General features: G+C 44.0%; 7 protein-coding genes, 1 non-coding gene and 1 pseudogene across 8 annotated transcripts in view; 6 read left to right on the top strand and 3 right to left on the bottom strand.

Moving 5' to 3' along the window:
* The window catches only part of LOC135522479 (voltage-dependent calcium channel gamma-5 subunit-like), a 22,786-nt gene extending 17,880 nt beyond the window's left edge, over positions 1–4,906 (top strand). Inside the window, exons 4-6 of the mRNA XM_064948777.1 lie at positions 1,594–1,734; positions 2,359–2,504; positions 2,890–4,906. Of these exons, the coding sequence (XP_064804849.1) occupies positions 1,594–1,734; positions 2,359–2,504; positions 2,890–3,162 (560 nt within the window). The 3' untranslated portion in view covers positions 3,163–4,906. The remainder of the gene's footprint in view (positions 1–1,593; positions 1,735–2,358; positions 2,505–2,889) is intronic.
* Positions 4,907–21,001: 16,095 nt separating this feature from the next.
* LOC135520544 (voltage-dependent calcium channel gamma-4 subunit-like) lies at positions 21,002–44,342 on the top strand. The gene is made up of 4 exons (XM_064946184.1): positions 21,002–21,506; positions 42,418–42,501; positions 42,822–42,962; positions 43,151–44,342. The coding sequence occupies exons 1-4, from the start codon at positions 21,290–21,292 to the stop codon at positions 43,705–43,707; spliced, it is 999 nt and encodes a 332-aa protein (XP_064802256.1). The 5' UTR covers positions 21,002–21,289; the 3' UTR covers positions 43,708–44,342.
* Positions 44,343–55,684: 11,342 nt separating this feature from the next.
* Positions 55,685–99,353, top strand: LOC135520538 (voltage-dependent calcium channel gamma-1 subunit-like). The gene is made up of 4 exons (XM_064946170.1): positions 55,685–56,222; positions 78,400–78,474; positions 98,395–98,532; positions 98,739–99,353. The coding sequence occupies exons 1-4, from the start codon at positions 55,988–55,990 to the stop codon at positions 98,966–98,968; spliced, it is 678 nt and encodes a 225-aa protein (XP_064802242.1). The 5' UTR covers positions 55,685–55,987; the 3' UTR covers positions 98,969–99,353.
* A 15,072-nt stretch (positions 99,354–114,425) lies between these two features.
* Positions 114,426–169,486, bottom strand: LOC135522469 (probable helicase with zinc finger domain). The gene is given in 32 exon segments (XM_064948765.1): positions 114,426–117,092; positions 117,614–117,911; positions 120,295–120,904; positions 121,055–121,274; positions 125,096–125,597; positions 126,330–126,412; positions 126,534–126,756; positions 128,712–128,899; positions 129,971–130,022; positions 134,722–134,995; positions 139,536–139,764; positions 140,750–140,933; positions 142,078–142,225; positions 142,788–142,933; positions 144,571–144,689; positions 148,057–148,235; positions 149,416–149,517; positions 150,543–150,722; positions 152,335–152,465; positions 154,644–154,980; positions 156,865–157,132; positions 158,437–158,743; positions 159,399–159,506; positions 159,983–160,181; positions 160,586–160,661; positions 160,968–161,016; positions 161,186–161,242; positions 162,298–162,422; positions 163,508–163,544; positions 163,970–164,044; positions 164,047–164,208; positions 169,441–169,486. Coding segments are annotated over 31 exon segments (6,021 nt in total). The 5' UTR covers positions 164,191–164,208; positions 169,441–169,486; the 3' UTR covers positions 114,426–116,721.
* Positions 123,886–124,919, top strand: LOC135520201 (toll-like receptor 13; annotated as a pseudogene).
* A 764-nt stretch (positions 169,487–170,250) lies between the features above and the next one.
* LOC135522466 (26S proteasome non-ATPase regulatory subunit 12-like) lies at positions 170,251–176,822 on the bottom strand. The gene is made up of 11 exons (XM_064948752.1): positions 176,605–176,822; positions 175,868–175,927; positions 175,604–175,732; positions 175,148–175,255; positions 174,851–174,955; positions 173,986–174,135; positions 173,451–173,585; positions 173,086–173,198; positions 172,457–172,631; positions 172,123–172,200; positions 170,251–170,872 (listed from the first exon to the last, which is right to left on the bottom strand). The coding sequence occupies exons 1-11, from the start codon at positions 176,728–176,730 to the stop codon at positions 170,663–170,665; spliced, it is 1,389 nt and encodes a 462-aa protein (XP_064804824.1). The 5' UTR covers positions 176,731–176,822; the 3' UTR covers positions 170,251–170,662.
* A 6,524-nt stretch (positions 176,823–183,346) lies between these two features.
* Positions 183,347–260,874, top strand: LOC135522459 (cytoplasmic phosphatidylinositol transfer protein 1-like). Its single transcript, XM_064948739.1, has 9 exons — positions 183,347–184,101; positions 233,716–233,864; positions 241,055–241,143; positions 241,706–241,713; positions 242,501–242,572; positions 247,375–247,473; positions 253,415–253,570; positions 253,669–253,732; positions 255,668–260,874. Exons 1-9 carry the CDS (start codon positions 184,054–184,056, stop codon positions 256,249–256,251), a joined length of 1,269 nt encoding a protein of 422 aa, XP_064804811.1. The 5' UTR covers positions 183,347–184,053; the 3' UTR covers positions 256,252–260,874.
* Positions 260,875–267,732: 6,858 nt separating this feature from the next.
* On the top strand, positions 267,733–279,527 carry LOC135522452 (nucleolar protein 11-like). Its single transcript, XM_064948726.1, has 18 exons — positions 267,733–267,880; positions 268,327–268,440; positions 268,580–268,636; positions 268,888–269,036; positions 271,059–271,116; positions 271,290–271,431; positions 272,542–272,742; positions 273,025–273,101; positions 273,239–273,362; positions 273,628–273,722; positions 273,830–273,895; positions 274,078–274,262; positions 276,354–276,479; positions 276,893–277,123; positions 277,511–277,589; positions 277,851–277,943; positions 278,046–278,153; positions 278,704–279,527. The coding sequence occupies exons 1-18, from the start codon at positions 267,734–267,736 to the stop codon at positions 278,815–278,817; spliced, it is 2,166 nt and encodes a 721-aa protein (XP_064804798.1). The 5' UTR covers position 267,733; the 3' UTR covers positions 278,818–279,527.
* A 2,278-nt stretch (positions 279,528–281,805) lies between these two features.
* Positions 281,806–281,887, bottom strand: trnas-aga (transfer RNA serine (anticodon AGA)). Its single transcript has one exon. It is a non-coding gene; the product is annotated as a tRNA-Ser (tRNA).
* Positions 281,888–288,358: the final 6,471 nt, after the last annotated feature.

The following is a 288,358-nucleotide window of genomic DNA, read 5'->3' as shown; positions in this document are numbered from 1 at the left end:
CTGGATTCAGACACGGGACGATTTATTGTTTGAGCGGATGGTTGATTATAATCATTTGTAAAAATGCAAATTGACCACAACTAAGGCCAAAAACAGATTGTATTTGAAAATAACAATAACAATAACTTCATACCTTCATTACATTGAGACAGGATCACATATGTCTGTTTGCCTTTTTTGTGGAAATACTTGAACAAGTTTAGTCATTTAACTCTTTTTTTTTTAATATTTGTTTTATGATTTTCCAAAAACGTCAAAGTTTCTGTTACTAAAAGCTTTGGGGGGGGGGCAAAATAAATTAAACTAGGGCCAATTTTTGGCCGCCTGTTGCCAACCCCTGCCGTATGCTCTGTGTAAGAGAAAATATAAATCCATACAACACAGGCTTGGGATGGACTGAATGAACATAAGGTACAGTAGAGCTACAGTGGTCCTGACTGACACATATCCACAGAATCCACACATCTCCCCCCATATAGATGTATGTTTGTGCTATTCCTGACTTGCCCCTGAGGCATGGCTCATTCCACTCTAACAAGGAATACAGGGGGAGATATGAAACATGCAAGGCCGCAATTTCTTTTGCGAGACATGCCCCTCAGGCCAAACACAGATGGATACACACAGGATGAGAAATGCTCAGACAGGCACTAGGACCATGGAGACACACTGTCAGAGGATAGCTGGCTCTGGGCCTAAAGTGAGGAGAAGATGGGCAAATTAATATTTACAAAACTCAGGAAGCAGTAACAAGACCTGTGTCGCTCTCACAATTTTAAATCATTTGCAAAACCCACAGACCAGACCAATATACTACCGGACTCAATTGTATTAGACACATACTTCAGAAATATTGTGCTGATTGGCCCTATTCTCATACAATTGTATCTAGATGCAATATCCCAATATTGTTTTCCCAATAGTTAAAGATTTGATTGATCCAATGGGATCTCCTGCACTATCCAGTAATTTAACCCATTTAGTCGCTGGAAAGCATATACGGCACTCAGGCTGAAGCATAGACCTACCTCTTTACCCAGGCTATGCATTTTGACCTATGGTCCGCTCCTGCTTCATAGCATAGTTATGCTGGTATGGTTAAAGAAAAATCCAGGGAGAAACCATTCTCACAGTGGGGGTGCCAGCAACATCTTTTTAAATTGAGATGCCTGTGGAGACATCCCAGGCAGTGAAACTACCCCTTTGATGTGTGCAAATGTAATGAGACCAGGAACAGTGGTAGCTATATTGCTCCTTGTTTGTCAGAGACCTCAAGAGAGAAAAGAAGCAATCAAACTGTAGGAAGTTGAGAAAAAGTTCCAAAACCAATTTAACCAGGAAACAAATCTAGTGTTTGCCATATGCCATACACTACTTTAGGGTTATTTTACTCAGTCAATCAAATCACGCTGTGCTTTATCTCAGTGGTTAGAGGACACATTTATTTGACTCAATTTAAACGCTTCCTAGAACACAAGAAGACTCGTCACAATAGATTTGATTTGGGATGAGTTGACACTGTTGACTGAATAAACGAAACACCAAATAAACGTACTAAATTGTATCATCCTTGACTTCCTTCCCCTGTTCCAGAGATGATCCGTTCAGCCACTCCCTTCCCCCTGGTGAGTCTCTTCTTCTTGTTCATCGGTTTTGTCCTGAGTAACGTCGGACACATCCGGCCCCACCGCACCATCCTGGCCTTCATCTCCGGAATCTTCTTCATCCTCTCAGGTAAAATGACCTCGTTTCACTTCTGTGAATGCATTTTTTGTTGGAACAAGAGATCCTTCGCATTGTTTATTGAGTCTAAGGGCCAGTTTCCCCGGACGCAGATTGAACCCAGTCCTGGACTAATAAACTATTTCAGTGGAGAATCGCCATGGACAATGTGTGTTAGTCCAGGACTGGGTTCAATCTGTGTCCGGGGAAACTGGCTCAATATGGTTTAGTTTAAAATCCCCAGGACACAGTCTTTGTTTCATCTATTAGTGAATCGCATGCACAGTTATTTTTGGCATTACCATAGAATGCAGCCCTTGTTACTACGGAACAGGAAATTTGGGTCCTGTATCAGTAATCACACCGTGACAGCTATACTATTTATTTATATTTAAGGGAATGTTGCATATCTGTACAAGTATGCAAATGTATCACCATAGAATTATTACATCCTGCTTATGCATCAGAAATACAGTAGAATCTGTATTCTTCATATCGCTTTCTCTCTCTCGCTTTCTCTCTTGCTTTCGCTCTCTCTGCCCCCATTTCTCTCTCTCATTTTCTCTCTCCTTACTCCCTATCTCCCCCCCCCCCTCTTTCTTTCTCGCTCTCTCTCCATCCCTCCTCTCTCCCTAGGTCTGTCTCTGGTGGTGGGCCTGGTGTTGTACATCTCCAGTATTAATGATGAGATGTTGAACAGGACCAAGACCAACGAGGCCTACTTCAGCTACCAGTACGGCTGGTCCTTCGCGTTCGCTGCCATCTCCTTCCTGCTCACGGAGGTAACTTCCTCCTTGCTTCTTCATTACATTGTAATCCCAAAACCACCCCCATAGTCTAACCTACCCATAGAGCCTATGCATTTTGCTTACAGCTGTCAATGTAGAGTACATAGGGCAGCGTTTCCCCAAACTCGGTCCTGGGGACCCCAACAGGCGAGAGTTTGGGAAACGCTGACATAGGGAATAGGGTCGATGAAGGTCAAATCTTTTACACAATGATACCCACATTCTTAAGTCTGTTGATACAGATCAGCGATTGGGCAATTAACTGTTCCTCATTTAGGCATTCACAGAAAGGCACAACCCTGCAGTTGTGCTATCGTTTGTTGAAGAGGATACTTACGGTATGTTATCCTGCTCCCTTGCATCTGTCATGTATCTCCAGACGGCCGGTGTCATGTCCGTCTACCTGTTCATGAAGCGCTACACGGCCGAGGAGATGTACAGACCCCACCCGGGCTTATACGGGCCGCGCCACAGCAACTGCTCCGACTACTCTGGTCAGTTTCTGCACCCGGACACCTGGAATCAGCGCGGCCGCAGCCCCTCCAGCATCTCCAGCGACGCCTCGCTCCAGATGAACCACTCCCTCCACTCCAACTACCCAGCGCTCCTCAAGTGTCCCGAGTACGACCGCATGTCCTCCTCCCCATGCTGAGGCCCGCGTGAAGCCCTGGAGCCTGGGCGGCGGGTTGCTCACACATCCCCAGGAAGGGAGAGTCTGGCTGGGTTGCTGAGGTGGTAGACTAGGTTGGTCGGTCTAGAGGGTGGCGATTGGGGGGGCTGATGGGGAGGCGCCTAGGTTGTGTTTTGCGGGAGGGGGTGCGTGTATCTTTTTCCACGTGTGTGATGGCTTATTTTGAAGTCCTCTTGTAGTGCACTTTTCCCGAGTTTTGACACATTTGTGAGATGACGACCCCCACAGCCGACCTTCCCTCTCTGGTTTTACTCAAAGTACAGTTGAAGTAGTGATTCTCAATCAGACCTTGTTCACCTTCGCCATACAGCACGTTCTCCATCTTGGTCAATATATAAGCCGATATCTCCCTGGTAACCCAAATAGGACTTCTCTCAACTGTATAACTTGTCAGATAATATTATACCATAAGCGGGGAGATTGAAAGTGAAAGATTGTCCTCTCTTTTATTATTTTATCTTGATTCTATTTATTATGACTGTGGTTTAATCATACTTCCAGAGAAATACTTGTTTATTACAAGTGTTTTTTTTATCAATTTGATTCTTTTTTTCATCGTCCATGGCACGCTCAAACACTGTTGTACTGTCAACGAAGACACACAAAGTTTTTAAAATTTTATTTTAAATTTATTTTTTAAATGGAAAGAAACCAGGAAGCTACTACTACATCCATGGAGTCCAAATGGAGTCCCTGCAGAATTACAGGGTGTACATAATGCAGTGAAAAGGGGTGTGATCAAGGGATGATGAAGCTAAAGGAGAGAGAGAAAAGAGAATAGTGTGTAGGCAATAGTGTGACCATCAGATATGGAGAGCCAGTTTGAATGTAATGTAGATGATGAAGAATGCGGAGTTGATCTAAGCTAGTCCTGATTTTACTGTTAGTAGTGCACCAGGCACATATACGCTTCTGGTCAAAAGTTTTAGAACACCTACTTATTCAAATTTTTTAAATTTTGTTTTACAATTTTCCAAATTGGAGAATAATAGTGAAGACTTTAAAACTATGAAATAACAAATTTGGATTCATGTTGTAACCAAACAAGTGTTAAACAAATCAAAATGTAATATTTCAGATTCTTCAGATAGCCACCCTTTGCCTTGATGACAACTTTGCACACTCTTGGCATTCTCTCAAACAGCTTCACCAACAGTCTTGAAGGAGTTCCCACATATGCTGAGCACTTGTTGGCTGCTTTTCCTTCACTCTGTGGTCTGACTCATCCCAAACTGGAAGGTATAATTGAGAGAATACCAAGAGTGTACAAAGCTGTCAAGGCAAAGGGTGGCTATTTCAAAATATATAAATATATTTTGATTTGATTAAAACTTTTTTGGTTACTAGATGATTCCATGTGTTATTTCATAGTTTTGATGTTTTCACTATTATTCTACAATGTAGAACATAGTCAAAATAAAGAGAACCCCTTGAATGAGTAGCTGTTGTACAACTTTTGACCGGCAGTGTACCTGTACAAGAATTACTGCTCTTTGGAAATTGAGTAAATCACTGAAATGTAAAATGTATATTTAAAACAAGTTTTGTATCAGATTGCATATGCATATAAAGTGTACAGTGACATAGCAAGCTGTTTGCTTTTGGATTCTTGGTTGTGTCCCAAATGGCACCCTATTCCCGTTAGGAATGTGACATTGATTAAGGAAATACCCTGTCAGAAAAAGATCTTAGGTGTTAAATGTGACTATACATTTAAAAACAGTTTTTCCCAATTCCTGACATTTAATCCTAGTAAAGATTCCCTCTCTTCGGTCAGCTAGGATCACCACTTTATTTTAAGAATGTGAAATGTCAAAATAATAGTAGAGGGAATGATTTATTTCAGCTTTTATTTCTTTCATCACATTCCCAGTGGGTCAGAAGTTTTATACACTCAATTAGTATTTGGTAGCATTGCCTTAAACAATTTAAACTTGGGTCAAACGTTTTGGGTAGCCTTCCACAAGCTTCCCAGAATAAGTTGGGTGAATTTTGGCCCATTCCTCCTGACAGAACTTGTGTAACTGTTTGTTGGCCTCCTTGCTCGCACACGCTTTTTCAGTTCGGCCCACAAATGTTCTATAGGAATGAATTCAGGGCTTTGTGATGGCAGCTCCAATACCTTGACTTTGTTGTCCTTAAGCCATTTTGCCACAACTTTGGAAGTATGCTTGTGGTCATTGTCCATTTGGAAGACCCATTTGTGACCAAGCTTTAACTTCCTGACTGATGTCTTGAGATGCTTCAATATATCCACATAATTTCCCTGCCTCATGATGCCATCTATTTTGTGAAGTGCACCAGTCCCACCTGCAGCAAAGCACCCCCACAACATGATGCTGCCTCCCCCATGCTTCACGGTTGGGACGATGTTCTTCGGCTTGCAAGCATCCCCCTTTTTCCTCCAAACATAACAATGGTCATTATGGCCAAACAGTTCTATTTTTGTTTCATCAGACCAGAGGACATTTCTCCAAAAAGTACGATCTTTGTCCCCATGTGCAGTTGCAAACCGTTGTCTGGCTATTTTATGGTGGTTTTGGAGCAGTGGCTTCTTCCTTGCTGAGCGGCCTTTTACGTTATGTCGTAATAGGACTTGTTTAACTGTGGATATAGATATTTTTGTACTTGTTTCTTCCAGCATCTTCACAAGGTCCTTTGCTGTTGTTCTGGAGTTGATTTGCACTTTTCGCACCAAAGTACATTCATCTCTAGGAGACAGAACGTGTATCCTTCCTGAGCGGTATGACTGCTGCATGTTCCCATGGTGTTTATACTTGCATACGATTGTTTGTACAGATGAACACGGTACCTTCAGGCATTTGGAAATTGCTCCCAAGGATGAACCAGACTTGTGGAGGTCTACAATTATTTTTCTGAGGTCTTGGCTGATTTCTTTTGATTTTCCCAAAGAGGCACTGAGTTTGAAGGTAGGCCTTGAAATATATCCACAGGTACACCTCCAATTGACTCAAATTATGTCAAATAGCCTATCAGAAGCTTCTCAAGCTGTTCAAAGGCACAATCAACTTAGTGTAGGTTAACCTCTGACCCACTGTTATTGTGATACAGTGGAATCATCTGTCTGTAAACAATTGTTGGAAAAATGACTTGTGTCATGCACAAAGTAGATGTCCTAACCGACTTGCCAAAACTATAGTTTGTTAACATGACATTTCTGGAGTGGTTGAAAAACAAGTTTTAATTATTCCAACCTAAGTGTATGTAAACTTCCGACTACAACTGTACATTATATTTAAGATACAGTATTTATGCCATAGTAAGACCTCATAGTTCCATCTTTGTACATTTTAAAGTCAATTATCAATTTAGAGGACAATTTTTTGTCGGTGTTCAATGTTGCTACTGATGTTAGTAATTGTTATTTAGGAACAATATGGTTTTTTCTTGTTCAGTAGTCTCATTGACAGCCTAGAAGTTTCTACCCACAGTGTTCAACATGATAAATATTAGATTAGCTATATAAGGGGGGGGGGGATAGCGAAAAAGGAGAAGGTGGTTGGAGTGGAGAAGCGTGTGGCTAAATTGAAAAACATCTGATAGTGTTACGGTTGTTCCACAGGCAACATTTCTACATGGGATCTACATAAGGCATGTTTCCACTTGATAACTTTGTTCAGTTTAAACGTGTTATATTTTGAGAAAAAAATCCAAGTGTGAAAACTGCCAAACCAAATCTGAAATATCTCACGTTGTCAAACACTATAGGAGTGTTTCTTCAGATTAGAACAGTCTTCTCAATATTTGTTTTCTCCTTTGTGTTAACGCTGTATATATTTAATCATCAACATGTAAATTGGACTGATAACTTTTATATAGACTATTACATGTGTTAAGTTATAACCATCTGGATGTTTTACTCATTTGTAGCCATGGTGAACCATTTATCTACTCAGTGTGTCTATATTGTCTGTGGTTATAGCTACTTTGCCTCTTGCATCGGATACTCAGAATGTGAGATATTGCATTTGTTTTACACACACATTTTAGAAAAGATTCCTGTCAGAAGTCGTATTTTTATTTTTACAAAGAGTCATTTTCATGATGTTCAATGTGCAATCTACTGTATTATATCTCTGAAAATAAAGAAAGTGCTGTATTTGATGAAGTACCTCATTGCGGAACTTCTTACCTCTTAAAATATGAATGTATCCACTTTATCCTAGACTACATCTGGAGATACAATTTGATTTGAGATAAAAATCGTATTTGTCACATGCTTCGTAAACAACAGGTATAGCCTAACAGTGAAATGCTTACTTACGGGCCCTTCGCAACAATGCAGAGAGAAAGAAGATAAATACAGGAATAAATACAAAGAGTAACGATAATCTGTTGATTTTTGTGTGATGTGCTACACATCGTCTCCCTGTAGTTTAGCGGTTCCCAGCCAGCGGTACTAGGACCCATGGTGGTACTTGGCCTATCCTCAGGGGTACTTGAAAAGACTCGTGAGACCATAGGCCTACTGGTTAAAATGCACAAGAGGGGGTACTTCAGTGGTACTCCGGCAAAGCAAACTTCAGTAACCAAAAAAGGTCGGGAACCACTGGTCTAGAAGTTCAGTATATTTTGTACACTGCATGGCCAATATTCTTCACTAGTATAGTAATTAAGAATTCCCTTTCGACTATGAGACATACTCCTTTTAGGGTATTGAGATGTGCCCATTTTAAACTTAAGATGCACCCCATTTTAAGAGTATTGAGATGCACCCCTGATTAAGAGTTGATTTGCCCTTTTTTAAGTAGTATTGCGATGCTTCAGACCCGGGTGGCGCGTGCTTAAATGGAACTTAATTCCCTTTTCATGCACATTTCTCTTTATGCTTATTCTGACCTTGGATCTAGGCATGAGGTAATGCACACCGCAAAATCAATGGTGTACATTCAACTCTGCAAGTGTAAGATGTACACTATTTTCAGTGAACAAATGAGTCTCACTGTATTGGTGTTTAAAAACTACTTTTGAAAGTGTTAAATATTTAACTCTGTTGCAGTGTTCCCCATTTGACCCTTATCGTGTTCAAAGGATCTTGATTGCGGTGTTTGCATAGCTCTAATGTAGAGTAATACGCAACACCTACAGTGTAAAACATAACATTTGGCTTCGAGTACACTGGACCCACTTCGCTTAATGCTGATAGACTTTCTCAGTATAAGAAATAAACACCTGTAATGTTGCAGTAAATATTTTTTTTTGGGGGGGTTGTATTAACACTAAGGCCTACTTTGCATATTTCCCAGGATGCATTTTTGAGTAAATTGTAGAGTTAACACCCATAACTGTATTTGTTAGTGACAGAGACATGGTTGTTGAACTCGTTCCTTTTAAAGGCCTCTGAATTTCCCCAAGTGAGTTCCTGGGTGAATTATCATTAAAATTATACTCTGACAATACATTACATAAGGTCTTCCTTATTGGCCTAGTTGATGATCTAGTTTTGTCCTAACTCAGCGGTGTTAGGAAACTCCTTGTTTACAAGCCACATCAGGCCTGCAAGTCACGTTATGCTGGCTTGCAAAGTGATGTTTCATTCCTTTTGGAATCCAGCTAGAGTCCCCGGCTGTATCACAACCGGCCGTGATCGGAAGTCCCATAGGGAGGCGCACAATTGGTCCGGGTTTGGCCAGGGGGTGGCTTTCCTTAGCTCATTGCGCTCTAGCGACTCCTTGTGATGGGCCGGGTACCTGCAGGCTGACCTCTTCGTTAGGTGAACAGTGTTTCCTCTGACACATTGGTGCGGCTGGTGCAGAGATGAGACTAGATTGAAATTGGTGTGAAAAATGGGGTAAGATACTAAACACTTACTATAAGTTATTTATCTTTGTATAGTTAATCGATCAATGTACATGCAAAAACAATGTTAAAAACAATCCTAAAAAGATGAATAAACCTGCAGTAGAGCATGCTGGGAAATATAATAATGGGTGTGGTTTGATAGGACTGTTTTACTCGCTACAGTGTAAAACAATAATTCTGGTTATTAACACCAGCACTGGGATTAAAATAACCCCACTAAATGACTTAAATGTAGTGTTTATTTCACATGTACAAAGTGAATTTAACTCCTGAATCAACACCAGAAATGTTACATTAAGTGGTGTATTAAAGTATTGAGATGTCAGCTGTATTGAGATGCACCCTTTAAGGATGATTGCAGTGTTACCACCCCTCTCATCAATTCAGTTTTGCGTCTCAAATGGCACTTTATTCCCTACGTAGTGCATTACTTTTGACCAGAGCAGGTCAAAAGTAGAGCACTATGTAGGGAATAAAGTGCCATTTGGGATACGACCTGTGTGAATGAACAGAGCGATCGAAATGATGTCTTCAGTACAGACATGCAGAAGATGGGGAGCTGTGGCACTGTGCCTCTGTACTACACTGCCATCTAGTGTTGGTTATAGAAAGAAACAAGTCAGAGCTGCATTCTATACTTACCATGTTAAACAAAACAAAAAACAAAGACATTCAAGTATTTGTCTGAAACAAACTGTGGACCCATGAGGAAAAAAACATTAATCTTGGGTGAAATAAACCTTTCAACTGTGTGATTATTACAATATCTTTTTACACAGAAAAGTTGTCTCTCTCAGCTGTCCCATTCTCCATCTGGGACGCCTCAGTCCTCGCCTCTGGGTGACAGGAGAACAGAAGGTCAGAGGATACTCACACTAAACTGATGTTGAAACATGTTTAGCAAACATCTGACATACACAAAAATCCCCCACAGTAATCATCAATGTGACTACGATGTCAGGGCCCTATACACACACACACACCTGTCAGCTTCATCGCGCTCTAGCAACTCCATGTGGCGGGCTGAGTGCCTTTCGCCAGTTGAACTGTGTTTCCTCTGACATATTGGTGCGGCTGGCTTCCGGGTTAAGCTGGCAGATGTTCAGGAGCGAGGTTAGGCCGGTCATGTTTCTGAGGGCGCATGACTCCACCTTCGCCTCTCCTGATCCCGTTGAGGAGTTGCAGCGATGAGACAAGATCGAAATGTAAAATAAATAAGAAGGCTGAGATAGACCTATTATGATTACTATGGTCCCAGATGCCTTCTTCCTCAGCCTTATATAACCCCACTGTGTGTGAAGACCCTGAGACTAACTAAAACTACATACTTGAATGTAAGAACTTCCAGCAATGGGCCCATGGTGAAAGAGGGTAAGGTTGATTAACCATCAAGCTATCAACATATTTGACATGCATCTATTACCAACTGGGATCATTTTGACCCCAAGAAGAAACTATTGGAGAAATCAACAATCATAGCAACGCATGACCCAAACAGACTTATTTTAGCAAAATGTCACAAACTAGCATTATGTCAAATGAAAATGAAATTTTTTCATTTTTGTAATGTGAACCTTTTTCTAAAGTACACTACATTGGTACTATACTGAATAAAAATAACTGCAACATGTAAAGTGTTGGTCCCATGATTCATGAGCTAAAATAAAATAACAGGTGCTTGAATGGCATCCTATTTCCCCCATTTTGGGCATATATTTGTTTACATCCCTGTCAGTGATCAATTTGAAGTCAATATTAACCTGTCATATTTATGTGGTAAAAAAAGACTCCCACTAAAGGGGCAGTACACCAACATTTGAAATAGTTAATTTTACTGGCAAAAAGTGATTCAATTCACTTAAAAAGGTGATCCTGAGAGACATTGACCAAAAACGTGCATTTGTTCTCTTTATTTACTTACCCCACAGCCAGCATTAGCATCACTTCTAGTGAAACAATATCATAGCAAGTTGCACATATAGAACATTGGAGGATATTGTAGGAATTTGGGTATTTATACAACATCGGGGGTCAGTGCCATTTAAGATGAGGGAGGACAAAACATTTTTTTAATGAGCATGGCCTTATTTCTATTACACCATGTTATAGGACTGCCATTCATATTACATCCACCCAGTTCAATGTAAGAGCGATAGGTTTAGGCTACTATATGATAATCACATTTTCCCTATACCCATCATGAGGTTGCTAGGTGCACACAGTTCGAGCTAACATTTTTAGGTGACAGGCTACAGCTACATGGACAGACAGTGACACATTCAATACCGCCTTGCACACTCTTGCCTGCATCGAGCTGATCTCGGGTGTAATCATTAGTTCAACAGTTGCAAACGAGAGTTTCTATTTGATAAATAATTCAGGTATGTTTATCCCTATTTCGTTCTGTTTGCTTCCGTTTTAAGAAGCGTTTTTCAACAAAATTGTCATAATGAATACACCCCTGATCACACGTAAACACGCAGCCTGTTTGACTCCAACTAAGCATATATCCTCTGCAATTTTGTTAATTATGGGAAACGCTAATATAGACTGACCAGGTTAATCCAGGAGAAAGCCATGATCGCTTATTGTCACTTGTTAAAATGACCCCATGTCTCTCGCGGGGCTCAGTTGCTGGAACGTGACACTTGCAACGCCAGGGTTGTGGGCTTGATTCCCACGGCGGACCAGAGTGTGTTCCTAATTTTTGGGAAACTAAATGTATTTATCAGATTACTATAGGTGGAATTAGGTGTTCTGGGTTGGTGTCAAGACCCCAAAGGACCAGAATTGTGTTTTTTTTAAGTCCATATTGATACCGAAATCCTAAACAATTATAAAGATTTGTTAAGAACAGGTTGATTGACAAAGTAATGAAAATTTGAAGAATTTAATTAATTACCTGTCGGGCTATGATTAAAAATAAATAAATGCACCAGTCGGGAGATTAAGTGTATTACGAAGTGATAACAAATTCAAATGGTGCGTACATAAATGGACTAATTTGGGAATTGTGAAATGATTGACTGCCTCATTTCATTATTGCAAAACAGTCCAACAGGAAATGACAACATCAACCAAATAGCACTTCTAATCCGCACAGATCGACACACTGTTTGTGCCACAGAATGTAATGGCACAAACCATAGCTACAATATAATAGTGTTGTATCAGGTCAGCCGTTCCCTCAGGAAGTTGGCTGAAAACGGTTTGATCTGAGTGAGTGAGTGAGTGAGTGAGTGAGTGAGTGAGTGAGTGAGAGATATTTCAGAGTACTGCCCTGTCTCCAACATGAAGCAAATGATATCTCTCTCCAAATCGCCTGGGTGAATCATGAGCCTTTGTATCCTTAGCTGAAATGCACAGAGAGACTTCTATTGGTCGAGGGATGCCTCCTGCTTTGTTAGAACATTGGAATACAATTCATGTCCTGCGTCTCATCGTGTGTAACACAACTGAGGGAATGAAGAGAGAAACTTGATGTATTTAGAATGTTGTGAACAAAGTCACCAAGTGCTTGAATACTTATTTAAAGCCCTAAAGGATTACTCTTTGCACATGGCTTCTCTGGTAAATTCATGTTTGTGTTTTTTTGTTGTCTGTGTGTGCGTTCATCCATGCGTCTCCCTGTCTGTTGCCCTGGCAATTATCAAAAAGCTCATTTGTATCAAGATTTAACAGCTGGGTGCCTGCTTGAAGTATTTAAAAAGGAGCATCTTGCTTTTAATCATTGGTGTACCTCTATGGGACTCAAGCTGACTCAACTCGGGGGAGTGGAGACTCAGCCCTTTGAAAATCAGGCTCCCACTTCCAGTCTTCAAACCTAAAAAAACTATGACTAAATAGCACAGCGTTTCCCAGACTTGGTTCCGGGGACCTCAAGGGGTGCACGTTTTTGTTTTTTTTTGTTTTTTTGCCCTAGCTGATTCAAATAATCAAAGCTTGAATCCACTGTGTAGTGCTATGGCAAAAAAACAAAATGTGCACCCCTTGTGTTCCTCAGGACTGAGTTTGGGAAATGCTAAAATAGCACATCACTGATTCTCTCTGTAGCAGGATTTTTTAAGGCAATCCCCCCCCCCACCGAGGGTAATATTTCCTGCATGGCTTTATGTCAATGGTCGAGGGACACTTCACCACCTTTAACAAATAGGAGGTTAAAAAGTGGTGAAGTTTCCCTTCAAAAGATCCTAAATGTTGCAATTTAACACATTTTCCTGTATGGTGGAGATGTCCATCATTAACAACACACACGCACGGCAATATTAGTGAAGTTTGAGTCCAGAATTCTGTTTCTAAGCAGCTCAAATCAAATCAAATTTTATTTGTCACATACACATGGTTAGCAGATGTTAATGCGAGTGTAGCGAAATGCTTGTGCTTCCAGTTCCGACAATGCAGTAATAACCAACAAGTAATCTAACTAACAATTCCAAAACTAATATCTTATACACAGTGTAAGGGGATAAAGAATATGTACATAAAGATATGAGTGATGGTGCAGAGCAGCAAAGGCAAGATACAGTAGATGGTATCGAGTACAGTATATACATATGAGATGAGTATGTAAACAAAAATACGTATACATATGAGATGAATAATGTAGGGTATGTAAACATTATATTAGGTGGCATTGTTTAAAGTGGCTAGTGATATATTTTACATCCTTTCCCATCAATTCCCATTATTGAAGTGGCTGGAGTTGGGTCAGTGTGTTGGCAGCAGCCACTCAATGTTAGTGGTTGCTGTTTAACAGTCTGATGGCCTTGAGATAGAAGCTGTTTTTCAGTCTCTCGGTCCCAGCTTTGATGCACCTGTACTGACCTCGCCTTCTGGATGATAGCGGGGTGAACAGGCAGTGGCTCGGGTGGGTGTTGTCCTTGATGATCTTTATGGTCTTCCTGTAACATCGGGTGGTGTAGGTGTCCTGGAGGGCAGGTAGTTTGCCCCCGGTGATACGTTGTGCAGACCTCACTACCCTCTGGAGAGCCTTACGGTTGTGGGCGGAGCAGTTGCCGTACCAGGCGGTGATACAGCCCGCCAGGATGCTCTCGATTGTGCATCTGTAGAAGTTTGTGAGTGTTTTTGGTGACAAGCCGAATTTCTTCAGCCTCCTGAGGTTGAAGAGGCACTGCTGCGCCTTCTTCACGATGCTGTCTGTGTGAGTGGACCAATTTAGTTTGTCTGTGATGTGTATGTCGAGGAACTTAAAACTTACTACCCTCTCCACTACTGTTCCATCGATGTGGATAGGAGGGTGTTCCCTCTGCTGTTTCCTGAAGTCCACAATCATCTCCTTATTTTGTTGACGTTGACTGTGAGGTTATTGTCCTGACGCCACACTCCGAGGGCCCTCACCTCCTCCCTGTAGGCCGTCTCGTCGTTGTTGGTAATCAAGCCTACCACTGTTGTGTCGTCCGCAAACTTGATGATTGAATTGGAGGCGTGCGTTGCCGCGCAGTCGTGGGTGAACAGGGAGTACAGGAGAGGGCTCAGAACGCAACCTTGTGGGGCCCCAGTGTTGAGGATCAGCGGGGTGGAGATGTTGTTGCCTACCCTCACCACCTGGGGGCTGCCCGTCAGGAAGTCCAATACCCAGTTGCACAGGGCGGGGTCGAGACCCAGGGTCTCGAGCTTGATGACGAGCTTGGAGGGTACTATGGTGTTAAATGCCGAGCTGTAGTCGATGAACAGCATTCTCACATAGGTATTCCTCTTGTCCAGATGGGTTAGGGCAGTGTGCAGTGTGGTTGAGATTGCGTCGTCTGTGGACCTATTTGGGCGGTAAGCAAATTGGAGTGGGTCTAGGGTGTCAGGTAGGGTGGAGGTGATATGGTCCTTGACTAGTCTCTCAAATCACTTCATGATGACGGAAGTGAGTGCTACAGGGCGGTAGTCATTTAGCTCATGTTACCTTAGCTTTCTTGAGAACAGGAACAATGGTGGCCCTCTTGAAGCATGCGGGAACAGCAGACTGGTATAGGTATACCACAGCCTGATGGGTTGGTTTGTTCTCTTCATTCTCACTTCCTTTGTTCCTTTCTTTCGCTCTCCTCCCCTCTGCTCCAAGCCCCGTCTAGACACTCACTATCTCCTCCGACATCATAGGGGGAAGCCATCTCTATACCCAGGACCATACTAGACCTGAATGGCACCCTATTCCCTACACTCTTAAAAAAGGTTCTTCGGCTGTCCCCATAGGATAACTATTTTTGGTTCCATGTAAAAACCATGTTTGGTTATAGGAAGAATCATTTTGTGATCCATCTACTGTACATGGAACCCAAAAGAGTTCTACCTGGAATCAAAAGGGTTCTACCTGCAGCCAAAAAAGGTTCTTCAAAGTATTCTCCTATTGGAACAGCTGAAGAACCCTTTAAGGTTTGAGATACCACCTTTTTTTCCAAAGCGTGTAAATAAAATTATCTTTAGGTGAGGTTTTACCAGAAGAAAGTTCTAGAAATTACTCATGAGGCACTCCAACAAAATCAATGTCATTATTTGAAATAACTGGGCATAATTTTGGACATCTTGGCTTTAAAAGAAGCCGTCTTTAGGATGTCCACATGCACATAGCATTCTTGGATGTGCTACACTCACAGATACAGTGCTCTTGGAAAGTATTCAGACCCCTTGACTTTTCCCACGTTGTTACCTTATCAGTATTCTGACCCTTTACTCTGTACTTTGCTGAAGCACCTTTGGCAGCGATTACAGCCTGGGGTCTTCTTGGGGATGACGCTACAAGCTTAGCACAGCTGTATTTGGGGAGATTCTCCCATTCTTCACTGCAGATCCTCTCAAGCTCTTTCAGGTTCGATGGGGAGCGTTGCTGCACAACTATTTTCAGGTCTCTCCAGAGATGTTTGATCGGGTTCAAGTCCAGGCTGTGGCTGGGCCACTCAAGGACATTCAGGGAACTAATGAGTCAGTAAACCCACTACAATCATGCAGTAACGTTACAGTGTACAATCAGTAAGCAGTTTAGCTGGTATACGCTCCCTGTCCCGAAACCACTCCAGCGTCGTCTTGGCTGTGTGCTTAGGGTCGTTGTCCTGTTGGAAGGTGAACCTTTGACCCAAGTCTGAGATCCTGAGCGCTCTGGAGCAGGTTTTCATCAAAGATCTCTCTCTGTACTTTGCTCATCTTTGTTCATCTTTCCCCCGATCCTGACTAGTTTCCCTGCCCCTGAAAAACATCCACACAACATGATGCTGCCACCACCATGCTTCACCATAGGAATGGTATTGGCCAGATGATGAGTGGTACTTGGTTTCCTCCAGATGTGACGCTTGGCATTCAGGTCAAAGAGTTCAATCTTGGTTTCATCAGACCAGAGAATCTTGTTTCTCATGGTCTGAGAGTCCTTTAGGTGCCTTTTTGCAAACTCCTGTCATGCGTCTTTTACTGAGGAGTGGCTTCTGTCTGGCCACTCTACCATAAAGGCCTGATTGGTGGATTGCTGCAGAGATTGTCCTTCTGTAAGCTTCTCCCATCTCCACAGAGGAACTCTAGAGCTCTGTCAGAGTGTCCATTGGGTTCTTGGTCACCTCCCTGACCAAGGCCCTTCTCCCCTACTTGCTCAGTTTGGCCAGGCAACCAGCTCCATTTAAGAATGATCGAGGCCACTTTGTTCTTGGGGGACCTTCAAAGCTGCAGACATTTGTTCATACCCTTCCCCAGGTCTGTGCCACGACACAATCCTGTCTCGGAGCTCTGCGGACAATTCTTCGACCTCATGGCTTGGTTTTTGCTCTGACATGCACTGTCAACTGTGGGACCTTTATAAATGCATGTGTGTGCCTTTCCAAATCATGTCCAATTGAATTTACCACAGGTGTACTCCAAACACATTGTAGGAACATCTCAAGGGTGATCAATGGAAACAGGATGCACCTAAGCTCAATTTCAAGTCTCATAGCAAAGAGTCTGAATACGTATGTAAATAAAATAAGAATTGTTTGTCTTTTGTCCTTATGGGGTATTATGTGTAGATGAATGAGGGGAATTTAATCCATTTTAGAATAAAGCTGTATCGCAACAAAATGTGGAAAAAGTCAAGTGATCTGAATACTTTTCGAATGCACTATACATTTGTATGCAACACGTCATACTAATACCAAGGAGGCCTACCACTGAGACAGATGGCATCCATGCCATTTCAGTTCAAGCTCATTGCCGACCAGCATAATCCCCTTGGAGGGGTTTATGGAGATTGTCTCTAATATTTCTGTCTGTGTGAGGTCAAGATGCCACAGACTAGAAGTCATGAAAATAACATTTTGTTGCAACGTGCAACACATCTGTGAAAGGATATGTGTCTTCATTGACACTCGGCAAAAACATCCGTTTCACAATTTCTCTCACACATTACATGTGTGTATTTTCTGGTCATTGTCTTTCCCTCTGTGCAATGAAAAGTTAGCTATTAAGAGGAAAGTTGACGAACTAACACAAACCAGAAGGCTCTCTCTGCTGCTCTATGATCCTAAACTATAATCCTACTTAGATAAACCAACTAACATGCTTACAATGAGAAAACAACCCAGCCCCGTGTACCTTTTGATTTCCTATCTAAACAACACTGACATGTCTCCCACTGTCATGTCTCACCACAGAGGATGTATCCACTCTCATTCACTGGAGCAGTTCAGGATATGATTCAACCCCTTCAAGTGGCCCATTTCTCTCTCACTCACACACACACACACACACACACACAGGAAGTGAATCAGAGTGCGGCTGGGGGGCTTTCTTTCAAAGGGATCGGACAGAAACGGCAGCGAGCTAGCCAAGCCCAGCAGGTTCTCTCTCTGTGTGTCTGTGAAAGGGAAATGCTCTGCGTGGACCACAGCTGATCCAGCTGAAGCCCGGACTTTAAAGGGGCTGTTCAACCATTGAAATTACAGTTAAGATGGACATAAATTTCAAAAGTGGTCTAACGTCTGCAGGCTACAAGTCCAATAAATGGGAGTTGGAGGTTTGAATGACGAGCTTAAATTCAGGCGTGAATTATCAACACTTTTTTTGTGAATTCATCTGAAATGTTTTGGTGAAATTATGGTTATTTTCTGGCCATTTCTACACTGAAGAAAACTTAAAGTGAAGTGTTGGTACCGTGTTTCATGAGCTGAAATAAAAGATGCCGTACAGTGCCTTGCGAAAGTATTCGGCCCCCTTGAACTTTGCGACCTTTTGCCACATTTCAGGCTTCAAACATAAAGATATAAAACTGTATTTTTTTGTGAAGAATCAACAACAAGTGGGACACAATCATGAAGTGGAACGACATTTATTGGATATTTCAAACTTTTTTAACAAATCAAAAACTGAAAAATTGGGCGTGCAAAATTATTCAGCCCCCTTAAGTTAATACTTTGTAGCGCCACCTTTTGCTGCGATTACAGCTGTAAGTCGCTTGGGGTATGTCTATCAGTTTTGCACATGGAGAGACTGACATTTTTTCCCATTGCTCCTTGCAAAACAGCTCGAGCTCAGTGAGGTTGGATGGAGAGCATTTGTGAACAGCAGTTTTCAGTTCTTTCCACAGATTCTCGATTGGATTCAGGTCTGGACTTTGACTTGGCCATTCTAACACCTGGATATGTTTATTTTTGAACCATTCCATTGTAGATTTTGCTTTATGTTTTGGATCATTGTCTTGTTGGAAGACAAATCTCCGTCCCAGTCTCAGGTCTTTTGCAGACTCCATCAGGTTTTCTTCCAGAATGGTCCTGTATTTGGCTCCATCCATCTTCCCATCAATTGTAACCATCTTCCCTGTCCCTGCTGAAGAAAAGCAGGCCCAAACCATGATGCTGCCACCACCATGTTTGACAGTGGGGATGGTGTGTTGTGGTTGATGAGCTGTGTTGCTTTTACGCCAAAACATAACGTTTTGCATTGTTGCCAAAAAGTTCAATTTTGGTTTCATCTGACCAGAGTACCTTCTTCCACGTTTGGTGTGTCTCCCAGGTGGCTTGTGGCAAACTTTAAACGACACTTTTTATGGATATCTTTAAGAAATGGCTTTCTTCTTGCCACTCTTCCATAAAGGCCAGATTTGTGCAATATACGACTGATTGTTGTCCTATGGACAGAGTCTCCCACCTCAGCTGTAGATCTCTGCAGTTCATCCGGAGTGATCATGGGCCTCTTGGCTGCATCTCTGATCAGTCTTCTCCTTGTATGAGCTGAAAGTTTAGAGGGACGGCCAGGTCTTGGTAGATTTGCAGTGATCTGATACTCTGATACACTTCCATTTCAATATTATCGCTTGCACAGTGCTCCTTGGGATGTTTAAAGCTTGGGAAATCTTTTTGTATCCAAATCCGGCTTTAAACTTCTTCACAACAGTATCTCGGACCTGCCTGGTGTGTTCCTTGTTCTTCATGATGCTCTCTGCGATTTTAACGGACCTCTGAGACTATCACAGTGCAGGTGCATTTGTACGGCGACTTGATTACACACAGGTGGATTGTATTTATCATCATTAGTCATTTAGGTCAACATTGGATCATTCAGAGATCCTCACTGAACTTCTGGAGAGAGTTTGCTGCACTGAAAGTAAAGGGGCTGAATAATTTTGCACGCCCAATTTTTCAGTTTTTGATTTGTTAAAAAAGTTTGAAATATCCAATAAATGTCGTTCCACTTCATGATTGTGTCCCACTTGTTGTTGATTCTTCACAAAAAAATACAGTTTTATATCTTTATGTTTGAAGCCTGAAATGTGGCAAATGGTCGCAAAGTTCAAGGGGGCCGAATACTTTCGCAAGGCACTGTAAATGTTCCATACACACAAAAACCTTATTTAACTCACATTTTGTGCACAAACTTGTTTACATCCCTGTTAGTGAGCATTTCTCATTTGCCAAGATAATCCATCCACCTGACAGGTGTGGCATAACAAGAAGCTGATTAAACAGCATGATCATTACACAGGTGCACCTTGTGCTGGGGACAGTAAAAGGCCACTCTAAAATGTGCAATTTGGTCACACAACACAATGCCATAGATGTCTCAAGTTTTGAAGGAGTCGAACATTGTTTTAGAGAATTTGGAAGTATGTTTAACTGGCCTCACAACCGCAGACCACGTGCATGGCGTCGTGTGGGCGAGCGGTTTGCTGATGTCCACGTTGTGAACAGAGTGCCCCATGATGGCGGTGGGGTTATGGTGTGGGCAGGCATAAGCTACTGACAACAAACACAATTGAATATTTTTTCAATGGCAATTTGAATGCACCGAGATACTGTGACAAGATCCTGAGGCCCATTGTTGTGCCATTCATCCGATACCATCACCTCATGTTTCAGCATGATAATGCACGGCCACACGTCGTAATCATCTGTACACAATTCCTGGAAGCTGAAAATGTCCCAGTTCATGTCCCAGACATGTCACCCATTGAGCATGTTTGGAAAGCTCTGGATTGACGTGTAGGACAGCATGTTCCAGTTCCCGCCAATATCCAACAACTTTGCACAATCATTGAAGAGTGGGACAACATTCCACAGGCCACAATCAACAGCCTGATCAACTTTATGCAAAGGAGATGTGTTGCGCTGCATGAGGCAAATGGTCACACCAGATACTGACTGGTTTTCTGATCCACACCCCTACCTTTTTTAAAAAGGTATCTGGGACTAACAGATGCATATCTGTATTCCCAGTCATGTGAAATTCATAGATTGAAATACATTAAATAGGCCCCAATTGACTGATTTCCTTATATGAACTGTAATTAAGTAAAATCTTAGAAATTGTTGCATGTTGCGTTTATATTTTTGTACAATATATTTTCATATACCCACATATGTGGGTTTGCCTTGTTTGATGTTATGTTGTATCCTTCTGATGCCGACTCGAGGCCAATCAATGTCGTCTCTCATTGGTTAGCTGAATAGAAGGTGTGGTCTTGGTAGAAGATGTTGCGCTCTTTGGCAAATTAATTCATTTGAGGAGCGAAAGCAATTCCCACATCGAAAAACACCATTCCATTCTTGGGGGTGGAAAACGTCAACCTGTGGAGGAATCAACGACTTCTGCGATGTGAACTTTGGGGAATTAAAACCATGAGAAGCGTGAAGAGGAAAAGGCTACTGAACTTAAGAAGCACTCCAGTTGAAGTTTACATGAAAGTGATATTCTAGAAAAAAAAACCCGGCAACGATAGCCATATTCTGCCGCACCAATTCGCTATATGGTTAGAGCGCGTGCCTCTAGTGTGTTCATAGCCCGTTGTGGATTATTATGAGGCGTCATGGCGTGGTGTGACCGTGGGTGTCAGATATTGCTGACCATCGTGGGCGCTTTTTCAGCTTTCAGTCTGATGACAATAGCTATTGGGACCGACTACTGGCTCTATTCTCGGGCGTACATATGTAACGCCACCAATGTCACCACAGACGACATGCAACCCAAGAAAACTAGAGGCGACCTGACGCACTCCGGACTGTGGCGGATTTGTTGTATAGAAGGTACTTTGTCAGCTTTCTGGTCAACTATGTTGAGTTTTTTTTCTCCATTTGGTTAATATAGGAAAGTTTCTGATGTATGAATCATTGAGTACTTTGTGTGTTGGGGGCGTTTGGGGAAAAACCATAGGTGACAAAACCTTTTCTACACTGAAATAAACTGTCCACGCACAGAGTGAAGTTGTTAGGGCGTTTGATAGAAGGCTACTCCTGCGTGCACGCTCAGTAATTGTGGGAACGTTATACCATTATGTATCCATGTGCGTAATGCAATGTATTAGGACTACTTTATATTTTTGCTTCGGATATGACGTGGCCTCGTTACCATATACTGTACATGCATAATGCACGGCTGTATGGAAATGTGCAATATAATTAATTCAATAGCCTACTCAACCCGTTTATAATCAATGGCTGTTACTTTTAGGAGTGCAAAACTACGAGTTTAACTTCAAACTGTTTAGATGCGCTTCTCCAAACGGAGGTTCTTTGTCCATCCAGTTCAGTGTATGTGATGCTGTTGCTTGGCAACTACACCTAAGCCATTGCTATGGAAACATGAGTGAGATTTAGAAATAGTTATCTGAAAATAGGGTTAACTTTAATCAAATTCAAAGCATGTATGTTTTTCACCAACATGAGATGGAACGAATATGTGAGTTACTTTCTCGTTTCAACAGAAGACCTGGTTTGGGCTTTGCTAAGCGAGTTGCACAGCAATGAAAGATTCAGTCAACTTCATTTATAATGTCAACCCATTTGAGCCAGGTGCTGAGAATTGTATCTATCAACACATCTTAATCAATACGATAAATCTGTTCAGTGGTGTCCTTCGATTTGGTCACAGCCAGATGAATATAGCATGTAAATGACATAATGGATGTTGGGTCTCTACTTTTCCCCACCAAAACCCAGTTATTTACTCTTCTCCATTGAAGTAGCCACTAGCCAGCTCTTCCAGATTACTTGCGTCATCGTTAGGCGAAATCAACCACGTTAATAAATATGCATCCGCTAACCGCTGTAGTGTTACGAGGGGGAAATTATTCTCTAGCGAACTGCAAGCGAACTGAAGTGCACTTGCGTAAATTGACCTGGGGAAAGATGGAGACTTCCACTTATCATTTTGATTATCAAACCTTGCAATATGAATAGGTAAATATTACTTGTTATTTCTTCCGTAGGTTAGCAAGTGAAGTACAGACACTCACAGAGAGATAGAGAGAGCGAGAAAGAGGGCGAGAAAAGTCAAGATTGACAAAAAATACAATTCTCAATCATTGCTATTCCATGTATGTCCACAACTAGGCAACACAATGTCAAGTGGCAACATTACCCACAATTGTCTTTCCCTTTCTCAACCCTCTACTTTTCTCCAACCCCTAACATGTATGTAGCGAACTATAAATTACTAAATTGACCTCACACTGCTCATCTCTTTAACGACGTGTTCCAAATGGAAAGCTCTTTATTTAGTGCCTTGTAAAACAAAATGTTCTTAGCTGCGGGAGAGCACAGGGGAGGCTTTTAAGACGCGCACGGAACAACTTGAGTCTTGTTCCCAGCTCGCCTGAAATCAAACAAGAACTCCCACTTAACCAGCGCTTCCCTCCTGTGTCTCTCACTGTGTCGACGGGAGACGAAATGACGCACTTCAGAGAGAGTGAGCGCGAAAGAGACAAAGTGGGAGGGGTCTTATTTACTTCCTTCTAAGTAGATAAGACACCTGTTGAATGACTGTCATTCTTTCTTTGTGTTTTTGAATGGCTTCTGATTTTGAGTAGCTATTGTTGCTTTCCAGACTGAATAAGAAAGACTTCTTGATGATAAGGACTATGATGCATGGGTCTTGTTGGGTGTTTTGCTCTGTGAGGTAATTGTTGAATGATGTTTGTAATAAGCAAAGGGGCTTCGTGACATACTTTTTATAGCTAGCAAAACACATTTTGGGGGTCTAAAATCATGGTGTTGTTTGTGTACGCAGGTCTACTCGCACACCCGCCAGTCCCCATATGAAAACATTAGTAAAATGTCAAAGAGCTCCTCAGAGATGGAGGCCGAAATGTGCTTCTTGGGCACCAGGAGGAGGTTGCCATGGCAATGCTATGCTGAGTAATAAAGGATGAACTGTTGTCTCGCAGGCAGACTGAGTTTCCACTAGTTACCACAGGCAAAGTCAAAATTGTCTATATTGTAAAAATTCATGAAAATATTGTTTTTTATTTTTGGTATTAATTTAAGCTTAGGTTATGCATAAGGTTAGTAGTGTGGTTATGGTTAGATTTAAAATCACATTTTAAGAAGAGAAATTGTAGAATTAAGCAGGTGTTACGAATCCCTTTGTCCCGGCAGTCTAGGTGGGATGGTATTGAGACCCTTAACATAACTCATGCAAAGTGTAATAGTGACAAAGTAACGGTGAGAACGAATCTGGCATTGTGACAGAATTTACCTTTAGATAATCCGTACATAACCTGGACGTACCATCAGAATGCAAGGAGAACTCCCAAGGGCTGAAACTTGGCGTAGCCAGGTCATTCTCCAACAAATATTTCTCTTCATCCCTCATTATCTTCCTCTTAGAAGCATTGACACGATATGGGTGTTGCTTGATAGGGGGGGCAGCATTTCCAACATTAATGTCATGTTCCAACACATTTGTACAAGTAGGAACGTCATTAAAGAGACATGGAAAACTGTGTAGCAGTCTCACAATATTGTCGGCCTGTCCGTCCGTTCAATGAACCAGACCTGATTGGATAGACAGCAGCATTTCGGAGTTGGGCAATCTAATGCACTGCTGCTGAGTATTGCACAACTCCAATCCATCAACAATATGACAGTCCACTATCCTATGATACAGCAGTTCTTTCTGCTGTTTTTGAACTATCTAACTGGTTGATGGGTCGGGTGTGATATGCTTTCAACATGTTAATGTGGCACACACGAAATTGGCGTTTTCAGGCGTTTGAAGCACAATCAGTTTCACTTAATTTCTTTTCAATGAAATACAGACCAGAGAAACACGCTGACAGTGAAGATCCGTGAACAGGCAATAACACCAGTACTTGGTCACCTGGCTGTAATGGAGGAGAAACAGCCTGTTTATCATAGTGTCTTTTCATACTCCTCTGTGAGGAAGACAGAGCTTCCTTTACGAGAGCACAGACTTGGTGTAGGCGCTCACGAAAGTGACTAACATAGTCCAACACATTTCCATCTCCTGTACACAACTCTTGGGACAAAAACAGTTCTTTAAGAACTTTCATTGGTCCTCACACTGTGTGACCAAACACTAGTTCAGCCGGGCTGAACCCTAGGGACTCCTGTACATTTTCACGAGTAGAAAACAAAACTAGAGGAACTCCCTCATCCCAATCTTTCTCAGATTCCAAACAATATTTACGTAGCATAGACTTCAGTGTCTGATGCCATCTTTCAAGCGCACCCTGAGACTCTGGGTGATATGCGCTTGCCACACGGTGCGTAATTGACAAGGATTTTAACACCTGTTTGAATAGCTTTGATAGGAAATTGGTGCCTTGATCACTTTGTGCCACCTTATGTAACCCAAATGTTGTGAAGAATTTAATTAAGGCTTTACTCACTACCGGGGCTGTAATCCTTCACAGAGGAATGGCCTCGAGGTATCTTGTTGCCATACACATAATCGTTAACAGAAACTGGTTACCCGATTTTGTCTTCGGTAACGATCCAACACCACATGTTCGAATGGTTCACCTATGACAGGTATTGGACAAAGAGGAGCGGGAGGAATAACCTGATTTGGTTTTCCTGTTATCTGACATTATGTGGCATGTCCGACAGAACTGAGCCACATCTTGTTTTAAACCTGGCCGAAAGAAATGTCGAAGGATCCGATCATAAGTCTTTGTGGGATAACACATATTGCAGAAAGGCTGTCGGAATCACTATTTGGTAAACAGCATTCCAATCTCCGTCCACGTCTACGCTGTCGGAATCACTATTTGGGAAACGGCATTCCAATCTCCGTCCACGTCTACGCTGTCGGAATCACTATTTGGGAAACAGCATTCCAATCTCCGTCCACATGGGATGTCCATTTACGCATGAGGAGATTACCATCAATGAAGTACGCCACGTTCTTCTTCTTTACCTCTTCCAATGAGACAACACTAGAAAAACATTTAGCAAGCTTGGTGTCAACCTTTTGGCTAGCAATCAGCTGCTCACGAGTAACTGGTAACTGTATTGCATCAGCAATAAGTTCGACATACTTCGATTCTTCCCTGGGCTGTTTGTCAGAGGTGATCAGCTTCCCAGAGGTAGCACACAACCCATCCTCTTGATCAACCTCTTTGAACAGAAGAGTGTTCGACAAATCTATCACGTCACCCACTTGTCCTTCCTTGAGCACGATTGACAGCACAAGCAGGGAACACATGTGGATAACTCTGTGCCAGCTCATTGGAGAGAGAGTGGTCAGTTTTATCCAACACTTCCAATACGGGTACTACCTTTCCTCCGGCAATATCGTTACCCATTATAAAGGTCACACCTTTCACTGGCAACATAGGACGTACCCCCACTCTGAATATTCCACTGATTAACTCAGAGTGTAATTTCACAAAGTGCAATGGCACTGGGACAAAACACATTTGAATACCCTGAACTAACAAACTGGAACCACAGTATGTATCGTCGGATAAGGGCAACACATCAGAAAATATAAACGACTGCGCCACACCAGTATCTAAGGATTTTAACCGGATGCTGAGATGCTTCGTCATTCGCTTGGGACACAAACCCCTCAAATGAATGGTTCATAACTGCGGTCGGGGACTGAGACTTTCAAACTACAGTTACCCTGAGGCACCTGTTTAGTTTCAGACCTCACAATTGTACGAATTAGCCCAACACCTGTTGGCGGCTTGGCACGAAGAGGCATCCCTTGTTTGTGTTTTAGCAGGAAGCAATCATTAATCATATGTCCCACTTTATGGCAATAGAAACAGGGACGCTCATTCTTCTGGCGTGCTTGATATACTACTGCTGGCCGACTAGGGCTAAAAGTAAGCAATTCAGTGGTTCTACTCTCAGTATGAGCCGCAAACACACTCTTGTGCGTCAACGCAAACTCGTCTGCCAACACAGACGCTTCTGACAGGGAGGATACTTTCTGTTAGTTTAGGTAAACTACAATGCGTTCGGGTAAGCAATTTTTAAACTCTTCCAACAAGATTAACTCCCGGAGAGAGTTGAAATCAGTTACCTTACTAGCAGCATGCCATTTATCAAACAGATTTCCCTTGTCTCTAGCAAATTCCACATAGGTCTTACTAGAAGACTTCCTATGAGACCTAAATCTCTGTCGGTATGCCTCAGGCACAAGCTCATAGGCGCGAAGAACAGTAGCTTTGACCACTTCATAATTCAAACTGTCTTCCAGGGGTAGCTCTGACAAAACCTCTTGGGCTTTACCAGTTCATTTACACTGAAGCAATAGGCACCATACCTCTTCAGGCCATTTCAATGCTACGGCTATACGTTCAAAAACACAAAAATAGGAGTCAATCTCTGCCTTGGTACCTTTGTTCAGAGAGTCAATCTGCCTACTAATGTCAAAAGTGTTGGAAGCTCCAGTTGGTGAGGACGGCTCACTAACAGGCACAGCAGGAACGAAGGCTAGCCTCGCTGTCTCTGCCTCCAGTTCCATCTGGCACATTTTGAACTCTAACTGCCGTTGTTCTCTGTCTACCTCAATTTTACACATCTCCAACTGGAGAGTCTCTTGCCTAATTTGGGCTCTCTCTTCCGCCTCCAGTTGGAACTGTATTGACTGGACATCCCTCCTGGCATCACCGGTTGACTGTGGGGAGAGTGGATCAAAACGGGGCAATGTGGCTGGAGCTTTAGCCTCGCCCTCATTCTCAGACACCAACGGGCTTAGAGGAGCAGCAACCTCCCCTACATGGGTAGTAGGCTCAGGCAGCGGTAACACAAGCACCTGCTCTTCCAACAAAACATTTAACACTAGCTGTTTAAACGCCACCTTAACTACACTCTGCGGAATCGATACAGAATAATGGTCAGCCAAGGTCATTAAATTAACTCTACAACATTTTGTCAAAAACCTCCCACGAAGGGTTATCCAAAAAGGATTTCAAATCAAAAGTAGCCATCTTGCACTACTACCAAACAAGAGCCAACAAATAGCAAACACTAATGCTACATCAGCTATGACACTCAACACTCAACTAGACCACTATAACAATCTGCATGAGCGGCATGGGTGTCAGTAATGACATATCCCGGATGGGTAGCTGGACCCAAGGAAAGAAACAAATATCCAAAATCACCCCTACGATAGACTAACCTACTTCAATACAGCTAACTAACTAACCAAAAATATAGTGGGTGGTCCGCTCAGTTCTTACTAGTGTATTTAGACAAAGTTTACCTACGGGTAGTGTATGCCCATGGGCGACTTGTCTTGGTACCCCCTTTTCCCACCATTAAACAAACAGTTAAACACCATAACAGAACAATACTCACAGTTGGGGACAAAGTGACATGTAGGTGCAAAAACAAAAGAGAGATTGAGCTCCAGAGGAACCAACTGAATGGGTTTTTAAACCAAGGGAAAAGGGATGTGATTGGGTAATGGAAACAGGAGGTGTGTCTTATGATTGATGACTGCATGGTGACTGATTGGGGAATGATGATTGCCACCTGTGAGGAGGGGAGAAGGAGAGAAAAGAAATACACACACACACAGGATACCTGTATCCGTAACATCAGGGTATATGACTTTGTGGCTGTGGTAACTAGTGATGACTGACAGACGCTCTCCCGCTCTCCCCTACTCACCCGCTTCTTTCTGTTAGCTCTTTCTGCACATCTCCATCAGTTAAAAAACCACATAGCACACGGATCCCGCTAGCGGGATCAAATTCAACATCCAGACAACATCCGGTGAAATTGCAGTGCGCCAAATTCAAAATAAAAAATCGTAATATTAAACATTCATGAAAATACAAGTGTCTTACATGGTTCAAACGCGTACAATCTTGATAATCAAACTCCATTGTCAGATTTCAAAAAGGCTTTACGGCGAACGCATAGCATTCGATTGTCTGAGGACAGCGCCTCACATTAGCATATTTTCCAATCCAGCACAGGCGTCACAAAATCAAAATAGCGATAAAATAAATCACTTACTTTTGAAGATCTTCCTCTGTTTCTAATCCCAAGGGCCCCAGCTACACAATAAATGGTTGTTTTGTTCGATAAAGTCCTTCTTTATATACCAAAAGCGCCGTTTAGTTGGCGCCATTGAATTCAATAATCCACTCCTTCAACATGCATACAAAGGATTCCAAAAAGTTACCAGCAAAGTTCATATCAACAAGTAAAACAATGTTTTATATTAATCCTCAGGTTGTCTAATATCTAAATAAACGATAATATTTCATATGGAGAATACTATGTTCAATAGCAAAGGAAAAGAACGAAGAGCGCGCCCTCATTCACTCTCGCAAAAAGACTACTTTTACCTTGGCGCTCACCTTGCAAAGACTACAAATACTTCTTCACTTAAAAAAAGCCTAAATCCTTGTGTAAAGACTTTATTTAGTGGAAGCCATAGGAACTGCAAGCTGGGAGGCTGAAATTAGATCTTTCAATAGCATTGCATTGGAGGTCATTGGGAGCTCAAAAAAAATCCATTCTAAATGGATTTTCCTCTGGTTTTTGCCTGCCATATCAGTTCTGTTATACTCACAGACATTATTTTAAGAGTGTTTTCTATCCAATTATACCAATGATTTGCATATCCTCTCAGTTTACTTTGGGCACGTCAGAGAGGCAGAAATTTAGGAAACAAGACTATGCGCTGAGAGGTAAAAAAAAAAAAAAAAAAAAAAAAAAAAAAAAAAGCCTCCCAAGTGGCGCAGTGGTTTAAGGCACTGCATCAGTGCTTGAGGTGTTACTACAGCCGCAAGTTCGATCCCAGGCTGTATCACAGCTGGCTGTGACCGGGAGACCCATGAGGCAGCCCTGCTTCGTCCATGTTAGGGGAGGGTTTGGCCAGCCAGGATTTCCTTGTTCCATCGCGCTCTAGCTACTCCTTGTGTCAGGCTGGGTGCCTGCAAGCTGACTTCAGTCACCAGTTGTACAGTGTTTCCTCCGACACATTGATGCGGCTGGCTTCTGGGTTAAGCGAGCAGTGTGTCAAGAAGCAGTGTGCCTTGGCAGGGTCATGTTTCGGAAGATGCCTGGCTCTCGACCATCGCCTATCCCGAGTCTGTACAGGTGTTGCCGCGATGGGACAATTCTAACTACCAATTGGGGAGAAAAATGGGTAAAAGTACAAAAAAAAAGAGCTGGGGTCGGCAGCCACTGAGGAATCTTTTGTTGTTACATTTGTTTAATTATTGGAGTGGCTCGCAATGCGAGTGAAGTGGATACAGTGTATCTTTTCATTGTTAGAACCAAGAGCACAGGCCAGTCTGGCTATGAAGCCAACCTGGTCTCAGAGCATTTCGTATATTATTCCTTATGTAAATCCGAAACACTCCATTTAGTATGATATGTTACATTTCGTATGGTATGTTTTCATTTGTGGATATCCATCACCCATTTCGTATGGTATACAAATTTGCCAAAAGGTACAATATGTTACAAATTTGCGTATACATGTATACGTGTTACGAATTCTAGCTAGGTGGCTAACATTAGCTAGCTTGCTAACTTAAGCGAGGCTAGGGGTTAGGGTTAAGGGTAGGGTTAGCTAAATGGTTAAGGTTAGGGGAAGGGTTAGCTAAGAAGTTGCAAAGTAGCTAAAATCTAAGTAGTTGAAAAGTTGCTAATTAGCTAAAATGCAAAAGTTATCCGTGATGACATTTGAACTCGCAACCTTTGGGTTGCTAGACGTTCGCGTTATATGCCCGCCCAACCACCCTACTTTCGTTTTGCCTAAAGTAACTATCTTATGCAACCATACTAAACGTCACATAAACGTCATCATACTAATTTGAGTGTCCCGGATTTAGATTACTTTGTTACGTGTAGTCTATGAGACTAGGCTAGTCACGCAGCCTCAGTGCCATAGAGGGAAGCGGAGCATATCGACAGTCATGCTTGCACCTTTATGTCGCTGAAAACCCCGTCTCACATTTTATATAATTTCATAAACCATGTCGCAGGCCATATTAAACTACTAATGGGCCGCTGATTGTTGTTTTGATAAACTACTTTGTCCAGTCATGTCACCTAGCTAGCTAGCTAAACATCCTGGTAACTTGACCAATAGTCTATGCACAAATGTGGATTGCACAGGAAGAATGGAAAAGGAAAAGATAGCCTACTCAAACGAATGTGCTTCAGAAGTAAGATGCCATATGCCTAATATAAATCATTCAAAACTATATCTTAATCAAAAATCTATATTTTTCCGGTGTTCCTTCAATTATTTTCTAAGTTGGGAGCTGTGTGTGTGTGTGTGTGTGTGTGTGAACGAGTGAGTGAGACCTTGAGTCCATAATAGATTGAGAGTACTGCCCTGTATCCAACGCTACAGCGTACATCAGAACCAATGCTAATTATATCTCCCTCTAAATCTCCTGGGTAAATCATGACTTAGCTGATACGCACAGACACTTCTATAGCCGATACGTCCTTGGGGTTTTGTTAGAACATTGGGCTACAATTCATGTCAAGAGAGAGTGATGTGAGTCTGTGTGTGTAAGAGAGAGAGAGGATGTGTGTGTGAGAGAGGGAGTAAGTGAAAGGGAGAAGGTGTGTGAGGGAGGTAGAGTAAGTATGTGTGAAATATACAGCGTAAAGTTATCTGAAGAGTAAGTTAAAGATGCTTTCATAGTGTGTTTCTCCCTTACTGCCACAATGATATGCAGATCAATATGCATTTATATTCCAGACCTTACTACATTCTTCCTGCTAAATGACAGGTAGGCCTTTGGATATGAGGAAATCATCATCATTTTCTGCAGTAGGGATAGCCTATACTATTCTATACTGAACAAAAATATAAATGCAACATGTAAAGTGTTGGTCCCATGTTTGATGAGCTGAAATAAAAAGATCCCATAAATGTTCCATGCGCACAAAAAGCTTATTTCTCTCAATTTGTGCACACATTTGTTTACATCACTGTTAGTGAGCATTTGTCCTTTGTCAAGATAATCCATCCATGACAGGTGCACAGCATGATCATTACACAGGTGCACCTTGTGCTGGAGACAATAAAAGACCACTAAAATGTGCAGTTTTGTCACAACAATGCCACAGATGTCTGAAGTTGTGTGAGCGTGCAATTGACATGCTGACTGCAGGAATGTCCACCAGAGCTGTTGCCAGATAATTGAATGTTAATTTCTCTACCATAAGCTGCCTCCAATGTTGTTTTTGAGAATTTGGCAGTACATCCAACCAGCCTCACAACCACAGGCCACGTGTAACCATACCACCCCAGGACCTCCAGTAGACAGGACCATCCAGGGGTGACTCTCTTCCAAGATCGTCTCACCCGGTTGGCTGCCATGCATCCATGGCAGCCAACCGGCTGCCATGCCTAGTTGCTTTAGGGAAGGCCTGGTGCACCGGCGAGAGTACCAAAGGTTGCAGGAGTGTTAGACCTCTCAGTCTGGTGAGCGTGTTGGTGGTTTGTAGAGTTGTCTTTTCGTAGGTTGCTGAGTAGGTGGAAGGGTGTGAGTAGATGTTGTGTTGAAATGCAGGAGGGTTATCACCTCTGTGTTTTTGTTGCTCCCTCGGCAGCTAATGACAGAGGAGCACTGCTGTTGCGTCCGTCCCTGGTCGTATAGCTTGTTTAGTAGATTCTAGAGTGTCTATTTGTGTTGAAACACCGGAGGGTTGTTACCTCAGTGTGTTTTTTGTTGTTCCCTCGGTGGCTAATGACAAAGGGGCCCTGCTGTTGCGTTTAGGGTTGCAATGGGTCGGAAACTTTCCGGGAAATTTCCAGAATTTTGGGGGAAATTTTCCATGTAAAGTTAAACCCTTATAACAGTAAACCCTTGCTTATAACAGTAAACCTTTTTTTGTGGGTTAACACAAGGCAATTCTAGGTATTGTGGCATATTTTGGTTAAACTTTCCCCAATTCAATGGAATTGCAACCCTCTGCATGCATAGTACATTCTTCCATCACATGTACAGCTGATTCTCAAGATCTTGCACACTAATGAGATCCTATTGAGCCCACACTACTACACTGTCTGAGCCAAAGACTACACGTTTTCTGGTAAGTTTTGATTACAATACTGGGTGGAGTGAATATATTTTATATGACATACATGATTTTCTGTTAACTAGTAAATAGTAACCTACAGCAAAGTGTGTTTAAATCATTTCTAACTTGTTAACCATTTCTGCTAGTTAGTTTTTGCTACCATGTGGGTTTTAGCTTGCTTGAGCCTGCTAACTGAGGAGTGTTAATTCACCGGTTTCCATACATGTTTCATTTTAAAACATTTATTTTATAAAGGAGTTGTTTAATCCAACTGCTTAACTTTTTATATGTACATGGAATTGTATATATATATTTTTTTACAATTTATTTTTTCTAATCTTTACAGGAAAATGCCATGGGCACTATCTGATGTGTGGAGACATTTCACTGCAGCTAATGTAAAAGGAAAAGCTGTGTATATTTGTATATATTCTGCCAAATCATATGTGAAGAATGCAACAAAGATGCAGAATCATCTGACCAAGTTTCCACAGCTCTCACAACAAGCAACCTCTGACAAAAGTCCCTCTACTTCTATTCGAGGTGAAAATGATGAATCAGACACCTTATCGATAGCAACAGCTCATGGTCCTCCTGGAATCAGAAGTTTTTTTGACTCAATTGAGGAATGTAGTCAGAGAAATGCTGATGAATATCTTGCTCGAGCTGTGTAATCAACTGGTTTACTTCTGATACTCACAGGCAATGTGTATTGGAAGAGATTTCTGAATGTTCTTCGCCCAGCATACACCCCTCCATCCAGACAACCCCTCCAACCAGACTTTATCTACTCATTTGCTGGATGCAGAGTTCAAGTGAAGGTCAAGCAAATCATAGAGAAAGCAGACTGTATTGCAACCATCTCTGATGGGTGGTCGAATGTTCGTGGGCAAGGAATAATGAACTACATCATCTCCACCCCTCTACTACTATTCTACAAGAGCACAGACACAAGGGACAACAGACACACAACAGACACACCGTCTCTACATTGCAGATGAGCTGTCATCAATGACCTTGGACCACAGAAGGTTTTTCCACTGGTGACAGACAATGCTGCGAACATGAAGGCTGCTTGGTCTAAAGTGGAGGAGTCATGCATTGAATCTGCTCCTCAAGGACATCATGGCACTGAAAACAATCGATACACTCTACACAAGAGCCAAGGAAATGGTTAGGTGTGTGAAGGGTCATCAAGTTATAGCAGCAATCTACCTCACCAAGAAAAGTGAGAAGAATAAGAGCACCACATTGAGGCTGCCCAGCAACACCTGTTGGGATGGGGTTGTCATGTTGGACAGTCTCCTGGAGGGGAAGGAGTCTCCAAGAAATGGCCATATCACAGTCTGCCGATATGGACAGACCCATCAAGAGGATCCTCCTGGATGATGTATTTTGGGAGAGAGTGGTAAGCAGCCTGAAACTCCTGAAACATATAGCAGTAGCCATTGCACGGATTGAGGGAGACAATGCCATCCTGTCTGATGACAATGCCATCATGTTCTGGTGCAGCATACATATTGGACCCCAAGTATGCAACAAGGGCCTATGGTGTCATCACTACCATGTCTCACCACCTTGGCCTGGATGAGGGCAAGGTTCTTGGCAGTCTGTCGAAGTACACTTCCAAGCAAGGGCTTTGGGATGGAGATGCAATATGGCAGTCATGCCAACATATCTCATCAGCCACCTGGTGGAAGGGACTTTGTGGATCTGAGGCTCTTTCCCCTGTTGCCTCCATCATCCTCCAAATCCCACCAACATCAGCCGCCTCAGAGTGCAACTGGTCCTTGTTTGGAAACACACACACCAAAGCATGCAACAGGCTGACCAATACAAGGGTTGAAAAATTGGTGGCCGTCCGGGGAAATTTGAGGCTTTTTGAGCCTGACAATGAACCATACTCAACAAAGTTGGAAAGTGACAGTGAAGATGAGGCCTCAGTCTGATGTTCAAGAGGTGGACATTGAGGAGGTCCAGGGCGAAGACGTGGAAGCCTGAGAGGAAGACTTTAGTTTCTAGACTATCATTTTACAGATGTATGTTGAAAACGTTTTTGGGAGATGCAATGGATCATTGGGGATCATTCAATATTCCATTTCTTTTGTTCAGTGAAATCATCCCATGTGAAGAATCAACTCATTTAATTAAAGTTTAATTCGTAACTAAATTGTTTTTTTATTGCTATTGGAAGGATTTAATCATTTGCAATTGTCTACCTATGATAAGGTAAAAGGTTTATGTTTGTCTCCATATGATATGGTAAATATATCCAATGCCAAAAACATCTACATTTAAATGGTATTAATATTAATTTGCATATATTTCCATTAATTCCCATATATTCCCCTTTAATAACCACGGAAAGTTTCCACCTCTGAATATTCCCCAAAATGTGCAACCCTAGTTGCGTACACCCCTGGTCATATAGATTGTTGGGTACAGTGTAGATCTAGTTGAGTTGATATGATGTAGTTGTGGTGTTGTTGGTCCTGTGTGTCTGTCAGAGGCTCGGGCCAAGGTAGGTGTAGGGCCCATGGTCATGGCAACCCTCGTTGCCCGGCGTCGGTGGATAGACTTAAGGTGGAAGGGTCCATGGCAACTCTTCACTATTGCCCCTCGTCAGAGACATGTAGAGGCCCATGGTAGTGGCACCTCTGATGTCTCAGCCCTGCCTGTGACGTAGTTAAGTCGGTTGTTGTGATGGTTCATGTTGGTTGTGATGAGTTGATGGCTCGGACCAGAAGTTATGTAAGGTCCATGGTCATGGCAACCCTCAGGGGCGGAGGGTCTTTATCAGATTTTTTGGAAGGATCCGTGGTCACGGCAAACCTATTCCATTAGCCACCGCCAAAGACTCGACAGGGCCCGTGGTCTCATGGCCTGAGCTGTTGTGTTATGGTTGAATTGTTGGACTATTCCTGTGATCTTCGTTGAATTTTTTTATTCAACCTTTACAAGTCAGTTAAGAACAAATTCTTATTTACAATGACACCACCCTTTCAGGTGTGGTGTAATCCGTGATGGTGTTGTTGGATGGCGTCCTAATGTGTTGAGTGGAATAGGTTGGTTGGGATGACAGAGACGTAGATGGCGACGGGGAGGTGGAAGAGGAGGGTCATAACTGAGTTGGTTTAGGTGGTTCCGCAATTATAGAGAGATTCTTTTGCTGGGTCCATGGGGTGTAGTGTGGATGTCCGGTTGGGTTAACCAATGTTGCTGGATTTAAGGTGTCGTTGTGGTGTGGTCCGTTTTCAGTGGTGTTCCAGTGCTGTCCTGAGATTGCAGGAGGGCTGACTGTGGGATCGTTGAAGGTGGGGAGGTCGTCTCCGTTAGCTGCGAGCAGGTTGATCGTCCGATCTATCCCTTGTCTGGTTCCAGAGTTACGAGTGGGTCTTGGTCTGTAGGGTCCATTTATTCATTGATTATGTGACGTTCCGGATATGAGACGTGGTTGCTGGCCGGAAAATGTTTTCGGTGGCCCGTCGGTGCATCTCCTTTTACAGGAGGTAGAGGGTCTGAAGGATCATCGTTGACCAGGTAAAGCATCTGTTTGTCCTTCGTAGCGTCTTCGGGATTCAGAAGTAGACGTAGAAGTGCCTGTGTTCCTCATGCTGGGCATGGATGTCGTTGAAGTCCTGATTGGTAGTCGTTGTATTATCGTTCTTTCGTAATTTTTTTTAAAGTCAGTCTCCTCTAAGTACTTCAACCAAGGGGTGGTGAGACTGAACATATGCTCTTCTTTTATAGAGGGCAGGGGCGATTTCTAATAGGTGTAGAGGATTCCTATTGGTGCATGATGTGTTCATGCACTGAGCATGTGAGGTGTATGGCCAATTCGTCCAATCAGAATGCAGTATCCATAGTGGCTAGTTTGGGATGTCAATGTCATCTGGAGATCCGGTGGTATAGGGATCCTGAGTTATTGAGATGGAGGGCCTGTTCCATTGATTACAATGGTGAAGGCTTGTAACGTTTCTCCATATGGGAAATTGCATTGGAGCGGGTGCCCTTACCTTTTTGGGTGCTGTTTCCATTGCGGACCAATGATCGGTCCAGGAGGTAAGAGTGCCACTCCGTGTGATACAATTAGCCCTTGGTGGAGTTCCTGAAGGGTGTAGAAGACCCCCACTGTGTCCTCAAAGATGGTAGTCTAGACCTCTTGGTGTGCCATTGAGCTGTGTGTTAGTGTTAGAGGATGAGCCCACCGCTCCCTATTCTTTTAAGTGCCAATTGCCTGTTCCAAGGCTGGCAGGTCCGGGAGGTGTCAGAGGTAAAGATATACCCCAGGGGGGTTGGAGCCAGCCCGTGTAGAAGTTTTTCTGAGGTCTTTTGTGGTCCCACCATCATGTTGAAGTCAGGTGACTAGCTTTATTTCTCTCTCTCTCCCATTGACTTGTATGGTGCGTTGGGAGTGGTGGGCTCCGATTATACGATGTTGATTTCGATTTTGGGTGTAGGCCTTTCCTATGCCCAGGGGGTGTTTGGGGCAGTGGTTTTCCATAGGTGCCCAGACCAGAGGGTCCGTTTTGGAAGTGTTTTCAGGGTCTTAGGATGTCTGTAAAGTCAGGTGTCTATGTTATCCATTTCCCATAGACTTCATTGTAAAGGTAGAGAGTGGTGGGCTCTTGTGTTCTGTTGGCCTTGGTTCTTTGTGAGTGTGGGCTAGGGTCCTGGGGCTATAGGGGGTAGATGTATCCTATGTTGGGGTTGGAACCAGCCCAGAGTTTTGTTCCTGTGAGGTGTTTTTCCATTTTTCCAATGCTGTTGAAGTTGGGTGACTGTGTCACTGTTCTCCCATGTAATGCTATGTAATGTGTTAGAGAGTGGTGCACTCCAGCTGTGTTCTGTTGGTTTTAAATTGGAGTGTGGGCCGCTTTTGGGCCCATGGGATGTCTGGGTCAGTGGCCCACAATGTTGGGGTTGTGCCCAGACCAGGGGGCCTAGTTTGGAGGCGTTTTAGGGGTCTCTCAATCCCTTTCAAGTTGGGTGTCCTGGTTGTAGCTTTCTCATTGATTTCCATTGTGACAGTGGAGACTGTTTGGTGGTTGTTGCTCCAAACTGCAAAATGCTTACGAGCCCCTTCCCAAACAATGCAGAGTTATAAAGTAAGAACATTTGCAAATAATAATATAAATAGTAACACTCTAAATAACAATCATTTTGCTATATACAAGGAGTCCTGGTACCGAGTCAATGTGCAGGGGTATTTATTATTTCAACATTTATTTAACTAGGCAAGTCAGATAAGAACAAATTCTTATTTACAATGATGGCCGTCCAAACCCTAACCCGGACGACGCTGGGCTAATTGTGCGGCACCCTATGGGACTCCCAATCACGGCCGGTTGTGATACAGCCTGGAATTGAACCACGCCTCTAGCACTGAGATACAGTGACTAAGACCGCTGTGCCACTTGGGAGCATATTAGGTGGTAGTTGAGGTAATATGTAGATGTAGGTTGGGGTAAAAGTGACTACGCAATCAGGATAGATAATAAACAATGTAGTAGCAGCGTATGTGGAGAGTGTGTTTCGTGTGGGGGTGTGCTTTGTGTGTGTGTCTGTGTGAATGTGTGGGTAGAGTCCAGTGAGTGTGCATAGAGTCAGTGTAAAAAAAAGGGTCAATGCCATAATGCGGGTAGCCATTAAAGTCACTGATTGTCCATAGATTCCACTCACCTGGTGTCCTGAATCAGTTCCTGATTAGAGGGGAAGAATATAAATCTGCACTGTCTTGGAGATACCAATCATAGACATGTAGAAACAGCACACACAGACAAATAAACCACTTAAAAGACATGTTTACATTACTATCTTGTCTCATAAATGATTGATATCTGTTTTAGAGTGAATTAAGTCCAAGCGTGAAGTAAGTCCTTGTTCATTCGCACACTTGACTTGAGTTCCCAACCTCTGGTTGAGGCAGCAATTTCAGTGGAAAGTGAGAAACGTTTCAATATTCATGTCACCGACATGTTTTATTCTCTTAAGAGTGCAAAGAAGATTTTCTTAACCAAGAGTCAAACTCTTTGAATGGAAGATGCCTTGGGGCTGAAGAACATCAGAACTCTTTTATGGGTGTGCAGACTGACTTTCCTGTCCTCAGATGGTTTCAAATATGGGGGTGAAACTAAGCTTGCTCCATCTAGGGGACCGAGATCTACCTAAATCATCCATAATCTGATATAATTTCACATTTCATTTCACGTGAGAAGTCAGTTAAGCAATGCATGTGACCTTATGGCAGACATTGTTCTCTACAGGGTTCAGGCTAAGCTTGGTCAGCCAGTCCAAGCAGGTTATCATAGATAGTGACCTAAATGGCAATATATATATATATATTTTTTTACAAATGGCATATCAAATGAAAAGTGTCCAAACAAACACAGAAAAACACTTCCGGGATGGGAGGTTACTCAATTTACCTCTCACTCTACCATTGCCTGTCAATCACTTGTACCTACCTGTAAGCAATGGTTGGTACCGGTTCAGGGAACAGAAAAATAACACATTTGTAGTAACAGAATCAGAACCGGGAACGAAAGCTTTCTATACTGTTCCGGAACAGAACCATTCTTTTAAAAGCATGGGAACCAGTTAATAACGTTCTTTTACAGCTTCTAATCCCAAGCCATAAGACTGCGTAAGAATCCCAAGACATAAGACTATTAATTTAGGATTTTCTTATTTAGTTCATGTAGTAAATATTTTCTTAACCAACAATGCAGTTTTACTCTCACAACAAAGCCCTTACTCTGTCACTCAGAAACGGATTCCAGTGTCTACCTACCTGCCCCTCACCCTCCGAAACTACTGTAGTCTACTGAAGTTGCAAGCGAGATTCAGAAATTAGGGTGAAGTTATTTAATTCTAATTAACTTTTTCAATGTTAGTTAAGGATACTATAGTTATCACGTTTCACATTGGATTTATTAACTACAAAAAGGTAAGACGTGTTTTTAATTCTGGTGCCGCTCTGAACACACAGCTTGTTAGCTAGCTAGCTCACTCTGGTTCAACGTTTAGCCAACTCCCTGAAGTTCGTTCATTCATTCAAAGTTCCTCCATAGAAGCTGCTCTTCTGTAGGTATAATTATGTGGGCCTAATTCAGATAATGCATGTCAATAATGCCCAGCTCTTCAAGCCAAGCCTCCTCCAACATCTCTCGCTCTTTACACCATACACCACATTTCTGTCGCATCTCGAGCCTTACAGTTGTCTGTCCATCGCACATGTAAACAACTATAGATTGCCCACTCCATAGCAAGCCGCTCTATCCGCACTGATTGGTGAATTATAATTATTGAACTAAATGTAAACATTTCAGAGGTTTAAAAGGGAATAGAATGGAACAATATAGATGCAGGTGGCCTAGTGGTTAGAGCATTGGGCCAGTAACCGAAAGTTGCTAGATCGAATCCCTGAGCTGATAAGGTAAAAAGCTGGGCAGTTAGCCTAGAAACAGTGGGTTGTCATTGTAAATAAGAATTTGTTCTTAACTGACTTGCATAGTTAAATGAAAAAAAATAAATATATATATATATATATACACGTGTGTGTGTATATATAAACCATAACGTTTTGGGTTCGAACTGGTTCAAATCTTTATTTTGCAGGTTAGAACAGTGGAACAGAATGAAAAAAATATATATGGTTCTGTTCAGAACTAAATGATTGGAAAATCATTTTGGTTCCAACCCCTACCTGTGATCAAAATGACCTAGCCTGGCTGCTGCTGCCCCTAGTGGTGGGATGTGTATATTGAAAATGGACTGTCTAACTGTGGTACACTAACCACTAGAATACATAATTTCCTAGCAGTGGTAGAAAATGTCTCTTGCAGATTGACAATCCTTTTAAATAAATAATTCATAGGTTAAATTATTTGTTTCGTATGAAAATCAGTGGGAAACAAAATAATCAGCATTATAATAGGCATCTCTTCTTTGGCAATCAATTTGTATTGTCATTTTTAATTATGACAATTAAGCAACTCCAATGTACGGCAAATCTGCAACCTCTAATCTCTCTACTTAGCGAGTGCCTTTACAGGTCAACACAGAAGTGCATTGAGTATTGGGAACCGTTTTAGCTTCACTTCCACTGTGACATGTCATGAGGCATAATATATTTTTTTCTAAAGAACAGACATGGTTGATGTACAGCCATTATTGAATTAGTATAGTGTTGTCTCAACTCTCACTTACCTGCTACTCCCCCTATGGACATTATTTCTCCTGCTGCTCCCCTGCATGTTGGAGCTCGAAGCCTAAGATTTTTGCTGTACCCTGCAATAGCACCTGCAACTCTGACTATTAAACAATCTGAACCATGTGCAATTGGAGTTAACACATATATACAGTACCAGTCAAAAGTTTGGAAACACCTACTCATTCAAGTGTTTTTCTTTCTTTCTTTACTATTTTCCACATTGTAGAATAGTAGTGAAGACAAAACTATGAAATAACACATATGGAATCATGTAGTAACCCAAAAGGTTTTAAACAAATCAAAATATATTTTATATTCTTCAAAGTAGCCACCCTTTGCCTTGATGACAGCTTTGCACACGCTTGACATTCTCTCAACCAGCTTCACCTGGAATGCTTTTCCAACAGTCTTGAAGGAGTTCCCACATATGCTGAGCACTTTTTGGCTGCTTTTCCTTCACTCCGCGGTCCAACTCATCCCAAACCAACTCAATTGGGTTGAGGTCGAGGGATTGTGGAGGCCAGGTCATCTGATGCAGCACTCCATCACTCTCCTTCTTGGTCAAATATCCCTTACACAGCCTGGGGGTGTGTTTTGGGTCATTGTCCTGTTGAAAAATAAATGATAGTCCCACTATGCGCAAACCAGATGGGATGGCGTATCGCTGCAGAATGCTGCGATAACCATGCTGGTTAAGTGTGCCTTGATTTCTAAATAAATCACTGACAGTGTCACCAGCAAAGCACCATCACACCTCCTCCTCCATGCTTCACGGTGGGAACCACACATGCGAAGATCATCTCTTCATTTACTCTTCATCTCACAAAGACACGGGGGTTGGAACCAAAAATCTCAAATTTGGACTTATCAGACCAAAGGACAGATTTCCACTGGTCTGATGTCCATTGCTCAGATTTCTTGGCCAAAGCAAGTCTCTTCTTTTTATTGGTGTCCTTTAGTAGTGATTTCTTTGCCGCAATTTGACCATGAAGGCCTGATTCACACAGTCTCCTCTGAACAGTTGATGTTGAGATGTCTCTATTACTTGAACTCTGTGAAGCATTTATTTGGGCTGCAATTTTTAGGGCTGGTAAACTCTAATGAGCTTATCCTTTGCTGCAGAGGTAACTCAGGGTCTTCCTTTCCTGGTGCGGTCTTCCTGTTTCATCATAGCGTTTGATGGTTTTTGCGACTTCACTTGAAGAAACTTCAAACAAATGTTCCACATTGACTGACCTTCATGTCTTAAAGTAATGATGGACTGTCTTTTCTCTTTGCTTATTTGAGCTGTTCTTGCCACAATATGGATTTGGTCTTGGTACTGTATGAAAATCATTAGCTGTGTTTCAAATGTCCACTAAACTGCATGAGCTCGAATCAACTTCTCGACCCTTCTGTCTGAAGTGTGCACTCTTTTATAACAGACTTTCTGTGGTTCTTTTGACTCCACAGGAATCAACAAAGGAAGCTGTCTTCGGATCAATCACTTCCCAGAAGATAACAACTATGACACAGACAGCTCGGAATACATCTTACGTAAGTCCCTGTCTCCTGCCACCACATCCAGATGTCTTTTCATCCTTTATCATCGTGTGTAAAGCACACAATGCCCATAGATACTCAATGGTAGCCAGTGGTCAAGGGGTGCTTTATCTGTCATAACCCCCTTGGCCCTGGCCCATAACAGCATGATGTCATGACAGTAATTGGAGCTATGGAGAGAGAGACAGATGGCGTAAGTGCTGGGTTTATATAGAGCCGTCAGTGGTGAAAAAAGTAGAGAGTTTTCATACTTGAGTAAAGTAAAGCTAACGTTGTAAACATGCTAACCATCCTAACTGCTGTGTACTATACAGGTATAGTGCGGGCCTCCAGCCTCTTCCCCATCCTGAGCAACATCTTGTTGTTGCTGGGAGGACTGTGTGTCGGGGCTGGGAGGATCTACAGCAGTAAGAACAACATCCTGCTCAGCGCCGGCATCCTGTTTGTGGCTGCAGGTAGGTGACGTCACACAGCTATTCAAAACATTGCAATGGCGGCGATTCCTTGCATATCTAGCATTGCCTTGGAGTAGACATTGCCCACATATTGATGTTTACATATACTGTATATACTTTTGAAAACACTAAGCTACTGTATGAGCAAGGCCCAACATTTCTACCTCTTTCTCGATGTATCTCCTCAGGTCTAAGCAACATCATCGGCATAATCGTCTACATCTCCAGTAATGCCGGTGACCCCAGCGACAAGAAGGACGAGGACAATAAGGGTAGCTATGGATACGGCTGGTCTTTCTACTTCGGAGCGCTGTCCTTCATCGTGGCAGAGTCCGTTGGCGTTCTCGCTGTCAACATCTACATAGAGAAGAACAAGGAGACGCGGTGCCGGGCAAGGCGGGAGTTCATCAAGACCACCTCGTCCACCTCGCCCTACTCCCGTATCCCTAGTTACCGTTACCGGCGGCGACGCTCCCGTTCCAGTTCCCGCTCCACCGACCCGTCCCGAGAGACCTCACCCGTCGGTGTTAAGATGGGAGGAGGAGGGGGAGCAGGGATAGGAAGTGGAGCAAGCTTTGGGATGCCCATGGGTGGTATCTCCATGTACGCCCTCAGTAGGGACACTATGAAAAGTGGGATAGCTGGGTACTGTAGTCCAGAGCGTGACTCAAGCTTCCTGCAGGTCCACAACTGCTTCCAGAAAGATCTGAAGGAGGGTGTCAACAGGAGAACGACTCCCGTATGAGGGTTTGAATGCATCTCTGAACTTGGTAGGATACAGGAGACTTCACTAAACTGTAAAGGAAACACTTGGACAGCACATGATCCAGGATCATTGTTGCAACTACAATACACAGACTATCTTCCATGTTGAAAGGTCATAGTTCATATGATGGAGTGTGCTCTTTTTTTGGTATAACAAATTGCCGTCCGTCTTTGTTTGAATGTGGAGGAGAAATGGACGCTGAAGGAATATTTCGAAAACCTTTGGTAAAGCTACTATAAGTCCATTTACAAAGACTACAGAAACCCAGACCTTTAGTAGCAATGCTTCTGGGATACACAATAAGAAAAGTATGTGTTTTGCATATCCCTCAACAAATGGTAGTCATATCTTGTTGTTTTGATGTTGTCAAGTGATAAAACTCACTGGAGGGGTTTGATTTTGCCATTGTAACTGGTGCTATACACTTTCAACACACTTTGAATATTCTGATTACACTCTTAGAAAAAAGGGTTCCAAAATAGTTTTGGGCTGTAGGAGAACCATTTTTGCTTTGGGTTCCATGTAGAACCCCATGTAGAAGGGGTTCTATACTGAACAAAAATATAAACGCAACATGTAAAGTGTTAATGGAATAAAAGATCCTAGAAATGTTACATATGCACAAAAATCTTATTTTTCTAAAATGTTGTGCACAAGTATGTTTACATCTCTATTGGTGAACATTTCTCCTTTGCCAAAATAATCCCAAGATAATCCATCCACCTGACAGGTGCATATGAAGAAGCTGAATAAACAGCATGATCATTACACAGGCACACCTTGTGCTGGGGACAATAAAAGACCACTCTAAAATGTGCAGTTTTGTCAAACAACACAATGCCACAGATGTCTCAAGTTTCGAGGGAGCGTGCAATTGGCATGCTGACTGCAGGAATGTTCCCCAGAGCTGTTGCCAGAAAATTGAATGATAATTTCTCTACCATAAGCCGCCTCCAATGTTGTTTTAGAGAATTTGGCAGTACATCCAACTGGCCTCATAACTGCAGACCACATCTAACCTCGCCAGCCCCTGACCTCCACATCCGGCTTCTTCACCTGCGGGATCGTCTGAGACCAGCCATCCAGACAGCTGATGAAACAGAGTATTTCTGTCTGTAATAAAGCCCTTTTATGGGGAAAAACTCATTATAATTGGCTAGGTCTGGCTCCCCAGTGGTTGGGCCTATACCCTCCCCGGCCAACCCATGCCTATGCCCCAGTCATGTGAAATCCTAATGAATTCATTTAAAATCACTGATTTCCTGACATGAACTGTAACTCAGTGAAATCATTGAAATTGTTGCATTTTGCATTTATATTTTTGTCCAGTATACATAAAACCCCAAAAGGTTCTACCTAGAACTAAAAAGGGTTATTCAAAGGGTTCACATATGAGGACAGCCTGAAGAACCCTTTTCAGTCCTAGATAGCAAATCTTCTAAAACTTGGGAATTTTGGTAAACTTTTTTTTGTACATTTTGTAACTCTAATCCTTCTCACTAACTGTCATGTGATCCTCATCTATCTATCTATCTATCCTCTGTGGTCTTTGTATTGGCGGGAACTGGTGTACCTGTACGCTACGTATGTTTGTACTATGATCTGACCCACTGCCATACTCTTACTATTAGTAAATATCCAAATACAAACCCGTTGTAGATTGAAAATAAGTAAGGGGGATGTATGCAAATACTGAACTCATTTTCATGAATAACATTCTAATCAATATAAATAAGTAGATTTATTTCAATCAAATGGACATTGTCTTTATTGAGTGTTATATATTATTTTTGATTTTGCTCAGGGAAGCTGTATTGGTATCAACTAATTTACACCTTTATGAAGCATTACCTATTAGGTATATTACGTAAAAGCATTTATGCTGTTATATCTTGTTTAATGCCATAAAGACTGTCATCAGTGTCCAAAAATAGAGGCGAGATCACACTGTAGGCTATGTCTTGTTGTTTATGAATCTACTTTTTAATCATGTACTTCTGTGGAGGACTGTGTGTATGGCACACTCCATGGAGAAGTTGCCCGTAGGCACAGATCTAGCATCAGCTAACCAAAATCCTAACCTTAACCATGAGCGGATAAAAACCTTGGATCAGCATCTTGAGAAAATGTCATTCCCTTATGTGTTGGAAAACTAAAGTCTTGTTCACATTAGCAGTTTGAAGTGACTCAAATCTTCAAAAAATTGCATATCCTTGAATGTGCTATTTGTCCTGCAGTCTGAACAACCAAAAAGCACATGGAATTGTATAGTTTAAACCACATTTCTAACCACCTCTGTAGGGGGTTTAAAGTCAGATACAAATCTGATTCCTGCCCCTGCGACTTGTGTCGGAACAGTCAAATCTGATTTATTTGCCCTTAAGTGGGTTTTAGGCTGTTAATTGAAATATCTTGTTCCTTTTTAGCTACACTTTTGACAGTTTGACAAGAACATGTGGTAGCCAACTAACGTTAGCTAGTTGATTGTTTGCAAACAAATCAGTGAATGTGCTAGACCGCTACCTAGCTAGTTGACTGCTGTGGCTAGCCAAAAAGGACTTGTTTTGAAAGTTGGATAATTTTGTCTGTTGACAAGTGATCTTACACTATAATTTTGAACATTCAAAACAACGGGGAAACATCCATGGCAGGCATTGTTGTCACTTTAACTTGCTACATAACTTCTGAGCGACAGGAAGTAGTAGCACCACCACCAATCAGCCTCCACCACTGCACACACACCCGTCGTTACTATGACAACTAGCGTAGCCATGTCAGCAAATGACTTCTGTCTGAACACGCATCCGGTTTGGTAACTTGATGTTTGGACAGTCAATATTCCAAAAAGGTTTTGAAAAGAAAACTGATTTGAGCATTAAAGCCTGCAGTGTGAACAAGGATTAAAAGGCCACTAGTCAGAGCCAACTTCCTTTAAATTGAATCATCTGTGTAGCACAGATGCACAACCTTCTTCCCTCAAACGCCACATTGTTCATGGTATTCAGTTCCCCCTCACATTGAGCTAATGAGGCAGGCTTGATAGGCCTGTAAATGCTCCATTCTGTGGCAGCACGAAAGGCATTAAGACATTACGAGCATTCACAGGGTGTGAATGAAGGGAAGTCTACTAACAGACTCCAATACAGTGGCAAGAAAAAGTATGTGAACCCTTTGGAATTACCTGGATTTCTGCATAAATTAGTCATAAAATTTGATCTGAGCTTCATCTTAGTCACAACAATAGACAAACACAGTGGACTTAAACTAATAACACACAAAGTATTGTATTTTCTAATCTATATTGAATACATTATTTCAACATTCACAGTGTAGGTTAGAAAAGTACATGAAGCTAATTACTTTTCCAAAAGCTAATTGGAGTCAGCTAACCTGGAGTCCAATCAATGAGACAAGATTGGAGATGTTGGTTAGAGCTGCCCTGCCTTATAAAAAACACTCACAAAAGAGTTTGCTATTCACAAGAAGCATTGCCTGATGTGAACCATGCCTCGAACATAGGAGATCTCAGAAGACTTAAGATGAAGAATTGTTGACTTGCATAAAGCTGGAAAGGGTTACAAAAGTATCTCTAAAAGCCTTGATGTTCATCAGTCCATTGTAATACAAATTGTCTATAAATGGAGAAAGTTCAGCACTGTTGCTAGTCTCCCAAGGAGTGGCCGTCCTGGTCTGTTCGTCAGCCATGAATTTGAACAATTCTCTCCCCTCATCACAGATAGTTTCATCCACGATAAAGCTAAGCTTGTTCTCTCCAGTGTGAGCCAGTGCTTTTTCCTCTACCCTCTAAAGGAGACAGAAATGAGAGGATTTTGTGTTCCACGTGGCCAATGACTGAGCTGTTAGTTAGCTAGCTACTGTGTGACAGCACCGCTGGCACCATCTATGTTGAACGATTTGTCTGGGTCTGTCAGTCATAGCAATTGAGGATAAGATTACAGACAAAACAGTGACTGGCAGTCTTCTTGGGAACACATTTAATCATCAACCTTTTCCGTGTATGTTTTTCATTTGAACTTCACATTGATAGACAGCTTCCTTGGATATTTTTTTATTTTTATCATGAACTTTCAATCCTTATTTACTTTAACCATGGTCCATGGCTATCACCACAACATGCCTGGCACTGTATATTTTTTTATTCTTCACAGCTTCCCGCTAATGATTTTGGTATGCTTTAAGAATAGAGAAGAGCGCCCTTCCCAACGATTTAGAGTTTAAAAAAAATCTACAAACAAATAATAAGTATATGAAATGATACAAATAGAAATAGTAACACAAAAGGAATAAGATACACAAGAATTAAGCTATATACAGGGAGTACCACTACCATATCACTGTGCAGGGGTATGAGGTCTTTGAGGTGGATAACACTATACAATGCATTCGGAAAGTAATCAGACACCTCAACTTTTTCACATTTTGTTACGTTACAGCCTTAGTCTAAAATGTATTCAATATTTTTTTCTCATCAATCTACACGCAATACTCAATATTGATGAAGTGAATACAGGTTTTTAGAAATGTTTGCAAATTTATAAAAAATAAAAACAGAAATACCTTATTTACATACATATTCAGACCCTTTGCTGTGAGACTGAGCTCAGGTGCATCCTGTTTCTATTCATTATTCTTGATTTGTTTCACCTGTGGTAAATTCAATTGATTGGACATGATTTGGAAAGGCAAACACCTGTCTATATAAAGGTCCCACAGTTGACAGTGCATGTCAGAGAAAAAACCAAGCCATATGAGGTCAAAGGAATTGTCCGTAGAGCTCTGAGACAGGATTGTGTTGACGCACAGATCTGGGGAAGGGTACTTAAGCATTTATGCAGCATTGAAGGTCCCCAAGGGTACAGTGGCCTCCATCATTCTTAAATGGAAGAAGTTTGGAACCACCAAGACTCGTCCTGGAGCTGGCCGCCCGGCCAAACAGAGCAATCGGTGAAGAAGGGCCTTGGTCAGGGAGGTGACCAAGAACCCGATGCTCACTCTGACAGAGCGACAGAGTTCCTCTGTGGAGATGGGAGAACCTTCCAGAAGGACAACCATCTCTGCAGCCCTCCACCAAATCAGGCCTTTATGGTAGATTGGCCAGACGGAAGCCACTCCTCAGTAAAAGGCACATGAAAGCCCGTTTGGAGTTTGCCAAAAGGCACCCAATGGACTCTCAGACCATGAGAAACAAGATTCTTTGGTCTGATTAAACCAAGATTGAACTCTATGGCCTGAATGCCAAGCTTCACGTCTGGAGGAAATCTGGCACCATCCCTACGGTGAAGCATTGTGGTGCCAACATAATGCTGTGGGGATGTTTTTCAGCGGCAGTGACTGGGAGACTAGTCAGGATCAAGGGAAAGATGAACAGAGCAAAGAACAGAGAGATCCTTGATGAAAATCTGCTCCAGAGGTTCACCTTCCAACAGGACAACAACCCTAAGCACACAGCCAAGACAACGCAGGAGTGGCTTCGGGACAAGTTTCAATGTCCTTGAGTGGCCCAGTCTGAGCCCGTACTTGAAGCCGATCAAACATCTCTGGAGAGACCTGTGCAGCGACGCTCCCCATACAACCTGTCAGTGCTTGAGAGGATCTGCAGAGAAGAATGGGAGAAACTCCCCAAATACAGGTGTGCCAAGCTTGTAGCGTCATACCCTAGAAGACTTGAGGCTGTAATCACTGCCAAAGGTGTTTCAACAAAGTACTGAGTAAAGGGTCTGAATAGTTTTTGTAGATTGATGAGGGAAAAAAAACGATTTACTCAATTTTAGAATAAGGCTGTAACGTAACAAAATGTGGAAAAAGTCAAGGGGTCTGAATGCACTGTACATACACAGACAAAAGTATGTGGACACCTCTTCAAATGAGTGGATTCAGCTATTTCATCCACACCCGTTGCAGACAGGTGTATAAAATTGAGTACAACGCCATGCAATCTCCATAGAGAAATGTGTGTGGTTTTGTGTGAGAGTGTCAGAGTAGTGTGTGTGAGTGAGTGTATATACTGTATAGTCTTGTGTGCATAGCGTCAGTGCAAGATCGGGTCCGTGCAGATAGAATGGGTAACCATTTAATTAACTATTTAGCAGTCTTAATGGCTATTTAGCAGTCTTCTGGTTTGGGGGTAGAAGTTGGCCTGAGAACCAATGCCCCGGTACCATTTGCCGTACGGTAGCAGAGTGAACAGTCTATGGCTTGGGTGGCAGAAGTCATTGGCAATCTTTCGGGCCTTCCTCTGACACAGCCTGGTATAGAGGTCCTGGATGGCAGGGAGCTCGGCCCCAGTGATGTACTGGGCCGTCCCCCCCACTCTCTGTAGCACTCTGCGGTAAAGGGCGGTGACTCATCACCGTCGGTGATTAGGCCTACCACCGTCATGTCATCAGCAAACTTTATGATGTTGTTGGAGTCGTATTTGACCACGCAGTCGTAGGAGAACAGGGAGAAAAGTGTATCCATCTGCTTGATTTTTTTTCCTCTCTCAATGTAGATATTGATGTCTGCCATTGTCTTGGTAACAGCCAGTGCTACCTTAAGGTAATGTTATTCTGGGAAGATAATATTAGGCTACAGGCCTTATTTTGGCTAATCTCTGAAAACTCTATTGGGGCACATGAAAGTGAGAATACATAATGAATGAGAGTAGCTCCACTGAAATCTCTGTCAGGCATCCCTCTAAAATATAGGTACTGTAATTGATTCCAAGTGTCTTTGAACATTTGTTTTAATTGAATAAAAAAGGTAATGTCCCTGTCTGAAGTGTGATTTGATTGAGTTGAGAGCACCAAAGTGTTGTACTCATCCACATTTATATTTCCAAGATATTGTCTGAATGCTCAAACACAGAACTGGAAAGAAGCACTGCCATCCCAATACATTTTTCCTTCTTAAAAGCTTGAATCCTCATTTTCAAAATGGCTGACATTTTTCATAGTGGGAGTTCAATCCCCTAGTGTTCTGTTCCTAATCACTCTGTAGAATACATCCATGTGTGAGGGTAATTTTTTATTCATCTGATTATGTTTGAGGACTGTATCGTTTCAGAAGTCGAAATGTCAGATACTGTTCTACCGCGATTGATACCAAATTTGAAAGTGTGGTTGAATGCTTCCTTGCCCTCTCTTTTGTGTTTTGGTTTAGAAATTAACATACAAAGAAGTTTGCTGTGCTAAGATGAAGTCTCTCCTTTTCCTTCTCCCTCGATTCCGAAAAGTGTTATGCTTTTACTTTAAGATAACAATGAAAAACAACTTGAAGTGGAGATTTTGTAGATGATATAAAATAAAGGCTCAGTTTCAGAGAACAAGCAAAAAAAAGAGGCATTTTTCACGATACAGTAGTATGTGTCTGGTTTCAGTGTGTTGAATACAACAATTGTTTTCAATCATAACAATGCATTTTGTGCTAACACACTAACACACTAACATGAAGTTTATGTGAATTTATATAGACTCCGTGGCCAAAAGTATGTGGACATGCCTTCAAATGAGGGGATTAGTCTATTTCAGCCACAGAAACATCGTAACAAATCTGAACTTGTTATTAAAGGGTAGCGGCAGGGTGGGACTGACTGGTGTCCTTTCTAGGTGTTAGCAATAGTCTCCATCATCACAACCAAGCAGAAAAATACATATTTAAATCATACATATATTTAAATACATATTTACATACTTAAATCATACTTCATTCATATATTTAAGTATATATGATATACTTTAATGTATTTAAAATGGTCTAAATATAATTTTTATATACATTTAATATTAACTTGATTAGCATTTATGTATATTAAATACTTTGAAAATTATCTAAATTGGGACACTTCTGTACTTATATTCTTATTATATTAGATATAGAGCACAACAAATATACTTTGAATACATCTTAACTACATTTTATGTATATTTCTCAAATTAGAAGTATACACAATTTCTAATTAATCGTAAATGTTGTACATTTGATGTAGTTGACCAAACACCATTGTATTATTAGTATACTAGCATGATCAATTAAATGGTTTTTGAATTAGAATTCCTATATTTTCTTTACAAATAAAGTGTATTTATGTTTTTCATGTATACTTTTACAAATAGACTTCTACTCATTAACCACATTGGCTATTGTAATTAGCCATGTAAAGGTTAACTTGATTGGCCAAGGCATCATCTCAGCCAATGTTACAACAAAGCACTTGTGGTGGGAGCAGCAATTTAGAAGTAAAATTGTTAATAACCGTGCACCAGTAGCATTTCATACTTTAGTTGTTCACATTACAGTGATAAATTAACAATGAAAAACATTTGTAATGTGTAATTCAAAGTACAACATTATTAGATTGGAAAACAATCAAAATATGATTAAGCTAAATATGAGGGAAAGCATATTATAAATCAAAAACTTTAACTGCAGAAAATTAATGGTAATGATGGAAAAAGTATTCAAATACTTGAATAAAAATGCCTTAATAGAAAATGACTAAGTACAGATAAAAGTCACCTAGTAAAATACTACTTAAACTTCTTACGGCTGAAATCCCGTTAACGGAATCGATTTGACAACAGCCAGTGAAAGTGCAGTGCGCCAAATTCAAACAACAGAAATCTCATATTTAAAATTCCTCAAACATACAAGTATTATACACCATTTTAAAGATACACTTGTTATTAATCCCACCAGTGTCCGATTTCAAAAAGGCTTTACGACAAAAGCATACAATGCAATTATGTTAGGTCAGCGTCTAGTCACAGAAAAACACAGCCATTTTTCCAGCCAAAGAGAAGAGTCACAAAAAGCAGAAATACAGATATAATGAATCACTAACCTTTGATGATCTTCATCAAATGGCACTCATAGGACATCATGTTACACAATACATGTATGTTTTGTTCGATAAAGTTCATATTTATATCCAAAATTCTCAGTTTACATTGGCGCGTTATGTTCAGAAATATATTGCATCAAATAAACATCTGGTGAAAGTGCAGAGCCACATCAAATTACAGAAATACTCATCATACATGTTGATGAAAATACAAGTGTTATGCATGGAATTATAGATATACTTCTCCTTAATGCATCCACTGTGTTAGATTTCAAAAAAGCTTTACGGAAAAAGCACACCATGCAATAATCTGAGTACAGCGTTCAGGCACCAAAACAAGCCATACAGATACCCGCCATGTTGTGGAGTCAACAGAAGTCAGAAATAGAATTATAAATATTCACTTACCTTTGATGATCTTCATCGGAATGCACTCCCAGGAATCCCAGTTCCACAATAAATGTGTTTTGTTCGATAAAGTCCATCATTTCTGTCCAAATACCTCCTTTATGTTCTTGCATTTAATTCACAAATACAAATTCACGAGGCGCAGGCACTTAGTCCAGACGAAAAGTCAAAAAGTTCCATTACAGTTCGTAGAAACATGTCAAACGATGTATAGACAATTCCTTTGACAACCGGACAATTCCTTTGTCATTAGAAATGAAAAGGAACGCAGCTCGCTCTCACGACCGCACGCATGACTTAGCTCATGGCATTCTGCCAGACCCCTTAGTCAAACAGCTCTTATTCACTCTCCCTTCACAGTAGAAGCCTGAAACAAGGTTCTAAAGACTGTTGACATCTAGTGGAAGCCCTAGGAAGTGCAATCGGACCAAATTTACACTGTATCTCGAATAAGCAAAGACTTGAAAACCTACAAATCTCAGATTTCCCACTTCCTGGTTGGATTTTCTCTCAGGTTTTTGCCTGCCATATGAGTTCTGTTATACTCACAGACATCATTCAAACAGTTTTAGAAACTTCAGAGTGTTTATCCAGATATACTAATAATATGCATATCTTAGCTTCTGGGCCTGAGTAGCAGGCAGTTTACTCTGGGCACCTTATTCATCCAAGCTACTCAATACTGCCCCCCAGCCATAAGAAGTTTTTAAGTAAAAGCCTAAAACTATCTGGTTTTAAATGTATTATGTACCGTGGTGGGAAAGTACTACATTTTCATACTTGAGTAAAAGTAATTCATATTCCTTATATTACGCATATATGTATATATGTATATATATATATATCATTTTTTACACAGCAGAGGCAAGGCGGGGCTGGGCCCAGGCCATACTAGGTTGAATACTGGCCCACCGCTGGTTTAAAATATAAATATTTTAAAAATTAAAATGAAATAAATGAACTTGATTCGCTGGTTGTATTGTCCCCTAACTAATCAGAAACATTGCAAATGCAGTAAGAAGTTACTGGGACCTAATTGGTTAAATCGCAGTCATATGGTAAATCATGAGCACCTAGGCTACAGGGAAGCCTGCAGCTTGGTCAGCGCACGCCCGGCAAATATGAAATATTGTCAGTGAAAAGCATCTAAAAATAGCCCTAGCCTATCGCACTATTTCAAAATTCAATCGCCGGATAAACACAAGGCATATTTTTTTCCTGATTTATCCTTTCAAATGATTTTACTGTAAAACGTACTGTAGTTTATTCCCGTTAGTAGGCTACAACAAACTGGTGTACCAGGACTAATCTATTGGCACCAACGGAGAGCGTCGGACATATGCCTGTTGATTGCGCATATTCACTGTCTTCATTGGGCGAGTCAGTGCCACTGGAAAGTTTCGCGCAATACTTTGTATGTATGTCATATTGTACAATTCGATTAGATAAATGTATTCTCGTTCGGGCTGAGCTGCTAGGCCAAACATGAGAAACTCACACGCCTCCTATGATGTGTATTTAATTATGTTTGTTTACTGTCGGTCTCAGATGGTCAGCTTGTTTCGTCAGCGGTGTTGTAAACGGTTTTAACCTGTGCTGCCTACTTGGCAGTAGGCCTAATAACGGGCTTGTTTGACAAGGGAAACTTGTGGTGAAACTTGTGGTCACATGTATCACGTGTTATTTCACTTACAATGTCGATGTTTTTGCTGGAAAATGTTGGCCCATCTCGACACTTTTACTCCGCCCCAGACACAACAATTTCTGCCTTTGCCTCAGATGGAGAGACAGGGGCACATACTCCAAAGTCAATTGCAAACACAGTATTTGTGTTTATTGTGTTATATTGATAGGCACGTGAATTGGACCATATTGCTTTTCTACTCGAGCATTTGAAATGAAACAGGTACTTTTTGTTTCAGGGAATATGTATGGGAGTCAAATGTACATATTTTCTGTAGGAACAGAGCAGAGTAAAAGTACAAGTTGTCAAACAGATACCCCCCAAAAAACAGCTTAAGTAAGACTTTCAAGTATTATTACTTTTTGGGGACATTGGTGAAGCTCACTACCATGTACTATCAATCTGATATGTGCTGGAGTTTGGCATAGAGTCAGTAATGTCAGGATTGGCAATACCGGAGTCTGGTTCCTTGAGGGAAAGTCAAAGCCACTCTCAGGCCTGCAGCGAGACAGCTGCTGTTTACAAACACATTTAGTCCTTGTAAATAGTTTAGAGATACATAGAAACTCAGACCAAGCAGTTTGGGGATAGCAACAACACAAATCCTTTTAAAACAGCATCCACAAATTGCCATAGCATGGACATGAGATGTCAGTAGCCCGGTGCAGTTGTAAATGAACTGGTAAAAATGGCAAGTCCTAGATTTACTCTGTGTCACAGCACATGTATAGTTCACTGAGATGTTTGCCAAATAAAGTGTGTTGAATATATTACAGTAAGTACCGTGAGATTAAAATTATTTACGTCCCTTATCATGGCTCTTTATACATGCACACTTTGATGTAACCCAATAAAGACAGCCTGACATCTTGAATCACTGCACACATTTATAGAAGCAGCCACCCCTCCCCCCTTCCACACCACACCATGGCAGTCGGTTTGGTCATCAACTTTCCTGATCCACCTTAACAGCTGTAGTCTGAGGCACACAAGCCCCCCTCAGTCAACACAGTCAGAGAAGGGAGAGGGCCGTGAAAACTAGGGCACAACAAAACTGACCCCTTTCCCTCAAACCAGAGGCACAGATCCAACAGAGAGAGAGTGGGAGGGTGTAGGCTGGGGAAGAGAGAGACATTTGTGAAAGGCTGTGTGGCTGTTATTAAAGGAGTGAAGCCCGCGGAAATCCACCATCGACGTCCCCAGAAGTCCGATGTCACCACAAGTTTGAAGTCCCTTCAAGTCTGATCCAAGTGAGGACCTCGGCGCTACGCATTTCCTCTTCATTGTCCATTTTCTGGTCAGTGTTTCCACGTACAAACTGCACCATGCACAAGCGTACGAAGGTGAAGATGACGTTCTTTGTGATCCTGGTGGGTATGGCGTCCATGTTTACGGCGGTGGTGACGGACCATTGGGCCGTGCTGAGCCCGCGGGTGGAGCAGGTGAACGCGACGTGTGAGGCGGCCCACTTTGGCCTCTGGAGGCTGTGTAAGAAGGTCATCTACATCAGTGAGGTGGACTACAATGGAAAGGGTTGTGGACCCATCAGCTTACCTGGAGGTAAGACAAGATACACGGAGACGGCTTATAAGTTGGACCTGAAAATCTGCACTGTCTGTGTCTACGCTAACCCTGAACCTCTCTATCCAATGTCTGAGGCTACTTAATGTAACACCGACCAGTGTGGCACTGTAAAACATTGTCTGTGTCTATAACTACTGTTAAAACGGATACACACTAAGTGCTGACCGAGAAATATGTGCTATCACACAGTATTAAAAACAGTATTTGGATAGTTGGAACAGGCCTGAGAGATTGGGTTTGGTGGAAGGGGGTCAGTTAGCTCTTGTTAAGGCCATGGTTCAACACTTAGCGGTTAGACATGTCACCAAGCACCAGTCAACTTTGCTATGTGGTCAGCTAATGTTCCTCTTAGACCACAAGCCTTCCTGGTGTGTAAAACTGCTTGTTTTACTAAATTGAGATATTGAGGCTTCAGAAGCCCAACAGTGTGAGGATTAGCATATGCTACAATAAATAGCACAACAATAAGATAAACTAAGTCGAGCACTTTCAGACTGACCACAATACTTTCAGACTAATCTTGACCTTTAAAGTCCCAATCCAGCTACATCCCCACAGTAATTAAACGATGAGGTGTCTCTCTCCCCAAGCTGTTTGCTCTCTCCCCAAGGTGTTTGCCAGCTCCTCAGCAACTAAGAACTCTTGAAGCTGCAGTATTCCCCGAGTCCCAGCTCTAACAAGGCTAGCTCCAAGGCCTTAAAATACACTCTATAATGACTGCAGTTATCATTTACTCCAATCAAAACAGGACCCAGGGCAGATTCCAATCTGGACCACGGAAGATCCGTTTTTGTAGCACGGTTGACATTTAAAAAGGTAATTTCCAATTTTGCAAACATCTGCAGCATTTACTTTGAATGTGATCTCCGCGACTGAGGTAACATTGCCTTTAAGTGGTGCATAGCCAAAAAGGGCCGATCGGATTGAATCCCGGCTTTATCCGACCATTGAATGACAACTGATGCTTTGATCCCACTACACTAACTTGTGATGACTCAATATCAATATCACATTGAGTGAGAAATAAACTCATCGACAGGAAGGGGAATAGTTGAGTGAAGCTTGTAAAAGCAATACAACACATAGCTTAATGTAAGGAACACTACCACCCGTCTGACTGTGCCGTTGGTTCGGGAATGCACCAAGCTTAACATCGTAAATCCCTTAATTCTTTATAGCTAGGAGGGGTCAGCCAAGATTGTTTACAAAATGAGTCCCAACCTGGCATTTCCACCTGTTCATTAAAGTGCCTGCACCAGTCGACATTATGAAATTCCCAGAGGCCCAGAGGTGAGCTAACTATGGAGTGGGCACATTTGCTTCAGAGAATCTAGCCAAGATTGTCCTAAGGGTGTGTGTGTGTTCGGGCAAGTGGCCTTTGCTGATTGAAGCTTTTAAATAGAGGAGCAGTCAGAAAGACCTCAAGAAACACAGTGCTGAACGTAGCATAAATCATTCTGCTTTGTATCAGACACTTACTAAAGTAAGGAACACTGTTGTGCAGGTTATTTAGAGATACCCAAACTTACAATGTCTTATTAGATACATAGTGTTGAGTACCATCAGACGTAGGCCTATCATGGATACACTTGGTGGTCAGTGTGGGTGGTCTCTATCCACACAGAGCTGGCTTTTACAGTTGAAGTTGGAAGTTTACATACATTTAGGTTGGAGTCATTAAAACTCGTTTTTCAACCGCTCCACACATTTCTTGTTAACAAACTATAGTTTTGGCAAGTCGGTTAGGACATTTACTTTGTGCATGACATAAGTAATTTTTCCAACAATTGTTTACAGACAGACTATTTCACTCTATCACAATTCCAGTGAGTCAGAAGTTCATATACACTAAGTTGACTGTGCCTTTAAACAGCTTGGAAAATTCCAGATAATTATGTCATGGTTTTAGAAGCTTCTAATAGGTTTAATTGACATATTTTGAGTCAATTGGGGGTGTACCTGTGGATGTATTTCAAGGCCTACCTTCAAACATTATGGGGAAATCAGCAAAGACTGTTGACCTCCACAAGTCTGGTTCATCCTTGGGAGCAATTTCCAAACGCCTGAAGGTACCACGTTCATCTGTACAAACAATAGTATGCAAGTATAAACACCATGGGACCATGCAGCCGTCATACCGCTCAGAAAGAAGGCGCGTTCTGTCTCCTAGAGATGAAAGTACTTTGGTGCAAAAAGTGCAAATCAATCCCAGAACAACAGCAAAGGACCTTGTGAAGATGCTGGAGGAAACAGGTACAAAAGTATCTATATCCACAGTAAAACGAGTCCTATATAGACATAACCTGAAAGGCTGCTCAGCAAGGAAGAAGCCACTGCTCCAAAACCTCCATAAAAAGCCAGACTACGGTTTGCAATTGCACATGGGGTCAGAGATTGTACTTTTTGGAGAAATGTCCTCTGGTCTGATGAAACAAAAATAGAACCTTTTGGCCATAATGACCACTGTTATGTTTGGAGGAAAAAGGGGGAGGCTTGCAAGCCGAAGAACACCATCCCAACCGTGAAGCACGGGGGGCAGCATCATGTTGTGTGGGTGCTTTGCTGAAGGAGGGCCTGGTACACTTCACAAAATAGATGGCATCATGAGGCAGGAAAATAATGTGGATATATTGAAGCAACATCTCAAGACATCCGTCAGGAAGTTAAAGCTTAGTCACAAATGTGTCTTCCAAATGGACAATGACCCCAGGCATACTTCCAAAGTTGTGGCAAAATGGCCTAAGGACATAAAACTCAAGGTATTGGAGTGGCCATCACAAATCCCGTACCCCAATCCTATAGAAAATTTGTTGGAAGAACTGAACAAGTGTGTGCGAGCAAGGAGGCCTACAAACCTAACTCGGTTACACCAGCTCTGTCTGGAGGAATGGGCAAAAATTCACCAAACTTATTGTGGGAAGCGGAAGGCTACCCAAAACGTTTGACCCAAGTTAAACAATTTAAAGGCAATGCTACCAAATACTAATTGAGTGTATGTAAACTTCTGACCCACTGGGAATGTGATGAAATAAATAAAATCTGAAATAAATCATTATGTCTACTATTATTCTGACACTTCACATTCTTAAAATAAAGTGGTGATCTTAACTGACATAAAACAGGGATTTTTACTAGGATTAATGTCAGGAATTGTGAAAAACTGAGTTTAAATGTATTTGGCTAAGGTGTATGTAAACTTCCGACTTCAACTGTACATTTTTGAAAAATAACTCATTGGCGAAACTACAGACAACTCACACTCCTTAACTCTAATCACAAAAGAAAAAGCCTAAACTTATTTTCAAATAGTCTTTATGGGGAAAAACTCAATGAATATCTTGTTGTTAAAACTCCCTTGTTACTAACAACAAAATGTGCCTACATTGCTAATGCCACACATACAGCATTGCGTGTGAAGTAAATCAAATCAAATGTTATTGGTCACATACACATGGTTAGCCATGTTAATGCGAGGGTAGTGAAATGCTTGTGCTTCTAGTTCCAACTATGCAGTAATATCTAAGAAATTCACAACAACTACCTTATACACACAAATGTAAAGGGGTGATGGCGTGCGGAATAGGCAAGATGCAGTAGATGGTATAGAATACAGTATATACATATGAGATGAGTAATGTAGGATATGTAATCCTTATTAAAGTGCTATTATTTAAAGTAACTAGTGATATAACTTTATTAAGTGCATTTATTTAGGTGGCCAGAGATATGAGTCTGTATGTTGGCAGCAGCCTCTCTATGTTCGTGATGGTTGTTTAACAGTCTGATGGCCTTGAGATAGAAGCCGTTCTTCAGTCTCTCGGTCCCAGCTTTTATGCACCTGTACTGACCTCCCCTTCTGGATGATAGCGGGGTGAACAGTCAGTGGCTCGGATGGTTGTTGTCCTTGATGATCTTTTTGGCTTTCCTGTGACATCGGGTGCTGTGGGTGTCCTGGGGGGCAGGTAGTTTCCCCCTTGTGATACGTTGTGCAGACCGCACTACCCTCTGGAGAGCCTTGGGGTTGAGGGCGGTGCAATTGCCGTACCAGGCGGTGATATAGCCCAACAGGATGCTCTCGATTGTGCATCTGTAAAAGTTTGAGAGTGTTTTAGATGACAAGCCAAATTTCTTCAGCCGCCTGAGGTTGAAGAGGCGCTGTCGCACCTTCTTCACCACAATGTCTGTGTGGGTGGACCATTTCAGTTTGTCCATGATGTGTACGCCGAGGAACTTAAAACGTTCCACCTTCTCCACTACTCTCCTGTCGATGTGGATGGGTGCTCCCTCTGCTGTTTCCTGTAGTCCACAATCATCTCCTTTGTTTTGTTGACATTGAGTGAGAGGTTATTTTCCTGACACCACACTCCGGGGGGCCTCACCTCCTCCCTGTAGGCCGTCTCGTTGTTGTTGGTAATTAGGCCTATCACTGCAAACTTGTCTGCAAACTTGATGATTGAGTTGGAAGCATGCATGGCCACGCAGTCATGGGTGAACAGGGAGTACAGGAGAGGGCTGAGAATGCACCCTTGTGGGGCCCCAGTGTTGAGGATCAGTGGGGTGGAGATGTTGTTTCCTACCTTCACTACCTGGGGCGCCCGTCAGAAAGTCCAGGACCCAGTTGCACAGGGTAGGGTCGAGACCCAGGGTCTCAAGCTTAATGACGAGTTTGTAGGGTACTATGTTGTTAAATGCTGAGCTGTAGTCAATGACCAGCATTCTTACATAGGTATTCCTCTTGTCCAGATGAGATAGGACCGTGTGCAGTGAGATGGAGATTGCATCGTCAGTGGACTTATTGGGGCGGTAAGCAAATTGGAGTGGGTCTAGGGTATCAGGTAGAGTGGAGGTGACATGATCCTTGACTAGTCTCTCAAAGCACTTCATGATGACAGAAGTGAGTGCAATGGGGCGATAGTCATTTAGTTCAGTGACCTTACCTTTCTTGGGAACAGGAACAATGGTGGCCCTCTTGAAGCATGTGGGGACAACAGACTGGGATAGGGATTGGTTGAATATGTCCGTAAACACACCAGCCAGCTGGTCTGCGCATGCTCTGAGGGCGCGGCTGGGGATGCCGTCTGGGCCGGCAGCCTTGTGAGGGTTAACACGTTTAAATGTTTTACTCACGTTGGCCACAGAGAAGGAGAGCCCACAGGCTTTGGTAGCGGGCTGTGTCAGTGGCACTGTATTGTCCTTAAAGCGAGCAAAGAGGTTGTTTAATTTGTCTGGGAGCGTGACGTCGATGTCCGCGACGGGGCTGGTTTATTTTTTATATCTGTGATTGACTGTAGACCCTACCACATACGTCTCGTGTTTGAGCCGTTGAATTGCGACTCTACTTTCTCTCTCCTCACACTTTGCCTGTTTGATTGCCTTGCGGAGGGAATAGCTGCATAGTTTGTATTCGGTCTGTTTCTGGTCGCCTTGCTATGATTAAAAGCGATAGTGGCGGCGGGGGATATACACAGCTGTGACTTTAATCTAAGAGAATTCTCTTGGAAGATAATGCGGTCGGCAAACAAAAAAAGTAATGCAGTGGATAGACGCCAAGATGAATATAACCATTCTAGTAGGTACAATGCCAGACACCAGGGTTTCATTTGGTATCGCTAACTCTATTTGGGAATGAATAGCAATATTTATTATAGCCTCACATCTTAATGAGAGAAATACCAACCACTAGGACAGTTCCTGCCCCTCTGTCATCTCTCGGATGATGGTGCTCTCTAAGTGATCCTCCATGGGTTTTGCCATCTGTTGGAATAAAAAATGTATGTATATTGTAGCTAGTAGTCTACATAGATCAAGGAGAAATGGAGATCTATGTATATGTGTATATAAAGGTTGCTTTCCACTGTTGCTCACCTTGTTTGCCTTCCTAAATAATCATAACAGATGGTTCAAAAAAATAAGAATGACTGTAAAACAGGATATTGACATAACTTATTACATATGAATACTGTCCAGAACAGCAAACATACAATCTAGGTCAGGGATGTGGCGAGATGTTCAGCCGAAGCCAATAGGATTTTCTGTTGTGCGCAGCACTATGCAGGGGGCCAATGGAGGATAAATATAGGCTGTGCAAATACCCAGCTGTCCTGGGGTAAGAGCCGTGAGGGAGTCAAGTGTGTGCACACCTTCAGAGCCCATCTGAGTGACAAGGGCACCTGCACAAGCCAGGCATAGCCCTTCAACCCCTAACACCCTCCCTGGCGCTGACCTGCTACCCACCGTCCAAAATCATTTCCCATCCCATCGGGGTGGGCTACAAGGGTCCTGGGGTAGGCTAGTCAAAGCCCGGGCATGTAGACAACCGGAACTTCAACCACATACCAGTGCTGGGAGGGGCAACCTGGCTGTGGAAGTGCCAATGATGATTTGTTGCATGTTGGTCTTTCTGGTTTGCTTCTCTGTATATAACGATCTCAATGGTAGACTGTCTAATGGTTGGTTATATGTCCCTATTTCTATTTTAGACATGAGCTTAAATGTTTGTATCTAACTTGTGTTTCCTATTCATCCTAGCTGGCACCATCAGATATAAACTAGTCGTCTGGGGGGGGGGGTCATTTTCGGCTACAACACGACACGTTGTAGCTATAGCCTATGCAACAGGCAAAGAGAATGAAAACATGGGGCTCAAAGAAATGCCTAGCTTATGTTGATGAAATGGCAGACAAACTCACTGTGAAGCACCTCATTACAACACGATAGCGGAGGCTTATTTTGATCTCCTCACATTTCTAAAGATAGATGAAGGATTGTTTAGTGGTGCATAGAATTTCTGTTTTGAGCAGGTCAGCTAATTGATACGCTATTGACTTGACAGTTGAGTTCCATCGGGTGCTATTACTTATTGTCTCCTTGAGATGTTGACGTCGGCGAAGTGGCTCCTAGTTAGGGTGCGGTTGGACTCCATTCGCACTGAAATGTATATAACCCTGTTGGTGTGGGTGTCACTGGGATGTTACACAGTTGGACCACCCTGGCATTACTAATCCACTCACTGATAGACAGAGCATTGTCTGGACATGTGCCGAGTCACACGGTTCCGGGGTGGAATTAATACAACACAAAGAGAGCCACGGCATCTAGTAGTGTGGGACTATATTCATGGATGTTGTCGTAGGATGTCCCTTGGGGGTATCCATACCTAGGTATGACGAGGGTTAGGTTAGTAAACATGCTGGAGCTAGAACCTCATTGTCGTGTGTCCTTATTTTAGACAATACTACATGGTGTCAGAAGTGGTTTTAATAATCACATAAATGTGAAGGACGTACCAAGTAAATTGTACATTAATGCTGTTTCAAAGCAGGGAGGGGAGGGCACAATGTTGGAGATAAAAGAGCGCATATCATTATTTTGCTAGCTAACGAGCAAGGACTAAGTTACTGTTAAGCAACATGTTGCAAGAGGAAAAAACTGGCGAGATTTCAGGGTTTGTGACTCCAAGTTCAACAGGCGAGTGCTCACGGATTTCGCATTAGTCCCCCAGAGAATTTTGATTGTATGGACATTCAAAACTGGCCGAAATGGATCCGGCGCTTTGAAAGGTACAGGGGTAGCATCAGGCTTAAACGTGAAAAAAATAGGCATTTCAAGTTAATACACTGATCTACTCTATGAGTGATGAGGCCGAGGATATATTAAATGTTTCAATGTTGACCGAGGAAGAGAAACTTAACTACAGTTAAATACTGTTTTGAAACGCATTTTGTAGGGAGACACATTATATTTGAAAGAGCTAGGTTTAATATGCGCAAACTGGGGCAGGGTGAAACCGCCAACAGTTTTATCACAGCTGTTCACAAACTAGCAGAACATTGTCAGTTTGGCGCGCTCAGGGAAGAGCTGATCTGAGATCGGATTGTAGTGGGAATAAGAAATATCACTTTCTGAAAAGTTACAGTTGGATTCCCAGCTTACCTTGTCCAAAGCTGTAAACCAGGTTAGGCAGAGTGAGACAGTAAAAAGACAGCAGACGATGCTGTGCGACAGCAGCCCCCGGAAGAGCGAAGAGTGAGGAAATAAATGTATTTTCATACCTGAGCTAAAAAAAACAGAGGGAAACACAGAACAGAGACAGACTGGAGAAAACAATCTCAGACAGCACCAGTAGCTAGTTCAAGTGTTTGTCGCAGATGTGGGAAATCCCCTTTCCACAGATGGATGGATTGCCCAGCAAAGGATGCGGAATGCAGGAAATGTCACTGGAGAGGACACTTTTCAGCTGTCTGTGGATTAAAGCAAATGCATGAGGTCTCAGAGGAGGTACAGCAGGACAGCATCTTTCTGGGAGAAGTAAGGGGAAACAATGCTGGCTGGCATTCAAACAATAAATTCAATGGGGAGGTTGTGTCATTTAAACTATGTAATATTCATATGTGTAAACATACTAAATTATAATTGGCTGCATTTTACTGCGCTATGATTGGTTAAGACCACTCAAATGGTTAGGTCATGGTCAGTTTGATCCTGGTTGGCGATACGTGAACATGTCAGTTATAGCTAGCTAATAAAGAGCTACGTTAAGAAATATCCTGTAGTACTGCATTTTATTATTTATTTACTTTTTAAACTCTGTTTATTAAGTTTTACACACACACAGACAACACAAAGCAATATAAATAATATACTCAACTAGAAAAAAATAATAATAATAATAAAAAAAATAGCTTTAAAGATACCATACTTTAGACAAGTTAAACACACCAGGCAGAAGGCTACAAAGGTTAAAGGGCAATCTATAGTAAAGGGACAGAGCAAACACCTCACCATTGTTCCTGTAAACAGTCAAGGGCTTAGGGTGGAGAAATGCAACCACTCACAGACAGTCATGGCCACAGACCGACCATCCACTGGACCAAAAATAAAGTTTACAATGCTTTAAAATTAAAATAAATAAAAATAGAATGATTATTCATGTATGCGTGAACAAAATGTAAAAATAACTGGGAAAAACAAGCTCCCACTTCAGTCTCTGCCCGGGCAAGATGAACAAGGCATCCGAGGGCCACAATCGATAAGCACATGGACCTTAATGCCCCCCCCCCCCCCCCGCAAAAACACAGAGAGAAGCTACACCAACCCTTAAGTCACAGGGGGGTCAAATACAGACTTATTTTAGTTTTAATTGGAATGCCATCAGAGGATGGACTGTTTAAAGTAAGACCGGAATGGAGCCCAAGCCTCATTAAACAGTTTGGGGTTCCCACGTGAATTGAATTGAATTTTTTCTAGTTTCAGAGAGTACAACACATCTCTCACCCAATATTTATAAGATGGGGGAGCTGCCATCTTCCAATTCTGTAGTATTAGCCATCTAGCTAAAATAGTTGTATAAGCAACAGTGTCCGACTGGATTCTTGATAGGGGGGTACCTATGGGCAGTACTCCAAAAAGGGCTGTAAGGGGAGACGGATCTATAACAGTGTCATATATATCAGAGAAACATTTAAATATTAATTCCCAGAAACCTGACAGTTTATGACAGCCCCAAAACATATGCAACCGTGTGGCTGAATATTCTTCCAAGTTTGGCCCCCGATCAGTGGATACGGTGAACCACCTTGAATTGAATGAGGCAGTGTCTAGTGCTAAAAGAGGACGAGTGCACCCTGTGCAGCACAGATTCCCAGGTGTCTTCCCCAAGTTCTCCCCCAAATCCTTTTCCCATCAAGTCTTTAAAGGCACCAAAGAAGGGTTCTGTAAGTCATGAATGATTGCATGTACATCTGAAATTGCGCCCCTAGGAAGCTTGTTCAACTCCAAGATGCTCTCTATAGCTGTATTCACAGGCCTATGGGGAAATCCAGGTATGTTAGCTCTAGTCTGGAGATAGCGGAAAAAGTGGGATTGGGGGAGATTGAAGAGATTGTTTTCCTGAAACAAATTTGAATATTTCCTTGTCACTTTAACTCCCAAGTAGGTGAATTGATCCCTGACAATCCTAAACTGAGAACTTGTAAAAGAGCACTTTAAAGCAGCCTTGTTTACCGGAAAAAGCTCACTCTTGCCTAGATTCAGCTTGTACCCTGAGATTGATCCAAACTTTTTAAGAACAGATAGGGCACGTGGCAATGAGGTATCAGGGTTGGAGATAAACAAAAGGAGGTCGTCAGCATATAGCGAGACTTTCTGCTCCAAGCCCGCCCTGATTATACCTTGAATGGCATCATTAGAGCGTAGTGCAATGGCGAGAGGCTCGATTGCCAAAGCAAACAACAAGGGGGAGAGTGGACAACCCTGTCTGGATCCGCGGTGCAAGGGAAAATAGTCAGAGGACAAGTTATTAGTCCGTACCGAAGCCATGGGGGAAAAATAAAGAATCTTTATCCACGCAATGAATTTGGGGCCAAAGCCAAATCTATAAAGGGCAGCTATTGGGTAATCCCACTCAACGCGGTCAAGCGCTTTTTCGGCATCAAGTGAGACCACCACCTCCGGGTCCTCCGACGCTGGGGAGTACAGTATATTCATAAGGCACCTAATATTGAAAAATAAATGCCTATTTCTCACAAAGCCAGTCTGATCAGAGTGTATTACTTGGTGCAGCAAGCCTTCCATACGGATGGCTAAAAGCTTAGCTAGGATTTTGTAATCACAGTTTAAAAGCGAGATTGGGTGATAGGATCCACATTCCAGGGGGTCTTTGTTTTTCTTTAATAGTAATGAAATTGAAGCCTGATAAAGACAAGGCGGAAGCTTTGAAGTACTAAGGCACTCTGCAAATAGTCGAGACAAGAATGGGCAAAGCAGACCAGAAAACATCCTCTAAAATTCAGTTGGAAAACCGTCCAGACACGGTGAATTACCACTTTTCATTGCGGACACTGCTGTTGCAATCTCCTCAGGCGTAAATTCTTCTTCTAGACAGTCATGGGAGTCTGTATCAATTTAAGGCATATTCAAGCCATTAAAGAAGGAATCAATCAGCAAAGGGTCTTGAGGGGATTTAGAGGTGTATAGCGCAGAGTAAAATTGTTTGAATTGATCATTGATCTCTTTATGTATAACTGTGGTGGCACCAGACGGGGTCCTTATTTGTGGGATTAAATGTGAGGCCTCAGATTTACGGATCTGATGTGCAAGGAGTTTACTGGCCTTGTCGCCTTGTTCATAGACTTTGTATCGAGCTCGCAAGAGTAACTGTTCAGCTTGCCTGGTAGAAAGCTCATCAAATTCAGATTGGAGTAGTTGGCGCTCTTTATGCAGATCAGGGGAAGGATCCGTAGCATACTTCTCATCCAATGTGGCTATGGACTCGCTCAGGTCCCGAAGTCGTTGAGAGCGAACTCTGTTTTGATTGGCTGTATAAGAAATCATTTGGCCACGTAGGTATGCTTTGAGAGACTCCCATACGGTAGAGCAGGACATACCTGGTGTTGAATTCGTTTCTAGGAATAAGGTGATTTCAGAAGAAATGAAATTGACAAACTCCTTATTTGAGAGTAAAATAAGGTTGAGACGCCATTGATAACACATAGGAGGTCGCTGGGGAAACTCTAGTTCAAGCACTAATGGTGAATGGTCAGAAATAACAATACTCTCATAAGTACACTGCCGAAGGTTAGGCAGAAGGTTTTTGTCCAAAAAGAAGTAATCAATCCGGGAGTATGTTTGATGAACATGAGAATAAAAGGAATACTGTCTATCTGTAGGATGTAGGAAACGCCAGGCCTCAAACATAGCAAATTTCTGAAGAAAGGATTGAATAAGTCGGGCACATTTAGATGGGCCTGTAATTGTTTGTGAGGACTTGTCAAGAACTGGGGACATTTTACAGTTGAAATCCCCTCCTAAAATCAATAAATGAGAATCTAAATTGGGAATAGCAGACAGAAAGGAAGAAATTAAACTTGTGTCATCCCAATTGGGAGCATAAACACTAGCCAAAACAAGAGGGGTAGAAAACAGTTTACCAGTTACTATGACGTATCGTCCCTTAGGATCAGCAATAACCTCAGAAGCTACAAAGGGAGTAGCTCTATCAACCAGAATAGCAGCACCTCTTGATTTACTATGAAAGTTCAAGTGGAACACTTGACCAACGCAGTCCCTACGCATCCTAAAATGCTCACCAGTCCTCAAGTGAGTCTCTTGTAGAAATGCAATATTTGCATTCAAACCCTTTAAGTGTGTCAACACCCTCTTACGCTTCACCGGGTTATTAACCCCTTTGGTGTTCCATGAAATGTACTTGATCGCATTATTTTGGCCCCTCTGGGCATTCCCGTTATTCAACCCTGTCATTAGAGCATAGAATGGAAAAGCAATGAGCGCCCAAAACCCCCAGAATAACTTGTCTCAGATTAATGTACGGTGGTAGATGTTTGGAAAAAGTACAGAAAAAAAAACTAAAAAGACAGAATGACAACATTACAACTGAACAATTCAACCTCCCCTCACCCCCTCCCAGACAATACCTCCCCAAACGAGGTACAAAGCCTAAATAGAACATGTTCTCTTCGCACAGTGTGCGGTCTTAAACCTAAACCCACAGTCCCGCTCTTTAAAGTCGCGTTTTGTTAGTGGATCAAGCAGCAAAAAGAAAGATTTTTATGTATTTAAAAAATAAAAAAAGGTGAATCCCTTGTGCAAACGGAATGACAAAAGCACCACTTGTAGATGTATATAATTATATTCCCAGTCTTATAACAGGCATTGAGAGAAAAAATAAATCAAATGTATAAAGGCTCTCAGCCAAAAACCTAATTTGAAGTAAGAAAATCGTAGTAAGACAATCAAAAATAATAGTAATTATAATAGTAGTCTAGTTGACACTGAGACAGCTTACAACCAATACCAAAAAACTATGTGTGCGCAACGTTGAACGTTTGCTGGGCATACAGCCTAGAAACACAGGAGTTAAGTAAAACCTTAATACAATTAAATTAAAATGACTGAATGCTTGTAAGGCACGCACACTAGATGATCAAAACATTAGATCAAATCAAATAAGCCTGAATGGGTTTGCCAACTATACAAGACTAGCCTGTTATATCTAAACATAATTGTACCACAGGTGGGTTACTTACTATCTACAGTTCACAAGCAACAGTTGCTGAACTGTGAGCATGTTCAAGGCTTCTTGATGTGACGTTGAATGTGAGCAATGGCCTCATCCGGAGACTCAAATGTGTAGTCTTTACCCTCATGAGATCATGAGCCATAAACGGGCCGGGAATAGCAGTCCATACTTCACACCTGGATGGTCCCGAAGTACTCGTTTGGCCTGTCCGAAAGCTGCGCGCTGCCTGGAAACAGTGGGGGAGTAGTCCTGGTAGATGGAGAAGCTCTGTCCTTGAAAGCTCAGAGTGGTATTGAGGGCTCGTCGGAGGATCTCCATCTTCTCATGAAAAAAGTGTACTTGAAGAATTATGTCACGGGGCCTCTGCCCATCCCGGGGCTTTGGGCGCAGCGACCGGTGGGCTCGATCAATCAGGGGCTTTTCATCTAAGGCAAGAACATCCTTCAGCAGCCCTGAAACGAAATCCGTGACGCGATGCATTTCCGCTGACTCTGGGACCGAAACAAGTCTCAGATTATTGCAGCGAGAGAATCCCTCTAAACTACACAGCTCTCCTTCACCTTTTTCAAATCCGCAGCTAGGCGTTTCACTTCAGCCTCCAGGGATGTAGTTAAGTCGGAGGCATTAGTAGCGGAGGTCTCCAGTGCTGCAATCGTTGTAGTGTGCGACGCAGTTGTTGTTTTGAGTGATGTGATTGCTGGCATAGTCTCGTTCCGCAGGATGGTTAGATCTGCTTTTAAAGTATCAGAAACCTCCTGTATTCGGGCCTCAATCGTAGCAACCACCTCCGTTTTCATTTCAACCATCTCAGAGCATAGTAGTTTGATGGCCTCGAGAATGTTCACTTCAGAGCCGCCAGGCCAAGCCGCACCCCCGGGTAAAGTGTGCGTCCCCGGGCCCTCAGACTCAGTAGAGTGCGGTGATGAGAGCGGGTCTTGTAGGCCGGGTTTTCTCAAAGTCATGCTTTTGGCCTTATGTTTGGTCGACATGCCGACATTCGGAAGCAAAGTAGTCTTGGTTTTTACGGAAAGGGATCACCAAATTAATATTTGAAAATCAATACGGTTCTGCTGCAAAATTCACATAAACTTTAAGAATACCACGTGAGCAAACGGAAAACACGTCAGTCGCACATGGCGTCCCTCCTATCCCCCCTGTATTTTATTATTATTTTGTCCAAAGTGTGCAAAACAAGACAAACCCCAACTAGGCTGTATAGCTATAGTAGCGATGGCCCTTTGCTCTCTACAAACAAAAAACTGTACGGGCCCAGTAATAAGATATTACCAGTGGTAGGGCACTTGGTAATTAGGCTGGAGAGTAAAGACAAAAGTGCCATCCAGCCTGTCTTCGTCATTGACTCTCTAGCCAGACCGTTGCTGGGGCTGCCAGCAATTGAAGCATTGCAACTCATTGAGAGAGTGAGTGAACTGGAGGACCGAGGTGAGGTTTTCAAAAAGAAATTCCCCAAAGTGTTTTCTGGTCTAGGAAGGATAGAAGGTGACTCCAAAATCCGCTTGAAAGAGGATGCTGTCCCCTATGCCCTTACCACCCCCCGCCGGGTGCCTATCCCTTCATTGGCCAGAGTAAAGGAAGAGTTGGGGAGGATGAAAGAAATTGAGGTAGTGTCTATAATAGAGAGTCCCACTGAATGGTGTGCAGGGATGGCAGTGGTCCCAAAAGCCAATGGGGACATAAGGATCTGTGTGGACATGACTAACTTGAATGATTCACTCTCCAGAGAGAGACACATCTTACCATCAGTGGAGCAATCACTGGCATGATGTAAGGCTCACAGCAGTTCTGACCAGGCTCCAGGAGACTGGCCTGACACTCAATGAAAAATGTACTTTTGCATAGTCAGAGGTCTTGTTCTTGGGACACAAAATCAGTGCAGCTGGAATAGAGCCGGACCCAGATCAGCATCATCACAGATATGCCCATCCCCCAGTTAGGACCTTCTTATGCATGCCCACATATGTGTGTAAGTTCCTCCCACAGTTTTCAGATATAACCAAACCCCTGAGAGACGTACTAGCCAAAGAGAATGACTGGTCAAGGGGTCACGTGCAACAGGTAGCATTTGACAAAATCAAAGGAGACCTGGCCTCACAGAGAGTGCTGGCCCAGTACCGTCCCCACGCTAAGACAAATGTATCAGCAAATGCATCATCCTTTGGGCTAGGGGCGGTCCTTACACAGATGCAGGACAACATGGAATGGCGTCCAATAGCATAATCTCCCAAAGCTTATCTGACACAGAGCAAAGGTATGCACAAGTGGAGAAGGAGGCGTTGGCTATCACATGGGCATGTGAAAGGCTCAGCCAATACCTTATTGGCCTGCAGTTTACAGCAGCAACTGACCACAAACGACTGTTGGCTCTGTTAGGGACAAAAGCACTGGACGACTTGCCTCCCAGAGTTCTGCGCTTCAGCCTCAGATTACTGGGGTTCACCTACAAGATGGTGTATGTGCCAGGGAAGGCACTGATCACAACAGATGCACTCTCCAGGGCCCCAATGAGAGGAGGAGCAATGTCTAGAGGGGGAGGTACAGGTGTCCATTAATGCAGTAAGGGAAAGTCGACCTGCATCTCAACAACGAGACCCCATCTGCTGACAGATAGTGCAGCAGTGCAAAAAGGGATGGCCCAGGCAGGAGGAACTGCCTCAGCTGCTGAAGCCCTATTGGGTGCACCAAAGTGACTTCCACTGTAATGGAGACCTTCTCATGAAAGGACAACGGAGAGTTATCCCAGAGACTCTACAACCAGAAAGGCACAAGGGACACATGGGGATAACCAAATGCAGACTGAGGGCTCAGCAGTCAGTGTGGTGGCTTGGTCTGAGTACTCAGATTGCCAAGCTGGTAGCCCATTGTGAGGTCTGTACAAAATGTCAACCTTGTCATCCGGAGCCAATGGCAACGGAGCTGCCAAAACGGCCTTGCAAAAGGATAAGGGCAGATATGTTCTATTGGAAAAATGACACTTATCTGCTAGTGGTAGATTACTACTCAATATACATTGAAATAGCAAAGACACCCATAACCACATCAGCTGGTGTTATCAATGGATTAAAGTCAATTTTTTTCCAGGCAAGGGGTCGCTGAGGTCCTGGTTACAGATAACGCTCTCCAGTTCTCTGCAAGCTCCTTTTCTGCTGTTGCCGCAGAGTATGACTTCACACGTGACCAGTAGCCCCTACCATGCACACAGTAATGGTGAGGCAGAGAGAGCTGTGAAAACAGTCAAGGGACTGCTGAAAAAGAACAAGGATCCATACAGGGCTCTGTTAGCTTACAGAGTTACACCACTGCATCATGGGCCGTCGCCTGCCGAGCTCCTGACGGGCAGGAGGCTGCGTTCCCCATTGCCTGTCTCGCCGGCTCAGCTTAAACCCTGATGGCCTAACAGAAAGGCCTTCGGTGAGAGGGACAAACGGCTGAAACAAACGCAAACTGGAGACTTTAAGTCGGAGACACCGTGCTAAGGAGAGGCCAGAGCTGACCGGAGGTCAACGCGTGTGGATTACAAACTCAAAGACACCATCAATAGTGCTGAGGAAAGCGGGTGCCCCACGCTCCTATGTGGTGGACACAGGCTCAGAAGAGGTACGAAGGAACAAAAACACACCTCAGAGCTCTTCCAGATCTACAGGCCACACAGACCTACCAGCCACACAGACCTTCCAGCCGCACAGACCGAGGCCACAGAAAATGCACAAAAAGAGGGTGAAGGAGAGAGAATGCTCACAGAGCCACAATGTGAAGGGCCTCCCGGGTGGGGCAGTGATCTAAGGTGCTGCATCGCAGTGCTAGCTGTGCCACCAGAGACTCTGGGTTCGTGCCCAGGCTCTGTCGCAGCCGGCCGCAACCGGGAGGTCCATGGGGCGACGCACAATAGGCCCAGCGTTGTCCGGATTAGGGAGGGTTTGGCCGGTAGAGATATCCTTGTCTCATCGCGCACTAGCGACTCCTGTGGCAGGCCGGGCGCAGTGCGCGCTGACCAGGTCGCTAGGTGCACGGTGTTTCCTCCGACACATTGGTGCGGCTGGCTTCCGGGTTGGATGCGTGCTGTGTTAAGAAGCAGTGCGGCTTGGTTGGGTTGTGTTTCGGAGGACGCATGGCCCTCGACTTCGTCTCTCCCGAGCCCCTACGGGAGTTGTAGCGATAGTAACTACTAACAATTGGATACCACGAAATTGGGGAGAATTATTTTTTTTTAAAGGCATGTGAAGCGCTGAAAGACTATGTTACATGAAGAGAAAACATACTGTGGGGGACCATACCCAGCAAAAAGAGACTGTTGTACCTAAGTTAATGTTCATACTGTGTGATTTAATGCTTTCATACTGTTTTTATGGTGGGAAGTAGCATGTTCGAGAATAATACTGGTTTCCAAATTGCATTTCAGTTATGCTTCAGTGGTTATGCATGTTGAGTTCTTGTTCATGGGAGAGGGGAAGATGTAGTAGGATGTCCCTTGGGGGTATCCATACCTAGGTATGACATGCGAGGGTTAGGTTAGTAAACATGCGGGAGCTAGAACCTCATTGTCGTGCGTCCTTATTTTTTAGATAATACTACAGATGTGGATAGACATGGGGGAGCTTTACAAGTCCTTATAGAGACCTGGGTTTGAATTCCAAGCACATATACTGTAAGCCAGTTCCTGGAAGGCCTGAGTCTCTTTCTTCTACCCATCATTAGAGAGACCTTTTGAGTGTCTTCCAATGCCATTAGAGAGCACAGCGGCACAGACCATGTGTGTGCGAGGGAGCGTGCATGTGTGCTTGCCTACCTGCGTTCATAGTGTGTTTGTGTGTGCGCATTTGTGCCAACCTGACTGACTGCCTTCATATTGTGTGTGCGCGTGTGTCTCTAAAGGTGAGGATGGGAGTGTGTAATGAGGACATCAAAAGCTAATGAGGCGAGCGCCGCCGCCGCATAATTGGCATAATCCCTGGATTTAGTGTTTCAATTAACAAACACAGAAGGACAACGACACAGCCCCAATGCCTGTTCAAGTGTCTCATAATGCAGCGTGGGCTCTCTCACCTCTCAGCGCAATGAAAGGACACTTGGTCTTCAGCATGATGACAAGAATCCCTTCTGGTCCATTACAGTTATTAACACAGGAGTTTGTGGTGCGGAGAGATACTACCGAAGCTAGAGCCGAGGCTTTTGTTTGAGGGGTGAACGACTTAAAATGGCTGGGTTGAGCTGAGGCAACTCGGCAATTGACCTTTAAAGGCCCGAATGTACTCTGACTCTTCTATAAACTAGCTCTCTCTCTCTAAACCAAAACATTGAATTCTGTGGCTAGCCACCTCATCCCCCTGCCCGACTTACTTAATAAAAAGAGCAGACAAGCCAGTTGCTAAGTAACCACCTCTGGGTTTTCCCTTGATGGCCAGTCTCTGTCCTCATTCACAAAAACATCCTCTATTAGAGAGAGTCAAAACATGAACACGTTTAGATCCTTTTTCATGGTCCTTTACCTTACCAAAACCAATCATTGTCAGGTTGTATAATAGTCGTATAAGGATGTTTTGTGAGCATATTTTAAGTAACCAGAACAATACATCTTTATCTGGTGGAAATCTGGTGATCTGACTAGATCAAATGATCAAATGTGACATATTTAACTTTAGCTTTTCATCCTGTACTGAAAAATACATATTTAACTGGTTGTAACACAGACCAGTTGGTTGTACTCTGATTATATGATAATGTCTTCTCAACCAGTCAATAATCATGTGCCAAATTTGGTCTGTTGGATTCTACTCATTAAAGAGTGCTTTGCTGGCGCCAAGTATGGGCGCCAAATCCAGCTAATTGAACCTGCACATACTTTGTGTAAATTTTTTGATTAGCCTTCTCTCAGTAATACATCCAAACTTGCAACCCCACCCACCAGTAACTCGATCTTCCTAGTTGTCCTGGGAGAAGGGGAATTATCTCCAGCCCATGTGTATGTGTGGATATGAGTAAGGCTGGAGCCGATGTGATAACATGCTTAGCTCACATAATTCTACATGACAGCCTGTAACTTACTCCTGCGTGGTCCCTGCAGTTGGCCCAAAACATTAGATGCCACGTATCTGATGCAGATCAGGCCTCTCCGTGACAGAACAGAGTTGAGCGACTGAAGTTCCCCCTAAACTTCTGAGTGACACAGCCGTCTGTCGCCCTGGCGAATGGATGTTTTGATGTTCTGGTTTAGCATCAAAGCGTAGGGCGATACTCCTAGCCCTCTGCAATCGCTGTGATCGTATTCTGTGGGTCAGCTTTTACTTGTGCTTAGCACGGATCCCCAGGGGTTAACACATTGGTCCTGGCAAAGTGAATGGGATGCCTCGATAGGCTGCGTGTGAGTTTCAAGTTAGTGGAGGCTAAAAATAAAGAATTGCATGCATCTATCTATTTGCAGACTAATGTAAGATATAGCCTTCTATTCCTAACATGATGAGTAGATTGGATAGTCATAAACTAGGCTAATAATATAACTAACTCACTGTTCACAAAAAGATACCGTTCTGCTTTTCTTTTCCTTTATTTGCACACGTCCAGAGCTCGGCTAGATGGCCATTTGTACGAGAATCCAAAAAAAATGGCCATTTATAAACATTTCATGCAATTCTACGACACTTTCGTCTCCATAACTGGAGACTAGCAGAATCTTTAATGCCACCAAAATCGAAAGGCTACTCTGACAAACTCAGATCAATAAAGACGTCTTGAATGCAACCATCTAATCGAGGCCTCTGAAAAGCGGAGGCACTACAGTGTTGCCAACTCCTCAGTACGGAAAGTAGCTATTGGCTGTCCTAAAAGTCGCTAGAAGTCGCTAAATGACGTCATCGCCTAATTTGCCATGTGCTTGTAATTGTGATGGAAGCTGTAAGAGAGAGGAATAACGTTGCGGGTGAGACAAAAAGTGAGTAAAAAAACACCCTAAATATGTTTAGAACACACACAGCGAATAAGAACCAGATATTTGAGGCCATACTCCTCCTTCAGCACTTTATGGACCCATTGTTAATTCCAGTCATAACAGAGGCATTGTCAGTCCCTATCCCCAGGAGTTTCTATTTAAGATAACACTGAGGAAAGCCACAACAGCACGGGGCTATAGTTTTGGCATCTCCTCTCTCCAACTCAACAAGCCCCAGAAATGTTGATACAAATGTCTGCTTGGTGTCACTAAAGTACCTTATCACAACCCCCAGGTACTTAGAAACACTTACATCCTTGGACTCATCGAGGAGGAGGCTGAAACGCTGCTCATCCATATCTGCAACCAGAAACCCCCCCCCCCCCCAGAAAGTATGGTGCTATAACACCATTAATCATTTCTGTGCATTTTGAAGTGGCTAGCAGCAGTGGAGTCTGAGAAAGCAGCTCTACATGCTTCTTTCTCCAATGTGATCACATGCCAGCATAGAACAGTGTTCAGCGACAGCTAAATGCCATTGTGGCCTCAGCCTTTTTTGCAGTCAATTTTTTAAACCATAACTGGCAGCTTGTTTTGGGGGGAACTGTTATAAGGCTTTGTCTTTTGAGTATGTTTTTGAGTTGACGTGTTTTTTATATCACTAAGTTTGGCGTAGAAGTCAGCCTTACAATACAGGCAGTATGCCCATGTATCATCTCCAATAAACGACTTCAACCAACCTTTGAATTCAGGGGTTGATTCCCACTCCTTTCTGTATTTTTGAGTGTACAGTTTAGACTGAGACATGATGAGTTAGCCAGCTAGATGTTTAGCTTATGTCACAGAGAGGCACACACAGTGGACAAGGTGAGTAAGTGACTTAGGCTGTGTGAGTCAAATGCAGTGATTTATTTTTGTGCAGTGATTTATTTTGGAGAAAGAACATTTTACATTTACATCCCACCCTGAATGTAAGCCAGGGCGGGATCAGCCAGCAGCGGCTTCCCACACGCGCAATTCATTTACAGTCTGGACGTGGAGGGGTGAACATCTCCTGCTCTGACTGCAGCTGGGAGGGACTGTTGCGCGAGGACTGGGCCGTCTGCGAGTGCACCAGAAAAAGTTGCTAGATTTGTCGCTAGTCGATTTAAAAAAAGAAAATGTCGCTAGAGGGGTCTGAATACTTGCTAAATATAGCGACAAAGTTGCTAAATTGGCAACACTGGAGACACAGGCTATGACGTTCAACTAGCCTAGGGGAAGAAATTATTGTCCTTACAGGAACAGGGACCCAATGAATAAGACAGTGAATATGCGCACTCACCGGGGATATGGCCGATGGTCTCCGCTATGGAGTGCCAATAAAATATGCTACTGTTCGCTCAATGGCCTATTGTGAGTTGAGAATTTTGATAGCCTAATTGCACTGACAGCCGCAAATCAACAATCTGATATGGTGCGCCGCCTGCCCAATTTCGCGCTTCTCAACTGTAGGTTATGCCCTTGGCATTGTGATTTAAAACAATCCACAGCCATTTTAAAAAAAAGAAGCGAATCATCCTTTGTGGCTCAATCATGCACTCTGTGGTGTAGTGTTTTGAAGGAATGTATTTATTTTTGTATACACAGGAGTAATTATATCATTTTGGCAAGTTGAATTAAAAGTACTTCCTATTGGATGCGCCATTTATGGATGCCCAACATAACCTATGCTAACACAAAATCAGACACGGTCAATCAACATGGTGCAGATAGATAAGTGTTTTATGTAAACTCAGCGCAAACCTTCAGATGAAAGGGGTGCGGCGAAATGTTGATCCGTGTGGATTAACAACTACAGAATGCTCGTTCATCGGTACCAATATGCAAGTAGTTTAAAGGTAGTCCAGGTAAAAAGCATCAAAATCATTTTATCTGTTTTTTATGAAGTTAGCATCTTTACATTTGTGGAAGACTCGTGAAACAGTTTTTGGTAAACACATTGGTCTAGACTTTTGGTAAACACATTGGTCTATTACGCCATTTTTATTTCCGAAGTGTTGTGCATCTATTATGAAATATAGCTATTTTCCCGATGATTTAGTAACTTCTATGATGTTCAGTGTATTGATGAGAAACATTGCCTGAAGTGCTACTATCTGAACCTCCAGCTGACTGTGTTTTCATGTCTCCTACAGCGGAGAACTGCACTTACTTCAAACACTTCACTCCTGGGGATGAGTCTGAGATTTTTGAAGTCAAAACCCAGAAAGGTAAGGTTTATGTTGATGGCTAACACACCATGATTATGGTTTTGTAACTTTCATGTACACTGAGTGTACAAAACATTAGGAACATCTTCCTATTATTGTGTTGCACCCCCTTTCGACCTCAGAACAACTTCAATTCGTCGGGACATGGGCTCTTACAAGGCATCGAAAGCGTTCCACGGTGATACTGGCTCATGGTGACACAGTTGTGTTAAGTTGGCCGATGTCCTTTGGGTGGTGGACCATTCTTGATACACATGGGAAACTGTTGAGTGTGAAAGACTCTGCAGCATTGCAGTTCTTGACACACTCAAATCAGTGTGCCTGGCACCTACTACCATACCCCGTTCAAATGGCACACATATACAATTTATGTCTCACTTGTCTCATGGCTTAAAAATCCTTCTTTAAACTGTCTCCTCCCCTTTATCTACACTGATTGAAGTGATAAGGGACCACAGCTTTCACCTGGATTCCCCTGTTCAGCCTATGTCATGGAAAGAGCAGATGTTCCTAATATTTTGTACACTTGGTTTATACACTATATATACAAAAGTATGTGGACACGCCTTCAAATGAGTGAATTTGACTATTTCAACCACACCCGTTGCAGACAGGTGTATAAAAGCAAGCACACAGCCATGCAATCGCCATAGACAAACTTTGGCAGTAGAATGGCCTTACTGAAGAGCTCAGTGACCTTCAACGTGGCACCGTCATAGGATGCCACCTTTACAACAAGTCAGTTCGTAAAATTTCTGCCCTGCTAGAGCTGCCCCGGTCAACTGTAAGTGCTGTTATTGTGAAGTGGAAACGTCTAGGAGCAACAATGGCTCAGCCTCAAAGTGGTAGGCCACACAAGCTCACAGAACGGGGCCGCCGACTGCTGAAGAGAGTGGCGCATAAAAATCATCTCTCCGCGGTTGCAACACTCACTACTGAGTTGCAAACTGCCTCTGGAAGAAACATTAACATAAGAACTGTTTGTCGGGATCTTCATGAAATGGGTTTCCATGGCTGAGCAGCCACACATAAGCCTAAGATTACCATGCGCAATGCCAAGTATCGGTTGGAGTGGTGTAAAGCATGTCGCCATTGGACTCTGAAGCAGTGGAAACCTGTCTCTGGAGTGATGAATCACGCTTCACCATCTGGCAAGTCCGATGGAAGAATCTGGGGGTGCCGGATGCCAGGAGAACGCTACCTGCCCCAATGCATAGTCCCAACTGTAAAGTTTGGTGGAGGAGGAATAATGGTCTGGGGATGTTTTTCATGGTTTGGCTAGGCCCCTTAGTTCCAGTGAAGGGAAATTGTAACGCTACAGCATTCAATGGCATTCTAGACAATTTTGTGCTTCCAACTTTGTGGCAACAGTTTAGGAAAGGCCCTTTCTTGTTTCAGCATGATAATGCTCCCTGTGCACAAAGCAAATTCCATACAGAACCCCCATCGAACACCTTTGGGATGAATTGGAATGAGCCAGGCAGTGATCCAGGCCTAATCGCCCAACATCAATGCCCGACCTCACTAATGCTCTTGTGGCTGAATGGAAGCAAGTCCCCACAGCTATGTTCCAACATCTAGTGGAAAGTCTTCCCAGAACAGTGGATGTTGTTATTGCAGGAAAGGGGGGACCAACTCCATTTTAATGCCCATGATTTTGGAATGAGATGAGCAGGTGTCCACATACTTTTGGTCATGTAGTGTGTCTTCAAGAACAGAAGAAGAACAGAAGAAGTGTATGTCCTTCTGACAGAATGTTTCATAAGGGAATATTCAAAGGGAACAGTCATAAAAAAATAGCTAACTCTGGATATGAAACATGGGTGGTGAATAATACAAGCCAAATTGGATACATCTCAACTCAAACAGTCCAAGGCAGGGCTGCTTTCATGGACAAATGTTAACAAAAAACAAACGTACAAAGAACCAGACTTACTGCTTCATAACCAATGGTGATTTGGTCATTCTTAGGATTTGGCCATCAGCCTTGAATTTATTTCAACACAAGCAGAAACATTTAAGTATATTAAGTTTTGGTAGGCGCAAGGGTTGCGGCAAAGTCAACTGAGTGGATATAAGCTCCGGCAAGTAGCGTGATGGAACCCCATGTGACAGAGCGAATCCCTGTCACCGCCAATTCCCTTCTCTCCTGGATATTGTCCTTCTCCCATCTCCCCACTAGCCCCCTTGGTGACCCTGCCAGTACTGCGCACATGCTTGGCCCATTAGACACATGTACTCTCACATATGACAGGACTTCCATGTGATGCACGTAAGGGCGCCAAGCACATGCAGGGTCTTGTCAGACCCAACCAGTAGGGTGTAAATCATAATAGATTTACACACACACACACAGCTATGTTTTACTATACTTGTGAGGACTTTTTGTGGACCAACAATTGATTCCCATTAAAAATCCTATTTTCCCTAACCCCTAAATGAACCTTAATCCTAACCCTAACCTCAACCCTAATCCCTGAACCTATCCCTAACCCTATTTCTAACCCTAAAACCTAAGCCTAAAATAGCCTTTTTACAAGTGTAGACCGGCAAAATGTCCTCACTTCTCTGAATTTTAGTTGGTTTACTATTCTTGTGAGGACTTTTGGTACTCAAGTAATAGTAAAACATCCACACACACACCCTTTAAGCCCACTCTGCTCCTTTGAGACCCCTCTTTCAAAGTCACTGAGATCTCTTCATCTAGCCATGGTACCCAAAATAATGGGCAACTGGGCATTTATATGCATAACCCCTAAGCATGGTGGGATGTTTTAATTGCTTAATTAACTCATGAACCACACCTGTGTGGAAGCACCTGCTTTATATCCTTCATTTACACAAGTGTTTCCTTTATTTTGGCAGTTACCTGTATATTGGTTTATTCTCTTCAAGAACAAAATGTGTTTGTCTTTGATGTCCTTTTGACAGAATGTTTCATACGAGAAGATTCAAAGGGAGAGTCATAAAAACAAATAAGCAACATGGGATATGAAACATGGATGGTGAATAGTACAAGCCAAATTGATACATCTCAACTCCATGCTAGGCGCATGGCAGGGCTGCCCATTGTCTCCTTCTAAGTTTTAGGAACAAACGCTAACAAAGACCAAAGCACAAAAATCCAGACATACCCCTTCATTCTAAGCCTTACCCACATAATCAGTGGTGCCTTGGGGCTGGATGCAGTCAATGCAGTCGGAAGATTGCCTTTACTTTCCTAACGCGCAGTAGCGCAGCTCTTCAGCGCTTCGGGTTGAATGGGGCCCTTGGTCTTTGTTAGCATTTGTCCATCAGCCTTGGTTTCAACACAAGCCGAAACATTGAAGTATATGGACTTTTCCCAGTATACCAAGGGACGCGGCCAAATTAACTGAATGGATAGCCAGCTAGCACATTTGGTTCCTAGGAAATTGTGGAAACGTACATTTTTGGTTTCCCAATGGTTCTGCGAACGAAGCCATATGTTTCCTGACCAGTAGAACTGAACATGTTTTAAACATTCTGAAAACTAAATGATAATTTAGCATGTTCTGGGAATGTTTGTTTTTAGGTGGCAGGGAGGTTCTGAGAACGTTTTACTATGGTTCCCTGGAAGTTTTCCTGGGAGGTTTTTATTTTTAGTTCTGAGAACTGAAATCATGTTATTTGGTGTTTTTTGAATAACTCCCGTAAAACTTTCCCTGAATGTTTCAAGAACATGGAAATCTTGCTTAGGCATTAATCATGCAAAATACATGCATTTTTTATTATGGCATGGCGTCAGTGAGATTCAAACCTGTGATCTTCTGTTCTCTATCCATGGAATTAGTCCACTGCGTCACCAGGACGGAGCAAGCATGCCATGTTTGTTTTTTTACTCAGCTGTTTACAACGCTGTTCATTTTAGTCTATTCAAACAGACCCCATTTCAAAGGAAACAAGCACTCATTAACATCAGGTGTGGCCAATTAGTTGGCACGGACAACACACTTGAACACACTTAGCAAGATAGAGAGGATAGAGAGAGTTTTGTCGACGCTGAGAACAGAATGTATGTTTAAAAAAACAACATTCTTAGAACATTCTTTGAACGACTGTTGTCACTATACCAGTATTGTGATACTACGATACCAGATTTTCCATGGCAAAAAAGAAAGCACAACGCAGACTCAACTCTATGGTCCTTTAAAACCTACTTTTGTTAAGTATGATGTGCTATAGCCTGGAAAATAAGCAAATGTGACTCTGGGTGACAACACAAGACTTCTTGCATCCAACATTAGGAATGTTTCTCTCAAGAAATGTAATCCGCTTCATAATTTGTTTCCTTTTCTTCCGTACTTCTTCGTATCGCGATACTGGTATTTGAGAACACTACTTTGAACGTTACTAATGTTTTCTTGACTTGCAGAAATTGTTATGCTGAAGTATTGAAATTCCCATCAAAAAACATATGGTTCTCAGAATGTTATGTGTTAGCTGAGTATATGATCTGGCAGGTAGCATCAATGGAACACCATGTGACAGAGCTAATTCCGCTCAACGCCCATTCCCTTCTCACTTGGATATTTTCCTTCCCCCATCTTTCCACTAGCCCCCTCTGTGACCCTGCCAGTACTGTGCACATTTGGCCCATTCAACGTATGTACTCTCACATATGACAGGACTGCTAAGCACATGCAGGGCCTTGTCAGACCCAATCAGTAGGGTGTAAATTAGAATATATTTACGCACACACACACACTTGTTCTTATAGTTTATGATGTCTGTCAGTTTCTAACATGGTTTATGGGGACCCACCGTTTCCATGGTCCTATAAATGAAATTAACACATCACATGTTTTCATTTTATATGTAGAAGAAACAGTGGGGCAAAAGGGTATTTAGTCAGCCACCAATTGTGCAAGTTCTCCCACTTAAAAATATGAGGCCTGTAATTTTCATCATAGGTACACTTCAACTATGACAGACAAAATGAGGGGAAAAAATCCAGAAAATCACATTGTAGGATTTTTTATTAATTTATTTGCAAATTATGGTGGAAAATAAGTATTTGGTCACTTACAAACAAGCAGGATTTCTGGCTCTCACAGACCTGTAACTTATTCTTTAAGAGGCTCCCTCTGTTCTCCACTAGTTACCTGTATTAATGGCACCTGTTTGAACTTGTTATCAGTATAAAAGACGACACCTGTCCACGACCTCAAACAGTCACACTCCAAACTCCACTATGGCCAAGACCAAAGAGCTGTCAAAGGACACCAGAAACAAAATTGCAGACCTGCACCAGGCTGGGAAGACTGAATCTGCAATAGGTAAGCAGCTTGGTTTGAAGAAATCAACTGTGGGAGCAATTATTAGGAAATGGAAGACATACAAGTCCACTGATAATCTCCCTCGATCTGGAGCTCCATGCGAGATCTCACCCCGTGGGGTCAAAATGATCACAAGAACGGTGAGCAAAAATCCCAGAACCACACGGGGGGACCTAGTGAATGACCTGCAGAGAGCTGGGACCAAAGTAACAAAGCCTACCATCAGTAACACACTACGCCGCCAGGGACACAAATCCTGCAGTGCCAGACGTGTCCCCCTGCTTAAGCCAGTACATATCCAGGCCCGTCTGAAGTTTGCTAGAGAGCATTTGGATGATCCAGAAGAAGATTGGGAGAATGTCATATGGTCAGATGAAACCAAAATATAACTTTTTGGTAAAAACTCAACTCGTCGTGTTTGGAGGACAAAGAATGCTGAGTTGCATCCAAAGAACACCATACCTACTGTGAAGCATGGGGGTGGAAACATCATGCTTTGGGGCTGTTTTTCTGCAAAGGGACCTGGACGACTGATCCATGTAAAGGAAAGAATGAATGGGGCCATGTATTGTGAGATTTTGAGTGAAAACCTCCTTCCATCAGCAAGGGCTTTGAAGATGAAACGTGGCTGGGTCTTTCAGCATGACAATGATCCCAAACACACCGCCCTGGCAACGAAGGAGTGGCTTTGTAAGAAGCATTTCAAGGTCCTGGAGTGGCCTAGCCAGTCTCCAGATCTCAACCCCATAGAAAATCTTTCGAGGGGAGTTGAAAGTCCGTGTTGCCCAGCAACAGCCCCAAAACATCACTGCTCTAGAGGAGATCTGCATGGAGGAATGGGCCAAAATACCAGCAACAGTGTGTGAAAACCTTGTGAAGACTTACAGAAAACGTTTGACCCCTGTTATTGCCAACAAAGAGTATATAACAAAGTATTGAGATAAACTTTTGTTATTGACCAAATACTTATTTTCCACTATAATTTGCAAATAAATTCATTAAAAATCCTACAATGTGATTTTCTGGATTTTTCTCATTTTGTCTGTCATAGTTGAAGTGAACCTATGATGAAAATTACAGGCCTCTCTCATCTTTTTAAGTGGGAGAACTTGCACAATTGGTGGCTGACTAAATACTTTTTTGCCCCACTGTACATCTAACTTCAGATGTGTATATCGGATCATATTGAAATAATATACCTGTAAATTCACAGGCTTGTAAAGACATAGTTTATAAGAACATACATTATAAGTACATTGTGTATATGAGTAGATATAAGAAGAATTGTAATAGATTTTTTCTCAAATGAGCAATAGGAAGCAGTAGACTGTCTCAGTGTAATTGCCTCTTGTGCCTCTGAACAAGAATTGCTGGTGTAAGACTGGCTACTGCAAATCTGTGATGTAATATTTTCAATCTTTTTTGTTAAGAAACGTAAAGACAGTTCACATAGATCAGGAGATACGAGCATGTCACTGTTTTGACGTCCAGGTGACCATGACAAAATCTTTTGACTTTCTGAGGACGTCCTAACGACTCATTTTTGTTTGCAGGGGTCACTAGGGAGGTGATTTCTCACAGTCAAAGTCCTGCAATAAGAGCTATGATGCCAATATTTGTGTAAACACTTCCGAATTGTAATCTGTGGGTGTCACTGAGTAGGCTGATGCACCATTTCATGGGGGCACACACTATAGGTAAAGCTATATGAATGTTCAATACGTACAATAGGCTGACTAGTGAGGTGATTTCACACAGTTAAAGAGCCACTGAACACGCCGATCGGCACGTGTTTTTTTTCTGTCGCTCATTAGAAAAATTGGATTTCAGTCTTGGTGGTTTGTTTTCTGACTAATTACACGTTTGGTTAATGTTTGTCCCCCGTGAGACACTGTAGATGCGGAAGCCTACTTCACTTCCTAAAAATCCCCAGAAGAAATCTATAATTAATTTTAACGTTTTTGCCAAGGATGTTTTAGTTGTGCAATTTTATATCTGACTAACACGGAACCCGAACCGACTGCGCTCATGCGCCATCGTGCATAAATTTATTTTGTCCCCCCACACCAAACGCGATCACGACACGCAGGTTAAAATATCAAAACAAACTCTGAACCATGTATATTAATTTGGGGACAAAATAGCTTGCACTTACTAGCTAATTTGTCCTATTTAGCTATTTTGATGTTGCTAGCTAATTTGTCCTGGGATATAAACATTGAGTTACTTTACCTGAAATGCACAAGGTCCTCTACTCCACCAATTAATCCACACATAAATCGGTCAACCGGATCGTTTATAGTCATCTCTACTCCTTCCAGTTTTTTTCTTCTCTTGACTTTATATTGCGATTGGCAACTTTCATAAATTACGTGCATTACTGCCACTGACCTCGTTCGTCTTTCAGTCACCCACGTGGGTATAACCAATGAGGAGACACGTGGGTACCTGCTTCTATAAACCAACGAGGAGATGGGAGAGGCAGGACTTGCAGCGTGATCTGCGTCAGGAATGGAACTGACTTCTATTTTAGCCCTTGGCAACGCAGATGTTCGTTAGCGCGCGCTAGCAGTGTGGGTGCAATAATTGAATAATATAGAGTTCTACATTTATTTTGCAACGCTCAGGCATGCGATGCGAGTGGTGTCGTCAGCCTGTAAGGTGTTTGGGGCAGTATTTCTCAAGTAAAAAAATGCACGACGTAATGTCTTTTGTAAACAAAGTCGGAGCTGCTGGGCAGGTCTGTCTCACTGTCTATGCTATTGGATAGAGAGCAATCACCGAAGCGGTTCACTCCATGTTAGTGGGCAAATGGACATCGTCAAATCAAAACCCAACCTTCTACCTGTTGTGATGCACGGATGTTCCAAACTCTGTTTTAGACCAGACCAAAAATGATCATATTTACACTTTGCAGTACATTTTGACTTTAAAATAACTGTTTCTCATACTGATACCACGTAGGCCGTTTTCAAAGGCATTTGTTGCTTTTTAAAGGAAGTCGCTCTTTAAAGTCCCGCAATAAGCATGGTTTGAGAACTAACAACATGGTGTTTGTTGAATCGCACATCTGTTTAAAGCAACAAGCAGAGTGTGGCTGCAGCATTTCAGAGGGAGAAGGATGCAGTGTACTGCGGGATGAGCTGTGGGCTCTCTTATTGCAGGACTTTGACTGTGAGAAATCACCTTCCCAGTCAATCTATTGTGTGTATTGGAAATTCATATCGCAATGTACAGCCTTACCCCATTTCATGGGTGCACACTTCATGGGTATCAGCCTAGTGAGTAACAACCACAGATTACAATTCCAAAGATGATACACAAATATTAGCATCATAGCTCTTATTTCAGGACTTTGACTGTGAGAAATCACCTCCCCAGTCAATCTATTGTGCATATTGAACATTCATAATGGACTGTAAAGTCCTGCAATAATAGCTAAGACGCTAATATGTGTGTAAACTCTATGGAATTGTAATCTATGGGTGTCACTGAGTGAGCTGATACCTATAGAGTGTACACCCATGATATGGGGGTAACACTGTACATTCCAATATTAATATTTAAAACACACAAAAGGTTGACTGTTGAGGTAATTTGTCAAAGTCCTGCAATAAAAGCTATGCCACTAATATTTTAAATAAAATTGTATTTGTCACATGCAAATAGTCTGGATAGCCATTTGATTAGCTGTTCAGGAGTCTTATGGCTTGGGGGTAGAAGATGTTAAGAAGCCTTTTGGATCTAGACTTGGTACTCCGGCACCGCTTGCTGTGCGGTAGCAGAGAGGAGAGTCTATAACTAGGGTGGCTGGAGTCTTTGACAATTTTTAGGGCCTTCCTCTGGCACTGTCTGGTATAGAGGTCCTGGATGGCAGGAAGCTTGGCCCCAGTGATGTACTGGGCAATACGCACTACCCTTTGAGCAGTTGCCATATCAGGCAGTGATGCAACCAGTCAGGATGCTCTCGATGCTGCAGCTGTAGAACTTTTTGAGGATCTGAGGGCCCATGCCAAATCTTTTCAGTCTCCTGAGGCGAAATAGGCATTGTCGTGCCCTCATCATGACTGCCTTGGTGTGTTTGGACCATGATAGTTTATTGGTGATGTGGACACTAAGGAACTTGAGGCTCTCAACCTGCTCCACTACAGCCCTGTCGATGAGAATGGGGGCGTGCTCGGTCCTCCTTTTCCTGTAATCCACAGTCATCTCCTTTGTCTTGGTCATTTTGAGGGAGAGGTTGTTGTTCTGGCACCACACGGCCAGGTCTCTGAACTCCTCCCTATAGGCTGTCTCATCGTTGTCGGTGATCAGGCCTACCACTGTTGTGTCATCGCCAAACGTAATGATGTTGTGCCTGGCCATGCAGTCATGAGTGAGCCGGGAGTACAGGAGGGGACTGAGCACGCACCCAAGGGGCCCCCGTGTTGAGGATCAGTGTGGCGGATGTGTTGTTGCCTACCCTTACCACCTGGGGGCGGCCCGTCAGGAAGTCCAGGATCCAGTTGCAGAGGGAGGTGTTTAGTGTCAGGGTCCTTAGCTTAGTGATGAGCTTTGAGGGCACTATGGTGTTGAACGCTGAGCTGTAGTCAATGAAAAGCATTCTCACATAGGTTTTCCTTTTGTCCAGGTGGGAATGGGCAGTGTGGAGGCGGTATGCAAATTAGAGTAGGTCTAGGGTTTCTGGGATAATGGTGTTGATGTGAGCCATGACCAGCCTTTCAAAGCTCTTCATGGCTACAGATGAGAGTGCTACGTGTTAGTAGTCATTTCGACAGGTTACCTTAGTGTTCTTGGGCACAGGGACTATGGTGGTCTGCTTGAAACATGTTGGTATTACAGACTCATGCTCGGAGTACACATCCTGGTAATCCATCTGGTCCTGCGACCTTGTGAATGTTGACATGTTTAAAGGTCTTACTCACATCGGCTACGGAGAGAGTGATCACACAATCGTCCGGAACAGCTGATGCTATCATGCATGTTTCAGTGTTATTTGCCTCGAAGCGAGCATAGAAGTAATTTTGCTCATCTGATAGGCTTGTGTCACTGGGCAGCTTGCGGCTGTGCTTCCCTTTGTAGTCTGCAATAGTTTACAAGCTCTGCCACATCTGACGAGCATCAGAGCCGGTGTAGTACGATTCAATCTTAGTCCTGTGTTGACGCATTGCCTGTTTGATGGTTCGTCTGAGAGCAGAGCGGAATTTCTTATAAGCTTCCGGGTTAGAGTCCAGCTCCTTGAAAGCGGCAGCTCTAACCTTTAGCTCAGTGCGGATGTTGCCTGTAATCCATGGCCTCTGGTTGGGGTATGTACATACAGTCACTGTGGGGAAGACGTCATTGATGCAGTTATTGATGAAGCCAGTGACTGATGTGGTGTATTCCTCAATGTTATCGGAAGAATCCCGGAACATATTCCAGTCTGTGCTAGCGAAACAGTTCTATAGTTTAGCATCTGCTTCACTGGTGCTTCCTGCTCTAGTTTTTGCTTGTAAGCAGGAATCAGGAGAATAGAATTATGGTCAGATTTGCCAAATGGAGGGTGAGGGAGAGCTTTGTACGCGTCTCTGTGTGTGGAGTAAAGGTAGTCTAGAGATTTTTCCCTCGTTGCACATTTAACATGCTGGTAGAAATGATGTACAAACGGATTTAAGTTTCCCTGCATTAAAGTCCCCGGCCACTAGGAGCGCCGCCTCTGGATGAGCATTTTCCTGTTTGCTTATGGCCGTATACAGCTCATTGAGTGCGGTCTCAGTGCCAGCATTGGTTTGTGGTGGTAATAGACAGCTACGAAGAATATTGATACACTCTCTTGGTAAATAGTGTGGTCTCAAGCTTATTTTGTGTAAGTTTGTGTAACCTCATAATATATTTACACATACACACACACACAGTCCTCATGAAATTGCTAATGGCTAGCTCCAGAAATAGAAATTTCCCTTACTTTGAAATGTGGCATTAACCCATTCCAAATGCCCATTGGTATTCTTCACTCCTCAATAAACCAATGGTTACCATTTATATGGAACATGGCCATAGAGCTCCGATCCAGCGCTGTCAGTACGACTAGCCACAGGCAGATCCAGCTCTGTCAGTACGACTAGCCACAGGCAGATCCAGCTCTGTCAGTACGACTAGCCACAGGCAGATCCAGAGCTGTCAGTACGACTAGCCACAGGCAGATCCAGCTCTGTCAGTACGACTAGCCACAGGCAGATCCAGCGCTGTCAGTACGACTAGCCACAGGCAGATCCAGCGCTGTCAGTACGACTAGCCACAGGCAGATCCAGCTCTGTCAGTACGACTAGCCACAGGCAGATCCAGAGCTGTCAGTACGACTAGCCACAGGCAGATCCAGCTCTGTCAGTACGACTAGCCACAGGCAGATCCAGAGCTGTCAGTACGACTAGCCACAGGCAGATCCAGAGCTGTCAGTACGACTAGCCACAGGCAGATCCAGAGCTGTCAGTACGACTAGCCACAGGCAGATCCAGAGCTGTCAGTACGACTAGCCACAGGCAGATCCAGCTCTGTCAGTACGATCCACAGGCAGATCCAGCTCTGTCAGTACGACTAGCCACAGGCAGATCCAGAGCTGTCAGTACCACAGGCAGATCCAGCTCTGTCAGTACGACTAGCCACAGGCAGATCCAGCTCTGTCAGTAGATCCAGACTGTCAGTACGACTAGCCACAGGCAGATCCAGCTCTGTCAGACTAGCCACAGGCAGATCCAGAGCTGTCAGTACGACTAGCCACAGGCAGATCCAGAGCTGTCAGTACGACTAGCCACAGGCAGATCCAGCGCTGTCAGTGACTAGCCACAGGCAGATCCAGAGCTGTCAGTACGACTAGCCACAGGCAGATCCAGAGCTGTCAGTACGACTGCCACAGGCAGATCCAGAGCTGTCAGTACGACTAGCCACAGGCAGATCCAGAGCTGTCAGTACGACTAGCCACAGGCAGATCCAGCGCTGTCAGTACGACTAGCCACAGGCAGATCCAGAGCTGTCAGTACGACTAGCCACAGGCAGATCCAGAGCTGTCAGTACGACTAGCCACAGGCAGATCCAGAGCTGTCAGTACGACTAGCCACAGGCAGATCCAGAGCTGTCAGTACGACTAGCCACAGGCAGATCCAGAGTCGACAGCCACAGGCAGATCCAGCTGTCAGTACGACCACAGGCAGATCAGCGCTGTCAGGCAGATCCAGCGCTGTCAGTACGACTAGCCACAGGCAGATCCAGCGCTGTCAGTACGACTAGCCACAGGCAGATCCAGAGCTGTCAGTACGACTAGCCACAGGCAGATCCAGCTCTGTCAGTACGACTAGCCACAGGCAGATCCAGCTCTGTCAGTACGACTAGCCACAGGCAGATCCAGAGCTGTCAGTACGAGGGCAGATCAGCTCTGTCATCCAGAGCTGTCCAGCTCTGTCAGTACGACTAGCCACAGGCAGATCCAGAGCTGTCAGTACGACTAGCCACAGGCAGATCCAGAGCTGTCAGCGACTAGCCACAGGCAGATCCAGCTCTGTCAGTACGACTAGCCACAGGCAGATCCAGCAGATCCAGCTCTGTCAGTACGACTAGCCACAGGCAGATCCAGAGCTGTCAGTACGACTAGCCACAGGCAGATCCAGCTCTGTCAGTACGACTAGCCACAGGCAGATCCAGCTCTGTCAGGACTAGCCATCAGGCACCAGCGACTGTCCAGAGCTGTCACGACTAGCCACAGGCAGATCCAGAGCTCTGTCAGTACGACTAGCCACAGGCAGATCCAGAGCTGTCAGATCCACAGGCAGATCCAGAGCTGTCAGTACGACTAGCCACAGGCAGATCCAGCTCTGTCAGTACGACTAGCCACAGGCAGATCCAGCGCTGTCAGTACGACTAGCCACAGGCAGATCCAGCTGTCAGTGTCACGACTAGCCACAGGCAGATCCAGCGCTGTCAGTACGACTAGCCACAGGCAGATCCAGCTGCTGTCAGTCCAGAGCGACTAGCCACAGGCAGATCCAGAGCTGTCAGTACGACTAGCCACAGGCAGATCCAGAGCTGTCCACAGGCAGATCCAGAGCTGTCAGTACGACTAGCCACAGGCAGATCCAGAGCTGTCAGTACGACTAGCCACAGGCAGATCCAGCGCTGTCAGTACGACTAGCCACAGGCAGATCCAGAGCTGTCAGTACGACTAGCCACAGGCAGATCCAGAGCTGTCAGTACGACTAGCCACAGGCAGATCCAGAGCTGTCAGTACGACTAGCCACAGGCAGATCCAGAGCTGTCAGTACGACTAGCCACAGGCAGATCCAGCTCTGTCAGTACGACTAGCCACAGGCAGATCCAGCGCTGTCAGTACGACTAGCCACAGGCAGATCCAGAGCTGTCAGCGACAGCCACAGGCAGATCCAGAGCTGTCAGTACGGCAGATCCAGCCACAGCCACAGGCAGATCCAGAGCTGTCAGTACGACTAGCCACAGGCAGATCCAGCGCTGTCAGTACGACTAGCCACAGGCAGATCCAGCCAGCAGATCCAGTCTGTCCACAGGTACGACTAGCCACAGGCAGATCCAGAGCTGTCAGTACGACTAGCCACAGGCAGATCCAGAGCTGTCAGTACGACTAGCCACAGGCAGATCCAGAGCTGTCAGTACGACTAGCCACAGGCAGATCCAGAGCTGTCAGTACGACTAGCCACAGGCAGATCCAGCGCTGTCAGTACGACTAGCCACAGGCAGATCCAGAGCTGTCAGTACGACCAGCTAGCCACAGGCAGATCCAGAGCTGTCAGTACGACTAGCCACAGGCAGATCCAGCTCTGTCAGTACGACTAGCCACAGGCAGATCCAGAGCTGTCAGTACGACTAGCCACAGGCAGATCCAGAGCTGTCAGTACGACTAGCCACAGGCAGATCCAGAGCTGTCAGTACGACTAGCCACAGGCAGATCCAGAGCTGTCAGTACGACTAGCCACAGGCAGATCCAGAGCTGTCAGTACGACTAGCCACAGGCAGATCCAGAGCTGTCAGTACGACTAGCCACAGGCAGATCCAGAGCTGTCAGTACGACTAGCCACAGGCAGATCCAGCGCTGTCAGTACGACTAGCCACAGGCAGATCCAGCGCTGTCAGTACGACTAGCCACAGGCAGATCCAGCGCTGTCAGTACGACTAGCCACAGGCAGATCCAGCTCTGTCAGTACGACTAGCCACAGGCAGATCCAGCTCTGTCAGTACGACTAGCCACAGGCAGATCCAGCTCTGTCAGTACGACTAGCCACAGGCAGATCCAGAGCTGTCAGTACGACTAGCCACAGGCAGATCCAGCGCTGTCAGTACGACTAGCCACAGGCAGATCCAGCTCTGTCAGTACGACTAGCCACAGGCAGATCCAGAGCTGTCAGTACGACTAGCCACAGGCAGATCCAGCTCTGTCAGTACGACTAGCCACAGGCAGATCCAGCTCTGTCAGTACGACTAGCCACAGGCAGATCCAGAGCTGTCAGTACGACTAGCCACAGGCAGATCCAGAGCTGTCAGTACGACTAGCCACAGGCAGATCCAGAGCTGTCAGTACGACTAGCCAGCCACAGGCAGATCCAGAGCTGTCAGTACGACTAGCCACAGGCAGATCCAGAGCTGTCAGTACGACTAGCCACAGGCAGATCCAGAGCTGTCAGTACGACTAGCCACAGGCAGATCCAGAGCTGTCAGTACGACTAGCCACAGGCAGATCCAGCGCTGTCAGTACGACTAGCCACAGGCAGATCCAGAGCTGTCAGTAGCCACAGGCAGATCCAGAGCTGTCAGTACGACTAGCCACAGGCAGATCCAGAGCTGTCAGTACGACTAGCCACAGGCAGATCCAGAGCTGTCAGTACGACTAGCCACAGGCAGATCCAGAGCTGTCAGTACGACTAGCCACAGGCAGATCCAGAGCTGTCAGTACGACTAGCCACAGGCAGATCCAGAGCTGTCAGTACGACTAGCCACAGGCAGATCCAGAGCTGTCAGTACGACTAGCCACAGGCAGATCCAGCGCTGTCAGTACGACTAGCCACAGGCAGATCCAGAGCTGTCAGTACGACTAGCCACAGGCAGATCCAGAGCTGTCAGTACGACTAGCCACAGGCAGATCCAGAGCTGTCAGTACGACTAGCCACAGGCAGATCCAGAGCTGTCAGTACGACAGGCAGATCCAGCGCCACAGGCAGATCCAGAGCTGTCAGTACGACTAGCCACAGGCAGATCCAGAGCTGTCAGTACGACTAGCCACAGGCAGATCCAGAGCTGTCAGTACGACTAGCCACAGGCAGATCCAGAGCTGTCAGTACGACTAGCCACAGGCAGATCCAGAGCTGTCAGTACGACTAGCCACAGGCAGATCCAGAGCTGTCAGTACGTCTGTCAGTACGACAGGCTGTCAGCAGATCCAGAGCTGTCAGTACGACTAGCCACAGGCAGATCCAGAGCTGTCAGTACGACTAGCCACAGGCAGATCCAGAGCTGTCAGTACGACTAGCCACAGGCAGATCCAGAGCTGTCAGTACGACTGCCACAGGCAGATCCAGAGCTGTCAGTACGACTAGCCACAGGCAGATCCAGAGCTGTCAGTACGACTAGCCACAGGCAGATCCAGAGCTGTCAGTACGACTAGCCACAGGCAGATCCAGAGCTGTCAGTACGACGCCACAGGCAGATCCAGAGCTGTCAGTACGACTAGCCAGCAGGCAGATCCAGAGCTGTCAGTACGACTAGCCACAGGCAGATCCAGAGCTGTCAGTACGACTAGCCACAGGCAGATCCAGAGCTGTCAGTACGACTAGCCACAGGCAGATCCAGAGCTGTCAGTACGACTAGCCACAGGCAGATCCAGAGCTGTCAGTACGACTAGCCACAGGCAGATCCAGAGCTGTCAGGCAGATCCAGAGCTGACTAGCCAGCCACAGGCAGATCCAGAGCTGTCAGTACGACTAGCCACAGGCAGATCCAGAGCTGTCAGTACGACTAGCCACAGGCAGATCCAGAGCTGTCAGTACGACTAGCCACAGGCAGATCCAGAGCTGTCAGTACGACTAGCCACAGGCAGATCCAGAGCTGTCAGTACGACTAGCCACAGGCAGATCCAGAGCTGTCAGTACGACTAGCCACAGGCAGATCCAGAGCTGTCAGTACGACTAGCCACAGGCAGATCCAGCAGTACGACTGGCAGATCCAGAGCTGTCAGTACGACTAGCCACAGGCAGATCCAGCCACAGCTGTCAGTACGACTAGCCACAGGCAGATCCAGAGCTGTCAGTACGACTAGCCACAGGCAGATCCAGAGCTGTCAGTACGACTAGCCACAGGCAGATCCAGAGCTGTCAGTACGACTAGCCACAGGCAGATCCAGAGCTGTCAGTAGATCCACAGGCAGATCCAGAGCTGTCAGTACGACTAGCCACAGGCAGATCCAGAGCTGTCAGTACGACTAGCCACAGGCAGATCCAGAGCTGTCCAGGCAGATCCAGAGCTGTCAGTACGACTAGCCACAGGCAGATCCAGAGCTGTCAGTACGACTAGCCACAGGCAGATCCAGAGCTGTCAGTACGACTAGCCACAGGCAGATCCAGAGCTGTCAGTACGACTAGCCACAGGCAGATCCAGAGCTGTCAGTACGACTAGCCACAGGCAGATCCAGAGCTGTCAGTACGACTAGCCACAGGCAGATCCAGAGCTGTCAGTACGACTAGCCACAGGCAGATCCAGAGCTGTCAGTACGACTAGCCACAGGCAGATCCAGAGCTGTCAGTACGACTAGCCACAGGCAGATCCAGAGCTGTCAGTACGACTAGCCACAGGCAGATCCAGAGCTGTCAGTACGACTAGCCACAGGCAGATCCAGAGCTGTCAGTACGACTAGCCACAGGCAGATCCAGAGCTGTCAGTACGACTAGCCACAGGCAGATCCAGAGCTGTCAGTACGACTAGCCACAGCAGATCCAGAGCTGTCAGTACGACTAGCCACAGGCAGATCCAGAGCTGTCAGTACGACTAGCCACAGGCAGATCCAGAGCTGTCAGTACGACTAGCCACAGGCAGATCCAGAGCTGTCAGTACGACTAGCCAGCCACAGGCAGATCCAGAGCTGTCAGTACGACTAGCCACAGGCAGATCCAGAGCTGTCAGTACGACTAGCCACAGGCAGATCCAGAGCTGTCAGTACGACTAGCCACAGGCAGATCCAGAGCTGTCAGTACGACTAGCCACAGGCAGATCCAGAGCTGTCAGTACGACTAGCCACAGGCAGATCCAGAGCTGTCAGTACGACTAGCCACAGGCAGATCCAGAGCTGTCAGTACGACTAGCCACAGGCAGATCCAGAGCTGTCAGTACGACTAGCCACAGGCAGATCCAGAGCTGTCAGTACGACTAGCCACAGGCAGATCCAGAGCTGTCAGTACGACTAGCCACAGGCAGATCCAGAGCTGTCAGTACGACTAGCCACAGGCAGATCCAGAGCTGTCAGTACGACTAGCCACAGGCAGATCCAGAGCTGTCAGTACGACTAGCCACAGGCAGATCCAGAGCTGTCAGTACGACTAGCCACAGGCAGATCCAGAGCTGTCAGTACGACTAGCCACAGGCAGATCCAGAGCTGTCAGTACGACTAGCCACAGGCAGATCCAGAGCTGTCAGTACGACTAGCCACAGGCAGATCCAGAGCTGTCAGTACGACTAGCCACAGGCAGATCCAGAGCTGTCAGTACGACTAGCCACAGGCAGATCCAGAGCTGTCAGTACGACAGGCAGATCCAGCTGTCAGTACACTGTCAGGGCAGATCCAGAGCTGTCAGTACGACTAGCCACAGGCAGATCCAGAGCTGTCAGTACGACTAGCCACAGGCAGATCCAGAGCTGTCAGTACGACTAGCCACAGGCAGATCCAGAGCTGTCAGTACGACTAGCCACAGGCAGATCCAGAGCTGTCAGTAGACTAGCCACAGGCAGATCCAGAGCTGTCAGTACGACTAGCCACAGGCAGATCCAGAGCTGTCAGTACGACTAGCCACAGGCAGATCCAGAGCTGTCAGTACGACTAGCCACAGGCAGATCCAGAGCTGTCAGTACGACTAGCCACAGGCAGATCCAGCCAAGCAGCGTAAACAGAGCTAAACTGAAAATGCCACTGGGATAATAAATCACTAAAGCAAAAGAGATCTTTCAGCCCATACCTGAGACATGAAACCACTGATCCAGCCTACACTGACACCACTCACCCCTCTCTCTGGGGTTGCAAGGGGAAGAGCGCTAGCACTCCATGCAGGATATAGCATGATTCCAAGACTACTCAAGGGGTGAGAGCCAGCATTGGCCCATCCTCCCCCAGAATGAGATGAAGGGGAGCCCCCGAGGAGAGGCTCTCCCCTGGGCACCGATTCTAAGAGCGCAGGGCGGAAGATCAAAGCCTAGCTCCTCCATCCACATTACAACACCAACATAACCGGAATGGCTGGTTAAGCAGCTTGGAATAGCTTGGAACAACGTACAGTAATGCCAAGCGTAGTTCTCTCCTTTGGTTGAATAAAGATGGCTGCCTTACTACCAGAGGAAACTTTTCACTGTGTAACATTGTCTCTCATTTCACACAACAATTTTTGACTTCGAGCTCAATGTCATTTCAAATGTACCCTCGTTATTTCATTCCGTTAGTTTGTTTGATTGATTTAGGTAGCTTGTTAGTTTGACTGATGGCAGATTCCACCAACCAAGTGAAATTCCGTTTTCCTTATCATGCTTCACACTCCTGTTCATTAAAAAATATCTATATTTAATTGTCCATTCTGTGACTGTACACAACCTCATGTACTGTACAATGAGGTGACAAACTAAATTGGTCTGCACACGTAACAATTCAGTTAGGTCCCTTCAACTATTTTCTCAGGCATAATCTAAAGACAAATGGAAAAAAATCACCATGAGTGTTTGCACATCCAGTTACGCCAGTGCTGCACTGTCATGAAAAATAATTGATATAATTCAGCTGGAGACATAAGGACTCATGCTGCTCTGGAATATAACCATTTTTCTTGGTAAGCCTCCTATCGGCTTATGGCTGATTTTATATACACATACAAAGACATTAACCCCCACAACCCACCACAATGACTCTTTCTTACCTTTTCGTGTACTGTAACGTAAAAAAAACAACAACAATTTGAGTATTGAAAAGCTAAAGTTAATTTATGCAGATCCAGTTTAGAGAGGTATTTTTAGTGTTATAGGAGGAAAGTAGCACTCTACAAGTTTACAGTAAGTACAATTACTTAAGATAGAAGTTGCGCTTAACCACAGATCTAGGATCAGACTACCCTTCCCTCAATCCTATCTGGATGGCAAAATGTCTGACCCTGTATCAGTGGTAAGAGGAAACTTTAACCTCCTCCTGTGTTGTGTGTTTACATACATTCTAACGGTTGGTAGAGCATGGCACATGTAACGCCAAGGTAGTGGGCTTTATTCCCAGGACCACCCATATGCATGACTGTAAGTCGCTTTGGATAAAAGCGTCTGCTAAATGGCATACTATATTTTCATAGGTCAGGGGTCATCTTGAAGTGACCTCTATTTGCTCTCTTTTCAGAGTACAATATCTCGGCAGCGGCCATCGCCATCTTCAGCCTGGCCTTTATGATCCTGGGCACCTTGTGTCTCCTGTGCTCCTTCAAGAAGGGAAATGACTACATCCTCAAACCTGCCGGAATGTTCTTCGCTTTCGCAGGTGAGACCAGACAAGCAGATAACACATTACCTCTGTAATCTTTTGGTTGTACTGTTATCAGTGTGTTAAGGGAACAGATACAGTACTAAAATCATAATATAGTAGAGCAAATGAAAAACAAATCATATCTGATTCAACTGCTTACCTGTGATTGGAGGTCATGCCCGTTAACCCATCCTCCTCTCTCCCTCTATGCCCAATCGCAGGTCTGTGCGCCATCATCTCAGTGGAGGTGATGCGTCAGTCGGTAAAGCGGATGATCGAGAGCGAGGAAACCATCTGGATAGACTACTCCTACGCCTGGTCCTTCGCCTGTGCCTGCGCCGGCTTCTGCCTCCTCTTCCTCAGTGGCCTCGGCCTCCTCCTGCTCTCCATGCCCCGCATGCCCCAAAACCCCTGGGAGTCCTGCATGGACGCTGAACACGAAGTGGAGTAATAGACAGAGGGATGAGACGAGGAAGAGAGTGACACTTTGTTTTAAAAGCAATAAGATCACGATCAAGATAAAACTTTGTGTTGTGATGTAGTGGAACCAGAGGATTATTTCACACAGCGCTTGGGAGCAGTCGAGTCCTGCATGCTTTCCCGAGTCATAGTGGAGGACCACACAACAGTGTCATTGTGTGTCTCCCAAGTTTACGCCGATATGATGGTTATTATATAAATATTTGCAGATAAAAGGCATTTCCACTGCCATTTCTCGCATAATTAATTTTACAGACACATAAAACATCCCACCATGTCGATTGATGCAAATTGTCTGTTTTATAAAACTGCACCGGTATTTCCTGTTTCCATCAGCCCAGTCGTTAATTAATCAGCCTGAAATGGTTGGATGGAAACCTGGTTAATGATACATTTTGACATGTTATTTAATGGTATAAATAGTAATGGATTGACATTTGACCTATGAATCCATCTTTTTCACAATGTGTGTTTTTTATGATAATTCTGTACATAAGTCAATCAATTTATAACTGGGATGGTTCTGTTATTTTCAGTGCATCAAGCACTTGCAATGAATTTATGTCACATGTATTCAGGCAGATTTCAAGATAAACCAGGAAATTGTTAGAATCAGATGCCAAATTATTACTTCATAATTAAAGCATTTAATATTGCAACTCCTTTAAAATTCACAGCATACATAACACTAATTGTGATATAGAATCTAGGTCATGTTAGATTTATAGTGAAAAAAAATGTATTTTCAGTATTCAAAAGGACTTACTTTCATAAGAATAATGCATGGCTGTTGCAGCAAATTGGAGAAGCAAATAATGTTGTCTAGTGAGTTTAGTGTGCATACCAGGCAGAATGCTAAACACCAAGAGTCCACTGAATGCTTGGGTTGGAAAAGATTCAGTTCTAGCAGGTGCACACCAAACACAAAAAAAAACTGCTTTTTAAGAGCACATTGCAGCCTAATATCTTGGACTATTTGATCCCATTCAATTTAGGTGAACCAAGTACTCTATTTTTGTTGTTGTTGATAAAGGTATCAATTTCTTCTAGTTCTGATTTTAGTTAGCATCTGATGCATTTAACTTCAAACTTGGAAGGTACTCAGTAGCCAACACTTTCAGGGGTATTCAGTTCAACAAACTCGAGAGCCTTAATATGTACCATTTAGATCCAGTAAATAGCTTTAATAGATATATTTTCCAAATGTCCAGTCTTTTCAGCCACTTCTATCCCATGTTACCATTCATCTTTGGCTTCTATGGACAGACAGGAAATAGGTGTATTGTAAAAACCCAGTGGGTACATTCTTTTTGTTATGGATGATACTGCTTTTCTATTTACTGAGTGGAAGTGTTAAACACGGATTCTTTTTGATACAGAAATGTACATTACTAATGTCTCAAAACAAGCTTGCAAGTTCTAATACCATGGCTTTCCCCATTTGATATTTGATTGAATAGATGAGGGCAGTTGTGATGAAGGTACTGGCACTATGGTTACTAAACACTACATAAGACTTCATGACTGTAGCAGACAAAAACTTGCTTAGCCATCTTATCTGTCCTTTCGGTTAGAACTAGCTTTTGGTATGGAATGTTGAATTACAGTACAGTGGTTGTCTTCAGTTGTGCGTACATGTTATGATAACCATGAAACCATGCATTTCTAAATAAAATAAATTCACATATCTAGCTTGGAAGAAGGCCAGTTTCCTGTATCTCTTCCGTCCTCCTCTCCTGTATACAAGACACCTGGGTCGTGTTCATTTAGGTACAAAACGTAAGAAATGGGCTGGCCCAATGAACACAAACCTGTTTTGAGAATAAAGCCTTGAATCATGGCCATAGAGGGGAATATACAGAAAACTCAGGGCTCGGACAGTGAGTGGCGGTAGGGCGAGGCCATGTTCTGGGGGGGGTGATGAAAGGAAGGAGGAATCTTTAGAAGCGTATCCTCACTGTGTGTAGGGGGTGATGAAAGGAAGGAGGAATCTTTGGAAGCGTATCCTCACTGTGTGTAGGGGGTGATGAAAGGAAGGAGGAATCTTTAGAAGCGTATCCTCACTGTGTGTAGGGGGTGATGAAAGGAAGGAGGAATCTTTGGAAGCGTATCCTCACTGTGTGTAGGGGGTGATGAAAGGAAGGAGGAATCTTTAGAAGCGTATCCTCACTGTGTGTAGGGGGTGATGAAAGGAAGGAGGAATCTTTAGAAGCGTATCCTCACTGTGTGTAGGGGGTGATGAAAGGAAGGAGGAATCTTTAGAAGCGTATCCTCACTGTGTGTAGGGGGTGATGAAAGGAAGGAGGAATCTTTAGAATGAAAGCGTATCCTCACTGTGTGTAGGGGGTGATGAAAGGAAGGAGGAATCTTTAGAAGCGTATCCTCACTGTGTGTAGGGGTGATGAAAGGAAGGAGGAATCTTTAGAAGCGTATCCTCACTGTGTGTAGGGGTGATGAAAGGAAGGAGGAATCTGTGGAAGCGTATCCTCACTGTGTGTAGGGGGTGATGAAAGGAAGGAGGAATCTTTAGAAGCGTATCCTCACTGTGTGTAGGGGGTGATGAAAGGAAGGAGGAATCTTTAGAAGCGTATCCTCACTGTGTGTAGGGGGTGATGAAAGGAAGGAGGAATCTTTGAAGCGTATCCTCACTGTGTGTAGGGGGTGATGAAAGGAAGGAGGAATCTTTAGAAGCGTATCCTCACTGTGTGTAGGGGGTGATGAAAGGAAGGAGGAATCTTTAGAAGCGTATCCTCACTGTGTGTAGGGGGTGATGAAAGGAAGGAGGAATCTTTAGAAGCGTATCCTCACTGTGTGTAGGGGGTGATGAAAGGAAGGAGGAATCTTTAGAAGCGTATCCTCACTGTGTGTAGGGGGTGATGAAAGGAAGGAGGAATCTTTAGAAGCGTATCCTCACTGTGTGTAGGGGGTGATGAAAGGAAGGAGGAATCTTTAGAAGCGTATCCTCACTGTGTGTAGGGGGTGATGAAAGGAAGGAGGAATCTTTAGAAGCGTATCCTCACTGTGTGTAGGGGGTGATGAAAGGAAGGAGGAATCTTTAGAAGCGTATCCTCACTGTGTGTAGGGGGTGATGAAAGGAAGGAGGAATCTTTAGAAGCGTATCCTCACTGTGTGTAGGGGGTGATGAAAGGAAGGAGGAATCTTTGGAAGCGTATCCTCACTGTGTGTAGGGGGTGATGAAAGGAAGGAGGAATCTTTGTGTAGATGAAAGGAAGGAGAATCTTTAGATCGTATCCTCACTGTGTGTAGGGGGTGATGAAAGGAAGGAGGAATCTTTAGAAGCGTATCCTCACTGTGTGTAGGGGGTGATGAAAGGAAGGAGGAATCTTTAGAAGCGTATCCTCACTGTGTGTAGGGGGTGATGAAAGGAAGGAGGAATCTTTGGAAGCGTATCCTCACTGTGTGTAGGGGGTGATGAAAGGAAGGGAGGAATCTTTAGAAGCGTATCCTCACTGTGTGTAGGGGGTGATGAAAGGAAGGAGGAATCTTTGGAAGCGTATCCTCACTGTGTGTAGGGGGTGATGAAAGGAAGGAGGAATCTTTCCTCACTGTGTGAAGAAAGGAAGGAATCGTATCCTCACTGTGTGTAGGGGGTGATGAAAGGAAGGAGGAATCTTTGAAGCGTATCCTCACTGTGTGTAGGGGGTGATGAAAGGAAGGAGGAATCTTTAGAAGCGTATCCTCACTGTGTGTAGGGGGTGATGAAAGGAAGGAGGAATCTTTGAAGCGTATCCTCACTGTGTGTAGGGGGTGATGAAAGGAAGGAGGAATCTTTAGAAGCGTATCCTCACTGTGTGTAGGGGGTGATGAAAGGAAGGAGGAATCTTTGGAAGCGTATCCTCACTGTGTGTAGGGGGTGATGAAAGGAAGGAGGAATCTTTGAAAGGAAGGAGGAATCGTATCCTCACTGTGTGTAGGGGGTGATGAAAGGAAGGAGGAATCTTTAGAAGCGTATCCTCACTGTGTGTAGGGGGTGATGAAAGGAAGGAGGAATCTTTGGAAGCGTATCCTCACTGTGTGTAGGGGTGATGAAAGGAAGGAGGAATCTTTGGAAGCGTATCCTCACTGTGTGTAGGGGGTGATGAAAGGAAGGAGGAATCTTTAGAAGCGTATCCTCACTGTGTGTAGGGGGTGATGAAAGGAAGGAGGAATCTTTAGAAGCGTATCCTCACTGTGTGTAGGGGGTGATGAAAGGAAGGAGGAATCTTTGGAGAGCGTATCCTCACTGTGTGTAGGGGGTGATGAAAGGAAGGAGGAATCTTTAGAAGCGTATCCTCACTGTGTGTAGGGGGTGATGAAAGGAAGGAGGAATCTTTGGAAGCGTATCCTCACTGTGTGTAGGGGTGATGAAAGGAAGGAGGAATCTTTAGAAGCGTATCCTCACTGTGTGTAGGGGGTGATGAAAGGAAGGAGGAATCTTTATCCTCACTGTGTGTAGGGGGTGATGAAAGGAAGGAGGAATCTTTAGTATCCTCACTGTGTGTAGGGGGTGATGAAAGGAAGGAGGAATCTTTAGAAGCGTATCCTCAGGAAGGAGGAATCTTTAGAAGCGTATCCTCACTGTGTGTAGGGGGTGATGAAAGGAAGGAAATCTTTAGAAGCGTATCCTCACTGTGTGTAGGTGGTGATGAAAGGAAGGAGGAATCTTTGGAAGCGTATCCTCACTGTGTGTAGGGGGTGATGAAAGGAAGGAGGAATCTTTAGAAGCGTATCCTCACTGTGTGTAGGGGGTGATGAAAGGAAGGAGGAATCTTTAGAAGCGTATCCTCACTGTGTGTAGGGGGTGATGAAAGGAAGGAGGAATCTTTAGAAGCGTATCCTCACTGTGTGTAGGGGGTGATGAAAGGAAGGAGGAATCTTTAGAAGCGTATCCTCACTGTGTGTAGGGGGTGATGAAAGGAAGGAGGAATCTTTGGAAGCGTATCCTCACTGTGTGTAGGGGGTGATGAAAGGAAGGAGGAATCTTTAGAAGCGTATCCTCACTGTGTGTAGGGGGTGATGAAAGGAAGGAGGAATCTTTAGAAGCGTATCCTCACTGTGTGTAGGGGTGATGAAAGGAAGGAGGAATCATTTGAAGCGTATCCTCACTGTGTGTAGGGGGTGATGAAAGGAAGGAGGAATCTTTAGAAGCGTATCCTCACTGTGTGTAGGGGGTGATGAAAGGAAGGAGGAATCTTTGGAAGCGTATCCTCACTGTGTGTAGGGGGTGATGAAAGGAAGGAGGAATCTTTAGAAGCGTATCCTCACTGTGTGTAGGGGGTGATGAAAGGAAGGAGGAATCTTTAGAAGCGTATCCTCACTGTGTGTAGGGGGTGATGAAAGGAAGGAGGAATCTTTGGAAGCGTATCCTCACTGTGTGTAGGGGGTGATGAAAGGAAGGAGGAATCTTTAGAAGCGTATCCTCACTGTGTGTAGGGGGTGATGAAAGGAAGGAGGAATCTTTGGAAGCGTATCCTCACTGTGTGTAGGGGGTGATGAAAGGAAGGAGGAATCTTTGAGAAGGAGGAATCGTATCCTCACTGTGTGTAGGGGGTGATGAAAGGAAGGAGGAATCTTTAGAAGCGTATCCTCACTGTGTGTAGGGGGTGATGAAAGGAAGGAGGAATCTATAGAAGCGTATCCTCACTGTGTGTAGGGGGTGATGAAAGGAAGGAGGAATCTTTAGAAGCGTATCCTCACTGTGTGTAGGGGTGATGAAAGGAAGGAGGAATCTATAGAAGCGTATCCTCACTGTGTGTAGGGGGATGATGAAAGGAAGGAGGAATCTTTGAAGCGTATCCTCACTGTGTGTAGGGGGTGATGAAAGGAAGGAGGAATCTTTAGAAGCGTATCCTCACTGTGTGTAGGGGGTGATGAAAGGAAGGGGGAATCTTTGGAACTGCGTATCCTCACTGTGTGTAGGGGGTGATGAAAGGAAGGAGGAATCTTTAGAAGCGTATCCTCACTGTGTGTAGGGGGTGATGAAAGGAAGGAGGAATCTTTAGAAGCGTATCCTCACTGTGTGTAGGGGTGATGAAAGGAAGGAGGAATCTTTGGAAGCGTATCCTCACTGTGTGTAGGGGGTGATGAAAGGAAGGAGGAATCTTTAGAAGCGTATCCTCACTGTGTGTAGGGGGTGATGAAAGGAAGGAGGAATCTTTAGAAAAGCGTATCCTCACTGTGTGTAGGGGGTGATGAAAGGAAGGAGGAATCTTTAGAAGCGTATCCTCACTGTGTGTAGGGGGTGATGAAAGGAAGGAGGAATCTTTAGAAGCGTATCCTCACTGTGTGTAGGGGGTGATGAAAGGAAGGAGGAATCTTTGGAAGCGTATCCTCACTGTGTGTAGGGGGTGATGAAAGGAAGGAGGAATCTTTAGAAGCGTATCCTCACTGTGTGTAGGGGGTGATGAAAGGAAGGAGGAATCTTTAGAAGCGTATCCTCACTGTGTGTAGGGGGTGATGAAAGGAAGGAGGAATCTTTGGAAGCGTATCCTCACTGTGTGTAGGGGGTGATGAAAGGAAGGAGGAATCTTTAGAAGCGTATCCTCACTGTGTGTAGGGGGTGATGAAAGGAAGGAGGAATCTTTGGAAGCGTATCCTCACTGTGTGTAGGGGGTGATGAAAGGAAGGAGGAATCTTTAGAAGCGTATCCTCACTGTGTGTAGGGGGTGATGAAAGGAAGGAGGAATCTTTGGAAGCGTATCCTCACTGTGTGTAGGGGGTGATGAAAGGAAGGAGGAATCTTTAGAAGCGTATCCTCACTGTGTGTAGGGGGTGATGAAAGGAAGGAGGAATCTTTAGAAGCGTATCCTCACTGTGTGTAGGGGGTGATGAAAGGAAGGAGGAATCTTTGGAAGCGTATCCTCACTGTGTGTAGGGGGTGATGAAAGGAAGGAGGAATCTTTAGAAGCGTATCCTCACTGTGTGTAGGGGGTGATGAAAGGAAGGAGGAATCTTTAGAAGCGTATCCTCACTGTGTGTAGGGGGTGATGAAAGGAAGGAGGAATCTTTAGAAGCGTATCCTCACTGTGTGTAGGGGGTGATGAAAGGAAGGAGGAATCTTTAGAAGCGTATCCTCACTGTGTGTAGGGGGTGATGAAAGGAAGGAGGAATCTTTAGAAGCGTATCCTCACTGTGTGTAGGGGGTGATGAAAGGAAGGAGGAATCTTTAGAAGCGTATCCTCACTGTGTGTAGGGAAAGGAAGGAGGAATGATGAAAGGAAGGAGGAATCTATAGAAGCGTATCCTCACTGTGTGTAGGGGGTGATGAAAGGAAGGAGGAATCTTTAGAAGCGTATCCTCACTGTGTGTAGGGGTGATGAAAGGAAGGAGGAATCTATAGAAGCGTATCCTCACTGTGTGTAGGGGGTGATGAAAGGAAGGAGGAATCTTTAGAAGCGTATCCTCACTGTGTGTAGGGGGTGATGAAAGGAAGGAGGAATCTTTAGAAGCGTATCCTCACTGTGTGTAGGGGGTGATGAAAGGAAGGAGGAATCTTTAGGGGGTGAAAAGGAAGGAGGAATCGTATCCTCACTGTGTGTAGGGGGTGATGAAAGGAAGGAGGAATCTTTAGAAGCGTATCCTCACTGTGTGTAGGGGGTGATGAAAGGAAGGAGGAATCTTTAGAAGCGTATCCTCACTGTGTGTAGGGGGTGATGAAAGGAAGGAGGAATCTTTAGAAGCGTATCCTCACTGTGTGTAGGGGGTGATGAAAGGAAGGAGGAATCTTTAGAAGCGTATCCTCACTGTGTGTAGGGGGTGATGAAAGGAAGGAGGAATCTTTAGGAAGCGTATCCTCACTGTGTGTAGGGGGTGATGAAAGGAAGGAGGAATCTTTAGAAGCGTATCCTCACTGTGTGTAGGGGGTGATGAAAGGAAGGAGGAATCTTTAGAAGCGTATCCTCACTGTGTGTAGGGGGTGATGAAAGGAAGGAGGAATCTTTAGAAGCGTATCCTCACTGTGTGTAGGGGGTGATGAAAGGAAGGAGGAATCTTTAGAAGCGTATCCTCACTGTGTGTAGGGGGTGATGAAAGGAAGGAGGAATGATGAAAGGAAGGAGGAATCTTTAGAAGCGTATCCTCACTGTGTGTAGGGGTGATGAAAGGAAGGAGGAATCTTTAGAAGCGTATCCTCACTGTGTGTAGGGGGTGATGAAAGGAAGGAGGAATCTTTAGAAGCGTATCCTCACTGTGTGTAGGGGGTGATGAAAGGAAGGAGGAATCTTTGGAAGCGTATCCTCACTGTGTGTAGGGGGTGATGAAAGGAAGGAGGAATCTTTAGAAGCGTATCCTCACTGTGTGTAGGGGGTGATGAAAGGAAGGAGGAATCTTTAGAAGCGTATCCTCACTGTGTGTAGGGGGTGATGAAAGGAAGGAGGAATCTTTGAAGCGTATCCTCACTGTGTGTAGGGGGTGATGAAAGGAAGGAGGAATCTTTAGAAGCGTATCCTCACTGTGTGTAGGGGGTGATGAAAGGAAGGAGGAATCTTTGTGTAGAAAAGCGTATCCTCACTGTGTGTAGGGGGTGATGAAAGGAAGGAGGAATCTATAGAAGCGTATCCTCACTGTGTGTAGGGGTGATGAAAGGAAGGAGGAATCTATAGAAGCGTATCCTCACTGTGTGTAGGGGGTGATGAAAGGAAGGAGGAATCTTTAGAAGCGTATCACTGTGTGTAGGGGGTGATGAAAGGAAGGAGGAATCTATAGAAGCGTATCCTCACTGTGTGTAGGGGGTGATGAAAGGAAGGAGGAATCTTTGGAAGCGTATCCTCACTGTGTGTAGGGGGTGATGAAAGGAAGGAGGAATCTTTAGAAGCGTATCCTCACTGTGTGTAGGGGGTGATGAAAGGAAGGAGGAATCTTTAGAAGCGTATCCTCACTGTGTGTAGGGGGTGATGAAAGGAAGGAGGAATCTTTAGAAGCGTATCCTCACTGTGTGTAGGGGGTGATGAAAGGAAGGAGGAATCTTTAGAAGCGTATCCTCACTGTGTGTAGGGGGTGATGAAAGGAAGGAGGAATCTTTAGAAGCGTATCCTCACTGTGTGTAGGGGGTGATGAAAGGAAGGAGGAATCTTTAGAAGCGTATCCTCACTGTGTGTAGGGGGTGATGAAAGGAAGGAGGAATCTTTAGAAGCGTATCCTCACTGTGTGTAGGGGGTGATGAAAGGAAGGAGGAATCTTTAGAAGCGTATCCTCACTGTGTGTAGGGGGTGATGAAAGGAAGGAGGAATCTTTAGAAGCGTATCCTCACTGTGTGTAGGGGGTGATGAAAGGAAGGAGGAATCTTTAGAAGCGTATCCTCACTGTGTGTAGGGGGTGATGAAAGGAAGGAGGAATCTTTAGAAGCGTATCCTCACTGTGTGTAGGGGGTGATGAAAGGAAGGAGGAATCTTTAGAAGCGTATCCTCACTGTGTGTAGGGGGTGATGAAAGGAAGGAGGAATCTTTAGAAGCGTATCCTCACTGTGTGTAGGGGGTGATGAAAGGAAGGAGGAATCTTTAGAAGCGTATCCTCACTGTGTGTAGGGGGTGATGAAAGGAAGGAGGAATCTTTCACTGAAGCGTATCCTCACTGTGTGTAGGGGGTGATGAAAGGAAGGAGGAATCTTTGGAAGCGTATCCTCACTGTGTGTAGGGGGTGATGAAAGGAAGGAGGAATCTTTAGAAGCGTATCCTCACTGTGTGTAGGGGGTGATGAAAGGAAGGAGGAATCTTTGTGTAGATGAAAGGAATTAGGAATCTTTAGTATCCTCACTGTGTGTAGGGGGTGATGAAAGGAAGGAGGAATCTTTAGAAGCGTATCCTCACTGTGTGTAGGGGGTGATGAAAGGAAGGAGGAATCTTTAGAAGCGTATCCTCACTGTGTGTAGGGGGTGATGAAAGGAACTGTGTGTAGGGGGTGATGAGGAATCTTTAGAAGCGTATCCTCACTGTGTGTAGGGGGTGATGAAAGGAAGGAGGAATCTTTAATCCTCACTGTGTGTAGGGGGTGATGAAAGGAAGGAAATCTTTAGAAGCGTATCCTCACTGTGTGTAGGGGGTGATGAAAGGAAGGAGGAATCTTTAGAAGCGTATCCTCACTGTGTGTAGGGGGTGATGAAAGGAAGGAGGAATCTTTAGAAGCGTATCCTCACTGTGTGTAGGGGGTGATGAAAGGAAGGAGGAATCTTTAGAAGCGTATCCTCACTGTGTGTAGGGGGTGATGAAAGGAAGGAGGAATCTTTAGAAGCGTATCCTCACTGTGTGTAGGGGGTGATGAAAGGAAGGAGGAATCTTTAGAAGCGTATCCTCACTGTGTGTAGGGGGTGATGAAAGGAAGGAGGAATCTTTAGAAGCGTATCCTCACTGTGTGTAGGGGGTGATGAAAGGAAGGAGGAATCTTTAGAAGCGTATCCTCACTGTGTGTAGGGGGTGATGAAAGGAAGGAGGAATCTTTAGAAGCGTATCCTCACTGTGTGTAGGGGGTGATGAAAGGAAGGAGGAATCTTTAGAAGCGTATCCTCACTGTGTGTAGGGGGTGATGAAAGGAAGGAGGAATCTTTAGAAGCGTATCCTCACTGTGTGTAGGGGGTGATGAAAGGAAGGAGGAATCTTTAGAAGCGTATCCTCACTGTGTGTAGGGGGTGATGAAAGGAAGAATCTTTGGAAGCGTATCCTCACTGTGTGTAGGGGGTGATGAAAGGAAGGAGGAATCTTTAGAAGCGTATCCTCACTGTGTGTAGGTGGTGATGAAAGGAAGGAGGAATCTTTGGAAGCGTATCCTCACTGTGTGTAGGGGGTGATGAAAGGAAGGAGGAATCTTTAGAAGCGTATCCTCACTGTGTGTAGGGGGTGATGAAAGGAAGGAGGAATCTTTAGAAGCGTATCCTCACTGTGTGTAGGTGGTGATGAAAGGAAGGAGGAATCTTTGGAAGCGTATCCTCACTGTGTGTAGGGGGTGATGAAAGGAAGGAGGAATCTTTAGAAGCGTATCCTCACTGTGTGTAGGGGGTGATGAAAGGAGGAATCTTTGGAAGCGTATCCTCACTGTGTGTAGGGGGTGATGAAAGGAAGGAGGAATCTTTAGAAGCGTATCCTCACTGTGTGTAGGGGGTGATGAAAGGAGGAACCTTTAGAAGCGTATCCTCACTGTGTGTAGGTGGTGATGAAAGGAAGGAGGAATCTTTGGAAGCGTATCCTCACTGTGTGTAGGGGGTGATGAAAGGAAGGAGGAATCTTTGGAAGCGTATCCTCACTGTGTGTAGGGGGTGATGAAAGGAAGGAGGAATCTTTAGAAGCGTATCCTCACTGTGTGTAGGGGGTGATGAAAGGAAGGAGGAATCTTTAGAAGCGTATCCTCACTGTGTGTAGGGGGTGATGAAAGGAAGGAGGAATCTTTGAAGCGTATCCTCACTGTGTGTAGGGGGTGATGAAAGGAAGGAGGAATCTTTAGAAGCGTATCCTCACTGTGTGTAGGGGGTGATGAAAGGAAGGAGGAATCTTTAGAAGCTTATCCTCACTGTGTGTAGGGGGTGATGAAAGGAAGGAGGAATCATTTGAAGCGTATCCTCACTGTGTGTAGGGGGTGATGAAAGGAAGGAGGAATCTTTAGAAGCGTATCCTCACTGTGTGTAGGGGGTGATGAAAGGAAGGAGGAATCTTTGGAAGCGTATCCTCACTGTGTGTAGGGGGTGATGAAAGGAAGGAGGAATCTTTAGAAGCGTATCCTCACTGTGTGTAGGGGGTGATGAAAGGAGGAATCTTTAGAAGCGTATCCTCACTGTGTGTAGGTGGTGATGAAAGGAAGGAGGAATCTTTGGAAGCGTATCCTCACTGTGTGTAGGGGGTGATGAAAGGAAGGAGGAATCTTTGGATCCTCACTGTGTGTAGGGGGTGATGAAAGGAAGGAGGAATCTTTGTATCCTCCTGTGTGTAGGGGGTGATGAAAGGAAGGAGGAATCTATAGAAGCGTATCCTCACTGTGTGTAGGGGGTGATGAAAGGAAGGAGGAATCTTTAGAAGCGTATCCTCACTGTGTGTAGGGGGATATGAAAGGAAGGGGGAATCTTTGGAAGCGTATCCTCACTGTGTGTAGGGGGTGATGAAAGGAAGGAGGAATCTTTGGAAGCGTATCCTCACTGTGTGTAGGGGGTGATGAAAGGAAGGAGGAATCTTTAGAAGCGTATCCTCACTGTGTGTAGGGGGTGATGAAAGGAAGGAGGAATCTTTAGAAGCGTATCCTCACTGTGTGTAGGGGGTGATGAAAGGAAGGAGGAATCTTTGGAAGCGTATCCTCACTGTGTGTAGGGGGTGATGAAAGGAAGGAGGAATCTTTAGAAGCGTATCCTCACTGTGTGTAGGGGGTGATGAAAGGAAGGAGGAATCTTTGGAAGCGTATCCTCACTGTGTGTAGGGGGTGATGAAAGGAAGGAGGAATCTTTAGAAGCGTATCCTCACTGTGTGTAGGGGGTGATGAAAGGAAGGAGGAATCTTTAGAAGCGTATCCTCACTGTGTGTAGGGGGTGATGAAAGGAAGGAGGAATCTTTGGAAGCGTATCCTCACTGTGTGTAGGGGGTGATGAAAGGAAGGAGGAATCTTTAGAAGCGTATCCTCACTGTGTGTAGGGGTGATGAAAGGAAGGAGGAATCTTTAGAAGCGTATCCTCACTGTGTCTAGGGGGTGATGAAAGGAAGGAGGAATCTTTAGAAGCGTATCCTCACTGTGTGTAGGGGGTGATGAAAGGAAGGAGGAATCTTTAGAAGCGTATCCTCACTGTGTGTAGGGGGTGATGAAAGGAAGGAGGAATCTTTAGAAGCGTATCCTCACTGTGTGTAGGGGGTGATGAAAGGAGGAATCTTTAGAAGCGTATCCTCACTGTGTGTAGGGGTGATGAAAGGAAGGAGGAATCTTTGGAAGCGTATCCTCACTGTGTGTAGGGGTGATGAAAGGAAGGAGGAATCTTTAGAAGCGTATCCTCACTGTGTGTAGGGGTGATGAAAGGAAGGAGGAATCTTTGGAAGCGTATCCTCACTGTGTGTAGGGGGTGATGAAAGGAAGGAGGAATCTTTGGAAGCGTATCCTCACTGTGTGTAGGGGTGATGAAAGGAAGGAGGAATCTTTGGAAGCGTATCCTCACTGTGTGTAGGGGGTGATGAAACAGGAGCAAGAGCACCCTCCCTGTCCTTCGCCACATCAGAAAGAGTCGAGGCTTTTGATCCGGATCTCCACTCCCTTGATGGGTTCATTTAGATTCCAAACTCACAGCCAGGGTTAGTTTGGTGGCAGAGAAGAGGGAAGAGAGGAAGTAACCACATGATGGAGAATGGATCAAAAACAGAGAGAGAAACTTACTTCAGAGCTGCCTTGGTTGATTGTAAACAAAAGTGACATCAAATGTCAGATGCAAGTCCATTGGCCTAGAGTGCAAACTGTTGTGGTACTGTACACCACTAGCAGCAGTTCTGGGTAGGGGGCCTATGCACCTATGGAGAGAACGGTTGAGACGACTAAGGATAAACCGATCCCAAGACGGATACAGTGTGTTGGGGTTAAGGGTTCCTCAGGGGCCACATTACTTCTGAGTGAGATAATGACAAGTCACAACTTCAATGGCAAACAAGACACCCAGCGATTTAATGAGAGTAAAGTCAATTGCGTAACCCTTCGGTCCCCTTTGGGACATTAAGACACATGGTGTGCACTTCCTTTCCACACAGGGAAATCACTCAGAGCAATAAAACTCTACCTCATCATCCAACAATTGAAGTACGTCTCTGCAATAAAAACAAGGAGTAACTGAGTCAATAAAAACACTTTAATAGAGAAACAAATTTTGAAAAACAAAAAACAAAATAAAACCTTTGAAACAAAGTCTAAATCCTTTATCACGACCACCACCAATTGAATTGAAACGAGTGAAAGGGAAATACTCATCATTATGTAGCCCACTCCTGTGGGTCAAGTGGGGGGGTAACAGTTAACAGGTGTGCCATTGATTTACTGTGGGAGGGGAAGAAACAGAGGAGACTGGAGACAAAATGGATGACAACAGGAGATGTGGTTTTACAAAGGCTGAAACACAGTGCTCTCTACTGGCTGGGCTAAAGGCTGCTCCCAAGACAAAACCGTCTGTTCAAGTTAGGTTTGTTTTAGGTGTTTTATGAGGGCATAGCGAGAAACTTTCAGAAGCCACTTACACACGATGATATGTGACTGGGTGGAGGCTAACTGACATTCAAACTCTGTTGACGACAAACACATTAAAAGCTTCTGTCTCGATGCAAAGTCAGTCAGGTCACGAGTCATGACAACGGCACAAAATTGAGATTTTGAGCAATAAATGAAGGCCTGAAAAGGCACGGTATGGAAACAAGCACAGATCTATTACTTACTCTTAGACAAGATTACTAAGAACAAACACAGAATGGCTCAATCTCTTATGGTTTGGATTTCACACAAATCCAGATCAGACACTGCAGAAATTGAGAAGAATAAATATTGCACAATTTAGAGGTTAACCAACAACTAATTTGTGGAAAACTGATTCAAATGTAATATCCACTTCTTTGCAAAGATTTTCAAAGCTTATAATATGTGCCCCCCCCCCCGGTATGTCAGGGAGCAACTTTCGCCCAGCAAAATAATATAGGGAAAACAACTCTTACATGAGCGTTACATTGACATGTTAGTAAAATATCATACTTTTTTGTATGTCACAAGTCATTTTACACATCAAACAATATACCAAAATGTTACTGTGTAGGGAGAGAACAAAAACATTTTTATTGTTGTTGCACAAATCAATAAACTATTTGATCAAACCGGGATATAAACAAGTCATGTCATCTTGGCATGCACAGAATGAATGTAGTCTTACGTGAAAAATCATTGTTGAACCACAAAGCACAGCTGAAATTAAAATCGTTTTTTTTTTTTTTTACTGATTTAGCGAAGAAACTGAAACAAGGACAAATGATTTTAAAATTAAGTATTCTACAATAACATGTTGTATATGCCTGCAACAGAAAATCTTTGTAAAAGCAGCCAGACACCATCTTATAAAAATGAATTTAAAAAGTTATTACTATAAGATGCTGTGACTGCCAACACGGTCCATGTCTTTGAATTTGCATAATTAAAAAGGGCATACCTCCTCTTTTAAACAGCTTCTATAAAATTGAGGCGCTCCCTCAACCTCGTTTGTAAATACCTAGAAAACGCATATTTACAAGTATGTCTTTTGTAGTGATGAACCTAAAATTCACAACCTCTTGAATCTGGACCTTGGAAAGCTAATGACCAAATATTTAAATAAACTTAAGTCCCCGTAAATGTTTTGAATGATCATTTAAACTGTTTAAGAGATGTTTTTTAATTCGACTAGATTTGCTTCCTGATATTTCTGATTGACGGGCTCATACATGAAAAAGAATGACAAAATAGTTACATAAATGTACCAGTTAGAATCCAAGGGTCTTTTATTACAATATACTGAAACAAACCATTAACGAATTAAAAATATATATTTGATGGGGGAGAAAAAGGCTGCAACACAAATGAATTATGAAGAGAGAAAACTGTTTCCAGTAAATGTGACAAATATGGCTATTACACAAAAGAAAAAAAAATCAGTCACAAATTTGCATTTGATAACAATCGTCAATAATTGTCATGATAATTTTATCCGACTGGCAATTTATTTTTGAGCGTGCACACCAATACAAATGTATAAAGAGTGGACAGCTTGATGGTTGTTTGCAAAATATTTGACAAAAATTGCAAATAGATTTCACTCCCAAGAGACACGCGTCACCCTGAAAACAAAATACCTCACTGATTGGAATGCATGTCAGAAAAGACCTACAAAACCCACACCGATTGCATTTATTTGTTAAAAATTTAAACATTGAGTCGTCAAAAAAAAAAAAAAAACTAGAATATTTTTTCCTGTCTAAATTTCCAGGGCAAACAGTCATCTAAGCAACCATCTAATCAGAGCAAGAGGCTGGTAGCTAAAAGTGATGTCCACTGATGACACAGAGTACATGGAATATCAGTGAAAAAGACTGGTATTTCAGTACAAATCAGATAAGACAGAACCAAAAGGTAAGTGATGGCGCTGGTCTAAACCAGACGGTTTTATTTCGGGCCGAAGTCCTACATAAAGCACAAAAATAGTCTATGGTGGCAAAGTTCCCAAAATTTACAGGTTTTTCAGAAATCCCGGTTGAAGAATTCCAAGTCGGGACGATTCCCTAGTTGCTTACTCCCCTTGCTGATTAAAGAAAACCTCCAACCGGGATTTCAGAAATTACCAGGCAATGTTGGGAAATTTTGTGACAGGATCTTTCTCAAGACTTTCTAAAAAAATTACCTTTAAAGCTCTGAAGTGGGTCAAAGAAAAACAAGGAGACCATTGACGTAGACCCAACATCTCACTCAACATGAAACAAACACTTCCAACTTGGCCGTGATGCCTCTCTATACCTTCAGACTCATTCATCAGCCGTGCCTTAGTTATGACTCACGTTACCCATCCACCAATATATGCAGTTGGCCTGAAGTTTCTCCACACCGTTTTTATCACGCAATACGCCTACATCGAAGACCATGGTTAACCCGACTAGACTAAAGGGAAAGCCAGTCGCCCAACAGGAGAACAACCATCATTGGGCCTCAGGTGTAAACGGCAGAGGAAGCATACCCGTGGTTCTTTCTGAAACTAGTTTGTCCAAGTTGGAATCAGACAACAGTAGACCTCCCTTTGATGTGGCTTTGCATGCATATCATTATCTATCCTATATTTTTCGGTTTAAAAAAAAGAGAAAAAAAGAGGAAGAGGGCCAGTGAAAAAAGGAATTTACGTACAACCAACACATTTGTATAAATGTATAATAAAGTAATTGTTTCTCTGAATGGTGTGTGTTTGCATGTGCATGTTTGTATGCATGTAAGAATCCCATTTACTGCACTAATCTGTCATTGAAGATGATTTTCAGGCGAGAATGTCTAAGGTTGAGGATGAAAAGCAAACCAAATGAAGTCTAATGTAAATGCTAACATGATACAGGAATTTAGGTACATGTCTGTTGCATACAACTCAGTCATTTATTTTCTTTATATGTACAGATTAGAGGAAAATGTATCTACTTCTATACAATGCTCCATATACTTTATATGAAATTAGTTGACCACTTAGCTTTTTCCCTGTTAACACAACTATGATGAAAATCAAGACAGAAGGTCCAAACACAATTTAAAAACAAAAACACAAAAATAACAGAAAAAAAAACCCTTCAACATAAAAAACTTCAATAAGGGAAAACAGACAGGCAGCCAAGTGGTCAACCAAATGCTGTTTTTAAAATAATTTTAGTTCATTTTTTAAAACTTTTTTTTGCATTACATACATATATAAGTGTACATAATATAAGTATATATTCATATATACATCATGTGTATGTATATACCAGTAATGCATCCATTATATATACTTAAGTTTTACATATTTAAAAAAAAAAATGTTTATGTCAGATATGTGAAACAGAAGAAAGATTTGACTTTTAACAAATAAAAGTTTAAAAACAAAAAGCGGGAAACAAAAACAAATAGAAACAATTTGTAAAAGCTGATTTTTTTTTGTCTTTTTCAAAAAGTATTGCCATTATTAGCTTTTTTTCAATTTTTTATATATTTTACGTTTTTTTTTTCCTCCATATTTTTCTAGGGGTTATTTCTCAAGGGTGAAACTCATTTAAAATAGGAATAGTATCCGTTGCTACCATTTGAACTTCCTATGCTGAGCTCTTGGAGTAGGGAAAGTGGGTCGCTGTGCTTTTTGACCTGTTCGGGGCGAGCTCTGGGTTTGGGTGGGGCGCGGAGGGCACTGGCGTAGGACATGGTGGGGGGTTTTCCAGGGTTTTGGGGGCCCCCGGGGCCCTGGCCGGGCTCTGGGGGGGCTTGCTGCTGCTGCGGCTGCTGCTGCTTGCTGTTGGGCATGAGAGGGGGGAACTGTCCGAGGTGCTGGAGGGAGTGGGCGGGAGGCTGGGCCGCAGCTACTGCTGCTGCCGCTTCAGCCTTCATCTGCTCCTCTGCTGCCTGCCGCAGGGCCTTGGAAGCTACTGGAGAGAGGGAGGAGGAGGACGGGAGAGTGAGGAAGAAGGATGAGGGAAGAGTAGGAAGGAGGAAGAAAGGGAAAGAGGAAAAATTAGGTTTGGAGAGATTAGTTTCAACTTCCAAAATATACAATACATTGGGGGTTGCTTGTCAAAGTCAGGAGAACCAATGGGCACTTAGAAAGGAAACTGACACTTTTGTTTTTGTCACGCTTGCATTGTTGGAATCATTGACAATGACAGCCGCTTCAGCATGCGGATTCGTCAACCTTACAAAGGCCAGCAGCCTTCAAATTGTATTCACCAGGTCCAACCCTGACTACAAACCATTCGGTTGACCATTTTATGTGTGGATTAATTGTTGGTAGAGGACCTTGTGCATTTCAGGTAAAATAACTCAATGTATTTTAAAAATGTAGTGATCTGCACTGTACCTCGCTCAGGTACAGTCAATAGAATGCTGAATAATTAGCACAACACTTTGATAACGGTTTCAAAAAGTAATTTGTGGTGCTTCTGATGCGTACCTAGAAGATCCCGGTGTTGGTGTTGAACAAGTGTGCTGGCTCCGTTGCATGGAATGTTCTGGAACGGGCCGGGGCCACCCCCGTTGCCGGGCCACAGCTCGGGCGGGGGGTAGCCGTAGGGGGCGTGGGGGTGTTGGTGGGGGTGAGGGTGTTGGTGGGGGTGCTCCTGGGGGTCTGCCGGGCATGGCTGTGGCTGCTGCTGGGACATGATGGCGGCGTTGGCGGGGGATCCCTCGTCTGGGTAGCTGGAGGAGATCCGCCGCTGGTAGAGGGGCCGCCCGGGACCCCTGGGTTCATACTGAAAGATGGAGAGAGAAAATAACAGACAGGTGTGATACAGAAAGGAGGCAAGGTGGGATAGAAGTTAAAAAAACGAAGACGATATAGGTCAATCAAAATCACCCATGGTACATTGAGAGATCATCCCTATTCCTTTCCTCACAGTGCCAGGTCATTGCTGTAGGAATCACAACACCCTCCTCGGCACTCCTCTTATTTGTCAACTAGAAACTGCAGGAGTGAATCCATTCCACAACGTTCTCATTTCACTTACACAACACATTCACTCTTCAGCCAGAGTAACCATTACGGTGCCCGTAAAAGCTGGGAACATGCAGGGAATCATGATAAAAATCCTGGAAAACTCATGGGAATACCAATAAGACAGGATGAGAGCCACGTGAGGGGATAGGCTGAGCCTTCCGAAGAGCAGTCGAGAAAACACCCGTTTCCGAAATTGGACAGTGGTATGAAAACAGAACAGCCCTCGGACCAGAACACCATCCAGAGGTGTTGATGACTGTGGTGAGATGAGCCTTTGGGGAGTGACAGTGTTAGATCCAACACTTTGTGAGAGACCCTTTTTTCTCCGGAAATGTTAGTTGCATTAGGGGGAGGGGTGTGTGTGGGGGGTGGTGTTTAGAATGACAGTAAAATTGGGCTTCTTGAGTGGCGCAGCGGTCTAAGGCACTGCATCTCAGTGTCGCCGCATCAATACAGTCTGGGGTTCGGGCCATGACCGGGAGTCCCATAGGGCAGCACACAATTGGTCCAGCGTCGTCCAGGTCAGGGGAGGGTTTTGCCGATGGGGCTTTACTTGGCTCATCTCGCTCTAGTGACTCCTTGTGGCGGGCCAGATGAACGGTGATTCCTCCGACACATTGGTGCGGCTGGCTTCCGGGTTAAGCGTGTGGGTGATATGTGGCTTGGCGGGTCATGTTTCGGAGGACTCATGACTCGACCTTCACCTCTCACGAACGTGTTGGGAAATGGCAGCGATGAGACAATATTGTAATATCACGAAATTGGGGAGAAATTGCTAGAAGTTGCCGTTATCCCCCTAAAACATGTTTTTTTTAGGAGGAAGGATGAGACTTGACTAGTGCAGTGTTGAGACTTGACTAGGTGAGGTGGTGTGCCATCTCTCCAGGTCTGACTAGCCAACGTCTTGACAGCGCTCTGTTTCTCGTGATCAGGCAGGTTTGACTGCACAGCGGCACAAAAGACCTAAAAAAAAACCTTAAGAACGGTGTTGCACCTAGACAAATTATCGAAAGTAGGGGAGGGTTTGGCCGGCAAGGATGTCCTTGTCCCGTCGCTCTTATGACTTCTGTGGCGGGCCGGGCGCATGCACACTGACACGGTGTACGGTGTTTCCTCTGACACATTGGTGCGGCTGGCTTCCGGGATAAGTGGGCAATGTGTCAAAAAGCAGTGCGGCTTGGTTGGGTTGTGTTTTGGAGGACGCACGGCTCTCGACCTTTGCCTCTCCCGACTCTGGACGGGAGTTGCAAACACTGGAAAGTCCTAACACTTCACCTGAATACACAGTGGGCGAATATCCCTTTCAGCCCGGATATTAGCATCCAAAAAGAGCAAAGTCTTCCAATAACGTTAATTTCCTGTTAAAATCTAATAAAGGAAAATGCCACGAGGTCAACTGGGCTACCATGTTATCAAACAGGCTAGACAATAACACAAAAGTAAGATGGAGAGGGCTGCTTATTCACTCTGTGGTCTGACCCAGCCTGGTAGGACCAAAGGTCTGGGTCGTGTTCATTAGGGCATGCAACGGAAAACGGTTTAAAACAATATGCACTGGGAAACGAAGCTGAGTTTTGGACAAGCCCACGTAGCCCCTGTCCATTTTCTTCCGTTTGGTGCCTGTTAAACAACCCTGCACACACACTGGAGCTCTCCAGGACCAAGGTCGCCCAAACCCTGGACCACAATTTCACCCACAGGAATCCTTTATGCTATGCCCTAGCATCTCCTGTCCTCAGTCACCTGGCATTAACTTTCTACTCCGACACAGTCAGCAACGTCGAGGCAACGGTAGGGAAGTTATTTTCCCAGCGTTAGGGCCCCACGGAGAACTTCTGAGCAATATGCTGCGCTTTAGCTGATACATTTCTCTCAGTCATTTTTAAGTCAAACAAACAATTACAGAAAGTGAGAAAGGCATAGCTTCCATTTCCTGTGATGTTGTCATGGTGAAAAAAAACAACAACTCATTTTTGTATTAAAATCTTGAAATATATTTGCATGTACCCGTCCGTGTTAAAACATAGCATTGGAAATTAGGTGAAAAGACTGTAGCACAAAACTGTGACAGACAGGGCATACTAGTAATGATGACAAACAGGATACACACACACACACGGGTGGAGCATAGTCCTTACCTCTTCTACATTGTGAAGGGCGGTGGCACCTGTTGTTCTGGGGGAGAGGGGGTGGTAGGGCTCCTGGCCTGGGCCTTGACCCTGCTGCTGCTGCTGTTGGTGGTGGTGCTGCTGCTGCTGCTGCTGGTGGTGGTGGAGCTGCATGAGGTGGACCTGCTCCTGTCTACTGGGGTGGGCCATGACGGGCAGCCCGTAGGGGAAGCCCTGGCCCTGGGCCAGCATGTGGTTCTGAGCAACGCCAGCTCCGCCGTGAGGCCACTGGGCCTCCTGGAGGAGGTACTTGACCTGCGGGGGTGGGGTAGTAGAGTGGCCCAGCTGGTGGGGGTAGGCGTTGGGGTTGTAGAGCTGGTTCCCCGGGTGCTGCTGGAGACCCGGGTTATTGAGGAGGTCCAGCTCGTGGCTGGTAGGGTCTCGGCCAGGATAGGGGCCAGGGGGGAAGGGGCCGGTGTGGTTGGAGGTTGCAGACGAGGGGGAGGAGGGGTCTCCTGGGGAGCGGGACTGGACCTGGCGGTATTGGAGCAGGCGGGACTGGGGAGGGGGCTGCATCTCTGCCAGGTCCCTGGGATCGGGCTGATCCTGCGGGGGCATCTCTCGCAGGAGGCCTGGGAACCTACAGAGAAGAGAAGACCGATACATACCCTTAATATCCCAAGGGAGTCGAATCAGTAGAAAGAGAGGGTGTAAGAGGTCGAGAGGAGAAACCGCCAGAGATATAGTGCGAAAGAGAGCGAAATGGAGAGAGAAAGAGGACAAAGGTTACCTGGTGAAAGGCGGTCCGCCAGCCTCGTCCTCCATACCGGCGCTCATCCTCCAATTGGCCCGTGCCAGCAGCTGAGGGGGGAAGCGGGCTAGGCCGGGCTGGGCCAGATGGGCCAGCTGCTGGGGCAGAGGGAAGGCCACACCGCCCTGGAGGAAGGGCCCGGGCTCACCCCACTGGCCAAGCCGCGCCTGCTGGCTCAGGGCCTCCAGAGCTAGGGGGTCTGTTGTAGGGAAAGGGAAAGAGGGAGAAGAGAGCAAGATTGTTAAATTATATTGGGTTGGTACATTTTGTTGTTGCAAAAAGCATCATACTGTGACACTTGCTGTATTTTGAAAGAGTAATTGCTGACATGCAAAATATTTTGAGACTGTATTAACAGTGGACTAATGAAACAAATCCCAAAAGATAGTTTGAGTGCCATTTGCCTAGGTAGTAGAAGCATTGGAAGACTTGGAGTCATCACCAGATTGCTAAAAGCTAGGCCTGTCCGAGTGTCTTTAGATATGAAAACATCAAAGTTGTGGTGACACGGGGTTGTTTCTGGACACGGTCAAAGTCTCAGATTAAAAACAAGGCATAGCCTACAGTCGCTATCTCACAGCAAACCAAGGTGTGTGAAACAAAGAGAAAACAAGAACTACAAAATATGTTCAGACTGAGAATAATTTCAATACATGTCTGCGCAGTTAAACCCAGATGAATGCTGTAGTGTCACAATGTGTTGGGTTTTATTAACAAAACAAACAGGAACACCTTTTTTTTTTACTGAACTTCCCCTTTCAGAGAATGGTCTCAGGTCAACAGTGTAGCATTATTTCAATAAGTTTATTGTTGTGTTTAATTAGTGGATAAAGTTTTTTATTTATTTAAACATTTAAAAATATATATTCATTTTTTAATAATTGTGATATCCAAATTGGTAGTTACAGTCTTGTCCATACGGGATGGGACTCGGGAGAGGCAAAGGTTGAGAGCCGTGCTTCCTCCGAACCACGACCCAGCCAAGCCGCACTGCTTCTTGACACACTGCTTAAGCCGGAAGTCAGCCACACCAACATGTCAGAGGAAACACCGCATACCTGGCGACCATGGCAATGTGCATGCGCCCGGTCCGCAACAGGACTCTCTAGAGCCCGACAGGGACAAGGACATCCCAGCCAGCCAAACCCTCCCCTAACCAGGATCTCTATTGGCACAGCTAGCATTGCGATTCAGTGCCTTAGACCACTGCACCACTCGGGAGGCCTCAATTAGTGGAAAATTTGTAAGTTGTTTTCAGAAAGCCATTTCGAATAAAGAATTTATCAAAACACCATTTTCTCTGGATTAAGCCCAAAAACGTTGTTTTCCTATAGCTAATTACGTGACCTTTGCACAACTGTGTGAAATTGATACCAGCCTCAACTTTAAACAAAAAGTGAGGGGCCAACACTGATGACTGGATCTCCCACAACAACAGGAAGCACTCACTGAAGTGTCCAGAACCATCAGTTATACAAATGTGACCTCAGACTGTTGCATAACAAAGATGGACCACACACCCACTACTACTACCACCACCACCAGAGATTCTGAAGAAAAGGAAGTTAAAACGAGGTGACCAATAATAACCTTATCTGTGCCCCAGAGCCCCTCGGGGGAGGGATCTGAAGAAACCCAAAGTCAACACCTGTACACAGGAGCTCTCCGATTTGTTTTGTAGGATATTCAATATATGTCACAGTCATTGACGAGCCTGGACTTTACGTCAGAGGGGATAGTAATTTTGAGACACCAGAACTGCTTTGAAACAAAAAGGAGCTGTTCTTGAGCTTCCTTATTTCTATCGTCTTCAAGAGGCGTTTTTTTTTTTTTTTTAACATTCCCTAATGCACGTCATTTAGAAGAAGGAGCATTCAAATGCTTTGAAAACATCTCATCTCTGTATTTACCCGCTATTGATGAGGCACAGAAACAGCTTCTGCAGCCTGGTATTAACAGATTAGGTTATTTTGCCTTTGGCGAGAAAAGCATTTCCTTCGAGTCAGTTTGTGAGACGGTTTTCAAACTCACAAATCACACAACTTGAATTTGATCACTGTAAATTCAGGAACTACACCACATTTGCAGTCAGAATCTGCTTGGGTATAAAGACGATAATTCTTGTTGGATTTGCATTTCATGCCAGCATAAACTTGAGCTTGATACATTATTTGAAGAATGTCACCAAGATGAGTTTCCCTTTTTGACAAAGCTGAGCTTGGGTAGTCTTTGTGACACTCAAAAAGACACCCATCATCTGGCTGAACATCTCAGCAGTTCTGTTTCACACATTAGGAGAGGCTGGATTTAGCAATCAATAAAATCACCACTATTGTCGACTTTACATTTAATGGACGTGGTCAACTGAGGTTCCTCGTGGTATCAAGATCTCACAGGTTACCAAGCACATTTTCTATGGCCTGCGAAGCTTGGAGACCCTAACACTGGAAGATAACCCAGTTGTACACGTCGAAGCTCATGCTTTAATCCACATTACTTCCCTAAAAAGAGTATAGATTTAGGAAACTTTCTCCAGTGAGCCAGAGCAGTGTAAATCTGACATACATTTTTGGAATCTTCCCTCAGGGTTTGAAGTACATGACAACATTCTCCGTGGGGTACAACCTGACCATTATCATTGGCAGCGACAGCACCCCAAAACCAGGCTTGTCCCTCCAACTCCGTACTTCCAAGACAGCTGTTAGCCTCACGGGCAAGACAGAGTGCCTCCGGTGTGGGTCTCACTTCGCAGCAAAGTACTTTCCCTCCTACAGGAGTTTGACTTCCAGTCGAAGCATTATGCCAAGTTAATGGACATGACTGACCTGAACAGGATTGTGCAGTTGAGGTATCTAAAGATGGAAGAACTGGACATTTAGCTGCAACCAGGGCTAGCCACCATGTTCCACAAGGTGACCAGGCCGGAGAGCCTCAACCTTATCGACTGTGGAATCCTAAGTCTAAGACAAGTATCTGAGCGGAGACCTGCACTCCCACAGGCAGCTGGCAGTGCGAATCGATGAGTACACCGTGATGGAGAGCTTCCCAGAACCCCTGACCAGCCTGAGGGACATGCTATTTTGCAGACCCTCACCTGTACTACAGCTGTGAATGCTTGGCTAATCACTTGGGCCCAGAGACAAAAACAAGTCCAGGTCATCTTGTTTCAGGCCAGAAAAGTGGAGCGGACATGCAAAAATGGTAACGGTATCCAGAACTTTGGCAGATACTTGGAGGCCAACTGTACACTGGACCTGGGATTTTTCTTGTTCCTCTGCACCTATCTGGGCCCGCTCCTTTTCATGCTGGTGGTCCTGCTCCATCAGCTGGCTCTCTTCCACATTGCCCGAGGCTGGCTGGAGGAAGCATTGCGGAAGGCCAACCCCAGGTACTGCTATGATGCCTTTGTGTTGTACAGCAGAAACCTGGAACAGAGGGGGCCTCCCTTCCTACGTCTCTGTCTGCACAGCAGGGACTTCCAGCTAGGGAAGGACATCATGAAGGACATCACAGCGAGCCTCTATGGCAGCCGCCACACCCTGTGTGGGGTGATTCGTCACTTCCTGCACAGTAACACTGTGCATGCTGGAGCTGAGACTGGCCACTCTCCATCTGCTGGTGGAGAGCAGGGACTTCCTCATCCTGGTATTCCTGGAGAACATCCCACATAGGCAGCTGTCTGCCCACCACCGTCTGGCTAGAATGGTCAAGACCAGAACCTACCTGGATTGGCCCCGGGACACGGCCCTGCAGCCTACCTTCTGAGACCATCTGTGGACCAAACTGGCCCCTCCTGAACCACAGCCCAGACTAACGCAACATTTATACCTGTACCACAAGAGTATTGAATATTTACAGATGTGAAAAAGCACAATTTTCTTTAGCTTTTTATTTTCAACATTTACAGATCGTTTGCTATTTTGATGTTATTATTGTTCCCTTGCTTTAAGTAAGCCTCCCGGGTTAGAGGGGACAAAAAAAGTATCATTTCTAGAATTTGAACTCTATGGAAGAACTCACCCATCCCATCTCCCAGGCCTACTTCCTGGTTCTCCTCCCCGAAGCTGTTAACTCGGCTGGGCTGCGACAGGGCTGGGTGGTGCGCCCCTTGGTGGCCCATCTGGGACCTCATGGAATTCCCCATGTCCTCCGGCCCCTCCTCTTCAGTCTCTGGCACAACCCTATGGGAGGCCATGACCCCACCAAAGAAGGAGGGATTGTGCCTGCCGCTGTCGTAGGCTGGTGATAGCTGGGCCGAGTGATGCTGGTTAGACTGGCCCATGGCTGGGCCCCCACCTGGGTGCTGGGACGGCACCCTAAAGGGGAGCCTGGACACGCCGGGGTACTGTGGGGGGAAGGCCCGGCCCACGGGATGGGGGGCAAAGGCCGTGTTGGGGGGCGCCATGTGGTAGTTGAGGGGTCTTTGGCTTGAGTTGTCCTTGCGGTGGAGCATTGCATTGGGGAAGCCCAGTCCGTCTGACTGAGAGTCCAGACTCCGACCACCGCCCGGATCACACTCTCCCTGGAGCAGTTGAACACAGTGTGAGCTGGGCTACAATCACATTGCTCATTTAGCCATACAGCAATTCTACAGAATGAATTAAACTATATTAAACTTAGATACGTATTCATTTATCAATGTATCTATTCTAAATAGTTCATTAACTACGAATGGGTTAGCTGACAACGTCACGAAAACGATGCTTCACTCGGGCAGAAGTCTGTGTATTGTTGTGATTCTGGATGGCCAGATGGATAGAAATAATGAAACTGCAATGTGGGGAATAGCAGGTGGCTCATTTCAGCTAGTTTTATCCTGTTCTTGATACCGTGTGTTTTGTGTTTTGACTGATGCCACGTTAATGCTAACATGGCTAAAATTCGCTAGCTCGCTAACCAACAATTGTAACGATGTATTAGAGAGAAAACAAGTGCTGATTGTGCAAATGTATTTATGTTTTCAATAAACATTGGAGACTAAATATAGTTTACATGCCGTCAACAATCAAGCCAACCCAGTCTTTTGCCACATAGTTGTATACAGACAGGTCGTTTTTATTGTTTAACAACCAACCTCTCTATATCGATACTTAAATATGTGTGAGCAAAGAAAGATTTTTTTAAATCATGTATTATTTGAATTGTTGCTAAATAAGAGACTTTAATGGAGCCTATTGAAAGTCCTTTTTCTCATTGTGATAAAGCACCAACTAAGCCCACAGGGTGACTACAGAGCGAGTCAACAACAACGCACCGGTTTGTCCTTCATCTCCGAGGTCTTCCTCTCTGGTGTCTGTAGCCGGCTCTGCTCGGACTTTGCACTCCCGTCCATTTTACCTGAGGGGGTTAAAAAAATGCAGACACTTTTTCAGCTTCTGTACTGTGTGTGAGTTACTGTGCTAAGACACCGACTTCACACTTTTCCACATTGACGTACGACAACTTATTTGCTACACACCGTTTCTGTTGGAATCAGTCTGAAGCTCCTTGTCGGGACTAGTCTGCTGGCCCATGCCCAAGGGGGAAGGGTGTGCGACTCCGCTGTAGGGGATGGGCGAGCCCCGGTTCTGGGCCTGCAGGAGGTTCAGGTTGTAGGCCATGGCCGCCTGGTGGTTCATGATGCGTGGGTCCATGGCAAAGCGGTTCTGGTAGCCGGGCCATGGCAACTGGATGGGGACAGACTGGACACCACATCAATACGAGTCAATAGAAATCACCGCACACGCATCAATACACATCAAATACACCTAATACGCCTAGTCAGAGCAGATAGGGTTGACAGGAAGCAGGTCAGCTACTTCCAGTGGTGTTCTATCGAAGTTCATTCTACAAATGTTGATTACAGGGCATTGTCCCTGTTACATAAATTATTATAAAAATATGTTGGTACATAGGCCAATTAACAAAATGATACCTTTTTCTCATGGACATCCCAGTACAATGCATTAAGACTTTCACAACTGACAATTTGTAGGAGATACTGTGTTGAAAAGTGAATGCAGAATGCCTTGATGCGTCACGCTGAACTACCATGCTAGATATTTAAGCAATAAGGCCCGAGGAGGTGTGGTATATGGCCAATATACCACAGCTAAAGGCTGTTCTTATGCACAACGTGGTGTGCCTGGACACAGCCCTAAGCCGTTGTATATTGGCCATATACCAAACTCCCGAGGTGAAAAACTGGTTACCAACGTAATTAGACCAGTAAAAATAAATGTTTTGTTGTACCCGTGGTATACGATCTTTGATATAAATAAATCAGCATTCAGGGCTCGAAACACCCAGTTTATGATTTCAAATATTATATGGTCTAGACTAGTGCACCCCCCCCCCCCCGATGTTCTGACGGTCTATGTGAAAAGCACAGTGGCTGATGCAGGTCGAGGAAACAGACAGTGTTAAAATATTAATCTGGTTCTGAGATGAGAGCAATAGGATATTGGATTGGACTCTGCTACCAGCCAGGCCAGCTGGTGAGTGAAACATATCCATTTATTGCAGTGGATGCAAACTGACTGACAACAATGAGCAGAAATACAGAATAAAATTAACATTTTGAAAAGGGCAATTTTGAACAAAGCACATCCATCCATAATTTCCACAAAAGGTTAAAAAAGAAAATAAAAAAAAGAAGAGGCATTGGTATGTAAAGGAATGAAGACTCTCCGATTGTTTGCATGGTCCATAGAATAAACAAATTCCTATATAAAAAGCATCTTCAAAAAAATTATTACAAAAAAAGAAAATTTGCACAAAAAAAAAACTCAAACATAAAGAAAAATGGCCCTGAAAATAATATTTTTTGTTTCACAAAAAGACTCAAAATGAGTGCGGCGAAGAACATTAAAAAGGATGGCATCTATCTAACAAGAACATAATTTTTAAAACAGCCTTCTGTGTGTCGACACAGCAATTTGCCGTGCCAAATCATCCTCCTGATTAAAAACGCTCATTCTATCAGCCATGTGCCATTATGGTTTAATGGGGAAATAAACAGCCTAGATTGGGATAGATGGAGAGTTGACTTTCTTTCCATTACTGAGCGAGGAATAACGAGTGTGAAATCTCACCCTGCGGGCCGAGCTGAAAATGTTCAGACAAACAGAAGTCATTATTCTCAATTAACGTGTTGTTCTCGGTCTTGTTTTCAGAGAAGGATGAGGAGGGATGTAGACATAGGGCCCAAACACAAAAGGAACATGTCGAAATCAAGCTTATGGGGATTTTGGCACTATTAGCGATCATTACGCGCTGCTGAGTTTTCGTTAACAACTCGGCATAACACCAACGCCCAACGGACAAGTCTGAATTAAATGTAGTATTGCATAATGGGTCCGTGTTTTTTCTTTGACTAATTAATCATGTTACAACCAAAAAAGTAGTGTTCCTTGACTCAAATAAAGTGCATTCAGACCAAGAACGAACACCAACTGAAAGATCTGTGTAAGTCAGTTTGTGTGTGCGAGTATGCATACGCATAAGAGTGTATGCTCTGCACACACAGCTAACCCGTTCCGCAACACCTTCCAACTCAAAGCAACACACTTACAAAAATTCATTCATTCAAACCGAAACCCACACATTGAGTCTTTCCTCAACAATAAACTACAATTCCCAGTAGCAGTATACTTACGGGCAGTGGCATGGACATGACCATGTTGGCCCCGTAGACGGCGGGCACGTAGAGTATGCTGGCGCCCGTGTGGGGGTCTATCCTCTGCACAGGACTGGGGGACTTGCCCATGCCGCCAGGGGTGCCCCCCAGGGGCGGCGTGAACGCCCGGATGGGGTTGCCCATCAACACCGCAGGGTTGGGTTGAACTGGAGAGAGTTGGGGGAGGAAGAAGAAGAGGAAAATAAAAGTTAATATCTGCTAATGATTTGCTACTAAAGTGATATTCATTACAGCAGTGGCTAGTCTTGTTGCTAATCCTGAAAGATTTGATTATCTCGACCTAATCATTGTTTTGGTCTCTGTTATTTGTGCCTAAGCGGACCAAGCTAATTTCCCCATGAGATAATGTTATTGTATTTTGAAACAATTGGTACTTCTTTGGCTATAAGAGGTCTTAAATACATTTGAAACAACGTTTTCACAACCACAATTGCACCATGTTGGTCTTCAAGTGTCGACAACTCCTGCGATGATCTAGCAAGAAAGATACGTTTGTTTGTGTATAATTCCTTGTCCCCCAGTCATGGATAAAGAACAGTTAACCTGACTTCATGTCTTCCCAGACTACACCCTATAATGGGCGTCATGCAGTGTTCATTTGGAGCTGCCACAGTAGCCTTGGGTCTAAAGCTCTGCAGTTGATGGGGGTGGACATGATGGTACTCTTGGTACGCCTCACTGTTCTCCTCTTTGCTCTAGCTCTCCGTCTAAAGTGATGGCACAATATACCTCCTTTCTATCCATCTCTCCCCTACCCCCCTCGTGCTTTCTCCATATGGGGCGACTAGATTCATGGTGACTGCTCTCCTACACGGTAGGGTGCACTATGCTCTATGCTACACCTCTCTAACCCTGATTCTTCACATCCCAGTGAAACATGAACCATTGAGAAGTGAATGCAATCAATGGAAAATTAATAAATACTGTGTCCTTCCTGTATTAAGACTAAAGTAATAAGTATTTCTTTGGAGAAGAGGTTAAACACATTTTGAGTATGTTTGTGGAGAGATGGCAGTTTAAAGACTTGGACAGTGCTTCACCCTCAAACGACATACAGCTAGAGTATAGTGTTCCTGACTTTCAGTTTGCATTGGCAGTGTTTACCCTGACACTAACAGTGGTAACCGTTTCTGTCCGAGTGGTTTGTATGGACTCCAGAAAGAGATACAAATAGACAAGTCAACACTGAGATGGAAGGAAGAGAAAAGGACACTCACCAAATCCTTCAGGTGGGAAGTGCTCCGTGTGGTTCGCATGTTGACCTTTCCCCTGGAAGAGAAGAGAGAGGGAGGCATCCTTAGAAAGGGCTGGAGCGAGAGAAGTCCATAGAAAAGAGGGGGAGGTATGGAGGGAGGGAGTAAGTGGAGGAGAGCGAGGCTCCCTATGTGACAAGGCGGGCAGGCAGCGGTAACCGTAAGGTCCGCGGTGGCCCACATATGTCACATTGGTCACAACGGCTACACGGTTAACGCTTGCAGAACGCTTTAAATAGCCAATGCTGTTGAATCTAAATGGCAACAACATTCTTGGAGGATAAAGCATCCTGCTGCAGCTCTGGAAGAATATAAAGCCACTGTGTGGATTCATGAGGGCGGCAGCTATAGTATTCTAGGGCCAGGAGTTTTTCCCTAACGTGAACCGACTTGGGCAAAGTGCTGATAGAAAGAATAAGCAATGGGTCAAAAACGTCTCAAACATCCTGCATTTGAGTTCTTAGCCAAAATAGGCTTTCATGTGGTCAAGTCATGTGGGTAGAAATACTACCGGCCCCAAGACATCAAAACGTCATAGGTTTGCTATTTTCAGACTCCTCGCTTCTTTAAATCATTTGACCAATTCTGTGCTCATAGAAAAAAAAAATGTCCATCCTATACTCGTGCCTCATTTCATAATCTATTCAGCTGGAACTGGGTGTTCCATAGCTGTTAGATGCATACAGAAGCGCTTCCTTACATCGTTACAGTGTTAAAAAAGGACAGCATGCATTACGCACCTTTTTCAACTGTTTATAGGCTAATGAGGACTGACTAACTGGAGTGAGCAAGCAAACACACACCATAGCCAATTTAGCAGACACTTTTATCCAAAGCAACTTACACACTCGCACAAGCACGCACCAAAACATGTCAATTCTCTCTCCATCTACTCTTTTCTCTCGCTCTCCATACAAAGAGAGGCAATTCCGTGCCACCAGGTTCCATTTTAATGCACACAACATTGGGCTGTATTCCATTTTTCAGACAACAACGTCTGACATTGATTGATTGTTATGTGACCAACAACACGGACGTTCTCCGTCCAATTGACTTCAGGTGGATTGTAACCTGTTGTATTATTGATGCACGGAGGAACGTACACAGTAATCTACTTCAGCGTGTCTTAGCGTAGCCGAGCTGAGGCACACAGTCCCCCCTAGGTGGTGGTGTTAAACTGAGAACACTTGACGTGGTATCCCTTGGGAGATGCGCCTCGTGATCGGTTAGATGGCTGGTTTGGTTCCCCCGGTTTCTGTTTAGACAATCGGGACGTGCTTCTTGTGGTTGTGTTTAAACTATAAACAAACAAAAAAAATGTGTGAAGTGAAAACAGGGAACTGTGGTTAAAACGAAGGGGCACAAACTGTAGTCAGGGACTGGGGTTCATTCGAATTTCGAGCCAGTCGAGTCAGCAGATGATCTGAAATTAGGAGAGACTAATGATGCACAGCCTGGACCGACGACTGAGACCCCTAGCGAATGTAGTAACTACTAGCCTACGGGGCTAGAGAGTTGGCATCACAAGGAATAAGGGCTAAGTTATTTGTTAGGAGTTCAGTGACAAACAGAGTGCACACTAGCCAATAAAAACTACATTGGAAAAACCATCATAACATATGGAGGGAAAATGAGATTGAAGTTAAAAAGCAGTCGCCACCAAGTCAATACTGCACCTAATAGCATAGGTTGTCTTGGCATAATGCGTCTCGTCTTGCCACATACAGCATACTCATAGCTGTTTAAATAAAGTATTCATGTTATTTTCAGGGGTGAGATATTGGAGTTGATCTGTACTAGATTTAGCCGGACCATATATGAAAAGAAGTATGAGCGATGTGAGTAGCAAAAAATAAAAAAAAAATGGAAGTCAATAGTAAACCCTATCTTTTTAGATGACTAGGAGCATGAGGTGACTGTATCAAAGCCTCTCAAATGTCACTCCTGCCAAGCCAACCTCCGTCACAGGTGCAATACAGTGGCTAATGATAGCTCCATTGCATCTGCCTGGCATAGATTCTTATAGGTCTATGCCAGGTCAGATGACCAGTGCCACATAGCTAGTGAGGGAGATTGAGACAGAGCTGGAGAAGGACACCTTCAGACCAGGGGACACCGGGTGATGGCAGCAGCATTTCCTGCTTGGCAGCCATATTGGGCCAGAGATATTGGGAGCTCGGAACACGTCTACGCAAAAGGGAGAGCAATGTCAGATGCACATTTGATCAAGATGGGCTCACACAGCTATAAGTCTGCTCATCTGCTCATCCAAGATGGCAAACAAACTTGCTCGGGCACGTTTCTCTGTACTGCAGCAGCGCCTCAAGAATATGCTTTTATCAGTGGGTCTTTTAACTTATTGACATAAGATTTATTACAGCAGGTTATTTGAGTATGTGTATACAAGAGTGTGTGTATAGGTGTTGGTGCATGTCACACCTAGTAGGTAGTAGGGCTGGGTGATATGGCCAAAATACTGTATCACGGTAATATTCACATTTTTGACATTATGACGGTATCTGACGTTTGTGAATAATACAAGTTCTAGTGCTTAGCAACAAATTAATAAACTTTCTCCTTTCCGATTGATATATACTGTTCAGCCAAACCAACCAAAAATAATAGGAAAAAACTGACAGTGAAGTAGTCTTATTTGTAGGACTTTTTTCAAAAAAATTCCAAATCCTCTTTGGCAGACTCAAACTCTGGTACTTCAACGGTTTCCATTTGCATAGTCATTTGTTCAATTCCAGTATTTACACATTTCTTAATTTCCTGCATTAATTTCCTCTATTTAGTACCACCCAAAAAAAATCCTTTATGAGAATAATTATTCTATTTGACTGTTTTCTCAGCTTCAGGTGCAGTGGTAACTTTCACCACTAGGGGCAGTAGGACAATTTCTGGGGGTCTGTACTCCCAGAGTTGTTGACTGTTGTGCTTGCAAGTTAACTAGCCGTTCTCAGCTATTAGCAGAAACTGGCGATAAAATGGATGATTACCATCATTTTTTCAAGTCATTACTGAATAATTTAACGTTATAAATCAAACATGAATATAGCTTTATAGAGGGTATGTAAAAATCCTACCCGGTCCATGAATGAATACTGGTATATTGTTTTTTTTTTTTACATTTTACCGCCCAGAGTAAGAGCCTGTAACCTACCCACTTTGTATGTATGTGTGTGTGTGTGTGTGTGTGTGTGTGTGTGTGTGTGTGTGTGTGAGTGAGAGAGAGCCAGTATGCTCTCTTTTCGGTGTTACCGTGTATGTACGCACAGAGAAGTGTGTGTGATGTGGATATCCACCTCACTCAGTGGGCGATACAGGGGCTTGGCAGCTGTGGTGATTTAGTTAACTTTTACGCCTATAGCGAAGACATCAGATAAACAGTTAAACAGTTAACATTTTCACAGGGGGCAAAAAAGAAGAAAAAAGCAAAACGCACTCGTGCAAACTCAAGCGGTTATTCTCGCCTCGCCTTTTCAAAACCCACTTTCGAAAATAAAAACATGGTTTTGCGATAATAATTACAACTATCTAGAGGAGTTACTTGAGGAAACTACTCTTGAAGCAACCACAAAAAGTACAAAATGTTCCAAATGTTTTCCAAAAAGGGCCGCGAGGGAACCAATTACGTTGTATTGAACTGAAGTTGATTGAATTGAAAAGAACATGAATTCCTTGAGCTCTAAAACCACTGACTATGCGAGTTCTGATTGTACTCTTGTACTACCACCAAGACAAAGATACTGATAGCCAGAGCCATGCATCCCTCTCATTAGGGCTCTGACCATCATGGAATTATGAAGATTATTGGTTAGCAAAATGGTCACATTCACCCCCCAAAAAATAAATAAAATGACATACAACATATACATACATCTCTCAAATGTATTTATAGGGCATTTTTACAACAGCAGTTGTCACAAAATGCTTACACAGAAACAGAGCCTAAAACCCCAGAGAGCAAGCAACGTAGATGTAGAGGCAGTCCTATCCTATTTTTGTTGAGACTGACAGTTTCTCCTCCACTCTTGACTGCATGTGTTGCTGCAGGAAAGGGGCGTTGCCTAGGCAAACAAAGACTTGTTTGCCACAACACCTTGATTGTTTCAGCAACGAGCAATGAAGTTTCATCATGTTGTAAAGTCCATGTTCCAGCAGAAACGGACTCAAATGTCCCGTCTTCAATCAGCTTTTTGTTGCACACAAAACTTATACCATTTTTTACAGTTATGGTTATTTTATTTTCATGACTGTCTTCATCCATAACGGTCATTTACATGGTTATAAAGTAATTGTGCCAGCCCCATCTCTCATTGTTCGCTTAATATACACTGAGTATAGGAGTACCCTCTTTTGCCCCCAGAAGAGCCTCAATTTGCTGGGGCATGGACTCTACAAGGTGTCGAAAGCGTTCGACATGATGCTGGCCCATGCTGACTCCAATGCTTCCTACAGTTGTGTCAAGTTGGCTGGATGTCCTTTGGGTGGTGGACCACTTGGGAAACTGTTGAGCGTGAAAAATCCAGCAGCGTTGCAGTTCTTGACACAAAAACCAGTACAATCAAGACCTCAATGCACAGTACCTCCAACCTTAAGTATCCTATTACACCACCACACCCAAGACCCATAGCCCCAAGACCCACAGCCCCAAGACCCACAGCCCCCAGCTGCTCTGCCACCCCTCCCCCCAGGTTTAACCCACTTACCTTCGGAGGAGACTGCTGTTGCTGCTGGGGCCCGGGCTGCTTGCTGGCCGTGTGTCCCTGGGGGTGTGGGTGTTGGTGATGGTGATGGTGATGATGGGGGTGCTGGGCCGGCTGGGGCCGCAGGGCGCGGGGGATGAACTCGGGTGCCAGCGGGTTGAGCACGTAGGTCTTCTTGAGCTCAAGGGCCTCCAGCTGCGCCTTGATCTGCTCAAAGGTGATGCCGTGCAGGCTGGCGTTCTCGTGGCAGATGGAGATGAACTTCTCCCAGAACTTTCTGTTAGAGGGGAGGAGAGGGGGGTGATGTGAGTGGCATGGACATATATGGACGTGTTCTCATAATACACTTTATCTTGACTCACGAACACTTGGTTGCACACTTGCTGACACGCCGACTTAAGTCGTTATTTCAAGAAATGCCTAGTGCACAACGTGCACACACACACACACACACACACACCTTCAGACTGAAGTCACGTAGATCACATCATTTACGCTCTTTTTGTTTACAAAGCCCTGCTCCACAAACGTCCGACTTACCTAACATCGCTTTTAAGATTTAAAATGACAAGTTATCAACCCCGTTCACAGGGTTGGTTAACTCTGGAGACTCTTAGGTAATTCAGCCTTTCATTTCCTTGCACCTTACAAGTGGAACGATCTACAATATGCTTTCAAATGGGAGGAATTGGTGCCTCTAGGGCATTTCAGACATTCTTTTCACTGAAAAATGTCTGGTTTTTATGACTGTGTTTTGCTTTTTGTGTATCGTTGTGTACAATAATGTGTAGTTTAATGTGTTCATTGTATTTTGATGTGTATTGGGGTGCTATACAGGGCTCATCTGGAAAAGACTTCCCGTCAAAAAGGTTAAATAAAAGTCAAATCTTGCACAGAATCTTCATGTGAATGGCTTCTACTTTCAGAATTCGATTATTAAACCACCTACTACAGTAGATGGCTCCTGTAGCATAAATTAATAAATCATGGTCCACTGAAAAAAGGGCTATTGTAGGCAGCAACACCAAAGCAAATTAAGTTCTTTGTCAATTCAAAAGAACATGTCTTTAGTGGGGTTGTCATGTTCATAACAGATCAGTTCTGTCGAGTAGACCGTGTACAAGTCTATGATTTGCATGTTTGTGTGTGTATACGAGTGTGTGTGTGTGTACGAGTGTGTGTGTGTGTGTACGAGTGTGTGTGTGTGTGTGTGTGTGTGTGTGTGTGTGTGTGTGTACGAGTGTGTGTGTGTGTGTACGAGTGTGTGTGTGTGTACGAGTGTGTGTGTGTGTACGAGTGTGTGTGTGTGTGTGTGTGTGCGAGCGTACGGAAACAACAACTTGCATAATGTCCGGGTGAATAAAAATTACGGACATTATTCACATATTTGCACATTAACTGCAGAACCTGTGGCCAAGGGAACATAAGCTGTCACTTATTTTGACTGCATCGAGTGTAGACGTCGCGATGAAAAAGCATCACTATGACGGAAGCTTGCGAGATTCACTACTCCCCAACTTAGGTCAGTTCCATTTCAACTCCATTTAAAGAGTAAATTGAAAAATCCTTATAGAATATTAAATGGTATTGAATTTACATTTCTATGAATCTCTAGCTTTACTCTGAAAGCAAATGCAAGGTTTTTGTGCTAGTATCAAATTGAGGGCACCTCACAATTATGGCTGGTGTGGTACAGTGCACGTCTCTCAGAACACAGCGCTAGGACTCCAGTGGCAACGTGCATCTGCACCCCTTATTGTGGCTGGATGGGAGGTAGATGTGTGTCTGGGTTATATGATTGATCTGCAGTGACTTGCGAAGGCTATTTTTTGTTAAATCAGGAGTCAATAAGATGGTCTGAGTCTGTCCCTCCCATAGGCGAGACCACCCCCACCCCATCGCTATCTCGTCTCATCAGATTACCCGCATTTAAGGCATCGCTTCCATGACCCGCATCCAACCCACACGGGCGGCATGGACAGAGACAACACAATCTGTTCATTCTGAGTTTCAAGTCCAAATAGATGGAGAATTCAATCAATTGTACACAATCCGGAAAACAAATTGAATTAGTAAGTTCACCGCCAATTTGTTTGTTTATTCGATGTGCAATCATCAAGAGCGTGACTGTATTCCACACGTCACTCACGAAAGACCATGTGAATCATGTGAGCAATAGTGGAAGAGTCTAAAAAGATAAGAGAGATCATGATTTGCTTGGTGACATCTTTCACTGTGGAGGGTTATATGTGTATTAGAGGTCGACCGATTAATCGGAATGGCCGATTTCAAGTTTTCATAATAATCGGAAATCGGGATTTTTTTTTACACCTTTATTTAACTAGGCAAGTCAGTTTAAGAACACATTCTTATTTTCAATGACGGCCTAGGAACAGTGGGTTAACTGCCTCGTTCAGGAGCAGAATGACAGATTTTCACCTTGTCATCTCGGGGGATACAATCTTTCAACCTTACAGTGAACTAGTCCAACGCAATAACGACCTGCCGCTCTCTCGTTGCACTCCACAAGGAGACTGCCTGTTACACAAATGCAGTAAGCCAAGGTAAGTTGCTAGCTAGCATTAAACTTATCTTATAAAAAACAATCAATCATAATCACTAATTAACTACACATGGTTGATGATATTACTAGATATTATCTAGCGTGTCCTGCGTTGCCTATAATCTGAATGACCATACAAGTATCTAAGTATCTGACTGAGCGGTGGCAGGCGCATAAACATTTAATTCAAACAGCACTTGTGCGTTTTGCCAGCAGCTCTTCGTTGTGCGTCAAGCATTGCGCTGTTTATGACTTCAAACCTATCAACTCCCAAGATGAGGCTGGTGTGACCGAAGTGAAATGGCTGGCTAGTTAGTGCGCGCTAATAGCGTTTCAAACTTCACTCGCTCTGAGCCTTGGGGTGGTTGTTTCCCTTGCTCTGCATGGGTAACGCTGCTTTGATGTGGTGGCTGTTGTCGTTGTGTTGCTGGTTCGACCCCATGGAGGAGCGAGGAGAGGGACGGAAGCTATACTGTTACACTGGCAATACTAAAGTGCCTATAAGAACCTCCAATAGTCAAAGGTTAATGAAATACAAATGGTATATAGGGAAATAGTCCTATAATAACTACAACCTAAAACTTCTTACCTGGGAATATTGAAGACTCGTGTTAAAAGGTACCACCAGCTTTTATATGTTCTCAGGTTCTGAGCAAGGAACTGAAACGTTAGCTTTCTTACATAGCACATATTGCACTTTTATGTTTTTTCTCCAAAACTTTGTTTTTGCATTATTTAAACCAAATTGAACATGTTTCATTATCTACTTGAGGCTAAATTGATTTTGTTGATGCATTATATTAAGTTAAAATAAGTGTCATTATTACAAATACATTTTTATTTCATTTTAAAATCGGCCGATTAATCTGTATCGGATTTTTTGGTCCTCCAATTATCGGTATCGGTGTTGAAAAATCATAGTCGGTCGACCTCTAATGTGTATATCGAACTGCCATGGCCTCTCTCTGTAGTCGGGCTGCTTAACCTTTGTGGCTACCCGCTGGCTTATCTGACAGGCACACAGAGTGGTGGGTGTGTGTCCAGTGCCCTGTTCTTACCAACATGGAGGGGGTTCTGTGATATCGAAAATGAGTCAACGCCCCAATCATCTCTCCCTTTCATCCTCCTCCTCCTGTGTGTGAGAGTGTGTATGAGCGAGCGTGTATGCACATCAAGTGCGCCTGTACTGCGCAGCCTACTCTATGGGGCCATGACCATTTTTAAAAGGTAACAGTTTGATGTTGGGGGTGGTGCCCCCACCTCCAGGCATTAAGACAGTCCATCTAAACAGAGCTTCTTCCTCGTTAGCGCCATGGATTTAACTGGGGGGGGGGGACATTTTCTAAACAACTGCCTCAGCCGGATGCCGCTCAACAGTTGCCATGGCAACGGGAGAGAGGGACTGCAGCTGGGGGTCAGTGAGCGCCGTGGGGGTGTTTGTGTGTGTGTGTGTGTTTGCAATGGGGAATGGGGTAGCAGAATCTGTGCCCCAGCCCTGAAGACGCTTTGAATGAGGAAAATTCAGACGTACACAACACAGAACTAGGAAAAAAGTGTCGATTTTGGCTTAATACCAATCAGGGCAAAGATGAGAACTCTTATTGGTCACAAATAGCTGCACCAAATTCAATACTCACCCCCCCATATTTCAGTTCCATTGGAGAAAAACTAAGTAGTGCACCCTTGCCACACCCCTCCAGAGCACATTGCTGATGTCAATGGCTTGGTCAGGGCCTGGCGTTATGATGTCATCTTGAGCTGACACTCCGCAAGCGTGCATTGGAGGGGGATTGGGGAGGGTGTGTGAATGAGTGTGTGGGGCAGAGGTAGAGCGAGCCAGCCTGGCAGGGACATATACCCCCACTGTGCTACTTCTTCCTCCTGCACAGCTGACACACCAACTGTGCCCCATACACCCACACACACACACTGCAAAGCGTAACATTTACCGTGAGAACATGTAATGGAACATGAAAACAGCAAAATTTCTAGTGCAATACTTGGATGACTAGGACGTGACCAGGGAAAACTCCAGGCCCTGCTTGAGCACTATAAAACCACACCCATCCTACCTCCATCCCTTGGAGTAATCACTGATCTAACCCAGATTGATAGCTGTAAGCAACAGTTCTACCGAATAGCTTTCACCAATCCAGCCATGTCAGATCAAGGATGTCTTCAAGGAAGGATTCATTTAAGTATTCAGAAACAGGGCCCGAACCCATGACAACACTTCCTGGTTGGTTTTTTGTACCTGCAGCGGCCCACCGAGCAGAGCGCTATGGGGTCTCCCACCACGGCCACCAAGGACTGGGCGCGAGTGATGGCTGTGTTGAGCAGCTTGTAGTTGGACAGGAAGCCGTAGTCCAGGTCCTCTGTCGAGTCCTCCACCAACTGCTCCTTGCGCTTGATGGCCGTCTGTTTGTGCTTGCAAGTGTGCCGCGTGCGCACTGTGCTCAGGAAGAGCACCCGGAACTGCTTACCTGGAGAGAGGGAGGGGGAAACATACAAGGCCAGTTTAGACCTTAGTTTTCAGCCAGCACTGAGGAGCTAGTGTGTCGTATGGTTTTAGAAATGAATTGCATTCATACAATGCTTTTTCATTAGGTCAATAAGTGCCACTGGTCATATTCACTGTTCTTTCGTGGATATTAATCTCATAGAAACAATTACTAATTCATTACATAATAATAATTATATGATCCAAGTACCTCAACCAGGCGCTGACATCATTCATGACCCAAAATACGATCCAATTACTGCAGACATTATTCATGACAAAGCGTTGGGAGTTTGGCAATACAAAAACAAACAAAAAAAATTCACACCCAAACTCCAGCTAGTGTGTGTGTGTGTACTGTACACCAACACCACATTGAGAAACAGAGACAGCTGTGTGTTGTGAGATCCGTCCTGATCGCTGCATCTTCCCCTTAATGAGAGAGTTAATGAGCTGGAAGCAGCAAGCGTATGGCTGTGAGAGTGTGTGTGTGAGAGTGTTTGTTGCCACTGGGAGCATTATAGCCTCGTCCCGGAGACGAGAGAAGCTGCTAGCTGGGAGATGAGAGACAGACTATGTTAGGAGGGAAGATGTGAAGTGCTGCTGCCAACTGCGCCAGCCCCACATCTCACACACGGTCACTGAGAATCTCGGAGTTGTCGGGTAGAAATGGGAAGGGTCACACTTTAAAAACCTCTGCTGTCTTAGAATGCCAAAACAGAGTTTAAAAATGGGAGAACGGGAAAGTTCCACGATGAAAGTCCTGTAAATGCTTCAGTGTATGAGTAGTATGGGATTTGATCGTTACAATTCCATTGTGATTGCGGTATTGACATTCTCATTCTATTTGATAGCAAATGTGTGCCAAAAGGCCGCCTGTGCCATGGGTTACAGTGGAATGTAATGTCGTAAGTCAAATGAAATAAACAATTGTAAGGAAATGGATTAAATAATAGTATTCTTCTCACCTTGGACGTTGAGCACCCTCTCCACGCTGACCTCGTGCATCCTCTTCTTTCGGAGCTCGGCGCGGATGCGGAATACCTGGTCAGCGTAGGGCGACACCACGCCGATGCTGCCCTCGTCCAGCTTGCCCCACGCCACCGGCCACTTCTTGCGCATCTCCTCCACCCGCTCCACGATCTCAAACACCTCGAGTAACACAGGAGGGAGAGACTGGTTACAACTGCCAGTGTTTCTCATAGATCATGTCTGAAAATCGGCATCTCTCTGGGGGTGAAGCTTCCACTAGGTACAGATCTAGGATCAGCTTCCCCTCCCCGATATTAGCCTTAACCACAAATGGGGGAAATGCAAAACTGACCCAAGATCAGCGTCTCGGGTGAACTTCACCCTACTCTCTAGTCCCCACTGACTACAAGGTGGGGTGCTTTTTCATGGTCCTGGATAGAAACAATTGTCCTGGAAGGCAGGGCGCCCCGCCTCGGCCCTGTTGCCTCCCGCCAAAAACCTTTTCGTCTTCCATTGGTGTCAATTGAATCTTTACAAGCGCAACGCAGGGGAAAGTCCATTGTAAGTTGTTGCCATTATTTATGAGTCACCAAAGTACTTAACCAGGGCTTAAAACACTTAAAGAGAAAGCAGAGCTAAAGAGACGGTGGAAATGACTGCTGCTCAAGGGGCCTTTTCAGCCAAGAGGAGAGAAGAAGAAAAACTAGGAGAATCCAGACGTCACATCAGCAGACAAAACAGGACACACGCTTAAATCAAGGCAACCTAAACCTACGACATTATGCTAATGTCCCGAAACCGTTTGACACAGGCGCGGTGTCATCAAAGGGAGGTAGGGTAATTCCTGTGGCGTCTATGACAGATTAGCGCGGCGCTGTGATAGGAGTAGATCCAATTTAAATTGGGCAGCTTCTGTCAGCTGGGATCAGGGGTCAACTTGGCAAGTTGCCCCTCAGATTTAGCAGAGGCACCTCTGAATTTCAAACTCAGTCGCTGGAGTGCCTGGTTTAAATGCCGGGCTTTCACAAGGAATTAGCATTTAGTGGTTGTGTCAAACGTCTTGGTTGTGAAGCGCAGTAGTATGAGGCACAAGTAATACATCACAGTAATGTTGACTGAATGGGGTGTGTTCTGCCCGCGTGTGCATTTCAACTCAATTCCATTGAATGATTAACCATTTCAACTCACCATGAATGCATCAATTCAATTCAAATCGACGTTCAATTCACCATGAACGCACCAATTCAATCCAATCAAAAATGTCATTCATTCTATCAATGCAGTCCTAAGTCAGTGGCATACAGGGAACAAAAGGGTTTTATACCTCTGCGTTGTTGTAGTAGGCCGTGCTGTTCTTCTCCTGGACGTCCTCGCCACGCGCCGTGAAGAAGGTCAGCGGGTAGAAGTCCTTGTGAGACGGCTGCTTCCCGCTGGCCATCAGCTTCCCGTCGTAGAACAGTTCTGATGTGTAGCTGAAGGTAGGGAGGGAGGGGAGGGAGACTTAATATCAGTGAGTCTTCACAAATCTCAGTTGCGTCCGTCGTGAAAGGCATGGTTGCATGAAGCGTTGTATACGCATACGGTTGCGTGCATTGTGGCTATTCTTCGACTACGGCGCCATCTGTTTTTGTTCGTTTTCCCTTCCATGTGGTCCTTGCCGTTCCTCGTGACTTTGAGGTTCTTGTAAAGAATGTGCATTCACAATGTTGTCCAAACGCAAAATGTGTGTGAGTGAAAAGCATTATAGAAAATACCAAGACCACTTTAAGGTGGAGAAACCACTTCAAACCCATTGCGTAAGCTTCTATGATAAACCACCACTTAAAACTTTCAGTATTCCCATCTGAGAAACGTTTAACAAGGGTGTCCATGGGACTCAGTGTACATTGGGCTTTTAAGTCTGTCAATAGCCAAGAAGAACAGTCAACTCTTTCAAGTCTTCCGTCTGCATAAAATCTCTCATTTGTAAACGACGTTGCAGTGTCAGGGTGAAAATTGGATCAGTCTTGGCGACGTGATGAAGTTCACACCTACCTGATGATGGCTTCGTGGGAGCGGTAGTTTTCACAGAGCAGGATGCGGCAGGGGAACTCGGCTGGGTAGTGCTCGTACAGCCGGTCCAACAGCGACACATGCAGGTTGCGCTCTCGAGAAAACTCGCTGTACACAAACGGACTGAGCTGGAGGTAGGGAACAGGGAAAAGAGAGGGATGGAGGTGGAGAAGTGAGGGCAGCCCAAAAACATTGAGTAAAATGCATCTTAATTCATTTTCATTTTGTTTCTTTTTAATGCAACAGGGATGTGCAGGTGATGATACAGCCTGACTGGAGTTGTGTCTTCTCTGCATTTGTAGTCAATATAACTGGAACTGTACATGTTGTGTGGCAATATTCGGTTTGATCCAAATGTATTCTACACCTACTTTTGGTTCAGATAATGTACATCTGACTTACGGAGCAGACGTCGTCTGCTCTTCGACAGCTCGAGTCATGCAATCCGTGTAGATAACACAATGCTCCAAATCAATGAGTTCCCGTCCAACCGTCTCTAAATCGAAAAATGTTTGGACCTGTGGCCAGCATCTTATCATCGGTAGCTACATTTCTGCTGCAATGTTGCGCCATTAACGTGATTTGTAAAGTTACAAGTTTTATTCGTCGTTTGTGCGGGATGCAACATGGTAAACACTGTCCAACTGACCGCTTACTTGCAGGTTCCCTCCACGACGCAACAAAAAGACATAATAGTTCAAGTTAGCGTAACACGTTGAGGTGCTCCGGAAACATCCTCAACAGCAACTTTGATTAAGATGCGCGCTGAAGACACACAAACAAACCCCCCCCCAATAGCAATTACCTCTAATCTGACACTGGCTGAACTAGATTGTTTTGTGTTTGTGGTAATGTAGCTCCAGGTTGAACCTCCCAGTCTCAGGGGAAAAGTTCAGCCAGGCATTTAAATAAGGCTCACGCAGCAGATAGAAGACCTGAAGTCAACAGACCTTCATTCACTATTCTCAGCCTACTTCTTTCAGCTGAGACACAAAACATCCCATAATGAAGAGTGATAAGACAGAAGAGAGTAGGAGGAGGGGCAAACAAATCCTCCTTGGCAACAGACACGTAGCGCACAGACAATGTGCAACAGATTAGGATGTAGAGGGAGATAGAGGGAGAGAGAGAGAAGTTGAGAGAGAGCAAGAGAAAGAAAGTGACAGAGGAGGAGCAGGAGAGGAGAATTGAGCGTGTTTGAAGGCGTTGTTCCTTCAGAGAGGAAGGAGTGGAGAAATAATTAAAACCCTTATCGCACGGTTAAACTCCCTCAGGGTGTATTTATCTACTGCCCACTCTTAATCCTGTCGCACTAAAATAAACACAATGTCCAGAACACAAAAAGAAACGGAAATAAGAGGCTACTTTGGAGTGTTCCACAAAGCTTGAATGACAGGGGGAGTTTCGTTTAGTTTGCCTCGTCTGACTGGACTGTGAATGGTAAACATGCTCTCTCTGACAAGTTCTTTCTCTCCTCAGTCTGTTTCACTCACGGCCAATGTGAAGTTAGCCATAGGCTAACGACGGAGTCCAGAGCACACGGAAATGTAAAGGACTTGGGCGATACACTGGTTTTTATTTGCTAGCTTGGCAAAGGTCTGCAGAACGCGGAGGTCATTCGCATGAAAGAATACGATTAAGGCCTGACCAAAAAATGAATAAATCAAGGCCCTAAAAAAAAGAGTTACAGTGAGAGTTTGTGTCAAAGGTCAGAGTTTGTTCAAACCAATGACGTCATAAACCTCCTCCTAAACCGCAGTTTTACCTGCATGTGGTCTCCAGCCAGCACGATGCGGGTGCTTTTGCTGGCCAGCGCGAAAGGCATGATGGTCTCACACTCCATGGCCTGGGCCGCCTCGTCCAATAGGATGTGGGAGAAGAGCCCTGCGGACATAGAACAACACAAACCATTTCAGTCAGAGCACCGTCATATGACCCATTAATTATCATGAGGTGCACGGGTCATTGCAGGTTAGCAAGTTCAAGACATTAGCAATGCATTGGTCTGTGGTGCTTATGGTGGATGCCATCGGTAATGACGCTTGTAACATCACAAGCTCATTGGATAAGGATTGATTTTGATATTGTGTGGTATGGAGCTGCTATATATAGTTTTGCTCTGTGGTATAGAGTTGCTATGTATAGATTTGCTCTGTGGTATAGAGTTGCTATGTATAGATTTGCTCTGTGGTATAGTGCTGCTATGTATAGTTTTGCTCTGTGGTATAGAGTTGCTATGTATAGATTTGCTCTGTGGTATAGAGTTGCTATGTATAGTTTTGCTCTGTGGTATAGAGCTGCTATGTATAGTTTTGCTCTGTGGTATAGAGCTGCTATGTATAGTTTTGCTCTGAGGTATAGAGCTGCTATGTATAGTTTTGCTCTGAGGTATAGAGCTGCTATGTATAGTTTTGCTCTGTGGTATAGAGCTGCTGTATAGTCCTTTTGGATCGGGGTACAAACGTTCCGATGTACTGGTCTTAGTTGTTGCACCTCAAATTAAAAAAAAAAAAAAAATCACAGAGATTAACTTCCTAAAAAATAAACTTTTACGAATACTCTCATTTACTATTCGTTCTGTAAACTTGTAGGTCTTCTTTAGATGGGATATTTGTTCCAGCTCGTTTTTTTTGTCTCGCCTGTGTGGTTTTGTGATTTCTATTTTATTTCAACTTTATTTAACTACGCAAGTCAGTTAAGAACAAATTCTTATTTACAATGACGGCCTAGGAACAGTGGGTTAAACTGCCTTGTTCAGGGGCAGAACGATTTTTACCTTATCAGCTCTGAGATTCGATCTAGCAACCTTTTGGTTATTGGCCAAACGCTCTAACCACAAGGCTACCTGCCACCCCCAAACACAAATCAAAAAACACATTGGAGCAACAAGGTTAGTTAACCTTCTACCCCTTCTCTATATCCATCTTCAACAGTAGCCACTACACACCAATGCTGCTTTCGCTGACGTTTGAAAGGGTTGGAGCAGTGGTATCCCTCATTTAAAATACTCAAACATTGCTCAGCCCATGAGGAGAAGGTTATGTACAGACAGTTTCTTTTTTGGTTTCTGATCCGTCTGGCTTTGTGATTGCAGACAGCAAAAAGACCCCGAAAAAAAGTGTACACACACCTGTCAAACGCCTGTCTTCTGCCATCATCTCTCCATCTCTTTCTCTACCTCAACGTCAGAGAGTAGCCCCTATACACACACTAACGCTGGTATTGCAGACGTTCGAAAAGGATCGAGCGGTAACCCTGATTTAGAAGGCTCAAACGCTGCTTGGCGCATGAGGATGTAACGGCATAGTCGAGGACTGTCAGAGCAGAGCAGGCAGGGAGAGGTGGAAGAAACAACCACTGTTCAGCCGTGTCCCAACGCCTCAACATTTTCACAGGATGGTGGAGAAAGGGATTCATTGAAGGGGTTGGTGGACTTCTCTTGAACGTTTGGTACTAGCAAAACAGACCGGAGTGGAATGCATTCATGTTCTGTATAGTGTAAGGCCACACCTAGCTTTTACAACAAAACCTTTTGCAAAATGCACGACAACATTTGTATTCATGTTGAGCGTTGGAACTGCAGTCGCACTTGAGCAAGAGATGAAATATAAAGCACATTTTACCATCTATTGTAGTAGGGTTATTTATGAATGGCACCCTGTACGTCAGTTAAGAGACTACAAAGACACCAAAGCCCCATAAATTCACCTCCCATTGTCATGTGTCATTAACAAAATGCACTACAGGTGACCTCTAACCCCAGCCATCTAACCCCAGCCAAAGGTGAAGCTGACGCCAACGCGCTCTGCTGCTTGCAGCTCCACCCTCATAAATATGCAAAACAGCACATAATGTACATGAATGATGTACATGGATAATTACATAATAATCTGTAGTGTGCCTCGAGGCTGGGAAGGCAGGTTCTGTTGATGAGCAAGGGCAGTCGGACATGAAGGGGGGGGGAGGGGCTAAGAACCAGGGGACAAATTGCATTTCGATACCCGCTCTCCATCATGGGTCTAACAACGGCCGTGGAATTTGGCCTGAGCTGGGGGAGGAAAGAGAGCACTGGGGTGCGGTGGTGTTAGGAGGTAGACTATTTAGGTGTAAAATCAAACACACAGACAAACCATAGGCTGCCACAAGCCTGGCCCATAGAGGGATTAAAAAACCCAAACTAAAACAGATTAGAGACAACGCAACCTGTTCAACATGTGTACTGGATTGGTGATTTGTTATCACTACAAAGGAGCGCGAGGGGCTCCCAGTTGCCTCATTTGTCGGTGGTTTTCATTAACGGCAGCGCGGGAGATAGATGAAACGAGGGGGGGGGGGGGGGGCTAATAAAGTAAAGTGCATTTGATACAGGCAGATGGTGTTCCTAAGCAACAGACAAAGCCTTCCGCTGACACATTAGAGACGGTTATTAGCTCGCCGCTGACAAATTGGTTTGTTTTCACCGTCTTTTTATACTCCATCTTAAAATTACTTCCCCCCCCTCTCTCTGCCTTCTCCTGCTGTTATGGGGAAGGTGTGGCGGCTGATCAAAAGACGCGTTGGGGCGGGTTTGAGATGTGTCGTGTAGCTACAGTACGTGGGTGTCTGGTTCGTTTTAAGGCCCCGTTGTCATTCTGTCTACTTTATGAGCTCGTTAAAACCAAACTGCTTGGTAAATGCATACAATTTGCATGTAGCCTAAGCTGTTTAAACACGCAGTTTGCAGTTGCATTGCTCACTTGTTCCTGGCTATACAGCGCCGTGTATTAAGTAGTTATCGCACCAATGTATGAAACGCTTGCTTGTATATGCTACGTTAGCTGTGTATTCCATGTTGATTTATGTGGGTATACAGCTCAACATATCAAGTCATTGTAGCACCAGTGTATACTTTGTTAGCTATGCATTTCACCTTATCCATGTGCTACGTTAGCGGTGTATTCTTATTATGTTAGCAGTTAGCAATCCAAGCACCAGTATATGCTGCAACATTAAATCAAACCAAACTTTATATGTCACATGCATCAAATACAACAAGTGTAGACTTTACCATGAAATGCTTACTTACAAGCCCTTAACAGTGCAGTTCAAATAGAGTTAAGAAAATATTAGCCATGTAAGCAGTTAGCAAACAAAGCACCAGTACAGTATATGCTGCTACATTAGCCATATTTGCTACGTAAGCAGTTCGAATACAGTTTTGCTTGGTTGGCTACGTTAGCTGTGTATGCTACGTCAGCGGTTAGCCACTCACCTGGCTCCAGGTCCAGCTGGCAGAGGTACTGGGACGTGCTGAGGGTGACCACCACCACGCGGTGCCTGAGGATGTCCTCCCTCTCGGGCATCTGGAAAGTGTACTGTGTGTTAGAGATCAAACAGTACTGCTGCACCAACGGGTGGACAGTCTTTACCCAGCGGTTCCTGAAGTAAACCCTGGGAGCAGAGAGAGAGAGAGGACACAGTGGGATGGTTAATTCCAGACAAACTGGGCTGACAAATCAAAAAGCAGCAGATACATGTTAACATTGAGAAGAATCCATTGACTTGTTATTTGGGGTTATTTATTTAACATTTCAATTGCTGAACTTGCAATTGACAAGTAGAGACACAAATTAGCAATGTCTCGACTTTTCATACTCTTAGCAACTGTCCAAACATTTTCATAACACTCCATTGGTTGTATCTGGTCTCATTCCTTATGGGGTTTTGTGCCACGACAGGGTTTAGCTGACCTAAAGAACTGTCTGTGTATCGCCTTCAGCATGTACACTTATGGCCTTCTCACTTGGCTAAGCACACAAAGCCTCAGGAGAAATTGGCTGATAGCCCAATTACATGGCGATTATAGTGGGATTCCCAACACAGCCCCTGGTATCAGGCCATCAGTCAAGTGTAACAAGTCATGTGTTCCCCCTGCAGGCCCTTCACTGACACATGGGGTCTGGCTAGAAGTCAGGGATACATTTCTATTTTGTTGGAGGGGGGCTGGATTACAGTTACTGTGATTAGAAGTCACTGAAGCAGTGTAGGCGAGAAGGGGAGGAATGTGAGAGAGTCTTTATGTCACAGCTGCTGTGTTGTGAGGCCAGGACACATCTCCTCAGAAAGAGCGAGGTCTGCCAAGCTCACTGCCATAAGGCAACCGCTGTTCCCGTTCCACTCCACCTCTAACCTCAATGACGTGGATGGATCGATCCGATCCATCCGTACATCAACATCTGCATTGCTTGCTGTTTGGGGTTTTAGGCTGGGTTTCTGTATAGCACTTTGAGACGTCTGCTGATGTAAAAAGAGCTTTAGAAATACATTTGTTGATTGATTGAGCGATCATTGGTTTTGACTGCGATTCCATGGAGTTGATACAACTATGAGTGGATTTGGGTTTGTTGATGTCTCAGGCTTCAGCCAGCAGGGAGAACTGAATGCCTGAAAGCACACTGTTCACAAGAGGTGGGGGGGGGATTGATTTCAGGCGGGCAGACATGCTCCTTTAAAAAGATGTTGTAAGCAATGAATTCTCAAGGTTGGATACTGTAACGGGAAAAAAATTATCTTGGAATAAATCTTAAGAGGTGGTGCAAACCCCTTGTAGAGCGTTTCTACAGACCCTTACCTGAGAGGTCTTGCGTGCGCGTTGCCCGCTTCTACGTATGGATGAAGGTAGTCCTTTATGTACAGGTCAGCTGCACTGTTGGAATGGGTGCAAATGAGGACCCTGCGAAAGAAAGGGGATAAATGTGTCAGCAATTAAGAGATCTTTAACAAATAAATACAGCCAGGAGATTTTGTTGAGCATGTAATCTGACCAAGGTAAAACTCTAGGCCATAACAATGAAAAGACAAGTAGGTATGTCGGAGCAGCACTGACCAGAAGTGCTCGAACTCCTACTCTTTCTACTTTCAGGCCATACTGACAATTCTAGGACCTTCATTTTGAAGGGAACATGTTAACACGTCCCTTAAACAGCGCTGCAGGAACGCTGTGCACTTGACCATGGACTTTAAGTTCCTATTTCTCAGAAAGTTAACATGATGATGAATAACCGTCTGTAGGGGTCAATCACCCTCCTTGTATTGGCTTTTAAAACATCCATAATTCATTCCCACCATTTAATATTTATCATAGTCAGTTGGAAAGTTACAGATGAATATTGCATTCCAACACATTTTTCAGAACATATTTCTTTAAATAAATTATGTATGAAGGCTTTATAAAATTAAAACGTATCTTATGTTCAAGGCCAAATGCCACAATGTATTGTACAATTTTTTTAAAATAAAAACCTAAAACATTGTCGTTTCCTATTTTTACACCAGCCAATATACATTTCCTGCCAGCGCCTCGCCGTACTAACAAGAGAATGTGAATCTTCAGGCAATTTTGCATTCTATTACATCATGACATTCGGTTGGACGTGAGATAACAGGCCATTGTAATGACAATCCAATTGAACACGTGGTTCACTTGAATGGAGATGAACCATCCAAACACAATCAACCAACCAATCGCTGCCTCAATCCCAAATCGACAGACATTCCCATAACCCACACACAACACCAATTGCTTTCAGTGACACATTCTGATCGGAAGATACACCCAACTTGACAATGTCACCCTGAGTGTTTTCTGAACTAAACATCAAGGAAGCTGGTAGCCCCCGGGAGCAGCAGTAACCTTGTCCTTTCACCCTTTTAGACCTATCTGGACATAGCAGAGTTGCTGTGTGGTGCCTGCCTCACCTGCTGTCGTCCTGCCTGAGGATGTGCTTGACAGCCTGTGCCAGGGTGAAGGTCTTGCCCGTGCCGTAGGGCCCGATGATGAGCACAGGGGGCAGGGGGATGGTGAGAGGCGTGGTGATGGCCAGGATGGCCTCCTTCTGCTTGGCGTTGAGACGTGGGTCCAGCTGCTCATCCCACTGCCTGCAGGGTGGCAGAGAGAGGGGATGAGATAGGGGAGGAAGATGATTCACATGGAAAGTAAGTTGATTGGTTGGCTGGCGAACAAGCAGCATCGCTCGTGGGGCCCTCTTAAGTGTGATAAACCGTGGGCCAGTCTCGCAGTCTACTAGCATCGCAGTCCTCATTAGAAAGCACTGGCCGAGTGGAGTTGAACAGCCCGCCCGGTCGATCGTATACAGGCCCAGCCTTGCTAAAGGCAGCTGTAAGCACTGTGAAGGGGCTGTGAATAGGTGGAGGCAGAGGGACGGGTTCAAGGATCAGTGGGGATGAATGGAGAGCCGGGTCAGGGTATAACACTGAGCTGGGCTGCTTCACCCACAGAGTAATGAGGTCTGAGGGAAGAGGAGGGTTGAGGCTGATCGAAAGCACTGTGTATGGGTGGTGAAACAAAGTGGACACACACAGGGTGCACAGCTGGTCTGAGAAAACCAGACGACACAGGAGACAAGTGCATTGGCGCTGGCCAATTAGCTTATTCATGACCAATCAACATGACAGTCAATAGTCACCATGCAGTCAGGCAAGGCAGGGGCTTTGTTAGGCCTACATAACAAGCAATATAACCTACTTATTCTAAACAATCAACACTTTCCATATATTTAAAACCCATTTTTAACACTACTTATTCTCATACCATTATATTAATGAGGTGAAGCATACATGGACCCATAGTATTTAGGAACTTTATCCAAAGCGGGTTACTGCCATATGGAGCTAGTTAAGGTGGTTATTGTACTAATAACCATTTTCAATTTAGTAAGTGTTCCCCTTTATGCATTTAAATTATGGCCACCACTGCAAAAACATATATAAAACGCAGGAATTAGAGTCTGACTTGATCTTTCAGTAGCAAAAGTTCATTAAATCAAAGCCTATATACAGTGTTAATCATATTCAGGAAACCAGATAAGGGTTATTTGGAAGTAAGAGATTAGGCTTGGCATTGTTGACTCTTGGGTTCGCGTCAATTAAGATTACTCTGTGGCCCTCCAACATTTGTCCGTCTTTAGAAGAGATATCTAAAGCCGGGAGAACTAACAGCTTTTCAAAATGTCCGCCGAGTCAGCGAGGACAGCTAGTCGCGGGCACCTTTCTCAACTTCATTTCGGTGTGAAAGTATTAGTAAACCTAATTTATCATGCATGTTTTAGGGAGACTACTAAAACTTAGCCTAAAGGAGTATGCAAGCTAGAATAACATTTAACACACACAGTAGGTTATTGCGTAATCTTTCTTGAAATCAAAAAAAGGCGTCTGCCAAAATTCATGTGAAAACCTCACATGGATCGAGGAGGGTGAGTAAGAGGCCTGTTGGGCAGATTATGACTAGCAACGCTTGTCCTGAACCAGTCTGCACACCATGGAACAGGGGTTGGAGGATCTATGGCAGACAAATTCAAATCTAGATCTCGAAGCCAGTTCCAATTCTGATTTTCATTATTTTTCTCAGGGACTGATTTAGACCTGGGACACCAGGTGGTTGCAATTCATTCTCAGGTAGAACAGAAGACCAGAAGACCTTTAGGCTTAGATTGAAATACTCCTGGTCTAAGGGGGGGGGGGGTAGTAGTACCTGTTGGGGCTCCAGGGGATGGTGGGTGTAAGGCTGGCGTCTGGGAACAGGATGCCGTTGTCTTTGATGCGGTCCAGAGCATAGTGCATCTCACACAGGGGCAGGCGGTTCAACTGAAACTGCAGCTCCACCTGGGGCAGAAGGGAACACAGGAGTGGTCACTCATGGACAGTGTGGTCACTTATTTAGGTCACTCAAACCAAGTGTCTTGAGACTAAATAAAGATGCAGTTTAGAAAGGTTCAGCTGGAAACAATTGGCTCCTAACAACTACATAACTGACATATTTCTCAATGGCCTATCAACGCAATGCTAAGATGGTTGTTACAAATTCAAAGTGGCGGTCTCCCTCGCTCCTTTTTAATGGACCAGGGGCAACCATTTATAGGGCCTTATAAAAATCTGTTTTTATTTTTCCCTGTTTTCACTCTCAAAAATCACACTGTTTTAATAGAAAATGGTTGAAGCCCACAACAACACATCAGGATACCATTTGAGGTCTGGGAAAAAATATTTGTTGTTGTTGGTGTAGTCACCCTTTAATTCCAGTGTGCCCATTGAAAAAGGCTGTTTATATATATTTTTGTAGTGCAAGTATATGTGATGGTAGAATTTGCAAAACAAATAACCACTGGATTGACGCAAATAACCATGATATCATTCTGTCAAGTAAGCATGGGCTACTTTGTGTAGTTAACATTTAATTGAGGTTCTTGGGAAAGCCTTTCAATTACAATCATGCTAATGGCTACATATATTCATTGCCTCTTCACAAAGTTGCAGGAAATGCAAATCACTGATGCATTCTGTTCATGTCTTATGTGCAACAACTAAAAACCTGTGCAAATGAACTAACTTAATACATTTAGTTGATTCCCTACGAAGTTCAATACGTTTTTGAATATTGTTGAATTCCATTTTAAATGGAAGGAATCACAGAATCCAGACGTGTTCTCCACATCGCGGATTGTATACAGGCAGTTACAATTTAATTCCATTGCGCACCTAGAACGACGCTGGGATTGTTTTTGTAGCGCAGGTAGAATTAGCTAAACAAATACTCACTGGATGAATGCAGATAATGATGTCATTCTGCCAGGTAAGCATAGGCTACTTTGTACTTAACATTTAATTAAACAGGTTTTTGGGGAAAGCCTTTCCGTTTACCAGATTTTTTCATTCGCATCATAGCCATCAGCTACACAAAGTGCTAGCTGCGCGCACCGTATATAAAAGTTAGATCATTTTGTAATATAGTAGAATACCGTTTACATTTCTAGATTCCATCCCTACATTTGTTCATTATCTGGGGGTCAGTCTGCTTGACACTGGCAATCGTGGCTCTTCGTTTAACTAGGGGGCACGTTCTCTCCCTGACAAACTTCTGTTTAATTTCATAATAGCACGGGTTTCCACCGGGTGGCTAGATAGCTAGCTTTAATTCCCCCGTCGCTACGGGCTCTGTCCTAATCACTTAGCTAGACATGAGCTGCTACAAAACACGGACGGACAGATTATATTCCCTACAACAGGCTTGTTTGGATAATTGCTTATGCCCTGGCCTCGCTTTCCCCCGCCAGCCCATCATTCACACCGGCGGGTAAGAACAGCCTTTAGACGCCACTGGGCAAAGTAATTGGGATCTCTCGCCGCACTGGGAGAGTGCAATTTTCCCTGGAGCGCTAGCCTAACCGTGAAACCTAACCTTTGTGAAGTGGCAATAAATACTGGGACCTTTCACCCCGAGAGTTTGCTTTCGCTAAAGCATCAGACGTTGGAGAGGTGACCCTTTCATTAAAGATTTCTCAGCTCTCAAATGGCAGAGGACACAGTGGAATGGGAGATTGAAAAGACTGAAAGCAGGATGGGGCGGTGGGCCTTTAAGGGGTTTAAACAGTTCCCCTGACTCAAGAGAATAGTTTCTATGCCACCGCTTCTGTCCGTGATGACATGGGACATAAACAAGCTTTGAGGCTGAAGCCATGTCAAGGGAGATGTCCTTGTGACTCAAACGCATTAGACCTCACCCGTGGTGTGATTATGTGTTGTATTGAACTACAGGGAACAAATCCAACATCCTCCATATTGGAACATGGCTAAAATGTCACCTACTCCATAGTGGACATTGGATCTGTTCATCCAATAACCTACCCACAAAAATACATTTAAAAAAACACCTATTGTGGCAGCTGTCATGTTTCAAATCTCAATTGAAAAATAAATGATCTATTCTAACCAATCGACTCCTCCGTAGCAACTTGTTGCTAGGCCAATCGCAAAGTGTTATACAACGATGTATTTGGTCCGTACCTGCAGTTCCCTGTCAGGTATCAACCCCAGCTCCTCGCAGCAGTCCTTGCATATCCGCAGGAAGATGTAGTCCTTGGTCTTCTCCTCGATGCAGGCCTCGTAGACCCGCTCCTTGACCCCAGGGGGCTGGCTGCACCACTCCTGGCGGGCCAGGGGCAACAGCAAGACAGAGTTCACCTTGGTCATGACAAGTCGGCCCGCCAGCGTGTCCTCCGACAGCGTCTCAGTCAGCTTGAAGCGGGCAAAGAGCTGTCCGTTCTGCGCGTACTTGGCGCCACCCGAGATGCCCGTCAGCATGAAGCTGGTGACCAGCTGGAGGTTGACTTTGATGTTGAACCTGGTGAGAGAGGACATTTTGTCATCAGCCAGAAATTAGTTGAGGGACAGGAGCATTAGCGTTGTTCGAAAATGATGTGACAGAGGAGAGGCGGGAGTTGTGGAGAGTAGGCCTGAACGAAGTTAGCCAGAAATGGACATTAGTATTAGGCCTAATTTAAGTGGAAATAGACATTAGCATTGTTAGCCAGTGCTGAGGCGACTTTGATGTTGAACTTGGGAGGGGAGAGGGTAGGACAGTGGCAAAGATAGCTAACAATGAAATGAGACTAGACTGGAGTCATTGCTAAATATGCACCATGTTTAACTGGAATAAGGTTGAATCAGTGTAACCTCTTTACTTCCTGAAATTTGACCTTTTCACATCCTGTTCATTTATATGCAAACAGTGATTGTTGTGATCCACAGTGGTTTACATGGCAAATGTTTTGCCCGGAGGCATTCACATAGACAGCTGTTAGTGGTAAAAATATGTTTGTGTTGGGCAAAAGAATCTGGGTTTGTTTGGCATGAAAATCTACCAATTGCTATTTCAGCAGTGTGGCAAAACTGACTTGGACCATATGTTTGTCAGCTTTGGGAGTCCCTTAGGTAAGCTAGGGACCTTAACAATTAGACAGCATTGCAGATTGACCGTTGAATGATCATTTGTTTGGAAAGAAAAAAAAAAGACACGAGTTGTGCCAAGTAGTCAAGTGTGGTTCATGGACAGCGAAATTAACTCTGAGATCAATCTCTCTTATCAAGACAGCAATACTGTGACGGGTATTTGACAGGGACATTAGACTATACTATAGTAGTATTAATACAATATTAATTTTTGTATTATATACCCTAATATTGTGTACTATATAACCTTTACATTGTCTGTATTGAATCAGATGAGCATGCACGCAAAACCAGAAATTCACATGTCCTTGAACGCCACATGAAGACATACTTCCCGGACATTATGTCCTGGACATAAAATAACTTTCAAATGGAGAATCTCCATAGAAAATGCTTCTTGTCCAGGTCTCAGCTTAATCTGTTTCCCGGGAAACCGGCCCTCAATGGTAAATTGGATGATTGAGAGGAATCCATTCCACAGCCCCAAGCAAATGACAATAACAGTGATGAGGGGGAACAGTGAAGGTGTGGGGGAGGGGAACAGTGAAGGCGTGGGGGAGGGGAACAGTGAAGGCGTGGGGGAGGGGAACAGTGAAGGCGTGGGGGAAACCCTGGTTCCTTCCACTGGGTTGACTGAGCGAAGGCTTGGGGGGCCTTTGATTTGGTCTTAATCAGGGTTGGATTGCTGTGATAACCTGCTCTCCTTCTCACCTTCCACTGAGGACAGCAGCAGGTGTCGAATTACAGGGGGGGTTTGGGGAGGCGCCTTAGTTTATACACAAGAAATGACTTCTATTCTAAAACAAAAATGTCCTGGTCTGGGGAAATCTCTGGGGATGCAGAGGAGATATGCATAATCAAAAGGGCTTTAACTGTGTGCCTGGCCACGTGTGTAGTGTACACACACCCCTTTACTGTGGAAGATCGACTCTGACACCTTGTGGTGAGCCAGTCTCACAGACCCCTGCTCAATCCAGACTGTCGCTCAGTTACTGTCTACACACTACATAAAACATTACACTAAAATGTATATTCGCAGGTATCAAGAGGTGTGACTGACTAAAACTAAATAAAAATGAGCACTAAAGGACCAACCCTTCGGAGAAAACATACTCAAAATCAGTACACACTCTTTTACAATTAGAAGACAATTATCACTAGCAATGGAAGTGCTATTTAAAAAGTGTATTTTTAGCAATACAACCAATTGTCAATGGTTGAAGATTTTCAGAATAGGATTGATTGGAAACAGACTACAACAACAAAAGGCTCTCACTTGCTGACTTCTTTGTACTGGGCGATCTCCTCGATGTAGAGCAGGTCGTGCAGGCGGGCCTGGTAGTTGTCCCGAGTCAGGGTCTTGTCCAGGACCGACTGGGTGAAGAGCTGGTCGGCCGACAGAGGTATCTGGTAGCGAGCCAGCAGGCTGCGGTCCAGGTCAACCGTCTCGTTGGGGCTGAACTCCACGATTGTCTTGCAGGATGGGTCCCAGCGCTTGGCCGTCATCAGGAGCTGCTGCCTGGCTTGCATTAGGTGCTCCAGGTCTGTAGAGGGAGATGTGAGGGTTTGTGAAAACCACACCTTCCATCATTAATATTGACACTTGAGCATGAGGGTAATTGGAGACGGCAGGTAGCCCAGTGATTAGAGAGTTGGTCCAGTAACCGAAAGGTTGCTGGATCGAATCCCCAAGCTGACAAGGTAAAAATCTGTCGTTCTGCCCCTGAACAAGGGCAGTTAACCCACTGTTCCTAGGCCGTCATTGTAAATAAGAATTTGTTCTTAACTGACTTGCCTAGATAAATAAAAAGGTTTAAAAAATTAAATATTGGCCTGCACTTGTGTTTTTGATGGCTCAGATGGTAAGACCAGGGTTGTGCGTTGGATTCCCACATGGGCCATATATACATTTTACTGTAAGTCACAGGGGATTTGGGGTGAGATGACAGAATCTGCAGGTTCTTATTCAGAGACCTATATTATTATTCCAATCCTATAGAATTATTAAATTATTCCAATCCTATAGAATTATCAAATCGCTTTCATGCATGTCTGTAAACATAATAATGGCCAACAGTGTTATGAATTTTCTGACGTTTGATTCCACAAGTATTAGTTTATTTCAAATCCTCTTCCAGCTTAGGAAGAGGAGCTTAGAAAAATTCTGCCCACACAGATTCCACCTGGCCCAAATCATGGAGAATATTGGCCTACTACTAAAGCTATGAGGACTGGCCAGAACACACATATATATATATTTTTTTTTTTACATAACCAAAGGATAAAAAGAACAATGAACATTGCATTTGCACATCTGAAATATTGAGTCAAAAAGTTGAAAGTCTGTAGCGTCATACCCAAGAAGACTTGAGGCTGTAATCGCTGCCAAAGGTGCTTCAACAAAGTACTGAGTAAAGGGTCTGAATACTTATTCCTAAAAACCTGTCTTTACTTTGTCATTAAGGGGTATTGTGTGTAGACTGATATTTTTTTTTTTTTTTTTAAATCAATTTTAGAGGAAAGCTGTAACGTAACAAAATGTGGAAAAGGTTAAAGGGTCTGAATACTTTCCGAATGAACGGTATATGGCTGCCGTACCCCTCAGGTTGGTGCTACACATTGTGGTGGATAGGGTTCAGTTGCCTCCTATTACATTGCTAAGCACTTTGAGGCCTTGTAAGGAATGTCACACGTGCAACCCATTATCAATATAAACTAACTTCTATTTTCCTAATCATTTTAGTTTTATTGTTGTGTTAGAAACTTGGACTAATGAGGGAGGGTGGGAGGTTTTTGTTTAACTGAAAATGTCAAAATCTCTCACAAAAAAAAAAAAAAACAAAAAAACCTTCTATGGAGGCGGCGTCCACCATGATGCGCTGCATCAGCACGGGCTCCGAGCCAAAGTCGAAGACTATGGTCTGGCGGAAGGTGCCGAAGATCTCGGTGCTGAAGCCCACCACCACCGTGTAGACGCAGTGGTCCATGCCGTTGTCGGCCGCCAGCGCCTCCTCGCCCGCCGTCCACTCCTGGCAGCCCTCGGCCGCCGCCTGCAGCCGCTGGGCGCCGGCATCGCCAACCGACACAGCCGTGATGGAGAAGTGGGGTCGGTGGGCGTCGTAGAGCAGGGCGATGCGGTACAGCTTCCTCACAGGCTGGGGGGAGGAGGGGGAGGGGCGGAACGTGTGAAAGTGGGTAATCAGAGATAAAGGGCTACTTTGCGTCACATGTGAGTGCTCTTTGGAAGCATTGTCAGTCAGTTACTGTCTAAGAGTATATCAATGGGTATATGAAAAAGTTTTTGAGGGTGAATGTTCAGACACAAAGGACATGGTCTCCTGCTGTGGTGCTGGGAATGGTGGGGGGGGGAATCAATACAACTTCTGTGAATGATACAAATTTCTCCCACACACGACCTCTGCACAATTATTTTATGTGTTATGATAATGTCTTGATAAAGGTCGACATGACCAAACTGCCGGCAAAATCAACATGCAGAGCTTCCCTCTGCGTAGGAGCAGTCTTTATCAAAGTTGCTTATAAATGATATGGCCGTGTACGACCTACAGATAACAGCCAGATGTTGATTTCAAATCAAAATCTACTTGTGTGGTGCTTTTGGAAATATGTTAATTTGAAACCATTGGTTGCATCTCAAACAGCACTCTATTCCCTATATACAGATTTTGACCAAAAACCCTATGGGTCATAGTCAAAAGTAGTGAACTATATAGAGAATAGGGTGCCATGTATAAGGAATAAGGGTGGTATTTGGTGTGCTGACATTGAGTGAGACAGAGCCCCTGTTACCTTGCAGAACAGGGAGAAGGTCCAGGAGTGAGCTGATTTCTTGGTGGTGACAGTTACGGAGAGGTTGGAGCTGTGTTCCACGTTGACGCCATCCAAATAGTCACTCAGCTACGGCAGAGGAACAGAACACAAGTTAAGGAGAGTTGAACAAAATAAAAGCCTGGCTAAAACGAGGACATAACCTCTTAATAGAATGTACATTTTAAAAAAGGGCAGTTTATTTGAGATAAGTAGACCAAATGAAAGAGTCAGAGTCTAAAAACCAATACATGCTGAAAGTACAGCAGCACAGCATCTACACCTGTATCAGCCTCACGGCCTCTGTCCCAATACAAGCATCTTTGCTTCCTCCCCTCCTTGAAGTACTAACCCCTGATCTGACCACCTCTCGATTTGGGTTAGATCAGTGATTACTCCGAGGAAGGGAGCTCGTGTTAACGCATTTGAAGACCCAAGCAAACAGCTTCTCGGCCGATCCTCCACTCGTTAAAAAAATCAGTGATTACTTCCAGTAGGGGAGGGTGTATTTTAACACTAGTCTATTAAGGCCATAGGCCAAGCGACTAGACTAGGGGTTGACTCACCACTTTCTCAGGGGAGAGAGAGTTCATCCACTTCTCGATGAGCGCCTCCATGTAGTTCTCGGTGAAGTGCTTGCTCTCCTGCTGCTGCTTGAGGCGGATGAGGCGCGAGGCGTAGCGCTTCTGCCACTCCATCAGCTCCTCCCGGGAGTGGGCCGACGTGCACTGGGCACCGTAGCGACACAGGCCCTGCTCCAGAAACCTGGAGGAGCACGGCGAGGACAACAGGACATTCAACCGGGTGGCGTCAACTTGTTACGTGGTTCTCATTTCCAATAGTGTCCGGGAATCCAACCCCCAAAGACCAAAAGCCAAAAGGGCCTCACCCTCTGAACCAACACTGAAAAACTGTGTCGGTTACTCAGCTAGGTAACAAGCACAAATACAATGTTTATTGCTTGTAAAGCAAGCCCATGTTTGCAGCAGGGGGACATAATGCCGGTGCAATAAAATTGGCTTTAATTGTAGGCCACTCACTGTACAAATGTGACAAAGTGATTGCATACAACATGCCAATTACTTGTTAAACTAGTCTTGTAATATGTTACATGAACTATGGTCTTACGCCACCGGTATAACATAGTCAGCAACGCATGACAGCATTACCTTTTACACAGCGTGTACTCCTCACTGCTGGTAACTCCTCTAGGCGGGGGGCGAAACTGCCATCCATCCCGTTCTTCTGACCACAAAGACATAACTGCATCAACAAAACATCCCACTCACACAGTAAATAAGCACCTACATATGGACTTTGGAGTCAAGCTTTTGAGACTTGAGTCAAAGTGAAAATGAAATCCCAATTCTAAAGGCTTGGTCTTTCGATATCCTGCAACCAGGCGTTAAATAAGAGCCTTCCTTATCGAAGCAAATCTGAGCATTGAGCCTGACTGTGTTGAGCACAAGCTGTGAAATCCAATTGACATATATAAAACGCTTTCAAATATATATACATCCCCCCCCCACCCGGCGATGACGACTTGCTCACCTTCCTCGTTGTCGTCTGTATATTCTGTAGCCATTTCGCTACGAATGGCCTGTGAGAAAGAGAATGTATTGTATTCATAAGACAATAACGTTTAATGTCCACTCAAACAATTAGTTGACCTTGAGTACTGCAACGGGTGATAAATCTGCAGTGTCATTCACTTTCAAATATAATCAATACTCAGAAACACAAGTCAAGACCACCTCACAAACACTTACTTCAATTTCTGAGAGAAGCATTTTTAATCTAGTTAAGTCCTTTGTGACGATGCCATTCTGAAGAAGAAGAAGAGAAGGTACAGGAAATACATTACAACACATACAGTATCAGCAAGCATATCCAAAAGGATTTTAGACTATATCAATTAAAGAGACTTGGCAGAGTCACTGGTCAATACAAAATATTACTCGATACATAAATTCTCTGAATAACACATTTGTTCATCCGAAAACCAAATCTGTTCACAGGCTGGTCAAAATGGTTATGTGACTGCCGCTTATGATTCTTATACTTAATGCAGCAGCATGTTTGTTTCTCCCTGGTTCTAGTCAACTTGAGAAAAATAACGGACTTCATATCTATGCTTTTTGGTTGCCAGATAAGACACCAGAGTGTTCAGGCTTCGCGTTTCACTGTTGAAAGTTATCTGCTGTTGGGAGTTTTAAGGGAAAGTGTGAGAATCAAGCTTGTTTCCTGACACCAGAACAGGGCATCACACACTTAAAAATAAATCACAACATTGAAACGGTCACTTGGGCACTGCCTGTTAATGTAAAAAGTTATTGATATTTTAGGAATTACTTTTTTTCCAAGTTAATTGAGATATGCAACACTAGTATTTTGCTATTTTCTGACATTTACCCCCATGTAAAGAGGCTGGAGAATAACACAGCTACAAACCCTTAAAAGCATATCGATTCAACAGTCAACATGAACACTTCCTCTGTGCTGAGAGAACCTGCTTCATAAAAAAACCCAGAGGACATTTCCTGGAAAAGTCAAAGGAACCAAATGTTCCAGCTGCTCTCAGAGCTAAATGGCTGTGTTTGTCTCCATAGATCAGTTATAGGAGGAGGTGGTGGAGGAAAAAGGAGCTAAATGGAAGAGAAGGAAAAAGGAGGTGAAGGGAGAAGAGGGGTGAAAAGGAGGAAAAGTCAGAAGGAGAAAGAGGGGGAGGTGGAAAGGGGAGGGTGGAAAAGGAGGAGAAAAGGGTGTGGGGGAAAATAACAGAGGGAGAAAGAGGAGGTGGTGAACTAGGGGGGTGAAAAAGATGGTGTAGGTGTTGAAGAAGCAGGGTTAACAGTGAAGTAAGGTCGGGAGCAAGTGTTACCAGAGGCTCCCCAAACAGGGACTTGGAGAGGAGGCCAGCCACTTCGTGCAGGCTGCCGTCCAGCAGCATGCAGCGCAGGCTGGCCTGAAACGACCCGTCTCCCTTGGCCAGCTCCTCGGCCAGAACTACAACACACACAAACAGGACGACAGGGAACATTACTGTGCATGATCGCACCGCACTACATTGCATGGAAAGTGTACTCACTCCCATCACATCGAACAGCATTCTCTCCACCCAAGTCACATGACATGGGCATAGCTGCAGGCGTGGTGTGGTAAAGTCCTGCGACACAGGGCTATGACCACCAATGTTATTCTAACTGCTTGTCTTGACATGGGCAAAGCTAGCTACTGAAGCAGGCATGGTGTGCAGAAGTCCCGCTCCACGCGGCTACGACAGCTGATGTTATGCAAAACCACTTGTCTTGTAAGTTTTCACTAACTTGAGCATGAACCTCAGCACTGACATTTACCCAAAATGTTGACCTGTTTCTAACCCTGAACTTTTGTTTAGTATATCATCATGTCAAGAATGATTTTAATAGCAATGAAACTTTCTGAGATTACCAATTGCCAATAAAAACTTATGGTCTGTTGAGTAGGACTGTGTTACATAGTTGGATAGAGGGCGTCTTTGCCACAATAGCTCTGGGTAAATTCCAATTAGGGCTATATCCATTTGAAATGGTCTTTTTTTTTATATATAGGACTATTATTTGACGATATCGTATTGGTTTAACAATATTTCAATACAAAGGTTTGCGCTAGTAGGCTGCACCAAACCTCCAGTATTTTTCCTTCATAGCTTGTTTTCCATCTTTTTTTTAATAGAGAAATAAAAGTGCTGAAAACAAATTTCCCTAACGGATCAAAACTCATTTTCTCATGCTCTCTCGTCTCTCTGCAGCTGACATAGGCTTAACAATATGTTTGGAACATCGAACCGCAATAAAATCATTGTATTCAAATCGCAAAACATAGAGAATCAAAATACATATCGGCACCTCATTTTTTTTAAGTAGTCAATGTCATCTTCTACGAGTTTTAAAATGGTGAAAGCACTCCATGCTACTGCCCATGCAAAAACAGGCTTTATGGCAAGTGCATCCTCTAGCCAAGTCTATAGTTGGTATATGACTGTAACCTGGGGATGGGACTTCAATACAATGGGTTATGTCTTCACTATGATAAGTACTCCACCAACTCACCATGTTTGCAGTCTTCATCTGCTTGATCATAGTTTTTCTGGTGGTGGAAAGAAAACAAGTAAACAGAAAGTCAAAGCAGCAGAATGACTGTCCTCGTAAAGGTGGGTTTTATATGACAGAGGTCCTGACTGAGTCTTAGATAAGAGCCCAGAACAGATATCTTTGCTACTCAGAGCAGAGTCACTCGCAATATAATTATAGTACTTAAGCAGTGTCTATAATCGTGAGGCTTAAGTAGTGGGGTATAATTTTAGTGCTAGAAGGAGATAACAGTGCAGTTAGAGGCAGAGAAATGAAAGGAGGTGGGACCTTGGTCGTTTTATCTGGTTCTCAGAAAACAAATCCAAGTCAAGATGGGCTTATGACACTTTACTTGAACACACTTAAATTCAAACCCATATGTGGGTCACACTGAGGGAGTGGGTCGAAAGGTGTGCATCCCGGATCAGTCTGACGCCTCACCAGCTGTAGCAGGGCGGCTATCCTGTAGAGCAGGGCGCGGCTGCGGAGGGGGGTAACCGTGTCGTTGGGGGGTTGGATGTGGGGGTTCCAGGGCTGGGAGGGGCCGGGGGGCCGAGGGCCAGCAGCGCATCTGTGCAGTGGCTCACCGCCACCTCGTACTCCCGCCTGGCTAACGATCCGCTGGCTTCTTCACATGACTTCTCCGCTCTCCTGTCCGCCATGACTCAGGGACAGAATGTCTGGAGACAGAAAGAGAAAAAGGGGGTTTAAGTTGCACCTAGACACCGATCGTGGGTCAGTTGTAGCATTTTCCCCACCAATTGTAAAGGTAAGGATTGGGGGAGAGGAAGTTGTATCTAGATCTGTACCTAGTGGAACTTTTACCCCGGAGTGAGAGACAGGGGGGGCAATGCTATTTCTGTGATGGGGTACTTGGGGTAGTGGGCTGGTAGGTCTATTTGTAGACACTTGCTTTGACGAGTTGAAATATCTTGGAATCCAGCTGTGTTGGTTCATAGACCTATATTCTCCTCAGAGCTAAAAATAAGTAGTCACGTGTGGCACGACAAACCTAAGTTAGTCCTACAGGTTCCTAAGCCGGGTGTACACTAGGCATGGGCGGTATACCTTATTTGGAAATAGCCATGGGATGTTTTTTTCAATACTGTTTAAACTATTTCTTAGGATTTTTTTATTTTATACATTTGAATATTTGCAGCTACTTTTTAAGTAAATACCTGCAGTCAATTTGTGCAATACGTTAGGAGATAAAGATCGCATTCTTCATTTCACCCGTCACAATTCTTCTTACCGGTCTGTTTACAAGCACACAACAACGAGACCAGAGCCTTGTAAATTAAGCTGTAGGGCAGCAATGCGCTCGTTGGCAATCTCTATGGGATTTTACATGTACTTGTTTGAATTGCTAACCTTCGGATTACAGAGGTTTGAACATTTGTGTTCAGTGCGAATATTACAGAATATCCTGGGATGGCTCAAGGTCGGTATGACAATCTTACACTGTCCAAGAAAGTTTGAGATCAGAGACAAAATCCCCTACTTGGGCTGTGCGGTCGTCACTGACGCTCATTTAATGAGCAGGTCAGAGATGCAATTTGAGGACTACTGTCTTTGAGCAGTCCCATACGTCCCTATATTCTCAAACATGCTTGACAAAATCTGCAATGCTCTTGGAATGTGAGATGTGCAACGCCAAATGTTAAGAACGGTGAATAGTAATAGCCAATGAGAACTCGCCAGAGAAGAAGCCGGTGAGATGACGTTGTTTTGCATCAAGAATGTGTAGACTCTCAAGCAGGAGAGATGACTACTAGTATGCATTTGTACTTCCCTTTAACCAAAGCTTCAAATCGTTACAGTTCTGAAGTTCACAATAAATAATATTCAATTAAAAAAATGTTGGCTAGATAAGATTTCAACTGTATGGCAAGGGCGAATGTCTGACTGAAAACGTCTGAGGCTGCTTTGCGCCACAGCTTGTTCTAGCTAAGTTCACAATCTAAATCACATCACATTGTCTTCCGTAAAACAGAGTGGTATCGAGAATCCTCACGACCAACTGAAGAATCTTGTACAGTGTGGCTCGTCTGTGCTGTGCCACATTGTTTAGTGCGCGCACCATTACGTTGGCAAGACAAAAAAAAAGCTACAGGAAAGACGGTTGTTTAACGCGAGGCTCAACGATGTTAGGATTTTGAAAATGTCGGGTCTAGGGTACACCCGGCATTGCAGAGGTGGTGTGCAATACTTACAATGCCACAGCATTCTAGGCTATGTATTCATAATTTCATAGTGACAACAATTTTGTAAGTGATTAAAAGTTTAGGCTTTTCAAGTATAGTAGTCAAATATTTTAACTGTTCCACAGCTAGCACACCGGATCCCACTTGTCAACTAATCATCAAGCCTTAGAATAGGTAAATCAGGGGAGCTGGTTCAAGCCTACAACAAAATTGTCTGGGGGTCCACGAGGAGAGGTTTGAAAACCAGTGTACTAGCCTAAAAAGCAACTGATATTTTTTATGTTACTAGGCAAGTCAGTGAAGAACAAATTCTTATTCACAATGACGGCCTCCCCCGGCCAAACCCTAACGATGCTGGGCCAATTGCGCACCGCCCTATTGGACTCCCAATCACTGCCGGTTGTGATACAGCCTGGAATATGGTCTGAGAAAAAGCTCTATGTGGGGTTCCCTGAAACAAGAACCACATCCTTTTTTGATGTCATAACAAATGTGCTGAGAGGCCGAGCAGTATTTCCTCTGTGGTAGTAGGTCTATATAGAGGCGTAGTTGTTTACCAAGGCATTTCAATACATTTGACTCAAAAATAAAAGCTCAAGTCAATTGACAAGCTTGTTTTAGGCAGGTTTTTTCATAGTAACATATAGGAGCCAAAATGCCACTCGAGTCAACTGGAGTTATCCATTGGCGGTGTTGAACCACAATTGAATGGCTAGCAAAGGAAGGACCCATCAATGGCACTTAAATCAATAGAACAAAATGTGTGCAGCTGCGGCATTGGGTACTAATGTATGCTGTCTACAGGTGACACAAGTATTTCTGCACCTAATAAGCCTAAGCTATATGCACACAGGCAACAGGGGCATTGAGTGGACTACACTTGCTGTGCAAAATGTACCCAAAATCAATTAGAAATAGCCTGTCCACCGGTGACACTTGAGTATTTCCGAACCTAATAGGCCTATAGGCACAACTACAGGCAATAGGGGCAGTCGAGTTTACTACTGGACACTTGCGGCTGTTAACACTTGTGGTGGCATCTGTCCTCTGCAGAGAGGGAGGTGTCCTCTAGCGTTAATCACAGCACAGAGCTGAGCCTGGCCATGGAATCCAGGGATTCAAGGGATACAATGTCTCGAATAGAAAAGCACGCTACCATCCCACAACAGAGTGCAATGACAAAAAGCTGGGAAGAGGAAGGGGGGGGTGACAAGCTGATGGGCAACAATCTGTTTTCATGCACTTAACTACATTTTACCTTTAACTGGGCAAGTTAGTTCCGTACAAATTCTTACTTACAATGACGTCCTACCCCGGCCAAACCCGGGGCAATTGTACACCGCCCTACGGACTCCCAATCGCGCCTGGATGTGACACAGCCTGGATTCTGTCCAGTGACTGTAGTGACAGCCAGACATTGGGAGGTACATGGAGGCCTAAATGTAAAACCGGACACGCAGTGTCTGTGGTGAGGGGTCGTCCCTGTTTCAGATAGCCTCTGCTTTGACTAAAAACAGAAAAGGCTCTATTTCTCCTTATCGGGGTTTGATATGGTTCTTTCATAGTGAAGAAACACACTACGCCACAGCAGTTATATCTAAGGACAGTAGCCTATTACAACACCACCTCTACTTTAGCACAAGTGGGGCTAGTCTTTGTTTATGACCATCATTGACTGAGGCAGCTCTCAGTGTAGGGTGTCCAATCAAAAATGCATATTTTGACCAATCGGTAAAATAATATGTTAATTGTGTTTGTTATAGCCCAAACCTCCGGTCTCTATCATAATCCGTTCAAATGTTAATGGAGTTTTAACCCTTGTATCCTAGGGTGACTAAATCAATGAAAATTGCATTGTGTCTGCTAGGCTGGATGCTGTGCGAGAATTAAGGCAAACTGACAGGCTCACTGTTGAACTCGTCATCTTTCTTCTCAAATCTGGAGGAAATGAAACGAGGCAAGATAGATATCGAATTTGACACATGATATGTAGCATTTTCAACTTTTTGGATATAATGTTAATGATACGTTGGAGAAAGACCAACTGAACAATTCTGAACTTGAAGAATCAGATGTGTCTTGGTATAAAATAAGGAAGCACATTTTCACCCACTTTAGGCAAAGTGGGTGGACACCCCACTCAGTGTCTAATATAGTTTCCACAAAGTGAATCACACATATTTCAATTCCCTCACAATGACCAAGATGAGTGTATAAGCTAGGTGACTTAGGCTATATTTTAGTCATGCCATAAGTCCTAACCTAAACCAACACCACCCCCCAGAATGTGTGTGTAACATTATCTTGTAAGGAATACCTCAGATAAGGCCAAGGTTCAGAGGCAGGTTTCCAGAGTATTCAAAGCATTTTAGGAAATGCTACAACTACTGTTGTGGAAATATCACTCACATCACGTTGGAATGCAAATACATATTTGATGACCCAAATATAGGCCAACACTTTTTGTTTGGCATCTTTATGTCTATTAGCTTGAACTTTAGTACTATTATGGATTGGTCAATAGACAAGAAATTGAGACAACCAAAGACATGACATGAGCATGCTATCTATGGCAGTTTGTAAGAGCAAAATGACAACCATGTGGCTTGCAAGTAATGGCCAGAAGAGTCATTAATGTCAAATGAAACGCATCATTTCAGATAAACAAAGATGAATCCAGGGGCGACATTTTTAGGCTGTTAGCTAGCTAGTTACTACATCGCTATGGTTTAGCTAGTGTTTACCTAATGGCAAATTTGATCAGAACACAATGCCCTATTCCGCATGATCGCTCCAAAAAAAGGCACTCCTATAGACTAATACAAATATTAAAATAAAATAAAAACAGTCTATTTTTAGATTCCGGGTCAGTTAATAGATGTACCATGTCTGTTGGCGAGCCACTAACGTTAACGATTAACTCGTCCATCGTCGGTATTAGCTAAAACAACACGGTACAAGCACCCGCTAACTGTGGCTGGCTTCGAGTTCGCTCGCATGTTTGGTAGGACCACAGTGCAATAGTCGTGTGGCGTGATCTAGCTAGTTAGCTCACATTAGCTTGTATCAAGGCATTCAGCTATCTATTGTGACATATTGGTGTGCAACGTGATAAAATATAGGAGGAATTTGAACCATGGAAATGTATTGCTTCTAACTTTAAAAACAAAGAAATTAGATTAGCAAATCATTTTGCTAGCTGGGTGGGCTAGCAATAATTTTGTGATGAGACTGTAGACTCAGTGAGCGATAGTAACCAATACCATTGGCACATAATTTACAACAATATTACGAGGAAAAAACACAAAACAGTTCCATAATAATTGTCGTTAAATTCATCATGAATACATAGTGAGAAAATGGTGCTGTCGACAGCAGTTTGCACGTCAGCCAAATAGGGCCCTTCGCTTTGGTTTTGGCACCAAACTAGCTTGCTAACGTTAGCCATCTGGCTAGCATGCTGACCAAAACGTATGCAGAATGGATACACAACTAACGTTTCCGAGCTATCGTTAGCGATATTGCACGGGCCTGTAATTTTGGCTCGGTTTTTAGACGTATAGAAGTGACATGACATTACATTGTGGTCGCGGCATGAATTGTATACCTTCATTACTCTCAGAATGTGTTACAGATGGGAGTCATGTCGGTGTCCTTGCCACTGAAAAAGACAACTGAAAGGACTGAAAATAGGAAGTCTACACTTACCTAGCTTTACTTTCTACGCCATCTTGGATCCACTTGTCAGTCCATCGCAAAGGATAGTGGGAAAAAGCTAATCTGAAGGTTGAGGGGATTTGGGTCTTTTTGGTGTAGGTTGGGGTTTGACCATTGTGAACTTCTAACCAAGTCATATACCAGTCTTTAAAGCAAGTTATTATACCAGTTTTCATACATTTCCCGAGATAATTGCATAAACCAGTTTCCAGGGTTCACCTTGCTGAGCACTGTAAATTATATAACAGTATTACATCAATAAAACATTGTGTGTTGTATTTTGTCCACCTCATTTCAGCTACTATCTGGACAATTTTCATAGATATTTTGATGTATAGATGATTTGGATAATTAAAACAATAGAAAGATGTGTAATCGTACATAACTACATTTGAATTTTATTTCTACATAATATCCCATTGTCTTTGCTTTTATATAACTGCTACAGTTCTATTTTCATATGGATATAACTACACAGTAAGGTAGAAATGGTCAATATAATAAATAAGCTCACAAAAATAAGTCTTGATTTAGTGCCACCTGTAACATTTAGTCATCACTAGATAGCTAGAGGATCCAGAACCTTTCAAACCAACAACAAAAAGCTGCACCTGTCAGGTTTGCCTTTCACAGCTTTTAAAACAAGTATTCTTAACTTGTTCTGACAACAGTTAAATAAAACTCCATAATAATCACATTCTGTTACAATACTCAACAAAATAATATCCATTATGCCATGTGAGAAGTGTTTACATTGCGAAGTAGATATAAAAATAAAAAATAAAAAAAGACATCAAGAACTCACAGCAAATGTTTTAATAAAGCAAGTTGCACGCAAATGCTTTAACACTAAATCCCTTAAAACAGTTACATGAAAAAGAGAGTTGGAACAGGAGAGAAAACATTTACATTTACATGCCCCTCTGTGGTCTAGGTTCTAGAACAAAGTACATGCTCAAATTGTGGAAGATAAAATTGGGAGACCACTCTAAACAGTGTAATTCGTCTTACATCAGTGGGACGAGCGATAGTAACATATGGTAAGACTTGTTTATTGTAAATGCTTCAACTTTGCATGTGGTATGTGATATTTGTTATTCCAAAAATGTGGGCAGTTGACATTGGAATAACAGTTATTTCATCAATGTAAATTCAGAAAAACTCAATAAAGTAAAGAAGAAGAAAAAAAAGAAAACAATGCACTCGGTCCTCATCACTGCATGTTGTGGATCATCTCCTCTTTGGCGATGAGATGTGTGGTTTTGTTGACCAGGGACATGAGGGAGTTCAGTTTGTGGGACCAGTCGTTGAGCAGGTCGTTGGGGTCCTTCGGCCTCTGGAAGTTGATGATCCCAGCTAGCCTGTCCACCTTGGCGTAGATGGTCTTGTTCACCACCAGGTTGGAGAGGAACTCCTCAGACTCCTGCAAGAGATATTAGAGATGTTAGAATCTGTGTCTTCAAAAGACCATCAATAACAAAATCACACATTTCATTGAGGGTACTATAGTACTTCTATAGATAACTCAACAAAACATGGTTTTCACACTCCAATATCAAGTTGAGAATATGGATTGAGCTCAACTGTCAACCACTCAGCAAAAATTAAGTTGCCATGAGGAGCACCGCATATATTGCGATGAGCGAGATGGAAGACCTCGCTCTCACACAGTATCTGCGCATGGGTTCTCTTCACACCGTTACAGCGTGGTAGCAATGGGACCAAAACGGCAGTGAAGTTTAGCCTTGCACTTAAAATGCTTAGTTATTGCGGAAATTGACCCGCTATGCTGTTTACTTTGTACATTACGTCATATCTCAAAGTCTACCTTTGATTTGACCTTTAAGGTATGAAAATCTCTAGTATGTAGTATTTAGCTAAAGCAGCAGCTGCTCTTCCTAGGGTCCACACAAAATAGAAATCATGACATAATACATAACATTAGTAGACAAGTACAGCACAGGGACAGAACTACTTATATTTAAAATAAGAATATAGGCTTTCATACATTCCTTTGCTCTACTGTTACAATTGCTTTGTCTCAGCCGGTTCTGACTTCCTAATCTCACAGCACCTGTTGTTCTGTAAACACCAGAGGTAATCTCACAGCACCTGTTGTTCTGTAAACACCAGAGGTAATCTCACAGCACCTGTTGTTCTGTAAACACCAGAGGTAATCTCACAGCACCTGTTGTTCTGTAAACACCAGAGGTAATCTCACAGCACCTGTTGTTCTGTAAACACCAGAGGTAATCTCACAGCACCTGTTGTTCTGTAAACACCAGAGGTAATCTCACAACATTAGGAACCATCCGTGTCCTCGGTTATTGCCTAAGCATTTCGTTGGACGGTGTATCCCGTACATACGACCAACAAAACTTGACGTCAACACTGCGCATAACCATGCGATTCATAGATGCGATTGAATGCAAGTGCAACACACGAAAACAGAAAGGCAACAATCATGTGAAGTTTCACCGAAGTCGTTAACTCCTTGTTCAGATCCCCTGGCGTGAACAGAGACGCACCATACGGAGCTGCACCTTAGTTTAAACCTTATTTTGGAGGGGAAACTATCCTTTAAGGTTGCATTCATTAGGGTTGAGGACCAGTAAGAATCCCATCCCCTGTCAAAAATGTAACAGATGTAAAGAGTAGATTGGTGGTGCTTACATCTATGGAGAGGTCCAGGAGGCCAGCCATCCTCTTCATTGTGATCCTCGTGTAATATTTGGCCATAATTCTTATATTCTAAAAGGAGATAAGTAAAACAAAAAAAAATAAGCAACGGTGCAACATAACATAGCTTGAATCAAAAATACCAATTACGTGAAAGTATTCTAGATGGGAAAGGGACGTTCCCAGATAATTGTTCCGCAACCATGTTCCAACGAGACAGCATTGTGATCCCACCACAGAACCTTTACTAAAACAAACTATCCCACTAAGGTAACTGTGATATTCTCTCTATAGATATTCCATGAAAGCAGTTCCATAAATTACTTACATGCTCCACCACTCTATTCTTGAGTTCCTTCCACCTCTTTTCGCCCTCCTCTGAGCAGTTGAAAACGTCGGTGGCCGGGCTGTCGGGGGAGCCCTCCCTCAGCTCCTTCCCATAATCCTCCACCAGGGAGGCCCAACGCATCAGCTCCATGGTGGTGAACTGCTTCAGGAGGTCCCTGGAGGGAGAGGTAAGAGGGAAACCACAATGAGACGAACCACAGCACAGCAAAAGCACCACCCCACAATGATATGTAGTTGAGGCACCAGAGTTTAGCCTAGATTTCACCGTACCACAAAGATCAAGCATGTGCAGTTGGTAGCTTAGCTAGGTTTCACCACTGGGAATTGGCTAGGTTATATGGTACCTTCGAGAATATATAGTTAATTACTGTGTCACAGCGTTGGATGATGAGGAATATTGTGAAACAGTATTGAATGCTAAGATTATTATGAATGAATCATCTTCAGGTTACATTCTTCTGATGAGGAATATTTGGGCATTGCTGATGAGAAATAATGTGTTATACCATTGAAAATTTTAAGGAATTAACCATCGAAGCTAGTTTACATTCTTGGTATTTGAGGGGAGAAATGAGATCACAGGAAAATAATGTGATTTAAATGTCTTACTTGTATTTGGGTATTTCTTCCAATTTCTTGTCTTCATTGATTCTGTGCACCAGGTCGGACTGCTCGTTGTCGTAGGGAGCCAGTATCACGTACAGAACAACACTTTTCAGAGCCTGGAACAGGAAAGAACATTAGCGTTGTATCATTATGCATTTTAAAAAGGTGCAACCTGTAACGTCTTAGTGCCCTGTGAAGCCAGACCCAATGTTAGTTCCATTTTCGCCAGTCAGTGTGCAGTACACTCACTAACACCCTCTCCTACTAAGTCCTGCTGTAAGAGCAATATTTTCTTTCAGAAACAACAAATGTACAGCTGAAGCATAAAAAAAAAAAAAAAAATACATTATTCTGAGACCAGTGTTTACCTGTTGCCATTTGGAGCTATCCTCCAGAATGCAGGGGGTATCGTAGATGGCACGGTAGTGTTTGCAGATGGACAAGTAGGATCCCTCGTGCTGGTCTACTTGGATCATCAGATTGTAATACTTCAGCTTCGACTCCTAAGGAAAAATAATGACGTAAATGGTTAAAAATATTGCAGCTTGGTTCTTAACTGCTATGTTTCTTCATCAGGAGCAGATTAGACCGCCAAAAACAGTCATTTTTTTCAAACAGCGGAAAATAAAAATATGACTTCAATATTTTGAGGGAAATATTGTTTTCTGTCAAACTGTTCCAAAATAGGAAACGAAAGTGAACGTTTTGATTGGAACATTGAATGTTTAGGTAGTTCCTCCTCCACCCCAATAGACAAAACCACAAATGGCACACTATTCCCTACATAGCATACCCAGACCCCTATGGGCGCTGGTCAAAAGCAGTGCACTCTTGAGAACAGGGTGCCATTTGGGAGGGAGGCCATATCATAACACCTAGCCTGAATAAACTCTTTTCTCTCACCTCAGTGCCGTCCTCTGTAAAGAACTTGGTATTGATCTTCTTGCTAATGATCTGGGTGCGGATGTAGTCCTTGACGGCGATGCACAGCCTCATTTGCTCCAGGATGAACTCCACCTTCTCTTTCTTCTCCATGGAGCCGTATGTCTCCACCTGTAGGGTGAAAGAGTGCATGCTGTCAGAGGCAGAATGTTATACTCTTGCCCTGGGTCATGTTCATTAGGGCACGTCATAGCAAAACATTTCTCATTCGGCAAGTTCAGTTAATACCACTCCCATTTCGCGAACACGGCCCAGCTGTGCAACATCAGCCTGGATCGGGAGAAGAATGGTTTGTGAACAACTGTTGTAGTGGTCCTGGAGGGCACAACACTTCACAAGTTTTTATTTTGATTATTTATGGTGTCTCAGCCAACTTTCACTGAAATTATGAAAAAGGAAATTTCGCAGTTTTCAACTTATTTTTCATCATCTCCAGCACCACCCCAACATGTGAAAATGTCGAGTTTCTATGTTTTGTAGTAAAAAAAATGGAAGAAAAGTGTTTCCAATGACAATGCCTACTCATAATTGGTTGAAAAATCACACAATGCACACCAATTATGTCATTGGAAACACTTTTCTTCCATCTTTTGTACTACCAAACAAAGAAACGTGCCATTTTCACACATGTTGATGTTGGGGTGGTGCTGGAGATGATGAATATGAAGTTGAATATTATTATCTTTTTTCCTTTTATTTGATGTCACGGGATTTGGCCGCCAGTTTGAGTTCTGCACTTCTGTCTGAAGATTCAGTCCAGTAAGTCCAATAGCTTCATGCAACATGGATGGTTGAAACCTCTTTGTGAATTGTGAAAACCCCTTACCTGCAGCTCTTGGAGGATTGCTGCGGCCTCTTTGACCTCACCATGCTGCTCCTTGATGTTTGCCAATGTTTTGGTCAGCCTGGCCCGCTCAATCTCCACATAGATCTGAGTGAGGGAAACAAAGCCGTTAGCGCATTTGAATTGCATGGGGACATGACTTGGACCCACAAAAGTAAAATAATTGTTTTATTAATTGTTTTATGCTATCTGAATATGCATGATTGGTGGCATCATCTTAATGTCATTTTAGGATGATCCAAGTAAGGATAATCAGAGAAAGTTCATGACACCACGCACCTTGCCAGCGGTCACTGTGCGTAGTGTGTCAATGAGTCTCAGCTTAACAGTCAGGTCAGTCACGGTATCTACATACTTGTAACATTCTTGCACCATCTTAGCAACAGCCTGAGAATAGAGAAACAAAGCAAAAGAGAAGGTCATATATCGAAAGAGCTAACATCAGGCAACACTTTACTTTGTCTTGGAACACATAAAAGGACACGAAGAAAACATTGTTTTGATGGCAAAGCACCGTAACCTACTGGTGCATACCTGAGGTGTATTCACGATAAACCAAATGTTGGCAAACAGAACAAAAACGAGGAGGGACCTTCATTAAATTTGTTTGTTGCGTTGCAAGCAATTTTCTGTTGCAAAATGTTTTGGCAACTGCTTGCACTAATTAATACACCCCTGCCTCAAATGTTTTACCTTCTCTTAGTATCCCTTCAAAGAAGGAGCCCCAACTCTCACCCCTTTGAGCTGACTCCTCCTTTTAGAGAGCAGCATGATGTTTTCATTTAGGGCGTCCATGTCCTTCGCTTCATAGCACATCTGCACAACGGCCACCAGGATTCTGGAGGTTGACACCATATCAGAAGCCTGTGCAGATGGATAAAAAGAGAACAACGTTACTCAAAGATAACTATGTGATTAGTCAGAGGAGTATGATCATTTATATTGTTTAATCTCAATGGAGTATGATGTTTAATTAGAAATGAATGAATTCACACTCACAGTCCTCGTTTGCTTCTCCAGCGACAAGAGGCTTTCAACGGCCTCCTGCAGCCGACCTTCCTAGAAAAGCAGAGCAGATCAAGCTTACAGTCAGGACAAATGACAGACAATTTTTATAAAGATCCATTTAAAAAGACCACACATGATCAAATTATGAGATGGATGACCAAAAAAAGTAATGAAAACTGTATCATTCATAAAGTCATTGCTGATCAGAGTCTGATTCGGGAAAGCCAAAGATGTTAACAAATTTCTGTCAGCTTTGACACATGATTAAAACTGAAAAACTTCACCAGCAAGCTATAACGTTTGTATATTTTTAGCAAAAAGTAGCGGGGTCTTCGAAAAACAATAACTGTGGTACCTACGTTAGTAGTTGGTTGATAAATTAGTATACAATCCAACTGAAACGACCAAACCGGCTAGTAAGCATAACATAACACCAAGAGCGAAGATACTGTACTAGTAGAGTCTGTTGGTAACGTTAGCTAGAGAAGTTACCTGACGAAAACAATTACCGTAGCTAACGTTACCTAGCTAACTAATCGAGATGTATAACTTACCCGACAAGTAAATCAACTCAATATGTGTGATACTTTGTTGCAATACAGTTGCAATGTTGCCTATTATTACAAACAGCACTTTATTTGCTAACAAGTTAGCTAGCTAGCCATTCTGCTAACATTCGTGATGCACCATGACTCAGCCAGCGCTGGCCTCATTCATACTCAACTTACTTTTGCCATTTCAGCACACTCCGGTAGACGTGTATCTACAGTTGAACTGTAGTCAATCTCCATCTTCACAAGTTTGCCATCAGATCTTTCTGATCGCTCCACCTCGGCAGACATGTTTTCCGACATCGTAAGCTGAATACTACGGGGAATTTACAAGTGAAATTTCTGCTAAGTGCTAACTGCTGCTAGCACGCTGCTGTTGTGTCAAAACTACAGGAAGTGAAGGAAAAACGACCAATAACAAGGAACTGCAAAGGCCACCTCGGCTGCCAGAAGGACCCAGAGAAGGACCATAAATTTTTTTGTGTCAGGCGTTTTGACAGTCAATCCTTACTTATTCACACAGCGTCCCTCTCTCTCAACTTAATCTTTCCAGCTGTCCTCACTGATATTGTTAGATTTTTTTTTCCATTAATAGGTTCTTTATGGGGGGAAACTGTGCTCAGGGTGAAACGTTATAATTTCCAGAATTATTTTCTAGGTTATTCTGGTATCTTTTTTTAAGCATGAAAATAGTGGGCCAACAACAAAAAGACCCCTGTCTCTGTGAAGGAGGCATTTTAAGTAAAGCGAATGTAAACCCAAATATGTTACACATGATCGAACTGTCTCGAGGCCTTCCTTCCAAATCTCATCTCATTGACTCAACCATCAAAGTTTCAAGACAGTTGTGCACTCTTGGTAATATTTCTCTTGGTGCTATTTCAGACACAAACAGTCCTGTTTTAAAAAACATTGAGGGAGAGATAGTGAGGAATGTGTTTTATTTGCAAATGGCTTACACCCACGGTGGAATGAGAACATTTCCCTGATTGCCCAGGGGAAAAACTCATGCACTTTGATATTGTTCTGTATAATGAAAAGCGCTTTACAAATGTCATGAATTATTATTATTACAATTATTAAACCAACTGTATAGAGAAACCTGCCTCGGGAAGCCTATCATAGTAAAGTATGATTCTGAAAAGTCTATTGACACAATGTTGTGAATAATTCACACTAAATTCATATATGTATTAAGTTTCTTTCCTGAGCTTGAAATGTGAACACCACTTATAGTGCATTGAGAAAGTATTTATACCCCTTGACTTATTCCACATTCTGTCATGTTACAGCCTGAATTGAAAAATGGATTAAATATATTATTTTATTTTTACCCAATACCCCTTAATCACAAAGTGAAAACATGAACAAGCTTCCTTTTTTTTCCACTCGGTCATTTAGGTTAGTATTGTATAGTAACTACAATATTATTGATCCATCCTCAGTGATATCCTATCACAGCCATTAAACTCTGTAAGTGTTATAAAGTCACTATTGGCTCATGGTGAAATCCCTGAGCGGTTTCCTTCCTCTCCGGCAACTGAGTGTGCGGAGGAGCGGGGTGACATGGGAGAACTTGAGAAGGTTGAACACCAGGCGAGCTACGGTGTTCTGGATAAATTGCAGGGGTTTGATAGCAAATGTGGGGAGTCCAGCCAACAGAGAGTTGCAGTAGTCCAGACGGGAGATGACAAGTGTATGGATTAGAACCTTGGACTTGAATGGTGAACATAGAATTTAGCAGTATGTTGCTGTTTACACCTCGGCTGAAACCATGAAGGAAGGTGTAGGTCCCCATCTCCATGTATTGACTCAAGTTAACCAGCAGATGTCACTAGGACATTACTGTTCATGATTTGGTTTCATTCACACAGTTCATTGCTTTGAAAGATTTCCCTCAGAAATAAATACAACTCATGTAGGTCAGTGATTTTCCTGCTCCGGGGGGAGGGTGCACCTAAACGCTGGCCTAGGATCATATTTCCCCAACACAGACTAAACCTTAACCTTAACAGCTTGAAAATTAAGCAAGGCCTGTATCAGCTCAGAGAGGAGACCAAATATGAAATAATGAAAATATTGGCCAAATAAAACAGGGCTGAAGAGGCATCCAAATATTTGCAGGATCCAAAAGCATTCATTCAAGTAATGTAGGGCAAATATCAACAGTACCGATCAAGCCTCCATCGATAACAACCATGTCATATTTATGATGGAGTTGTGTCTACAATAAACGCCTGACAAGAGACTGCCTGAGAACTAATTGAATCACTTTTATAAGCATAGAAGTTTAAAGTGATGTGGAGAACGAGAAATCAATTTTGAGTGTGACCATGCAAATCATAATGAGGGCATTTTCATTTTATCATCCTGAATCCACTTTTTGTTACCCTGCGCTGAAACGATCTGAGATCTTGAGATCCGTTGACAGACTGAAGATGAAACTACATCCAGCACTCTTATCAAACACACGGCTGAGAGCTTGAGTCCGACCCATGCCAATTGTTTACTTCTGAAAAGAGGGCCACAGGTATTGCGTAACATGACTTTATTTGTGGATGTGCTGTTCTGAGCTAGAGCTTTATGAAGCCATACAGGGCTATTGTGTGCGTTGAGAAAGTCATATATCTAACATAGAGCCTAACACCCTTTCTAATCAAAAACAGGCGTTATTCAAATGTTGGAGTTACATCATTATTGTAATGTTGGTCAAACTACAAACTAGATCACATGAAAAGCTATTGTCTGTGTCCCAAATAGCATCCTGTCCCCTGTATAGCGCACTATTTTTGACCCGGGCCCATAGGGCTCTTGTCAAATGTTGTGCAGTATGTAGGGAATGAGGTGCCATTTGCGACACCATCCATTGTTATTTTCCATTGAACCAAAATGGCACAAAGTCCTAAAGACATTGGAACTTGGAATAAAATCCTAACAGATTAAACCATATAAGCAAGTCATGTTTCCTGAAACATGTAACTGGTTCATTTATTCCACTTCTTATTGCTTGATCAGTTTGCCCACAATTTTTTTATTTAACCTTTATTTAATGAGGAAAGTCAGTTAAGAACCAATTCTTATTTACAATGACAGCATACCAAAAGGCCTCCTGTGGGGAAAGATGCTGGGATTAAAAATAAAAATAAATAAAATTATAGGACAAAAAACTCATCACGACAAGAGAGACAACACTACATAAAGAGAGACCTAAGACAACAACATAGTAAGGCAGCGACACATGACAACACAGCATGGCAGCAACACAACATGACAACAACATGGTAGCAGCACAAAACATGATACAAACATTATTGGGCACAGACAACAGCACAAAGGGCAAGAAGGTAGAGACACCAATACATCGCGCAAAGCAGCCACAACTGTCAGTAAGAGTGTCCATGCTTGAGTCTTTGAATGGAGAGATTGAGATGAAACTGTTCAGTTTGAGAGTTTGTTGCAGCTCGTTCCAGTCGCTAGCTGCAGCGAACTGAAAAGACGAGCTAAAATCCAAATTAAATGCGTTTCGCCGTGCTTGAAATTTCTCCGCTTTCCAGCTTCGGCTATAACTGGAGGGATTATAACGCTGGTCTGACGTAAAAGCTGATAGTCCTACGGTTGTGGATGGTGTTCACTGCAAAGAAAAATAGAATCCAATTCCCTTTTCTGGTTTTGGGACATAAACTCTTATTCTGTGTGAGTTGAAGTGGGTAAAGCCCACATGTGTAACTGTCTATTTCTACCCCCTTAATCACTGAGCCATCTCACTCTCTGGCAGAGAAGGTTATTTCAGGTAGTGGAGTATATGTGTTGAATTTGAATATGGATGGCTGCTAGCCATCACAGGGAATGTACTCTATAGAAGTGGATGATAGAACCTCGTGTGTTTTCGTGTATGTTATGTTAGTTGATGAACGGTGATGTTCCCAGAACAGTGACGGAGAAAGCATCTGTGCCTATCTAAAAGTCAATTAGCGAAGTTCATGATAACGTTGATGAAATTCTCGAGTGTCCCTTTTGAGAGGTCATCTACCTTTCCGCTTTAGTGGCGCGCTCGCACACACAATCACTCACTCCGTCAGTGTTGTGGGTAGGGCTGTGTGATCAAACATCCTCCACGTCTGTTGGCTTGTCTTCTGATGAATCATCATTCACAGTAATTTATGAACGGGATTTACAGTTCACACATTCAGTAAATATGTGGGAATCAAACCTACACTTCGGTTGCTCGCACTATGGTCCAACCATCAGATCCAACCGAAACAATACATTCCCGCTACGGTATTCCCTAATGAACATGCCCCTGGTTTAATTTGAACTAACGTCCCCTGAAATTAGCAGGGGGATTTCAACTAGCTCCCATACGGTGTGTCAAACGCTGCTCTCCGTGCCCCATCTGCCGTATACGTTGATTTAATCAGCCACTCCTTTATCTGCCATTTGAATTGGGATTTAGCCTCCCTCTCGGAAAGCTGCTGCTTTTGCCTGATTGCTGTCTTGTTCCAGCCTGGCGTAGAATACTAGTCCCCTGGGCGTTGCCGGGCCCATAGGGCTCTTGTCAAAGTTGTGCAGTATGTAGGGAATGGGGTGCCATTTGGACACATCCATTGTTATTTTCCATTAAATCAAATTGGCACAAAGTCCTATAGACATTGGAATTTGGAATAAAATCCTGAAAGATTAAACCATATAAGCAAGTCATGTTTCCTGAAACATGTAACTGGTTCAGTTATTCCACTTCTTATTGCTTGATAAGTTTGCCCACAATTTTTTTATTTAACCTTTATTTAATGAGGCAAGTCAGTTAAGAACCCATTCTTATTTACAATGACAGCGTACCAAAAGGCCTCCTGTGGGGAAGGATGCTGGGATTAAAAATAAAAATAAATTAAATAAAAATATAGGACAAAAAACTCATCACGACAAGAGAGACAACACTACATAAAGAGAGACCTAAGACAACAACGTAGTAAGGCAGCGACACATGACAACGCAGCAACACAACATGACAACAACATGGTAGCAACACAACATGGCAGCAGCACAACATGGTAGCAGCACAAAACATGGTATAAACATTATTGGGCACAGACAACTGCACAAAGGGCAAGAAGGTCTTTGAATGAAGAGATTGAGATAAAACTGTTCAGTTTGAGTGTTTGTCGCAGCTCGTTCCAGTCGCTAGCTGCAGTGAACTGAAAAGACGAGTGACCCAGGGATGTGTGTGCTTTGGGGATCTTTAACAGAATGTGACTGGCAGAATGGGTGTTGTATGTGGAGGATGAGGGCTACAGTAGATATCTCAGATAGGGGGGAGTGAGGCCTAAGAGGGATTTATAAATAAGCATCAACCAGTGAGTCTTGCGATGGGTCTACAGAGATGACCAGTTTACAGAAGAGTATAGAGTGCAGTGATGTGTCCTATAAGGAGCATTGGGGGCAAATCTGATGTCCGAATGGTAAAGAGCATCTAGTCACTCGAGAGCACCCTTAGCTGCAGATCTATAAATTACGTCTCCATAGTCTAGCATGGGTAGGATGGTCATCTGAATCAGGGTTAGTTTGGCAGCTGGGGTGAGAAATGGAATGATTACGATAGAGGAAACCAAGTCTAGATGTAACTTTAGCCTGCAGCTTTGACATGTGCTGAGAGAAGAACAGTGTACCGCCTAACCATACTCTCAAGTACTTGTAGAGGTGACTACCTCAAGCTCTAACCCCTCAGAGGTAGTTATCACACCTGTGGGGAGAGGGGCATTCTTCTTACTAAACCACATGACCTTTGTTTTGGAGGTGTTCAGAACAAGGTTAAGGGCAGAGAAAGTTTGTTGGATACCAAGAAAGCTTTGTTGTAGAGCGTTTAACACAAAATCCGGGGAGGGACCAGGTGAGTATAAGACTGTCTCATCTGCATATAAATGGATGAGAGAGCTTGGGGCCTACTGCCTGTCAGTAGGGTACACCCTTGGTGACAGGCAGTGGCTGAGACATACACTGCACTCTTTGAGAGAGGTAGTTAGCAAACCATGCCAAAGACCCCTCAGAGACACCAATACTCCTTAGCCGGCCCACAAGACTGGAATGGTTTACCGTATCAAAAGCTTTGACCGAGTCAATAAATACAAATAGTAGCACAACATTGCTTAGAATCAAGGGCATTGGTGACATCATTGAGGACCTTTAAGGTTGCAGTGACACATCCATAACCTGAGCGGAAACCAGATTGCATACCAGAGAGAACATTATAGACAAAAAAGAGAATAGCCTGTAGGCTAAGTAAACGATTTGTGTCGGTTATTATTATTTATTTAATTCCAATTAGACCTTGTTTTTTAAGAAATGCATTAGATATGTATGTTGTTGTAGGCCTACATCTTTATCATCAGGCCTGCTTTGGCCAAGTCGAGGCAAAGACCTATGAACAAGCAGTCACTAGTCACTTTAAACAATGTCAATTTAAATAATGCCACTTTGATCATGTTTACTTATCTTACATTTCTCATATAATATACTGTATTTTATACCATCTATTGCGCCTTGCCTATGCCGCTCCGCCATCGCTCATCCATTTCTTTTTACATGTACATATTCTCATTCACCCCTTTTAGATTTGTGCGTATTAGGTAGTTGTTGTGTTACTGTTAGATTACTTGTTAGATATTACTGCACTGTCGGGAACCAGACGCACAAGCATTTCGCTACACTCGCATTAACATCTGCTAACCGTGTGTATGTGACAAATAACATTTGATTGGATGGATGATGGACACAGAGCCATCAAAAACCGTTATTTAGTCCAAAGTCAAATAACACAGGCTACTCAGCAGGCTGCATAGTCGACTCGTGTAGCCCAATCATTTAACGTGGTTCAAAACACTTTCTAGGGAGAGGATTGTTCACATTTGAATAGAACCAGTGACAATGAAAGGGAGCATGAACTCTGATGCGCTTACTTTCACGCATCTTGTTTCCTGCCCGCATGTTTCCGTGGCAGCGGCAAAATAGCTCGTCGTCGCACCGAGTGAGAAACGACAGCCAAAGGAAGAGCTCGTCCCATTTTTTTTCACAACCAAAGAGAGAACACCGCAACATAAAGCCAAGCCTTTGTAAAGAAGACTCGTATGTGCAGGAGCTCAGAAGCGTGAGGAAGAGCACATTTTAGCGAATTATCCTCTGCAAGGACGGACCTGACCCTCGTTTTAATGTGTTTGTTTTTTTAGATAAATCTCGTATCTATTTATTTTTGGTTTGAGAAAACTGCAGTTAAAGCAACTTGGCCGTTTTATTACCGCCCACGTTTTGAAAGCAACATCTGTTTGGCCGATTGTCAATCGATTCTCATGTATTTCGCAGAAGGCATATCCTAGTTAGGTACGTTTTTTAACTGCTTTTCTTTACCCACGTCCTGTTCGGAATAAAAAAAGGCTAGTTTTTCAACGCTGCTTGTGAGAAATTCCCCAGGCAAAATTCCATTCGTTCCGATGAGACCAGACAACTCACAGTGGTCATCTGTTTTCAAGGCGATCCACATGCATTGCCAAACTCTGCGTTTTTATTAGCTAAAGCTTTGGCGGTCATAACTTGTTAGACGGGCTACATTGTAGAACAAGAAGAGCTATATCAAATAAGATGTTGCTCAAGGAGTACAGGATATGCATGCCGCTGACTGTCGAGGAGGTAAGTGTATACATGTTTTGTTGTTGTAAAATTGTAGCATTTACATTGTTTGTTTTAAATTTGTCAAACAATATTCAAGTTGACTTTCAGCAAACTTTCTCGTGCGAGAAGAGGAACAGATAGGAAGGGCGGGGTGGAAGTAACATTTTAGATGATATATGTTTTGTCTTGCAGTAAGCCAGCCAAACCTATCCCACCCATAGCCTCAATTGTCAGTCTATTTGAAAGTAAGTGCCATGTTCATGTGTCATAGGTGCCGTGTGGGATGAACACACACCAGATCTGCTTATTAGACTAAATGTAAGAAAAACGATAGACCGGAAGTAAATTCAACACTTATAATCTGCGATGAACATATAAACACCCACTTGTGTTTTCAGCAAACTGGAGGCAATTGACTCGAATTTTAGATTAAATAGTATTTGAGTTTAGAGGTCACTGGGCTACTGTTACTTATCAATGGCTTTTACACTATACCACAGGATGGGGCTGTTGTAACTACCGTTTAGCGTATAGCCTATTAGTGTATGGTGAATTCAAATAAATTAATCAATAATGATGACACAGTAATATTGCACCATAACCATAATTGTATAGGCCACTGTTATGAACATTCTTAATAATATGTGGACTATTTAGTTGGCCTAATGCTGTTTTAGGTTGCTCTAGCATAATTCTGCTCCTGCTTGAACACAGTTGGGTCCACAACGCTCATCTTTATTCATAGGAATGAGCAGCACCTCCCCTAAGAATCTGCTTAGTTACACTTAATTTTCAGCCAGTCATCTGTGCATGCTTGTAGTTCTCTGTGAAACGGGGTATTCATTCTTCTCTGATCAGTCAATGTGTCAGTTTGTCCTCCATCTAACACCGTTGCCTAGATAATATAGTTCTAGTCCTGCAAAGCCGTCATGCCCGTGACGTCTTCAATGTAAATGATGGTAATAGCACCTTATGGTGTTGTCACTCTTGTTGATTGCATTACTGCATTCCTCCTGCCTTCGCCCTTGCGACATTGTCCATTAGAAATGCTTGAGTTTGCTCGGATTTCTTAGAACACTGCTCTGGTCTTCTCAGAATTTCAACCTAATGGAACACGGGACATAAAAACATGTACTTCCCATAAACCCCCTCAACATTTAATAACGAGTGTCAGCCAAAACGCTTTATTTGGTATCAGAAGTTTCGTAACAGAGGCACCGGTTCATTGACTGAGGGCTCAGTTTCTCTGTTTGGCATTAAGCAACACTTTGTCTTCCAGCGTGGGATCAACTCAGCACCCAGTCAGTCATTTTGACTGAGAGTATGGTCAAAGTGAAGACAAGTGACAGAATCTGGGTTTTTTTTTTCATTGTGAGTCTTCGAAGTGATTAAAAAGATGCCTTTGTGTGTTGTCTCTTCAATGATCTATTTCTCACATCAGACACGAATAGTTTACTGACTAACATGCAAATAGCGTCACTGAAGGCACTCCTAGGTATGAAGGAGTACCTATTCCTAATAGGCCGTTAGGACATGGAGCAGCACAACTGTAAGATGTAAGGAAGTCACATGTTTGTTTTTTTACAATTGCTTCTGAACTTTGTGTGTGGCTCAATTAAACGTTGAGCCTCTGGTGAACTATGGTATGTAAAGGGCAGAGAGAAAATAAAGAGAGCTATCTTTGTCTCTTGAAGGTTTCTTATCACAGAGTCAACAAATGTGAAGGAGTCATTGGAAGGGCACATAACGTTGTCAACTACGCTTGTTGACACCCATTGTCACTAGCATTCAGTTCTCACATTGACTTGTCGTCGGGAAGATTGCTTTCTTTCCTTCTCTCATTCAAACAAATTGCGCTTATCATGACTACGCATTGAGTTGGGAGTCGTCCATCTCTCTGATAACATGAATGGCTGCTTCCTGACCGGGGGGGAGGAGGAAGTGTCCTCAGGCCAGATATCTTCTCTGGCCAAGTCTGTTTTGTCTGAAAACCCCAGGGCCACTGGCTTAATGAAGTGTGTGTGGTAATGGGGACATGTGAGGTCACCCCTCTCTTTGCATCGTTTCTTTCTGGGAAGTGATTGGCCTGGCTCTGGCCTCTAGTGACATGTTACCTCAGCGTAGTGCAGATGGTTACTCTGGAAATGTGGCAAATTATTACTGTGGAATTTTACTAACTTGTTTTTACAGCATGTTTCTATTCACGAAAGCATGTATGTTCATGTGTTACTACTATGGGTTGAAAATGGTTGGATAACGTATAACAAAAGTTCTGTGAACCCTAACTCCTATCTGTACATCTTCAGTTGACGAAGTCACCTTGTTCCACCCACACCAATCAGACCCTGTCATCCTTAGGCACAGATCTTGGATCAGCTTACCCCACCCCAAATCCTAACCTTAACCATTAGGGAGGAAATGCTAAATTGATCTTGGCTCATATTCTAGGCTGTTAACATCATGCTTTGCCATTTCCCATAGTAATTTATCAGCCACCACGCCTGTATATTTCAGTCAGAGGATGGAACAGTGATTCATTTCAGAGGACACAGACAGACTAATGAACTCTCTCTCAAGGTATCACTCCTTCCATCTAGGTCCTACAGATTTAAAAGGGTGATGATTCATCATTCTTACCGAGGGCAACATGCCTCATTTTCCACCATTGCTCAATACTTACTAATGTTGCAGATATGTGATACTAATGCGTGTATGACCTTAGGCATTATGGAAAATTCACAATAAGGTGTCGCCAAGGTTTCTCCAACCCAGTAATGGTAACTTGAATCATCAGGAAATAAGAACTGACCTCAGAGCAGTGTCTACCAACTACCGCCTACACAAGAAACGTGTTTTCTATGCATCCCAAATGGTATTGGGAATAGGATGTAATTTGCGACGCATCCACAGTGAACCGTTCGAACACACCGTGCGACCTCATAGCAGCCTGTTCACTTTCCCTTTGTGAAGGTTTTAAAATAACTGCGATGCGGGTTTTCTCTATGCCTTTTGGAGAAACAAAATCCAAATTAAATGCGTTTCGCCGTGCTTGAAATTTCTCCGCTTTCCAGCTTCGGCTATAACTGGAGGGATTATAACGCTGGTCTGACGTAAAAGCTGATAGTCCTACAGTTGTGGATGGTGTTCACTGCAAAGAAAAATAGAATCCAATTCCCTTTTCTGGTTTTGGGACATAAACTCTTATTCTGTGTGAGTTGAAGTGGGTAAAGCCCAAATGTGTAACTGTCTATTTCTACCCCCTTAATCACTGAGCCATCTCACTCTCTGGCAGAGAAGGTTATTTCAGGTAGTGGAGCCATCACAGGGAATGTACTCTATAGAAGTGGATGATAGAAGCTCGTGTGTTTTCGTGTATGTTATGTTAGTTGATGAACGGTGATGTTCCCAGAACAGTGGCGGAGAAAGCATCTGTGCCTATCTAAAAGTCAATTAGCGAAGTTCATGATAACGTTGATGAAATTGTCGAGTGTCCCTTTTGAGAGGTCATCTACCTTTCCGCTTTAGTGGCGCGCTCGCACACACAATCACTCACTCCGTCAGTGTTGTGGGTAGGGCTGTGTGATCAAACATCCTCCACGTCTGTTGGCTTGTCTTCTGATGAATCATCATTCACAGTAATTTATGAACGGGATTTACAGTTCACACATTCAGTAAGTATGTTGCCTGTGTGGGAATCAAACCTAAACTTCGGTTGCTCGCACTATGGTCCAACCATCAGAGCCAACGGAACCAATACATTCCCGCTACGGTATTCCCTAATGAGCATGACCCTGGTTTAATTTGAACTAACTTCCCCTGAAATTAGCATCCCCTGAAATTAGCAGAAGGATTTCAGCAAGTGTCAAACGCTGCTCTCCGTGCCCCATCTGCTGTCTACGTTGATTTAATCAGCCACTCCTTTATCTGCCGTCTGAATTGGGATTTAGCCTCCCTCTCGGCAAGCTGCTGCTTTTGCCTGATTGCTGTCTTGTTCCAGCCTGGTGTAGAATGGCAATGCCTATGGGACTAGTAATCAGCCCTGTGCTGGTAACTAGCCACCAACAGTTGCGGTAATGTGAAACAGGTGTCATGTGTTCCATTGGTGCAATGTTACTGAACATTACAAATTAAAAAGGGGTGTATTGTAGGCATACATTATTTGTATACAGTTACCTCAAGGGACTACTTTGCCCAATGAGGCCCACGTGGGGTGTTAATGTCAGGAAAGTAGTTACGTGGCCTCAAGTTGCCTCATCATGATGAGTCTCTCTCCACATCAAATTTCTGTAAAGACTGTGTTAAACTTCCTTTTAGAGGCTCTTTAACTCGATGGCTTGCAGTTGTTAGATCCCCCAACCCTGTTTCCATAACGCCTGGCGTTAATTTCACATCTTGCTGCGATGTTGCATCTCCAGAGAGGCAGAGAGAGATACGGGCCGATAGAGAGGCATCGTATTGAAATGGAAGTCGGTCTCTTTTTCGTGGCTGTTGTCGGTTCACGGCACAAACTAGAAAAATACTAATCCCGTGGGTGTTCACTGGCCGGGTGAGATGAGAATAGCGAATTTGCGAGCATCACAAGGTGTTGTCAAGCGTGTTCAGAAGTGTAAAAACCAAATTACCTCTCCTCAGAATGGGTTGTCTGTCTTTCCCGCTGCTTTTTGGTCATTTGATGGTCATTTCCATGTAAAAGGATCCATGAGCACCAACACCTTTTATAGGAGTATATCAAATTTGGTGTCAAATGAAAGCTAGAAGTCTACATTTTTCAACCATTTTCGTTCCTGAAAATTTGGAATAAGCAAAGGCTTTGATTTCTGCTCACACAGGTGGAAAAGGGCTCTTAAGGCTTATTCTAGTATATGGTTTTTAAGGTTTTTTACTGAACAAAAAATATGAGAGCAACCATTTAAAAGATTTTACTGAGTTGCAGTTCATAGAAGGAAATCAGTCAATTGAAATGCATACATTAGGCCTTAATCTATGGATTACACATGACTGGGCAGGTGTGCAGCCATGGGTGGGCCTTGGAGGGCATAGGTCCACCCACGGGAACCAGGCCCAGACAATCCGTGATTCTGATTGGTCTGCGGTTGTGAGATGGGATGGATGTACAGCGTCATTTTAGAGAATTTGGCAGAAGGCGGCTTATGGTAGAGAAATAAACATTAAATTCTCTGTTGGACGTTACTGCAGTCAGCATGCCAATTGCATGCTCTCCAATAACTTGAGACAATTGTGGCATTGTGTTGTGACAACTGAAGATTTTATAGTAGCTTTTTATTGTCCCCAGCACAAGGTGCACCAGTGTAATGATCATGCTGTTTAATCAGCTTCTTGATATGCCAGACCTGTAAGGTGAATGAATTATCTTGGCAAAGGAGAAATGCTCACTAACAGGGATTTGTGGACAAAATCTGAGCTATTTTTGCATACGGAACATTTCTGGGATTTTTTTATTTCAGCTCATGTTGTGTATGTATTTTTGTTCCGTCTAGAAATACATCAAAATTCAATGTTGAAGGCTGACTAATATCAACATTTTATATTTAATTTTGCAGAAATTGTTTTGCCTTCTGTAAGTTTAAGAAATATTGCCTGGTGTCTTGTCATTTTGTTACCAAAAACCCACATATCTTTAAGATATTTTCTAATCCCTCTCCCTCATGAGGGAGGATGATGAAAGTTCACAGACGTGGAGGATGATGAAATTCATTTTATCCCCTTTTCTCCCCAATTTCGTGGTATCCAATTGGTTTACTATCTTGTCTCATCGCGCACTGCACCCATGGCCCGCCACAGGAGTCACTGGTGCGCGATGAGACACTGTGCACCTGGACGCTGGGCCACAGGAGTCACTGGTGCGTGATGAGCCCCACGGACCTCGGACCTCCCGGTCGCACCCGGCTGCAACAGAGCCTGGGCGCGAACCCAGGGTCTTTGGTGGCACAGCTAGTGCTGCGATGCAGTGCCCTAGACCACTGCGCCACCCGGGAGGCCCCTGTTTATGAATTAAGTGTTTTAAAACGCACCACTCCAAATTGGTAATAGTGACTGAAAAATGTGTAACAGAATGACTGCAATTGAATTAGCCACAATGGAGAAACCATAGTAGTCACAAACCATGGTTGCAGTAGAGTAGTTTTGTAGAGGTGCGGGGAGGCTTCCTCACTGAGTGCCTGGAGAGATGATCTTGTGGGGGGATAATTGCCTTGCTCAAGGTCACAATGGCATCTAGGATTTGAACTGGACACCCTCTGGTTGCTGGCTCTGCTCTCTAATCACTTGGCTACCTGCCTCCCCCTGTACTGGGCTGTGCAGTCCTGTACTCCACTGTGCTCTTCTGTGAAGTCTAAACTTATGAAACATGGATGTCTATGATTGGTCCAGTCTGGAACAACCACATTTGGTCTTGTTTGGGTCAGAGCTCATTAGAATAAGGAGGATATTGAATTTTTCTACCTTTTTTTGTGTACATAATTAGGATACATCACATTCAAAATTATGGATTTCTGTTGAATACAAATCAAGGACCCATGATGTCATTCTGTTACCAGGTGTTGATCCACTTCACTTACTGTAGTTCAATAGCCAACAGAGATTTTATTTTTTTCAAACTCAAGTTGTCATATCTTAGCGGTCACCCAATTCTTTCTGCAGACATCATTGAATCTTAATTCAAATTACATATTTAGTTTTGGGAAAACGTGGACACATTAAAAAAAACTGAGGGAGATTTGATGTGTTTTAGTGACATTTTCAGTGGCAATTGTTAAAAGCAGACTTCTGCATAAAAGTGTGTAGTTTGTTCAACTTTAATAAGTGTTTTTTCCTTGGCATACATTTTTTATGTGAAAAGGTGAATTTCAGCATCACTCTGTTACCATGGAATTGCCTGGATTTTAAGATCAGTTTGGCCTTTTAGATCACAACGAATAAGATTACTTTAACGGGGGGGGACCTGATCCTAGATCAGCACTCCTACTCTGAGACGCTTGATACACACAGCGCCTGGTTTGAAATTGTCCATTTCAACAGTTAATTGTGGATATTCAATGTTGTGTTGATGAGGAAATGGACCTAACATTTTCCATGGGTGGATCGGTGCAAGACACAGTTGTCATCTGGTGTTCATGACAGTGTTGTGATTTGATAAGATGATATTTGCTCCTCCAGCAGAAGTACCATCATGGCTTTTGATAGACTGTTATCCACGGATGAGGCCTCCTCTCATTTCCTTGATGGTGTGTGTGTGTGTGGTGTGTGGTGTGCGTAGCCTGTGGAAGGCTTTTCCGTAAGGCCATTCCAGGGTGATCGTCACACGTTGCTGACAGTCACACTCTCTCCCTTGGACAGAAGCCATTTCAATTAACTGGAGAGAGATCACACACACACACACACACACACACACACACACTATCACGTATGTATGTACTTCAGTTTATTTAGTAAATACTTTCTTTACGCTTTTTCTTAACTGCGTTGTTGGTTAAGGGCTTGTAAGTAAACGTTTCACTGTAATGAAAACCTGTTGTATTCTGCGCATGTGACAAATAAAATTAGATTTGATTCTCACAGATGCACATTCTTGTGGTTTCCCTACTCGGCCCATTCATCCTGTTGTAGCTGTAGCTGTCTTTAGTGTTTCCGTTACAGGTCTCCCTTTCACTCCAGCAGCCTTCCGTTTTCAGACTTTCATTTTAAAATGATTTTTAGTATCAACCCCAATGCAAACATCATATCGTTCATAATTCAGCACTCTTGTATTGACTGAAGACAATCAAGCAGTCAACCAAGTGGATATTTGACTTGACCTTAAAATCACAGTCCACTTTGACTAGCCGTCTGATTTTCTTGTCATTTTACATGGGTCATACCATGCCCAATTTTATTATGTGTGCACCATGCTGAATTTTAACCATCAACTTTCCATTATGAATTATTGAGAAGAGTTTATAGGGGAGCTGGGAACTGAACAAGTAAACAGACACACACACCCCACACAGGCAGGCGCACACACACACACACACACAGGCTGAATCTGTTGCTTTGGGATTGAAATGAATAGAATATGAGAAGACAATACATGTATAAACATGTCCTCATTCTGAGAAATGTTGTCCCCAACCGGTAGCCATTGGCAGTGTAATTACAGTCGGGCTAAGCCACATCTTTAACGAGTATTTTGGACAGGAGGGATGGGCCCTTTGGCTTGATGAGTTCATTTGGAGCTTCCGTTTTGCCTCTCTGTTCTCTCGTTTTCGTTCTCGATCTCTCTCTTCTCGCTCATTTCTCCTTTCTCTGCTTTTCTTTTAGAGCTGACCCTATTTAGTCGACTGGTCGATTGTTTTGTCAATAGACTGTTGGTCGACCAAGATGTAATTTAAAAAAACATTTTTTTTTAAAGAATTGGCACACGAGACACCTGTCTGATTCGCGCTCTTCTCAGTGAACCAATCCATTGAGGAGGCCGAGTCTCATCCGCGCGGATCGCACAGTCCAAGAAGAAGGGGAGTGTGGCTATTAGGCACAATGCATCTCTCTCTCCATTGTGTGAATTGTTTGATTTTTAGTGTCTATCAATTCCCCATTACATATCACCAGTGGTACATTTTAATTTCTAATCTACAATGTTTGTTTGGTTACGGTAATTTCTGTTAATACAGTCGTTATGTATTTATTCCAGTCTTTTACCGTTATCATTGTCGGAGTGGACACGTTGTTTGCGGAGCTCACAACCTATGCTACACTTGTGAGAAAAAAGTCTGGAGGCTGGAAGATATTTGACGCAGTCGCGTACCCACAGGCCCCAGATCGGCTGTAAAGAACATCGTCTGGTCTCTAGCAGCAGATGGGTCTGGCAGAGTGGCCATTGAAGCATAATTGTGAGAATGTTTCTCTGCACTCTGCGTGTGATGTTAACAGCTCTAATGGACTCTGAGACAGTGTGTGTGCGCGCGCATGTGCCGTTGGTATGTGTTTACTTGTGTGTGTTCACATGCGTGTGTGTGTGTGTGCGTGCGCGCGTACCTGTGCAGGTTTGGGTCCTGGTCAAAAGTAGTGCACTATATATGGAAAAGGGTGCGATTTGGGCCGCTGTCAGAGACGCACACATCTTGCTACTCTGATCTGCTTCAAACCAATATGTAGGTGATATGCATTTGGACAGCAACAGTAGCTCAACCCACACCACAGACAGACGGGCTATAGATAGCTACTGTCTATGTTGCCTGGATCTGTTACCATCATCGCCATCTCTATGGCAACCATCGTCCGTTTACTATTCCCTGAATAGAAGTAGGATTACACAGTTTATCATTTAAGACCATTTCAGGGCTAACTGTCAAATGAGATATTTAATAGTCTTTCGTTCCCTGAAGGCCAGGATTTAGTAGGGAGCTCTACTCTCCAGTGTGGAGACTTGGATACAGTTTGACTAACTAGAGTGATATCCGTACCAACACTGTACCAGGTGGGGTCATGGACGAGAAGAATGTTACTTATGGGTCAATTATTGTTCACATAAAGAGTTTTTGGCTCTTTTCGATTCGCGTTGTACAAAATATACATTTGTAAAAAAAAAAATATATATATATATGTGTGTCAATATCCCCAAATACCCCATATGCTATCCAGTTTCATGATTGCCCAATGTGAATGTGTGCTTTTTTTAATGAAACAGTAAGATTTAATTAAAGTGTTCAAGTATTTAATTCACTTCATCAGTATGTGTTTGCTTTACAGGATGTTAGCGACGATATCATACTCCTAGCTCTGTGATAGCATACTCCTAGCTCTGTGATAGCATACTCCTAGCTCTGTGATAGCATACTCCTAGCTCTGTGATAGCATACTCCTAGCTCTGTGATATCATACTCCTAGCTCTATGATATCATACTCCTAGCTCTATGATATCATACTCCTAGCTCTATGATATCATACTCCTAGCTCTGTGATAGCATACTCCTAGCTCTGTGATATCATACTCCTAGCTCTATGATATCATACTCCTAGCTCTGTGATATCATACTCCTAGCTCTGTGATATCATACTCCTAGCTCTATGATATCATACTCCTAGCTCTGTGATAGCATACTCCTAGCTCTATGATATCATACTCCTAGCTCTGTGATAGCATACTCCTAGCTCTGTGATAGCATACTCCTAGCTCTGTGATAGCATACTCCTAGCTCTGTGATAGCATACTCCTAGCTCTGTGATATCATACTCCTAGCTCTGTGATAGCATACTCCTAGCTCTGTGATAGCATACTCCTAGCTCTGTGATAGCATACTCCTAGCTCTGTGATAGCATACTCCTAGCTCTGTGATAGCATACTTCTAGCTCTATGATTCCCTATCCTTCCTAGAAAAGTCCTTGCATTTCCAGTTAAAGTTCCTGTAATCTCACACTACCCCTGAGGCTGATGGATAAAATGGACATTGCCGCTGCAATCCCAGGTCCCTGGATGTCTGGTGTCGTTGCTGTGTTGTTGCCATGTCCTGGACCCCTCTCCTGATAGGAGGGCATGTATAGGAGCTTGTTAGTGCCACTGCCTCCCTTCCCAGCAGGGGCCAGCGAACCATAGCATTGTCTGTGTGTGTGTGTGTGTGCACCGCATTTTCACCCAGTCCCTAATGTCTGTGACAGCATAGTAGATATTAGCTGGTGTCTCAATGTCTTACTCCACCCTCAACTGCTACAGCAAGTAGTCCATGATGGAAGTCTTGAATGAAATGCATCCATGCCACATCTAATCCTTTTTGATGTTTTTTTTTATTCCAATCTTATAACATTTTAACATGGAATGTTTAGTAAAAACATGCTCCCAGTCCCAAATGTAGGGTACTTGTCACAAAAGAATGCCTGAGATTGGTTAGGACTACAAATCGTTACCTCAATAGCTAAAAAGACTATGAATTGGGACGATGTATATCTTCAAACCCCTCATCTCCTAAAATAACAATACAATAATCCACTCTAGCTTTCTGAACAGATGGGAGCTACAGGGGACCATTCCCACTTATGCTTTTTCAGTCGGGCTTCCGACAGAGAAATCAAGCCAAATTGAGTCTTACAATATCATCAAAAGGCAAAATGTTCTGCCTTTGACTCCCACTCTTGCCCACCTACCAGGGAGCAATTAGCGTCACAGCAGTGGCACATTTATTTAGCTCGCCCCGACAAAGCCGCCCGAAGCTCAATTGTTGAACAACTTTTGAAGACATTCGCATTTGATGTGCTTCGATGTTTGTTGGCTCTGGGGGTAGTTTTGTCAGTGTAAATATTTCCATTGGCCAGATTATGAATGTCCTGATTTGTTGGACGTAAAGATGGCTGTATTTTTCTACACTGCCAAGTGTTCTGGCTGAGATTCATTCACAAGGTCACGGGGTAAAGCACTGATAGAGATCTCTGTAGCTGTGATAGACGCTTGGAAGGACATTTTGATACAGACCGGAAGGAGAATTGGAAATGAATGGCACTGGCTAAAACGATTTACATTAGACAGTCCATATGTTTCCCATTCATTTGAGATTGAGACCCGTATAGCTGGATATACATATAGCTGGGACGTGGACTAAATACCCACCTTTTTTAAGGTCTGGACACGTATGTCAAACTTTTGATTTGGGAGTGGACTATCCCATTTTTAACTTAGCTGTGGTTCATTCTGTTAGCTTTAGGAAAACAAATGGATTGTAACTTAGGGACGTTAACATCATCATCTTTCCTCCATCCGTCCTGTCAGCCTAATCAAATGGAGCTAATAGACTGTTAGTCTTATCTTAATTACTCCATAGCCAGGGTCACTGCATAGCGTGTGTGTGTGTGTGTGTGTGTGTGTGTGTTCATGCTTGTCAGTCCATGTCCTCTCTAGCAGACTCTGTTGAATCCTGGTCTGATTGGGAGTGTGATTTAGAGGATTAGGGAGTGAAAACGCCTGCTAAGATTTATTGACGGGGGGGGGGGGCGCAGGGAGAGAGCGAGCAGGCCCTTTTTTATTTCTTCCGAAGAGTGGGATAGAGGCATCGCTAAGGAAGGTTAACTTTGAACTCTGCCGTGATCCTCCCCTTTTTTATTAGGATCCCCGTTAGCGGTTGCGAAAGCAGCAGCTGCTCTTCCTGGGGTTCCACACAAACCATGAAACAGGACATAATACAGAACATCCAATAGACGAGGACAGGTACAACACACATCTCAAAAAGGCACGCGTAGCCTACATGCCAATAAATGCACACAAGCTATCAAGGTCAAATAGGGGACAGGCGTTGTGCCGTGGAGGTGTTGCTTTAGCTGTTCGTTTAAAACCAGGTTGCTGTTCATTTGAGCCAAATGAGATGAAAGGGAGACTTGTCCGAGCCAGAACGGCCCATAGGACCGGAGCATATCTCCTGTTTCTGTAGCGCGAGGCAGCTTGATGTACAAGTACACACCCTGGAGAGGAGATCCATTCTTCTATGGAGAGTGGTTGTGTGATTTTAATATATCAAGACCTTGATTGGTTTTATGAGGTATGTTAGTGCCATGTCAAAGTCTTTACAAAACCTTAATAAAGGCTGCCTTTTTATATAAAGTGGTACCTAATTGTCTCAAGTATTGACTGAGGCAGTTACACTCTGGTGGCTTAGCTTTGAAATGGAACGGAACGATGTCATTCCCTTGAAAGGCTTGGTAATCAAGTTCCCATGGTAATGAAGCCCCCCAAAAAAGTGGCCTTGGGTGAATGTTTCCAGGAATTGGTCTGTGTACAGCTGGCATTTCAGAGACATTAATAACTGTGTGTGTGTGTGTGTGTGTGCGCGCGTGTTCTAACGAAGAAGAAGAAGAGGGCTGACCTTTGTCTTATGTGGTCACTTGTTTGGGTTTGGTGGATCCCTGTTGGTTCATAGAGGAAGCATGCATAGACAGGAATGAACACACGTTGTAGGGGAGAGTGGGGTATGTTGAGCCTCTCTTGTTTCTAGATATACATACATTTTGTGTATCATTTGACCAAATATCATTTCATGGAGTCAGTGAAGGATCAAACCACATGGAAAAAGTGGTAAGCAAGTGAAGTCTCAAAAGTTTTAAGATTGTTCTCTAAATCATTTCGGGTGTCTATAAGCTAACATATGAGGTCTTAAACCTAGCATGAAAATGTGTGTGCTAATATAGTCAGAATGTTTGCCTTGGGGTTGGTTGAGCCTATTTTAAGTTGAGCAAATTGAATTGTCTTCTTCCCAGGTGTAATGCAAGGCATTATCTCTGGGATGAGGTAACAACAGGGACACTTTTAACAGTTCAACACAATTACAATGACTTTTTTTTGTCTTTTTAATAAATGTAAACATCTTTTAACATGGGTATTAATACCTAACAAACACTTTGTACTTTTTTTTTAACACTTAACATGTTAAATGTGTTTTTTTTTTAAGTACAATGTATTAGGTATTAATACCTATATTAAAAGATGTTTACATTTATTAAAAGACAAGTGATTGGGATTGTGTTGAATTGTGTTTGGGAAATAAAGATAGACATTTTAAAAACGTGGTGGTCATATTTAATTTAGTCCCGCGGCTCAGCTTTGTAATTGTTTTATTTAACTAGGCACGTCAGTTTTAGAAAAGATTCTTATTTAAGATGACAGCCTAACCCCGGCCAGACCCGACCCGGACGACGCTGCGCCAATTGTGCGCCGCCCTATGGGACTCTCAGTCACAGCCGGATGTGATGCAGCCTAATATATGTTATGTGACAAGCGCTGGGCTGATGGATGCGGGTTTAATTCCTCAGTGGGACCAGAATGTGATCTAATAAACTAGTCCTGATATACCATTGTATTGACACAACATGATGACTCATCAAACATTGATTATTCGGTGCGGTTTCCCGGTGCTCTCTGACCCCCAAATGTATAGTTTTTGGACAATTTATTCCCTCCTGGGAGATGCTGGTATTTAAAGCCCTTGGCTCCCTGCCCAGCATGCTCTGGGGGTGTTGACCCCTCCCCCTTCTGCTTGATTACAGCCCAGCTCTCCACTGTGTGAGCGTTGTCGTGACTACCTCCCTCCCAGACTCTCTCCGTGCTGCAGATGTCAGCTGGGTCTCGCCATTACCCCATCATCATCATCAACCCCCCACCTGCTTTGTGGCAAGTGTGTGTGGGCAGTGGGTGCACACACAGGCACGCACATATACATGCACGGACACACCTGCTTCCATTGTCAGACACACACACGCACGAACACACACACGCACGAACACACACACACACCGCTGTAATTATGATCCAATGGAGGGGCTGGGACACATCTCCCGCTGCCCACTTCACTCCCTCTTAATAGGGGTTGCAGGGTGACATTGGGTACACAGCTGTGGAGCCCACCAACACCCTCAGCTTTCCAACTGAGCCCCCACACCCATTTGGCATGTACAGAGGAGCTAACCCACGCACACTCCTCTTCATTTTGTGTGGCTGATAGACATCCCCAATGGATCTCAGCCATTAGGCACTCTGCAGAAGAGTAGGTTGACGATTTCCCTGGTCTGATCCTTGTGTACATTCTTATGGTTCACATGTAAGTATTTTTTAATGGATTTTGATCTACCAGGCATCGATGCCCATGTCTCTGTGTTCTGCAGTATGCCTGTGTGTCTGGGATGTGTGTCCTTTAAACCTGGCGAATAAAACTCACGAGTCAGCGCTATGGAAAACGTCCCCTATGATCAATGGCCTGCTGTAAAGGATCTCATCCTTTGTCAATATTTACTACACTCTCCTATTGTTTCTGTCGTGGTGCGTGTTTTGTGTGTGTGTGTGTGTGTTTGTGCTAGCTCCTTTGAACTCATCCTCAACTTTGCCCGTCTCCGATTTATCAGTCCTGACATCCTGTCTGTTCTGTTCTGTCTGTCCCCGTCTTGCTCTTGGAAATTGTTGCTGTCAGAAGAAACGAGAGCAAGCGAGCGAAGGAGGGGAACAGAGAGAGAGGAGGGGAACAGAGGGACACAGGAGAGAGAGAGAGAGACCGGGGGAAGGAGGGGAACAGAGAGGGAGAGAGAGAGAGAAAAAAAAAGAGAAGAAAAGAGCTCAGGGTTTTGACTGTTGACTTCGTAACTGCCGCGTTCTTCTCTCGCTGGCCGCTTTCCAAGCCAGGAATGTTTGCTTGGTAATTAATAAGAGCTGGCTTGCTCTCCAAACAGACTCTTCCCCCGCTTCCTTCCCCTGCGAACGCCGTCACTCCCGAGCCCGTCCAAGAAACACAGACAGGGATTGTGGACAAGCATCAACCTCCTCAAAGGACGTTTAAGTGGGGCGTTCCTCATGTGGTTCAGTTTGGGTTTTGACGTCAGAGACAAACAAGACTGGATTGAAAGTTTTTTTTTTTTTTTCAAAAAGCCCTTCTTTGAGCCGTGTGTGTACTTAGAAACCCTCCATGTGTTTTTGGGCTGGTTTGAGTTAAAGGGACATTTATGTGAGGGCCAGAGGATATTTGACTGGCGTGACTGAATGAGTGAATTGTGAATCCCTCGCCTTTTAAATGCCAACGCGGTAGGTTTGTGTAAGGCCCAGCTGTTGTTTGCGTAGACTTAACCTAATGTAGAAAACGTGTGTGTGCATGCCTGCACACTTAGTGTGAGTGTGTGTGCGTCTGTCCCGTACCCGGTCAAGATGTGTGAAAAGCACATTTGGCTCTGTTTGCGATCGATGACGCAAGCCCCAGTTTAGGAAGTGGGAACTGGAGCTGTGAGGAGAGCCTTATGTTACTAGAGGACGTTGGTTTTTGTACTCCTCTACTGTGTGACTTCGCTGTTCCAAAGGGAGTTTGTTGTTGAAGTAAGCTGATCATGAACAAATAGGAGAGGGTGCACTGAAGGTGGTGGTTGCCTGCGTGTGTGTGTCTGCGTGCCCAGTCACTCCACTCTCAATACTTTCCATTATTCTTGGCCAAAGGCCCTACAACAGCTACTGTAACTGTAACCAGGCCTCTCATATCACCTTGTTTACCACTGGGAAGGGAACCAGGTCTACGTTCCAAATGGCACCCTGTTCCGTATATAGTGCGCTACTTTTGAACCAGGGCCCACTAAGGCTCTGGTCAAATGTAGCGCAGTAAATAATGAACAGGGTGCCATTTGGGACACAACCCCAGGACTAGACAACCAAGGCCATGTAAAACACCATAGACACAACGTACACGGGCGAGCAACACCACAGCCAGACGTACCTCTACCTCAGAAGTCCACGTACTCTATCTCTTGGCTTATAGGCTCTATTTTAGAGTGAAGGGTACAGTTGGCCTGTTTTTAAAGATGAACAGGTTTGCGAGTAAGTCTTTGAAACGGATAGCAGGCTATGTTATTGTTAACACATCTCCTATTGAGTGAACGTCAGACCATGAAGTTACAAAAACATTGTCGTTTTGTGGATACCAGTTGGTTGCTTACAATGGTGGGAGTGGTAAGAATCTACTGTAGTCCATGACATAGTTCACCATTCAGTGCTATATCAACGGTTCAGCGATATGACGTTGGTGCACAAAGTAAACGGCATAGTGGGTGAATTTCCGCAACAACTAAGAGCATTGAAGCGCGAGGCTAAACTTCTCTGCTGTTTTGGTGTGAGAACGAAGTCTTGCATCTTGCTCGTCACAATATCTGCGGTGCTGCTCGTGGTAAAGTCACGAGTCTACCTTTTAAAAAGAGTACCATTGTCCGTTTTGTTTTCATGCTCGAGGCTTTAACATCAATCATTAGGCAAACATAAGTGGTCACGCAGCTCTATTTCAAATCTGGCCTTCAAACAGAACTCCCACATATCTGTTTGTGCTAGCGCAGCATGGCTAGCCTCCTTTTGAAGCTTTATTTGTTTTAGCTTTATGACACATCATAAAGCACTGAATTGGCTCCCCATCATGGAAAATCAGCAGAGGGCACATGTGCAGCCTGCGTTATACATCTCAGCCACTTTAGCTTACCCCTATCTGGTCCTGTGTTAGTGGTAACTTTTCCTTACTTCCTTCCTCAGTATGGTTGCCATTTTGTTTTCAAATGACTTTTTTTCTCTCCCTTCTCCACTGTAAACCCAAGTAGCTCTAAAGTTGGGCATGTGCTGGATCTAAGAAGCTGTAAATGTGCGTTTTTCGTCCTAAATAACCATTTTATATCCAGCGGTAATGCATCACTGACACACGCCACAGCGATAGTGATGCGCGAGTTGACTCATAACCAGAAGTGGCCGTGGTTATATCCGTGGGGCGGGCGGGTTTAAGGTAAATAAATATTGTGTGGATGAAGGGCTGGTGGGTGGCGGACGGGTTGAATAACGCGAAAGACAATGCATGAGAAAAAAAAGTCTTATTCTTGTGGCTACATTGAGGTTTTTCTTTCAGTATGTTTATCTGCCATTCGTGCATAAGCCTAAACGTTATGGCCTGACTGAAACCTGACGCAGTGGACGCTACTCTGTGACGCAAAGGAAAGGAAGACAAAAGTAGGCAATCATAGCTGGATAGTGGGCACTTTGATTTTCTCAACTTTGTTGTTATATTATATTCTTTTTCTATGCCTAAAAGAGGTCCGTTTACCGTTTGACATGTTTCGTTTTAGCAAAAAGACAGTGAAAAGGCCCGAATGCTTAAAAGAAAAATGTCATTGTTAAATCAAATATTCAAGGACAAAGTAGCCTAATTGTACAGTGCGTTTTCACAAAAGCATGTGATTTAGACGCTTGTTAGACTTAATTTTCACAACTTGCGCACGGTGTCAATTTAGGCTTGTTTGACCTTTTTTTTTGTATCAGCAAAACATTAGGCTACTGTTCAATAGGCCTAAATGTTGAAGATAAACGTCGTCATTGTTCAATAAATGTTCGAGAGGAAAAAAGGGGAACCGTACGGTACATTTAGGGTCGGGTGCAGTCCTTTATCACATAGTTGGGCAGTTGCGGATAGGTTATTAGCAATTGCGGTTGGGTGTGGGTGTACCCACCCTGCAGCACTACACAGCGAGTCTAGAACAGCGTAAAAACATCCAGGATGTTAAACTGGAGCCAGCGGTCTGTCTTATTGTTTACTTGTCTAGAAGTATGCCAGGGAAATGGGACCAGTGGACTTAGGTTTTCCGGTAAACAGACTTCCTCCCCTCCGTTGATCCATTGTTTTATCTGAGAGGGCGATGACAGCATCCTGGCGTGGTGATGCCAGCGGGCTTGTGGATGTAGCCTCATTTAGATGAGGGTGCAAATCATGACTTTTGTGTGTGTGTGTGGTGAGTGGGCGGCTGTTTTGAGTTGCAGTCGTCTGCGGCGGTTGTTGTTTTGAGTAAAATCTAACAAAAGTACATATTTCAAGGTCAGCGCTCACTCGGGCATGTGTTATGGTAAAATGCATCAAACCAGTCTTGAAAGCAGTGTTGGACAATTGTGTTTCATTAAACACTTTTGAAATAGTGTTTACTACATCCACTTACTTTATCCACTTGCTTTGCTGTCTGTCCTTTTCAGAGTATCTGTTTTGCCTTGGCTTAACTGTAGCTCTCGTCTGGAGTGTTTTGGAAACATTCTCACCTATGCTGCCGTTGAGCCATAGACCGAAGCCCTTTCAGTCTTATTTGGTCTGTCAACACAGCAGGGGCAGGACTTTCATGTTTAGATGGTCCACAGTAGAGGGGTAAAGGTCAGGTGACTAGGCTGTACAGTGCTTGTACCCCAAACACAGCTAGCTGGCTCAGGTGGAGGGGCTCGAAGCACCGTGCTAGTCATTCAGAAGTACATAGAGGGTAGACTCTCTCTCAAAAGCCACAGAGACAAAGCTGATATTTTCATATTTTATTTAACCAGGAAGGTCTCATTGAGATTTGAAATCTCTTTTTCAAGAGTGTTCTGGCATAGGCATTTTGAGCTCAGTGCACATTTTATTTATTTATCATTTTGTTTAGTGTCCTGTAACCTGAATTGTGATTCTGAAGAGGCTACGCCCATGTGCAGCATGGACTGTTATTCATGTGTTGAAATACTTCAACCCCAAAATGTACCTTTTTTTGTTTCGGAAATGTATACTAATGTCTTGTAAGCATCTTTCTATAAAACACCCTAAAAAGCAAGCGAGGAATGAGCCACGTCTAGTGCAGTACTTCAATTCACCATGTGCAGCATACGGCAGGCAGACATATTAGTGAGAACACCGTGGCAGCTCTTGAGCCGTAGTGGGTCACGACGCATCGTTTTGTTCACCGGTGTTTCTGCCGATCGCCAACAGGAAAGGAAACTGAAACGTGACGTTATAACCCGGAGAGACAAGTGTGCCTGCTTCCGTGTATGTGCGGTGCTTGTGTTCCACGGAAAATAGAATTTCATTGACATCTGTAGAGCGACAGGAAATTGTATTATAAAGCTGTGTGGGTTACAGAAGGGACAACCTGTGAATGTGACTAACGTTGTGGAGTTGCTCTGAGGTATACAGAGTTGATGGGAACAGTTGGGGGTTAGGCTTTTGCAGTCCACCCAGGCCTTCAAATGTCTTTCTCTCTCTTTTTATATCTTCCATTTCCTCCCTCTTTCTTTCTGTCTTTGGCCTATATGTTATGGTTTCCTCTCTCTATCTCTCTGGACGTGTACTTTATTTATTTTTCTCTATCAGTTTCTTTCACTAATTACACTCCTTCCCTCACACACACACACAGTTGCTTGCGCCCACACACACACACACACACACACACAAGTGGCGTCTGTGAGGGAGGAAAAATAGTTAAATAAAATGTTTGTGTGGCACAGCGCTCTGTTCTTGGATTCTAAGGGGAGACTGAGGAGATGGATGGGTGAAAGGGAGACTGAGGAGATGGATGGGTGAAAGGGAGACTGAGGAGATGGATGGGTGAAAGGGAGACAGGAGATGGATGGGTGAAAGGGAGACTGAGGAGATGGATGGGTGAAAGAGACTGAGGAGATGGATGGGTGAAAGGGAGACTGAGGAGATGGATGGGTGAAAGGGAGACTGAGGAGATGGATGGGTGAAAGGGAGACTGAGGAGATGGATGGGTGAAAGGGAGACTGAGGAGATGGATGGGTGAAAGGGAGACTGAGGAGATGGACGGGTGAAAGGGAGACTGAGGAGATGGACGGGTGAAAGGGAGACTTATAAGTCGGTGTCCTTGTATGCATTTATTTGATTGTTTTTGTACCTGGAGAAATTGTTTTTTTAAAAGTTGGTCACAAACTTAGAAAGTAAGTAGGCTGTATACAGGGTCAGATTTAGGGTCAGTGCCAATACCATGTTTAGAATATTTACAATGTGCAGGGGGATACTGGAGTGGTAGGGTTAGATATATATACATACACATACACATACACATACACACACACACACACACACACAGTGGGGCAAAAAAGTATTTAGTCAGCCACCAATTGTGCAAGTTCTCCCACTTAAAAATATGAGAGGCCTGTAATTTCCATCATAGGTACACTTTAACCATAACAAACAAAATTAGGGGGGAAAAAAATCACATTGTAGGATTTTTAATTAATTTATTTGCAAATTATGGTGGAGTATTTGGTCACCTACAAACAAGCAACATTTCTGGCTCTCACAGACCTGTAACTTCTCCTTTAAGAGGCTCCTCTGTCCTCCACTCGTTACCTGTATTAATGGCACTTGTTTGAACTTGTTATCAGTATAAAAGACACCTGTCCACAACCTCAAACAGTCACACTCCAAACTCCACTATGGCCAAGACCAAAGAGCTGTCAAAGGACACCAGAAACAAAATTGTAGACCTGCGTCAGGCTGGGAAGACTGAATCTGCAATAGGTAAGCAGCTTGGTTTGAAGAAATCAACTGTGGGAGCAATTATTAGGAAATGGAAGACATACAAGTCCACTGATAATCTCCCTCGCTCTGGGGCTCCACGCAAGATCTCACCCCGTGGGGTCAAAATGATCACAAGAACGGTGAGCAAAAATCCCAGAACCACACGGGGGGACCTAGTGAATGACCTGCAGAGAGCTGGGACCAAAGTAACAAAGCCTACCATCAGTAACACACTACGCCGCCTGGGACTCAAATCCTGCAGTGCCAGACGTGTCCCCCTGCTTAAGCCAGTACATGTCCAGGCCCGTCTGAAGTTTGCTAGAGAGCATTTGGATGATCCAGAAGAAGATTGGGAGAATGTCGTATGGTCAGATGAAACCAAAATATAACTTTTTTGTAAAAACTCAACTCGTCGTGTTTGGAGGACAAAGAATGCTGAGTTGCATCCAAAGAACACTGTACCTACTGTGAAGCATGGGGGTGGAAACATCATGCTTTGGGGCTGTTTTTCTGTAAAGGGACCAGGACGACTGATCCGTGTAAAGGAAAGAATGAATGGGGCCATGTATCGTGAAATGTTGAGTGAAAACCTCCTTCCATCAGCAAGTGCATTGAAGATGAAACATGGCTGGCTACAATTTTGAACTTGCACAATTGGTGGCTGACTAAATACTTTTTATTTATTTAAATAAATAAATAAAAATACTATTTATTTATATATATATGTATGTGTGTGTATGTGTATATGTATATGTATATGTATATGTATATGTATAAGGTGATGAGGCATCAGGATATTTGATCAACAGAGTAGCAGCAGTGTATATAGAATGCTGCACCACTCGGGAGCCTAAAGGCACTGCATCTCAGTGCAAGAGGCGTGACTGGTCCCTGGTTCAAATCCAGGCTGAATCACAACTGGTTGTGTTTGGGAGTCCCCTTAGGACGGTGTCCAGGTTTGGCCGAGGTAAGCCGTCATTGTAAATAAGAATTTGTTCTTAACTGACTTGCCTAGTTAAATAAAGGTAAAAACATAATAAGATGGATTGTAAATGAGTGTATGAATGTGTGTGAGCAAATTAAGTGTGTGTGTGTGTGTGTGTGTGTGATTGTGAGGGAGTATGCATAGAGTCTGTGCAAAAATCTAAAATGAAATAGTCCCTGTCGCCATTTTGTTCACTATTTAGCAGTCTTATGACTTGGGGATAGAAGCTGTTCAGGAGCCTATTGGTGTCAGACTTGTAGCTCCGGCACCGCTTGCCATGCGGAAGCAGAGAGAACAGTCTATGGCTTGGGTGGCTGGAGTCTTTAACAATTTTCACACCACCTGATATAGAGGTCATGGATGGCAGGGAGCTCGGGCCCCAGTGATGTACTGCATGCTGGGCAGTGGACCGCCTGGCTACGAGGTTAATATGGGTTAGATTGAGTCACAGGCAAGGCCAAAACATACTTGTGTGTGTGTGTGTGTGTACACACACACTCTGAAGGTGAATGAAAATGGCTGTATGAGAATAGAACTCCACAGATCTGTGAGGAGAGGCAGAGGAAGGAGAGGAAGAGAGGGGGTTGAGCTAGAGATTAGAGAAGCAGTGGTTTCAGCTCATTGGTCATGGAGGAAAGGAGACAAGGAGAGGAAGCTTTACAATACTTTTATAGAGTGAATGGTCCACTTGTCAGTCATGCTGTGTGGCCAGTCTGCTCAAGAGGAAACAGCCGAGATTGTTGAGGATCTCGCATCAGTTTTCACTCTGGACAGCTGAGAGATCTGTGTACAAAATACACCCTACACACCCTACACACACTCAATCCCACCCAAATGTTACTGCGCACACACACACACTGAAAGCCTAAATGATACCCATCCCGACCCAATTGAATACAATAAATTGTGACTAGGCTCACTGTCAGGACTCCTACACAGTGTTACATGCCCCATAGTGGATATACTAACATGTTAATGGAGACCAGGGCCAAAATCAACAAGGCTGCTTCTGTCCTAGGAGAAAACACATGTCATGTAAGCATGCAAGGTGGCTCGTTCGAATCCTTTGGGTCCTTGAGCAAGGCACTTAACCCTAATCGCTTCAGGGTCGCCGTTGACTATGGCAGACCCTGGCCGTGACCCCACTCTCCGAGGGTGTCTCAGGGAGAGTGGGATATGTAACCCCAAATTTAGTTCTTACAAGTCACACATGCATATTAAAGGTAGACTCAGTGATTTGATGCAGAAAGTAAACAGCATAGTGGGTGAATTTCCACAACTAAGAGCGTTGAGATTTAACTTCTCCGCTGTTTTGGTCCCGTGGAGCGAAAGCCATGCCCGTGCGCCGATACTGTGTGAGAGCGAAGTCTTGCATCTCTCATCTGCGATGCTGACCATGACACACACACACACACATATATATTAATTACACACACCGCCTGTAGAGGCCTGACAGTTCTACCACCATAGTCTCCTCTACTCCAGTCTCCTTATGGCAACTCTGAGGCTGAGGTGGTGTATCGATTGGTGCAGGTAGAGGTGAGAGGAGTATTACTCCACTAACCAACTCCTCTCCCCAGCCATTCTGGCTCTGCAGCTGGCCAGTTGCACAGACTGGGTGGCCCACAGAATGCATGTGACTGAAACTGACAGAGAGCACATGAGGAACGTCACAAGGGAATCCAGCTGCTTGGCATTCTTGACATGGTAACTGTCACTAATTTGCTGGCTGAGGGGTGTATGGTTCTAGTGCTGTGTGTGTGTGTGTGTGTGTGCACTTGCATGTTTGTGTGTGGGTGCGTGGAGCTGAATGCGTGTGAATGTGAATATTGGTATTGTTTGATGATGCTGTGCTAGTTAATGGGCCCTGAAATGAGACAACACTGGATGTCTATCGCATCCCTCATCTGTCTCCAGCACTGAAGTCATTGTATCAATATGCCATCATTTAACTTCACACAAGCGGTCGATTTGGTTAAAGGAACTTGATTGTTGTCTCACTTCTTTAGAAAACTCCATTTGTACAATTTGGATGATATTTCATTCCTTCACGTGGTTGTTGTCCTTTTTTCGGGCTGAGGAGCTCTCTCTATTTCTCTTTCTTTCTGTCTGTTGTTGAAGGAGAGGTGAATGGGGCACTATTTTACAGTCGGGGCACAAAACGTTAGATTTTTTTTTTCAGTGTCGTGTTTCTGCCCTGTGTTTTTGGTCAGATGCGGAAATTGATGATTGCGTTTAAACCGTATGGATCCTCTCTATCTGGGACGGTGGCTTATTTTGTTGTTTGGATTGTTGCTATTGATTGTTTCCCCTGAAAAGCCTAGTGCTCAATTTCCTCTCTGCGTGAATAACCGTTTACTCCAGGGATTCATTTATTGACATCCATATGCGCTAATTGGCAAATTACCTGCGGTGAGGGACAGGCTTAAACGTGACGCCCATTGACTGATCTCAGACCAGTTCTTAGGATCACCAGTGACTCCATCATAACCATTCTGAACACAGAACAGTTCTAAGTGTGCCTTTTTAGTGTCACGTGTGTATTCGGGGTCGGTTTTAATTGTATTTAAAGTAGCACTTGTTTTCTGTTCTGACACTCTGGTCTTATTGGCAATCCTTGAGAAGGGGTCATCGTTCTGTCCCCAAGACGACGATCACTCCAGTGACCAAATTCCAGCCTACCAAGCCCCTTTGTTATGTTTCTCGTTACCACATTTTGATTGAAAAGGGGATTTCAGACAATATGGAATCTAGAAATCTAAAACCATAGAACGCTGACAAGGATGCGGCAAAAAATACCTGTGATTGACTTTTTAATGTTCTTCCCAGGGGAAGAATGTTCCAGTGCCGGGAAAGTTTCCATATTTGTTCTCTGTTCTTCCCAGCGTGAGTTCCCAGATGGGGAGGGGAACTCTTGCCCTCTGACCCAGTGCCCCTCGTAAGACCTCACCTATTTCTGTTATCTCCTTAATTAACTGTTTTCCCCATTCTCAGTGAAGGGAAACTGCTGGCACATCTGTAGGGAATGTCGGAGGCACTAAAGACAGACGGGGCACTTTTTGATGCATTAGTATAAGAAGACCTATTTTGAACAAGCAGTTAGCGGCTAACACGCTAACCCCTAGCATCAAAGAGAGGGTAAGCAAGGCCGAACTCTCGGCTAACTGGCCAAAAGTTAAAGTGTTTAATTCTCTCCGCTTTTTATTTCATTGCTATTTTCCTTACCTCACATTTTTAAGACTCATTATCTAGTCATTAGCATTTATCAAGGTCGCCCACTTGTTAGCCGTAATGACCACGGCTTATTAGTTGAATCTTTTGGCTTTTCTATCAAATCCAGGTCGTTAAACGGCAGGATGCTATTACAAGGGAAAAGGTAGAGAAATAATTGAGGCTTTTTATGTCAATGTTCTTGGCCTTGGTCCACAGCTCACCCTGGCTCAGGCAATTTTATTGTTGTGGTAGATATTGAGCCCCATAAAATGACCTATAGTATAGCTGCTTGTAACGATTGTGGGGGGGGGGGGGTAGAATTAAGTTGACCTTAGACCTAAGGTCAGGTTTAAGATTTTCCCTGCCAACGGTCAGGATTTTGACCATAAGGAATGTCTATCCGGAGCTGTGTTAAGACGACTAGCGTAGTTTTGCTTATCCAATGCAAAGTTATGTTAATAGAAGCAAAGTCCTGCTCGGGGTAGAGTATAAAAGGTCACCGCAGGGGTTTGGAGATGGGTGGGAGAAGGGAGAGAGTGAAAATCAGATGAAGTAAGAGGCAGGGAAGAAGGTACTGCCTGTGGTGGGATGAAGTGATACAGTGAAATAGTGGGTGAGAGGGAAATGCAGGGAGAGTAAGGGAAAGGAGGAGAGAAATAAAGGATGGAGAAAGGGAGGGAGACAGTTGCATCATGAGGTAGAGTCTAGCGCAACACCACTGGAACTTAAGAGAGCCTAGACTCGGCAAGAATCAGTGGAACACACACACACACCTATCTAGTACAGGGATACTTCAGGATTTTGGCAATGAGGCTTTATCTACTTCCCCAGAGTTTAGATACCATGGTATTGTGGATACCATGTTTATGTATCTGTGTCCAGTGTGACACAGATACTTGCGTTGGCACAATGACTGAAAGTCTATGAGTATCTGCAGCAATTGCGCTAGCGCAAGTTAGCAACTTCCTTCAAACTGAATAAACTGAATGCAGAGACATACAAATAGTATGCACGAGTTAGTCTGACTCTGGGGAAGTAGATAAAGGGACTCATTGCCAAAATCCCTATACCGTTAACCGTTTCGCACGTACCAACCACGGGTGTGATCATAACACAGTCCTTGCAGAGTGCATTCAAACCGGTGTGATTAGAATGTCCAGCTTCGATTCATGCAACAGTCAGTTTGAGCTGGCCACACGTTTCTTTCACAGAAACATTTTGCACAAACACAGTCCTTACAGCGTTGTGTTCTGAATGTGACTAGTTAATTGTTGGATGCAGTGTTCAGATATTCACAGAAGTAGAGACGGCATAACACAATTATCCAAACAGGAGAATGTAGGCTACATTAGACACAATAGCAATTACTATTTACAATTCATCACATCACGGGTGAGCTCACCATTGATCGAGATAATCGAGTAAAGCACTTTCTAAAAATCGAAAGTAATCTGATGGTGGATAGTTTGTGTGCGCCATGTATTTCTTTCCCCGCGTCAGCCGACCATAAGAGGAGACTGGTCTGTTTGCATGTTGAAGGGAGTGTATCTTCTACCATCATTCACTTCCAGAAGTTTACTCGGAAGAGGAGTGAACCTCACCTCATGTTGTTATAACATCTTTGTTCTGACAGACATTTACGTGACACCCAGGATGCATTTTATACTGTCAACAAACACGGCACCACACACACATTCAAAAAAGGATTTTACTCGCATCATATGTGTCCATTACAATCTATGCAAGAATGCAAACCACATCTAGAGCCAATTAACAAAATAAAAGACAAGAAGGGTAAAATAGTAACAGATCCGCATGATAGTAATAAATGCTTTGCGCAGGTTTACTCGAGCGATATCAATCAAAATGCGATGCTACTGATCCACAAACTATGGAACGCTTTCTTGCTGAATGTGAACTTCCTAAACTAGACACGGGGGAAGCTGCTACACTTGTTACTGGGATAACTTTAGAGGAAATTAACACAGCGATAGTACTATTTCTAAACAGTAAGGCCCCTGGGCCCGATGGTTATGCACTAGAATTCTAGAAGTACTGCGCCAGTCTAGCTCCACTTATGTTGCGAATGTTTAAACAATCCAAAGAGAATGCCAAACTCCCGCAAACACTGTATGAGGCAACAATAGCACTGATCTTGAAAAAAGATAGATTTCATGGAGATGTGGTCTTATCACCCCATGTCGTTACTCCCCATAGAAAACAAGGTGTTGACAAAGATATATTTCTGACATCATACACCCGGACCAGACAGGTTTTTATCCCGGGCCGACATATATACTACAATTCGAGACGCCTTTTCAACGTAATGTATCATGATCATAAAGTTGAGGCAGTGGTAATTGCTCTTAACGCAGAGAAGGCATTTGATCAGATTGAGTGTGCGTATATGATGTCGGTTCTGGAGCACTTCGTGTTTGGAAAGGAATATATTAATTGGATAAGAATTATTTATGCACACCCAAAGGCGTCCGTGGTAACCAATCAGGAAATGTCGCAGTCATTCGGCCTGTTCAAGGGCTGCCCGACAGGGGTGTCATATTTCGTCTGACCCCCTTGCTACTCTCGTTCGTGCATGTGCCGATATAGCTCCTGTTAAAATAAGACACGCAGCACAAACTTTCCCTGTATGCAGACAATGTTATTTTGTTTTTATCCAAGCCTAAAACTTATTTTCCCCGCTTAATAAACTTGATAAATACATTCGGCTCCTTCTCTGGCTACAATATAAACTGTCAAAAAAATTGATGCCGATATCACGGCCTGTGGATATGCAATTTCTGCAATCTACCCCATTTTAGAACAGTGATGGTCAAATTCACAAGCCTTGGCATTGGAGGGACAAGAGACCTTGATCAGCTATTGAAAGTGAATTTGGACATAAAATGTATCAGCTTGGAAAACTTATCTCCTTTGTTGGTCGTATAAACGCTATTAAAATGTTGTCCTACCCAGGTTTCTTTACCTCTTCCAATGTCTACCCAATTTCATACCTGAAAGCTATTTTAAGAAACTGGATTCAATAGTAATTCCATTTTTATGGGATAACAAGGCAGCCAGAATTTCAAAGAAGCATTTATGCAAGTACAGAGGGGGGCTTTGGCCTTCCTTACTTTAAACTGTATTAGTGGGCTGCTAATCTGAACATTGTGCTTTCTGAAGGGAAAGTTTACCTGGGATGCAACAGAATGATACTCCCTCATGGCTTTTGATTGAGCAGGCCTCCTTCTGTCAACGTTCCTCGCTCCCTGCACTTGTTAATAGTCCATCATAGGTGGGGGGGGGGAAGCCACTTATGACTCTAATCCAGTCGTTTGTCATAGGATCTGGAAACAGATGAGGTATTTTCTTAACATACTCACTGTATACACTGACAGCCCGATTTGCCTGAATCGTGCTTTCCACCCTGCATTGGATGATGTGGTGTTTTCACAGTGGAGAGAGAAGGGGCTCACAACAATTGGTAACTTATACATTGATGATCAATTACCCAGTAATTGTTGAAATGAAGCTAAGTTTAACATGCCGTCAGATGCCTCCAAATCAGGAATTTCTTAAGGACACATATCCCACAGTGTGGCATTAAGCCAAATAGTCCTACATTAGATAGCCTGATCCTTGTCAAACGCCATTCAAAAGGGTCGGTCTCTAGACTGTATGATGTGCTACAAGCCCACATAGAGGTATCCACAGACACTATGGAGAAATCTCAGATGAGGACTGGATAGAAGCTCTCAGGAATATAAACCACGGTTCAGTGAATGCCAGACATAACCTTGTACAGTGTAAGGTGATACACCGCAGACGACACCATTCTATATACTTCCGTCCCGTCCTTGGACACTGTGCTATCTAACCTCCAATTGAGCTTCAATGCCATACAACACTCCTTCCGTGGCCTCCAACTGCTCTTAAACGCTAGTAAAACCAAATGCATGCTTTTCAACCGATCGCTGCCTGCACCCGCATGCCCGACTAGCATCACCACCCTGGATGGTTCCGACCTAGAATATGTGGACATCTATAAGTACCTAGGTGTCTGGCTAGACTGTAAACTCTCCTTCCAGACTCATATCAAACATCTCCAATCGAAAATCAAATCAAGAGTCGGCTTTCTATTCCGCAACAAAGCCTCATTCACTCACGCCGCCAAACTTACCCTAGTAAAACTGACTATCCTACCGATCCTCGACTTCGGCGATGTCATCTACAAAATTGCTTCCAACACTCTACTCAGCAAACTGGATGCAGTTTATCACAGTGCCATCCGTTTTGTCACTAAAGCACTTTATACCACCCACCACTGCGACTTGTATGCTCTAGTCGGCTGGCCCTCGCTACATATTCGTCGCCAGACCCACTGGCTCCAGGTCATCTACAAGTCCATGCTAGGTAAAGCTCCGCCTTATCTCAGTTCACTGGTCACGATGGCAACACCCATCCGTAGCACGCGCTCCAGCAGGTGTATCTCACTGATCATCCCTAAAGCCAACACCTCATTTGGCCGCCTTTCGTTCCAATACTCTGCTGCCTGTGACTGGAACGAATTGCAAAAATCCCTGAAGTTGGAGACTTTTATCTCCCTCACCAACTTCAAACATCTGCTATCTGAGCAGCTAACCGATCGCTGCAGCTGTACATAGTCTATTGGTAAATAGCCCACCCATTTTCACCTACCTCATCCCCATACTGTTTTTATTTATTTACTTTTCTGCTCTTTTGCACACCAATATCTCTACCTGTACATGACCATCTGATCATTTATCACCCCAGTGTTAATCTGCAAAATTGTAATTATTCGCCTACCTCCTCATGCCTTTTGCACACAATGTATATAGACTCCCCTTTTTTTCCTACTGTGTTATTGACTTGTTAATTGTTTACTCCATGTGTAACTCTGTGTTGTCTGTTCACACTGCTATGCTTTATCTTGGCCAGGTCGCAGTTGCAAATGAGAACTTGTTCTCAACTAGCCTACCTGGTTAAATAAAGGTGAAATAAAAAAATAACAAAATAAACATTACTCAAAGGTTAAACTGCATAAAATATTCCCGGACACCTCACCACTGTGTGAGAGGTGCAAGCAGGATGAGGGGACGTTGACCCACTTATTTTGGACATGTCCTAAGTTACATGTTTTCTGGGATCTCATTTTTTGATTACTTATCTAATGCCGTCGATCGTGTTATAACCCCAGACCCATTGATCACTCTGTTTGGTACAGTTGATGGGAATAACCAGGCTGTCTCTCTTTGTACTCTATTAGCCAAAAGGCTCATATTGTAATTTTGGAAATTGGAGACTGTACCTACCTTTGAAATGTGGTTACGGGATTTAGGGAATGTAATACATATGGAAAAGATTCGATAGCAGTCCAATGTTTTACAAAATATGACAGCTGATACTGGATAAATGGTCTAGTCCCGCTTCATAACTGGGTTGACGATCTGCTGCTACTCTGTGCTGTACTCTACTCAATATTTATTTTGGGCTTAACTACACTGCTTGTAATGACTATATGTTGTCTTCTTATACATGTACCACCTAATAGGATTTTGTTTTGTCATCTAAATTGGCCATCCCATTCAACAGTACAATGAATGTCAATGTTTGTATCGCTGTCTTTTTAAAATGTATTTTTTATTGTAAAGTAATCAACTTTTTTTTAAAGAATCGGAAAGCATTATTTGTCACCAGCACTTGAAACCGTGAATAAAACAGTAAATATATTATGCTCCATGCGACAGTAGAAACGACAACATGATATACAGATAATAAGGCACTTACTTTGATAGGAACGCACACATTTTTCCAAAGTTATTAGCTATTTGTAAGGAAAATAACAATGAAGGCAATGGAAGAGCCAGCCAGAAAATGTGCCATGTGAAAAACATTTGTGCAAGACTGCATACTTGATCTGCGGAAACTCTGGGGAAGTGCTTGTGCTCTTCTCGAAGAGAGAAGTTGGTCCAGCTCAGTAAAGCCTCAAACAAATGGTCTGCAACAGTGAATTGGTCTACTTCTATGTGAAGTAATGAGGAGGCGGAACACACCTCAATTCAAACCGTTGGAACATAAACCGAGCTGCCTGCTAATTATCTCTCGGCTAAATGGCCTGTTGCGTAACAATCCCATTTTAGAACAGGGGTGCATTCTGACATCCCACTCGTAAAAAAAACTCAAGCTGGGGTGACTGTTAGATATTTCGAACTCACGCGTGAATAGATTAAGAATCCCAAGGTACATGCCTGCGTGCCTGCGCTCATTCTCATGTATCGTATATCTCTTAGTTTCATTAGAGACACAAGGTGAGTTGTCACTGCCTAATCATGTTGCCATACAGACAACATACACAGAGACAAGGGCCCCGAGTGGCACAGCGGTCTAAGGCACTGCATCTCAGCGCAAGAGGCGTCACTCCAGACCCTGGTTCAAATCCAGGCTGTATCACCGTGATTGGGAGTCACATAGCCCAGCGTCGTTAGTTTTTGTCCGGGGTAGGCCATCATTTGTAAATAAGAATTAGTTTTTTATCTGACTTGCGTAGTTAAAAAAAGGTTAAATATTTAAAAAATGAATCTTTTAAACAAACATACACATCAATGGAGTAACCACCAGTCACCGCTCTGACTGAGTTCAATGTGGAGCAATCTGAAACAGCCCATTTACACAATCTTTAAAAAAAAAAAAAAAAATGTGGGGGGAAAGTGGTATTGGGTGTATGTGAATGCTGTGTTTGTACATCAAAGAAGATCGAAAAAGGTTGCGTTAATTAGGTGATTACACTACGGAAAAGGAATGTAGGCTAAGCGCCATTGGACATGGTCATTTGTTGAGGAACCTGTTGAACTCTTGCAAAACGTGGAAGCAATGTGTTCATAACAAGTGTGTCGTCGCGAGCATGTAATATTCACAGCTCGCTAGTAAAAGAATATGAGCATACTATCTGTAAATGTAGATATTAGTAGATATGTAAAAACAAATATGCAGTTACGGTATGTTTAATACATTTTGTGCATTTATGTACCTGTGACAGCAATTGCAATTACTGTAATGTTACGACCGTAGACCATGTCTGCTGGATGTGGATCACGTTGGGAGACGTTAATGTCAACAGACCATAAATCACGGCCCTGGAGAGTTGTATTGTAGGGTCGTTTCTGGTGATGGTCAAGAGTGTTGACCGTAGCTGGCGGGAACTCTGCCATCACACCTGTTTGTATTGTAGACCTACACCGCCTTGTAGGGTAAGACCGAGCGGGTCGTGGGAGAGGAGACAGGAGTGTGGAGGTGTGTGTGTGTGTGTGTGTGTGTGTGAGAGAGAGAGAGAGGACTTAGTGTATGTGTGTGACGGAATTCATTTTTCTGTCCGTGTGTTTAGAGAGTCTTGTGACTGTCCTTGCCATCTTACGATTGGAGAGAGAGTTAAACGCGGCCCACCAGGCTAAAAATAGCATCAGCCACTGACCTCTCCTTGATTAATACAGCCCTTTGAGTCACACACACACAAACACACCCTTGGGGATATCCATCAAAGCTGCCTTCATTGACCTTTCCCTTTATACTTATGCATACACAATTTATAGCGCCGACACACACACGCGCGCACGCATGCACACACACACTCTTACACAGCCTCATAAAAACACATTCTCATTCATAGTCAAGCACCCACACACCCGCACAGTATAAACGATCTTTAGTGTTGAGGATGATTCTTCTCCACCATGTAGGGACGTTCCCAATGTGAGAATCTTCACTAACTATGCCATTCTCCACATTGCATAATGTTTTTCCATTCGCCAGCCCTCAGGGTTAGCGTACGTCTTCAGCAGACATGATTCTTTAGTGATGCTCCCTCCCCACCAGCCACTTAAGACTCCAACCCAAATATCACCCTATTCCCTATATAGTGCACTACTTTTGACCAGGGCCCATAGGGTTGCCGTTTGGCATGAGGGCCAGAGTGATGTTATGGGACGCAGCGGATTATGGTGTTTCTGACGTCTCCGTCTGTAAAGTACTGGCAAACCTAACGGAAACAGTTCAAGAAGTGTGGGTGTGTGAGAGGCAGTGAGCGAGCGGGAGAGAGAGGCAGCGACAGTGAGGGGGGAGCGACAGAAAGAGGGGGGGGAGAGGGGGAGCTACAGATGGTGGGGGGGAGGGTGCTACAGAGAGAGAGAGAGAGAGAGGGTGGAGGGAGGGGGGGAGAGTTAATGATAAAGGGGCAGGGGAACAAGAGAAAGTGGTGGAACTCTGTGGGTGCAAAGTGAGACCCATGATTGGACAAGATCTCTTGCAGTATGTCGTCACTGTTTTCTTTACCGCCTTATGGGACTTAGTGTGTGGCTGACGCGAAATGAATTCACTAAGCGGCGTGAATTTGACACAACACCAGGGTATCTCCGGTTGCTGTCGCGGTGTACTTTTCAGCACTGTTTTCTGTGGCTGTTTGTGCTAACGTTTCCACTGACTCATTGGTGACACCTCTGAACCCAATAACAGCGGGGATTGCTGTAGCTTAGCTCTGACCACAGTGACACACACAGGGGAGTTCAAATAGCAGTTTGTTCGGCTCTGTATTTCCACCCTCGCAACAGAGAGAGAGCGAAAGAGAGCGAGAACATGCAAGGTGAGATATACGAATGCTTCCTGACATCTATGTCCTTCGCCACCTTTAGCCCGCTCTTGAAAAGACTCGCATGTTTCCTTTATGTTGTGGTTTCCAAGCCCCTATCATAATGTGTCCCTTATGTTGTGGTTTCCAAGCCCCTATCATAATGTGTCCCTTATGTTGTGGTTTCCAAGCCCCTATCATAATGTGTCCCTTATGTTGTGGTTTCCAAGCCCCTATCATAATGTGTCCCTTATGTTGTGGTTTCCAAGCCCCTATCATAATGTGTCCCTTATGTTGTGGTTTCCAAGCCCCTATCATAATGTGTTCCCTTATGTTTTCCAAGTGGTTTCCAATGTTGTGGTTTCCCCCCTATCATAATGTGTCCCTTATGTTGTGGTTTCCAAGCCCCTATCATAATGTGTCCCTTATGTTGTGGTTTCCAAGCCCCTATCATAATGTGTCCCTTATGTTGTGGTTTCCAAGCCCCTATCATAATGTGTCCCTTATGTTGTGGTTTCCAAGCCCCTATCATAATGTGTCCCTTATGTTGTGGTTTCCAAGCCCCTATCATAATGTGTCCCTTATGTTGTGGTTTCCCCTATCATAATGTGTCCCTTATGTTGTGGTTTCCAAGCCCCTATCATAATGTGTCCCTTATGTTGTGGTTTCCAAGCCCCTATCATAATGTGTCCCTTATGTTGTGGTTTCCAAGCCCCTATCACGCTATGTTTTCAGTGGTGCACAGTAAATGTGATTTCAAGGTATGGCTTAAACCCTGTGGGAAAAGTGCTATGTACTCAGACACATATAAACCACTTTACAGTACACACTAAAACGCGCACACACACATGCATACGCTATTACGCTCTTTCTCTCTCTCTCCCACTCTCTCTCACACACACACACACACACACACACACACACACACACACACACACACACACACACACACACACACAAACCATGTTTTTATCTCTATCGAGGACAGATGGGTGGGTCTCAGGTGTGAAACAGGAGACTCACCATGCGAGTGTCCCACTGTCCCCCTCTCTCCACTCTGGGGAACACAGAGCTGCTATTCAGCTGCCATTATCCTCCATGATGAGAGGTAAAAATGAGCTCCCCGATGACAATTGCCAGAGGAGCAAACTAGAAAGTAAGAGTGGCTGAAAAAGAAAGAGGGAATGGATGTGAGGCAGAGAATGAGAATACATGAGGGGAGAGAGTGGAGGAGAAGAGAGAAAGCAATATGGAGAGAATATGAGCGGTAGAGACATCCGAATGAATGAACTGTGGAGGAGGAAGTGGGGAAAATGAGATAATGGGAGAGCGAATGGAGAGAGTGGAAGAGGAGAGAAAAAAGCACATTTTAAGAACCAGAGGACAAGAGAAGGAGAAAGAGACCGTGAATAGGTTTGAAAAGTGAATGGGGAAGAGGGAGGTAAGGAAAGTGAGACAGAAGATAGGACAGCCTTGTCTAGTGTAATCCCAATACAGCATGTGTCCCTGTGACAAAGTGGACACGCTGGTCCTTAAATGCTTTATGGCTTTTAATGGGACTTTGTGTCCCACTAAGCGTCCGGAGCAGTATCCTCGTAAATCAACCGCTTTCCTTTTTTTAAGTTGCCGAGGCAGTTGGCGACAGGAACGTATTGCTACTACCTTTCTCTGAAGTAAATGGGTTTAGCAGCGTTTGCGTCATTGAGTAGAAAAATGAAACAAACAGAATGTCCTTTCCGTTTTAATAAATTCACTGATTCTGTTTTGACCTTTTTTATTGGATTTTGTTGTCAATGACCTCATTGGGCTTCATTGTGTGTGCGGCTATGTGCTCCCTGATCCGACTGCAAGATGCGATGACTGACTGGTCCGCTGTGCCAAAGTTCTTAAAAAGAAAATGAGAACGAAAAGGAGAATGGAATGGACTCTACCTACATGTGTGTTTTTATCCTACTGTTTTTACCAAACAAATGGCAATGAATTTGCCGAATGAATAGGAACATAAACTTACTTAACGATGGTAATATATTTTCCAAAGCCTTAGCTACTTATTTCGTTAATTCACTCGTTGCCTAATACGGAGTATTTCAGTCCGGTTTCGCGGAAACAGATCAATCCTGGATTCAAAAGCATGCTCAAGGGAGAATCGCAATTGAGTTTGCTTTTTAGTCCAGGACCAGCCTTAGTCTAGTCTGGTTCTGGGAACCCAGCCCTTAAGAGTTTAATTCTATTACTCAACATGAAGAGTTGTGTGCATGACAGTTGTACCTTCAAAATATTCCAACTTCCACAATGATTAAGTCTCCCTGCAGCATAGTAAACAAAAATTTTATGACCCAGTTGCCTTTAGTCTTAGCTCCCAGGTTCATGCTGAGGTCACCGCCATAGGCTCAAATAAAATCACATTTGATTGGTCACATACACACTGTCAGCAGATGTTAATGCGATTGTAGTGAAATGCTTGTGCTTCTAGTTCCGACCATGCAGTAATATCTAACAAGTTAATTTCAAGTTCAAGTAACATTTTCACAACAACTACCTTATACACACAAGTGTAAAGGAATGAATAAGAATATGTACATAGAAATATATGGATGAGCGATGGCCGAACGGCACAGGCAAGATGCAGTAGATGGTGTAGAATACAGTATATACATATGAGATGAGTAATGTAGGGTATGTAAACATTATATAAAGTGGCATTGTTTAAAGTGTCTAGTGATACATTTATTACATCCAATTGTTAATTATTAAAGTGGCTAGAGATTTGAGTCAGTATGTTGGCAGCAGCCACTCAATGTTAACTACCTGGAGGGCGGCCCGTAAGAAAGTCCAGGACCCAGTTGCTTTGTGTCGTCTGTGGACCTATTGGGGCGAAAAGCAAATTGGAGTGGGTCTAGGGTGTCAGGTAGGGTGGAGGCGATATGGTCCTTGACTAGTCTCACAAAGCACTTCTTGATGACGGGAGTGCTACAGGGCGGTAGTCGTTTAGCTCAGTTACCTTAGCTTTCTTGGGAACAGGAACAATGGTGGCCCTCTTGAAGCATGTGGGAACAGCAGACTGGGATAAGGATTGATTGAATATGTCTGTAAACACACCAGCCAGCTGGTCTGCGCTCTGAGGACGCGGCTGGGGATGCCGTCTGGGCCAGCAGCCTTGTGAGGGTTAACACGTTTAAAGGTTTTACTCACGTTGGCTGCAGTGAAGGAGAGTCCGCAGGTTTTGGTTTGTGCTGAGGTCGCCGCCATAGGTTTGTGCTGAGGTCGCCGCCATAGGTTTGTGCTGAGGTCGCCGCCATAGGTTTGTGCTGAGGTCGCCGCCATAGGGTTGTGCTGAGGTCGCCGCCATAGGGTTGTGCTGAGGTCGCCGCCATAGGGTTGTGCTGAGGTCGCCGCCATAGGGTTGTGCTGAGGTCGCCGCCATAGGGTTGTGCTGAGGTCGCCGCCATAGGGTTGTGCTGAGGTCGCCGCCATAGGTTTGTGCTGAGGTCGCCGCCATAGGTTTGTGCTGAGGTCGCCGCCATAGGTTTGTGCTGAGGTCGCCGCCATAGGTTTGTGCTGAGGTCGCCGCCATAGGTTTGTGCTGAGGTCGCCGCCATAGGTTTGTGCTGAGGTCGCCGCCATAGGTTTGTGCTGAGGTTGCCGCCGACAACTAGGTTCATGTATTTTTCATCCTCCCCAGTAAGTCATGTTTTGTAGCAAAGTTTCATTTGTTGTTGTTGTCATGCACAGGTTAGACATTAGGATGTAAGTGTATTCAAATCTATTTAAATATACCCAAAAAGTCTATTATATTAAATAATATATGAATGGCACTTCATCTCGAAAGTTTATTGATGTGTATGTGCAGTTAAGTTAGGGTTACTGTACAGGTAGGGTTACTGTACAGGTAGTGCCCCATCCTCCTCCTGTGTGTAATGGATGGATGTCACGAGAGGAGAGAGGAGGAGAAGAGAGGAGGAGAGCAGGGCGGCTAATGCTTTGTTTTCCTCCTCTCAAGTTTCTGGGGATTTAGAGTCCCAGGGCCAGCTCCCTCCCCCAGACCATAACTCTCTTGTACTGTCTCTCTTTCTCTCTCTCGCTCTTTAACTCTGTCTCTCACTCATTCTCATCATCTCTCTCTCTCTCTCTCTTGTTCTCGCTTTCATTTCTGCTCCCTCTCGGTCTCTCCCTCACCCCCTCTGACCCTCCACCCAAGTCTCTCTCCCTTTCTCCCTCTCTAAGAGTGATGTTTTTTTATTGCAGTGTATCCATCTCCACTGTTGCTCTCCAAGCAAATGTAACTCCTCCTGTTTCTCTCCACCCCCAGTTCTGTTTCTTCCTTTCATGTGCTCTGGGCTCAGCTCTCCTTCTTTCTCCTGCTTCCCTCCTGTTGTTGTTAAACTTCAACCCAGCACAAATGTAAGGCCTCTCTATTCACGCCCTGGTTAATCTTTTGAGAGGTCCTGAATAATTTTGACAACCCTCCTAATTCTTGTTCCTCCCCCGGGTGTGTCAACTTGTGTCACGGTGTGTGTGTGTAATTAAGTTTTGCGTGACGGTGTTACAACAGAATGTGCCCCTGTGTCTTTTCCTGTCTGTCTGCCCCTTTTTAAAAAGGGTAACGTTAAGGCTTTTATGAGGATGTGAGTTCACGAACACAAGCAGACTTGGATGTTGAGACGTCTACTCAGCCTTGCAATTAGGTCAATTTAAAATAAAAAATAAATAAAAATCTGGCTCTTAAGATTCCCAAAGCCTGACCGTTTCAAAAGACAGGAATGGAAAGTATGCATTTGCTCTTCATGAAACGGTTCTGAAATATCAATAAACAGTGAACAAATGTGAGGACAAAAGTACAAAGAGAAAAATGGTGGAGGTTGGACACTGTCCTGTCAGAGAGGTGCATTAGGGGTAATTGACTGCTTTCAAATCCAAAGTACTGAGGTAAAACCACACTGAGGTATTGATTTCGACCTTGTTGTGACAAGTAGGCGTGATCATGTGGACGTGTGTGTTCTGAGGTGGAACGAAGGAGTGCGTGTTAACCAATGAATGAACGAGACCATTAGAGGAAGACATACACACGCACAGCAAGACACTGACTCACACACACACACACACACTGTCGCTCTCCCCACCTCTCAACACACATCCAAGAGAGAGAGCGTAGACTGAGTGCATATGTCAGGGCCTCTCCCGCAGCGCGACGGCACGTTTCAGATTGCTCTTCACACTGCTCCTGTGCGCCCAACCCACCGGCCTCAACAGCTGTGGGCGTGAATTTGCAATTCATATACGCTCACTGTGACCTTCTCCTCAAGGTTGACATGACCGCCACTGCTGAGGATAATGCTTCTGGTCTGTGGAGGTTGCGTCCCAAATGACCCCCTATTCGCTATGTAGTGCACTACTTTTGACCAGATCTCTAATGGGAATAGGGCACTATAATGGGAATAGGGTGCCATTTGAAACGTATCCCGTGATGGGCTGCCTGGCTGTATCCTCACCTTCCCTCCTGACATTCACATACATAGTAATCTCCCTTCACATGGTGCTTCTATAATGCAGCAGTAGGTTTATATCTAAGTGGAGGCTATGGAGGATAGATGGAGTTTCTACAATCTTTGTTTTGTGCTCTCTCTTTCTCTCTCAACTACATAATTCTATCCCTCCATCTCTTCCCCTTCATCACAGGAAGTCATTCATCCCAGAATGCCCCTCTCCGCTGATTCAGGGGCGGCCTCATCCGCTGGCGTCCCCTGGGGGCACGTATGATGACGAATAGTCAACGCTGTGGCGATGAATAGTGATTACGGTGGTGATATGTGTTTTGGTTGTGTGACTCAGCTGGGATGCTTGCCACTTAATCAGATTTAGGCCAATTAAGCATGTGGAAAGTGTCAGGGCCTAGGCCCGGGCCGGATCCTGGGCAGCAGGTAGACAAGTTCGGCCCTGTTAGTCTCACTTTAGCCCAAACAAGGTCACAGCCTGGCCCCCCTCCACTTCTATCCTCCATGTTACTGGGGGTATCAACTTTAGTCAATTTCATGGACTGTGGGTAAGGCCTGACCAAAGTGCATGTATTGGTGTCAGAAAGGATGTTTGTTTGTTTGTGTGTTGGCGTGTGTGTGTCCATCTGGTGGGCTAACCCATATAAATAACCATGTCGAAGAACAGGAAGCATGTCTGGAAAGGACACTGTTGGACATTGGCCTGCTGAGCCAGAGGGATGAATTGTAGGTAGTGGAGTCATTACATCATTCAGTGACACTGCTTGTATAATGATGTCAATCCACCTTGTGTGACGCATCTGTTGAGACAGAGAACTACAGGTAATACATGCTAAATGCTCATTTCAAACATGGATGCTAGTGTGACTTGTGAATCAGATTTGTTTGTTTGCTGTTCCTATCCGGCTCGAAGGACCATGAAAAAGAGCTATACGGCCAGAGTCTGAGGGGCCGTCTGAGAGGGTTGTGTACACCGGAAGTGAATTCAGGGGGGTTGTACTCTTGCACCACCAAGGTTGTAGGTTCGATTCTCATGTGTGCCATTACTTTCTATTGGATATGCTAACTGTGAGCAGCTTTGGATAAAAGCAACTCGTTATGTTGTATGCTAATGGCTGCTTTGGCTTCCGAAACAGAGACCAAAAGGATATTCAAAACCCAATTTTAATAATTCATATTGGTTTCTCTGTGTTTGCATTCATCATAGACCAATTATCATTTCTCTCTCTGTCCTCTCTCTCTCTCATCTCTCTTAGAGAGAGGAGCAGGCAGGCCAGTGGTGGAAGTGTTATGTGAGCTGCTGGCTCAGGCCCTAATCTGGTCCTGTCACTGTGTCTGTGCTGAGACTCATGGGATGTGTGCATTGTGTCTGAGATGAGAGGAACAGGGCAGAGCAACCGCCATTGAGAACGACTCTCATTGCAGCTATATTGAGTACATGAGAAAAGGGAAATGCTGTACTTCTCACTCTCACACACTCACTCCCTTCCCCACAGACTTAATCAAGCATTCATCTGGCTCATAGCCCCCTCCCTACTGACCATGTTATCACACTGATGATACCCTGATTTACACATATGCGCGCGCACACACACACTAATTGACCCCCCTGCACCTATTGACTCAGAAGCACACAGGGATAATTTTATCTTGAGAGAGCAGTACCCCTGCGCGCTGCACAATTGATTAAATGTGCACATCATTGGAATATATTTCCCAGCTGAGTGAATGAGGCTGCGAGGGAGTGATGGCGCCATAGCTGAGACAGCAGTATCTGGGAGCGGAGGGTGGAAGGAGGGGGGGGGGGGGGGTTTACTGTATTGCATGTCGTAAGGGGACCATCAGTGTAATCCTAGCCAGGCATTCTCCACAGGGATTAATGGGTATTCGATGCAGCAAGCCACGCCGGTTCAATGGCGTGATGATCTCTGTGGTCAGCATGATACATAGCGTGTGAATTGGGGGGGAGTGTGTGTGTGCGTGTGTTGGGGGGGGGGGTGCTTGTGTGTACTGTTCCAACCTGTGAGAGTGTATAGATGTGTGTGTGTACTGTTCCAACCTGTGAGAGTGTATAGATGTGTTTGTGTGTACTGTTCCAACCTGTGAGAGTGTATAGATGTGTGTGTGTGTGTGTGTGTATACTGTTCCAACCTGTGAGAGTGTATAGATGTGTGTGTACTGTTCCAACCTGTGAGAGTGTATAGGTGTGTGTGTGTGTGTGTGTGTGTACTGTTCCAACCTGTGAGAGTGTATAGATGTGTGTGTGTGTGTGTGTGTGTGTACTGTTCCAACCTGTGAGAGTGTGTAGATGTGTGTGTGCTCTGCCACTGTCGCTCCCTCTGCAGTGGGAGCTGAGATCTCGATCAGGCCGGTGTTTATGAGCCAACTATATGCTCACCAAGCCTTCTTTTTTTCAGTGGCGGAAGGCTGTTACAGGCAATCTGATCTAATCATGTCGCCCATCTACTCCTCTTATGGTGTCTCCCATTTAAAGTTTAGCTAATCCACCAGGTTAATTGTTGTCAGGTCTCATTGTTGTCTATTGGAGGGGGGTTTAAGAGGCTCATGGAGAATAAAATGAGCCATACATTGTTTGTAGATGATCTCTTGGCAGTATTAGACGACTCTGAAAGAGAAGGGATTGAACAGGGATTGAACTGGTTCTGATGCCTACCTTTTGGACTGTACGCTGTCCTTCCTCTCACTCTTGTCTCTCCTGCTCTGCCGACAGAGACCCGTTCAAGCCGTAACAGAGATGAGAGAACTTGAGAAATGGGGAAACAGAAATTAGTAAGGCACGAATTCATATGAACAGTCTGCCTTTGGGGCAGGGGAGATTTGTTGACATTCTCTATTTGGCTTAGACAATTCTCTGGTTGGGAGCGTGTATTTTTTTTTGCTACCTGCCAGGGCGTAGTGGTCGCGGTAATGGATTCTTCCCAGGGTTGCTATGGAGCTCCTTGGTGGTCGACACTCATCTGGTTCACGAGGTGGAACAGCGCAATTAGCGTAGCTATTAGCGTTAGCGTTGACGTGATCCAGAGGGGCAAAGACTAGTGGTGTAGGCGGCGTTGCATAATTGGGTTAGTGGAAAGAGGGTTTACTCATCGCCTACTTTGTAGGCTAGTCTTCCAGTGCTTTCCGTGACTTTCGGCAATATACACAGAGACAGATACATATTTTGTTTAAAAAATAAAAAAAAGGTATTCAGCAACTGTAAAACGCCATCTTCTGCAACATTATTTGCCATGTCAACAATGACACTCAACTCTTTATAGCCTTCTTGTGTAGCCTATTCTAGATGCATCACAAGTGTGCCTTACAGCTGTTGTGGTGTTTAAACATATTAGTGCACCAAGTCTTCCGTTCATCTCGAGGCCCAAAATGAATCGGTCTGCGTTTTACTTTTTTTCCATTGGATGTTCAGAAACCGGGGAAGAAGAAGCGTTTGGCTCTGGGCCAAGCGTCCGTTTCAACACCCAATTAAAAACAATGCAGCTTGCGCTCGCCGGCTACGGCTTTTAGCGCGTCTATTTGTGAAGAAGCTTTAAGAGCTGGAGGCCCCGTATGTTTGATGAGCAACGTCCAAATAGAATAACGGGTGGAGATAATCTCCGGGTAGGATTCCTCCACTCTCCCCTCCCTCTTTTATCGCCCCCCAGCCTCTCACTTCCCTCTCTCCGACCCAGGCGAAGGCTTGTACAATGATATATGCACCACTTTGTCTGCCTCCGGGCTCAGCATAAATGGCTTCCTGGGCGAAGCGTGCCTCATCGACCGTACATACTCACCAGGGGAATTCTGATACTAGCCACCATCGATTGTTGCGGCTTTATACTTACTTACTGACTTTATTGTCCCCGTGGGGAAATTTTGAAGGGGAAAATGCCGCTTTTGTTTATTCATATTTCTGGCCACTTGGGCTGTGGTTGTCTGAGAAGTAGTGTAGGCCACACGACCGGGCAGCTTTTTCTGGTCAAGTCACATTGTCAAGAACACTCCTGGTTAGCCCTAAGCCCGTAGGCTAACGTCATACTCCACAACCCGATCCCATAGTGTATCCTGGTCAGGTCACCCTGAACATAACCTAACACACTATCTTGGCCTAGATCATACCTTGGTATAAAGGTATTTCCAAGCCCGGTTGTGTTTTGAATCCATGGTATTGACCGAGCAGCAGCATTCTCATCTGTAGCCGTATTGATGAAGCTGTTGTTCAGTGACCGAGACTAACAGGGCCAGTTCTGTCAGTTGCGTTGTCATCAGGCAAACTGCATAAGCAGGCCAGGGTTGTTGGTTGGGCCCCTTCTGCTTTTTGAAGCTTTTGATTCATCTTTATTCTTCACATCTCCTAAGACTGCACAGATGCCAAAGAAACTAGGGTTGTGTGTTCCAAATGGCAACCTATTCCCTATATAGTGCACAACTTGTGACCAGGGCCCATAGGGGTACACTATAGGGATTTGGGACACATCCTGGATTATGTGGGTTTGATCAAGTAGCGTATGTTTTAACGCAAATTCTGTGGACTGTTGAAGCGCTCCATTTTTAGTTACAGACCGAAAGACGATGTTCAAGCGATCAGTGCCAAACGTTGTTTGTCCTGCAAACATTTCCAACTGGCTTGCGAACACCGCTGCTTTTTCTCAGTTAATAATGCCAACCTCTGGTGGCTGGTGGGCAGAGATATCACAGGAGCGGTATCAAACATATGGAAGCCATGTGTTTTATGTTTTTGACACCTTTCCGTCTATTCCATTCCAGCCTGTCCTACTATATCTCTCCCACCAGCCTCCTCTGGTTCAACATTGATCCCCTGCCCCTCATCACTGTTTCAAATGAGACATGGACAATGGCTCATTCAACCAATACAAGATACTGTATTCTCGCTCTCTCTGTATTTTGAAACCTCTGCCCCTCGTCAACAAAGGTTGTCACTAGGGCTGTTTGCGGTGACCATATTGCCACCACACTGGCAGTCATCATGAGTCCTGACTGTAGTAAAATTCCACATGACCGTTGAGTACCGGTTTTCTCCTCTTATGCACTCTGGACATATGTTGGCAGTACCCAACTTGCTAATGATCATCAGGTCACTAATGGCCTGGCACTCAAGGCTCTTTTGTCCTTCGAGCCACTCTGACGTCAATGCAAGTGAAATGGAAAATCACATCAAATAAGTATCATCAAAACAGAATGGGCTTTTAAAGCTCACCTCACTGTGATTGATCAATTTGAAGAAAGAAGTTCAACAGGTTGAACTGAGTGGGAAACATGGTCGTTGTGGATGTTGTTTCAAAGCCTAACACAATGAAATGGACAGAGCTTTCTAAGGTAATGATTCATTCAAAATATCCACATACATATTAGAGCTTATGCATACGCATAGGCCTATATATAAGCACAAGCTCCCCCAAAAAAACGGAATTAAAATAATGATTGGTTGCATCACTGCCAGGTACGGCAATTGCTCGGCCTCTGACCGCAAGGCACTACAGAGGGTGGTGCGTATGGCCCAGTACATCACTGGGGCCAAGCTTCCTGCCGTCCAGGACCTCTGCACCAGGCGGTGTCAGAGGAAGGCCCTAAAAATTGTCAAAGACCCCAGCCATCCCAGTCGTAGTGTTCTCTCTACTACCGCACGGCAAGCGGTACCGGAGTGCCAAGTCTAGGACATAAAGGCTTCTCAACAGTTTTTACACCCAAGCCATGAGACTCCTGAACAGGTAATCAAATGGCTACCCAGACTATTTGCATTGTGTGCCCCTCCCCAATCCCTCTTTTTTTTACATTGCTGCTACTCTGTTTATCATATATGCATAGTCACTTTAACTATACATTCATGTACATACTACCTCAATTGGGCCAACCAACCAGTGCTCCCGCACATGGACTGGACTGGTTACCTCTCTCACTCACTCACTCACTCACTCACTCACTCACTCACTCACTCACTCACTCACGGACTGGTTACCTTATGCTAAGCTCCAAACTTTTTATCCGTGAGTCTGGGAGAAAACCTGAGAGGTCTAGGCGAGGCTGTTGGTTCACTGATTGTGCCGGGCGGCTTACGTAGTTCGCCTACAAGTATAGTGAATTTGATTTTGAATTGCCTCGATAATAGCGCATTATATTCTCATAATTAATAGGCTGACACATGACCTTTTTGTAGCTCCAGAATATCTCATCACCATGCGTTTCCATCTCCTCCCCTCTCTCCTTCATTCCTTTCTTGAGAACACAGTGAGAGGGGCTGTCAACAGTTTAATGAAATATGTTTTGTTGTGAGAACTTTCATTTGAGGCGTATTTCCATCCATTTCAGATGAACCGTTTAGAAATTACTCCCTTAGATTGCAATATATACTAAGTTTACATATGGAATTGTTTTAAGATGATCATAAAATGAATAATTTATCCATTTGATTTTGAATTTTAAGGCCCTGAAGGTATAAAAAAATATATATGTTTGATGAAACATTAAATTTGCCCTTTACTACTATAGCACATGGAAGCGCATTGAATATAGCACATTTTTGTACATGGCAAAAACAGACAATCCAAAAATAAATCATAAGGAATAAGGTTTTGAAGTGTCTGTCCTGTATCTGAGAGAGATCAAGGATTGTATAAAAAAGAAATGTACCCATGTTTGGGCACGTTATTTGTGGCACATTTGACCCCCTATTCACTTTTTTCCATTTTTCCAGCCCGGTATAATGGGTTCCCTTCAGAGGACTCCCATGATGCTTGTGTGCGTCGTAAAGCAGAACAACATTAATGTTCGTGAGTCTCCCCTTTCGATGGTGGTGACCACTACTAGTTTGTAGCTCACACGGTTTGCGTTTTGCAGCCAATTGCGTGTAGAAAAAGACCACTTTCACAAGCTCCACGTTATGGAATAAAGTCAAACTTTATATCGGCAGAAAGAGGGGATTGAGCTAAAGCTACACGAGTGTGTCAATCCACTCATTAAGATGGACATCCTCTCCGAGGATTCTCTGTGTTCCTGTTAGACATCCAGCCAGGACAGGCTTTCCTACTCCTGGCCTTGGATGATGACATGGCAGTGTCCCCCATCCACCCTGTCTGTGACATGTCTCACCCACGCGGGCGACACCCGTCTTAATAATTGATTGCGTCTCGGGCTGCAATGTGCAGCAATATGCTACTGTCGGTGGTTCCTGAGTGCACTTTTGTGCTGAAGCATCCATTTCTGACTCAAGCTCACTCTCCATAGCCCCTGGGAGACCTTGGGTTCCGGCTGGTGAGGAACGGAGGGAGTCATTCCGGTGCAGTCTCCAATTTTTGCAAGGTTAAAGGAGAAACCAGCTGACCGTGGAGGTCACGGAATGGAGGGTGGGGAGTGGTTGCAGTTTAAAGAGCTGGACAAAGTGGCTTCTACTGCAATGTGACAAACTTTTAGATGATTGCTATTGGGCAGTGTGTGTGTGTGTGTGTGTGTGTGTGTGTGTGTGTGTGTGTGTGTGCGTGCTGCCTATGCATCCTGAAAACTGTGACACTCGAGGACCCTTGGTGATCTTTGACACCATTTTGGGCTTTTGGGGTCAATCCTTCAGCTTCCTCAACACCTTAAGTGCCAAGGCTGATGGAAAAGTTAGAAACCTCAACCCCCTCTTCCACTGCAATCCCCGTCTCCTCTTCCCTTTTCCCCTCTTCCTCCTCTTCCCCAACGCTTTACTGAGCAGCAGCCTGGCAGGTCATGCGTGGAGGATGAGTGGAGAGGGGGATGCGGTAGAGGAGTGACTCAGCAGGGGATGAGTGGAGGGCTTCACTTGTTCTCAGCTGGCCACAGATAAGAGGATTAGCGTCGTTCAGTATCATCTCAGCATGTCCTCTACCTCTCCTCCACTTTATCTCGTGCTGCCGCTCTCCAGCTTCTCCCTCGCTCTCCTGAATGTCTTCTTATCTCTCTTTCCCTCCATTTATCATCCTCTCTCTCTCTGCCAATCCTGGTTCTTCATTCATCCCCTCTCTCTCTCTCTCTCTCTGCCAATCCTGGTTCTTCATTCATCCTCTCTCTCTCTCTCTGCCAATCCTGGTTCTTCATTCATCCTCTCTCTCTCTCTGCCAATCCTGGTTCTTCATTCATTCCCTCTCTGCCAATCCTGGTTCTTCATCTCTGCCAATCCTGGTTCCTCATTCATCCTCTCTCTCTCTCTGCCAATCCTGGTTCTTCATTCATTCCCTCTCTGCCAATCCTGGTTCTTCATTCATCCTCTCTCTCTCTCTCTCTCTCTCTCTGCCAATCCTGGTTCTCAATCCTGGTTCTTCATCATCCCTCTCTCTCTCTCTGCCAATCCTGGTTCTTCATTCATCTTCTCTCTCTCTCTCTCATTCATCCTCTCTCTCTCTCTGCCAATCCTGGTTCTTCATTCATCCTCTCTCTCTCTCTGCCAATCCTGGTTCTTCATTCATCCTGCCAATCCTGGTTCCTCATTCATCTCTCTCTCTCTCTGCCAATCCTGGTTCCTCATTCATTCTCTCTCTCTCTCTCTGCCAATCCTGGTTCCTCATTCATCCTCTCTCTCTCTCTCTCTCTCTCTGCCAATCCTGGTTCCTCATTCATCCTCTCTCTCTCCAATCCTGGTTCCTCAATCCTCTCTCTCTCTCTCTCTGCCAATCCTGGTTCCTCATTCATCCTCTCTCTCTCTGCCAATCCTGGTTCCTCATTCATCCTCTCTCTCTCTCTGCCAATCCTGGTTCCTCATTCATCCTCTCTCTCTCTGCCAATCCTGGTTCTTCATTCATCCTCTCTCTCTCTCTCTGCCAATCCTGGTTCTTCATTCATCCCCTCTCTCTCTCTCTCTGCCAATCCTGGTTCTTCATTCATCCCCTCTCTCTCTGCCGGCTCTTTTTCTCAATCCTCTTCCAATCTTTATCTTTCCCCTTTGTCTTTCTAATGCCTTCCCTCTTCTCCCAAGCTCTCTGCCCCCTCTCATTCCCTCTGTATCTTTCCACTCCTTTCCCAGCCCCACCCTCTCTCTCTCTCCTCTCTCCTCTCTCGCTGTCCTTTCCTCTCTCTCCCTACCCCCTCCCACCTCTTCTCTTTCACTCCTTTGTCTCTTGCTCTGGGATAGCAGCTCTGATCAAAAGCCAGTCTTTGTGGATTAACCCTGAATTATTAAAGCCTCAATAGATTGGTCAGGAAGTCTCAGAAGCACTTCCCTGGTGGTCTTTCTAGTCGTCTTCAAAGGAAAGGGCAAGAGCCCTGAAAACAATGACTTCAAAGTGTTGGTGGTGACATCCTGAAGGGTGAAATGAAATCTACCTCAAATTGAACTGTTTTAATAAAGCATTTGTGACCGATTATTTTTTTTTTTTATTTAAAAAAAAATATTTTAACGCTCACAAAAACAAACTGTCATTTATCTGGTGTTGACGTGTCATAGGAGATGATCATATCTAGTCGGTTGAATTCTCTCTTATTTGTTTTATTCTGTTGCTGAACATGTTCATGCTGCTGGCATAAGCCTAACCCTTCTCTGGTCTGGTCCCCTCTCTGTTTCCTCCAGACAAATCCACTTTTCAGCAGGACAATAACTGAAAACGCAAGGCCAAATATACACTGGAGTTACTTTCCAAGAATGTTTGAGTGGCCTGGTTACAGTTTTGACTTAAATCGGCTTGAAAATCTATGGCAAGTCTTGAAAATGGCTGTTTTAGAAATGATCAGAGCTTGAATATGTAAAAACAAATATGGGCAAACATTGTACAATCCAGGTTTGCAAAGCTCTCACAGATACCACTGTAATGGCTGCTAAAGGTGATTCTTTTTTTTTTTACCTTTATTTTACTAGGCAAGTCAGTTAACAACAAATTCTTATTTTCAATGACAGCCTAGTGGGTTAACTGCCTGTTCAGGGCCAGAACGACAGATTTGTACCTTGTCAGCTCGGGGATTCGAACTTGCAACCTTTCGTTTACTAGTCCAACGCTCTAACCGCTAGGCTACCCTGCCGGCACGTGTTGACTCGGGTTGAATACTTATCTAATTAAAAAATTATTATTATTATTTAACCAGGTAGGCCAGTTGAGACCAAGTTCTCATTTACAACTGTGACCTGGCCGAGATAAAGCACAGCAGTGCGACACAGACAACAACACAGAGTTACACATAAACAAACATACAGTCAATAACACAATAGAGGAAGAAGAAGAAAAAAAAAAGTAATCAAGTGTTTATTTAAATGTTTTGTGTTTATTTTTGTTTTCTGACATTACACAATATGTTGTGTAGATCTTTGACAAAGAAATGACAATTCAATCCATTTGAATCCCACTTTGCAACACAACGAAATGTGGGGAAAAACCCAGGGGTGTGAATACTTTCCGAAGGCACCGTTTTAGAATCCAGTTAATGTTCTCGTCACCTCTGTTTCCTCCATTGTACAGGACTCGAATCAGCTGTTTTAAATTCCTTTTGTTAAACTGAGCGTGTTCACGTTGGCGGTCATATACCCTAAACATTGTCTCCCTCTCTTCTCTCCAGTACAGGATTGGTCAGCTATATATGATCAGCAAACACAGCCATGAGCAGAGTGACCGCGGCGAAGGGGTGGAGGTGGTCCAGAATGAACCGTTTGATGACCCCGCCCACGGTCGGGGTCAGTTCACTGAGAAACGTGTCTACCTCAACAGGTGAGTGGCCGTCATCCACCCGCGTTAAAAGTACAATCTGAGATCTGTGGTCAAAGGGTTGTACGCCAAAACAAGATGTGGGGGGCTGCTCTTCTACTGAAAATAAAACCACAGGGGGTGGACATCATCTATAGGGTTTGGGCACTATGTAGGGAATAGGGTGCGATTTGGAACGCCGACAGTGTTGTTCCTCACACACTCGAGGCTTCGCATGGCAGACTGCTGCTGTCGCGTTGCCCCGAGTTACTTAGCCCTCACAGCTGTGCAACACACAATACTCCCCCTTCATTTCTTGGCTCTCAGCCGTGTGTGTGCGTGTGTGTGCGCGTGTGTGCATGACCTTCCCAGCGCATCACTGAGCATCCAAGGACAGAAACTTCCTAAGTGCAAGATCTACGAACAGAGAGAGCTAGATTTCATCGCAAATACCTGTGTCAGCGGTCAGGATGCAGCTAAAGGTGCTGAGTCAGCAGGGTCTGCCCTGCTGTACAGCTCATCCTAGAGAGTGAAGGAGGGGAACAAAGGGACACAGGAGAGGGAGAGAGACCGGGGGAAGGAGGGGAACAGAGGGACACAGGAGAGGGAGGGGGACCGGGGAAGGAGGGGGACAGAGGGACACAGGAGAGAGAGAGGGGGAAGGAGGGGGACAGAGGGACGAGGAGAGGAGAGAGAGGAGCGGGGGAAGGAGGGGACACAGGGGACACAGGGGAGAGAGAGACCAGGGGAAGGAGGGGAACAGAGGGACACAGGAGAGAGAGAGAGGAGAGGAGAAGGGGGGGACCGAGGGGAACAGAGGGACACTGGAGAGAGAGAGAGGGGGACACAGGGGAAGGAGGGGGACACAGGGGAGACAGAGAGAGAGACCGGGGGAAGGAGGGGAACAGAGGGACACAGGAGAGAGAGGGAGAGAGAGACCGGGGGAAGGAGGGGGACAGAGGGACACTGGAGAGACCAGGGGGAAGGAGGGGAACAGAGGGACACAGGAGAGAGAGGGGACAGAGAGAGACCGGGGGACAGGAGGGAACAGAGGGACACAGGAGAGAGAGAGGAGGGGGACACAGGGGAGAAAGGAAGGGAACAGAGGGACACAGGAGAGAGAGAGTGGGGAAAGGAAGGGAACAGAGGGACACAGGAGAGAGAGAGAGTGGGGGACGGAGGGGAACAGAGCAGAGAGAGAGAGAGAGGGGGAAGGAGGGGAACAGAGCAGAGAGAGAGAGAGACCGGGGGAAGGAGGGGAACAGAGCAGAGGGAGAGCGAGTGGGGGAAGGAGGGGAACAGAGGAGAGAGAGAGAGAGTGGGGGAAGGAGGGGAACAGAGGAGAGAGAGCGAGTGGGGGAGGAGGAGGAGGAAGAGAGGGGGGAAGGAGGGGGAAGGAGGGGAACAGAGGAGAGAGAGCGAGTGGGGGAAGGAGGGGAACAGAGGAGAGAGAGCGAGTGGGGGAAGGAGGGGAACAGAGGAGAGAGAGAGAGAGAGGGGGGAAGGAGGGGAACAGAGGAGAGAGAGAGAGTGGGGGAAGGAGGGGAAAAGAGGAGAGAGAGCGAGAGAGAGAGAGTGGGGAAGGAGGGGAACAGAGGAGAGAGAGCGAGTGGGGGAAGGAGGGGAACAGAGGAGAGAGAGCGAGTGGGGGAAGGAGGGGAACAGAGGGGAGAGAGAGAGAGAGAAGGGAAGGAACAGGAGAGAGAGAGAGAAGGTGGGGAACAGAAGAGAGAGAGAGAGAGAGGTGGGGAACAGAAGAGAGAGAGGGGGAAGGAGGGGAACAGAAGGACACAGGAGAGCGAATAGGAGGGGAGGGAGAGCAAGAGAGAGACATGCATTCAGAAGGAGACGTTTTATATATTTTAACATGATCATAAAAAAACCTGCTGCAGGCTCTTCAAAACGACGCATCCTTGGGTCAGGTCTTATGACAGTCCGTCCCGCTTGAATCCGTCATGGGAATACATCACGTACAGTTTGAATAAGGACTGGCTATAGACTACAGTATTACGATCATAACAATTTGTCACTACCCAACTCCCAGGAGGAAAACTGTCCCCTTTCATTATTGTAAGAGAAGGGATGAACACGTGAAGTACTGTCTTAACGGTGACACAGTACATCAGAGGACACAGTATGACGATGAGGGAATTATCTAGTGAGGTTGAGCAACAGCAGGGACAGTGTGTGTGTGTGTGTGTGTGCATATGTTAACTCTCCACTCATTGTGCCACGGCTGCAGTTACCTAAGCCCCTACCACCTCTTAAACACACTCCCCGCTGCTCTAGTTCTTGACAGCAGATGGGTGCCTTTCAGCTGTGTGTGTGTGTGTGTGTGTGTGTGTGTGTGTGTGTGTGTGTGTGTGTGTGTCCATGTTGACTACTACAAGTGCAACCCTCTCCATAAACATCCATCTCAGGCTTAGTGAACCAGGTGTCTGCCTTATGTAAGGAGGGAGGGTGGGAGGGAGAGAGAGAGGAGAACGTGGGAGGGAGAGACGACTCCGAGACGCACTGAATCCGCCAGCTCTTCTCAACCCTCCGTGCAAACCAAGGCCTTTCTGTCGGGAAAACATAAATGTCATGGAAAATGATTTGAAGATGAGAAGAACATTCTAAATGGAATAGAAGACCATTTAGTTTAGGGCCAGTTATGTCTCGTGCATCACAACAAGAACAGGACAGATGTGATTTATTTAATAGAAATACATTGGCCCTAACATTTCAAAGCAAGCAGGAAATTGAAGCCAGTGGGCATTGCGTCATGGTCCCCAGCACTCAATCACCTTTCTGATTTGCTAGATTATTGTTCTGGCTTGAATAACCTCTTAACTTAAACATGAATTTAGGAATTCATTATTTCAATGGTCTTCATTTACACATTGAATTGGATAGTTAATTTTGTGATGGAATAAAATTAGTGGTTGTACTTTGCACACACACACACACACACTAGTCCACACTTTCCGAACTTAAGCGCAAATGACAGGTTTCCCTGCCAGAGTCTTTAAATACTGTAGGAAATGGGTGAGGTGTGGGATGTGGGGATATCGATACCTTACCACCGCTTTCAGAGCTTGGCGGGCGCAGTGTGACGTACCAATGTGTGGACGGGCACGAGGGACTGTTTTAAAAGAAGAATGAGAGACGATGAGCAGATGGAGTGACAGTCATTTGCTTTTGGGGGACAGGCTGTGAATAGTCGGCCTGTCAACATTCCTTTGGCGTTTTTGTTTCTTTTCATATCAGCTGTCGCCACGCACTCAGTCATGTAGCTGACTTCTCTATCGATGTGTGATCAAAGAAAATTGAGTTTCTACAGCTTTTATTAGATATTGGAGGCTTACATGCACTCACACACACACACACACACACACACCAATCTCTATGCCACAACGTGGACACTTTCTAGAGCCTTTGAGTGAATGTCCCCTTCAGCCTTCGCTGCCAAGGCTTGTGTGTTTCGGTGCACTTGTGTGAAAAAGAGAGCTCAACCTCTCCCACCGAACCTTGCCGTTGTAATAAAATAAAATAAAACATTGAGGCAGTGTCGTGAGGCTATATTCCCGGCTCTGGTAAGTGCTGCTGTCTCTCGTCATCTTTTTCAATGTTCTTAGTTTAATTTTCAAGCTTCTTTTGTGACACGCCCACTCACCTTGAGAAGGAAGGAAGAGAAACATCTCCAACTTTAGAAATGATGATGGCTCCAATTAATCAGACATGATGCATCTCTTCTCCTCTCTTGCTTTTCATTTCTCCTCTCTCTTCTCCTCTCTTGCTTTTCATTTCTCCTCTCTCCTCTTCTCCTCTCCTCTCTCTCCTCTCTCTCCTCTCTTGCTTTTCATTTCTCCTCTCTCTCCTCTCTTTCCTCTCCTCTCCCTGTCTCTCTTCTACTCTCTTGCTTTTCATTTCTCCTCTCTTGCTTTTCATTTCTCCTCTCTCTTCTCCTCTCTTGCTTTTCATTTCTCCTCTCTCTTCTCCTCTCTTGCTTTTCATTTCTCCTCTCTTCTCCTCTCTTCTCCTCTCTCTCTCTCTCTCTTCTCTTGCTTTTCATTTCTCCTCTCTCTCCTCTCTTGCTTTTCATTTCTCCTCTCTCTTCTCCTCTCTTGCTTTTCATTTCTCCTCTCTCTTCTCCTCTCTTGCTTTTCATTTCTCCTCTCTCTTCTCCTCTCTTGCTTTTCATTTCTCCTCTCTTCTCCTCTCTCTCCTCTCTCTCCTCTCTTGCTTTTCATTTCTCCTCTCTCTTCTCCTCTCTTGCTTTTCATTTCTCCTCTCTCTTCTCCTCTCTTGCTTTTCATTTCTCCTCTCCTCTCTTCTCCTCTCTCCTCTCTTCTCCTCTCTCTCCTCCCTCTCCTCTCTTGCTTTTCATATCTCCTCTCTCTCCTCTCTTTCCTCTCATCTCTCTCCTCTCTCTCCTCTCCCTCTCTCTCTTCTCCTCTCTTGCTTTTCATTTCTCATCTCTCCTCTCTCCTCTCTCTCCTCTTCCTCTCTTGCTTTTCATTTCTCCTCTCTCCTCTCTCTCCTCCCTCTCTCTTCTCCTCTCTTGCTTTTCATTTCTCCTCTCTCTCCTCTCTCCTCTCTCTCTCTCTTCTCCTCTCTTGCTTTTCATTTCTCCTCTCTTCCATCTCTCTCTCTCTCTTCTCCTCTCTTGCTTTTCATTTCTCCTCTCTCTTCCATCTCTCTCTCTCTCTCTCTCTTCTCTCTTGCTTTTCATTTCTCCCCTCTCTTCCATCTCTCTCTCTCTTCTCCTCTCTTGCTTTTCATTTCTCCTCTCTCTTCCATCTCTCCATCTGTCTCCCCATCTCTCTCTCTCTCTTGCTTTTCATTTATTCTCTCTCCTCTCTCTCCTCTCTCTCTTCTCTCTTGCTTTTCATTTCTCCTCTCTCCTCCTCTCTTCTCTCTCTTCTCCTCTCTTCTCCTCTCTCTCCTCTCTCCTCTCTCTCCTCTCTTGCTTTTCATTGCTCCTCTCTCTCCTCTCTCCCCTCTCTCTCTCTCCTCTCTCTCCTCTCTCTCCTCTCTCTTCTCCTCTCTTGCTTTTCATTTCTCCTCTCTCTTCTCCTCTCTTGCTTTTCATTTCTCCTCTCTCTTCTCCTCTCTTGCTTTTCATTTCTCCTCTCTTCTCCTCTCTCTCCTCTCTCTCCTCTCTTGCTTTTCATTTCTCTTCTCCTCTCTTGCTTTTCATTTCTCCTCTCTCTTCTCCTCTCTTGCTTTTCATTTCTCCTCTCCTCTCTTCTCCTCTCTTCTCCTCTCTCTCCTCTCTTGCTTTTCATATCTCCTCTCTCTCCTCTCTCCTCTCATCTCTCTCCTCTCCCTCTCTCTCTTCTCCTCTCTTGCTTTTCATTTCTCATCTCTCCTCTCTCTCCTCTCTCTCCTCTTCCTCTCTTGCTTTTCATTTCTCCTCTCTCCTCTCTCTCCTCCCTCTCTCTTCTCCTCTCTTGCTTTTCATTTCTCCTCTCTCTCCTCTCTCTCCTCTCTCTCTCTCTTCTCCTCTCTTGCTTTTCATTTCTCCTCTCTTCCATCTCTGTCTCTCTCTTCTCCTCTCTTGCGTTTCATTTCTCCTCTCTCTTCCATCTCTCTCTCTCTCTCTCTCTCTTCTCCTCTCTTGCTTTTCATTTCTCCCCTCTCTTCCATCTCTCCATCTGTCTCCCCATCTCTCTCTCTCTCTCTTGCTTTTCATTTATTCTCTCTCCTCTCTCTCCTCTCTCTCTTCTCTCTTGCTTTTCATTTCTCCTCTCTTCTCTCTCTTCTCTCTCTTCTCCTCTCTTCTCCTCTCTCTCCTCTCTTGCTTTTCATTGATCCTCTCTCTCCTCTCTCTCCTCTCTCTCTCTCCTCTCTCTCTCCTCTCTCTTCTCCTCTCTCCTCTCTCTCCTCTCTCTTCTCCTCTCTCCTCTCTTTCCTCTCCTTTCTCCTCTCTCCCTCTCTCTCTTCTCCTCTCTTGCTTTTCATTTCTCCTCTCTCTTCTCCTCTCTTGCTTTTCATTTCTCCTCTCTCTTCTCCTCTCTTGCTTTTCATTTCTCCTCTCTCTTCCATCTCTCCATCTGTCTCCCCATCTCTCTCTCTCTCTCTTGCTTTTCATTTATCCTCTCTCTCCTCTCTCCCCTCTCTCTCCTCCTCTCTCCTCTCTCTTCTCCTCTCTCCTCTCTCTTCTCCTCTCTCCTCTCTCTCCTCTCTTTCCTCTCCTCTCTCTCCTTTCTCTCCTCTCCCTCTCTCTCTTCTCCTCTCTTGCTTTTCATTTCTCCTCTCTCTTCTCCTCTCTCTTCTCCTCTCTTGCTTTTCATTTCTCCTCTCTCTTCTCCTCTCTTGCTTTTCATTTCTCCTTTCTCCTCTCTTCTCCTCTCTTCTCCTCTCTCTCCTCTCTCTCCTCTCCCTCTCTCTCTTCTCCTCTCTTGCTTTTCATTTCTCCTCTCTCCTCTCTCTCCTCTTCCTCTCTCTCTTCTCCTCTCTTGCTTTTCATTTCTCCTCTCTCCCTCTTCTCCTCTCTTGCTTTTCATTTCTCCTCTCTCTTCCATCTCTCTCTCTTCTCCTCTCTTGCTTTTCATTTCTCCTCTCTTCCATCTCTCTCTCTTCTCCTCTCTTTCTTTTCATTTCTCCTCTCTCTTCCATCTCTCCATCTGTCTCCCCATCTCTCTCTCTCTTGCTTTTCATTTATCCTCCTCTCTCTCCTCTCTCTCTTCTCCTCTCTTGCTTTTCATTTCTCCTCTCTCTTCCATCTCTCTCTCTCCTCCTCTCTTGCTTTTCATTTCTCCTCTCTCTTCCATCTCTCTCTCTCTTCTCCTCTCTTGATTTTCATTTCTCCTCTCTTCCATCTCTCTCTCTCTCTCTTTCTCCTCTCTTGCTTTTAATTTATCCTCTCTTCTCCTCTCTTGCTTTTCATTTATCCTCTCTCCTCTCTTCTCCTCTCTTGCTTTTCATATCTCCTCTCTCTTCCATCTGTCTCCCCATCTCTCTCTCTCTTGCTTTTCATTTATCCTCCTCTCTCTCCTATCTCTCTCTTCTCCTCTCTTGCTTTTCATTTCTCCTCTCTCCCTCACCTCCTCTCTTGCTTTTTGTTTCTCCTCTCTCTTCCATCTCTCTCTCCTCTCTCTTCTCCTCTCTTGCTTTTCGTTTCTCCTCTCTTTCTTTCTCCTCTCTCTCCTCTCTTTCCTCTCCTCTCTCTCATCTCTTCCCTCTCTTCCCTCTCTCTCTCTCTCCCCTCTCTCTCTCTCAATCTACAGTAAATTGCCCAGCTGGGCTCGAGCAGTGGTGCCCAACATCTTCTACGTAACAGAGAAGGCCTGGAACTACTACCCCTACACCATCACAGGTGAGCGCACGCTCAACACTGGCGTCTTATTGTAGAACCAGGATCCATTCATACCATGCACCACTAATGCTTGTGTTAGGTCAGAAATTAACTCTGACCACGTATCGACCGTAACCCTAGCGGAAATGTACCGGGCTAACCTTAACCTAATCTAGTTACTGTGGCACTGAGCTCATAGCATGGCCAGGCTAGCTACTTATACTGTAGTGTGCACACAGACCCCCCCCCCCCCCCCAAAAAAAAAAAAATGTTCGAAGAGAACATTCTGGTAACGTTTCTGTCCGGTTCCCATTTGGTTTTGAAATAACATATGTCCGACTATTATTCTCGTAACGTTATTAGAACGTCGGGTCAGCACCATTTCCCAGAAAAGCTTCTTCAAAAGACAGTGGAAAAGGTTCAGCAAGCGTTTCCCGGGTGTGTGAGCTGGGTTGTTTCTCGTGTCACATCGTAACCTGCCTGCGTTGCCACCGTGTTGTTGCGTCATTGAAAAGCCCTAAACTGTGTTGTGTTTTCTCCCCTGTCTGCTTCCACGCGTCCCCCTCTGCGCCTGCCCCTCTAGAGTACACAGTAAGTATCTCTTCCTTTTGATTGGTCACAGAGCTGTGAAGAGAGCCACCGAAGTCCAGTAGTGGGCGGGGTGTCCGGACGGATTGTAATGTGTTTTGATATTGTATAACTGCCTGAATTTTGCTGTAACCCAGGAAGAGTAGCTGCTGCCTTGGCAGCTAATGGGGATCCATAATACATACAAATGATGCTTTATACACTGGTAGTTCACAGAAAGTGTTAAGAACCAACATTGGTTTCAACCCATTATAAAACTTTAAGGTAGCTGTGTTTTAATGTCTGAAAAGGGTTTAAGACCGATGACCGTCTGCCACCTGTTACATAATGTCTGAAACTTCTAAAGCCTTTGAGCTGTGGCATTTTCAAATCCTCTGAAAGTGATAAATGCCACCACACTGAGTCATATAGCTTAATATAGAGAGGAGGAGAGCAGCAGCGAGGAGAGGATGGAAGGGGGGTGGAGGGGAGACATGGCTTTGACAGTGACGGAGCCCGTTTTGGGCGCAATAAAAGGCTGTGTGTGAGTCATGGGGGGGTACATGCACACCACCCACAGACCACTCAGACACGAGCATACTCCCATACGTTCATCTCCCCTTTTTCTGAACAGAGAACCAAACGCATTTAGTTGGTTGGGATATTGGTACAAGAAGTCAAGAGACTAAATGTCTCTGCCACACAAACCATTCTGAAACTAAACACCAATTTCAAGTGAAAGCTGTTGTTTTTCCACCATTTTCAAGTATCTCACCTGAGACATTTTTTTTCTGTTTCTTTTGTTTTGCAGTGTTCTTTCTTGCCCAAGTTCTCCATTCACATAGAGACAAAATACGAGGACAACAAAGGCAGCAATGACAACGTGAGTGAAGACCGTGTGTGTGTGTTGCTCTGAGGCCTTCAGTATGATAAAGTAATTCCATAATAGGGGCCTTATAGCCCCTCCGTGTCTGCCAAGTGCAGCTCTGCTAATTGAAGAGGCCATTTCATGTATACTCTGTCCTTCTCTCTCTACCAATTCACAAACTCCTTTCTCTACAGAACAATATCTCGACTATTATGCAAGCATGTGTGTGTGTGTGTGTGTGTGTGTGTGTGTGTGTGTGTGTGTGTGTGTGTGTGTGTGTGTGTGTGTGTGTGTGTGTGTGTGTGTAAGGAGTTATCAGTCTTGGTCTTAGAAAAATCCACTCAATGTCGTAAGAGAAAGTAGGCGGGCATCAACCTGTCTGGTCATTTATCGTGTGTGAGACCCACTTCCATGGACAGACAATGTTAGTGAAAGCCCTGCAGATGTGAAGGACAGGATGTAGTATATCCGACTGAATGTAAAGGAGAGGTGTGAGGCCGACTGAATGTAAAGGAGAGGATGTTAGGCCGACTGAATGTAAAGGAGAGGATGTTAGGCCGACTGAATGTAAAGGAGAGGATGTAAGGCAGACTGAATGTAAAAGGAGAGGATGTTATCTCCGACTGAATGTAAAGGAGAGGATGTTATCTCCGACTGAATGTAAAGGAGAGGATGTTATCTCCGACTGAATGTAAAGGAGAGGATGTTGTATCCGACTGAATGTAAAGGAGAGGATGTTGTATCCGACTGAATGTAAAAGGAGAGGATGTTAGGCAGACTGAATGTAAAAGGAGAGGATGTTAGGCAGACTGAATGTAAAGGACAGGATGTTAGGCAGACTGAATGTAAAGGTGAGGATGTTAGGCAGACTGAATGTAAAGGTGAGGATGTTAGGCAGACTGAATGTAAAGGACAGGATGTTAGGCAGACTGAATGTAAAGGACCGGATGTTAGGCAGACTGAATGTAAAGGACAGGATGTTGTATCCGTCTGAATGTAAAGGTGAGGATGTTGTATCCGTCTGAATGTAAAGGTGAGGATGTTAGGCAGACTGAATGTAAAGGACAGGATGTTTGGCAGACTGAATGTAAAGGACAGGATGTTAGGCAGACTGAATGTAAAGGACAGGATGTTGTATCCGTCTGAATGTAAAGGTGAGGATGTTAGGCAGACTGAATGTAAAGGACAGGATGAATGTAAAGGACAGGATGTTAGGCAGACTGAATGTAAAGGACAGGATGTTGTATCCGTCTGAATGTAAAGGACAGGATGTTTGGCAGACTGAATGTAAAGGACAGGATGTTTGGCAGACTGAATGTAAAGGACAGGATGTTTGGCAGACTGAATGTAAAGGACAGGATGTTAGGCAGACTGAATGTAAAGGACAGGATGTTAGGCAGACTGAATGTAAAGGACAGGATGTTAGGCAGACTGAATGTAAAGGACAGGATGTTAGGCAGACTGAATGTAAAGGACAGGATGTTAGGCAGACTGAATGTAAAGGACAGGATGTTAGGCAGACTGAATGTAAAGGACAGGATGTTAGGCAGACTGAATGTAAAGGACAGGATGTTAGGCAGACTGAATGTAAAGGACAGGATGTTTTATCCGTCTGAATGTAAAGGTGAGGATGTTAGGCAGACTGAGTGTAAAGGACAGGATGTTGTATCCGTCTGAATGTAAAGGTGAGGATGTTAGGCAGACTGAGTGTAAAGGACAGGATGTTAGGCAGACTGAATGTAAAGGACAGGATGTTAGGCAGACTGAATGTAAAGGACAGGATGTTAGGCAGACTGAATGTAAAGGACAGGATGTTAGGCAGACTGAATGTAAAGGACAGGATGTTAGGCAGACTGAATGTAAAGGACAGGATGTTAGGCAGACTGAATGTAAAGGACAGGATGTTAGGCAGACTGAATGTAAAGGACAGGATGTTAGGCAGACTGAATGTAAAGGACAGGATGTTAGGCAGACTGAATGTAAAGGACAGGATGTTGTATCCGTCTGAATGTAAAGGTGAGGATGTTGTATCCGACTGAATGTAAAGGTGAGGATGTTAGCTAGACTGAATGTAAAGGACAGGATGTTAGGCAGACTGAATGTAAAGGTGAGGATGTTGTATCCGACTGAATGTAAAGGACAGGATGTTGTATCCGACTGAATGTAAAGGTGAGGATGTTAGCTAGACTGAATGTAAAGGACAGGATGTTGTATCCGACTGAATGTAAAGGTGAGGATGTTAGCTAGACTGAATGTAAAGGACAGGATGTTGTATCCGACTGAATGTAAAGGTGAGGATGTTAGCTAGACTGAATGTAAAGGACAGGATGTTGTATCCGACTGAATGTAAAGGTGAGGATGTTAGCTAGACTGAATGTAAAGGACAGGATGTTGTATCCGACTGAATGTAAAGGTGAGGATGTTAGGCAGACTGAATGTAAAAGGAAGACACTCTGGTCTCTCCATCTGTAATCCGACCCCAGCCTATAACCAGCCTACCTTCCGTCTCTAACAACTGCTGGCCAGTGTCCCTGTGCGTGCACACACACTTTCACACATACACACTTGGAGTCATGTCACACATGCGCACATATCAAGTACACATTTGGTGTCGCGTACAGACACACAGACGTATGTGTTTGCACGCACAAGTTCCACTAAAAAGCTCCCATGTGACACTTCCCACGGACAATGCAGCTTCAGGGCTGACCAGCAGCACAAGCTCTGCATCTTTTATGACACTGTATAATCTGGGCCGAATTTCAGAATCTTCCTCTGCCGAGATGCTGTACGTTGTGAAATACTATGCAGCCATGTGTTTCTGTGCTCACGGTGTTAGGAAAGATAATGTCAGGTTGTAAAAAAAATGTGTTTTCACGCTCACAGTCCCGTTTCCTGACCGAGAAGGGGTTGAATGTCTGTTTGGATTCAGTTTGTGTTTGTGTGCGTGCCTGTGTGTACATCCATACACGTGTGAATGAAGTGCGCCTGTGTGAATGAGTGTGTGTGAATGAAGTAGTGTTTGTGTGAGCAGACTGCATATTCTGTCTGAATGAATGGAGGGTGTGGACTGTCATATCAGGTAGCAGACCGTGACAGGGCAGGGCTGCCGTTAGGCGTGGAGAAGAGCCACTGCTTTAAATACTGTTCCTAATGGTTTATGGTTGTCATTATCTCTCTCTTTCTCCTTGAGACTTCACCATTAGACAGTTGCATAGTTTCTTTCTCTCCCTCTTACTTGCTCGTTTTCATTCATTCTTGCACACTCTCTTTCTTCCCTCCACCTCCCTTGTCCTTTCTCCCTCTTTCTTCTCCCCTCGACCCAACGTTCCTCCTCGACCCAACGTTCCTCCTCGACCCATAGGGCATACCCATAGGGCATCATTACCAACCCATAGGGCATCTTGAAGTTTTGGCATTGGAGACTAGTCCAAATATAGCACATGAGCTGAACCCAAAAAAAATCTACTGATCATATTGCTTCCAAATATGATATTTAATTTATGTTAAGTCATACATAATTTGACAGTTTTCTTTATGTAGTTACTATTCCTCAATACGGTAGAAATATATTATAAATGTGGCACCATCACAGCCACATTCTTCCCACTGGACTTCATAATCATATTTGGCAGCAAGGCCATATGTAGCTATAATACCCACCCACAGCTACGAGCGTGAAGCCCGACTCTCTTCGGTTGTGATCACTGGTGTGAAACTCTTATTCCTTGACATTCATGCACTAGTTATCCATACTCGGCAACTTCCAATACAATCCGCCGCTAGCTGGAAGCACGATGTGGAACATAGGCGTTGAAACACACTTTGAAATGTTGCACTCTGCCCTGTCTGAGCATTCGTTCACTCATCCCCTTAGGCCTTGCGTACTGGAGTATTCCTCTCTATAACTGAGCCTTGCTCTCTCTCACACACTCTCTCTCACTCACACACCTCTAGCTCCCAAGATGGAAACAGAGAGTGGCTAATTGGTGTCTGTTTGCCCTGTGGCTATATATGAGGTGTCTGTCTGTCTGTGTGTGTATCTGTCTGTCTGTGTGTATCTGTCTGTGTGTATCTGTCTGTCTGTGTCTATCTGTCTGTCTGTCTGTATCTGTCTGTCTGTCTGTGTCTGTCGATCTGTCTGTGTGTCTGTCGATCTGTCTGTCTGTCTGTGTCTGTCTGTCTGTCTGTCTGTGTCTGTCGATCTGTCTGTGTGTGTCTGTCGATCTGTGTGTGTGTCGATCTGTGTGTGTGTGTCTGTCGATCTGTGTGTGTGTGTCTGTCGATCTGTGTGTGTCTGTCGATCTGTGTGTGTCAATCAACACCAAGCTTAGAGCGCTCCCTTCTGGCTGCGTTGCACAATGACATGTCCCTGCAGTAGCCTAGTGGAGCAGCTAAGGTAAAGTCGTCCGTAATCTAAGACCTAAGATCAGGGCCTGTATGTATCAAGCATCTCAGAGTAGTAGTGCTGATCTAGGATCAGGTCTCCCCGTCCATGTAATCTTATTCATAATGATCTAAAAGGCTAAACTGTTCCTGGATCAGCACTCTTACTATGAGATGCTTAGTGAATATGGGCAATGATAAATCAAATCAAATATCTGACCCTGTGAATATTCTGACCACTCTGGCTGAAGTAGAATGGACGATGACTAGCTTCCGTCAAATAACAAACAGGGCCTCGAATGATAACACAAAGATTTGGGAGGCACAATCAATATCAGTGAGCCGTGAAGTTTTGTGAAGAGAGGATGTTGTTGATGCCTGAAGTCATAGATCACTAACTGTACCTCTGGGGAATTTTTGTCTGTTTTCAGATCTTCTCAGACAGTGAAAATAAAGACCAGGAAAGGGAAGTGTGTTTTGTGGATATCGCCTATGACGAGATCCCTGAGAGATACTATAAAGAATCTGAGGTGAGTCTGTGTGTGTGTGTGTGTGTGGTTTCGTTAGAGGTAATGGGGGGATATTACGGGTTATTGCAGCCGAGGCAGCCTGTCTCTCGGTAGTCAAACACTGGTACTTGGAGTCTTATTATTGGTCTGAAAATAGAACCAGCAACATGATTCAGAGATGACAGTGGATACAAGGACATTTACCGACACTCAGTAATACTCAAAGATACAATGATACGACAGACGGACACCATTTCAGTCTTTCAGTCTATTTAAAGGTTGACGATTAATCGGCATGGCCGATTTTTAATTTGGGCCGATTTTCAAGTTTTCATAACAATCGGTAATCAGCTTTTTTGGACACCGATTGCATTGCATTCCACGAGGAAACTGTGTGGCAGGCTGACCACGTGTTATGCGAGTGTAGCAAGGAGCCAAGGTAAGTTGCTAACTAGAGTTTAACTTAACTTATTAAAAAAACAATCGATCTTCACATAATCACTAGTTGACTACACATGGTTGATGATATTACTGGGTTAACTAGCGTGTCCTGCGTTGCGTAAAATCGATGAGGTGCCTGATCATTTCTCATCGAATCGCAGCCTACTAACAAAAGAGCATTCGTGAAGAAGGCACAATCATAGCACGAATGTACGGTTGAAGTGGGACGTTTTATGTATACCTCGGCCAAATACATTTAAACTCAGTGTTTCACAATTCCTGACGTTTAATCCTAGTAACAAATCCCTGTCTTAGGTCAGTTAGGATCACCACTTTCTTTTAAGAATGTGAAATGTCAGAATAATAGTAGAGTAGAGTGATTTATTTCAGCTTTTATATCTTTCAACACATTCCCAGTGGGTCAGAAGTTTACATACACTCAATTAGTATTTGGTAGCATTGCCTTTCAATTGTTTAACTTGGGTCAAACGTTTCAGGTAGCCTTCCACAACCTTCCCACAATAAGTTGGGTGAATTTTGGTCCATTCCTCCTGACAGAGCTGGTGTAACTGAGTCAGGTTTCAAGGCCTCCTTGCTCACACACACTTTTTCAGTTCTGCCCACAATATTTCTATAGGATTGAGGTCAGGGCTTTGTGATGGCCACTCAATACCTTGACTTTGTTTTCCTTAAGCCATTTTGCCACAACTTTGGAAGTATGCTTTTTCAGTTCTGGTCATTTTGGTTTTGGCCATTGTCCATTTGGAAGACCCATTTGCGACTAAGCTTGAACTTCCTGACTGATGTCTTGAGATATCCACATTATTTTCCTCCCTCATGATGCCATCTGTTTTGTGAAGTGCACCAGTCCCTCCTGCAGCAGAGCACCCCCAAAAGATGATGCTGCCACCCCCGTGCTTCACGGTTGGGATGGTGTTCTTCGGCTTGAAGCTTCCTTTTTGCTCCAAACATAACGATGGTCATTATGGCCAAACACTTCTATTTTTGTTTCATGAGTCCAGAGGATATTTCTCCAAAAACTACGATCTTTGTCCCCATGTGCAGTTGCAAACCGTAGTCTGGCTTTTTTATCAAATCAAATTTATTTATATAGCCCTTCGTACATCAGCTGATATATCAAAGTGCTGTACAGAAACCCAGCCTAAAACCCCAAACAGCAAGCAATGCAGGTGTAGAAGCACAGTGGTTAGGAAAAACTCCCTAGAAATGCCAAAACCTAGGAAGAAACCTAGAGAGGAACCAGGCTATGTGGAACCAGGCAAATGTTCATAAATGACCAGCATGGTCGAATAATAATAATAATAATAATAAGGCAGAACAGTTGAAACTGGAGCAGCAGCACGGCCAGGTGGACTGGGGACAGCAAGGAGTCATCATGTCAGGTAGTCCTGGGGCATGGTCCTAGGGCTCAGGTCCTCAGAGAGGGAAGGAGAGAATTAGAGAACGCACACTTAGATTCACACAGGACACCGAATTGGACAGGAGAAGTACTCCAGATATAACAAACTGACCCCAGCCCCCGACACAAACTACTGCAGCATAAATACTGGAGGCTGAGACAGGAGGGGTCAGGAGACACTGTGGCCCCATCCGAGGACACCCCCGGACAGGGCCAAACAGGAAGGATATAACCCCACCCACTTTGCCAAAGCACAGCGATGAGAGATGAGTCTTCAGTAAAGACTTAAAGGTTGAGACCGAGTTTGCGTCTCTGACATGGGTAGGCAGACCGTTCCATAAAAATTGAGCTCTATAGGAGAAAGCCCTGCCTCCAGCTATTTGCTTAGAAATTCTAGGGACAATTAGGAGGCCTGCGTCTTGTGACCGTAGCGTACGTGTAGGTATGTACGGCAGGACCAAATCAGAGAGATAGGTAGGAGCAAGCCCATGTAATGCTTTGTAGGTTAGCAGTAAAACCTTGAAATCAGCCCTTGCTTTGACAGGAAGCCAGTGTAGGGAGGCTAGCACTGGAGTAATATGATCAAATTTTTTGGTTCTAGTCAGGATTCTAGCAGCCGTATTTAGCACTAACTGAAGTTTATTTAGTGCTTTATCCGGGTAGCCGGATAGTAGAGCATTGCAGTAGTCTAACCTAGAAGTGACAAAAGCATGGATTAATTTTTCTGCATTTTTGGACAGAAAGTTTCTGATTTTTGCAATGTTACGTAGATGGAAAAAAGCTGTCCTTGAAATGGTCTTGATATGTTCTTCAAACGAGACATCAGGGTCCAGAGTAACGCCGAGGTCCTTCACAGTTTTATTTAAGACGACTGTACAACCATTAAGATTAATTGTCAGATTCAACAGAAGATCTCTTTGTTTCTTGGGACCTAGAACAAGCATCTCTGTTTTGTCCGAGTTTAAAAGTAGAAAGTTTGCAGCCATCCACTTCCTTATGTCTGAAACACATGCTTCTAGCGAGGGCAATTTTGGGGCTTCACCATGTTTCATTGAAATGTACAGCTGTGGGTCATCCACATAGCAGTGAAAGTTAACATTATGTTTTCGAATAACATCCCCAAGAGGTAAAATATATAGTGAAAACAACAGTGGTCCTAAAACAGAACCTTGAGGAACACCGAAATGTACAGTTGATTTGTCAGAGGACAAACCATTCACAGAGACAAACTGATATCTTTCCGACAGATAAGATCTAAACCAGGCCAGAACTTGTCTGTGTAGACCAATTTGGGTTTCCAATCTCTCCAAAAGAATGTGGTGATCGATGGTATCAAAAGCAGCACTAAGGTCTAGGAGCACGAGGACAGATGCAGAGCCTCGGTCCGATGCCATTTTTATGACAGCAGTGGCTTTTTTAGAGCAGTGGCTTCTTCTTTGCTGAGCGGCCTTTCAGGTTTTGTCGATATAGGACTCGTTTTACTGTGGATATAGATACTTTTGTACCTGTTTCCTCCAACATCTTCACAAGGTCCTTTGCTGCTGTTCTGGGATTGATTTGCACTTTTCGCACCAAAGTACTTTCATCTCTCTAGGAGACAGAACGCGTCTTCTTTCTGAGCGGTATGACGGCTGCATGGTCCCATGGTGTTTATACTTGCATACTATTGTTTGTACAGATGAACGTGGTACCTTCAGGCGTTTGGAAAATGCTCCCAAGGATGAACTAGACTTGGCTAATTTCTTTTGATTTTCCCATGATGTCAAGCAATGAGGCACTGAGTTTGAAGGTAGGCCTTGAAATACATCCACAAGTACACCTCCAATTGACTCAAATGATGTCAATTATGGCCAGCAGCATACCACCCTGCATACCACTCCTGGCTTGCTTCTGAAGCTAAGCAGGGTTGGTCCTGGTCAGTTCCGGGATGGAAGACCAGATGCTGCTGGAAGTGGTGTTGGGGGGCCAGTAGGAGGCACTCTTTCCTCTGGTCTAAAAAAATATCCCAATGCCCCAGGACACTGCCCTGTGTAGGGTGCCGTCTTTTGGATGGGACGCTAAACGGGTGGCCTGACTCTCTGAGCTCATTAAAGATCCCATGGCACTTATCGTAAGAGTAGGGGTGTTAACCCCGGTGTCCTGGCTAAATTCCCAATCTGGCCCTCAAACCATCCCCAGTTTTCAATTGGCTCATTCATCCCCCTCCTCTCCCCTGTAACTATTCCCCAGGTCGTTGCTGCAAATGAGAACGTGTTCTCAGTCAACGTACATGGTAAAATAATGGATAAATAAATAAAATAAAAAAATTAGCAGAAGCTTCTAAAGCCATGACATAATTTTCTGGAATTTTCCAAGCTGTTTAATTAAAGCCACAGTCAACTTAGTGTATGTAAACTTCTGACCAACTGGAATTCTGATACAGTGAAATAATCTGTCTGTTAACAATTGTTGGAAAAATTACTTGTGTCATGCACAAAGTAGATGTCCTAACCGCCTAGCCATAACTAGTTTGTTAACATGAAATGTGTGGAGTGGTTGAAAAAAACAGTTTTAATGACTCCAACCTAAGTGTATGTAAACTTCCGACTTCAACTGTACCTAACCATAAACATCAATGCCTTTATTAAAATCAATACACAGATTATTTTTTTCAACCTGCATATTTAGTTGAAAGAAATTCATCTCAGCAGACAATATTAACTAGGGAAATTGTGTCACTTCTCTTGTGTTCATTGCACGTGGAGTCAGGGTATATGCAACGGTTTGGGCCGCCTGGCTCATAGCGAACTAATTAGCCAGAATTTTAAATAATTATGACATTGAAGGTTGTGCAATATTTAGACTTAGAGTTACCACCCGTTCAATAAAATACGGAACGGTTCCGTATTTCACTGAAAGAATAAACGTTTTGTTTTCTAAATGATAGTTTCCGGATTTGACCATATTAATGACCAAAGGATCATATTTCTGTGTTTAGTATAATTAAGTCTATTATTTGATAGAGCGGTGGTAGGCTGCAGCAGGCTCGTAAACATTCATTCAAACTTTACTGCATTTGCCAGCAGCTCTTAGCAATGCTTGAATCACAGCGCTGTTTGTGACTTCAAGCCTATCAACTCCTGAGATTAGGCTGGCAATACTAAAGTGCCTATTAGAACATCCAATAGTCAAAGGTATAGAGAGAAATAGTCGATGCGTCATAATTCCTATAATAACTGCAAGCTAAAACTTCTTATCTGGGAATATTGAAGACTCATGTTAAAAGGAACCACCAGCTTTCATATGTCCTCATGTTCTGAGCAAGGAACTGAAACGTTAGCTTTCTTACATGGCACATATTGCACTTTTACTTTCTTCTCCAACACTGTTTTTGCATTATTTAAACCAAATTGAGCATGTTTCATTTTTTATTTTGGACTAGATTTTATTTATGTATTATATTAAGTTCAAATAAGTGTTCATTCAGTATTGTTGTAATTGTCATTATTACAAATATATATTTAATCGTTTTTATATTTAATCGCTTTTTTTGGTCCTCCAATAATTGTTATTAGTATTGAAAAATCATAATTGGTTTTGCCCGAGTCATCCAAATATCATAAACTATTTTATTGGGTTGGAATTTGATTCAAATAAGTTTAAATTTAGTTATATTCCCAAATTGAGTTTGTATTGCAGGTAAATCCACGATAGACTCCGCAATACAGCTCTGACCAGATCATGCTAAGTTAACTCTAGTGTCACCTTCTAATTCTCTCCCCATACACCTCTTCCATATCTAATTTTCAGTGTTAGAAATTAGCATGTTAGCATATAGGATCTGTGTAAGTATAGTTAGACTGTTGAATATAGTAAATGCAGTAAGCGGTGGTTGATTGATACATTGCCTCAGCCGCTGAGATTTAGGGAAAGATTTCTGGAGGGAAGGATTCCTATTTAACGTTAGCTTTCTATTTGTAGCTTTCCCATAATGCATTTCTCTCAGGGCGCAGAGGTTTGGATTAATTACTGAGATCTACGTTTGTGAGTGTGTGCGTGTATGTGTGTGTGTACATTCATGTGTGTGTGTACATTCATGTGTGTGTGTGTCCACACCAACAGGACCTGCGGTACTTCAAGTCAGAGAAGACGTCGAGGGGCATGCTGCAGGAGGGCTGGAGGGACACCCAGGAGCCCATCATGTGCTCCTACAAGCTGGTCACTGTCAAGTTTGAGGTGTGGGGCCTGCAGACGCGCGTGGAGCAGTTTGTACACAAGGTCGGAGGTCACTCACACACAAATAGCAGCCACTTAATTTTTGTAGAACTGCTCTGAGATCAGTGTTCTCTGACCCCCTCTATTGTCTCTCCCTACAGGTGGTGCGTGATGTGCTGCTCCTAGGCCACAGGCAGGCTTTTGCCTGGGTGGATGAGTGGATCGGTAGGTCGACAAGCACTGCTCAATTGGTCCTCTCACGAACTAGTCACTGGGTAGTGTTCAGTAGGGCAATTTTTTTATGTGTTGAAAGTTAAAAGGAATGAGTGCTACTTTTTGGACAAGACTAGGCAGTCCCTTCCAGTTTTTCTTCTGTACCAAATGAACATGGCCCAAGTTAAACACTGGGACCTATGAAGTCACTCTTTCCTTAGAATGTCATCAATAAGATTTGACTCCGTTTGGGAGCTACGTGGTTACTGTTGATGCCGTCTCGAATCTACTGTCTGTATCATTGTGTGTTATAGAACTAAATAAGGCATGTGAAATCCTAAACAACATCCAACTCCCCATCACTGCATCTAACCCTGCTCCATCATATGCGCTGGCTGACCTCTCTGATATCAATAACCCAACTTAGAACACATACCCTAGAGGGCAGATTCAAAGCCCAGTCATGGACTAAGAAGGAAGCTCAATTGGCATAATCTGTGTCTGGGAAAATTGCCCCGAGAAGTACTGTCATGTCCAGGATTGATCTGTGTTCACTAGCTCACTACTTCAGTCATACACAGACAACACCTGGGCTGCAGTTCCTTCCATGTTTGTCTGTAAAAACCAATTCTGTATTGGCGTTCAATCAAACAGTGTCCCTCCTTGTACACTGGTCTGTTTCTTCTTGCGTCAGAAATATTTTTCATTCTTGTTGGCATCTAGGCTTGTACGATGTCTATAGTGAACACAAATGGCTGAATTTGCTACAATTTCCTCAAGAGAATAGCAATTGCTGAACGTATCGGGCGATATCACACAGAAGATATTGCACTCGTTGAATCATGACAGTTGTGTGTATGTGGGTCGTGACTGCATGGCAATGAGAGCAGTAGCAGTGATACTAGCAGGACTCTGATTTGCACTCAGCTTTTTCCATGGCTGCAGGGTAAGACCAAAACAAGCCATTACTGCTGTAATGGGACACCGCTACTCACTCTCTCCCTTCTCCTCTACTCCTGGGGGGGGGATAACTTTCCCTCCTATGCACTATTTTGGATGATTCCCCCTCACCCAAATCCTCCTGATGTATTTGGGATGACCTTGCCTAGGACTATTCTTTGGGAATGTAATTTTTTTCCGGTGATGTTCCCAACCCTTCACGTCTGACTCTGAGGGTTCTGGATCATTGGCTCTCCCTCTCCTTTCCCTTCTCCCTCTATCCCTCCCTTTCTTCATCTTCATAACCCAGCTTTGGCCTGACTAGCTTTCTCCTCTCGACACCAACTCTTTTTGGTCGTGGGAAGCTAGCTCTGCCCTCTCCATCTCCTATTGATTGTGCTTGAACTTCGACCTTTCGGCCCCTCCCAAAAGCACTAATCCACCACCCAGCGCTCTCTACTCGCCCACGGCGTGCCCCTCCTCACTTAACCCCTCCTCTACCTTCGTCTTGAGTGTCCTAACGGGAAGACGCCAACATCTCCACCTCCCTCCTCCCCTCTTTGCAGATATGAACTTGGATGACGTGCGGGAATACGAGAAAAGTATGCATGAACAAACCAACATTAAAGTTTGCCATGAGCAGCAAGAGCATTCCACAAACTCCCCATCACTGGATGACATAGAGATTCATGACAAAGCCAGCGTATGTGTCGTTTCATTTCCTCTTGTTCTGTTTTATATTGATGTGTTCTGTTGTTCATGTCGACGTGACTCAGGAGGTAACCAATCACTCTGTTTCTATGCAAAACTGAAATAAGTGGTTCTTGTGAGCTCTATAGTTGTTTCTATATCGGGAAAACATGAAGTAAAAAATATTCACAACTTGAGAAAAATATAAAGTGACTGTTGATTATGATATAACGTAGTGTGACGGCAGACTAAGATTAGAAAGGAGCGTTAGAATGCTTTGGAGTGCTGTCTCCCCCCTCATTCTCTCTCTCCGTGCAGACATGACGATGGATGAGGTGAGAGAGTATGAGCGCACCATCCAGGAAGCCACCAATGAGAAGATCGGGATTTTCCCCCCGTCGATCTCCATCAGCGAGATGCCCCTGTCCTCCTGCACCCTCTCCGGCCCCGCCAGCGCCCCCACCACCCCCCTCTGCACTGACGCGCCCGAGTTCCTCTCCGTCCCCAAGGACAGAGCCCGCAAGAAGTCCGCCCCTGAGACCCTCACCCTGCCCGACACCGCTGCCCAGAACCAGAGTGGAGTCCCCCAAAGCTCTATGCCGGTGCCGCTTCCAAATCACTCCCCCTGGCCCTCCTCTGACTCTGACCAGGCTGAGTTAGGGGGAATAGGAGGGACGGGATGTTCTTTTCCCCCATATGCCCTGCCACCTCATTGTCTTAGGAGCCCAGCAAGACTAGCCTCTACACCCCAGTGCCCAGTCCTCCAGGCCCAACAAACCATATTGCAGAGGTCAGTGCTTCTTACACATCTCCAGAGGTCAAAGGTCTTACCACCAGTTTCCAATCTCCAATATCCTCAACAGAAGTCTGTTTTGTCAGCCTTTAAATGGATGGCTTCCTGAGATCTAGCCAATCAGCTATCTGATCTACTGTAACAACCACCCAAGTTGTCCATCAAGAGAACATATCCACAAGGGGTTTTGTGTGCTGTCCTCAATTAGCGATCCCTGCGTTCGTCATAAAATATGTTACTGACAAAATGCCAGATGGATTTATTTTTAATTTTTAATCCGGTCAGCTGATAAACCTTATGTAATGTAAATGTAGCTGCCATAACAACATGAAAATAGAGAGACAATGATATTAATATTGTTTTGTTCACTTGAGTGAATGAACATCTTTTCATAGAATTCTCAAATATCAAATTATAATTTTGACCTTGAAATAAAATCAACTTTTAAATTAACAAAATGGAAGTAGAAGTACTGTAGTATAGTTAGTTTTATTACTACAATGATTCACTAAAAAGATACCACCTTTAACCTGGACGGAGGAGAGACCATTCAAAACTGAACCCAGATCTGTGTGTGTTCATGTCTCTCCACTCCACACTCCAATTGAAACAGGTGGAAGGTCAGTACAACCACAGAAAGAGATCCCATCTCAGGTCTCCAGAGCTCTGCTTCTTTAGGAAGGGCAGGGAACGTAACCATTCTCTCCCTGCTTTAAAACACAGTTTTTATACCTGCATCTATACTCACCTGTCTACTTAACTAGCCTTTGGAACGTTTACACAACATTAGATAAGCCATGATAAAATACATATTGGGCATAAAGTTTGACATTGGAGACTGATGCATTCAGTTTAATCAAATTGGTATAGCAACAGAACCGATATGACTAGGAAAAATGCTGTAAAAGTACAGTTGAAGTCGGAAGTTTACATACACCTTAGCCAAATACATTTGAACTCAGTTTTACACAATTCCTGACATTTGAATCCTAGTAAAAAATCCCTGTTAGTATTACCTTTAAATTGTTTAACTTGGGTCAAATGTTTCAGGTAGCCTTCCACAACCTTCCCACAATAAGTTGGGTGAATTTTGTCCCATTCCTCCTGACAAAGCTGGTATAACTGAGTCGGGTTTCTAGGCCTCCTTGCTCGCACGCTCTTTTTCAGTTCTGCCCACACATTTTCTATGGGATTGAGGTCAGGGCTTTGTGATACCTTGACTGTGTTGTCCTTAAGCCATTTTGCCACAACTTTGGAAGTATGCTTGGGGTCATTGTCCATTTTAGAAGACCCATTTTTGACCAAGCTTTAACTTCCTGACTGATGTCTTGAGATGTTGCTTCAATATATCCACATAATTTTCCTCCCTCATGATGCCATCTGTTTTGTGAAGTGCACCAGTCCCTCCTGCAGCGGCCTTTCAGGTTATGTTGATATTGGACTTGTTTTACTGTGCATATAGATACATTTATACCTGCTTCCTCCAGCATCTTCACATGGTCCTTTGCTGTTCTTCTGGGATTGATTTGCACTATTCACACCAAAGTACGTTCATCTCTAGGAAACAGAACGCGTCTCCTTCCTGAGCGTTATGATGGCTGCGTGGTCCCATGGTGTTTATACTTGTACAGATGAACGTGGTACCTTCAGGCGGTTGGAAATTGCTCCCAAGGATGAACCAGACTTGTGGAGGTCTACAATTTTTTTTCTGAAGTCTTGGCTAATTTCTTTTGATTTTCCCATGATGTCAAGCAAAGAGGCGCTGAGTTTAATGGTAGGCCTTGAAATACATCCACAGGTACACCTCCAATTGACTCAAATGATGTCAATTAGCATATCAGAAGCTTCTAAAGCCATGACGTCATTTTCTGGAGTTTTCTAAGCTGTTTAAAGGCGCAGTCAACTTAGTGTATGTAAACTTCTGACCCACTGAATTGTGATACTGAATTAAGTAAAATAATCTGTCTGTAATCAATTGTAGGAAAAATTACTTGTCATGCACAAAGTGGATGTCCTAACCAACTTGCCATACTATAGTTTGTTCACAAGAAATTTGTGGAGTGGTTGCAAAATGAGTTTAAATGACTCCAACCTAAGTGTATGTAAACTTCCGACTTCAACTATAAGTGAACATTGAGCACAGTGGAAATTCCATGCTTGCTCAGGGCACTTGCTTCAACCTGGCCTTATTGTATGTGCTTGATTATCTTTGCATTGTGTTTTTAGAAATGCCGATAATGTTGCTTGCCAATGTTGGTACTGTACCCGTTTTGGTGGGCTCAAAGTTATTTTGAAGCAACCATGTTAGCGGTGGCCATCTTGTTTTCCCCTGCTCTAGCCTCATCAGGAACTTTTGGGCGGAGGAAGAAACATTGAGGACAGAAGGTTTGTCTTTGTGTAATGCCCTAGCTACTATTTTATACAATCACATAGATGCATCAAGGGGTCTCCATATGCCGCATGAAACGTTCACAAACATGTATACATATGTAAAGTATTTGTGTATATAAATGGCAGGATATATTGTTGATGCGAAATGGTGGAGAAAGCACATGTGGCGTTGTCCTAGGCTCTGTAGTTTAACCGTTGTATAGTAAAGCAGAGTTTTAGCGGAGACTGAAACGGAGCATGTTCTGAGAATACAACTCTCTTCTCAGTGCCTCTGCATGCAAAAGTCTATATTGTCTCGTCTGTATACAACATCCAAAACGTTTAAAATAAAGGGAAAAAACGTCCCATTTAATTGTAATGTTAAAGGGCAATTCCACCACTTTTCAACCTCATGTTTGTTATCTCCAGCACAAAATGATTGGTGCATTTCTACGTTCCGTAGAAAAAATATATGAAGTTAAAGTTCTACCCGATGACGTCAACCATTTTGAAAACTATGATTTTCAAACACTCTGACATTCGCGGTGACGTGGAGCAAGAAAATTGCCTCCCTCTGGCTAGAAACTCATTGTAGGTTTTGAAAATCTCAGTTTTTCTTTACTTTTAATCCTACCCTGTGATGTCACCGAGAAGCATTTCTTTAGGACACTTCTTCCTGTCTTTGCAACCACAGATCACAGAAACATGCCGTTTTCTCATATCAAGACACCGGTATGGTGCCGGAGATCATGAATATGAGTTTGAAAATGGTGGATTTGCCCTTTTTAAGCCTAATTTTCAATTTATTGCAATGTCAAAACATTGATTTGAAATACAGCTTCATGTTAGTTATTTTCATCAAAATGTACAAGATATTGAGAGAAATAGCTGACGTTTGTCGTACCTGTTGACCATTGTTTTGTCCTAAAGACATTACATTACATATGTGGGCATTTGCATTTTGTGATGAGAGAACGAAATTAGCTGTTAACAAATGTACTGACTGTTATATCTCTGTTTTTAGGGTTTTGTTGGACCAAAGTTATACAAGCCCACTTGTTTGTCAGATATAGACCACTCTACAGTGTCTAAGTCCAAAATGTCTCCTCTTTACACAAGACGCTCACTATCATTCTAAACTGTACTTGTCTTTGCCGTTACATTTCCTGTGGGATACATGTGTTAAATGATATTGACTATCAGGAATAAGAAAATAGATCCAGGGATATGTTTGAGTGCCAGTAAGCTAATGCCTATATCAAAACAAATGCAAAATGACAAGTATATTATTTTTCAGAGTGAAGGACTAGGTTTTGTAAATAGTGAACTCTTTCATTTTCAGTTGCGTGCTCCACATAAGTTCACGGAGACTTTTTGGGTGAGTTTATGTTGAGCACGAAACGTATGTGGAGCATGGAACAGAAAATGAAAGAGTTAACTAATTATAAAACCTAGTCCTTCACTTGGGAAAAATAACCAACTCTTGATATCATACTTGTCATTTTGCATTCGTTTTGAGAGTGCAAAAGTTTGGTTTGTATCTGTAACATTTTACGGTGCAATGTCCCATTGTTAGTATTCTTTATCGAGCTGTTTAAAAATCCACAAGAGAAAAGACCATTGTAACTACATGATGTACATTACAACCCTATGAGCAAAATACTTTTTTTTAAATGTCCTTTTTGGTTGAAAGTACTTTGAAAATACGTATTATTCAACATATTGTGCTCACTGTGAAAAGATTTACTTTGAATTTGCGACCTCCCCATTTGTAGTGTGCATCAAACGTTCCGGTTGCTTTTGGTGATCCTACAGCTCTTTGACATGACACATTATCTATGAAAACAATATTTCAATCAATATGTTTTTCTTTTTATCGGGGTGACTGTGTTATACTTTTTGAATTTATACAATACATCTTGACTCGGAGGTTGGTTTTCTGTTATAATTCTCACAACTGCTGTAGTTTTGATTTTGTGGTTTGCTGTATTTCAAATGGCATCTGTTCATTCTAAGAAAAGGACCAAGCTTTTCGTTGTGTCCCTCCTGATGCGGCTTGCCAGGATATCGCGCTGTCTCCCTAGCTCTGGTCCGGGTTGTCACTGCTGCTTCCTGACACTCAGCCTCCTGAGCAGGACGAGCGTAAGCAATCCACACTAACACCCTGGACCAGAGCTTACTCTCCCTATCTGAAGTGCCATCCTTGTTCGGCTACTGGAAGTCGCTCTGGGTTCTTCCACTGATTTATATGTTATATTTTTACTGCCCTCCTTGAAGTATATTTGGTTCTCCGTTGTAATTATTGTTTCACTTCTTTTTTTTTCTTAATTCTTGTGTTAAATAAAGTTTACTTGCTACTACACTTTGCCATTGTCGGTTGTCAGATGATGTGGTGCCTTTTTTGAAAGTTTGTGTGTGTGTATGTGCGCGTGCTCGCAGGGGTTGGCGGGTGATTGCATAGGGGTTTGTGTGTGAGAGAGTGAAAGACAAAGAGCAAGGGGAATTAACATTTTGATATATATATATAAATATACAAATGTACTTTTAGTCATGTAGTGTATGTGGACACCTGCTTGTTCCAAAATCATGGGCATTAATATGGAGTTGGTCCCCCTCCCCCTTTGCTGCTATAACAGCCTCCACTCTTCTGGGAAGGCTTTCCAATAGATGTTGGAACATGTTGGAACATCGCTGCGGGGACTTGCTTCCATTCAGCCACAAGAGCATTAGTCAGGTCACTGATGTTGGGCGACTCGGCCTCGCTCGCAATCGGCGTTCCAATTGAGCCCAAATGTGTAATATAGGGTTGAGTTCAGGGCTCTGTGCAGGCCAGTCAAGTTCTTCCACAACAATCTCGACAAACCATTTATGTATGAACCTCGCTTTATGCACAGGGGCATTGTCATGCTGAAACAGGAAAGGTCCTTCCCCAAGCTGTTGCCACAAAGTTGGAAGCACAGAATCGTCTAGAAGGTCCTTGTGGCTGTAGCGTTAATATTTCCCTTCACATGAACTAAGGGGCCTAGCCCGAACCATGAAAAACAGCCCCAGACCATTATTCCACATCCACCAAACTTTACAGTTGGCACTATGCATTGGGGCAGGTAGCGTTCTCCTGGCATCCACCAAATCCAGATTTGTCTGTCAGACTGCCAGATGGTGAAGCGTGATTCATCACTCCAGAGAACGTATCCACTGCTCCAGAATCCAATGGCGGCGAGCTTTACACCACTCCAGCCGACGCTTGGCATTGCGCATGGTAATCTTAGGCTTGTGTGTGGTTGCTCTGCCATGGAAACCCGTTTCATGAAGTTCCCGACAAACAATTCTTTGATTTCAGAGGCAATTTGGAAATCAAATCTAATTTTATTAGTCACATGCGCTGAATACAACAGGTATAGATAGACCTTAAAGTGAAATGCTTACTTATGAGTCCCTAACAAAATATGCAGTTTAAAAAAAAAACGATAAATAAAAGTAACAAGTAATTAAAGAGCAGCAGTAAAATAACAATAGCGAGACTACATACAGGGGGGTACCGGTACAGAGTCAGTGTGCGGGGGCACTGGTTGAGGTAATATGTACATGTTGGTAGAGTTAGTAAAGTGACTATGCATAGATAACAACAGTGTAGCAGCGGTGTAAAGGAGGGTGGGGGGGCAATGCAAATAACCTGGGGAGCCATTTGATTAGGTGTTCATGAGTCTTACGGCTTGGGTGTAGAAGCTGTTTCGAAGCCTCTGGGACCAAGACTTGGCGCTCCGGTACTCAGTCGTGAGTGTTGCAACCAAGGACAGACAATTTTTATGCGCTAAAGTGCTTCAGCACTCTGCTGTCCCATTCAATGAGCTTGTGTGGCCTACCACTTCGCGGCTGAACCCTTGTTGCACCTAGGCATTTCTACTTCACAATAATAGCATTTTCAGTTGACCGGGGCAGCTCTAGCGTAGCAGAAATGTTATGAACTGACTTGTTGGAAAGGTGGCATCCTATGATGTTGCCACATTGAAAGTCAGTGATCTCTTAAGTACCGCCATTCTTCTGCTAATGTTTGTCTATGATTGCATGGCTGTGTGCCCACTTTATACATGTGACTGAAATAGACGAATCCGTTAATTTGAAGGGGTGTCAATATACCCTATGTACAGTGCCTTGCGAAAGTATTCGCCCCCCTTGAACTTTGCGACCTTTTGCCACATTTCAGGCTTCAAACATAAAGATATAAAACTGTATTTTTTTGTGAAGAATCAACAACAAGTGGGACACAATCATGAAGTGGAACGACATTTATTGGATATTTCAAACTTTTTTAACAAATCAAAAACTGAAAAATTGGGCGTGCAAAATTATTCAACCCCCTTAAGTTAATACTTTGTAGAGCCACCTTTTGCTGCGATTACAGCTGTAAGTCGCTTGGGGTATGTCTCTCTCAGTTTTGCACATCGAGAGACTGAAATTTTTTCCCATTCCTCCTTGCAAAACAGCTCGAGCTCAGTGAGGTTGGATGGAGAGCATTTGTGAACAGCAGTTTTCAGTTCTTTCCACAGATTCTCGATTGGATTCAGGTCTGGACTTTGACTTGGCCATTCTAAAACCTGGATATGTTTATTTTTGAACCATTCCATTGTAGATTTTGCTTTATGTTTTGGATCATTGTCTTGTTGGAAGACAAATCTCCGTCCCAGTCTCAGGTCTTTTGCAGACTCCATCAGGTTTTCCTCCAGAATGGTCCTGTATTTGGCTCCATCCATCTTCCCATCTTCCCTGTCCCTGCTGAATAAAAACAGGCCCAAACCATGATGCTGCCACCACCATTTTTGACAGAGCTGTGTTGCTTTTACGCCAAACATAACGTTTTGCATTGTTGCCAAAAAGTTCAATTTTGGTTTCATCTGACCAGAGCACCTTCTTCCACATGTTTGGTGTGTCTCCCAGGTGGCTTGTGGCAAACTTTAAACGACACTTTATGGATATCTTTAAGAAATGGCTTTCTTCTTGCCACTCTTCCATAAAGGCCAGATTTGTGCAATATACGACTGATTGTTGTCCTATGGACAGAGTCTCCCACCTCAGCTGTAGATCTCTGCAGTTCATCCAGAGTGATCATGGGCCTCTTGGCTGCATCTCTGATCAGTCTTCTCCTTGTATGAGCTGAAAGTTTAGAGGGACGGCCAGGTCTTGGTAGATTTGCAGTAGTCTGATACTCCTTCCATTTCAATATTATCGCTTGCACAGTGCTCCTTGGAATGTTTAAAGCTTGGGAAATCTTTTTGTATCCAAATCCGGCTTTAAACTTCTTCACAAGAGTATCTCGGACCTGCCTGGTGTGTTCCTTGTTCTTCATGATGCTCTCTGCACTTTTAACGGACCCCTGAGACTATCACAGTGCAGGTGCATTTATACGGAGACTTGATTACACACAGGTGGATTGTATTTATCATCATTAGTCATTTAGGTCAACATTGGATCATTCAGAGATCCTCACTGAACTTCTGGAGAGAGTTTGCTGCACTGAAAGTAAAGGGGCTGAATAATTTTGCACGCCCAATTTTTCAGTTTTTGATTTGTTAAAAAAGTTTGAAATATCCAATAAATGTCGTTCCACTTCATGATTGTGTCCCACTTGTTGTTGATTCTTCACAAAAAAATACAGTTTTATATCTTTGTTTGAAGCCTGAAATGTGGCAAAAGGCCGCAAAGTTCAAGGGGGCCGAATACTTTCGCAAGGCACTGTATATATACAGTGGGGCAAAAAAACTAAGTCAACCACCAATTGTGCAAGTTCTCCGACTTAAAAAGATGAGAGGCCTGTAATTTTCATCATAAGTACACTTCAACTATGACAGACAAAATAAGAATTTTTTTTTCTCCAGAAAACCACATTGTAGGATTTTTAATGAAATTATTTGCAAATTATGGTGGAAAATAAGTATTTGGTCAATAACAAAAGTTTCTCAATACTTTATATACCCTTTGTTGGCAATGACAGAGGTCAAACGTTTTCTGTAAGTCTTCAAGGTTTTCACACACTTGCTGGTATTTTGTCCCATTCCTCCATGCAGATCTCCTCTAGAGCAGTGATGTTTTGGGGGCTGTTGCTGGGCAACACGGACTTTCAACTCCCTCCAAAGATTTTCTATGGGGTTGAGATCTGGAGACTGGCTAGGCCACTCCAGGACCTTGAAATGCTTCTTACGAAGCCACTCCTTCGTTGCCCGGGCGGTGTGTTTGGGATCATTGTCATGCTGAAAGACCCAGCCACGTTTCATCTTCAATGCCCTTGCTGATGGTAGGCTTTGTTACATTTACATTACATTTAAGTCATTTAGCAGACGCTCTTATCCAGAGCGACTTACAAATTGGTGAATTCACCTTCTGACATCAGTGGAACAGCCACTTTACAATAGTGCATCTAAATCATTTAGGGGGGTGAGAAGGATTGCTTTATCCTATCCTAGGTATTCCTTGAAGAGGTGGGGTTTCAGGTGTCTCCGGAAGGTGGTGATTGACTCCGCTGTCCTGGCGTCGTGAGGGAGTTTGTTCCACCATTGGGGGCCAGAGCAGCAAACAGTTTTGACTGGGCTGAGCGGGAACTGTACTTCCTCAGTGGTAGGGAGGCGAGCAGGCCAGAGGTGGATGAACGCAGTGCCCTTGTTTGGGTGTAGGGCCTGATCAGAGCCTGGAGGTACTGCGGTGCCGTTCCCCTCACAGCTCCGTAGGCAAGCACCATGGTCTTGTAGCGGATGCGAGCTTCAACTGGAAGCCAGTGGAGAGAGCGGAGGAGCGGGGTGACGGAGAGAACTTGGGAAGGTTGAACACCAGACGGGCTGCGGCGTTCTGGATGAGTTGTAGGGGTTTAATGGCACAGGCAGGGAGCCCAGCCAACAGCGAGTTGCAGTAATCCAGACGGGAGATGACAAGTGCCTGGATTAGGACCTGCGCCGCTTCCTGTGTGAGGCAGGGGCGTACTCTGCGGATGTTGTAGAGCATGAACCTACAAGAACGGGCCACCGCCTTGATGTTAGTTGAGAACGACAGGGTGTTGTCCAGGATCACGCCAAGGTTCTTAGCGCTCTGGGAGGAGGAAACAATGGAGTTGTCAACCGTGATGGCGAGATCATGGAACGGGCAGTCCTTCCCCGGGAGGAAGAGCAGCTCCGTCTTGCCGAGGTTCAGCTTGAGGTGGTGATCCGTCATCCACACTGATATGTCTGCCAGACATGCAGAGATGCGATTCGTCACCTGGTCATCAGAAGGGGGAAAGGAGAAGATTAATTGTGTGTCGTCTGCATAGCAATGATAGGAGAGACCATGTGAGGTTATGACAGAGCCAAGTGACTTGGTGTATAGCGAGAATAGGAGAGGGCCTAGAACAGAGCCCTGGGGGACACCAGTGGTGAGAGCGCGTGGCGAGGGAGACAGATTCTCGCCACGCCACCTGGTAGGAGCGACCTGTCAGGTAGGACGCAATCCAAGCGTGGGCCGCGCCGGAGATGCCCAACTCGGAGAGGGTGGAGAGGAGGATCTGATGGTTCACAGTATCGAAGGCAGCCGATAGGTCTAGAAGGATGAGAGCAGAGGAGAGAGAGTTAGCTTTAGCAGTGCGGAGCGCCTCCGTGATACAGAGAAGAGCAGTCTCAGTTGAATGACTAGTCTTGAAACCTGACTGATTTGGATCAAGAAGGTCATTCTGAGAGAGATAGCGGGAGAGCTGGCCAAGGACGACACGTTCAAGAGTTTTGGAGAGAAAAGAAAGAAGGGATACTGGTCTGTAGTTGTTGACATCGGAGGGATCGAGTGTAGGTTTTTTCAGAAGGGGTGCAACTCTCGCTCTCTTGAAGACGGAAGGGACGTAGCCAGCGGTCAGGGATGAGTTGATGAGCGAGGTGAGGTAAGGGAGAAGGTCTCCGGAAATGGTCTGGAGAAGAGAGGAGGGGATAGGGTCAAGCGGGCAGGTCGTTGGGCGGCCGGCCGTCACAAGAAGCGAGATTTCATCTGGAGAGAGAGGGGAGAAAGAGGTCAGAGCACAGGGTAGGGCAGTGTGAGCAGAACCAGCGGTGTCGTTTGACTTAGCAAACGAGGATCGGATGTCGTCGACCTTCTTTTCAAAATGGTTGACGAAGTCATCTGCAGAGAGGGAGGGGGGGGAGGAGGATTCAGAAGGGAGGAGAAGGTGGCAAAGAGCTTCCTAGGGTTAGAGGCAGATGCTTGGAATTTAGAGTGGAAGAAAGTGGCTTTAGCAGCAGAGACAGAGGAGGAAAATGTAGAGAGGAGGGAGTGAAAGGATGCCAGGTCCGCAGGGAGGCGAGTTTTCCTCCATTTCCGCTCGGCTGCCCGGAGCACTGTTCAATCGACATGTTACTTTGGTCCCAGCTCTCTGCAGGTCATTCACTAGGTCCCCTCCCGTGTGGTTCTAAGATTTTTGCTCACCGTTCTTGTGATCATTTTGACCCCACGGGGGTGAGATCTCGCGTGGAGCCCCAGATCGAGGGAGATTATCAGTGGTCTTGTATGTCTTCCATTTCCTAATAATTGCTCCCACAGTTGATTTCTTCAAACCAAGCTGCTTACCTATTGCAGATTCAGTCTTCCCAGCCTGGCGCAGGTCTACAATTTTGTTTCTGGTGTCCTTTGACAGCTCTTTGGTCTTGGCCATAGTAGAGTTTGGATTGTGACTGTTTGAGGTTGTGGACAGGTGTCTTTTATACTGATAACAAGTTCAAACAGGTGCCATTAATACAGGTAACTAGTAGAGAACAGAGGAGCCTCTTAAAGAAGAAGTTACAGGTCTGTGAGAGCCAGAAATCCTGCTTGTTTGTAAGTGACCAAATACTTATTTTCCATCATAATTTGCAAAAAAAATTAATAAAAAATCCTACAATGTGATTTCCTGGATTTTTTTTCTCATTTTGTCTGTCATAGTTGAAGTGTAAATTACAGGCTTCTCTCATCTTTTTAAGTGGGAGAACTTGCACAATTGGTGGCTGACTAAATACTTTTTTGCCCCACTGTATTTAGTGCATATTGAATATATACCCACAGGGTCACTGGCCGCTACAGGCACCACACAACATTACCACAACTCAATATGAAATACCATAACCTAGTCACAGGGGGGCGCTGTCTTATTTTACTGCAGTTTCCCATTTTAAAACACTCCACTCTATGGTAGCCGTGGGTAAGTCTCGCGTGGTTTGCTCTTTTCATTTTCTTCATCCAGCATGGCGGCGCTGTATGAGGGATTCACGTTGTGCGGGCTTGTACAAACTCAAAATGCTTCAGATTCGCCAATTCAGGGAATTGAACTGGATGGAGACAGTGACCATGCCGTCGTCACCGATTCCACGAGATCTGTCACTTTATACAAGGTAATGTGGACCAATATACGTGGCTGAAATGTTGAATCAGCTCAGCTGATGGGACACTCGTGTCCATTGCAGTGGGGGGGGGATCCGAAGCGTTTCAAAATATAGCTAGCTACATATAACAATTTCTCCCTCTCTTACCAGTATTGCAATGGTGTTCATCAACTATCTAGCAACACATTGCGTATTCAGACGGTTTCCTTGAATCAATCGACATGCACATAGGTGGACATTAGCACACGTACTGTTCTTTCATTGAGAACAGTACTACTAGATAGCTGCTTGGCGTGGGTTTGTTTGGTTAGCTGACGTTGGTGCCACTGTCAAAAATGTAGTCACACAAGTCTTATATTTGATTATGAACGTAACTTACCGCAATAATATGACAAAGGTTGTGTTTGTGTTGTAATATGCATGTGTTGTTTACTTATGAGGTGCTGTGTTGACAGGTTTCAGACCAGAAGCCTTTGGGCAGCTGGACGGTGAAACAGGGACAGTTGTTGACTTGTCCTGCAGTGTTCAACTTTCAGACCAAGGAGTATGTAGTGGTCTCAGACTACAAGGTAACACTATGTGGACACTTTCCACCAACATAGAAACTGAACACCATTTAAAACATCTGGACTTGACATTTGGACTTGATTCTTTAAATAAAGTGGTTGTCTTCATGTTGTTCATGGTCAATAAATGTTTACTCACTAGGTCATCAGAGTTTGGAAAGATGAAGACCTCAATTTAGACAAAGCATTTAAAGCAACTGTAAGTATGAGCTCCCCCTCACACACGCATAGAATTTCAACCTCCTCTGCTTTGACTTCGTCAATATGGTGGCATACTCTGCAAATTGCACAATAACACGAACAGTGCCTGTGAGAAGTCATTGTTCCATAATTTAATCAAATTATGCCATACATTTCCTTTTATCTCAGGCTTTCCTCTGGCTTTGCGGTCATTTCGCGATGTCTCGCAGTTATCGGTCTTAACTAGCTCTGTGTCTGCATGTCTCTTAGGTGACTGCTGTTGTATGGCGGATCCACTCTGCCCCAGGGGGAGAGCCTGTGGTGCTTTTTCAGAGAGGGGCTGTCAGATTCCTGGACTCCCTCCTCTCCACCCCCCAACAGCCCATAGAGGATGTTCTATCAGAGGAGGAGGTCATAAGGTCAGACAATGGACACTAGTCTGGATTAGCGATCCGTAACCTTCGTGTTGGTTGGCTTTAGTCCCACAACTATAGAGGCTGGTTGGCGTATTCTCTTTCAGAGCCATGGATATAAAAATATATACAGTTGAAGTCGGAAGTTTTCATACACTTAGGTTGGAGTAAAACAAATTTTTCAACCACTCTGCAAATTTCTTGTTAACAAACTATAGTTATGGCAAGTCGGTTAAGACATCTACTTTGAGCATGACACAAGTAATTTTTCCAACAATTGTTTACAGACAGATTATTTGACACAATTCCAGTGGGTCAGAAGTTTACATATACTAAGTTGACTGTGCCTTTCAACAGCTTGGAAAATTCCAGAAAATGATGTCATGGCTTTAGAAGCTTCTGATAGGCTAATTGACATCATTTGAGTCAATTGGAGGTGTACCTGTGGATGTATTTCAAGGCCTACCTTCAAACTCAGTGCCTCTTTGCTTGACATCATGGGAAAATCAAAAGAAATCAGACAAGACCCCGGAAAGAAATTTGTAGACCTCCACAAGTCTGGTTCATTCTTAGGATCAATTTCCAAATGCCTGAAGGTACAAATCTGTACAAACAATAGTATGCAAGTATAAACACCATGGGACCACGTTGCCGTCATACCGCTCAGAAAGGAGATGGTGCAAATCAATCCCAGAACAACAGCAAAGGACCTTGTGAAGATGCTGGAGGAAACAGGTACAAAAGTATCTATATCCACAGTAAAACGAGTTCTATATCGACAAAACCTGAAAGGCCGCTCAGCAAGTAAAAAGCCACTGCTCCAAAACCGCCATAAAGCCAGACTACGGTTTGCAACTGCACATGAGGACGAAGATTGTACTTTTTGGAGAAATGGTCTGATGAAACAAAATACCACTGTTTGGTCATGATGACCGTTGTTATGTTTGGAGGAAAAAGGGGGAGGCTTGCAAGCCAAAGAACACCATCCCAACCGTGAAGCACGGGGGTGGCAGCATCATGTTGTGAGAGTGCTTTGCTGCAGAGGGACTGGTGCACTTCACAAAACAGATGGCATCATGAGGAGGAAAATAATGTGGATATATTGCTGCAACATCTCAAGACATCAGTCAGGAAGTTAAAGCTTTGTTGCAAATGGGTCTTCCAAATGGATAATGACCCCAAGCATACTTCCAAAGTTGTGGCAAAATGGCTTAAGGACAACAAAGTCATGGTATTGGAGTGGCCATCACAAAGCCTTGAACTCAATCCTATAGAAAATGTGTGGGCAGAACTGAAAAAGCGTGGAACTGAAAAAGCGTGTGCGATCAAGGAGGCCTAGAAACCTGACTGTTACACCAGCTCTGTCAGGAGGAATGGGCCAAAATTCACCCAACTTATTGTGGGAAGCTTGTGGGAGGCAACCCAAAACCGTTTGACCAATTGAGTGTATGTAAAATTCTGATCCACTGTGATGAAATAAATAAAAGCTGAAATAAATCATTCTCTCTACTATTATTCTGACATTTCACATTCTTAAAAATAAAGTGGTCATCCTAACTGACCTAAAACAGGGAATTTTTACTAGGATTAAATGTCAGGAATTATGAAATGTTGATTTTAAATGTATTTGGCTAAGGTGTATGTAAAACGTCTGACATTTTTATTTTAACCTTTTTTTATTTAACTAGGCAAGTCAGTTAAGAACAAATTCTTTTCAATGGCTGCCCAGGAACAGCCCCCTGAACTGCCTGTTCAGGGGCAGAACGACAGATTTGTACCTTGTCAGTTTTGGGATTTGAACTTGCAACCTTTCGGTTACTAGTCTAACGCTCTAACCACTAGGCTACCCTGCCGCCCCATCAACTGAACATTTTTTTTTTTTTACTTGCACCCATATTTATTTACAGTGAGTCAGCGACTATGATAATTCTGTCCACGTTGCTGTCAATACTTGGCTCATTTGAGTAAACAATCGTTTTTTTTGTGTGAGATGCACACAGTTGACAATGTCCTCATGTTACCCCCTAGGTGGAGCACCAACATCGTGGCAGAGAAACAGCACTTTGTCCTCTTCGTGACAGAGCAGGTAGAATATCCTTTCCTCACGGTACACCAGTACGCTGAATAGCCGTGTACTCAGTGACCTGCCAGGTGGAGGCATAAACGCAGTGCCATCTGCAACAAGCAATGTTTTGTGCAAGTATGAATTCTGTGCCACAATGTCGTGTTTTAACATGGCTTCCCTGTTGTCCGGCACAGAAAGGGGAGCACTTCCTGTATGTGCAGAGGCTCAACCCCAACACCCTACAGAAGTATAGGCTGGAGAGAGAAGACTCTGGAGCTTCCCCATTGAGTGTCTCTGCCTCTCTCCGGGACAAACACCTCAACCTGCTCTACCTGTGTGAGTACGGCCGTCACTTCCCTGCCAAAGTAATGTTAGAAATGTTCAAGTAGTAATGTTCATTCAGCTTCCAAGGTGCATTATGCAGAAATCGTTCTGGCATTTCCTGGTTAAAATTCTATTAGTTAGCCTATTTTCAGTTTGTGACAAAACAAGCAATATATAGTGTAGAGAATCAATGTACCATCTCAACTGCAGTGAAATATCTTTTCAACAACCAAAAATCTTGTATTTTGAAACTGGTGTGCAAAACCGAAAGTAAAAGATGGGAAAACTAAACTTAAGAACCGAAAGCATAGAAATAGCGCACATAGAGCATTTGTACCACTTAGACTTGCTTTCAAAAGCGTGACAGATCTATAACTCAAATCAAATGTTATTTGTCACATACACATGGTTAGCAAATGTTAATGCGAGTATAGCGAAATGCTTGTGCTTCTAGTTCCGACAATGCAGTAATAACCAACGAGTAATCTAGCTAACAATTCCAAAACTACTACCTTATACACAAGTGTAAAGGGATAAAGAATATGTACTTTTAAGATATATGAATGAGTGATGATACAGAGCGGCATAGGCAAGATGCAGTAGATGGTATCGAGTACAGTATATACATATGAGATGAGTATGTAAACAAAGTGGCATAGTTTAAAGTGGCTAGTGATACATGTGTTACATAAAGATGCAGTAGATGATATAGAGTACAGTGTATACGTATACATATGAGATGTATAATGTGGGTATGTAAACATTATATTAAGTAGCATTGTTTAAAGTGGCTAGTGATATATTTTACATCAACCAATTCCCATTATTAAAAACTCTCATTTCTATGTGAGTTTGATCGAGTAGCCCAAAAGGTTACATATTACAGCTTTATTGGTGTTTTTTTTCCCCTCAGTAAATTAGCATACTGTTGAAATGGTACTGCATTTGATATCAATGAAGCACTTAACAAACAATGAAACGCAGTTGTCGGACATCGTAGCTACAGCCTCATGATAGTGTTTAGTGTTTTAATGAGTAACTTGCGCTCTCAGTGATGTGCTGGTGACATAAGGCTATGATTGACCTGACTTGCATCTCTGGCGTCTATCTCGCTCTCTCCAGACCCTAACGGCTGTGTGTACCAGAGTGTGGTGGCGGCGCGGGGGTATGTGGGGCTGGAGGGGGTGCAGGCCCTGCCTCGCAGCCTGCGTCTGAGGCTGCCCGTGGGGGAGGGAGAGCTGGGAGCTGCCTCGGCAGTAGCCCTGGACGAAGCTCATGTGGCTGTGGTGGGGGTGCCCCATCCCTCCGCCAGAACTGGCAAAGGTAAATATCAGGGTTGGGATCAATGTCATGTCAATTCAGGAGCTCAACAGAAATGTCAATTTTCCTCATGTGGAAAAGTGGAGTTTACTTAATGAATTGATTGAATCATGATTCTCACACACATTCGCCCAATCCAGCATCAACCCCCTAGATACGTACTTTCAAAGTTCTGATTTGACGCGTGTAAACAGCATGGTGATATCTTCCCTGTGTTTGCTCGGGAGCTTTCACCACACTGCTGACATCCATCTGATCCTTTTTATTCTTTTTTGTCAATTTCAGATTTCCTCTGCATCTGGAATACTAATTTCCAGACTCTTCAGGCTGGTAAGGAGATGGCAGGAAGCATCCATGGACAGGTAGGAATACTCAGAAATTGGAGTTTGTTTGTTTTTTTGCCTCAAACTTCAACCAAATTACTCTATGCTTGTATCTTGTACTTTAGACCCACTTCACTCCTATTTATATCAATGATCATTCCTTCATTTCTCCTCAGGTCTGGTGTTATTTGGGAAAGCTGTTTGTCCCTCATGGCAAGGCCCTCTCCGTCATTCCCTACGAGTGTCAGAAGTCCTCTCTGGCCTCGGCCCTGGGGAAACTACGACACACTGGGATCGCAGGTAACGCGGCACTTCCTCAGTAAAACAGTCACCCGAGTGGCGTTAGTCGTCCTTGACAGTGCCTGGTTGAATCGAAAACAGCACCCTTCAGGTGAAGCTATATCACTCCTGTTTACACGTCATTGCATACGTTTCCCTCACCTATCTAATGTACTGAATCTGTACATTACTGTTTTGAAATTGCATCTTGAATAGCATCCCTTGAAATGTAATCTGAAACGAACAGTTTAGTGAGTTGGATTTTATTTCATTTGCGGCTTTGTAGTGTCCAAATCGTCGGTGGCTGTGCCCTCTTGGAACACCCTTCTCCATGGGGATCAGCCACAGGGGCCCACCAAAATAGTGGAGACCAGGAAGAGTGTAAGTTAACCTGCCTTCCAGAATTGATTGATCCTAACCCAAGTACTTTACCACCCGAATGGATCCATGTTAATTTCGCCTGTTCTGATTGGTCCTCCCCTGTACAGAAGCTGAGTCGGAAGAGCCAATCAGCGCAAGCCCTCACAGTGGACCAAGTACTGGAGTTTATCAAGGTATTTTAGATCTGCTATTCATTTTGCTCTTCTGTTTTGACAGTCTCAAACAGGTATTGATGTTGTACGTGGAGTGAATGACAAATGACCTGTCCCTTTCATAGCGTATTTCTATCAAATGTAATTGTTCTCAAGGAAATGTTAAGTTGGTTGTTAACTGTGTTCAACCTCAACCCCACCAGACTGGTCCAGTGGATGAGGTTCAGAGGGAAGTGGAGGCCCTGGTCTCCAGAGGCGATGCCCAGGACCTGCAGCTCTCAGTGAGCCAGCTGGCCTGCCACCTGGTGGCCCGAAGCCAGGCCGAGACAGCCTTCTACACTCCCGTGGCCCTGGCACAGCTGGTGCAAACACAGTTTCTTTGCCACAGGTGAGGGTGGCGTTGAATTGACTGGACCTCCTACGGCACGGGAGTATCGGTCCTTTGGACAGGGAGGTTATCAGGATGATGGGCTGTGTTGGGTGCATGGAAAGTGAATGTGAACAGGGTCGTCAGCTCGTCGTAGTGTTGGTGCCATCCACTTGTTATGCAAGTTGGGGTGTGTGTCTTGCTTCCATCCTCACCGATCTAGCAAGGCATCAGTGTTGAAGTACTTGAGACCACCATTTGAGTGTCTCTTTGTCGGATACATTTGCACTCGGTCTTGTCTCGGACAGTGAGACTCCTCATTTCTTCCTGAGACCAGCGGAGTAAAAAAAAGTCAAGAATGATACGCTTCTACCCAGTAAGCACATAAAACTGCTTCGCCAGGCCAAATATATACACTCCTTTCTTGAAACATTTATACCTGAAGTCTTTATATCTATTATAGCCGTGTTTGCCCAGTGATGAACCTCTAGGCCTTCAGTGTGTGACAGGTTAGTACAGTGGTGAACCTATTGGCCTTCAGTATGTGAGACCAGGTTAATGATGCTGAAAGGTAAACAACCGTAATACCAGCACACGTAGGAGAGTGCGCTCTTTGTAAAAGAGTGTCTCTTTATGCCATATAAGCACTTTTATTTTTTATGGCTATTGCGTGTACTCCCTTAATCCCCACTGGTGCAAAGTAGTGTAGTGGATGTACATACCACTTATCTTCTTGTTGAAAGTGATTCTTGAAAGGGGAGAAGCTAACAAATTAGGAACAACATCCTCTTTGACAACACTTGCTGCAGCCTCTGCAACTAGTCTACAACAGAAGATGGCTAGCTAGACCGTGGGAAAACTACTGCTCCTTGTTGTACAGTGGGAAAACTACTGCTCCTTGTTGTACAGTGGGAAAACTACGGCTCCTTGTTGTACAGTGGGAAAACTATGGCTCCTTGTTGTACAGTGGGAAAACTATGGCTCCTTGTTGTACAGTGGGAAAACTACGGCTCCTTGTTGTACAGTGGGAAAACTACGGCTCCTTGTTGTACAGTGGGAAAACTACGGCTCCTTGTTGTACAGTGGGAAAACTACGGCTCCTTGTTGTACAGTGGGAAAACTACGGCTCCTTGTTGTACAGTGGGAAAACTACGGCTCCTTGTTCTACAGTGGGAAAACTACGGCTCCTTGTTCTACAGTGGGAAAACTACGGCTCCTTGTTCTACAGCGGGAAAACTACGGCTCCTTGTTCTACAGTGGACAGTTGGCCTTTGCGAAGGCAGAAGTTACCATACGTTTTTTTGTCAAAATGGTACCACATATTACAAGTCAAAAGTTGGTTGATTAAACTGTCACTCCAAAATGTTGCCCCTAATACAGTTGAATGGCAGATGCCTTCTATCTGGTTTGATGGCCTAGCCAATGGCTCGTCTTAGCTAGATTTATCTCCCCAGAGACAACAAAAACAAAACATCATGATTGGATCTTTTTTTTTTCTCTTCAGTGTTAACCTTTCCATTCCAACAAAAGCTGAAGAGATTAAATCAGAACATCACTGAAAAGAATAATGTAATTAGAATTACTGTTGTAATTATTTTATAAATCCTTTGGTGTAGAAGGTCCGTTGTTCCCCACTGTGTTTGAGTTAGTAATAATTTCTTGAGTGGCTCTATTCCCTCATGCATTTTTTAACATCTGAATGTATAAAGAATCCATATGTTGTTTTGAAATATGAACACAGAAATACTGGACATGTTGAGCTCTTATTATGGTGGTGATTTGACGAAATTACAATCATGGTCTTGAATTTGACTTTTTTGTGGCTCGGTCTTGACTCGGACCGCTTGTCAACCTCCCGGCCTCAGTCTTGACAAAGTCTTACCCCCCCAATCCGGTTTTGGTATTTTTTTCTCCGGGCTTGGACTTGAATCGGTCTCGCTTGAGGTGGTCTCGAATGATGATGAGGTGAAGACATTGTGGTGGGTGGGTACCTATCCAGTTTCCTCACCCATCAGTAGCAATGAAGGAAAGAATACTAGGATACTAGTATTTTCACACAGACTGTTGAGTCCCTTGGTTTGGTTCTGACCTGTTCTGTGTGTCTTTCTGCAGCGTGTGTCCCGGCCTCCTGCTGCTGTCCCTGGAGCACAAGGACTACTTCCTGTGTCAGCTGTGCCTGCAGCTCTTCCCAGACATCCCTGAGGTGGTCACGTGTGCCTGCCTCAAAACCTTCATCAGGTCAGTCTCACTCGATAGTGTATTGGGGGGGGTCTTTTGTGACAACCTATACGTTGTGAATAAGATTAATTCTGGTGAAGCTCAGGCTAGTGTTTCCTACCAGTGCAGGAGCTTGGTTATGTATTTGTTGGCCTAATTTTTGTCCTCTCTTTTGATGGTTGAAGTTTCTATTCATTGTGTCCAATGCATATTTTTTTCCACCACATTGTAAACCACGCGGTCTCTTTGTGGCTGTGTTGCTTTTAAATGATGCTTATTTTTGAAGTGCTTTATTTCTAGAACTTGTTTCGTTTGAACCATTTCCAATGCTTCCAAGTCTTGTTCCTGCAAATACAATAGTTTGTCAACTCATATAAATAGCCTGAAGTCAGGATTGCTGTTGTAACGGCCGTGTGTCACTCTCCCTCCTCAAGTGTGCCAGACGGCGACGTGGAGATGGTCAGTCTGGAGCCGGACAGCGTGTCCTTCATGGAGGGCCTGGTGGCGGCGGGGGCCCGGGGGGGCCAACAGAACGGTTTCAGCCCGCCTCTGTTTGAGGAGGACAGCTGTGACGCCAACCACCAGCCCAAACCTCCCCAGGATAAGAAGAACCCCACGCTGCAGCTAGAGGCTTGCCCCGTGGGTCTACACAAGGCTGTGCTACTGTATCCTTGTGTGTAGTCTGGACAACCATCTCTCTAAACACTATTCCATTGCAAGACTACAGTAATATCTGCTTCTGTTATTATTGATTTGAACAGTTGTATTTGATAGACATACATTGACACACAGAATCATCAATAGTCAGAGGGATTGAACCAACACAAGGCTGTTACTGTATCTTCTCACTATAGGTTTGTTGAATTGGTTGTTTCGTTGAATCGTTCATTTAATAGGGATAGATTAAATGAAATAACAATGGCACATTTCATTGTCAACAGTCGGCTGCAATGCACCATAATGTTTATCTTGCGCTAATATACAGCACCAGTCCATAGAAATGACTCTTAAACCTGTGTGGAGGTGTTATAACTTTAACTGTGTTGCCATAGTAATGAGGTCCTGCAGACGCCGTACAGTGACAACTTCCTGCTCCCCCACCTGAAGGACCTCGACACTCAGCAAGTTATTGTGAGTAGATACCTGTGTCCCATCTCCTTGACAATATGCCATCGTTGGGATCAATTCCAATTTCATTCAAGTCGATTCAGGAAGTAAAATTCCAATTCCAGTCTTCCTCGTCGAAGAACAGTAAAATGTGAATATTTGTTTTCTTCCTGCAATATACCATGTTTTTTTCTTTCTTCTATTTACTACCAATTTATGAATTGCAGTTAGCTATGAGGATGATAGACTGATGGTTGCATCCTTCTGTTTCCTTTCCTCTCCTAGCTCTTTCTTCAGTACCTCCAGTTTGTCTATTTGAAATATTCCCAAGACGTCTACACACAAACGCCAGGTTTGAGATCGCCCACGATGACACAGGTTGGTACATGGAAGCATGAGAGTTATACAAGAGGTGAATGCATGTAATTAAATTTTATAGCATTTTAACTTCATGTGTGTGTTCTGAATTTCCTTTTCTAGATCATTGACTGGGTGTGCTTGTTGTTGGATGCTCATTTCACAGTCTTGGTCATGGCTCCTGATGCCAAAGGATTGTTGTCTAATCTCCAAAGCTTTGTCAAGTCCCAGGTATATGCTTTCTCTTTGGTCCAAATTATATTTGAGCATTTTTGTCATGTTTTTATTGCCGTGAGAATAAAACCCGTTGAGGCACCCAGGGAGGAATGTTTACCTCTCCAGTGGTTCAAACTGGAAAAGCAAGTGTTGCAATTATAAATGCTAGCCGTTTTGTGTCAGAACCTCACAAAGGTAGACTCAGCGTTTTTTTTTAAATTTATTATTTTTTACCTTTATTTAACTAGGCAATTCAGTTAAGAACAAATTCTTATTTTCACGTTGCTACATCGACAATATTAAGGATGAGCACGATCCAAGACTTTGCTGACACAGAGTATCTGCGCATGTGCACTGGTTCGCTCCACGCTTATAATACGTGCTAGCCACATGACCAACCCAGCTGAGGAGTTTACACACGCGCTTCAATGCTCTTATTTGTTGCGGAAATGGACGCACTACTGCTATTTACTTTGCATCTCCTTTATCTCGCTGACGCACATGCTGTATATGGTTCTTTGTTATAAGGTTTCATTTAACGTCTATCCCCATCTACCCATTCCAGGTGAAACTATTCTCTGAACTGGGGAAGATTGAGAGCAGCCTTCAAGAGCTCCATAAAATGAAGCTGTCCAAGGACATCAGCCAGTACTCCATAGAAGTCATCGAGCTGTTTTAGGCCATATTTACAGATAATTTCTAATCAAACTTTGCCGTTGACCTTCTCTCCCCATTTCTCTTGGTCAGTTGCATCGTTGTATTCCACTTTGTATTTGGTCCACTACCAAAAGGTCCATGGTTCAACTGCTGTGTCATACCTACCTACTGTAGATGCCTACACTGGTCCCAGATCTGCTTGTGCTTTCATCGATGAGCATAGGAGTTGGCTGTGCAGCGCCCAAACAGATCTGAGACCAGTGTAGGCATAGTAGATTTTCAGGTGTGTAGAGCAAATGATTCTCTAGTTCTGAACTGTGGCATTGCCGAGGCCTCAGTCCCTATAGCCATGTGATTTGTCTGTATAATCTGAGGGTGGTGTGGTAGAAATATTTGCTAATATGAATTATGTAAACGATATAGTCCCATGATATTGCAACATGGCATCGATATTTTTAACCTATGGAACATACTGCCCCTTTATAGGAATATACAAATTACCTGACATGTCTAAAAATGGGAATCAACCTTTCATATGGTTGACAATCTTGTGGTTAAATGTTGTTGTATTTCCAGAAGGCTATTTGGACTGTGAATAACTGTACATCTCCCAATCACATTGTAGTGTAGCACCATGTTTTCTATAGATACATTTTGTGTTGCATTCTAACTAAGTCAATTCTGAATTCATATGACAGTATTTTTATTAAAAATGCCCTATGCACAAAATGACCCTTGTCTTTGTCCCATCATGAATGGTTATATGTATGTCTAAGGTCACCCCTTCAAATTAGTGGATTTGGCTATTTCAGCCATACTTGTTGGCAGCGAGGGGCACGAGTTAGATTTTAAAAGTGGGGGTAGCATATATATTTAATATATATATATATATATATATGTATATATGTATGTATGTATATATGTATGTATGTATGTATATATGTATGTATGTATGTATATATGTATGTATATATATGTATATATATGTATATATATGTATATATATGTATATATATGTATGTGTGTGTGTGTGTGTGTGTGTGTGTGTGTTATCCAGTCAGATAAGGTCTCCAAACAGCCTACCTGACCGCTCGGATGCGTCTGTATCACATGCCATTGATAAAACTGGGGGGGACAAAAATACAATTTCAGAATGTGGGTCCCACTGTCCCCAGTGAAGGTTGTGCCCCTGATGACCGGTGTATAGGATCGAGCCACAGCCATGCCATTGGCAGTAGAATGATCTTACTGAAGAGCTCACTGACTTTTAATGTGGCACAGTCATAAGATGCCACCTTTCCAACAAGTCAATTTGTCAAATGTATGCCCTGATAGAGCTGCCCCGGTTAACTGTAAGTGCTGTTATTGTAAAGTGGAAATATCTAGGAGCAACAATGGCTTAGCCACAAAGTGGTAGGCCGCAGCCTCACAGAACAGAACCACTGAAGTGGGTAAAAAAATCATCTGTCCTCTGTTTTAACACTGACTACCAAGTTCCAAACTGCCTCTGGAAGAAACGTCAGCACAAGAACTGTTTGTTGGGAGCTTCAGGAAATGGGGTTCCATGGCCTAACAGCCACACACAAGCCTAAGATCACCATGCCCAATGCCAAGCATTGGCTGGAGTGGTGTAAAGCTTGCTGCCATTGGTCTCTGGAGCAGTGGAAACGTATTCTCTGGAATGATGAATCACATTTCACCATCTGGCAGTCCATGGACAAATCTGGATTTGGCGGATGCCAGGAGAACCCTACCTGCACCAATGAATAGTGCCAACAGTAAAGTTTGGAGGAGGAGTAATGGTCCGGGGCTGTTTTTCATGGTTTCGGGCTAGGCTAGTTCCAGTGAAGGGAAATCTTAAAGCTACATAGTAAATCAAATCAAATGATATCTGTCACGTGCCAAATACAACCTTACAGTGAAATGCTTACTTACAAGCCCTTAACTGACAATACAGTTTAAAGAAATAAGTGATAAGTAAACAATGAAAGTAACAAATAATTAAAGAGCAGCAGTAAAATAACAAAAGTGTGGCTGAATACAGGGGGTACCAGTATAGAGTCAATGTGCGGGGGCACCGGTTAGTCGAGGTAATTGAGGTAATATGTGCATCTAGAGTTAAAGTGACTATGAATAGAAAATCAACAGAGAGTAGCAGCAGCATAATAGTCTGGGTAGCCATTTGATTAGATGTTCAGGAGTCTTATGGCTTGGGGGTAGAAGCTGTTAGGAAGTCTTTTGGACCTGGACTTGGTGCTCCGGCACCACTTGCCGTGCGGTAGCAGAGAGAACAGTCTATGAATACAATGACATTCCAGACTATTCTGTGCTTTCAACTTTGTGGCAACAGTTTGGGGAAGGCCCTTTCTTGTTTCACCACGCAAATGCCCCCGTGCACAGAACAAGGTCCATACAGAAATGGTTTGTCGAGATCGGTGTGGAAGAACTTGACTGGCCTGCGCAGCACCCTGACCTCGAGCCCATCGAACATCTTTGGGATCAATTGGAACGCAGACTCCGAGCCAGGCCTAATCGTCCAACATCAGTGCCCAATCTCACTTATGCTCTTGTGGCTGAATGGAAGCAGGTCACCGCAGCAATGTTCTAACATTGTGGAAAGCCTTCCCAGAAGAGTGGAGGCTGTTATAGCAGCAAATGGGGGACAAACTCCATGTTAATGCTCATGCTTTTGGAATGAGATGTTCGAAAAGAAGGTGTCCATATACTTTTCGTCATGTACTGTATGTAATTTAGATATCCACATCAATGTTTTTTGCAATACTGCTCAAGGCTACGTGGAACATGCAAACAGAAAATGAAGTATTTATTTTTGAACACTTGGAGGTGCCCTTTTCCATTGTGTTGTACCGCCTTTTACATGACGACAGTAGGTAATATCAAGATATTAATTACATTCAAATGGACGTAACAAATGTATAGTAGAAAGATTTTGGCATTGGAAGTACTGCCCTTTAGAGGGAAACTTCCAATTTACATCGTTAAAAGATATCGTTGTCGGCAGGATTCGAACCTGCGCGGGAAGATCCCAATGGATTTCTAGTCCATCGCCTTAACCACTCGGCCACGACAACTTGATATTTCATACATTAAATCACTCCCAATTTAACGCATACCCATGTTAAACCTGCTACTATGTATCGTTTTTAAGACTGCCAGCTATTTTTTGAACGACCATTCACTTTGCTGACTGCTTCTATTAACAATGTAGCTATAACATCGAAATAATTAGACGTCTGCCTGCTGGAGTTAATAAAGCAATGTGCTTGTTTTAAAGAGAAAAGCCTTGGCATAGATAAACTACAGAGAGCAGGCACCAGTACACGAAACGTAGTAGGCCTGATCTAAATAGGCTACATTGAGAGCATAAACCATAGACTGTAATTTAACATAATGTAGCTAGGCCCTAGGCCCCATGATTTCCCCAATGAGGAAAACTCAGACAGAATCCAGAAATGTAAACAGAATACAGGATACACAGGATATTGTATTACAGAAACACAACATTAGTGTGAATAATCGGTATTAGATATATATATACATATTTTATTTCACCTTTATTTAACCAGGTAGGCTAGTTGAGAACAAGTTCTCATTTTTCAACTGCTATCTGGCCAAGATAAAGCAAAGCAGTTTGACACATACAACACAGAGTTACACATGGAATAAACACATACAGTCAATATTACAGTAGAAAAGGAAAACAAAAAGTCTATATACAGTGAGTGCAAATGAGGTAAGATAAGGCAGTAAATAGGCCATGGTGGCGAAGTAAATACAATATAGAAATTAAACACTGGACTGGTAGATGTGCAGAAGATGAATGTGCAAGTAGAGATACTGGGGTGCAAAGGAGCAAGATAATTACAGTATGGGGAGGAGTTTGGATGGGCTGTTTACAGATTGACTATGTACAGGTGCAGTGATCTGTGAGCTGCTCTGACAGCTGGTGCTTAAAGTTAGTGAGGGAGATATGAGTCTCCAGCTTCAGTGATTTTTGCAGTTCGTTCCAGTCATTGGCAGCAGAGAACTGGAAGGAAAGGCGGCCAAAGGATGAATTGCTTTGGGGGTGACCAGTGAGATATACCTGCTGGAGCGCATGCTACGGGTGGGTGCTGCTATGGTGACCAGTGAGCTGAGATAAGGTGGGGCTTGACCTAGCAGAGACTTGTAGATGACCTGGAGCCAGTGGGTTTGGCGACGAGAGTGAAGCGAGGGCCAGCCAACGAGAGCATACAGGTCGCAGTGGTGGGTAGTGTATGGGGCTTTGGTGACAAAACGGATGGCACTGTGATGGACCGCATCCAATTTGTTGAGTAGAGGGTTGGAGGCTATTTTATAAATGACATCGCCAAAGTCAAGGATTGGTTGGATGGTCAGTTTTACGAGGGTATGTTTGGCAGCATGAGTGAACGATGCTTTGTTGCGAAATAGGAAGCCGATTCTAGATTTAATTTTGTGTTGGAGATGCTTAATGTGAGTCTGGAAGGAGAGTTTACAGTCTAGCCAGACACCTAGGTATTTGTAGTTATCCACATATTCTAAGTCAGAGCCGTCCAGAGTAGTGATGCTGGACGGGTATTTTATATACTGTATTTTTAAATCAACCAAATGGATTGAACACGTTAACCCACTGTTCCTGACTTGCCTAGTTAAATGAAGGATAAACATTTTTTTTAAATAGTTTTCAGTTATTTGATGTGATGGGAGGACCAAGAAGAAGAAAGGTTAGCACTTCTCCTTGTGTAATAACACGTTTTCATTATACCACTGGCTGTAACTGTGTGTTAACGATTGATTTCAGGAAAACACCAAGGAGTGTGGAGATGCATCGCAGATCTACCTGTCTGTCTCTCTCTTCCTCACCTGTCTCACTGCCTCCTTCACCTGTCTCACGGCCTCCACGCTGGTTTTCCGATGAGACAGACAGCTACCTAGCCTAACCCCCACCCCCCACCTCTGAATCGGTATCTCCCTGGAATGTTCCAGAATGCCTGAACTTAGCATGCCTGCTGCTGTTTGCATTATCCTTATCAATCAATATGACTATATGATTTAAGTTATGATATTGATAATTTTGGCTGATGGACTGAGAGCAATAAGCTGTTGACTGACTCCATGTTTGATGACTTTACAATCACAGAGAGCTGTTGACTGACTCCATGCTTGATGACTTTACAATCACAGAGAGCTGTTGACTTCAGATGTTTGATGACTTTACAATCACAGAGAGCTGTTGACTGACTCCATGCCTAATGACTTTACAATCACAGAGAGATGTTGACTGACTCCATGCTTGATGACTTTACAATCACAGAGAGCTGTTGACTGACTCCATGCTTGATGACTTTACAATCACAGAGAGATGTTGACTTCATGCTTGATGACTTTCAAACACCAAAGTTGTGCTTCTTTAGACAACTGTTCTAAAACCATGAAAGGGCTTTTGGTTTCTTCTTCTTCAGTGTTTTATAAGAGAACAATGGTTGAAGGAACAACGGTACAATGTGATGGACTACTAGGTGGAACAGCCATTCTGTTAGAAGGAACAACATTACAATGTGATGGACTACTAGGTGGAACAGCCATTCTGTTATTTTATTTTATTTATTTATTTCACCTTTATTTAACCAGGTAGGCAAGTTGAGAACAAGTTCTCATTTACAATTGCGACCTGGCCAAGATAAAGCAAAGCAGTTCGACACATACAACGACAGAGAGTTACACATGGAGTAAAACAAACATACAGTCAATAATACAGTATAAACAAGTCTATATACGATGTGAGCAAATGAGGTGAGATAAGGGAGGTAAAGTCAAAAAAAGGCCATGGTGGCAAAGCAAATACAATATAGCAAGTAAAACACTGCAATGGTAGATTTTCAATGGAAGAATGAGCAAAGTAGAAATAAAAATAAAGGGGTGCAAAGGAGCAAAATAAATAAATACAGTAGGGAAAGAGGTAGTTGTTTGGGCTAAATTATAGGTGGGTGCTTAAAGCTAGTGAGGGAGATAAGTGTTTCCAGTTTCAGTGCTTTTTGTAGTTCGTTCCAGTCATTGGCAGCAGAGAACTGAAAGGAGAGGCGGCCAAAGAAAGAATTGGTTTTGGGGGTGACTAGAGAGATATACCTGCTGGAGCGTGTGCTACAGGTGGGAGATGCTATGGTGACCAGCGAGCTGAGATAACGGGGGTACTTTCCCTAGCAGGGTCTTGTAGATTACATGGAGCCAGTGGGTTTGGCGACGAGTATGAAGCGAGGGCCAGCCAACGAGAGCGTACAGGTCGCAATGGTGGGTAGTATATGGGCTTTGGTGACAAAATGGATTGCACTGTGATAGACTGCATCCAATTTATTGAGTAGGGTATTGGAGGCTATTTTGTAAATGACATCGCCGAAGTCGAGGATTGGTAGGATGGTCAGTTTTACAAGGGTATGTTTGGCAGCATGAGTGAAGGATGCTTTGTTGCGAAATAGGAAGCCAATTCTAGATTTAACTTTGGATTGGAGATGTTTGATATGGTTCTGGAAGGAGAGTTTACAGTCTAACCAGACAACTAAGTATTTGTAGTTGTCCACGTATTCTAAGTCAGAGCCGTCCAGAGTAGTGATGTTGGACAGGCGGGCAGGTGCGGGTAGCGATCGGTTGAAGAGCATGCATTTAGTTTTACTTGTATGTAAGAGCAATTGGAGGCTACGGAAGGAGAGTTGTATGGCATTGAAGCTTGCCTGGAGGGTTGTTAACACAGTGTCCAAAGAAGGGCCAGAAGTATACAGAATGGTGTCGTCTGCGTAGAGGTGGATCAGAGACTCACCAGCAGCAAGAGCGACCTCATTGATGTATACAGAGAAGAGAGTCGGTCCAAGAATTGAACCCTGTGGCACCCCCATAGAGACTGCCAGAGGTCCGGACAGCAGACCCTCCGATTTGACACAGTGAACTCTATCAGAGAAGTAGTTGGTGAACCAGGCGAGGCAATCATTTGAGAAACCAAGACTGTCGAGTCTGCCGATGAGGATGTGGTGATTGACAGAGTCGAAAGCCTTGGCCAGATCAATGAATACGGCTGCACAGTAATGTTTCTTATCGATGGCGGTTAAGATGCCATTTAGGACCTTGAGCGTGGCTGAGGTGCAACCATGACCAGCTCTGAAACCAGATTGCATAGCAGAGAAGGTATTTTGAGATTCGAAATGGTCGGTAATCTGTTTGTTGACTTGGCTTTCGAAGACCTTAGAAAGGCATGGTAGTATAGATATAGGTCTGCAGCAGTTTGGGTCAAGAGTGTCCCCCCCTTTGAAGAGGGGGATGACCGCAGCTGCTTTCCAATCTTTGGGAATCTCAGACGACACAAAAGAGGTTGAACAGGCTAGTAATAGGGGTGGCAACAATTTCGGCAGATCATTTTAGAAAGAAAGGGTCCAGATTGTCTAGCCAGGCTGATTTGTATGGGTCCAGATTTTGCAGCTCTTTCAGAACATCAACTGAACGGATTTGGGAGGAGAAATGGGGAAGGCTTGGGCGAGTTGCTGTGGGGGGTGCAGTGCTGTTGACCGGGGTAGGAGTAGCCAGGTGGAAAGCATGGCCAGCTGTAGAAAAATGCTTATTGAAATTCTTAATTATGGTGAATTTATGTGGTGACAGTGTTTCCTATCTTCAGTGCAGTGGGCAGCTGGGAGGAGGTGTTCTTATTCTCCATGGACTTTACAGTGTCCCAGAACTTTTGAGTTAGTGTTGCAGGAAGCAAATTTAGAAGGAACAACGTTACAATGTGATGGACTACTAGATGGAACAGCCATTCTGTTAGAAGGAACAACGTTACAATGTGATGGTCTACTAGGTGGAACAGCTATTCTGTTAGAAGGAACAACGTTACAATGTGATGGACTACTAGGTGGAACAGCCTTTCTGTTAGAAGGAAACTCCAAAGATTGTATTTTCTTCAGCACTTAGTTTTTATTTCTGTGATGCTTCAGGGAAATGTAAAGACAAGGTCCTGGACAGTAACAGGTTTATTGTCTTTCTGTCTGAGACACTGTCATCATAGAGATCTAGTAGTTTATTTAGATTAGGGTTGGGCTCAATTCCTTCACATTTCAGGAAGTAAACTGAAAGTCCAATGCCACTCTGAGAAAATGTCTGTTTACTTCCTGAATTGACTGTATTGACATTGAACTGACCCCAACACTGATCTAGAGATAATAGACTGTAGTCCTCGAGGGGGAGAAGAGGTGAGGGGAGGCAGGGAGCAGCATTCCTCTTGGGGGAATAGTGGGGATGGAAGGCAGGGTGAAGGGGTCCTCTTGGGGGAGTAGTGGTGAGGGGAGGGGAGACAGAGGACAGCCCAGTCTGGTGTAGCAGAGATGAGGGGAGACAGAGGACAGCCCAGTCTGGAGTAGCAGAGATGAGGGGAGACAGAGGACAGCCCAGTCTGGTGTATCAGAGATGAGGGGAGGCAGAGGACAGCCCAGTCTGATCACTGGAGGGTCTCTTGCTACAGAGATGGTCTATAGAAGCCTTTTAGTAGCTGACATTCCTAACCTCTATTGAGAGGGTCACTGTTCCTCTGATGGCCCTGTTGGTGTCCACTCTGTCTCTCTGTGTGTGTGTCCTGTTCTTCGCTGTCAGGGACAAAGGGGGGTTGTTGTGGATATTGAGGGGGGTGAGGTTAGTAGTCTTTTGGCAGCATGACCCTGCGACCCCCCATGAAATGACACAAGGTGATCTTCCTTCTGAAAGGAATGTTGTCCAGGGCCTCCACTGCCACCCTCTTGTTGCCCCTGACGCTGCTCTCCTCCTGGTCGTACATGGGACACATGTAGGCTGTTCGCCTCAGGGCGTAGATGTCCACCTCGTCCTCGTCGTCCCACGGCTGGTAGGGCTGCTGGGAGGGAACGGCTGACTTGACCAGACGGGGTCTCATCATGGCCAGCTCCAGGTCACGGGGGATATGCCTCAGGCCCAGGCTAGACCTCTGAACTCTGACTCCTTTAAATGACATTACATGAGGTTACATTCATTTATTAGTAATTCATTTATGAATGATTAAAAACATGACTCATCTTCCTGGTTGTACATCAGCAAACAACATACATTATACAATATATTCAATAGACAAAATGTGTCATTGCACAAAGAGAAGTGCTGACCTTTCTTTCTCTTCTTCTTGGACCTTTCATCCCAGGCGTTGGCACTGACAAGGGACACGTTGCCCTGGCCCAGGGAGGGCAGCAGTTTGGGCCGGGGGGCCACTGGGGGTTTGGGGACCTTCTTTGGAGGAGGAGCATCCCTCTGGGCTCTCCTGGCCAGCAGGGGTCCTGTCTGGACGAAGGCCTCAGGCCTGATGATGTCCCTGGGTGGGCTGCTGCTCCCTCTGGCAGCCTCCTCTGGCTGGGCAGCTTTCGGCATGGAGAGAACAAACACATTGTTGCTGAAGCCTGTGTGGCTCAGTCGGTAGAGCATGGCGCTTGCAACGCCAAGCGTCGTGGGTTCGATTCCCACTGGGGCCACCCATATGTAAAAGTAGTGGCCCCAGCCGACTTGTA

The sequence above is a fragment of the Oncorhynchus masou genome, chromosome 4 (assembly GCF_036934945.1).
Source record: "Oncorhynchus masou masou isolate Uvic2021 chromosome 4, UVic_Omas_1.1, whole genome shotgun sequence".
NCBI classification, from domain to species: domain Eukaryota; kingdom Metazoa; phylum Chordata; class Actinopteri; order Salmoniformes; family Salmonidae; genus Oncorhynchus; species Oncorhynchus masou.
The sequence above is the reverse complement of the archived record's forward strand: the minus strand, read 5'-3'. Positions and strand labels throughout refer to the sequence as shown.

Bases quoted from the DNA above. Each gene is read 5' to 3' on its own strand.
- LOC135520544 (XM_064946184.1), top strand. From the start codon at position 21,290: ATGGCGTGGTGTGACCGTGGGTGTCAGATATTGCTGACCATCGTGGGC. The intron at 21,507-42,417 runs GTACTTTGTCAG...TTGACTCCACAG, and splicing joins GCGGATTTGTTGTATAGAAG to GAATCAACAAAGGAAGCTGT. The intron at 42,963-43,150 runs GTAGGTGACGTC...GTATCTCCTCAG, and splicing joins CATCCTGTTTGTGGCTGCAG to GTCTAAGCAACATCATCGGC.
- LOC135520538 (XM_064946170.1), top strand. From the start codon at position 55,988: ATGCACAAGCGTACGAAGGTGAAGATGACGTTCTTTGTGATCCTGGTG. The intron at 56,223-78,399 runs GTAAGACAAGAT...TGTCTCCTACAG, and splicing joins ACCCATCAGCTTACCTGGAG to CGGAGAACTGCACTTACTTC. The intron at 78,475-98,394 runs GTAAGGTTTATG...CTCTCTTTTCAG, and splicing joins TGAAGTCAAAACCCAGAAAG to AGTACAATATCTCGGCAGCG.
- LOC135522466 (XM_064948752.1), bottom strand. From the start codon at position 176,730: ATGTCGGAAAACATGTCTGCCGAGGTGGAGCGATCAGAAAGATCTGAT. The intron at 175,256-175,603 runs GTGAGAGTTGGG...CTCTATTCTCAG, and splicing joins GGAGGAGTCAGCTCAAAGGG to GCTGTTGCTAAGATGGTGCA. The intron at 172,632-173,085 runs GTAAGACATTTA...CTCTCCCTCCAG, and splicing joins GAAGAAATACCCAAATACAA to GGACCTCCTGAAGCAGTTCA.
- LOC135522459 (XM_064948739.1), top strand. From the start codon at position 184,054: ATGTTGCTCAAGGAGTACAGGATATGCATGCCGCTGACTGTCGAGGAG. The intron at 247,474-253,414 runs GTGAGTCTGTGT...CCACACCAACAG, and splicing joins GATACTATAAAGAATCTGAG to GACCTGCGGTACTTCAAGTC. The intron at 253,571-253,668 runs GTCGGAGGTCAC...CTCTCCCTACAG, and splicing joins TGGAGCAGTTTGTACACAAG to GTGGTGCGTGATGTGCTGCT.
- LOC135522452 (XM_064948726.1), top strand. From the start codon at position 267,734: ATGGCGGCGCTGTATGAGGGATTCACGTTGTGCGGGCTTGTACAAACT. The intron at 277,944-278,045 runs GTTGGTACATGG...TTCCTTTTCTAG, and splicing joins GATCGCCCACGATGACACAG to ATCATTGACTGGGTGTGCTT. The intron at 278,154-278,703 runs GTATATGCTTTC...TACCCATTCCAG, and splicing joins AAAGCTTTGTCAAGTCCCAG to GTGAAACTATTCTCTGAACT.